General features: G+C 40.3%; 1 protein-coding gene across 1 annotated transcript; it reads right to left on the bottom strand.

Annotated features, from left to right (window-relative positions):
* Window positions 1-55,905: 55,905 nt before the first annotated feature.
* LOC124556371 lies at window positions 55,906-174,274 on the bottom strand. The gene is made up of 11 exons (XM_047130335.1): window positions 173,991-174,274; window positions 166,917-167,035; window positions 166,474-166,728; window positions 136,015-136,124; window positions 132,418-134,775; window positions 131,641-131,750; window positions 124,723-124,857; window positions 102,006-102,094; window positions 89,482-89,729; window positions 83,496-83,562; window positions 55,906-60,192 (listed from the first exon to the last, which is right to left on the bottom strand). The coding sequence occupies exons 1-10, from the start codon at window positions 174,042-174,044 to the stop codon at window positions 83,507-83,509; spliced, it is 3,534 nt and encodes a 1,177-aa protein (XP_046986291.1). The 5' UTR covers window positions 174,045-174,274; the 3' UTR covers window positions 55,906-60,192; window positions 83,496-83,506.
* Window positions 174,275-288,358: the final 114,084 nt, after the last annotated feature.

Genomic DNA, 288,358 nt, shown 5'->3' with positions numbered 1-288,358 from the left:
TTGGACTTGTGATTGGACTCGTGGATTTTGTGTGTGCCAATTGAATATTTTAACTTTTTGGCTAACTTACAATATTTTATGAATGTGACTTACAGATTTTAACTTATTTCTGAACTTAAAACATTTTACTATGCCTTTGGTGATTGATTTTCCATGACTATAGGAACTTGTGTTTACGGGATTTCTGGCAGCTGTGAACTGTAATTATTTGATGTAGTTGATATTTATATTCTTCTACATTCAGAATTAAGAACTCTATTTTCCGTCGCGACTGATAGTAGGAAGCTCCACTTCAGGACTTTGAGCGTTTGCTGTTGATTTTAATACATTAATGCGCAATTACATGAACATTGTTCACACGTGTATTTACATTCAATGCTCTGCTCGCCATATGTACATTAATTATTCTTTAATTGATTTTCACTAGAATCTACCATTCATGTGAGACCACCATTCACACATGCATGAACATTATTTCATAAACATTTGTTTGGTTTCAAAACATAACCGTCTGGCTTCGTCAACGTCATTAATCCTACAGGATTTATTCAGTTATACTATTTATTTATATATTTTTCGCCGATATCTCTGTTTAATTTAGAGGGCTAAGGAAAAACTGTACATTAAATGTATCGGTTATGAAATGTCGGTGCGCGACCGATCCCTCTGATAATAACGAGTCAAGCCACAAATTAGGCCGTCCATTGTCCACACTGGTAGCGGCCAATGAAACTGTTGGTGTGGTCGTAAATGGCGTATCTCTTCTGGGATTGAACTGCAAGTGAGATTAGCCAGCTGGTCTTGAGCCTTATGGTTCAAGTTTATGTCCAGATTATGACTGATTTCTTGTTGAGAATTTTAGTTTGGGATTGGTTGTCTTATTAAAAGACCAATCCAGACCGGTGGCAGAATAAGGCAGTTAGCGTGGAGTCTATAGATCTTCATGTTGTGCAGCACATGTGTAAGCGTGGAAGCAGAAGTGGAAGCCTTGGAGAGGCAGCGAAGTGTCACAGCGGATGGCACAAGAGGCGAGTAGCGCTCTATCCGGTATTCACATGGCACCAGGTGCATACATCGCGTTGCTCCGCCAAATCCAGCCACTTGGTACTGGCGTGCGTACACCGCATCGTTCCATATTGCAAGCAGTCCATGAGGAGTGGCTTTGCATCACACCAGACGTAGAGCAGCACTGATGGTGAATAGTGGGCAAGATTAAAGTGGGTATAGGCAGCAAGAGCCTTGTACAATTTGCATTTTTTTATCTTCAGCCATGACCTTTGGGCTTAAGAAACCACTTAGAGATTGTGCTTCAGAGGGTGAAGAAACTGAACCGGGCAGCCCTAAAAGACAAAGGGAAAGAATTGGTCTCGAGAGTCAGTGAGAGGCAGGAAATCTACTATCGTTAATTTTAAACGCTTTGAATATGTTTAAGAAGGAAGTAAAAACATGTCGGTCTAGTGATAAAATAAATGTAGTCAGTGAGAAATTCAGTAAGTTGCAGGACACGTTCAAGGGAGTTGAAGATAAATTTGAAGAAAATGTTAAAGTGGTCGAGAGAATCAATAATAAGGCTGATAATGCAGAAAACGGGCTTTTAGCAAAGATGGAAGCTGTGGAAAACGATCTTTGGGACGCACTGAGGCAGAAGAACAGAAATGTAAGAAGTACGAGTTGGAAATAATTGCAGCATCAGTGTCAATCAGTGTACGCTTATCTTTGTGTAACAGCAGCATAAGAACCAACAATGAGAATACTGATGGGCGGACAGGTAATTTAATAGAAACACCATATAAGGTAGCAGCTAGACAATGAGGTTTACGTGTGGGATATCCCATGGGGCAAGGGCTCTGCACTAAACCTTTCAGTGGCGAAAATAAATACCACAATGTAGATTTGTTGGCAGTACGATAACATAATTTTATACTTGCCATGAGTGACGTTCCTAATCTAAAATTTGTAAAGAGGCAGTTAGAGGGGGAAGCTAAGACACGATGAGCAATTCACTTATTATAAAGCTTTTGAAGTTACATATTTAAGTAAATACTGGAGGCAAGCAAAGCCATCAGATTTGAAAATGATTTCTTAAATGTGCGAAGCTATACAAGTGAGACAGAAAGTATGAAAGAATTTTGTGTCAGGGAATTAAATAAACTGATTCATTCAGACAGAGTACAGACAGAAATTTCTGCTTTGGAAAGGAGACTTCCAGAGGCCACTACAGTGGCAACTTATCCTCAGTCCTACTAATCCTGTTGAGGAGTTCCTGAATTTTATTAAAAAGTTGCATAGGGCTCTGTTTTACAGGCCAAAATTGGCAAAGCACAAGAATAATAATAACAGGAATTCTAACAGATTAATAATAATAATTATTATTATTATGGCATAGAACAGCAATGGGTGCAGTAGTCAGGACAGAGATGAGAGAAGTAGGCAGCAACGAGAGTACAGGATGAAAGAATTTTCAGCAGAGAAGACAGAATGACGGAGAAACACCAAGACAAGAGTATTAAAAGAAGGTGCAAACTTTCAGGGCATAATGATGGGAAACTAACTGACGCCTCTCTTAAGATCTCCAGGGGGACTAAAAACTGTGCAATGAACAGGACCAGACAGGGCTTTAAAAATAGGCAGTCTAATTATCATGAAAATGAAAGGAAGGAAATCGGCAGGTGCCCTATGGATGCTATTATAGGCATTAAGGTATGTGTGGTGGTTATAATAAGTACAACAGATGGAATAAATACAATAAATGTTATCAAAAAAATGGAAGGAAGGAATATTGTAATTATTCTCCTAAGGAAATGTTTAGAAGAAATAATATGATTTAATAGGGGGATAATGGAAACAGTGTGCGTTTGGTATCTGTTGCTATTAATCAGATGTCTGAAACAGAGGCAGTGATGTTTCCAGAAGTACAAACAAGTGCTGGTATAGAAATGAGGGACAATAAAGTTACTATCAACAACGTTATTAGTGAGGTATTAGTTTTTGGGGATGAAAATATAAATAACATTGTGAAGAATGGAGATAATGTTGATGATGTTTGTTCTTTAAATATCAATGCTAATATTGTTATCGGTGGTGATGATGCTATGGATCTGAATATGAAGGAATGAAGAGTAGAGTGTAATGTCGCATTAACAGTGCAGTCATTAACGACACAATACAGGCTCAGATTACGAAAGGATGGGAAAGGAAATCGGCTATGTTTTTTTTTAGAAGGTACCATCCTGGCATTTGCCTGGAGCAATTTAGGGAAATCACAGAAAACCTAAATCTAAATGGCCGGATGGAGACTTGAACTGCTATTCTTTCTAATGTGTGTCCAGTGTGCCAACCACTGCACCATTTTGGTCAGGGATGTGAATATGAGAATAATGAGGTGAATATTAATGATGTGCCAGTACCCACGAGTGTACATGGTGATGAGAATGATGTAAACTATCAGTTAGTGAAGTGAGAGTTGATAATGGCAATTGAAGTTTTTTTAATGAAATCTGTCTTGAGGAAGAAGCAAAAGCACATGTTTTTGTGTGTGGTGGAGGTCATATGGTTCTGGATAAGGATGTCAGCAGTGAGTGGTTGAAGAAAAAGGAAACAGATTATAATGTAAATTATTAGGTGTAGAGTTGATGCGAAGGATCATTACAAGATAACTCCTGATGGATAGGAGAAACAAAAATTTAAAGTAGCTAGAAGGTTGAGGAAGTAAGTTGTGATCACAACGTTATGTAACATTGAAAGAATTTATGTAAGGGAGATGAAGAAATTGGGCATGAGAGAGTTTATAAAAATGTATTTGTTATGGAAATAGAAAGTAAGGAAGAGATTGATGCAGATTTGTTGGAGGAAACCGAATTAAAGACAGCAATTATTGTACAGGTGAGGCCTATTATTACTGTGGAAGTGGACGATGCGAAAAATACTACAATTCGAGATTCTGTTTTAGCTAGTCAGCTATATCTGAATCTTTTTTGGCAAAAAATAAGAAGCAGGGAGTTAGTGCGGCAACCTGTGACTAACATAAAAATAAAAGTAGCAACTGAAGCATGCACCAAGCCAGTTAAAAGAGACTTTGGGGATGGATTTCTTATATAAGTATGCTTGTAACGTTTATGTGAAGGACGAGATACTGAAATTTGATGCTGAAGGTTTCAGATGATTTGTGTTCAAATGTTAATTTATCTCTTTACTCACTGCGTGCATTTAAAATTGCTTTTTGGGCATGTTATTATGAATATTTTGGATAATATGTATGTGTTGTAGAAAGTGATTTGCGCTGCTAAAAGTGACAGAGGTGTCAGAGTTTCATCTGAATGAGGATAGTGACAGAGAAGAACTTGCATAGAGCAGTTTGCATTACAAATATGTGTTTATTAGTGTCATGAGTGAAAATTTCAAGGGTTTCATTATTGATGTATGTAGGGATAAACATGAGTGGCAAGGAGTGTCAAAATGATACTGATAAGCAAGTGTGGCGTGAGGAAGGGCACCTGTAAGTTGAGTGTGGTGTGTGGGGTTAAGATTTGTAGTGGGTTTTTAATAATAATTTGATCTTTAATTAATAGGGATAGATGTTGAAATGTTTGCATGTATGTCAAGATATAAATTTGATGTGTTGTGAGTTCTCTTCGCATAAAAAATGTGGCTCACTCTTGATCTGTTGTAAAGTACGTTTTGTTGTTATTTATCTGGGGATAAGTCAATAACAAATTTATTTAATTGTTTGCTATTTATACATGCAGTCTCATACGCACATGTGGGATGCAAGTTAACAAAGATGTAGAATTCAGATGCAGCTGGTTGAAGTATCTCTATGTGGAATGTCATGGGCATATGTAGTTATTTAAAACTACATTTTTGTCTTGTTGCCTTGATGAATCCATTTGGAGAACTAACGACAGTGAACATCTGGTGAACAAGGAAAGGGTTGAAACAGCATGATCACTGGGTAATCATGGGGCTAACAGAACAAACAATCACTGTTTGAGGTAGTTTGTTCGAATATTTAATAGGATGTGGTTTGTCTGGCGAGAAGTTGCACGGAGCAGTGTGGTTCAGTGATCGATAAATATGAACTGATGGTGAATGGAGCCGCATTGTTTTCAGTAGTGAACTGTGACTCTGCACTACCCGGACGACCATCGTCGACGAGTATGACAGTGACCTGGCGATAGGTCCCATTCTTCCAATGTTTTCGACAGGCACAACGTCCTTACTCTGGTGTCATGGCGGGGTGAGCCATCGGGCATGACTTCAGGTCATAGCTCATAGTATGGCTGCATAGCGGTACATCACGGACATCCTGTGTTCTCATGTGATATCAATCATGTGACAGTATTTAGTGCCATTTTTCAACAGGACAATGCTTGCCCACACATGGGACTTGTCTCTATGAATTGTTTGGGTTATGTTCAGGTAGTCCCATGCTCAGAAAGGTCCCCAGATTTGTTCCTGATAGAACATGTATTGGACCAACTCAAATGTTAACTTCTTCCTGGTGCCAGAATAGGGGATATCAAGGACCAGTTACAACAGTTGTTAGCAAGCTTGTCGCAGAAAAGGCTATGACAGGATTATGACACCTTTCGCAACTGAATCAGAGCATGCATTCAGGCCAGAGGGAGTGCAACTTCATACTGATAAGTGGGCTCATACTGACAGACCCTATGTGAATTTGACTCATTTGTGCAATCGCTGAAATAATCTTACATACTCACGCTCAACTGTGAATTTTCATTTCGGTTCATGTTGCCATTCTGGGTGCTTAATTTTTTTTATCAGGTAGTGTAGTTTATGCTCAGAGTCTTAATCTGGCGTCAAACGTTAGTCATCTCAGCTCATCCGATCCTTCGTCATATATTCTAAGAAATTCAGCACAAGGTACTATACAAAATATTTACCCAATGTGCAATCATACTAACTGAAATGGTAACAACACCAGCAGTCTTGTACTGTATGCTACCAACATTTACTGGTACAGCCCTAATTGAACCCAATTTATTTGAGTCATATAGCTACTTTATTTTACAGAACGTGTAAGGTGGCAGATTGAATGAATGTCAATTTCGCACCTTACATGAGAGATTTTATGTGTCGTAACAAGTGGATAAGTATGTCACCCGACATACTTCAGCGATAATGAGCAGTGTTGCCTATTAAAATGTACAGTATGTGTTTTAGCTTGGGGGCAGATGCGAGTTGCGTCGTCACGGCCCGAGTACAACGGAACGCTTTTAAAAAGTGGTTGGTAGCCCGTGGTGAAAGGGACAATGAGCGGGCCGGGTGATACATAGAGGAGAGCAGGCAGTGGGCCAGCGCTGCTTGCTACGGAGAAAATCTTTGGAAAACTGCATTGGGGAATTTTCAGATGGATACAAACAGACCAGCGACGCAGTTGATCGCGTGAAATGCCTGTGGTGCGCTCATGATGTACGCGCTGCGTCAGGAGTGGGCACAAAATGTCTGATTGGCTGGAATAAACTTGAAAAGACTAGAAAGGGGCGAAATTTCGACACAGTTTGAAGGTAGGCCCTTTGTGATTGGCAGAGGTAGCTTCCACAAGATGAAAGGAATGCTCGCATTGGTCTGAAAAAAGCCGTGGCATGAAGCACGAAAGGACACAGGTGGGGGACAGTTTGCTACAAAAGACTCCAGACCGAATACTTCATGGACTCTCCTCCGAACCAGTGTCGAGTGTAGAACAGGGTGCATCATGCTCTGTACAACGCCGAAAGAGGAATTTTGTGTGAACATTGCATTCACTTCAGCTGACATCCAGCTAGAAATTTGCTGAAGAGTCGTTGAGCTCCAACAGTGGAGAAACGAAATAGCCTCATAGCTAATTTTTCTTGCGAGAACTGAGAGGGCATTATTGTAGTATGCACGCTGTTCCATCTATGAACGTGTATATCGCTATATTTCCAGACTAGGGATGAGTGCATGTTCTCTCGCCTAACAAGAAACACAGGACGGTTTCTGCTGATAAAATCAGTAACGATTTTAAATAGCTTTTTTATAGGATTTTCAGAATGCGAGAGCAGCCCTGCAACCGACAGCTAATCGCAGCTAAGGTAAATGCCGCTAGAAGAGGCGTAAACTTGTTGGTTCATCAGCTTGCGTCCACTGTGAACGCAAGCAACCATGAGTAATATTTTGCTCATCTTGTCACAAAAACTAACCATCCTCCATAGACTTGATTGTCATCCTAAATAGTACCGAACTTAGGACCGGATTCGAATGATTTGTTGTGATATTGGCCAACTTCAACTTGTAGACAACTTTGTATTTAAATTTGATATTGTTGTGATCAGTGTAATTTCGGCTAAACAGGACGCAATGTGCTATCTTGACAACTGTCCTAACATTTTCATGTCACAACCAATGCAAATTCGTGTACTTCTTTGATAATAATTCTGGAATTAAAGAAATTGTGTACGGCTAAACACCAATGTGCTCTGTCCTAGAATAAGGGTACCGGTACACTCCCAACCCCAGTCACTGATTCTAGAGACGCTAATACACTCACAGGGTGTTTTTGCTGGTGTGCGACAAACGTGAAAAAGAGTGGAGTGTCAGGAACGAAATTATAAACTACTGATCGTACAAGTAAAGCAGAACTCAAGTGCATAAAATCACCGTACTCTACAAGGTTGGGTCCAAGTACATACAGCATTACCCACTCAGCAATCGCTTTTAGTTGTATGTATCTACCCTGTTAGCAGTCGATTCATGTATATGAGCACCACCAGCACAATAAACACGTATCTTTTAAATCGCACGACAGTAGTTCCACACACCAATCAGAACACACCGCTCTTCTCCCAAGTGCTAATGGAACTACTGTTCATTTGGATACTGAAGACAAAAATTGTAGCAGGGGTGGCGTTTAGCACTTGGATGCCTATGTCTTGTTAATGAGAAGATTTGTGCCCTCTTATTCATTCATATATGAGCAGTTTATATTTGCAGCTCGACCCTGAATAGCAGGCAAGCTTGGCAACTAAATCCACGGACGAATACAACACTCACTATGCCAGCTCATATTAAAATAATTACTACTTTACTTACAGAGTCAACTATCTAACTTGGACACGACGAGCTCTTCAAAAACGGATCTAGATGAAACGCAGTTTGCAGCAAATGACAGGGGCAAGTTCTTTACTGTATTGGTAACATTTGTGACTTTTTTCTCGAGACATTGACACAATTATAGTATTTTAGTTGGAATGATATGTTTTAATGGCATTTATAAAGAAAAGCTGGGTGTTATGATTGCAAAGTCAGTTAGATTTGCAAAGATAGCTGGGGAATTCACTTAATGTAGGTGCCATGGCTGGTAGTAGGAAGTTCTTTCCCTTCGGCTGAAGCTATAGACATCACTGAACAGGATGCAAGTGAAACACAGACATCAGCTATAATAGGGCATTGAAATAAATTCAATGGGAACAAGTGGAGCCGCACGGAGTGGCCGAGCGGCTTAAGGCGCCATGTCACGGATTGCGCGGCCGCTCCCGCCGGAGGTTCGAGTTCTCCCTCGGGCATGGGTGTGTGTGTTATAACATAAGTTAGTTTACGGAGTGTGTAAGTCTAGGAACCGATTACCTCAGCAGTTTGGTCCCTTAGGAATTCACACGCATTTGAACATTTTGAACAAGTGGAAATTTGTGGCAGACTGGGACTGGAATCCATGATTTCCCGCCTTACGCGAGTGGTTGTCTTAGTCACTTCGGCTACCCGAACACGCTACCCATCCAACCAAAATTCTCAGTCTCTTGCACACTACATTCTGTACGTAGCGCCCACTGCCCGTTATCCTCATTGCTCACAGCAGTACCTGATATCCGCAAAGCTCGGACATAATGTGCATTCACAATGAAGGCCTCTTCAATAGCCGTCTGGCCCATACATGAATTTGTTTAGTGTCTGTTCTTCCGAACATGTCCCTGCAGTATTGTTTACTCGTGGACTGGGAGACCAAATCTTAATGATACTGGGCTGAGGTCAAAGCCTCTGTTCCTCGTTCAGCCCCAGCCCACCACAGTGGCCATTAGTACGTTGGTAGTGGCTCCAGCTACCTCTGTTTCGTTGATACGGGTGAAACGAAAATGTCCTCTGCCTTGTGACTGGACGATTATTCTGGCATTCATTGTGATGGTGCTGTGGCCTGGCAAAGTCATGCTCGGGATCCCATTGCCTATCTCGACCTGTGTCCTTTCCCTGAGCAAACTCTAACTCTTGAAGTAAACTTATGAAGGCTTTGATATTTTCTTTACAATGCCCAACAGGAACCTGTTTATAAGTCATAGGTAGCTTCAGGTGACAAAACTGTATTATTTTGGAAGAAAAATGGCTCTGAGCACTATGGGACTCAACTGCTGAGGTCATTAGTCCCCTAGAACTTAGAACTAGTTAAACCTAACTAACCTAAGGACATCACAAACATCCATGCCCGAGGCAGGATTCGAACCTGCGACCGTAGCGGTCTTGCGGTTCCAGACTGCAGCGCCTTTAACCGCACGGCCACTTCGGCCGGCTATTTTGGAAGACCTGAATGGTGCATTGAGGAAATGATTGTTCTTTAATATCGCTTCAAAGAATTTTGTCGGCCTTCGGTAAACAGATCTATCTTGATTCTCTCCTGTGTTGCCCTGGACCAATAATTGGCGAAATATGCCTCCTTCAATACGATGTACGAGGTGCACCGCAGTGCTATTGTTCGCATTCTCGTCGCTATTTCACCCTCGAAATAACCGCACAGAAATCCCAACCGATCTGTTAATTTAATGCCCATGAAGATGGTGAAGAGTGATCAAACTGTTTAATCCAAGCCTTCGACTCCAATGCATTACCATTGTCAATAAAGACTTGGAATTTCTATACCGAAAAGATGTGCGTATAGTCAAGAATTCATCTTCATTTTACGTTCTTCGACTTGAAGCAGAAGAACTTTCGTGTCCATGGGTTGTCCCTGGACTAACGCGCCCTGGTCCACACACAGGGTTATCTGAAAGCCGCGCACAATTCCGTGTGCCAGTCGTGTCTCCTCGCTATCCCAACACCAGCGTGAACTTTGCCTTAAGACTTCCATAATTGTTGGCAGGAACATCACTTCTTTGCCACTGTCGCTAATTTTTTCTTCTTGCTTCTGTTTAAACACAAGAAGCTATTGTACTTTCACTGTTTCTGCCACTGGTGATGGAAACATAGCATCCACCCTTTCACAGATATTCCCTGCTTGATCATCTCACGGCTGCTAAGTTTGCACTGTTCTGTTGCCTCATACAACCGATTTTCAGTTTCTCCCAATACCTGATTCACTTACTCCACTCCACTACCTTTTTTATCCGACTTTCTACTCCCTCAAAACGACTCTATTGCACCTCTTGTTGCTGCTCTTCATGGCTAATTTGTTGTTGCAGTGTTGGGATTTGCTCCAGTTGAGTCCCAGTTTCGAGCAAACACGCCTCCTGTCTACTCAACATCTTTTTTGTCTCTTCACTCTCCTTACTCATCTCTTCTGTTTTCTCAACATATCTTGTGTTTCTTTATCCTGCTCATTTATTTCTTTTCACAAATCTGAGTAATTCTTCAAAATTTCTCGTTTCTGCAAAGGATTTTACCGTTGATGTGCTACATAGGCTCAAATGAACATTTCGAGACGCGGTGAAATCTGACCTAGCTCTACTTTATACATAGGAAATTTCATGATTCTCCATCCAGCGTTCATTTTCTGGCGCTACCAGGTTTTCGTACGCGCCTACACCATGACTGTTTTCGATAATACCCATGCTGTTTTCTGAAGCAAGAGCACCCTATTGTTCACTCACATTTATACTTCCAACCAGGAAAGTCGCTTGCTTTACGTGATATAGGTTCCGCCTTTTATGCAAAACACTGCTTTTTCTTGTTTACCCGTACATGTTTCGGCACGTCTGTGCCATCGTCAGTCGGTTTTGTTTATTAAACTGTAAAATGTGGACATATTTTAGGTTGTAACTGATCTAACAGAATGAAGCCGAAAGACAGTTTTTGTTCCATTTTGTTCTTATCTTCATTTTACATTACATGGTTTTGCAGCACCTTCTGTATGGTGTCCTGCATTGATAGCTTGTCACCTGCAAACCAAACGATGTAAATGTGAATTGTATACCTGCGACTTAACCCAGCCCTTGGTTTTCAATAACTTTATTTTTGCGTGGCTGTGGCTGGATTTCAGTACTTTTGTATTTATTGCACACACACACACACACACACAAAATGGCACATACTTATCTATAACAACAAAATTGCAGACAAAATGGGCAACATATTGAAGAAACAGGGACTTCAAATAGGATACAGGACAGACAACACAATACAGAAAAAACTCAGAACACAGGAGGCACCCACAGAAAAATTCAACGTATCAGATATATATGAACTCACATGCAACACTTGCCAATCGTACATAGGACAAACATGCGGCAACTTTAAAACAAGATACTCAGAACACATCAGAGCCCTAAAAAGCAATTTTTTCGGAGCCGAAGGCCCACTTGTGTACCCTTGATGACTGCACAACACAAAGCTTTATGCCTCTCCTGGGCCCATCAGTTGTTGGACTGTTGACGACTGGAAGCATGTTGCCTGGTCGGCAGAGTCTCGTTTCAAATTGAATCGAGCGGATGGACGTGTACGGGTATGGAGACAACCCCATGAATCCATGGACCCTGTATGTCAGCAGGGGACCGTTCAAGCTGGTGAAGGCTCTGTAATGGTGTGGGGCGTGTACAGTTTGAGTAATATGGGACCTCTGATAGGTCTAGATACGACTCTGACAGGTGACACGTACTAAAGCATACTGTCTGATCACCGGCATCCATTCATGTCCATTGTACATTCCGACGCACTTGGGCAATTCTAGCAGGATAATGCGACACACTACACGTCCAGAACTGCTACGGAGTGACTCCAGGAACACTCTTCTGAGTTTAAACACTTCCGCAGGCCACCAAACTTTCAAAACATGAACATTATTGAGCACATCTGGGATGCCTTGCAACGCGCTGTTCAGAAGATATGTCCGCCCCTTCGTACCCTCACGGATTTATGGACAGCCCAGCAGGATTTATGGTGTCAGTTCCATCCAGTACTACTTCAGACATCGACATAAGTCGAGTCCATGGCACATCATGCTGCAGCACTTCTGCGTGCTCTCGGTGGACGTACACGATATTAGGCAGGTGTACCAGTTTCTTTGACTCTTCAGTGTAGTGTGTGTAGTGTAGTGTGTTTGCATTTCGCGGCGAGCGGTTGCAGCTGTAGCGGTTATAAAGATAAGTACTGACAAATTTGTTTGTGGACTGTTATACAGTTATTAAATTTAATAGTTTCCAACGGTGTTTCATGCTGTTTGTGGCGAAATAACAATTTAATAAACTTTTGGAAACGTTCACGCGCTGTGTTTTTTAGAGTTTTCCGTGCGTTGAAGTCCTTTAGCAAATTTCGTGCTTTAGTTTTCAGCTGGCGTTTCTTATTGTTTCTGATGAAATATTTCAGTAAAATTGTCGTTCACTGTTTTAACTTCATTGAGTGTTCCAGTGGCCGCTTCAATTTTTTGTTTTAGCTGATAAATTTTGTGAAATTTTGCTGGTATTGGTATTAGTTGTAGTTTAGTAGTATTAATAAAAGTTGCGGTTCTGGCGCTGCAGTCCGGAACCGCGGGGCTGCTACGGTCGCAGGTTCGAATCCTGCCTCGGGCATGGGTGTGTGTGTTGTCCTTAGGTTACTTAGGTTTAAGTAGTTCTAAGTTCTAGGGGACTTATTACCTGAGATGTTGAGTCCCATAGTGCTCAGAGCCATTTGAACCACTTGAACCAACAAAAGTTGTTGCTTTCTTAGTAGAAAGAGAATTTCGAGACCGCTATTGTTAGTTCTATAAATAGTTCTACAGGTGCAACTGAACGTAGACGTTTAGCTTTTTTCAGTAACTGTAAAATTTTACCATGAGTGAGAAGTGTGGGCTCTGTCGTAGGTTTGTGAGTAGTGGGTTACGGTGTGGGATTTGTTCAAAGTATTTTCATTGGGCGGAATGCAGTGGGAAAGCCAGTGGGCATTCTAGCGAGATCCCCTTCTGGGAATGCAGATTCTGTAGCACAGAGCAGGAGCAGGAGCATAAAGACCTGTACCCTTCAGGTGCAGTTACAATACGCAAAGGAGGAAGTAGATAGGTTGAGGAGAGTGAAGGATGCTGGGGAATGGGTACTGGCAGTTGGCAAGAAGGCAGCTAGGAGGAGTAGCTATTCAGACAGTTGCACTTTGCGTATATGCAATAGATTTGACCAGCTGTCAGAGTTGAGTGGAGAGGAGCCTCTTGTAGCTGTAGGTGTAGGAAACATGCAGCAGTCCTCAGCAGTTAGGAGGCCTAAGTCAGTTTCAAAGTCTAACAGAAAGAATAAGTTTCTTTCTGTTGCTAGGTAGTTCACATGGTAGAGGTGTGGGCCAGCAGTTGCAGGAAGTGTTGGGGAGTGAGCACCAGGTCACCAGCATTGTGAAGCCTTGTGCAAGTTTGGCTCAGGTGACTGACAGCATAGGGGAGTCATGTAGGAATTTTACGAAGGAGTATCAGGTAGTGATAGTGGGTGGAACAGGGAACAGTCTTGATAGGGACGGGGAATATGATGTAGGTGGTGACCTGGTAAAGATAGCTAATCGGACTGGTGGCACTAATGTGCATTTCGTGGAACTGTTTCAGCGTTGTGATCGGCCTCATCTTAATGCGGCTGTTAGACGTATTAACATGGGGCTGGAGAAGGCATTACTGGCAGAGGGCATGGGTCACATTGCAGTGGTGCCAGTTGAGTCTATCAGTAGATCGGGTTTCACTAGGAATGGCCTGCACCTCAATAGGTATGGGAAGGGAGGCTGGAGAGGCTTATAGGCGACAGTGTAGTGGGTGGTGGTGGGATCACTAATGAAAAAATTCCTTTAGTAGTTGGTGTTAGAGCTGCATCTTTTTTAGAATGAAGTCAGCTGATAGGTATCCCTGCCTAAGGTAAGTCTGTCTAACTAAGGAATCAACTTCAGAGGACGTCATGTTTCCAAGTAGAGAAGGAATTAGCATATTTCATCAAAATATAAGAGGTTTTAGAGATATAAAGTTAGTGAATTGCTTATAGATGTTGACTATGAAATTATTGGTATATCGGAGGACCCCTTAAATAATTTGACAATACAGAGGCTTCCTTTGCCAGGATACAGATTAGCTGGCTGTTTTTCAAGGAGTTCCTTCCGGTGTGGAGGAGTGTCCATGTACGTAAAATACAGTATTCCATTTGAGTCGATAGACGTATCACGGCACTGCACTGAACAGATATTTGAATGCTGTGCAGGGGAAGTTGAATTTAGTGAAACTAAGCTTCCAATTGTTGTTGTTTGTAGGTCCCATAACTCTGACTTCAGATCATTTCTGCTCAAGCTAGAGAGGATTCTTGATTCACTTTATAGGAAATTAGTTATATGTGGTGACTTCAATATTAATTTTGTATATGATTGTGCAAGAAAAAGGATGTTGGTAGATCTCCTAAATTCATATGATCTGATGTAGACGGTGTTTTTTCCAGCTACGGTGCAGGGGAACATCAACACAGCCATAGGCAATATTTTTATTCATTCTTCATTACTAGACAGGCATTCTGTTAGTAAAAGGGTGAATGGCCTTTCAGACCATTACGCACCAATTTTAACACTAAAAGTATTTTGTACTCAAACAAATGTCACATATAATTACAAAACGTGTAGAGAAGCTAATCCAACGACAATAGAGAGTTTTTTAAACCTCGTCAAGGAACAAGAGTGGCAAGATGTTTATAGTTCCTATAAAATAGATGACAAATATAATGCTTTCCTTAACACATTTCTCATGCTCTTTGAGAGTTGCTTTCCATTAGAACATTCTAAACGGGGTAATAGCAGTAAAACGCAGCCTTTGTGGCTGACTAGTGGGAGAAGTATATCATGTAGAACAAAGCGGGAACTATATCAAAATGTTAGAAGTACTCTCAATCAAACTACAGAAGCCCATTACAAAGAGTACTGTAAGGTGCTTAAAAATGTTATTAGCAAGGCAAAGAGTATGTGGTACTAAAATAGAATAGCTAATTCACAGAATAGAATTAAAACCATATGCTCAGTTATGAAGGAAGTGTCTGGTCAGCAGCACAAGATCGACGATATAAAGTCAATTCGTAGTAAAAATATTTCTGTTACTGATAGATATAGAGTATGTACAGTATTTAATAATCATTTTCTGAGCAATGCTGATGAATTAAATAAAAATTTAATTTCTACAGGGAATCATATAACTCTCTTGGCAAATGCCTTTCCGAGATTGCTATCTGAAACACTCCTCTGTGATACAGAGAATGGGCAAGCTGAGTCAATAATTAAATCACTGAAGGCTAAGGGCTCTCATGGATATGATGGAGTGCCTAGCTGAATATTAAAGTACTGTGCTGCACTGCACATGTTAGCCCTGTACCTAGCCATATTTGTAATTTTTCCTTTAGGAATGGTCAGTTTCCTGAACGATTAAAGTTCTCAGTAGTAAACTGCTTTATAAAAAGGGAGAAAGGGATAATGTAGACAATTTTGGACCGATTTATATACCATCAGTGTTTGCTAAAGTTATTATAAAAGCTGTGTATGTAACGATAATTGATTATTTTATATCATATAATTTGCTATCAAATGTACAGTTCGGCTTTAGAAGTCGTTTAACAACTGAAAATGCCATATTCACTTTTCTCTGTGAGGTACTGGGTGGGTTAAAGAAGAGGTTTCGAACGCTAGGCATATTTTTGATTTAAGTAAGGCATTTGATTGTGATCACAAAATATTGCTCCAGAAGTTGGACCATTACAGAATACGGGGAGTAGCTCACAATTGGTTCATCACCTCTACTTTCACAACAGACAACAAAAGGTCATTATTCACATTGTTGAGAATGGCTGTGATGTGGGATCTGTATCGGGTACAGTCAGATGAGGGGTGCTCCAGGGATCAGTGTTGGGGCCACTCTTGTTCCTTATTTATATGACTAATATACCATCTAGTATTATGGGCAACTCTAAAACATTTTTGATTGCTGATGACACTAGCTTGGTAGTAAAGGATGTTGTGTGCAACATTGGCTCGGTTTCAAATAGTGTAGTTCACGACATAAGTTCATGGCTTGTAGAAAATAAACTATAACTAAATCACAGTAAGACTCAGTTTTTACAATTTCTAACGCAAAATTCAACAAAACCAGACGTTTTAATTTCACAGAATGGGCATATGATTAGTGAAACTGAACAATGCAAATTTCTAGGTGTTCGGCTAGATAGTAAACTGTCATGGAAAGCTCACATTCAGGATCTTGCTCAAAGACACAATGCTGCCATTTTTACTATTCGAACGGTATCTGAAGTAAGTGATCGCCCGACACGAAAATTAGTCTACTTTGCTTATTGTCATTCACTTATGTCGGATGATGTGATATTTTAGGGTAACTCTTCCCATTCTAAAAGGATATTTTTGGCTCAGAAACGGGCGGTTCGGGCAATATGTGGTGTAAGTTCACGAACCTCTTGTCGTCCCCTGTTCACGAGTCTGGGTATTTTGACATTGGCCTCTATATATATATTCCTTACTGTCATTTCTTGTTAAAAATATTAGCTTTCACTCTACTAGGCAGAAATCAAACCTGCATTTGGATCGGACTTCCTTAACTCTTGTACAGAAAGGTGTGCAGTATACTGCTGCATCCAATTTCAATAAGCTACCACCAGAATTCAAAAATCTTAACAGTAATCCACGTGCTTTCAAATCGAAACTGAAGAGTTTCCTCATGGGTCACTCCTTCTATTCCGTAGAGGAGTTCCTTCAAAAATTAAGCTGATTCTTATGTTATATTGTTGATTGCGTTTAGTTAAATGAATGGCTTGACATTTTTTAGGTTCATAAACATCTTATTTTTATCTTTTATTACTTTTATGTTGTAATTTCATGTACTGACACGTTCCATGACCTTGGAGATTTGCTCCTCAATTTGGTCCTACGTAACTTGACGTGTGAATAAATAAATAAATAAATAGACAGAAGTTAAGAGATGTGTTTGTGGTTCGATCTTCGCAATTACCTATATCACCCACATTATCAACACCAGATATCCATCACCCTATAGAAACGTGATACAGATTTCTATAAAATGGTTCAAACACAAGGATATATGAAATTGTCAGCCCACCATTCGACTGACACCTTTGAAGGTTACCGATATAGCAAATTACTTGCGCCGCATTTGTCAGAAGCTTCGTTTAGATGCCTAGAATCATTACAAAACAGTCAAAGTCACCTTTCTCATAAGGCAATTGTGAACGAAATAAAATGTTGTCTTCAAATTGGTCAGCAGCCACATAAATTGGATGTCACCTGGGTAACAAATCCATCAGGTGTATTTCATCCATTCTAAAGCTGTCCAAGTCAACTGCTGATACGCGACTGTGAAGTGGGAACGCGAAGGAACAACGATACCTAAATCAAGACCAGACAGACCTCAGGTAGTGACGGATAGGGGCCGTCGAGCATTGCGGGAGGTAGTTGTAAAAAAATCACATGAAATCAGACGAAGGAATCACTCATGAGTTCCAAAGCGCTACCAGTAGTCCAGCTAGCACGATGACTGTGTTTAGGGAGATGAAAAGAATGAGGTTCAGTGTTTGAGCAGCTCCACATAAGCTGCACATTTCTGTAGTCAGTGCTAAGTGACGCTGGAGGTGCTGTAAAGAGGGACACCACTGGACACTGGATGATTGGAAACGAGGGATTTGGAGTGATGAATCACGATATACCCCGTAGCAACTCGATGGAAAGATCACGTGTAGCGCGAACAGTGAAGTAGCCGGAGGAGGGGTGTTAATGTAAGGGGGCGTTTTTCGTTGTTACGGTGTGATCACCTTATTTTAATTAAGAAAACGTTAAATGCTGAGGGATACGAACACATTTTAAAGCAGTGTGTACTGCGTACAGTAGAGGAACAGTTCGGAGATGATTGACTCCATCAGCATGACAATGTACCCTGTCAAAAAGCAGTATCTATGAGGTAATGGTTCAGTAACAGAAATGGACTGGCTGCCAGAGTCCCAACCTGAACCGAATGGAATGCCTTTGGGATCAATTAGAACATCAGATTCTCTCCAGACTTCAGTGTCCAGCATCACTACCTAGTCCGGTTTCGGCTCTTGAGGAAGAGCCTCACGCCCTCATTAAAATGTCACCAGCAGAGTTCAAATCGTCATAAAGGCGGAAGGTGAACACACCCCATATCAACACCCACTAATAGATGTCCAGATACTTTCGATCAGATAGTGTAAGCGCAATCTTGTTACTGGATTGGGAGCTCTGCGTCTAGATAAATCTGCCGTGATGGTGAACTGATAAGTACGGTAAACTGTACCGTAAATAACATTTTTTAAAAGACAACAATTTATTTCTCAACAAAGTCTCCATTGCGCTTAATGCATTGAAGCCGAATTATTTTTATTGTATTAAAAAATTGCGACCGAATGAGTATCAAAGAACGGCCAAAAATGGTGATCGGATGCTTTTTTAGACCACCTGGGTCAGCATCTGTAGTTGTAGAATGCTTCAGATAGAGCTTCCAGAATATCATTAGTAATTTTCCTGATCATGCCGTTGTAATAGGGGGAGACTTCAACTTGCCAGGTATAGATTGGGAGTGTTATGCCATCAAAATTGGTGCCAGAGAGAGTGAATCATGTGGCATTGTTCTGGATGTCTTGTCCAAAAATTACCTTGAGCAGCTAGAGAACCAACTCGTGAGGGTAACGTCTTAGACCTCCTGGCAACAAACAGACCTGAACTTATCGAATCAGTTAACGTAGCGAAAGGTATCAGTGACCGTAAGGCATGACAGCATCTACGAGGACGGGTCCTGCAAGGAATGTTAAGAAAGCTAGGAAGATATATTTGTTCAGCAAGGGTGACAGGATACGAATTTCAGAATATCTCAGCAGTTAGCATCAAATATTCGGTGATGAGGACGAAGATGTGGAGAATAAATGGAAAAAATTCAAAGGCACCGTTCAATATGCCCTAGACAAGTATGTTCCGGGTAAGGTTTTAATGGATGGGAAAGAACCACCATGGTTTAATAGCCGTGTTAGAAAAGCGCTACGTAAACAAAGAGCACTTCATCTCAGGTTCAAGAGAAGTAAAAACCTAGCTGACAAACAAAAGCTGAACGAAGTGAAATGAGCCTAAGGAGAGCAATGAGAGAAGCCGTCAATGATTTTGAAAGTAAGACGTTGTCAACCGATCTGAGTAAAAACCATAAGAGATTTTGATCTTATGTAAAATCAGCAAGTGGGTCAAAATCATCTATTCGTTCTCTCAGCGACCACACCGGCACCGAAACGGAAGATAACAGAGAGAAGGCCGAAATACTGAATTCGGTCTTCCGAAGTTGTTTCACGGCGGAAGATGGTAACACTGTATCTCCTTTCAATCATCGTGCGAACGTCGAAATGACAGATATTGAGATAACCGATCGCGGAATTGAAAAGCAGCTACAATCGCTTATTAGTGGAAAGGCTTCAAGACCAGATGAGATACCTATAAGATTCTATGAAGATTATGCGAAAGAACTTGCTCTCCTTTTAGCAGCTTGAGCAACGAAAGGTACCTAATGACTGGAAAAAGCGCAGGTCATTCCCGTTTCTAAGAAAGGCCGTAAGAGAGATCCACGCAATTATAGACCTATATCGTTGACTTCAGTCTGTTGTAGAATTATGGAACATGTTTTATGTTCAAGAATTATGACGTTCTTGGAAAATGAACAGCTCCTCTATAACAATCAGCATGGATTCCGCAAACAGAGATCCTGCGAAACTCTGCTCGCTCTGTTCCTCCATGAGATCCACAGCGCAGTGGACAACGGCGCTCAGGATGATGCTGTGTTCCTTGATTTCAGTAAGGCATTTGACACCGTCCCGCATTGTCGTTTACTGAAAAAAAAAACGAACTTACGGAGTATCGGAGCATACCTGCGATTGGGTTCAAGACTTTCTTGCAGATAGAACTCAACACGTCGCTCTTAACGGAACTAAATCGACAGATGTAAAGGTAATAACTGGAGTACCACAGGCAAGTGTGATAGGACCGTTGCTGTTCACAATATATATAAATGATGTAGTAGAAACCATCGGATGCTCTTTAAGGCTATTCACAGATGATGCAGTTGTTTATACCAAAGTAGCAACGCAAAGAAGATTATAAGAATTAGCAGAACGACCTGCAGAGAATTGATGAATGGTGCAGGCCTGGCAGTTGACCCTGAACGTAAATAATGTAACATATTGCGCATACGTAGGAAAAGAAATTCACTACTGTACAGCTACAGTATTGATGACAAACAGCTGGAGACAGTGTTTGCCGTAAAATATCTAGGCGTAATTATCCAGAGCGACCTTAAGTGGAATGACCATATAAAACAGATAGTGGGAAAAGCAGACACCAGACTCAGATTTATCGGAAGAATCTTACGGAAATGTAGCTCATCCACGAAATAAGTGGCTTATAAGGCGCTTATTCGCCCGATTCTTGAGTATTGTTCATCTATCTGGGTCCCTATCAGGTAGGACTGATAGAAGTGATTGAGAAGATCCAACGAGGAGCGGCGCGTTTCGTCACGGGATCGTTTAGCTGGTGAGAGAGCGTTACGGAGATGCTAAACAAGCTCCACTGGCAGACGTTACAAGAGAGACGTTGTACTTCACGGAGAGATTTACTATTGAAATTTCGGGACAGCACTTTTCAGGAGGAGAAACACAACATATTACTTCACCCACCTACATCTCGCATATTGGCCACGAGGAGATAATTCGAGAAATTAGAGCCAATACAGAGGCTTACCGACAATCATTCTTCCCACACACTATTCGCGAGTGGAACAGGGTTGGAGGGATCAGATAGTGGTACCGAAAGTACTCTCCGCCACACACCATTAGGTGATTTGCGGTGTATGATGTAGATGTAGATGCACTAGTGCACAGCACAGATAATCTGTTCATCCGACAAAAATTTCTTATCTTCGAAATATTCATCTTAGATAGAAAATAACTATGAATCACACAGAGCCAGTCAGCAAAATAGCGTTGATGGGGAACTACTCCTAAGTCTATCTCAGGTATTCTTGCGGTAGTAACGTTATATGTGTGAACAGACGCATTGTCCAGGTGCTAAAGGGCATTTTTGAAAATTGGTCTTAGTCAGAAGAAAGAAAATTGGGGTTTAATGTCATGTCGCGAGGAGGTCATTAGAGACGGAGCACAAGCAGATTTGGGGAACCCACTTTAGGGAAACCACAAAAAACCTAAAACTGGATAATTGTGTGGTGTCTACCCGTCGTCCTCCCAATACAAGTCGAGTGCCTCAAGCAGTCCGCCATCTCGTCCTGTTACCTTTGGTCGTTTCTGCTTCAATTCACTATAAAACGCCTAATAATGCAATAATGTTAACCTTTTGCAAACAGTTGGTCGTCACGACAAATGTGAGTCTCAAAAAACTATTGGTATCGCAGAAGGTTTTTCGCCTTTTTCGTTATTACATCACATTCACCACTTTTTGCTTCTCTTTACGAGGGAGTTATAGCTCTGGATTGTAACGGTGGATGCACGCTTCGTCCTCGTCCGCATAAAGACTCAGTACTCAGAATTGTACTACAGCTGTTACAAAAACAATTTTCAAATTTCCTTCCTCGCGGGTTTTTGATCGGGAGTCAACAAATGCCTGGCTTCTTCATGTGCAGAAAGGTATTCATGTGCTTACCTAACTGTTCAGATGAGATCGCTACTATCTCAACAATCTCAATTCAGTAGTCTTCTGTCAATATGCCATGAATTTGAACTGCCATTTCTTCATACGAAAACCCTTTACGGCGTCTGGGACGTTCCAATCTGTAGCGCTCATAAGGTCACGTTTGCCGGCCGAAGTGGCCGTGCAGTTCTTAGCGCTACAGTCTGGAACCGCGAGACCGCTACGGTCGCAGGTTCGAATCCTGCCTCGGGCATGGATGTGTGTGATGTCCTTAGGTTAGTTAGGTTTAACTAGTTCTGAGTTCTAGGGGACTAATGACCTCAGAAGTTGAGTCCCACAGTGCTCAGAGCCATTTGAACCATTTTGAAGGTCACGTTTAAATTCATTTCTCCACCAATAAACAGTTTTGACTGCTGGTGAATTGCCCTTCACTCAGTCTGTATCTTGGCCATTGACCAGTTTTGAATTAAAATGTTTAATCATTGCACGATGCTCGTCTTTAGCCATCTCATGATACGTGACACCGAATAATTAAGGTTGTTTCGAAACTCGAGTAAAATCATTCCAAGAAGCCCTTTCTACATCTCCCTTTACATATACAGGGTGCTCAATTATAGTGACCGGGCCAAATATCTCATGAAATAAGCATCAAACGAAAAATTACAAAGAACGAAACTCGTCTAGCTTGAAGGGGGCCCGATAGATGGCGCTGCCATAGATCGAACGGATATCAACTGAGTTTTTTTAATAGGAACCCCCATTTTTATTACATATTCGCGTAGTACGCAAAGAAATATAAATGTTTTAGTTGGACCACTTTTTTCGCTTTGTGATAGATGGCGCTGTAATAGTCACAAACGTATAAGCACGTGGTATCACGTAACATTCCGCCAGTGCTGACGGTATTTGCTTCGTGATACATTACCCACGTTAAAATGGACCGTTTACCAATTGCGGAAAAGGTCAATATCGTGTTGATGTATGGCTATTGTGATCAAAATCCCCAATGGGCGTGTGCTATGTATGCTGCTCGGTATCCTGGACGACATTATCCAAGTGCCCGGACCGTTCGCCGGATAGTTACGATATTTAAGGAAACAGGAAGTGTTCAGCCACATGTGAAACGTTAACCACGACCTGCAACAAATGATGATGACCCAAGTAGGTGTTTTAGCTGCTGTCGCGGCTAATCCGCACATCAGTAGCAGACAAATTGCGCGAGAATCGGGAATCTCAAAAACGTCGGTGTTGAGAATGCTACATCAACATCGATTGCACCCGTACCATATCTCTATGCACCAGGAATTGCATGACGACGACTTTGAACGTCGTGTACAGTTCTGCCACTGGGCACAAGAGAAATTACCGGACGATGACAGATTTTTTGCACGCGTTCTATTTAGCAACGAAGCGTCATTCACCAACAGCGGTAAGGTAAATCGGCATAACATGCACTATTGGGCAACAGAAAATCCACGTGCGACAAGTGGAACATCAGAGACCTTGGCGGGTTAATGTATGGTGCGGCATTATGGGATGAAGTATAATTGGCCCCCATTTTATCGATGGTAATCTAAATGGTGCAATGTATGCTGATTTCCTACGTAATGTTCTATCGATGTTACTACAAGATGTTTCACTGCGTGACAGAATGGCGATGTACTTCCAACATGATGGATGTCCGGCACATAGCTCGCGTGCTGTTAAGCGATATTGCATAGCATATTTCATGACAGGTGGATTGGTCGTCGAAGCACCATACCATGGCCCGCACGTTCACCGGATTTGACATCCCCGGATTTCTTTCTGTGGGGAAAGTTGAAGGATATTTGCTACCGTGATCTACCGACAACGCCTGGCAACATGCGTCAGCGCATTGTCAATGCATGTGCGAATACTATGGAAGGCGGACTACTCGCTGTTGAGAGGAATGTCGTTACACGTATTGCCAAATGCATTGAGGTTGATGGGTATCATTTTGAGCATTTATTGCATTAATGTGGTATTTACAGGTAATCACGCTGTAACAGCATGCGTTCTCAGAAACGATAAGTTCACAAAGGTACATGTATCACATTGGAACAACCGAAATAAAATGTTCAAACGTACCTACGTTCTGTATTTTAATTTAAAAAATCTACCTGTTACCAACTGTTCGTCTAAAATTGTGAGCCATATGTTTGTGACTATTACAGCGCCGTCTATCACAAAGCGAAAAAAGTGGTCCAACTAAAACATTCATATTTCTTTACGTACTGCATGAATATGTAATGAAAATGGGGGTTCCTATTTAAAAAAACGCTGTTGATATCTGTTTGACCTATGGCAGCGCCATCTAGCGGGCCAACCATAGCGCCATCTGGTTTCCCCCTTCAAGCTAGACGAGTTTCGTTCTTTGTAGTTTTTTCGTTTGACGCTTATTTCGTGAGACTTTTGGCCCGGTCACGATCAATGGACCACCCTGTATACCCCGCAAGCCACCGTACGGTTCATGGCTCCTTGTCATTTCCCTTCCTGTTCCACTTGCAAATACGACGAGCCAAAACGACTGTCTGTAAGCCTCCGTACGAGCCTTATTTTTGTCTCACCCTTTACTTACAATCACTCGCTTGATCAGATTTCCCCCCACTTGGTAGAGATATGCCAGTTAATGAAAACAGTTTTGTATGATTGTCAGGTTCCAGTCATTACAAATATGACGTTAAACTCATTCGCTGCATGGGGCAATCGAGATATACTAGCCGATGGCTGCCTTAATAGGTACGAGGAAATAGCTGAATATCGCTACTGGTGACTAGGCTTAAACGACGGGAAAACAGAGAGGAAGACGCCAGAACAGTTATATGATATCAAGGTTGCGCACCGCGTAGCTGTATACAGATTTCAGCCATAGCCGCTATTACTAAACCGCTCATTTCGAAACACACTCGTGTTAACGCAAGTTAGGATAAACGAGTTATTGTGCTTGGCGGTCAGCGTGCTCTCCAAACAAGTTTTCAGAGAAGTTTGTTAATGGAGGCAGGTGTTAGCACCAGATCACTACCGAGCGAGGTGACGCAGTGGTTAGCACACTGGCCTCGCATTCCGGAGGACGACGGTTCAAAAAAATGGTTCAAATGGCTCTGAGCACTATGGGACTTAACTGCTGTGGTCATCAGTCCCCTAGAACTTAGAACTACTTTAACCTAACTAACCTAAGGACATCACACACATACATGCCCGAGGCAGGATTCGAACCTGCGACCATAACGGTCGCGCGGTTCCGGACTGTAGCGCCTAGAACCGCTCGGCCACTTGGTCAGCACGACGGTTCAAACCCGCGTCCGGCCATCCTTATTTAGGTTTTCCGTCCAAAAATCAAATGGCTCTGAGCACTATGGGACTTCACATCTGCGGTTATCAGTCCCCTAGAACTTAGAACTAATTAAACCTAACTAACCTAAGGATATCACACACATCCATGCCCGAGGCAGGATTCGAACCTGCGACCGGAGCGGTCACGCGCTTCCAGACTGAAGTGCCTAGAACCGCTCGGCCACACCGGCCGGCAGGTTTTCCGTGATTTCCCTAAATCGCTTCAGGCAAACATCTGGATGGTTGCTAAGAAAGGTCACGGTCGACTTCTTCCCTAATCCGATGGGTCCGATAACCTCGCTCTTTGGTCCCCACTCCCAAATCAACCAGCCACCAAGAACACTTATCTAAAGAAGTTTAATATGCACGTCTGTTCGTAAATTGCTGGGGAACAATCGTACGTTGCATTGCAGTTTTATAACGTGAGTCCAAGAAAGTATGGAATCGGATTAGAGACGATTGGGGACTTATTCTAGCGACGATTCGACCACCAAGTGGAAAAGCTACTAACATAAGTCACTTTGACTAAGGGTAAATTGTTACAGCCTGGCGCCTAGGAACGAGTATTTCGGAAACGGCGAAAGTTATTGGTTATTCGCGTGCTACAGTCATGAGTATCTGTAGAAAATGGTTGAACGGCTGTAACGAGTAGGCGACTAGACAGAACGTGGATGTCGAGGCACCGCGCGGGATTAGCCGAGCGGTCTGAGGCGCTGCAGTCATGGACTGTGCGACTGGTCCCGGCGGAGGTTCTAGTCCTCCCTCGGGCATGGGTGTGTGTGTTTGTCCTTAGGATACTTTAGGTTAAGTAGTGTGTAAGCTTAGGGACTGATGACCTTGGCAGTTAAGTCCCATAATATTTCACACACTTTTTTTTATGTCAGTGCTTGCCCTCTTTGTTAAGCAGAATAGGTGGCGATCTGTGGCAGACGACAGAGCACAATGCTGGTGCAGGCACAAGTGTTTTGGAGCACACTGTTTTGCGCACATTGTTGAACATGTAGTTCCGCAGCAGAGGACCCCTACGTGTCATCATGTTGAGCCAACGGCATTGTCAATTACGAACCGTGTCACCTGGCCGGATGAAATCACGCTTCTTGTTACGCCAAGTCAATGGTCGTGTCCGGATACACCATCAACCGGGAGGACCACAAGCTCAAAACATTCATCCTGCCACGAACGCAGGCAAGTGGGGGCAATTTGATGCTATTACGGACTTTCAGCTGGGCTTCCATGGAGCCTGTGGTAGTAGTCGAAGGCGCCATTACAGCTGTTTACTACATGAACATTATCCGGACCACTTGCATGCCTTCGTGCTTGATGTCTTGCGCGGAGGGGGTGGCATTTTTCAGCAGGATAACTGTCTGTGTCACTGTGCTACAGTAGCTTGAGGAGCATGACGGTAAACTCATATTGATGTCTCGGTTACCAAATTAGCCTGGCGTGAGCCCGATGCACCACATCTCGGATGCCACCAGGCACCAGTTGTGCACCAACAAACCATCAGCCAGTAATTCACAGGATTTGCGTGACCGGTGTGTAAACATCTTGTGCCACGCATCTCCAGAAACGAGCTAATAATTTGTCGAATCCATGCCACGCAGAATCCAGAGTTGGACCAACACGCTATTTTAAACGGGTGGGAATAATGCTTTGGCTCGTCCGTGTATGTAGGTTTCTGTGCTCAGTGTCAAAATTAAAAAAAAATCGTCGTCGGTTGTGTTGCGACACTGGTAGAAACGCAACATATTGATGTAATCCTCCTTTTCATACCAAGCCATTCTACGCTCTGAGACTGACCGGTCGAACATGGCCCAAACGTCGGTTAATTTAAGTATTTTACATGACGGCGCGGTAACACAGCCAGGAAGATTCCAATGAAACCTTACACAAGTTTTCAAAGAGAATGATTAGGTGGGCATTTAATACAGGATAAACATTTTGAAGTATTGAACAAACGGCTGGGTAAACGCTGTTACCAGCACATCTTAAAATGCTTAGGGCCTACTGTAAACTGCTGCTGCGAGCCACCGCTGCTGCCGAGCTACGCACAGGTCTCCATTCGGTTTCCGCAAGCATGAGGCAGTGGCATCCCTCTCATACCATACACGTGTCGAAAATGTGTTCACTTAGGCTCCATCGCTGACGCGATGATGCATAACAGCAGTGCCAGTCCAGTGCTGAGAGAGATGTGTGTATAGAAGTTAAAAGGTTCGCAACATTATACTGATGTCACAGGTCGCGCTATAGAAACATGTTCGACTGCGATCCTAACTAGACGGCCCATTCCTCACTGAATTTACCCGTCAAACTGCTGCTGGTGTGGGAGCACCATTTGCCATTGTTTTTTGCAGACGAGACTTTCATCGGCTAAAAACTATTTTTCCTTTTTACAGATCGCCATATTGCATAAGAGCCCTACATATCGTCAAATACGGAAAGACTCTTACTCAGTTACACTGTTCTGCCACTGAGGACAGGAGCGAAGACTGGACACGGGCAAAGACCTATTTGCAGAGCGATTCACCTTCGCAGATGTTCCAGAAATCCGTTCCATTGCTTCCCAGAATAGCACAGGCCGCCTTCTCTTCCTCACAATACTAACTGGACATGCGAGTTGCATCTAGCTGTGCTTACCTGCCCAGCATGGCTGACGCATCAGTGCGAAATGTGCCTGCATAGCTACACACCATTGCAAGGGCATCTAAAAAGGCTCCCAATGTTATACTGATGTCACAAAGCTATATAAAATGAGAAGCAAATCGTCCTCTCGGATATTCTATAGTGTCCCAGAAATAGTTAATGCTCGCTTTTGCTGGAGCTTTCGTGAAGTGTATGCATTGAAATTCTTGCCCTAATAGAACCTGTTTACGAAAATAACTCAGAATAACGTCGAATGCATTCTTCCTGGCGGTCCTAACGTGGCACCTCGTCCATCATGTGTTACTCTTCACGCTTTCAACAATCGCAAACGTTCTCACCGCTATGTAGATACTCCTATATCCCAGCACAAAGGATGTCTTCCGAATGAATGGGGCATTATGATTGGCTCTTATCGAATTTACCCGCAAATTACTGATGCCACTGGTGTGGAAGCCCTGTTCATGTGTTTTGTTTCTTCCTTTAGATGAGACTTTCAGTGGCAAAAAACTATTTTACGCAGATCGCCATATTGTACCAACAATTAAACCTTGCAAAGTGTCCTACATATCGTCAAATATGGATAGACTCTTACTCAATTACACTGCTCTCCCACTGAGGACAGGAGCTTGAATATTAGAGAGTGAAACCAATCTCCAACCCAGCAATATATCACCGCTTGCTGTGTCGATGTAGTAAACATACAATTTGTATCCTGTGCCATACAAAATCATCCCTTTTACATCATTCGTACATATACCGCGAAGACAGACAGCATAAGCACATGCAACACTAGATATTTCCCATAAGGTTGGGTGGTCATCCACTGTCAACGCATGACCAGAGAACCCTCAGTTGATCAAAGTCACTCTCAGAACCGTTGTGCAAATATGTGCTCGTTTCCCCCTCGGCACAAACTCGTTACTGTTTCTGGTCCAGACCTGCTTGCTTGCTTGCTTTTCTATACACATCCCCAGACTCTGGGATTACAAGAACATATGTAATTTCGCGTGGTTTGCTAGAATATCATACCATTTTCACGGTACTTCTCGATATCAAGTACATAGCACTATCGCTTGCATAGCAATATCGCTTGTGCGACATAATTCTGGAGATATAGACTGGAAATTATTTCTCTAGAAACCCAGAACTTTAGCTAGGTGGAGCATGCTGTAAACCATAGAGTAACTAGAAACTTATCCTGTCTGCGAAGACCTTTACATGAAAACTGGAAAAATGAAAATAGAGCAATCTGATATTTCCACTCGCGAAACCAATGTCGGTGATGTAACAGATTCCGAATCATCCCTATAATTTACAAAGTCAAATAACGTGTTTCTCATATCTAGAGAACCTGGCAAATGTGTCCTCCATCTGGTAGATGCACACCACAATCGATCTTCTCTCAAGTAAATAAAGAAGTTAAATGCGAAGAAGCAGTCAATAGAAGAATTTACATGGGATGGAATAATGGGCCAGTGCAAACATACGTCCATATTGAATCTTGTCAAACTTCCACTCGCTCACGTAAGCTGTCTGACACATAATAAGTATTAGTTTGCTATTCGCCGTCTAGAAAACGACATGGTTAAGTTAACTACATTCTTACATTGCAACAGCCCTCTACATTTGGACAGTCCCTGCCGTTAGTGGGAAACGTGAATCTTTCCCACCACAGGCCACGCATAGACAGAATCATCCTATGAAATCGGTCATGTGTATTTGATCGCTATACTTACAATTAAATGCTAGGATCGTGGTTTCAGTTCAATGACATTCAACAATGAGTGGAGTATCAGAAATACACTCTGCTGATGGCTATGACTCTGCAAATAGAAATATCTGTACCATTCTTATGGCTTGAGATATGCTTCCCTTCGCCATCACAGTATTCCACGTCAAATCCTTTCTTATGACTGGACATAGTCATTTCCTTTGGACATGTGTGAACACAAACACATACTTTATAAGCCTGATGCTCAAGGCAAACCTACGGTTCAAATGGCTCTGAGCACTATGGGACTCAACTGCTGAGGTCATAAGTCCCCTAGAACTTAGAACTACTTAAACCTAACTAACCTAAGGACAACACACACATCCATGCCCGAGGCAGGATTCGAACCTGCGACCGTAGCGGTCGCGCGGTTCCAGACTGTAGCGCCAGAACCGCTCGGCCACCAGCGGCCGGCAGGCGAACCTATCCCACGTCCGCTACTACTAAGTATAATGCGGTCTTGGTTCTACAGGTGCATACACGTATCCATGTTAAAAGCTATACCTGCTTTACAAATCGAGGTACGACATTACCTCTGAATGATTTTTTATTTCAGACAAATACCGTAACACTGAATATAAATGGTGATCGCTGGAGTATATAGTATCAGACGAACAGTGCACTTGCACGTCGCCAACAGTGCAACCTCCTAATAAAATTATCCAATTTAGAAAGTGATTCAGCTAAGGAACGTGGTATGAAACCGGTATTTTCAACCTGCTCACGCCACCGCCGCTAGATATTTCTCCAGTAGTTGTAACGCATTCTGTCTTGATGCCATGTCAGAGGTTTGGTGGGATATCGACTGGCCTATAGGCAATGCTTGATTGAGAAGGATCATGAACAGTGGGTGGTGTGCTGATTGAGGTCGTAAGAAATGTACACTAGCTTTTCAGATCTCTAATGTTATGCTATCTGCTAGAAATGCTGTCTGGGATTTGGAATCAAGTTCTCCCATTCAAGCACATACCTGCGTTGGATCCTATGGAGAAGTCCTTTATTGATTACAGCCACTAGTGAATCATATTTCTGGCACTCTTAAATCTCGAAAGAAGTCACCTTTCTCGAACGTATCTGCTACAGTAAAATTCCAACCTCGTTTTAGGGAGCCTCCATGCAACTTGCAACTGCTGCCATTTTTCCAGCTTTTCGCATGTGATCGTTCCAATTTATGTCGGAGCTGAGTAGGACTTGGGTGGAAAATATATCTACCACCTTCTTCAGCCCATGTAGAAACAGGCTAAACAATGTTAGTGGAACAGGACTGTGTTTTGACCATTCGATGGAAATGGGATCTGGGAGAAGGACAAGGATTTTTGCTACTGCACTGTGGTGTGTCCCCAAACTACATACAAGTACTACAAATCCATGTCCATTCACATCTATCTTCCGAACATGCCATCTTCGTTACTCTGTAGCATCCAACAAAGAAAAAATTACGAACTATAACAGCTCCACTAACTTCATCCAATAGAGAACTCGATAAGATTTTTACCACATCTCTCTCATCCCATATATCGAAAACAGATACCACATGCGTGCAGGCATTGAGCACATGTGACAATCCTATTAAATATACAGGTATTGATCAACTGCACAGACCAGTTTAAAGTTTCATCACCTGTACTGTAGGAGGATGATTGTATCCCGCGGACTATACTGTAAGTCGCAAGAGACGCTCCCTGTGACCCCATCTCATTGTTTGAAACATTTTTTTTTCTGCTCACACACGTTGTGTACTGCCAAACCTTTTGTTTTTCCGCCAAGACTTCGAGGTATGTGTCAGGTTCTAAACTGATATTAACACATTCTAATCCACGACCTCTTGCAGAAAACTAGAAGTTGCACAGTGTAAATCATTTTGTTACTGCTGTTAACATAACACATCACACACACACACTGAATGATTTTAAATAAAAGTCAGTTACAACATAAGAAAATTGGAAGAGTTTTGCGGCCTTCTGGGAAGTTTCCAAACTGCAGTCCGAAGTCGAGTCACGAGCTCTACATATAAACACATCTGTCACTGTGATGTAATAGCTGATGGCTCTGCATTCCGTTTCGACTGATTCCTCATATTGCAGTCATGTACGCGATCACTGTTTCGGTCCTAGCCATCCCCAGAAGGTATCACCCCCCGCAAAACTCTTTCTCCAACTCAATCAAGCGTTGTCAGTCAATCATTATGTAGTAACCAACAGCATGCCAGTGGACGGATGGGATGGAAAAGACACCGCCGATTTACTGAAATAATAAGCATTACAGTTGATAGTGTGAACAATTTTAGCAATTTTACAGTAATTTTAACACCAAAAAATGATGTGACAGCATGTTTCCCAGTTTCAGTATCATAGCTTAACCACCCCTTCTCCACTTTGTATCATTACGAATGTAGATAGATGACTGTGCAGTACATAGATTCATTGTTAATTCTTGAACACATACACCATCAAAGTATATCAGACAGCACTCTACATATTTCTAACACCTCGAGCGTAGTGCTTAATTTACGATCTATCTCTACACTGATGGGAGTCACTCAGCATTCTCGGAATCTTAGGGTAAAATTAGAGACTGAAAGACACTTTCCCCCTTGACACGGTCATTGACCAACCCGCTCTGCAGCACCATTACCGATTTAATTTGCAACCAACCAGAAGTAGACCGCTAAATTCCATGTCTCGTGAATGAATGGCGCTTGCCGAGTCCCCGCCCAGCCAAGTGCACAAGATTTCTCGAGATGCAGCCATGTCGAGGAGCTTAGTACTCCTTCTCTGCCAGATTTGAAAAAGTCGTGATGTAATAGCAGACAGTTAAGAAGAACAAGAAACGGGTGATTTTTATGCACGATGGAGCTCCAGATGGATGGAGTTCGAAGCATTTTTACGTAAATCAACCAAGCTGTCAATTTTAAAGTATTATTCCAGAGTCTAGGATCAGTACCTGGAAAGTATGGGTAAGAGAGAACATAAACACACGCACTCCTAAGGCTACAACTCTCCGCACTTAAAACGGGCTATAATGTTAGATCGCTTGCGTTTCTGTCCTATCAGTCATATGGCATGTAGCGCTGTTAATATTCAAATGTAAGAAATACATTTCAAGCGCATGACATACATCCTTCTACCCGGTTTCTCTACGATAAACTATGTTATCGAATCGTAAAACGAAAAAACTACTTCCTTAATACATTTCTCTGTGTGATACGAGCACAATAAAGTTTTCCGGGAATGTAAAGCATCCACTGTTCACATCCGATCATGGTTCAAAAATTATACTACGCCTGCATCAGCCCTGTATAAAATGATCGTTAGTAACGGGGAATACCTCTTACAAGGAAACAGATGAACGCATAGCAGCAGTGTCCGACATGTGAAAATTACAAGTCATTCTGCTACTAACTCTGTAAACAGTACATCTGTCAGGCAAATGTATACACAGAGACTGCAGTGCCTCACAAGCACCTATCGCTAACTTAGTTATGAAGCTGAAGTCTCAATTTTACACCAAAGATGTAACAGGGGGATGGAGTACATCGCATAAATCATAGTTTGTTTAAAGGAACGTGACACGTTTCATCACACATGAGGCAGAAGTCCTCTGATGACTGACAGGTTTACTGTCAATGATCCCAAGTACACAGTGCTTTAAATCACATACAGAACATGTGGCTGTATACAAGTCGAACGCAGGCTATGTTAATTGACTGATGCATCCAGACAGAACAGTGGAAAAATTGACCTGCAGCAACTTCTCCCTCTATAGAATGCATCACCAGGCTACCATGAAATCATACCTCCATCTCTATAGATCACCCCATCCACACTCTGTGATAGCCTTTAATGCAGATGCTTGTAAGTTTAGAGGTGAATGGTTCTCTGTCTTCCTGAAAAGCGTCAAATACAGTAGTCAACTCGTGTGTATCACTGGTACCTCAATAGTCATACATTATAATGCTGCCTCGACAGAAAAAAAAGTTGACTGCTTCCCTGATTCCCTTCACTTCAATGTGGACGTTTTCCTAGACGCCTTTTGCTGCCGCATACTTGTTCCCATGTACAAATTGTTCTGTGCCAACCAGAATATATGCAAGTACTTCCTCAATTTTCCCACATTTCGGTGTATATTCGGTCAATTTATACCAATTCCCCATCATTTTTCGCAATTCTGTCAATTTCATGTCAGTTCTATCCATGTGCTCATGATCAAGTGGAAATTTGACAGTTTGCACTGGGCCATTATTCCATCCCATGTAAATTCTTCCATTGACTGCTTCTTCGCATTTAACTACTTTATTTACTTGAGAGAAGATCGATTGTGGTGTGTGCATCTACCAGATGGTAGACACATTTGCCAGGTTCTCTAGATATGAGAAACACCTTATTTGACTTTGTAAATTATAGGGATGATTCGGAATCTGTTACATCACCGACATCGGTTTCGCGAGTGGAAATATCAGATTGCTCTATTTTCATTTTTCCAGTTTTCATGTAAAGGTCTTCGCAGACAGGATAAGTTTCTAGTTACTCTATGGTTTACAGCATGCTCCACCTAGCTAAAGTTCTGGGTGTCTAGAGGAATAATTTCCAGTCTATATCTCCAGAATTATGTTGCACAAGCGATACTGCTATGCAAGCGATATTGCTATGTACTTGATATCGAGAAGTACCGCGAAAATGGTATGATATTCTAGCAAACCACGCGAAATTACATATGTTCTTGTAATCCCAGAGTCTGAGGATGTGTATAGAAAAGCAAGCAAGCAAGCAGGTCTGGACCAGAAATAGTAACGAGTTTGTGCCGAGGGGGAAACGAGCACATATTTGCACAACGGTTCTGAGAGTGACTTTGATCAACTGAGGGTTCTCTGGTCATGCGTTGACAGTGGATGACCACCCAACCTTATGGAAAATATCTAGTGTTGCATGTGCTTATGCTGTCTGTCTTCGCGGTATATGTACGAATGATGTAAAAGGGATGATTTTGTATGGCACAGGATACAAATTGTATGTTTACTACATCGACACAGTAAGCGGTGATATATTGCTGGGTTGGAGATTGGTTTCACTCTCTAATATTCAAGCTCCTGTCCTCAGTGGGAGAGCAGTGTAATTGAGTAAGAGTCTATCCATATTTGACGATATGTAGGACACTTTGCAAGGTTTAATTGTTGGTACAATATGGCGATCTGCGTAAAATAGTTTTTTGCCACTGAAAGTCTCATCTAAAGGAAGAAACAAAACACATGAACAGGGCTTCCACACCAGTGGCATCAGTAATTTGCGGGTAAATTCGATAAGAGCCAATCATAATGCCCCATTCATTCAGAAGACATCCTTTGTGCTGGGATATAGGAGTATCTACATAGCGGTGAGAACGTTTGCGATTGTTGAAAGCGTGAAGGGTAACACATGATGGACGAGGTGCCACGTTAGGACCGCCAGGAAGAATGCATTCGACGTTATTCTGAGTTATTTTCGTAAACAGGTTCTATTAGGGCAAGAATTTCCATGCATACACTTCACGAAAGCTCCAGCAAAAGCGAGCATTAACTATTTCTGGGACACTATAGAATATCCGAGAGGTCGACTTGCTTCTCATTTTATATAGCTTTGTGACATCAGTATAACATTGGGAGCCTTTTTAGATGCCCTTGCAATGGTGTGTAGCTATGCGGGCACATTTCGCACTGATGCGTCAGCCATGCTGGGCAGGTAAGCACAGCTAGATGCAACTCGTATGTCCAGTTAGTATTGTGAGGAAGAGAAAGCGGCCTGTGCAATTCTGGGAAGCAATGGAACGGATTTCTGGAACATCTGCGAAGGTGAATCGCTCTGCAAATAGGTCTTCGCTCGTGTCCAGTCTTCGCTCCTGTCCTCAGTGGCAGAACAGTGTAACTGAGTAAGAGTCTTTCTGTATTTGACGATATGTAGGGCTCTTATGCAATATGGCGATCTGTAAAAAGGAAAAATAGTTTTTAGCCGATGAAACTCTCGTCTGCAGAAAACAATGGCAAATGGTGCTCCCACACCAGCAGCAGTTTGACGAGTAAATTCAGTGACGAATGGACTGTCCAGTTCAAATTGCAGTCGAACATGTTTCTGTAGCGCAACCTGTGACGTCAATATAACATTTCGAACCTTTTAGCTGCTACGCACACATCTCTCTTAGTGCTGGACCTGCACTGCAGCTATGCATCATTGCGTCAGAGATGGTGCCTAGGTGTACACATATTTTTGACAGGAATTTCTCAAGTGTCAAGTATGAAAGGGAGCCCCCACATCATGCTTGCAGAACCCGAACAGTCACATGTGTGTGGCTCGGCAGGGGTGGTGGCTCACGGTGGCGTCAACAAGTGCGCGTGTTGGAGCCTCTGATACGTTGTCACTGACTATAGTTCGAAAGCGTTTTTTATGTGCACTGAGTGTTTGCGCAGTGTATTATTTTCGGCTGTTTAAGCTTTGTGATCATGTTGGTGGAGCGTGATATATGAATTATTTCAGTAATTCGTGAGTTGATTTTGTGTCTGTACATCAGTGTACTGCATTATTTTGATAATTTACGAGTAGTTTGCATGTCTGTGTGCTGTGTAGTGCACTATTTGGACAGTTTAGAATTAGTGAGCGAGTCTGCAGAGCGTTTAACATGTGTTATTTCGATAATTTACGGGTAGTTTGCTGGTCTGTAGGCTGTGAATAGTGACCCCAAGCACGTCAGAGTGTGTGTTTTGTATCAGTGTAATAAATAAACTATGTGAAATCCGTCCCTAAAGAAATTGTTCCAAAAATAAATAAAGTACACCCCTTCCTCTCTCCAGCAGCCCACCACAGTTTGAGTCATCTTCGCCTAATTTTTCCCCCTCCAGAGCGCCATCTTAGATTAAGTCACGGAAGGCATGACAGCGCCTTCTGGTGGCGGTACTGTGTACTAGGTTTGTTGGACTCCAGACCTTGTACTGAACACATTTGATGGCAGTACTGCCTCTAATTGTTTAAATAAAGACTCTATGCAAAATAAAGACTTATGTCCAGCACAAGTTGTGTCCTTTGCCCGCCATTTTCCCCCACCCCAGACCGCCATCTTGGATTACTTCACAAGAGGGATGACAGTGCCCTCTGGTGGCAGTACTGTTTATTGGGTCAGTTGGACTCCAGATCCCTTGGTGAACACACTGTGTGGAGGTACTGCCTCAAATTGTTTAAGTAAACACATATGTCCAGGACAGGCCTAGTCTCTTTCCCACCATTTCCTAGGAAGAGGTGGTGGTTGGGTGACTTAGGTTAGTGGAGGTAGCCCAACTGCCTTTTTTCCCACCATTCTCTTAGGTTAATGGATGTAGCTGTGTTGTGTTGCATTGTCCTGATAGAATTTGAACTTCATGCCAGGGGGGTGTGGCACTTTCCCGCCATCTTGGATAATGGTACTTGTGTCATCAACTGACGTCACAGCCGCCATCTCGGATGACTCATGCGCTGTTGCCAAGTCTACAGGCCGCCTTCTTGGATGACATCATTGCCGCCATCTTCGATAACGGTACTAGGGGCCACACTAACTTTGTCCCACTACTTACCCATTCTTTCAGTTCTCAGGGCTGTAGAGAATTTATCATATGCACTTTTACAAGAATACCCACTACAAATTTTGCTTAGGTCGTTAATACACTCTTTTATCTATCTAAGAAGTTTCGGTATTGCAGCCGGATGACGTCGACTTCTTGCCACGAGATTTCGGTATTTACGAGTGTTTTGCGTGGGAGATTGTTTGTTCACGTCGCACCTTTATACCAAAAATTGACGCGACGACGTATGCGCTAAGGCAGCTGCTACATGAGCGACTTCAGTTGTGTTTCGCGCCCTCTTCGAATATCGTGGCGCGCAGGTGCGTGCGTAATGGTGACACTACAGGCGCGCTCTCTGTCGGAATGACGGCTTGAAGAGTTAAAATTCAGACGTCAAATTAATGAAACTAACTGTCACTAGACGTGTCACTAGTATAAAATGTTTCCTTTCTGTAGATATCAAAGAAATGGCCGGGTCTCACGCCCTACCCTGATGAACGCCACCATCACGATTAATAAGATTTCCCACCAAACGTATTTTCAGTAATTCCCTACTAATTGAATCCAAGAAGGATATCGTCGAGGCCAAGATTTCCGTGGCAGAATAATCCATAGAGCGTCCTGTGGCAATACGATGCTCAGCTATGGCTGGGCTACGAAAGCCCATTGTGGCGATATTGATCAACGCATCTTTCACGTTCTGTACGTATTATCGGACCAGTTGTAGGCTTTGCCACACTGTCAAGGTATTCTGTAGAGTCCAGCCCTCTGCAATCCCCGATCGTCCTTTACCGAACTGAGTAGGACACAATCTTTAACATAATGTTTCCTAATTTCGAATAATTATTGCCGATATATTGGAGAAACACGCTGAACTTGAAACAGTCCTCCTCTTGCTCATGTGATTGGTCACGTTTCTCCCTCGTTAAAGCTGTGCTGATCTAATGTGGAGAATATTCATTATCTTTGAACACAGATTTTAGACGTTCTAGCTCCTTCATAAGGCTTTCTCTTTCAGACACAACAAGTACCTGGTGCACAAACTTTCAGAGGGCGCCCACAGTTTGTGGCGGATGGCAGTAGCTAGACACCTGAAAGTACAGATCTGTATGTGTGAGCTTATGATAGACGCAGCGCCCCAAGGATACAGCCATTTTCCAACTGGGCAAGACGTCCAGAAAAGGCAGACAGCCACCCTTCTCCACTTCCATCGTCGGTTTGAGATCCTCGTGGATTGAATTCAGATGCCACAAAAAGCGTGACAGTTCCTCGATGCAGTGGAGGCATGCTACAAAAGTATCATCTATATGTCGCCAGAAAACATGTAAGTTATTTTGCTTGTTCCAACATTTTGGTACTATATTTCAGTTTTTTCTCTCATAACATCACTTTCACCGCTGAGGTGCCAAACTACACAGCAGACAGCTCTCACAACATACCCAGTTTCGACGCTGACTTGGAGTCAAGAATAGCCACTCGAGGCAGACGAGGGTCAGCGTAGGAACAAAACGCCACGGGTGCTGCAGTGGTGTCACTTGTCTCGAGTGGTTAATTGAGACAAGAACGTCCATCACGTAAAAGAGACTTTACATGCCGATCGTGACTGAGTTCTTGAAATTTAGAATGAAATTAAGTGTTTATAAGAAAAGGAAAATTTTGATAATGTTCACGAGAAAACGACCGACAGACTTGCGTTCTTTGGCTGTGAAAGTTATTCCGATTTACGTACGAGACTAGTTTGAACACTGCAACCTCGTGAAAGAACAGTTTTCAGGAAAGAGCTGATATTACCAGAACTGCCTTTTTTAAATTGGTGTTACCTCTGTGACAAACTTTCGTACTATGTTGAAACATTTCAGCCTATTTACAGAGGAAGATGCAGTACACACTGAAGCGTCAGGTAGGTGGTTTACGCAACAGTCGTTAGACAAACATTCCTGTATTGAGGAAGTGAAACAAGGAAGAGATTGTAAAGTAATAGCTCCCGCAGACGCTTTTCCTCATATTCTCCCAACTGGGCTGTTTACATGGCGAACGTGACAGGATTTACATTTTTAGAGTACCGATCTCATTTGTTAATAAATGAAGAGGAAAGTGGGTGTGACGTTACAAAGTGCAAGAGGTATTCGCAGATGTGGTTAAGAAAACCTGTAAGCCTAAAGACCTCGCTGTAGGACTTCAAGAGTTTAATGAAAGGCTCCAAAATCAATATGAGAAGCTGGATCACATGAAGCCAGAGCTCAAATTCAAGATCGGTAAAATATACGATGAATACACTGGAAATACGAGAACTAATGACGTGTGTACATCAGCAGGTTGAAGATTGTGACAGACAACTTATGGAAGCCAGAACATGGATAATCAATATGTAAACAGACATGTGCAGCTGGATTGATTCCAGTGTAAAGCACTTAAAGAAATCGAATGGTGAAGTTTCTAAACTGGATCCTTGCAGCAGCATCCAACTTAATCGAAGGTGTCACTCAAGCAATAGATAATAAAGAACATGTATGTGGCATCTTTCTGGACTTGCAAAAAGCATTTGGCTGTGTTGATACGACCATATTGCTGGACAAACTGTGGAACTATGGCATTCGAGGCACAGCGCATAATCTGATGAGGTCCTACTTGACAAATAGGAAGCAGTTTGTGTCTATTAGCACTACAGAGGGAGCATACAAATCAAACACCACTGACATAAATTTTGGTATTCCACAGGGGTCAATATTAGGACCACTTCTTTTTATTATTTGTGTAAATGATATTCAGTCCATAACAAACCATGCAACAACTATCTTATATGCAGATGATACCACGTTAATATGCTGCAATCCAAGCTATTCACAGCTCGAAGTGGAATTCAATACTGCAGCAGGCTTAATTCTGCAGTATTTTAATGAAAACAAACTAAAATTAAACACAAATAAATATGTCTATATTGAATTTGATCTTGGGAGGCAAAAAACTCATAAAAACCAAATCTTAATGGGTGACGAATACATTAAAAAACAATACTCGACCAAATTTCTTGGCCTGACACTTGATGCATAGTTAAACTGGTCTGATCATGTGAATGATATTTGCAAAACGCTAAGTACTACCATATATGTCCTAAGAAAACTGACACCTTTTTGTAACATCACCTCTCTGAGGCAAATATATTTTGCACTATTTGAATCCCATCTAAGTTATGGGATATAGGTATGGAGATCCTGCAGTAAAGGTAATATGGAAAGTGTACTTATCTTACAAAAGAAGGCACTTAGAATTATGGGAAAGAAATAAGCCAGGGAGTCCTGCAGAAATTTGTTTAAAGAATTTAAAATACTAACTGTTCATAACCTGTATGTGCTGAAGAAAATCATTATGGCAGTAAACAGTAACAAAACAATCAATAAAGAAATACACGATCGCAACACTAGAGGTAGAGAGAGACCCCACATCATCTCTCATAGAACAACACTTTATGAGAAAAGCCTTCACTATGCTGGCATAAAACTACTAAATTGCTTCCATCGTCATATCTCCAAATTGCCCATTACAAAACTAAAAATGAAATTAAAATTATGGCTCCTAAACAATCCTGTATATTCAATAGATGAGTATCTAGATTTAGCACACTCGTAAGATGGAAGACCATTTATCTAAAAATATATGTAATGTCAATTCTTAGACTGTGTCACAAACTGTATATATTTGAATGTCAGATATATACTGTGTTACAAACTGTAGATTCTGTAATCTAAGTATGGCAATAACAAATTTTTTTATGTATAGTCCATATATGTAACTCTGTTCTCTCAACTAAATTTAGAAAAAGTTGTGTAGATAAAAGTGCCAGCCAATAATATGTAACCCTAGTAAGTAAGGCTCTGACTTATCCAGAAGACTGGAACAGAAAAAAACCTTTTTTTGTAATAAGTTGATGTTGGATCAAAATAAATAAACAGAAGACGTGCATGAATCGTATGGATGCTGTATTTGTTGTCTCGGGGACAGTGCAACAAGGATCAAACAGCAAACAGAGAGTGGTGTGAGAGATGGTGGTGTTGTAGGGAACTACCTAGTGGTAGTAAAGAGCAAAGAAGTATTCAGCAATTTAAATTTCAGAAATTCTGATTTGAATGGAAGAAGACATTCAGTAGACTACCCTGACCAGCTGTGGAATTATCACAAGAAGATACGACATGTAACATCTCATATGGAAGTAGAAGCGGACACCTGAAAACCATAAATGGTCACAAATGTAAAGAATATGCTGAGTTACAAAGAATATTCTTAAATCAATGCTAATCATCAGTGAAACAAAACTGCATTCTGAATAGCCTGTATCAAGGCAGAAGATATAACAAAAAAGTGACAGAAATCTGAAGGATTTTTTTCAGGATCTGTATGAAAAAAACTAGTAATTGGATAAGCCAATTAGCACAGAAGTAATAATATCATTAATAATACGTAAGCTGCCAGTGGCAGTACAGGAATAACTTATAGCTATTTCAAAGGATGATGTAGAAGCTATTAAATCAGCTTTAGGACATCCGTATATGTTGGATGAAACACAGCAACGAAAACATAGCAGCAAAATGAAACATAGCAGCCAAACACAGAGGACAACAAGTATACATTGGAGAGAACATGGAAGTGAGGCTAAACGAAGATAAAAGAAATGATAGCCAAAAGTGGGATGGCCGTAATAGAATATCACATTGTAATGGCTTCTGAGGGAGATACAAAAATATGGACACAGAGGTGACTGCCACATTCACTATAGTGGTGGGTGCAGGATGGCAGAGATGAAAAAACTGCTGAAACAGTCTGCACCTCTGTTGCTGTAGATATGTAGAGTAAGGTCTGAAAGACCAAATTTTGGTTGTTCTGAAGAATAAAAGAGTGCGAACTTTGATGGTTCGACATTGATGTTGCCTGGGTTGGGACTGCCCATGATTTTAGCTGTGGAATGGTTAGTGATGCAACCGGTGAAGTTACATTATTGTAGTGAAACATTAAAGATTATAAATGAAGGCAAAGAAGATATTACTGCATTTAAGGGTACTGTGGTGACACGAGAGTTAATAGGAGCAAGAAGATTATGATGTTAACTGATTCTTCTGTTAGTTCCTTGTAGAACAATATATTAATAAATAAAAAACAGTATACTGCTTATGTTCTAGAGGTTCTGTAGACCAAATTATGCCTTGCTGTGGAATCGGACATTGCCCCATAGAATTGTACAAAGCAGATATTATGTCACTGAACTGGAATCAGAGGAAATGACATAACAAAATTAAAGCTCTGGACCCTGAGCTGTCATTGAGGGGCTTCGGACAGGTTCAAATCTTGAAAAGTTTCAATTTTTGCTTTAGACATTGATTTTAATCTACGGAATTTCCCCTTTCCAATGATATATGAATATTTCCGTTTTTGTTCATTCGTTTAAACAAAACACTGAGAGGCATGACCACATATGTTTGACAGTTCTCAGACTGAAATATGGTTTATTGACTCAAATGGCTCTGAGGGCAATCATATATGATGTGGGGGTTCAAAAGCTTTCAAAACAGTTGAGAAAGCTAAGTCATACAGAAAAAATATAGCTGTCACTGAACTGGAGTGCATAGGTCACGTACACAAGCGAATGCGTACGAGGCTGTGACAACTGAAAACTCCACACAAGGGAAAGAAATTGGATGATGGCAGAGGATTGGATGGTGAGAATAGACTCACAGAGTCTGTCATCGATAAAACTCAAAATTATTACGGCATGGTAATCAGACAAAATCTTAATAGAGTAGAAGATATGAGAAAAGCTGTATGGGCGGTTTTGTTTCACCTCTCTTCAACAGACGTTAAACCTATTCGTGACCTTTGTCGTCCAGGTTCAAATGGTTCAAATGGCTCTGAGCACTATGGGACTCAACTGCTGAGGTCATTAGTCCCCTAGAACTTAGAACTAGTTAAACCTAACTAACCTAAGGACATCACAAACATCCATGCCCGAGGCAGGATTCGAACCTGCGACCGTAGCGGTCTTGCAGTTCCAGACTGCAGCGCCTTTAACCGCACGGCCACTTCGGCCGGCTGTCGTCCAGGAAGTGATTCATGGTACATATACAACAGAGCAAGCAAAATGGTGAGAAATTTATTCACAAACCATCTATACCTTTTACCATAGCAGAGGTCTTGAAAGAGACTTTCAAAGTTTTGTCAGGTGGGATCCTAACGAGTCCACCAATAGCATAATATGAGCCATAATTCCCAAGACATCATTTGTGTCAATTAGTTCATTGTATTTTCGTGTCTTTGAAGTAGTGGCAACATCCCACGGGGAAAATATTGCAAGATGTGAAGTCATGAAAAGACTGCTACAAATTGTTGGTCATTTCACTGTGAAACAAATTTTAAATTTAGGTAAAGAAAGACTTCGAGCCTCAGAGAGAGCTATTAGAGACCTTTAAACAAAGGTAAGACAGCCCAGGTGAGCAGCAAAAAGGAAATAGTAAGATGAGATTCAATAGGATGCAGACAACCCATCATATGAAGCTCGGATGCATTGACAGCTTTAACAGATATTTCCTGTAAGCTGTATTTTTTAAAGAATGAAGTGTACTTTTCCTCAGCTTCTACCTGCCAGACCTTCAAAATTACAGGGTATACTCACTGAAGTATTTTGAATATTTTAACACAGGAATTTTCTTATTTTGTAAATCTCAAAGAACTTAGAGCCATACATACATACATAGAAAAGTGTACACAGTTTTTAATTTTTATGTGCACTTGTTACAAAAATAATTATCTTAACACTAATCATTATTTTTAGAAGTCTCTCTGTTAAAGTGGTTGGAAATGTGTAACCTACAAGTGATATTTTTTTTTACATTTTTATCGTTACTAGTTTCTGAGAAAAGGCACCTTTCATATGACTAACTTTTACATTGTTTAAGATAGATCTATTTGAGCCAAAGCAAACCAATCATGAAGAAATGAAAGGCCTCACTGGCATGTTAAAGGAGCACAGTCAAGTTTTCCCAGGTGAACTGGGCATAATTGTAATTCCAGAATAAAAACGGGAAGTAAAGGAACATGAAATATATCTGTACAGTTTTCGATAGCTTCACCAGGGACAGTGGTCATAGTTCCATCCCACAAAGGGTTGTGGACATTGATGTCACCCAGTATTAGGAAGGACAGGAGGGAGCTGAGGAAACAATGTGGGAAACAAGTTCTGGAACACTTCACTGTTGACAAGGAGATACATATTACAGACGGTAAATTCCAGAGATGTACTGACAGGAACAGCCACTGCCTCCAAAGCCATATTAAGTGGCATGTGTTTGCTGCAGACAGAGACCAGATCATATATGCGAACATGGCCCAACACTCCATAGTCAGCAAGATTATTAAAAAAAAAGTCAGCACGATTGTTAAAATAGCTCCACTAGCTGCAGGGGGTAGGAGTCCGCATTGCTGGGAACTAAGTTTCCTGGAGGGTGATGCAGAAAGCAAGGGAAATACATAAGAATGTCATAGGTCAGCCAGGTAGTGGAAAAAACCACTAAAGTTGCGCTGGAGGATCATGCTGTCAGTATCCTGTGCCGGCACGAAGGGTCTAAGGAAGCATGTCATGCCTCAGATCACCTGCTGCCACCAGTTGTGAGGGTATGGCATCAGTACACATTGTTTCCGAACCAAGGTGTGTATGTGTGGGGGGGGGATATAAGGCCACAGGGACCAGCAGGGAAACAGAGACAGCCACAGAATGGGTGGAGCTGGGTTACACGGGGGCCACTTGAATCTCCTCCCACATGGAAGACTACTTCTTGTCCTTCACCTTACATGAGTTCACAAACTGTAAGGGCTTGTTTGCCCCAGATTCTGGGACAGATGAGGAAAGTGAAGACCTATGACCCACAGCCTGTAGCTCCTCCTGCCACTTGTTAGCATCCTGTTGCAGATCCCTGGGAAGGGAGTTTCCTGAGGAAACCCTTCCTGGTACAAGATACTGGAGAAGGGCATTGCTTCTCTGGTCATGGGCTGGGGACTGAGGTAGAAGATACGTGGGGTGATGGTACAGGCACTGGAGAGGATGGTGTCACCATAGTCATAGTATACTTCACTGTCGCCTGCGTAGAATGCAGATGATCGCATTTCTTCTTGGCGTCTTGATATGATAGTTGGTCAAGAGCTTTGTCTTCTTGGATTTTCTTTTCTCTCTGAAAGACAGTGCAGTCTGGTGAACAGGGGGAATACTTCTTCTTGCAGTTGGTACAGATGGCGGGAGGGATACATGAAGCATGTGAGTGCAACAGATGTCCACAATCCCTACAGACAGGACTGGTGTTGCAACATAAAGACATGCCCAAATCTCATGCATTTGTAGTATCACATGAGGAGGGAACATAAGGTTTCACATCGCTTCAATACATCACCACCTTGAACTTTTCAGGCAATGAGTCACATTCAAAGGCCAAGATGAAAAACGCACACTCCCATCACTTCAAACTGACACGCAACTCGTCCTTGGGCTGTAAACTGAGATCACAATGATGGAAGATGATACCCTTACCATATTGAGACTGTTATGGGGAGTTACAGTTACAGGCATGTCACCCAGCTTTTCACAGGCAAGCAGTGCCTGTGACTGACCAGAGGAGGCTGTTTTAATCAAAAAGGAGCCATATGTCATTTTTTAAATTGCTCCTACTTCCCCAAACCTATCCTTGAGCTGTTCAACAATGAACAGTGGGTTTGTAGTAAAAAAAGGAATCCCAGTTGGTCCTGAAAAAAAGTATTGGTGGAGTATTTGTTTCCTTGACTCTGAGCCCTCCTATGGTGTAGGCAGGGAAGGAAACATTTTAAGGCCGTGTCTCTCCGTGTTTTAGTATACCTTACCTCCAGAAGAGACTGCTGGGGCTGTGTGGACACAAGAGGAAGAAAGTTTAATTTGCTTCATGTGCGAGTCTTCCACCATAATGCCACGCATTCTGATTAATGTTCTCCCCATGGGCACCATCCAACCATAGCACTGGTTACCTGCCCAGTTAACTGTTGTCCAGAGTCCCTGTGCTCAAGTCACAAAGGGCACATACTCCTTGGCATGCATGGAGAGTTTCCAGGTCAAGCACCAACAGCATGATCCCTGCATGGTTAGGGGGTTACCGCTGTGCAGGTACTTGACGACCCCCCTCCACCCGCCTTACACACACACAACTGAATGGCTACAATGCTGGGTTTGGGGCATAGAATATTTGCAAGAAAGGAAGGATTCAAAGAGAGAAAGGAACAAAAACTGGAATATATGGCACAATGGGAAACTTTCTATGCACAGTCTGCACTTCTGTAAACATTTGGAAAAGAAATATCAGGTCATATCCACCAATGGGGATTATACAGTACAGAATGAAAAGTTGTAGGATACCGTAGGGGAAGAAAACAAATGTCCAAAATCACAAACCAAACCCAAGCAAAATCAGCACCAAGAAGACCACCCAATGGAAAGGAAGAGAGGAAAAAGGAATAGTAGAAGGATAGACTTGCAGCGTGGACAGGTAAGTAGTTTTCCAAGAGCTAGGGACCTATGGTAGCCAAGCACATACTTACAAAAGAGATGTGAGCCCTTGGGATGGGAGGAGGAGTGGCAGCTTAAGGTGAATTTAGGCCAAACACATCCAGCTATGACAGCATACATCAATGAGCCAAGACAACAAGTCTTCAGAATGTAATAAACCATCTCCGTAATGCTCTCTTGCCAGCTAAATGATCCTGTGACAAAATGCGCCACTCTCTCTTGGATCTTCTCTATCTCCTCTATCAGTCCTACCTAATAGGGATCCCAGATAGATGAACAATACTCGAGAATCGTGGACGAGCTACATTTCCGTAAGATTCTTCTGATAAATCTGAGTCTGGTGTCTGCTTTTCCTGCTATCTCTTTTATATGGTCATCCACTTAAGGTCCCTCTGGATATTTACGCCAAGATATTTTATGGTAGACGCTGTCTCCAGCTGTTTGTCATCAACAGTGCAGCTGTACAGTAGTGGATTTCTTTTCCCATGGGCAGTATGCTATATTTATTTACGTTTAGGGTCAACTGCCAGAGTCTGCACCATTCATCAAGTCTCTGCAGGTTGTTCTGCAAATTACTACTATCTTCCAGCATTGCTACTTTGGTATAAACAACTGCATCATCTGTGAATAGCCTTAAAGAGCATCTGATGCTTTCAACTAGATATTTATATATATTGTAAACAGCAACAGTCCTATCACAGTTCCCTGTGGTATTCCAGATATTACCTTTACATCTGTTGATGCATCATAAGAAATTCATTATCTAGTCATGGTTACGATACAAGGTGTGATTCAGAAGTTTCAAGACTGATTCATTTCTGAATGGGGGTGCGCACGCGGCCTGGTTCTGCCGGGTGGGGGAAGTAGTGGGGGGTCTCAGGGAACGAAATGATGCTGTGGCAGTTGCCTCCGGAACCCTGTAGAGTGTGCATTGCTTGCAGTGTGAGTGTATGTCATTGACCTTGGCCAAAAAGTGGGAGAGGTGAAAATGGAGCAGCACTTGGAGCAGCGTTATGCGATTAAGTTTTGCGTGCAACTGAACTAAACCGCAACAGAGACTCTCGGTATGATTTAAGATGCCTTTAAGGAAGAAGCCATGTCCCGTGCAATGGTTTTCATGTGGCACAAACATTTCAAAGATGGCCGTGGGAATGTTGAAGACGACGACTGCTCTGGGAGGCCTTCATCAAGCCGAACGGATCAAAATGTGGAGAGAGTGCAGGAACTTTTAAACACTGTCCGTTGTCTTAGTACCAGATTAATTGCTGACGAACTGGGACTCAGTCAGAGTATGGTGTGGAGGATTGTGATAGACAATTTGATGATGTGAAAAGTGTGTGCCAAACTGGTGCCAAAAGCTTGGTCGGTGGATCAGAAGAAATGGCACATGATTGTTTGCCAGGAAATGCTCCAACGGTTCAATGTTGATCCGAACCTTCTGGAGAAAGTGGTTACTGGTGATGAGACCTGGGTCTACAAGTACAATCCTGAGTCAAAGCGTCAAAGCTCAGAATGGCACACTGCTTTCTCACCGAAGCCCAAGAAAGCTCGCATGAGCAAGTCGTGTGTGAAGTGTATGCTGATTGTGTGTGTTTGATGGTAAAGGAGTGATTCACAAGGAGTTTGTTGCTCATGGACAGACTGTCACAGGTGACTTTTTATGCTGGAGTGCTTCACCGCTTGAGGGATTGAGTTCGCCGTATCCACCCAGTGATTGGATTCTCCATAAGCACAATGCGCCTGCTCACACGTTTTTTTTTTTTTTTTTTTTTTTTTGGGCGCAAAACTGCTATGGTCATTAGCGCCCGGTCAGTGACTTAGGAAACAGTGAAAAACCGAAAATGGAAACCAGCAGCAATGGGAACGAAAGTCATAAAATTGGAGAAACTAAAAGCAGAAGGAAGGCTTAAAAATACACTACAGAAAGGGGTTGGTTGTCCCCAAAAAAAAAGCTTCAAATGACTGATGTCATTTCACTGGCACTAACAAACTCGAGAATGCGATCGGCCGAGCGCGTGTCATCTGCTAAAATTGACGCTATATCAGGCAACAGCTGTAGACGGGCGCGTAACGGAGTAAAATAGGGGCACTCAATTAAAAGGTGTCTTACCGTCCACAGCTGAGAGCAGTGGGGACAGAGTGGGGGAGGATCGCCGCTTAAAAGATGTCGATGGCTAAAAAGACAGTGCCCTATCCGGAGTCTAGTTAAAATTACCTCCTCCCGACGACGCGTTCGGGAGGAAGAGGCCCAAGCACAAGGAAGAGCTTTCACGTCCCGCAATTTATTATTGGGAAGTGTCGACCAATGCGCGTGCCATAAATGAACAACACGACGACATAGAACGCTCCGTAGATCGGCGAAGGGAATCGATTGAATAGCTGGCCGAAGAAGAAAGACTGCAGCCTTGGCCGCAATATCAGCCGCCTTATTTCCACAGATACCAACGTGTCCCGGGAGCCAGAGGAACGCCACCGAGACGCCCCCCCCCCCCCCCCCTCCCCCGGTGGAGCTAGTGCAGACAGTCCTGAATCCGGTGGACCAGAGGGTGCACAGGGTAAAGAGCTTGGAGACTGAGGAGAGAGCTGAGAGAATCTGAGCAGATAACATACTGTATCCGCTGATGGCGGCGGATGTAGTGGACAGCCTGGAGAACAGCGTAAAGCTCTGCAGTATAAACCGAACACTGGTCGGGAAGCCGAAATTGATTTGGGGTGTTGCCAACAAGATAGGTACTCCCTACACCTAACGATGTTTTCGAGCCATCAGTGTAAATAAATGTGACTTCCTTCATTTGTGCACATAGAGCAGCAAATGCCCGACAATAAACAAGTGAAGGGGTACCATCCTTGGGAAATTGACAAAGGTCACGGAGCAGGCAGATCCGGGGACGGAGCCAAGGCGAGGCTGTACCCCAAGTTGTCAAGAAGGTTTTAGGAAAGCGGAAGGAAAGAGAATGGAGCAGTTGACGGAAGCGGACTCCCGGTGGTAGTAGGGAGGAGGGGCGGCCTGCATACCCTACATCAACGGAGGCGTCGAAAAAAATGTCATGGGCTGGATTAGCAGGCATGGAAGACAGATGGCTAGCATAACGACTCAGAAGGACTGCTCGCCGATTGGACAGTGGAGGTTCAGTAGTCTCAGCATAAAGGCTTTCCACAGGGCTGGTGTAAAAAGCTCCAGACACTAAACGTAATCCACGGTAGTGGATAGAGTCGAGACAACGAAGAATAGACGGCCGAGCAGAGGAGTAAACTATGCTTCCATAGACCAATTTCGAGCACACTAAGGCGCGATAGAGGCGGAGATGGACCACTCGGTCCGCTCCCCAGGCGGTACCATTCAGGACACGGAGGGTGTTGAGCGAGCCGAAAGATAGGAAACGTGGGAGGATCAGCACAGTTTTCTGTCAGACATAAGACCCAAGAATTTAGCGACGTCCGAAAACGGAAGGTTGACAGGTCCTAGATGTAAGGAAGGTGGAAGAAACCCCTTACGTCGCCAAAAATTAACACAAACGGTCGTACTGGGAGAAAAACAGAAGCCGGTTTCGGTGCTCCAAGAGTAGAGGCGTTCGAGACATCCTTGAAGACGTCGTTTAAGAAGGCTGGTCCGTTGAGAGCTGTAGTAGATCGCAAAATCGTCCACAAAGAGGGAGCCTGAAACATCCGGAAGGAGACAATCCATAATTGGATTTATGGCAATAGCAAACAGTACAACACTTAGCACGGAGCCCTGGGGTACTCCGTTTTCTTGGGAGAAAGTACGGGAGAGAGTAGTGTTCACCCGCACCCTAAATGTGTGCTCTGCCATAAATTCGCGAAGAAAAAGGGGCAGCCGACCTCGAAAGCCCCAAGAAAACAGTGTGCGGAGGATGCCTGTCCTCCAACAGGTATCGTATGCTCTCTCCATATCAAAAAATATTGCTACTATTTGCCGTTTCCGGAGAAAATTGTTCATGATATTAGTGGAGAGAGAAACAAGATGGTCAACTGCAGAACGATGCTTTCGGAAACCGCATTGGGCAGGTGTTAAAAGACTGCAGGTCTCCAGCCACCAAGCTAAACGGCAATTCACCATACGCTCCAAAACCTTACATACACTACTCGTGAGAGAAATGGGGCGATAGCTAGAGGGGAGATATTTGTCCTTTCCAGGTTTCGGAACAGGAACGACGATAGCTTCCCGCCATCGTCTGGGAAAAGTACTGTCGGTCCAAATTCGATTATAAAGGCGAAGGAGGTAACGCAGACTATGGGTTGATAAATGCAGCAACATTTGGACGTGGATACCATCCGGTCCTGGGGCGCAGGAGCGAGAAGAAGAGAGTGCATGTTGGAGTTCCCGCATGGAGAAAACAGTATTGTAGCTTTCACGATTTTGAGAGGAGAAAGCAAGAGGTTGCACTTCCGCTGCGCGTTTCTTCGGGAGAAACGCTGGCGGGTAATTTGAAGAGCTCGAAATCTCAGCAAAGTGTTTACCCAAGCAGTTAGAAATTGCGACGGGGTCCACTAACGTATCACGCGCGACAGTGAGCCCAGAGACCGGGGAGAAACTAGGCGCGCCTGATAACCGTCGAATCCGACTCCAAACTTCCGAAGAGGGAGTGAAGGTGTTAAATGAGCTAATAAAGAATTTCCAGCTTGCCTTCTTGCTATCGCGGATGACGCGACGGCATCGCGCACGAAACTGCTTATAGCGGATACAGTTGGCCAAAGTAGGATGGTGGCGGAAAACGCGAAGAGCACATCGCCGCTCACGTATTGCGTCACGACATGCCTCGTTCCACCAAGGAACTGGGGGGCGCCGGGGCAATTCGGAGGTGCGTGGTATTGAACGTTCCGCAGCTGTAAGAGTAACGTCGGTAATATGTGTGACCTCATCGTCGACGCTAGGAAAGTGACGGTCATCGAATGTTGCTAGAGACGAAAAAAGTGTCCAATCAGCTTGGGCAAACTTCCAACGTCGCGGGCGCATATAGGGCAGTTGAGGCTGCAGTCTAAGGACACATGGAAAGTGATCACTCGAGTGTGTATCATCAAGGGCGAACCATTCGAAGCGCCGAGCTAGCGGAACAGTACCGACCGAAAGGTCCAAATGAGAGAAATTTGTCGTAGAGGCAGACAAAAATGTAGGGACCCCAGTGTTGAGGCAAACTAGATCCGCTTGGTGGAAGACGTCGAGCAATAGTGAGCCACGTGGACTAGGATGCGGAGATCCCCAAAGCGGGTGGTGGGTATTGAAGTCCCCAACCAGCAAATAGGGGGGTGGAAGAAGACCAAGAAGATGAAGGAGATCAGCTCGTGCCATTGGTGTGGACGATGGAATGTATACAGTACAAAGAGAAAAGGTATATCCAGAAAGGGAAAGACGGACGGCGACAGCTTGGAAGGAAGTGTTTAAGTGGATTGGGTGATAATGGAGAGTATCATGGAGAAGAATCATGAGTCCTCCTCCATGGGCTGGAGTGCCTTCAACAGAGGGGAGATCAAATTGTATGGACTGAAAATGGGGGAGAACAAAGCGGTCATGGGGACGCAGCTTTGTTTCCTGAAGACAAAAGATGACCGGCGAGTAGGATCATAAGAGGATCGACAATTCATCCCGATTGGCTCGAATGCCGTGGATATTCCAGTGGATAATGGACATAGGGTGGACAGAAAATGGAGGAATGTGACCAAGGTTGCCGTCAACTCAACGACTGCTCAGAGCTTGCGACCGACAGCATGGAATGGCATTCAGCCGAAGGCAGAAGATCCTGATCCATTGGTTGTTCAGGAGCAGCTCCTGCCACCAGCGATCGGCCGCCAGCACTGCGCCTCGGCGACACGGAAGACGGCCGAGGGCGAGTTCCGCCAGGTGGTGCTGTAGATGAGACACGCCTTGGCGGAGAAGGAGATGAACTGGGTTTCTTATTAGTCTTCTTGGAAATATGATGTTTAGATGAAGGAGGAACCGATGGTTGTGAAGTTGGGGTACGTAAAAATCTTCACGAGTATGCTCTTTTTTCGAAGTCTTGGTGTCTGACTTTTGGGCTCGAGATTTAGCAGAACCCGATGAAGGGTGAGCCATAGAGTGGGCAGGCGAAAGTGGTGAGGTTGAACGGGCGATCTTTGCGCTGGCTGATCTGACGACCATGGCACTAAAGATGAGGTCGCAAGTCTGCGTGGCCGCCTCCTTTGTTGGCCGAGGAGAAGCAAGGACAGTGCTGTATTTTCCTGTCTGAGGCATGGTGGGCTGTCGACTGGCGAATAATTTTCGAGCAGCAAAAGTCGACACCTTTTCCTTCACTCTGATTTCCTGGATGAGCTTTTCGTCTTTAAAAATGGGGCAATCTCGAGAGGAAGCAGCGTGGTCACCCATACAGTTGATGCAGCGAGGGGATGGAGGTGGACAAGCACCCTCATGGGCATCATTGCCACACGTAACACATTTGGCCGGATTGAAACAGGACTGGCTGGTGTGATTGAACCGCTGACACCGATAGCTACACGTAGGGCTTGGGACGTAAGGGCAAACGGAAATTGATTTTGGATGGGAGTTGAACTTTGTCAAATGTCAAGAAGACAGTGCGGGTTGGAATGACGTTCGTGTCAACCCTTTTCATAACTCTATGAACAGCCATTACACCCTGGTCAGACTGGTAGTGCTGAATTTCTTCGTCAGACAATCCATCGAGGGAGCGTGTATAAACGACTCCACGTGAGGAATTTAAAGTACGGTGCGGTTCTACCCGGACAGGGAAGGTGTGGAGAAGTGAAGTACGTAGCAAATTTTGTGCCTGGAGGGCACTGGCTGTTTCTAACAACAAGGTGCCATTCCGTAATCTGGAACAAAACTTTACAGGACCTGCAATTGCGTCGACACCTTTCTGAATAATGAAAGGGTTGACCGTGGAGAAGTCGTGACCTTCATCAGACCGAGAAACAACAAGGAACTGTGGCAATGATGGAAGAACTGTCTGTGGCTGAGACTCAGTGAACTTACGCTTGTGAGCAGACAGAGTTGAAGGTGAGGAAACCATTGCGGAAGAATCCATCATGATTACCGGCGTCTCCGATGGCGCGCTCCTCCCTTGTGGGGGCCCTCTCTGAGGGCACTCCCGCCTTAGGTGATTGTTCACACCTCAGGTCACACCTCCCGACAAACGGATGGAGGGACCAATCGGCACTTTTGGAAGGTATCAGCTTGGGTAATCACCCCTCCCTGGGCCTGGCCGTTACCAGGGGGTACATACGTGTCCTACCTGTCTACCCGGGGCGGGGAATTACGCGTTACCCCGTCACCGGCTACGCACAAAAATGCGTGGGTAGGCCTTCACACACGCACAGGGAGGAAGAAAGAGAAAGGGAAAACAAAGAAAGGGAAAGGAAAGAAGAGAGGTCTCAAACGCCGCAGTGGAGAAAAGGGTAAAGAGAAGAGGTAAGGAAAAGAGAAGGACAAAGGAAAGATGAAGACATACAAGCAGAGAAGGTGAAGAATGCGTTACATTTACAAGTGTCTGTCTCCGGACGTAGGCACAAACCATACTCCCAGAGGGGGAGGGGGAGAAAGGGAAGGAAAGAGCCAGAGGTGAGGGGAGGGGGGGGGGGGGGGCGAAGACAGGGGATAGGGAAGGATGAGGAAAAGGAAGGTATGCAGCCCGGAAAGGAAGGAGGGCCACATTAGCTCGGGGTCCCGTGCTCGCTACGCACGTTTCCACAAAAGAGTTGTGGACCCCCTAGGGGTCCGCTCACACGTTGCGTACCACCTCCGAAGTTGTGGTCAAGTTCAGTGTGATGAAACTGACGCAGCCACCTCACAGCCCTGACTTGGCTCCAATAAATTTCTAGTTCTAAGTTGAGTCTTGAAACTTTTGAATTGCACCCTGTGCCTTAGCCTTACTGCACTTTATTGCCATGCTGATGACCACTACGTGTGTCCTACTAACATGTCAGAATATTGAATTAGTCATTATGGCAAGTGTTCTCTCTCTCTCTAAATTATAAATGTACTTATTTGAAATAACTTTGTACTAAAATCCAGTCCTGTAACATCCATCAACCAAATAGCTAAGTCAGCTGTCTTAACGCAGCAGCCAAAAATTGAGGAGGCATCTCTGTATGACACCATTCTTTTTGTGTGATTTAATTAGCAGGATAATTAATGTAAATAATCCCAAGCTATGGCTAAGAGACAAATATCATGTATCATTTAAGTTTACACAGTATACTTGGCCAGTGCAGTACATGCTCATGGGCCAGTTTGTGACATACTGGCTGTGAAGAATGCCTGTGTGGGTTAGGGCACTCAATGATGAGGTTATCAGCACTTAAAGAATACCCTCCAACTTTCATATTCCCTTACAAATGTCTATTTTCGAAAGGGTTAGTCAGCTGCAAACAGCACACACTCAACATATAATTTGGTTATGCTGTAGTCTTTTCGCTCAACTTCTGGAAAGTACGGAATAGCTGCATCTTAAATGGAACATATTTTTGAATTATGTCTTATGAAAGATAAGGGACACACATTGCACATTTTGTTACTTTACAATTTTCCTTTGGACTGATATATACAGTCAGCAGTCAGACCACACACCGAGAACAAAACATTTTTTTTATTTAAGTGACATAAATGAGGGGGAAGTCTCTTCCAGGAATATTCTGATCGGTTGGTTAAGCTATTCAACATATTTACATTTCCGAGGAACAGTTTAATTGCTGACTATTAACACAGTCTAAATTTTGATATTCAACCCTATCATCACTTACAGTTTATGGTCTGGATTGTGAAAAATATTTTGAATCGGTATCTATTTATAAAGTAATAAGCAATTATACATAGTCAGCACACTGCACTTGATGATATAAATGGTGGGACAATTACAGTTTAGTATATCAATGATGTGGCCATCAGAGATGGATCACAAGTTCATATAAGATAAGGGTAGGGAAGGATATCGACCATGTTCTTTACAAACATATCCCCATCAATGTACAACAACCATGGAGAACTCAAATTGAGAAAGTAAGAAGGGGATCTGAACCACGCTACAACCAAATGCAGATCCCTTGCCTTAACTACCACATTTTGCTTTGTGTAATTTAAGTACGTATAATGAGAACGTGAGAGGTAGAGGGAGAGCATTAAATGTTTGAACCAATAACACAACTAAGTCTGTTTTTTACTAAAAATGTATTAATTCAAAAACAAATACAAAATGGATTGTGTACACTAGAGAATTGTTTACAAAGTACAGATGTAGATTTATACAAATATCACCTGCATTCAGGAACTAAACACACGGACAATCAGGAGACCCAGAGAAATTATACTTATCCACATTATTTATGGTTTTTAGATTCATAATGTTGGCAACAATAAAAAATTTTCTGAGTTATCAGATGATAAAGACATGGTAAATCTCTTATAACTAAAGATACAGAATTGGAAATTAAGTAAATATGCATACTCTTATACGTAAGTACAAAAATTATAATCTCATATTTACTGACGCAGTTTCATTAGCATGAATATGTTCTATGAATTTCCCATCAATACATTTCAATACATGAGGGCATTACAATACATAGTTGTTTCAGGTACAATCAAAACGAGAAAATAGATGTCCTTAGCAACGTTTTACTTCATGGTCTCATGTGAGATCAAAAAAGACATAACTGGACATTTACTGATACACCTTTCTTAAAGAACATTTCCTAAAACACAGAGCAATTTATGGAGCATCGAAATACTGAAACAACAAATATGTTCATTTTATGAGGAAGATATAAAATGCTCATAATCAAATAGCACATTTAATAGTTCCAGTGTACAAATCGACCACACCATAGCTTTAACCACTTTTTTCAGTTATTTTAATAACATTATTTAGTATAAAACTTTTCCCATTCCATCAGGCTGGCTGGTACAGCAACCACATAAAGATTATTTTGAAGTAAAACAGACTTGGTAGCGAAAATTTTATAATAATTTTCACAATCAAGACAGTTTTCCTTCAAAAAAAACCTCATTTAATTTCAGTCTTACTTTACAATTGGATTCCTGAAAAGTCAGGTTCAAATAAATGCTGGTAAGGAAACTACTTTCCTATTACTTATGTAATAAACAATGTTTCTAACACTGAAAACAATATTAATGATACTGGGAGAGCTATAAGACTGCAAAGGGCTATCCAGAAAATTATTTTTCTGAGGGGAAGGCTTAAACATTCAATTTGTAATATGCATCACCATTCATCTGGAGGAAGTAGACATGAGCAAACAACAACTTTTAGATAACACAGCAGATTTCCCTAATTTCTACTGGAAACATATCACTCTAATAATAACACCACTTTTACAAATAGCCGAGTTACACATCGATTACATTACATTCAGTGCTTTGCTTTTTATGTATGTATGTATGTATGTATGTATGAATGACTTCAGACATTTTCTTTGAGAACAAGCAGCTGTTATGCCTAATGTGTTCCACTCACAGCTTGTTGCTTTACCTATAAAAAAAATCTATTTATAGCTGCATGTATAATATGCTGTGTTTTCAGTTTTGTTACATTATCATCTGTGAAGAACATAAGAAACAGTCACCTTTCATTAATATAGTAGTAGCTTACTAGACTTTAAATCTATTACAATGCATTCAATCCATAATATAATTATTCATGTCATAACATATTACTATTCCATATGTCACTGAGTATGAAATATGATTATCCATATTGTTTCCCTTGAGCATCTTAAGAATTGAAAAAACTCTCAATTATTTGCTTAATATTGTTTTTATATTTTCCTGGCAAAATCACATTTACATTCATTCATGACTGTTTCATTTGACTGAATCTAATTAAGTAAGAATATAAATATAACAATCGGGAACCAAATTTTTTTTAGAAAATATAGCAATCACAGGTATTTCCACACAATTATAGTTTAATACTTTATAAAATTATTTGATTCATGTCAGGAGCAGCAGCAGCAGCAGCAGCACCAACAGCTCTGATAACCTAATCTATAACTGCTCTCATACAATGGAGAAACAGACAGAAGAAAGATTTTTGGGTTTATTTTTGTATTATGACAATTGCTTGATTGAAGATGTGACATCTTAAAGCGATTTGGAATATAGTCAAGAATGACACTTTTCTAACAACAGAAGCATCTTGTTTAAAACAACAGAAGTAACAGCTGTGACAACTTTTCATCACATGTTATTCATATGGCCAAATCAGTTTTTTGCTTTCTCTTGTTTACTACCAAACTTATGTGAATACATGCCAAAATGTTATAAACTAAGCTGCTTAATGGTGTTAGAGTTCAGTTAATTCCTGCACCCAGCAATGACAAACAGATTACAGTTTGCAGAGTGACATGTTGAAGAGTGGGGTAAAATTTATAAAGACATAACTGAAATAATCACCCAATGATCTTCTTTGCGTGGTTCTATTACATCCTTAGAAGATACTAAATAAATTATGCAGTGATAGCTCAAAATCAAGGAAACTCATTTCTAATCAAGTTCCATGGTTGTAATATTATCCATATATTAACAAAAAGAATAACACTTAAGAAATTTAAAGTTAATTTATTCTGCTAGTTCACCGCTTGCTTTTTCAACAATATTCTCAGCTGTTCATTGTTTTGCAATGACTGGTTACACGCCATACATGCCATCAGGGGAATAAGGATTGCTATTAACTTATTTATTAAAAAGTAAGGAAAGTTAGTGTCTTAATGTCCTGTTCATGACAAGGCCATTAGAGATGGAGGCCAAGATCAGACTGGGAAAGAAAATTGGTCATGCCTTTTTGACGGAACCATCACTGCATTTGCCTTAAATGATTGAGAAAAACTGAAACCTAAATCTGGATGGCCAGTTTGGGGATTTGAACTACAGTCCTCCTTAATAAGGGCCCACTGTCTGAACACTGTCACTTCGCTCGGTTTAACTTAGTATAGGATTTATTTCACTTTCTCTTTGTTCAGAGTAATCTCTGTCCACAAAAGAATAAACCCACTATCCGATCATCTGAAGTCTGGTATCCTATTACGACAATTCCAAATTCCTTCAAAAAACATTCTAGTTCTCATATACTCTTTGCACTAGGCCTATTAACTTATTTTCAAAGGCAATTTACTTTCTCAAAATTTACAATGGTATACAGGATGGAGAGGCTGCTCCTTTGATGAGGTTTCCAAAATTGTGGTATCATGCAAGGAAGTGCAAGCTGTGTTGTGCAAGGATCTGAAACCCTTTTGAATGTTGACACATTTTTATGAACTGTCTCTGCCTGCTTCTGAAAAATCAATAGATCGTTGACATGTTTTAAAGAACTGAAAGATACCATAACTACAATGGAAGAAAATACATAAACAAGCAAAACATATTTTAAAGTTATGTGAAAGAAACACACCAACCAGCCACCTTTTGTACAGCCTTAATTCTGCCAAGACACAAGCCAAATGTTCACTCCCAACTGTACTTGTGGCGACAATTACAGATAACTGAAAACCTCAGATGCACCTTTGCATTAATAAAGTTATGTGTAAGCATCTGGTTGCTGTATCTCTTCTAGTAGTTTAATCTACAGCCATGGAGCTAAACCAACATTCTCATGGATAAATTAATTTATGATTTAAACATATATTGTAATTGTGACTACTTTTCAGAAAGTAATTTTAATTTAATTTCCAATCCTAGATCTCTAACAATACAAAGATAGCATTCATATATGGATACTAATAAATCATAGTATTTCTCACATCAAATCATAGTATTTCTTACATATTGCTCATACATTATTTTTTCTGCCAAAGTTGGAATTATGTAATGCAATGCCCTCCAACAAAAGCAAAGCAAGTAAGCAAGCAATTTAACTGAAGTAAATTCATGTGACTGGGCAGCACATTATTATTACATCATCAATATCTATTGAAAATATAAAACTATTACCACTACTAGTAAACTTTTTTGTAACTACATTGTGTCATTTGTTAAAGCTCTTTCAAGTCACAAAGATAAAAGTGACTTAGATACAAAACAGTGTAAAGCTCAAAGAAAATCTTAAACCATCACACCTACTTCTTAGCAAGTGATACAGATTCTTCTCAACACATATCAATTTAAGGAAGAAACATAATTTTACAATAATTTATCTTATTACATTTGCCAATAAAAGGCAGATAACACCTAATGAAACAAGAAATATCTGAAAGTTCTGACTCAGTTTCAAACCACTGGCACAAATGAAATTTAGTCTCACACTAGAGGATGAAGTTACATGAAATGTTTCGATCACAAAGACACTGCATGAGAAAATAAAGATTTGTAGCAGTTAGTCAGAAAAATTTATAAAAAATATGATTTTAAGTCCATCTCTCCATTATTTAAATCCTTTTACAAAAAAGCCGCAACTGGTCACCACAACATTAACAAGTTGAGACCTGAAAAATTAAGCAAAATAGATTAAATGAAACACTCTACTTACAGACTAAATTCAAAAAAATTATTTTATAAATTATTAGATTTTTTTATTGGAGGTGGCGAGGGAGTATTTCCACTTTCACTAAAGTAAAGCTGTATATCATATTGAATAAAAACTTAACATGACATTAGCTTTTGGGACCAAAGGTTCACCTGTGAATTCATTTTTTACATTGTCATACTATACCTATAGCTAGTAGTGGTACTAACAAGGGAACCTCCCCATCGCACCCCCCTCAGATTTAGTTATAAGTTGGCACAGTGGATAGGCCTTGAAAAACTGAACACAGATCAATTGAGAAAACAGGAAGAAATTGGGTGGAACTATGATAAAAATAAGCAAAATATACCAACTAAGTAGTCCATGTGCAAGATAGGCAACATCAATGATGGTGTGAGCTCAGGAGCGCTGTGGTCACACGGTTAGCATGAGCAGCTGCGGAGCCTTTGCCATATTTTTTTTGTGGATAAAAAGTAAAAAGCGGTCAACAGCTAGCATGTCATTTGCTAAAATGGCCGATAACTCAGACGGCAAACCCAAGCGGGAACAGTTAAATACGGGAACGGTTAAAAAATGTGTATGCCGTAAGGAAGTGGCTTCCAGTTAAACCTTCAGCGCAATGTGTACAATATGGTGGGGTAGAGTGCCACTTATCAAATGATGATGGCTAAAAAGGCAGTGCCCAATACACAGCCTTGTTGAAATGACCACCTCCTGGCGGGAGTGCCAAGAGGTCATCGTCCAAGCCACTGAGAGACGCTCAATAGGCTGGAGCTTACAGACGGCAACAGAGAGACCATCGGAGGGAATATAGGAACTAGCGGGCTGAGGTACAAGGACTGCAGCCATGGCAGAAGCGTCCGCAGCCTCGTTTCCTGGCAGACCGACATAACAAGGGACCCCACACAAACATCATACTGGCTCCACCAAGAGTAAGCAAGTGACAGTTTTCCGGGACCTGCTGCACTAAGGGGTGGGCGGTGTACAGTGCACATAGACTTTGAAGGGTGCTGAGTGAGTCTGAACAGAGGACACAATTGAAAAGGCTGTGTCACTGGATGTACTCCATGGCCTGATACAGAGCAAAGAGCTCGGCTGTAAATTCTGAGCAGTGTGCCGGAAGCCTATATCGAAAGACACGGGTGCCTATCATGAAGGCACACCCGACCCCATGGTCAGTCCAAGAGCCATTAGTGTATACAAAGGTACTATCGTGAAGTTCCAGGCGAAGGTGATGAAACTGAAGGTGATAGACCGAGGCTGGAGTAATGTCCTCAGGAAGTGAAGGTCACTTCACAAAGCCAAGGTGGTGAAGGGTTCACACCCACTTGGAAAGTTGCAAGTAGTGAGAAGTTAAGCCGCCAGTAGCAAGTGCAAAAGTGTACTCCAGAAGGTAACAGAGAAGACGGACATGCCCCATACTGGTCACCAAAGGAATCATCGAAGGAGGGATAGGATGAGTGGCCACACATGGCAGATAAACGGCATGCATACCTGTTGAGGAGAAAGTCCCGGTGGTAGGACAGTGGTAGTTCAGCAGTTTCAGCATACAGACTCTCAACTGGGTTAGTGTAAAAGGCGCCAGTGGCCAAATGGATGCCACAATAGTGGATAGTGCTGAGATGGCGTAAGAGGGATGGACATGCAAACGTATAAACAAAACACCCATAGTTGAGTTTCAAACTGACAAGGGACTGGTACAAACTGAGGAGGGTTGTTCAATCGGCACCCCAGGAAGTACCATTGAGGACACATAGGAACTGCTTACGATGGGCTACCAGCCAAGACACATGGGAAGACCAAGAGAGTTTCCTATTGAGCATGAGCCCCAGGAATTTCGTGGTTTCAACGAATGGAAGGGCAACAGGTCCAATATGTAAAGATGATGGGAGACACCAATTGCGTAGCCAGAAGTTCATACAGACACTTTTGTCAGTGATAAAGCGAAAGCCATTGTTGATGCTCCAGTAGTAAAGACAATCAAGACATTGCTGAGGATGCCACTCAGTGAGGCAGGTCCGTGGGCTGCTCGGGAATAATTCAAAGGTCTATCGGCCTCAACACGAACAGGGTGTACATGGAGAAATGAGGCCACAAGCAGTTGTTGTGCTCGAGAATCAGATGTAGTCTTCAAACGCAAAGTGCCATTACATAAACAAGAGTAGAATTTCATAGGGCCGGCAATTGCATCAACACCTTTCTGAATAATAAACAGATTTACCATGGCGAAGGACTGACCGTCTTCAGTTCGTGAGGCCATGAGGAACCATGGTGCGGCGGGAAAGGTCTTTGAATCATTAGCCTCATTACGTTTCATAGATGTTGATTGTGAGGATGATTCACTTACTGCGAGAAAATCCCCTATGATTGCCAGGAGCTGGAGAAGGCAAGTACGTATGTCAGCATTAATGACTGTTTGTGGAACTAAAGGCAGTGCCTTTGGCAAGGAGTAAAACTTCTGTCAAAAAGATTTTCTGAAGACAGTTTGACTTGGGTTCTCGGCATTGTTTAGTTGGGGGGGGGGGGGGGGGGAGTATCTGCAGGAGTGGCATGTGTAGCAAAACAGTCAGGGAATATTTGAGGGCTCTGACATGTTAATGAAAAAGTTTGATGGCAGTTGTTGTACTCATAGTGGTCAGTGGTATTCCAAGATGGAGTCAATACTCTTAGTTTACAGAGTTACTGAAGGTGATGTATATACTAGATTAGTAGCTGGAAGCAAGTTTCCTAATTTGACAGATTCAAAGTACAAATTTGGAACTGCAGAGCTAGAGCATTTTATTGAGAGAGCATACATGATTCACGGATGCTGCACCTGTGCAACATGTTTTTTGGGATGAGGTTTTTTTGAATTATTGACTGACAAAATCTGAGTAGATGGACATATTTCTAAAGTAAAGGTTGTAGCTGGAAATGGAAATTTTGACAACTATGCCGCTGGTGGATGGGTAGATGCTATGGCTAGGCAGCAATTTGGAAACAGCACATGCACACTACATTTTGTGTAGGGAAAGGGAAACTTTCTTGTATTGGTGCAAAGGGAAACTGCATGGATACATAATGCTTTAGCAGGTCAATCAAGTAAATAAAATAGGGATAAAAACTAAATAAAACAAAAATATTGACGCCGCATTCATGGTCACTCCAGTAACACCGTCCTATGCCAATCTGTTTACAGTATATGTAGAGGATCTCATTAGGGCCACCTGCAATTCTAAATACCTGACCTGGACTAGATTCAAAGACACCATATATATGATTGTGGCCCAGGGTTAGATGGACTATCCTTATTCCTCAAAATGCCCAATTTTTTTTTTAAAAAAACCTGGCGCACATGGTACAGCTGTATACTTACTGGGTGTCAACCTCCATGTATTTATGGATGTACTATTATTCATATAATATCTACCAAGCACTAACAATATCTCCACTTCAACGGCGTGCCACTCATCCCACATCAAAAAATCCACCCCATTGAGCCTGAGCATCTGTTTGCTATATCCTCAGTAACAACAAGCATTGCTCCCATTTTATATAGGATGATAATGAGCTATGTGTCTTATCTCTCTAGACAGAGCCCTCTTCATCAACCAATACAAAGCAAGACTGAAACAACTGAAAAACACTCTTGGCTACGGCTTTCACTACCTATTGATAGTATCTATCATGAGGAGCTTCCTCACTATCCTTGACATCCACAAAACATACAAAATATCCATGTTCATAATATATCACTATATTGGTCTTAAACCCCCTGCTCCATATCTTGTTGTGGATCCAGGTAAAAGACAAGTTCTAATATCTGCCTACCCTATCTGTCATTGGAATTTCCTACCCCATTACAGGCAGGGACACCAGTGACTGCAGCCACAATGTCCACCAACTTTGCTGCAACCACAGACAGCATTTGACATGGCTATGACCACGCGCAAGTTATCCATCTGGATAGGCAGCCACCATGAAAGTACCGTATTTACTCAAATCTAAGCCGAACCTGAAAAATGAGTCTCGAAAGCAAGGAAAAAAGTTTTCCCGAATCTAAGCCGCACCTGAAGTTTGAGACTCGAAATTCAAGGGAGGAGAAAAGTTTTAGACCACACCTCCAAATCAAAACAAAGTTGGTTCATTGTAACATGAGACACAATTTAGGTTGAATGGATGAAGATAAAGCTACAGTAGTTTGGTTGAGTCATAAACTTAACATTTAAGCTTTACCAAGTAGCCATTGCTGTGTGTCGTGTGCTCCATCCGTATTTATACGGGTACTCTCCTTTTTCATGTGCTTCATTGGGTTTGAATCGATTGCTTATTTTGCTTTGATCTGATAAGTGCCGTTCTCTTTGTTATAGGTGTTTACCTCACTCTAAGCTGAAAATGCATTATTGTACTGTGTCATGCATTGTTTGTCGCATTCTGATAATGAAATGAGTGTTTACGACCTGTCACCGCTCGCGGCATGGCTTGCTTTTGTGCGCACTATCGCTACTTAAAAAAAAGATAGGAATTGTCTCATAAGCGAAACAATGGCAAGAGACTGCCATTTGTTGTTACTTACACTGCTGCTTTCTTTGATAATGATCAACAAGAACCAAATAATAGACATTGGCATATGGTAGAAGATGTTCTGAACGAGAGTTTAGTGAAAATTTTTCTCCATTTGAAAATCTTTGCAGACGCCTCTTTAGTACATTACATTCTGCACAGATATTAGAGTCATCTTAGATTTAAAAATCTAGTCAGTTGCCTTGCTTCATTTCTGACTGTATCACTATACAGCATAAGAATAATAAGAATATAAACATGACATGATACGTATATTCTTACAGGTTTGCTGTTGTCTCACTCTAGTTTCGTAGTTTATTTGGCAGACAGGATTTAAATGAGATAGCAGCAAACACAAAAGAATACATGGCGTAATGTTTACATTCTTCTAACTTTTCTTTTAATTTATTTACTGACTCAGAGGTTTTGGCGCCAGTATTTATCTTTGTGCCTGCAAAGCATGCCTGTGTAGCGCTACATATATTTGACGGCAGAAGTTAGTTGTGGCGGCACCTATCAACATTTTTCAGATCTTCCATTTACTCTGCACTCGACTCTAAGCCGCAGGCGGTTTTTGGATTACAAAAACCATAAAAGAAGTGCGGCTTAGATTGAGTAAATATGGTATGCACAAGGATCTTTTTGACCACCTAATTATCGAGAATGCTCCTGAACACAGTATGTATTACTTCGCAGCTTTTGCTATTCAGAAACCCCCCATTCCACACGATATTTTTTCTGAATTGTACACTTAAGAGCCAAAGAAACTGGTACACGTAGAAGTGCCACAACACAACACGGCTTGGACTCAACTAATGTCTGAAGTAGTGCTGGAGGGAACTGACACCATGAATCTTGCAGGGCTGTCCATAAATCCATAAGAGTATGAGGGGGCAGATATCTCTTCTGAACAGCACGTTGCAAAGCATCCCAGATATGCTCTCCAAGTTTTTATATATTTTTAGGTTTCAGATACATATTTTAACGGTTTTTCTGATAATATTTACTATATAAGTGACTTATTAGTGGTTTCTTCATTCACCTCTGCCTTTCTTGTGTTGTGACCTGATATTTGTGAGTGTTTCGTATTGAGCAACGTAACCTCTTACCTGTGTTTACATTCCGCACTGACCAGTTGCAGCTGTAGCGGCGCATCGAAAGCTAAGTACTAATTAATTGTTTGTGTATAGTGGTTTATTTAGGAACTTTAGTAGTCTACAATCGGAGTTTTTTGTGTTTTCTGGTGAAATAATTTCAGAAGAACCTTTTGGGGACTGTTTTCAGCTTCGTTACTGTGTCATTAGACGTTTGATTCTCTTTCTGTATCAGTCTTTTGTTATATTCACATTTGTTGTTTATTAATACTGTTAATAATAGTAGTTACTTCCCTTGTAGAGTAAGTTTGTGATTATTGTAGTCAGGTTTTTAACATCATCTTATTGTAGTAGCGGAACTTAGGAAAAGTAAAATTTTACCATGAGTGAGAAGTGTGGGCTTTGCCGTAGGTTCATGAGTAGTGGATTGCAGTGAGAGACTTGTTCAAAGTATTTTCACTGGGGGGAATGCAGTGGCGAATCCAGTGGGCATTCTGGTGAGATCCTCTCCTGGAACTGCAGGTTATGTAGCAAGAGTAAGTTGATAGAGGAGCAGGAGTGTAAGAGCTGTGCCCTTCAGGTGCAGTTGAAAAACGCACAGGAGGAGCTAGATAGGATGAGGAGGGAGAAGGGGGTTGGGGTATGGTAGCTGGCTGTTGGCAAGAGATCTGCTAGGAGAAGATTTTCAGATAGTTTTACTATTGGTGTTTACAATAGATATGACCAACTGTCAGATTCTAGTGGAGAGGAATCTCTAGTAGCTGTAGATGTAGGAAGTATGCAGCAGACATCAGTAGTTATGGTGGCTAGAACAGTTGCAAAGTCGAAGAGGAAGAAGAAGGTTCTGCTGTTAGGTAGTTCTCATGGCAGAGGTGTAGGCCAGCAGTTGCAGGAAGTGCCGGGGAGTGAGTACCAGGTCACCAGCATTGTGAAGCCTAGTGCAGGATTGGCTCAGGTGACTTAACATAGGGGGGTTATGTAGGGATTTTACTAAAGAGGATCAGGTAGTGATTGTGGGTGGGGATGGTAATAGTATTGATAGGGATGGGGAGTATGGCATAGATGGTGACCTGGAAAAGATAGCCACTCAGACTGGCAACACGAACGTGCATTTCGTGGAACTGTTTCAGCGTCATGATCAGCCTCATCTTAATACAGCCGTCAGGCGTAATAACATGAGACTTGGGGGTGCGCTGATGACAGAAAGCATGGGTCACATTTCAGTGGTGTTGCTGGAGTCTATCAGCACGACGGGTTTCACTAGACATGGCCTGCACCTCATTAGGTATGGAAGGGGAGGTTGGCAAAGCTTATAGGTGACAGCATAGGTGGGGTTGGTGGGATCACTCATGGGAAAATTCCTGCAGTAGTGGGTGTTAGAGCTGCACCTTTTTTAGATTGAAGTCAGCTGATAGGTATTCCTGCTTAAGAGAAGTCTCTCTAACAAAGGAACCACTTTTGACAAAGCTTAGGTATCCGAGTGATGAGGGAATTAGTATATTTCATCAAAATATACAAGGTATTAGAAATAAAGTTAGTGAACTGCTTATAGATGTTAATTCTGAAATTATTGGTATATCTGAACACTTCTTAAATAAGGAGATAATTCAGAGGCTTCCTTTACCAGGATACAGGTTGGCTGGCAGCTTTTCGAGGAGCTCTTTGCGGTGTGGGGGAGTAGCCATGTATGTGAAAAACGGCATCCCATTTGAGTCGATTGACGTTTCAAAGTACTGCACTGAAAAGGTGTTTTAATGTTGTGCAGGTGTGGTTAAATTTAATGGAGCTAAACTTTCAACTGTTGTTATTTATAGATCCCCAGACTCCAATTTCACAACATTTTTGCTAAAGCTAGAAGAGGTTCTTGGTTCACTTCATAGGAAATACAAAAAGTTAGTTATATGTGGTGACTTCAACATTATTTGTATAAGTGATTGTGCAAGGAAGAGGATGCTGGTAGACCACCTTAATTCATATAATCTTATGCAAACCGTATTCTTTCCAACGAGAGTGCAAGGGAACAGTAGAACAACCATAGACAACATTTTTGTTCACTCCTCATTACTAGAAGGGCATTCTTATAGCAAAAAGGTGAATGGCCTTTCAGATCATGATGCACAAATTTTAACTCTAAAAGATTTTTGTGCTGCAACACATGTTAAATATAGTCATCAGCTGTTTAGGAAAGCTGATCCAGTTGCTGTAGAGACCTTTGTAAACCTTATCAAGGAACAAGAGTGGCAAGATGTTTATATCGCTGATACAGTAGACGATAAATATAATGCGTTTCTCAAGACTTTTCTTGTGCTCTTTGAAAGTTGCTTTCCGTTAGAACGTTCAAGACAGAGTACTAGCACAAACAGGCAGCCTGGGTGGCTGACTAGAGGAATAAGAATATCTTGTAGAACAATATGGCAATTATATCAAAACGTTAAAAACAGTCAAAATCTAAATGCAGCAGCCCATTACAAACAGTATTGTAAGGTGCTTAAAAATGTTATTAGGAAGGCAAAAAGTATGTGGTATGCATATAGAATAGCTAAGTCTCAGGATAAAATTAAAACCATATGGTCAGTCGTAAAGGAAGTGGCTGGTCTGCAGAGACAGGTCGAGGATATAGAATCAGTGCGTAGTGGGAATTTCCGTGTTACTGATAAGTCGCATATATGTACAGTATTTAATAATCACTTTCCGAATATAGCAGGTGAACTAAATAGAAACATAGTCCCAACAGGGAATCATATAGCGCTCGTAGAAAAAAGTGTTCAGAGACTGTTACCTGAAATGCTCCTCCATGATACTGACAAGAGGGAGATTGAGTTAATAATTAAATCACTAAAGACCAAGAACTCTCATGGATATGGCGGGGTATCTAGAAGAATACTGAAGTACTGTTCTATGTATGTCAGCCCAGTACTTAGCCATATCTGTAACTTTTCCTTTAGGAGTGGTCGGTTCCCTGACCGATTAAAGTACTCGGTAGTGAAGCCACTTCATAAAAAGGGAGACAGGGATAATGTTGACAATTTTAGACCTATTTCTATGCCCTCGCTGTTTGCTAAAGTTATCGAGAAGGTTGTATATACAAGGTTACTGGAGTATTTAAATTCACATAATTTGCTGTCAAATGTTCAATTTGGTTTTAGAAATGGTTTAACAACTGAAAATGCTATATTCTCTTTTCTCTGTGAGGTTTTGGACGGATTAAATAAAAGGTTGCGAACACTAGGTGTTTTCTTTGATTTAACGAAGGCTTTTGACTGTGTTGACCACAAAATATTACTGCAGAAGTTGGACCATTATGGAGTAAGGCGAGTAGCTTACAATTGGTTCGCCTCTTACTTTAAGAACAGAAAGCAGAAGGTAATTCTCCGCAATATTGAGAGTGGTAGTGATGTTCAGTCCCAATGGGGCACTGTTAAGTGGGGCATTCCCCAAGGGTCGGTGCTGGGGCCACTGCTGTTTGTTATTATATTATAGTATTACAGGTGATTCAAAAATATTTCTGATTGCTGATGACACCAGCTTGATAGTGAAGGATCTTTTGTGTAATACTGAAACAGTATCGAATAATGTAGTTCATGAAATAAGTTCGTGGCTTCTAGAAAATAATTTGATGCTAAATCACAGTAAGACTCAGTTTTTACAGTTTCTAACTCACAATTCAACAAGAACCAATATTTTGATCAGACAGAATGGGCATATTATAAGCGAGACGGAACAATTCAAGTTCCTAGGCGTTCGGATAGATAGTAAGCTGTTGTGGAAAGCCCATGTCCAGGATCTTGTTCAGAAACTAAATGCCGCTTTATTTACCATTAGAACAGTATCTGAAATAAGTGACACTTCAACATGAAAAGTAGTCTACTTCGCATATTTTCATACGCTTGTCGTATGGTATTATTTTTTGGGGTAATTCTTCTGATTCAAAAAGGGTATTTTTGGCTCAAAAACGGGCTGTTCGAGCTATGTGTGGTGTAAGTTCGAGAACCTCTTGTCCACCCCTATTCAATAGTCTGGGAATTCTGACATTGCCCTCACAGTATGTTTTCTTTAATGTCGTTTGTTGTTAGCAATATTAGTCTATTCCCAAGAGTTAGCAGCTTTCACTCAGTTAATACTAGGCAGAAATCCAATCTGCATTGGAATGCACTTCCATGACTCTTGTGCAGAAAGGAGTGCAGTATTCTGCTGCATCCATTTTCAATAAGCTACCACAAGAACTCAAAAATCTTAGCAGTAGCCCAAATGCTTTTAAGTCTAAACTGAAGAGTTTCCTCATGGCTCACTCCTTCTATTCTGTCGAGGAGCTCCTGGAAGAGCTAAAAAATTAAGCAAATTCCAGAGATACATTGTTGATTTTCTTTATTTAAACTTACGACTTGTCACCTGAATATGCTTTTTTATATTTCATTTTATCTGTTTCTAATACTGTGTTATAATTTCATGTATTGACTCGCTCCATGACCATGGTGACTTCTCCTTAATTTGGTCCCACGGAACAATAAATAAACAAACATATCAGGGGTCCTGTATCATTCCAACTGCACATGCCCCACACCTTTACAGAGCCTCCACCAGCTTGAATAGTCCCCTGCTAACATGCAGAGTCCATGGATTCATGAGGTTGTCTCCATACCCGTACACGTCCATCTGCTTGATAAAATCTGAAATGAGACTTGTCCGACTGGGCAACATGTTTCCAGTCATCAACAGTCCAATGTTGGTGTTGGTGGGCCCAGGCAATGCGTACAGCTTTGCGTTGTGAAGCCATCAAGGGTACACGAGTGGGCCTTCAGCTCCAAAAGCCAATATCTATGATGATTCGTTGAATGGTTTGCACGCTGACACTTGTTGATGACCCAGCATTGAAATCTGCACCAATTTGCAGAAGGGCTGCACTTCTGTCACATTGAATGATTCTCTTCAGTCGTTGTCCGTTGCGTTCTTGCAGGATCTTCTTCTGGCCGCAGCAATGTCTGAGATTTGATGTTTTACTAGATTCCTGATATCCATGGTACACTTGTGAAATGGTCATATGAGAAAATCCCCACTTCATCGCTACATCGGAGATGCTGCGTCCCATTGCTCATGCGCCGACTATAACACTATGTTCAAACTCACTTAAATCTTGATAAATTGCCATTGTCAACAGCAACCGATCTAAGAACTGCGCCAGACACTTGTCTTATGTAGGCATTGCCGAGCTCGGCACCGTATTCTGCCTGTTTACTCATCTCTTGTATTTGAATATGCATGTGTATACTAGTTTCTTTGGCGCTTCAATGTATAAGTCAGTATTTTTTATGAAATATATTACAGAATACTTATACTGCAGCCACTCTGGCCTTAATGTCTCCTAGTTCCTGCTGTTCTAAAAAAAAGAGAGAGAATGTGTGTTCTGAACAATGGCTCTGTCCAAATGTTTACACAAAGTTATTGTTCTGTTCTTTGTGTCTGCCTGCTGCTCAGCATCTGTTCTATTTATTTAATATCAGTCTGACCCCATATATGAAGGGGTTTATGGCATAAGTCAGATTTTGTCAAAAATGAGTTAAGCACCGTTTTATGTAGTGGGAACTGCACCCTTTTGGATGACGTGGTATCACATATCGATTCCACCCCAGAGCACCATGAAGTTGTCAGCAGAATTGAAAGTTTGTCCAGATGTCGATAGCAGTTGTGTAGGATCTGGTGGACCCAATGGTATGTGCCTGCTGAGCCACGCCTCCTGCAGCTCCATACCATGAGTGCCCTCTGCCGCCACAATATAGGGTGGCCAGTGGCAGTCACACAGCCCACTTGTGGTTGGCGCCACTTTGCTACGTGATGCTACGCAGACACTGCCTGGTTGTGGCTCCGACGCCACTGTTTATGTGTAGTTCAGAGAGCCTCATCCTCATTGCTACTGTATTAACTGGACGTACTTGCTGCTTTATTTGCAATTAGTCTTCATATGCTTGGAGAAAACAAGTTAAGAAAAGCTTCTGTTTCATGTGTTAAATTGTTCATTAATCATTTCTGCTTATGTCCAGCTTTCCTATGATGACCACTCTGTAGCCCACCTCTCCTTCCATTGTGTACCAAGTCGTACATAACACATGACGTAGTGATGTATGTCTTTGTATGCACAGTTGGCTAGTAGACAGTGTCACAAGTTCTATTGTGAAATGGATTGTACAATACATGTTACAGCAGAGTGAAGTAAGTCCGAGTTACATCACAATGCCATGAAACAAAATTAGATTTTCTGTCCCATCACTTGGAAGTTTTCCATTATCATCATCATCATCATCATCGTCATCATCTTGCAGAAAAGCCTGATTTATTTTAACGTCATCAAAAGTGTTTTCAGTTAAGATTTTTATTATAACATCGCCTAAACTGTTTTCAGGGAAGTTTTGTATGATGACATTGCCTATACTATTTTCAGACTAGTTTCGTATTATTTCTGTGTATTGTCGTCTTAGCCATTAGCTTGATTATTTGGTGGTTTTTACTGGTGTTTGTATGATCATATGTTTATGGTTATATGAACAATCCAGAAACACTTAGAGAAATAGTTAACGAATAGGGAGAAATTACCGGATTCTGCTTCAGGATATCATCCATCCAAAAGGGAGTCCAATGAAGAAGATGAGCAACAGCAATTACATGTAACAAAATGACAGACAGAAGATAGAAGACAGGAGATGAAACTGAAAAGGAACTGAGGTGAAGCATACAGTATCAGGAAAGGTAAACCAATTCCTGCTGAAATATTTTGTAATGACAAATGCCACTGTATATGGCAATGTGCTTCAAAAATATCCAAAAGAGAAAGAAAGAAATTTTTTATATTTTATAGAAAATGGGATATTTTAACTCTCAAAATGCCTACCTATGTTGACTAATCAAGGCAGAGTATCCTGCAGCAAGAAGACCATGAATATGATCTCAGCCCCCAAAGGCTTGTATTAACAAATACTATTTACATTTTCAGAATTATTCAGTTAAGGTCTGTAAGAAGTATTTTCCATGAACTTTCCAAATTTCCGTTCACATGGTGACTCGATGTACACAAAAAGTAAAGAAAAGATAGGAGCAACATAGTGATCCTGTTTGAAACTTGTGACAGATATACTACTTCAAGTGGATGTTCTTGACCATATTTTTATGACAAGCGGGCACTTTTATCTGCCACACAATGCTGATTTTGGCTCTGTGGAACTCCAGGCTGAAGAGTAGACTATCTGCACAGTCAGAATGGTACAAAATCATTCCTAAATCCCGAAGAAAGAAGTCATTTCTAGTAGTACAGATGAAGCAAGAAGAATTTTTATCGATGGTAGCTTTGTAGAAGTCGGTAGTTTACTGCAAAACTAATGAATTAAAGTGTCCAATATCTTGGCTACAAATTCACTGGTTGCAGTGTAGAACATCTGAACCTACAGACATACATTACAAATCAACTTTGAATGCTCATATGTGGTTTTTCACCTTTGACATACATAGAGGAAAGAAGGGACATCCAGTCCAGCTCAACAGTGTGAAACAGGAACCACTATACAGTGAAATACAACCAGTCAGTAATCTGAAGATAAAGGACACATTACACTTGTTACCATACATCCCTCCTGTTTACAATGTTTTTTCACTCTTTAAAAGAAACTTTTGAGGACAAAGATGTATTTCTGTGTTAATTCAAACTGAAATTCATGCAATTTATAGATCATTATGATGATAATATCAATGCTACTACTCTTAATTGTGCTCAAGTATTGTCAATTCAAAGAAAAATTCATGAAATGTCTGGTAATTATGATCACAATATTACTATTACTACAGTTAATTTATGCTCCAGTATTAATACTATTTCTTATTAGACTCAATATCCCTATAAGTACTTCTGTTAGGCTTTCCTGGTCTTTCTGTACAATGTTTCACAAAACGTTGAATTTCTCAAAATGAGCAAAACTGACTTACACATTATGCCATGAACCCCTTCATATATGGTATTCGGAAAAAAATGCTTGTTACTAATGCAATAGATATCACTACTTGACACAATAGCTATTCCACTGATATTTTGTACTGTCTTTAACAGAAAGTCGAAAAGAAACAGTTTTATAGAACAAAGAACAGAATGAATATAACATCTGGAAATCAAGCATCCCTCTTAAGGGGCTCCGGAAAGGCTCAAAATCATGAAAAGTTCAATTTTTACTTTTTTGAGTTTTCTGAATCTGCAGATTATTACCTTTTAATAGATATATAATTTATTCAATTCCGAAGACTACAACTATTTTTAAATTTTTTTTGAAATGTGTTCTACATGGGCGTGACCCACTGTGGCGCTGTTAAACTGCTGTCAAATGGTGTTGTTATTAACGTCCGTTTTCATCAGGTACATTTTAGTGATGTGAGATAAAGTATGTGTTGTGGTTAACCTGTGATGGTTCAATATACATCGCTGGTGTGATTGTCGATTGTTTCATGTTTATTCACTCTGTCGTTATCTCGAAAATATTCGTAATTAATTCTGTTTCTTGAGTCTCTGTTTTGTTGAAGTATAATAATGAGTAAAAGTAAAGTTATTAGAAATCCTCTGAAGGCTTTTAAGAAAAGGAGAAATGTTGGAAAGCCAAAGGTATGTGTTATTACTGTAAACAATAAAGACGATAACCAAGTGAGTGAACCTAACCTCTCAAGTACACCTGCCCATAGCAGTCAAAGTGGGAAAGAAAATACTTCACAGAAGAAGCTTGGTTCAATGAGTGAAAACTATGAATGTTTTATGGGCGAATCGGATGTGAATGAAATATTTGATATGTCGGTTCTCAAAGGAATTTTTTCAAACTGTGGAAGATGTATTCATTGTAGTGAAGTTGGTCTGGAACTCTCCATAATAAAGCACGTAGGACTTGCTAGTGAAATACAACTGAAATGTGATAAGTGTTCATACATGGCCACCTTTTGGAACAGTGTTGCAGTAACTGCAACTGAAGAAAATGGTAGCAAAATCTACGAACACAACAATGAGCGATGCTTGCTTTAGACAAGGAACGCCTTCGGGCTGCAGACAGGGCTGTAAAGAGTCTAGAAATATAAGCAAGAGTAAACAGGAGGAGGAACAAGAGGAAGCTGGAGGAGGAGTTTGCAGAGGATGAAGATAATCCATCCTATGGACCTGGAATGCACTAAAAAGTTAATCCAATCTTTGTCGCTCGATTCCCAAAACTTTTATTTTCTCATACTAATTACATGTTTTCTAAGGATCTTCCAAACATATTTGTTTCAAACTTTCAGTAAATGTCACACAATACCTTCTGCATAATTTAACACAGCCTTTTTCCAAAAAACTGTATATTTTTGAATATATAAATAAAAAATTGCAAAAAAATGTTGTGAATTTTCATTACAATTGAAAAAAAATCATCTTTAATAACTGAACTAAAATTTTGTAAAATCCCTGTGTAAAGTTGTAGCCCATATTCCAATAAATAATCTGTAAAAAGTTCAACTTCCTACCTCAAATACTTTGTGAGGAAAGATGTAATTTATAAGCATTATTTTAACATTGCAAGTATAGGGCGTTCCAGAGCCCCTTAAATCACTATAATACTAAAATGGTTTTGTGTTGTGTACCAAAAATGAAATATTTGCTGCTTTTGTCCATACACACAACCATTTGGTTTTGAATAAAGCATTATTATTACTATTATTATTATTATTATTATTATTATTGTAATCAGTATTCTGTTTTAAACATGGCTCTAAACTGATCACCACCACCAACATGAATATCCTATCAGCCAAAACTAAGGGAGGTGTTAAAGTAGGGTTTCCAGGAAATATTGTCGGGTATAGAGAGGCTATCTTCTGTGATAATCAATTGGTATTCAGGAAGAATTGCAGAAATGTTGTGGTTAACAACTAATTTATTCACACTGCAAAAGTCACAGCATAGTATCCAAGTCACAGTACTTTATGCCTGTACAAAGCGTATTATACTGTTTCATTCCCATGCCACTCACAGGGAAATGGCTCCAGGACACTACTGCTCTTCCCCTGATGTCTCAGATTTCTTTGTTTTGGTCTCTGTGTGATGCATTTTTTGGGGAAATGCCTATGACATACAAAACTGAGAGAAAACAAATTCTCAATATGCTGTCTTTCATCTGTGATACACTACTCGAGTTCACTGGCCACCTCGGTTGCTCTTATTTACTGACTAAATAAATCTACCAGTCTCTTCAATTAAAGTAATGCCGGCCAAATGCTGTACACTGTGCAAAAGTGCGAAAGTGCAACACAGGTGTGTATGTCAGCCAGCAGGCAAAGCAAAACAGCGACATCTGTGACACGTATACCAAATGAGTGGTGATGGTTCAATTTCCTTGTTTATGCAGTGCCAGGAGGATTGAAGCAGACCCAGTCTCATGTCCCTATGGTGACTGTAGCCTTACATGAGAGATACTGAGAACTGGCAAGTATTGCAAAAAAGCAAAGACTGGGAGATCTATGTTCTCAGTCATTTAAACGACTAGGAACTTCAGTTCTACAGTGTTACGACTCATTTCATAAAGGCAAATGTAGTTTACTGAACAGTGAAGAACGACAAGACAAATTAAGTGAACTTAAGCAAAGGGATGAGGCACATCAACAGGATTTCAGTGTAAATCATATAATAATTAATACTTCTTGAACTCTTCATTTCTTGTGTTACATTCATTTCTATTTTACTGTACAATGTACTGTTTTTATTTATCCAGAAGGACAATGACAGTACATCTGCACTGCGAACAAGTTCCAAAATTGCATTAAGAATAGCAAGAGCCAGGAAACCATTCTCCAAAAGGGATTTGTAAAAGATTGTCTCATTGATGCTGCAGAACTTTTGTATCCCATGAGCATCTTCAGGTTTCAAGAAAGCTGCCTTACTAAACAGTGACAATATATAAGTGTCACGCCCGGTGATGAGCACAAGCAGTTAATAAATGAAGCTAAGGATTTTGTTGCTTTCTCTGTTGCACTGGATGTAGTAGTAGATCTTACAGATACAGCTCAGGAGTGACACACATACGAGGTGTCAATAACACTCTGGATGTAACAGAGGACATTTTCGACTTAATGCCTTTGAAAGGGCCTATGACTTGTAAACTTAGTCCAAGCTGTCAAGCCAGTGATTGATGGTGTCAGCATACATTGGAATTTGTTAATCTCAGTGACCATGGAAGGAGCACTGGAAATGTGAGGCCATCAGAGAGGGCTCATAGCACAGATGCGCAGAAAGCTACAACACACAGAAGAGATGATGTATGAAATTCACTGCATTCTGCATCAGAAGGCACTGTGTGCAAAATCAGTAATGTTAGAAAACGTCATGCAAACTGTTGTGCATACTCTAAACTATCTGAAGAGACATGGGCTTATGCATTGCCAGTTTTGGTAGTTCTTGGAGGAATTAGGAGACGAGGACAGCAACATACTTTACTATATTGAAGTAAGCTGGCTCAGTCCAGGTAAAATGCTGGAAAGATTTTTTGATTTATGTTTGGCTGTAGTACATTTCTTATATGAGAAGGGAAAGAGTGAATCAAAATTAGAAGACCCATGTCCATTTCTCGTGGACATTATGTCTCACATGAAAATAATTTCTGACATGTTGCAAATAGTAAATGCTTATGAAAGGAAGCTTGCTCTTTGGGGGATCCAAATATTGTCTGAAAACACTGCACATTTCCCTACCATTGGTTTGGTCCATGCACGTGCTAGATTTCAAGAATACACTTCAAAAAATGTAAAAATTAAGGAGCAATTCCGAGCACAATTTGTAGATGTTATGAGTGTGTCTCCTATCATTCACTGTTTTCAACATCAGTTAAAGATGATCCAAATCATCTACAGATGGAACTGATCGACCTGCAGTGCAACACATGGCTCGAGGACAAGTGCTTTGCAATATAAAGTACAAAAGAATTCCATGAAAATTTTCCACAGCAAGAATTTCCATGCCTGCAAAGCTGCAAGAGTTATGTCCATGTTCGGATCTACTAATGTGTGTGAAAGATTTTTGTCCATAATACAAATGGATAAATTGAGATCTCAATCAAGTATTTGTGATGAGAATCTTTGCAAGTGCTTACGTTTCTCAATGTGCCATGTTTTTATGTCCAATATTAACTTCAGCATTTTTCATCACCAATGATAAATGTATTTCGGATTTCATTCTCTTTCTAATTTAAAACTGTTATTTACTTATTGTGCCTCATACTGCTCTATGTTACGTAGGTAAACAGCATTATCAGAAAAATTATCCTTTAATTATTGAGACATGTCTGATACTCTTGCCATGAAGGATATTTAGGTACCTGATGTGGACATAAAACCAACCTGGCATATTTATGCACCATTTGTTTCTTTGTTTTAAAACTGACGTTCGTGGTAGGGCGATGGAATGACAAGATACCTTCCACAATTGCATTGCATACAGTGAAAAGGGTGCGAGAATGCCCAAGGTACAGTGTATCCCAGCTAGTTGATTAAGTGGCGACATCTGTGCTTAGATACACTACGTGATCAAAAGTATCTGGACACCTGGCTGAAAATGACTTACAAGTTTGTGGCATCCTCCATCAGTAATGCTGGAATTCAATATGATGTTGGCCCGCCCTTAGCCTTCATGACAGCATTCCACTCTCACAGGCATTCGTTCAATCAGGTGCTGGAAGCTTTCTTGGGGAATGGCAGCTCATTCTTCACAGAGTGCTGCACTGAGGAGAGGTATCGATGTCGGTCGGTGAGGCCTGGCACGAAGTCGGCATTCCAAAACATCCCAAAGGTGTTCTATAGATTCAGGTCAGGACTCTGTGCAGGCCAATCCACTACAGGGATGTTAATGTCGTGCAAGCACTCTGCTACAGGCTGTGCATTATGAAGAGGTGCTCGATCATACTGAAAGGTGGAATCGCCATCCCCGAATTGCTATTCAACAGTGGGAAGCAAGAAGGTTCTTAAAACATCAATGCAGGCCTATGCTGTGATAGTGCCATGCAAAACAAGGGCTGCAAGCCCCCCCTCCATGATAAACACGACCACACCATAACAGCACTGTCTCCGAATTTTACTGTTGGCACTACACACGATGGCAGATGATGTTCACTGGGCATTCGCCATACCCACACCCTGCCATCGGATTGTCACATTGTGTACTGTGATTCATCACTCCACACAACGTTTTTCTATTGTTCAATCGTCCAATGTTTATGCTTCTTACACCAAGCAAGGCGTCATTTGGCATTTACTGGCATGATGTGTGGCTTAAGAGCAGCCGCTCGACCATGAAATCCAAGTTTTTCTCACCTCCCACCTAACTGTCATAGTACTTGCAGCGCATCCCGATGCAGTTTGGAATTCCTGTGTGATGGTCTGGATAGATGTCTGCCTATTACACATTACAACCCTCTTCAACTGTCTGCAGTCTCTGTCAGTCAACAGATGAGGTCGGCCTGTACGCTTTTGTGCTGTATGTGTCCCTTTACACTTCTACTTCACTACCACATTGGAAACAGTGGACCTAGGGATGTTTAGGAGTGTGGAAATCTCGCGTACAGCCATATGACACAAGTGACACCCAGCCTTATGTGGTCTAAGGCAAACAAGGGGAAAACTGAATCTGCACAGTCGAATAGGGATTTGAATCACAACCCTACCAAAAGCAAATCCAGAGTCCTAACACTACGCTACCTCAATTGGTTCCATATACTGGAAAGAGAAGGGAAGCAATGAAATGTTTCTTGGTGGACTATAAATCATTTGAGTAGTAAACAAATTGCTGAAAAATGGAGGCATTGAGTCGCACCTAGGCACATAAATATTCTAGCTTTTGAAGCTAGAAACATTATCAGTCCTGTTTACATGCCAACCTTTGACTCAGCCCTTCAACAATAAGGTGAAAAGCAAATGACAGTAGCCCAAACACCTTCAAGGACACAGCTTTTTAAGAAGATTGCACAATAGCAAAAATAGTAATAGTTGTGGGCAACTGACAAGGAAATTCATGGTGCTGTACTTAAAAGAGACTGAGAAGGCTTCTCTAAATTGTGAAGTACAAAACGGACAGGAAAGTCGTGTCTACAGCCAATAGCTGAAGTGTCACACTATAAAGCGTATAACATCAACAAAATTCTCGCTAGAGGCCAATGATTAGCTTTGTGTATCTGAGAATCAATACCACCTGTCCCCAGATATTCTATGGTCAACAGTATGTAATGTATTCTGCAATATGATCATACAGTTTTGGTATAGACAACAACACTATAATATTACATTGAAGAACAGTCCACTCAATCCAGGACACTTACGGTACCAGAAGGAAAGAAAGAAGAATAGGGTTTAACATCCTGTTGACAATGAAGCCAATGGAGATGGATGGTGTTGGAAAACAGACGAACAATTTGACAATATAGGTGACTTACTGAATTTACACATTGGCAGTTTAGAACTGGGCAATGTCATATGTAGTAAATGGTGCCAAATGAAATGAAAACATAATTTGGAACAATAACTTTGATGACTTGTGATCAGGAGACAAAATGGATAGCATTGATGATGCTACTGTTATACAGAAGTGAGTCACCATTATGCTACTCCAGAAATATACATTCCATTTGATTCCAAACTGTGTCAAATGGCGGTCTAACACATTTTGTGGATCGAGATGTCCAAGGAAAGTGTGGGTTAAGGATTGCCACAAAGGATGAATAGCACTGGCGTATGTCCTTGGAGTTGTGCAAGAAACAGGAGCCAATACTATGAGACTTTTTGTTAAATTCAATTTTGTTATTCTCTTGTAATAAATTTAAAAGATATGAGAAATGATTTTCACTGACTACACTGGTACTAGTTGAAATATTACTGCTGTATTTATGTACTTGTATTATCGCAAATAAAATGTAGTGCCTCAGAGTTAATAGCACTCCAAATCAAAAATTTCTTACTGGCACTTAGAACCAGTCAGTTCCTCATATGGCACCTAGAACTTTATTAATAAATTATTTATTTTCTAATTTGTCTCATTTTTTGCAGTGATGAGGCAAGCAGCATAATTCCATAATATCTTTAGAATGTTTAGGATAAAAATAAGTTATGTACCAAAAGAGATACGTTGTTTTTTTTTTATTATAGTGACAATTGTGAGATTTGGCACTTACGAAGGACACTCTGGAAGTAAGTTTTGCCTCTGGTTTTGAAAGAGAATATGGTACAACTGGTGACACAAACACTTGTTTGTGACACACTCATTGCTGGTTCAACAATAGAAGGAGCATTAGTGAAGGAGGAATGATGGATGCACAGAGTGCAGGAGAAGAGAGGGTAGCAGCAGACCAGTGTGCCAGGTGTTATTCAAGTACAAATCGCAGTGCCACACGGACATGTACTGACAACATGATCACCAATGGAAATGTGTGCTGTTATCTGGTATGAATAGGCATATGGGACCAGTGTGCCTGCCTTCCATGAAAGCCCACAGTTCGTGTATGATGTCATGTCTCGTCAAATGGTTGGTTGGAGACGGAGATATTGGACCACCCGGCCTACAGTCCTAATCTTGCCCCCATTGGACTTTCACCTGTTTCCTGCATTGAAAGCTGCACTCTCAGGACATCACTTTCAAACCAATTCTGAGGTAGAGCAGGATGTGCGACACTTCCTCGCATTGCAGGGCACAGATTCTTACCAGAGTGGTTTCTTGAAATTGATTGCATGCTATGACAAATGTCTCAATATCAGTGGCGACTATGTTGACAAATAGTGTAAGGTGTATAGTTCATGATGCAATGGTGTATTTGTTTATGGCAATAATGTTTCTATGTGGAAAAACAATGATGACACTTACTTTTGGAAACACTTGACATTTCCACTCTCCAAATGTACTCTTAAGCCTATTTTGGAAAAAAGAGTGACACAGATTCTTTAAATATTGACAATGCAGGTATAAACTACGTTTAATGACATACAGGAAATCCTTTACAAATGATTAACTGGAATGTGCACGAGTCTTATTCTCTTACTAATACACTACCCAAGCAGAATATGCTAGAGTATGACAGCATGATAAATGTAATCTGGGATATGTATTTCTGAGATATTTTAAAATGGCTTCAGTGAAATATAATTTGACAGCCAGATTCTAACTTCTAACAATGGATAGCAATGCTAATATATTTAATATTAGCTTGCCAGTGCTTAAGAACCTTCCTGGCTTTCTTTTCCATTGTTAAGGAGAACAATGAAATTTAACAAAACCAGATAAACTTTGAAATAACTCAGAACAAAGCCACAATTTGTGACTGTAATTAAAAATAAACTGTTAACAAGTACTATTGCACAATGGATGCAGTCAGCTGGTGAATTGTTCCCAAAGGAATGATATATTATTTGGCAAGAAGTGCTGCTTTGACTCTGTGTCTTCATGATGCATGAAGAAATTTGTACCACATATTCTTATGTAAAACTGATCACATATACAACAATGATAAAACCAGGTGATCTGGAGGGTAAAGGGAGGTGCAGTCATCAAAATTTTTGTCAGGCAACACCATAATGGCACTAGTAAAGCATTGTCATATTAAAGAAACAAATTTTGCAACATAGGATGCACTCAGCAAAAAGTCAGCACGTTTGTAAATCTTAATTCATCACTGAATAATAAGATCAGATCAATGGGCTACAATGAAACAGAGACTCTACCATCACATGGCCAAAGCCACATTTAATAGCAAGTTTGTTTAATGCATAACTGCATTTGGGCATCTTTCATTTATGAAGTTCAACTATTGGTGCAAACAAAATGAAAAATAATGAATTGGATGACATTACCTTTCGAAACATAATATGCATGGTTTGGTACCATCTGAAGTGGACTAATAAATAACTGGCACAGTTCAGATATTTGGCAATTGCAGCACAGCAGTGGAACATACAGTCTGCACCATTAATGTTTGACTACACTTACAGACATATGTCGTATGAGAAAGTGACTGAGGTCTGACGTATGTTCTGTTGAGTTGATTCTAGGGTTCCTTGTGACAATGACATGCACATTTGAGAATACTGCAAACTGAAAGCTACTTGTATTAGCATTAGCTAGATAGTGGATATTAAGAACCTCTATGGCTGTCTTTTCCTTTGTTAATATGGAGATCACAAGGAGAAAGAAAAATTAAATTTAACAAAACCTGATAAACCTTTCAAATAACTGCAAACAGACCTTCCTCACCTACACACTGTTGCTTTTAATATAAGTAACACACTGGCAGTCGTGAACGTACTTTCTACACTTAACTACAGCGCAACTAACTGAACCCACTAAAGGTCACAGGGTTATGCAATTTTGTCTCACCTACATCTGGGCCAAACACCATCTAGTACATTAGAGACTAGCTTCATTCACTGCAAAAACTGAATAGTTATGGAAGATTTATGAACAATGTTCGCATTTCACAAAAGGTGCCATGTTCTGTAAAATTGTTATTTCCATTATTATGATAACCACTTGTATGTTAAAACATGGTTACATGTTTATATTTACACTTTAATAATTAGTACAAATTAAATTGATTATATGATAGAACAGACTCACCTGCAGGTATTCTACAATACTAATTCAATATTGTTTTCGAGATCTGTCAGTCTCACAAGAGATTTACCTGAAAAACATAAAAATTTGGAGTTACTTCCCAACTATATAAAATTCTAATCTGAGGCCTTTCATATGCAACTAAAATGTATAGTTACTGTTTTATGAAGTACTACATAGAAATTATGCATCTTGGGGAGTAGAATGTATAGTCTCATATAACTGCATACAAAGAGACTCAATACAGTACAGTGCAGTGCACAGTTATGAACACACTGTAGTCTCTTACAGATACTCAAAATAGTAACACAAATTAAATTAAAAATAGTACTGAATTCAACTGACAGTATGTTAAACATGCATTGGAAAGATCAAATTACTTCAAGTGAAACAACATTACTTTACAGTACTATATCTCTCTTGCTCATGTCAGAAAGTTCACAATATTGCTTGATCTTTACAACAGTTGATAGCTTTCACTTTTAATTCCCTTACATTATACTGAATATCAAAGTTGTGCGTCCAAATTTATAATCAGGATGTTAGCTTTTTACAAGCACAAATTACAGCTTCAAAAATACTTGTCACACTATCAAATGAAAGCATTTAATTATTTAAAAAATATTTTTATTCAAACAAGAGACATATAAGAAGTCATACATCTGATTAGTATTCAGGAAAAAGTACATGTGCAGAAAACTATTTCAAAGCTCACTTTCAGTTCAGTTTGTCAAGAAAATACTTCAGTTATAAAGTTAGCCCTGCAGGTATAAGATATACTTTTTACACATTTGGCACTAAATTCACAATTAGCTTGTGTGGGAGCCAAAGGAATAGTTTTAAGATGTTGGCTGAAGTGTATCATCAAATCATATGTTATTTTCAAAAAGAGAACTGTTTGTAGTAAACGCAATACAGCATCAGTATAATCACTTGAATTACATATAATGGAAAGCATTATATAATTTATCATCTCAGCAAGTAATTACAGGTTTAGTTCTACTGATCAGGAATCTGTATCTAATTGAGAGAAACATAAAAGAATGTCATCTAAGTTCCAACAGACGTTGTGGGTTGTTGTGTGATGCAGATTTTTAAGGACAAAGCAAAAATGTTATGATGTTAAACCCTAATCTTAATTCCTTCGAATTATGGATGAATTACAGAGAAATACACGTCCTTTTTCCTCCACTAAAGAAGAATCTGATGTTTCCAGCAGCTAGGTGTAAATTTTTTACTTATTTTTGTGTAATTTTTTTTAATCAACTGTTCTATGAGTTGTGCCATTATTGGTCAGCCCACTTTGTCTGCATCCTTTTTATACAGTGTACTATAGGATGACTGACATATAAAGGTGTCTTAAGTAATTGAAGCCATGGTCGTATCAGAAGAAAGAAATAGTAATTTTACATGAATGAATTATGAGAAATCTTTGTGAAAGAGGGCTGTCACACTTTTTGGATACTAGCCAAAAATAAATGTAGAAGTGAAATTTTTTAAGCCAGCTGATTTTTGTGTACCATTCTATCAATGTGAATGAGATGTGGGTCCATACCAGAAATAAAGCTACAGATACTTTCTTCCATGTTAATCAACATCATCCATTGTTGCAACACAGTTGGCAATTCCTTTGTTTGCAAGATCATTTTTTGTGAGCAGCCTACTGTGTGTACACCAGACTACCTGATTGCCAACTATCCTAAATTGTATGATTTAAATAATAGTTTTTGGAATTGTGTGACATATATTGAATTTCTAAGCAAAGATTGGACTAGCTCTTTTGCTCGTTTGGCTTGTTTTTCTTGAGAGACTTGAGTATATTTTGGTGTAAGAAAATACACGTTTGTTCAATGATGACTGTAAAGGTTTGTTTTGTAATAACTATTTTTATTTTTTGCAGTGTGCACTGCTCAGTGTAAAGAACACCTTACCTGTGCTGCTATTTTCTCACACTAATTTCTCAGGTTCAATGTTTTAGATGTGAACATTGACTGGATATGAAATATGTGCACCTGCAAGTCCACAACTCAAATGAGACTTCAGGGTTGTGCAGAAAGCTTTATCTGGCCATATTCTGTGGATGCCTTCAAATAAGCATGCTTGTTAAAGCCAGCACATACAGAAAACTAGGGATATTCAGATTTTTTAAAAATCTTGTTGCGGAGAATATATGTGTTCTTTGTGCCACAAATAATAAATAAGGGAACTGTGTTTGCTATTAAAATGACCAAAACATCTTCACTTTTTAATTTCTTTGATATGGTCCTCACAGCCCATATAAATTAATTGACATCATTTTCCTTTATTTGACTGTAGTTATTTGAGAAAAGTCTGTGTGTGTAACAAAATCAGTTGATTTTGACCTCTAAGGTCATTTTCAAGTGATCTATATGTGCAGATAATTCAGAAAAACTGAATTGGATTCACAATATGGGGTGGCAGCTAATACATATATGTACAGTTGCAAATGTAGTTTGTACTTCACACGCAGTTTTCTAAGGTATATCTACGTTTCTTCATATTTATTGATAACTTACAAATTCTCACAGAAACTAAAATCAGTTCTTGTGCTGGTCATACAGAGTTTCTTCTAGTAATTCTAGCCAGAGAAAGAAAAAATAGTATACCATCATCTTCACCTTGTCACTTGTGCTGTCAAACCATATTTCATCTACTTGAATGGTCTACACCCATTAGTCTACAGCCCCCAAAGCTCCAGAAGTTTAATGATTGAAGGTGCCAGTCTGCAAATCATCCTGACATTGTTGCCCGATTTGGACAATGTAAACATAACCCTTCCATTTGTCGAACTATTAAAGCGACTACTGAAACAATAGAACTATATATAAGTCATCATGCATACTGTCATTTTCAACATTCTGTCTCTTCCACCTATTAGTGCATATAAGGAATCTCACTAACTTTGGCAATTTTGTCTTCTATGTTCACTTCTCCCTTTTTGTGCTGTAATTGTAAATGCTTACATAGACCTACTTTTAATAGTCCGGCAACATCTTTTCATTAAAGAGCCTACAAAAGTATTAATACTGTGTACGTACATACGTATGTATGAGCTTTGCAAGGTCTGCATTGACAAAATTGAAAAGGCTAGAGAATATCTACCGCATGTATCTCCTAGGAGTCGGGTGCATTATCTCTGGTGTTTCGACAGATATTCGTTTGGGTTTTGCAATATGTAGACTGAGTAACTCCAGATGTACTGTTAACCTTATGTTTCATGTGACAGCCAGTATAAACGTAAAATTGTTTTTTTCTCATTACAAATAAAATGTTATTAAAGTGGAATTTTCTGAGAGCAGTCCTAATTTATTCTAGTGCAACATTTGGTTGAATAATTTATGTATCAACAAGGACAGCAAAACATGGAGAATTAACAGCAGTCCAGCAGCAATTGAGTGTTGCTGCTGCATGGTGGTAGCTAACAGCCGACATGACGTGGACCAGTACACAAAGTGGGGCGAGTGTGCTTATAGAAACTAAATCAGGCCATTCTAGAAGAAGAGAAATTGAAAATGCTATTTTCCTGAGCTGTATTAATACTGTCTTGTCTCGTGCTGGCCTACGATGTGCTGTCTGCCTGCTACCATCTTAAAGCACCACTACTGACAAGGGAACCTCCCCATAGCACCCCCCTCAGATTTAGTTATAAGTTGGCACAGTCAATAGGCCTTGAAAAACTGAACACAGATCAATCGAGAAAACAGGAAGAAGTTGTGTGGAACTATGAAAAAAATTAGTAAAATATACAAACTGAGTAGTCCATGTGCAAGATAAGCAACATCAAGTAGATTGTAAGCTCAGGAGCGCCGTGGTCCCGTGGTTAGCGTGAGTAACTGCGGTACGAGAGGTCCCTGGTTCAAGTCTTCCCTCGACTGAAAATTTTACTTTCTTTATTTTCGCAAAGTTATGATCTGTCCATTCGTTCATTGACGTCTCTGTTCACTGTAATAAGTTTAGTGCCTGTGTTTTGCGACCGCACCGCAAAACCGTGCGATTAGTAGACGAAAGGACGTGCCTCTCCAGTGGGAACCGAAAACATTTGATCGCAAGGTCATAGGTCAACCGATTCCTCCACGGGAAAACACGTCTGATATATTCTATGCGACACTGGTGACAGCATGTGCGTCACATGACAGGAATATGTTGTCGACCCATCTAACTTTTACACTTAGCGAATGGGTAAAAAGATTCTTCTACCTTGCCCGATTTAGGTTTTCTTGTGGATGTGATAATCACTCCCAAAAAAGTGATGGAAACATAAGAGTTTGACACATAAACTGAAAATAAAAAACTAAATTTTTCACTCGAGGTAAGACTTGAACCTAGGATCTCTTATTCCGTAGCTGCTCTCGCTAACCACGTGACCACAGCGCTCCTAGACGTTCGTTCGTCTTGATGTTGCATATCTTCGCATGGACTACTCAGTTTATATATTTTACTAATTTTTTTCATAGTTCCACATAACTTCTTCCTGTTTTCTCGATTGATCTGTGTTCAGTTTTTCAAGGCCTATCCACTGTGCCAACTTATAACTAAATCTGAGGGGGGTGCGATGGGGAGGTTCCCTTGTGAGTACCTTTAGAGTACTAGTTATTCTTCATGTTTTTTGTATCTCATCATACATATTGTTAAACAAAATATTACACAAGACTAATTTCGGACTGCTGTACCCAGTGGCCACTTAATTTTCACTTCAAAAGCAGTTTGTTTATTACAGGAAGCAAAAGGATAATTTCTGTTGAGATGAACATTCCATGAAACAGTCTCTTGTAGAAAATGCACATGTCCATTCATCTCGTATTAGTTAAGATGGTCAAGCTTAAACCTGTGAATGATGACACTGTGAAGAGATTTCAAACACAAAACCAGAAAGTAAATGGATGTTGTATACTTGTATGCATTACGTTGCGTGTACTTATGCTCATAATTTGTGCTGTAAGACAGTGCTGCCAGTCGTAGGAAGGTGGCATTTGTGAAAATTGCTGTGACATTCAGGATGACTTGTAAATCAGAGTTTGATGCAGAGACTCTTAGCTTACTTTAAACACAAGCAAACTTCAGGTACCAAAACTGGTAGGTCCAAGTATCCTGTATTGTTTCGGTAAAGCGTCGGCAATAATTTTCTAGAGTCTGTGACATCACCTGATTATCTCAGCATGACTTGGTTGTAGTGTTTAAACTGGAACAGTCATTTGAATCTTGTAATGAGAAAGTCAAATTCCAGGATGCAAGTCACTGTGGGGTTTTTTGAGATAAGTAGCTTCTCTATGAATGACACAGCATACAGGATGCTGTGCAACATGAGCTTGGCCGGTCTGGAGGATTCATACCAGATCACATTAACTCAGGGCGGCCAGAAATTCTACGCACATGCGGAGCTGCTGCAAGTGTTGCAACTTCCTGGTCACCATGTGCACGCTTGCCAGATGTGTAAACAGGGAGACAGAAGTGTATCAAAATAGTAAACAATGAGTTGAAACTATTGGGAGGAATTAATATAATAATTAAGTATTGGAATTTTTAAAATGTTAATTTTACTGTATGCTGAAAAATAGCTGTCTCATAATTAAATGAAAGAAAGGAGACTTACAATGTCAGCCATTTCTCTCACTTTTTTTAGAAGAATTACTCCAGAGCAACAGAAATCATTTGCTCCATTCACACTTACAGGAGATATGTGATAATGAACTAATTTCATTTTCAATCCTGTTCCTCACTTAATATACCAACTATAATTTTCCAATTTCAAAAGCAGTAATCATAATGTTATGCACTGAAGAGAGAGATTTAAGAAATTAAGCTTCAAAACTATATAATATAGGGTCTTACCAGTTGATGAATTCTCTTTTCTGTTCAATACAGTACACCCTTAAAAACAGTTGTCAGTCACTGTGTGTACATTAGTGTCAACAATATTGTGAGGCACATTTAAAAAAAAGTCAATGACTGTATCAGTTTCTGATCTTACCTCGCAGCACCGGAGTATTGTTACTGTGCCTGACAAGTTTGTGTAGGGGCAAATCAGGCATACGCCTTCTCATTTCTGCAGCCAGACCTCGAGCAGGATTCCATGGCTTGTATTCCCTTAACTTGGTTTCCCTTTCATTCTGTATAATTTCCACAAGTGGTCTGGTTTCTACAATAGAGGATTCACCTGTTACCACATTCCAAGAGAAAACAACTCCTCCCTGGTACTGCTTTCTCTGTTGGAGTGGCCTAGATTGATGAATAAGAGGAACACAAATTACTACAACTTTTAACAGTTCAGTTCACAATAATGAACCATTAAGCAATATCATAGCACATACACCACATAGCACTGCAATTATTACACAGAAAGAACTAATACCTTTGACAGTTTAAATACTTCACTTTGGTTCATACTTTCACCCTACAAAAGTTCATAGAGTCTTGTAAGATAATAAACCAGTTTCAAATAAGATACAAAAAGCCAGTATTTTGTGTCACTATATGTACTCCGCAGTTTTGTATGAGATGAGGAGGAGGAAGAAGAAGGCAGAAAAAGTAAAGGTGACGAGAGTGGGTTGAGAACGGAATTAAGTGGGGCTCTGACTGGTGAGTAAAACTGTCGGAGCAACAGTGATCTTTCCAGTTGGTGACCACTAAAATATTTTTACATGGCTCATACATCAGGAAGGATGGTGGTTATTTGGAACACCTTAAACACGATGATAGAGATTCATTAATTTTTATCAACATTTGTCTAAAGTTTTGTAGTGCATCTGTCTCAATCCTTGCATAAAAGTGTACCAGTAATACAGACAAAAATACCTTGATATTAATTCACTTTCACATGTAAATAAACAATATGAGCACCAGTACTTTCCATTTGTTTGTCTTGTCCGCTTATTCACAATATTCAAACTACATGGCAATAAAGTGTTAGAAGAAAAATTAGCACTTTCTGCATAACACAACTCTATCACAACAGAGCAGTGTCTACTAGTTGTTCACTCAGTTTCCAACACAACAAGAGTGCGTTGTGTCTGTGTTGCTCTGGCAGCAAAGCCTCAAATTAAATTACAAGTACCAGCACACTACTTAAAAGTTCAAATGTTGTGTAAGGTGCAATGACGGTACGCTCACACAGGCAGGGCTAGCATACCCATCACAAATGGTGTGTTGCATAAAACAACTAGCAAAATCGTAAAGGATTTTAGAAGAATATAATTTTTGCTCTTATAAGGAGAATTTACAAAGTTGAATGTCCCTGAAATGATAAGCCTGTGTGGCAGATAGAACTTGACATTATTTGGGTTCAGATCTAAGTCCCGTATATTATTTTAACCTGTTACGATTTCTATGTCTGGGGATACAGCCCACAATTATAACAATATAGTTGCATAGGTTGCCTACACACAAGAGCTCAAGGGCCACAACAACAAGAGCCCAAACAACATGTATCCATAATATAATATCATGTAGTTTATTGAGAAAGGTTCAGGGCGCTACCGACGTGACTCAGGGTGATCATCTCGCCAGCATCATTCCTACGAGGCGCAGCTAGTGCTTCTGCCATGATCGTGTAGTCCACAAACCAATTCATCTGCCAGCTGGTACTTAAAAGCCATTGCGTTGCCCATATCAGGCAGCTGAAGTCAGCTTGCCAATTGGGTAATGCTGTTACCATAGATATGTGACGCCACCAGCAGTCCTCATCCTTGCTAAGCTGACACTTGGTCTCTTGACACTCAGCCTCCAGGGTGTTGGTATCTCGACTCTTTGGGCTTGGAGACTGATGTTTTATCTAGTGACCCTTAAGACAGACTTCTTCAGATACTCACTGAACTTGGCATTCTAAGTGAACTATCTAACCAATGCTTATCCAAAGGAAGTCTTTAACTGAGGCAATTACATTGACTGCTAGACTATTTTGTGTTCTCGCTAATTAATGCTCCATGATGGAGAAGAGTGAATTTATGTTGTTACTAATAAACCTATCATTTATTACCTATCTGCATGTAAGTTCTTTCACATCTAACCTGGCACACACAGGCTCTTCAACTGGAGATGTGGTTTTTGTGAATTTAGACTGAACTCTTGTGCTGTCCACTGGGCAGACAGTGTTTTTCCCACATATGTGGCGTGCTCACATCAGGTTTCCATTTCCCTATGTCCAGAGCTACCACAGACGTGACTACACAAGTACATGCAGCAAGCACGGGAATTGATGTTGGAGCAGATGGCAACCATAATCATGTAACCTGAGGTTTCCAACTGATCGTGTTGAATCAACTCCATGGTGAAGGGCTTCAGGGCATTGCCAACACCATTCCCAGCGTTCCACAGGCACACAGAACCATGGGCCAATCATGTCACCCACCTATAAAAGCATTTCATTGCTCATGAAATCTCAGGTGATACCCAGTTTAGTATCCCCGCCAGTAGACATCACAATGGAGGCAGACCAACTGCCACGGGTAGCGCAGCGGGATAGTGCACAAACCTGCCCCGGAGGGCACACATGACACATGGTATGGGAAGATCCCCAGGCAGAGGTGTTTACCTGCCAATGGCAGTACACTGGTTTGGCCAAAGCCTACTCTGAGTTTGACCACCAGGGAGCAAACCTAGTGTATCGTACCATGTGCTGTGCCAAGCGCTTAGCCGTTACCTGGTCGTGCCCCAAGATCTTCCTGTGTTCACCTCTATGTGGGTTCAAACTCTCTACGTCCCATAGAATAATGACTCGCATGGCAAATTCATTTCCCTCTGATGGGGTTCTGTTCCCTGGCTATTATCAATCTACTGTCAGCCTGTGAAGTATCTGGGCTGATCATGTAGTGAAGTGGCGTTTTCATGCCTGTGCAGAAACTAAAACGATTTGGACTCATAACGACAGCCCACTGTTTGAGAACACCGTGGGCTGAGCAGAAAATTTCAAGGCACATGTGTCTCTTATGCCATTTATGATACCCAAATTTTGTCATACTCATCCCGTTCCCTTCACTATGTGTGACATGGTAAAGACTGAGTTGAAATGTTGGCAGGGTCTGAGCCTCATTTCTCCTATTTCATTGAGTCGGTGGACCACCCCTATGGTGGTGATTCAGAAGCCCAACCGCTCCATGCACCTTCGCAACAATTTAAACAGGCTGTCAACGTGCATTGTGCTGCAGGTATGTATCCCATTCAGCGACGGAGAAGGCAGAGTTGTTGGCCCAGATGTCAAGGTGAATGGGGGGGGGGGGGGGGGGGGGGGCACACAGTATAGTAGTTTTCCTTTATTGACTTGTGCGATGCTTAGCTGCAGTTGCCATTGGATACAGTTTCCTTTCTTGGACTTTCCTTGTTCTCACCACCCCTTTTGGGTTTTAACAGTTTAATAACTTGCTTTTTGGGATCTTGTCTGCAGTAGGAATTTACTAACAACATTTGGAGCAGTTGACACAGAACATTCCCTGTTGTGTCAATTATCTTTATGACAATGCCTGTGTCATGGGCCCCATTTGGGAGGAGCATTTATGAAACCCTCAGTCAGTTTTACAATGCCTCCTGGAGAAGGCCTCCGTTGCAAGCTCGAGAAGTGCAGTTTTTTCTTCCCACAAGTGCATTTTTTGGGTCATGTGCTTAGTAAAGATTGTCTTGTCCCCAAAAACGCCCACATTATGTCCTCTGTCACTCTACCAACGCGCAAGAACCTAAAGGAGCCCCAGTCTTTTTAGGGTAAGATTTCATATTATGCTCAGTTCAATTCCGAAGTCGCACACATCTGCCAGCCTCTTCAGTGGCTTCACCAAAGGGTGTTAAGGTTGTCTGGTCTGCGGACGGTCAATGTGCTTTTCAGTCTCTCAAGCAGTGTTTGTGTTCTGCTCCCTGTCTGCCAGATAGACCTTTAACCATGACCTGTGACGCGTCTCAGTATGGCATTGGTGCCATACTGTCCCATTGGAACTTGGATGGCACAGAACAGTCTATCACTTAGGAATCAAAGACACTTTCCACTGAGCAGTGTAATTATTTACAGGTGGAAATGGAGGTGCTAGCTACTATTTTTTATGGGACGAGGTTCCTCCTTATCATGGGCCACAAGCTGTTGGTTTCCTTATTTGGCCCTCATGCCAAGCTGACAGGCAGCATTGCCCACTATTTGCAGCAGTTGGTCCAGTTTCTCAGTAACTATTGTTATGACATTTGTTACTGCTCCCCCTCCCCCGTGCCTGCCAATGTGAAGCCCATGGATTTTGATCCACCCTTCTCCTCCCATTCCCCTTCGCCCTCGTCGATGGATGTGGTATTGTCTCCACTGCTGCTGGTGAAGCCTCTGTGTCCTCCTAGCGGAGCCAGAACTGTCTAGTTCTCCAGGGGCGTTTCCAGTTCTGTGCCAGAGGTTGTAGCCAGAACCTGGTGATTTTTTCCCCTACATGGCCTTTTCTTTGGGAGTGAGGAATTTAGTATCCCTGCCTGCAGGCACCACAATGGAAGCAGATGAGCTGGTATGGGTTGCACAGAGGGATAGTGTGGAAACCTGCCAAGGAGGATGCACATGACACATGGTATGGGTAGACCGACTGGCAGAGGTGTTTATCTGTGGGTGGCACAGCAGGATGGACAGGCCAGCGCTTATTCTGTGTTCGACCACTGCGGACTTCACCTAGCATATCACACATGTTGTGCCAAGTGCTTGGCGATTAGCTATCCACATCCTGAGTTCTTCCATGCTAGTCTCTACATGGGTTTGGATTTTCTACTTCCCGTAGATCAACTCGCATGGCGAAGTCATTTCCATCTCACAGGGTTCTGCTCCCTCACTAGTGTCAAGCTACCAGTGGCTTGTGATGTACCCCGCACTGACTGTGTTGTGATGCATCACTGCCATGTCTGTGCAAATTCTACACACAGCAACACATTTTTCTGTTGGCTTATGCGCTCCAAAGCAAAGTGCATACAGTCATATCTCTAACTGCTGGTTAGGGATATGATTCTAGCTCACACCTCAGATGAGGGGCTCCGGAATGACTTTGAGCTGAATGACCCATGTTTAGTAACTTCCCTCTCACTCATTTGGGTTTTCAAGCAGTCAGTCTCTTCCTCAGTGGCTTCCAAGACCCGTCATACATATTTGCCACACACCCCACATGCAGAATCGAAGCTTCATCCTTCCCCCATCCTTCCCTACCAGTTCCACCAGTCAAGTCTCCTTCTAGGAAGGACATTACAGGTAACTGACACAACCAGTAGTTACTGCCGTACAGCATTTCTTCCCTCACACATTGGTGTCAGCAATGCTACTTTCACCATACGAAGTGCAAAGCCTGTGGATAAACTGGACATAAGGCAGAGAACTGACAGTCCATACTTAAAATGAATGCCAGGACTGGACCCACTGGACTGACTTGGGCAAAGCAGTCGGCGTTGGGCTATGGCAGTAGACGACTGGTGCAAGTGCCTTTGCTAACAACACGACATTGGCTGCAGTACCTCTCCTGGGCTTGTGACCATATCACTTGGACCCTAGATGACTCGAAAACCATGGCCTGGTCAGATGAGTCAATTTCAGTTGGTATGAGCTGATGATAGACCCCACAAAGCCATGGAGCCAAGTTGTCAACAAAGCACTGTGCAAACTGGTGGTGGCTCCATAATGCATAATGGTTGGGCTGTGTTCACATGGAATGATTTGTTTTAATCATTTTATTCTTTTAACTCATTGTTTTTCCCACCCTGAATTGTCTATGAATGTGCTCTTACTGTGTACACAAAAAATACTGAATGTTAACGGTCAGAGTGTTGTGTGCACAGATATTTCTCATGCAAAAGCTGTAAGCTGGGTAAATGGGGGGGAAGGGGGGGGGGGGGAAGAAAGAATATACCACTTCAAATACCGAGTCAAGACACATACAAAAATAAATAAGCACAAAATGACACACAAACAGACACAAGAAGTTGTGTGCATAAAGGTCCAATAACAAATAGGTTAACATTGTGCACCAGCAGATAATGGAGACTGATAACAGTGCAGCATCTTGAGATGTTGGGTACTTGACAGATATCTTTGACATCTCAAGATGTCAACAGATTGCCTGGAAAGTCTGAAGGCTTACAATAGTGCAGCAGTTTCAAGGGCAGAAAGGGAAAATGGGAGAGAAAAATAAATAAGAAGACAGTTAAAGAAGAAACAAAGGAACAGCATGGAATGAGTACAAAGTCAATCAGGAAAGTGAAAGGAAACATTGCAGCATTTGTTTTCTGAAATTTAGCGTAAACAGAGAAAACCTAAATTGGATAGCCAGGTTTAGAGTTTGAATGTTGCTCTTCCTGAATATGAGTCCAGTGCACTAAGTACTTGGAAACTTAACTCATTAAAAAGCAACAAACAAATGAGATTTTCTTAACATGGAAATATGAAGAACCTTTCATTACAGTTGTGTCAAACAATGTACCTAAATACACATGGCTAGATGGGGATTTGAACTGACATCCAAATGTGTTTCCGAAGTGATGCTTCACATGAAAAGACCCAGGCACCACGGAGTACAAGTCAAAACACGTGAGAAAAAATTGTCGAAAGAAAACAAAGAATAAATGTTAAGGCTATGGAGAACTACTAATTCAAAACAGGTAGAATGAAAACATGGCATTAGTTACAAAACCATGAAACAGAACAGACTTGCGCAACTGATCAACTAATAAGTAAGCTGTCAAGTTGAGTGTCATTCTGCTGGATATATTTCAGGAATTATATTTTGCTAGACAGGTAAAAGTTCTTAGTGGTGAAACAACTGCTTGAAAAGGATGAACAGGTGACAGAGGTCACAACAATTTTACATAAAAGTTACAAGTGATCAAGAAATGAGAGCATCTTTCCTGAACAGGATAGTAGTGAAGTAACAGAACAAGTTATATCTTAGTCACAACACATGTGGGGAACAGCAATAACCAAACTAAATGAGCAGAAAAATTCTGAAACTGAATGCCAATGGTAGTGGTGTAGTTAATGCCTACAAGAACTCTATGATGTTTAGTGAGGTTATTACAGATTCTGAATGCAAAATAATGATGGTGAAGATAAGCACCAAATGTGCATTAAATAAGGTTATCAGATGCTTCTCTAGATCACCTGCCCCAGAAGCAGTATACTTAAAAGAAAACTTTGAGAATATCACACAAAGTTCTGACTATGGTAATGGGAGAGATTTCACCTTTCCAACTACAGGCAGCATAGCACAGAGAAGACTGAATTTGGTCTTGCAATATCGCTTCACTGCAGAAAATTGTAGCATGATCCCTTCTGTCAATCACTGCATGAACACCAAAATGACACATTGAGGTAAGAGAATATAAAGTAAACTATAACCACTCTACAGAGGAAAAGCAACTGGACTTTGTGGGATATCTGCACAAATCTGTGAAATTTACGTGAAAGAAACTTGGTTCTCTTTCTAACAGCTATTGAATATACATCATTGGAGCAATGAAGCATTCCAAGAGACTGAAAAAAGGAGCAAGGCAGTCACATTTTCACGAAGGACCATCCGACAGATATGCGTTGTTATACAATGATCGTATCAGACTTCCTTTTGCCCAGTGTGCTGCAGCAACTATGTGGTATTGACTTAACAAGATGTTGGAAGTTCCCTGCAGAAATATTGAGCCATGCTGCCTCTATAGCCATCCATAATTGTGAAAGTGCTGCCAGTGCAGGATTGTGTGTACTAACTGAACTCTCAATTACATTCCATAAATGCTCGATGGGATTCATGTCGGGTGATCTAGGTGGCCAAATCATTCACTCAAATTATCCAGAATGTTCTTCAAACCAATTGTGAACAATTGTGGCCTGGTGACAAATGCACTGTCATATATAAAAATTCCATCCATGTTCGGGAACATGAAGTCTGCAAATGGTCTCCAAGTAGCAGAACATAACAACTAACAGTCAATGATCAGTTCAGATGGACCAGAGGACCCAGTCCATTCCATGTGAAAACAGCCCACACCATTATGGAGTCACCACCAGCTTGCACAGGGTTTTGTTGACAACTTGGATCCATGGCTTTGTAGGGTCTGCACCACACACTAACCCTACCATCAGCTCTTACCAACCGAAATCGACTCATCTGACTAGGCTGTGGTTTTAGAGTCATCTAGGGTCCAACTGATATGCTCACGAGCCCAGGAAAGGTACTGCAGGTAATGTCATGTTGTTAGCAAAGGCACTCGCGCCAGTCATCTACTGCCATAGCCCAATGCCAAATTTCATTGGACTGTCCAAATGGATATGGTCATCGTACACCCCTCATTTATTTCTGTGGTTATTTCACGCAGTGTTGCTTGTCTATTAGCACTGACAACTCTACACAAACGCCACTGCTCTCAGTCATTAAGGGAAGACCATTGGCCACTGTGTTATCTGTGGTGAGAGAGAATGCCTGAAATATAGTATTCTAACCACACTCTTGACACTGTGGATCTCGGAACATTGAATTACCTAATGATTTCTGAAAGGGAATGTCCCATGCTTCTAACTCCAACTATCATTCTGCATTCATAGCCTGTTAATTCCCACTGTGTGGCCATAATCACATCAGAAACATTTTCACACAAATCACCTGAATAGAAATGACAGCTCCACCAATGCACTGCCCTTTCGTACCTTCTCTATGTGGAATTACTGCCATTTGTGTACATGCATGTCACTATCCCATGACTTTTGTCACCTAAGTGTATGTGTATATCACTGACTTCAATATGCTGTAGAATGTTTTATGCTCCCATACTGACTTCAATATTTTTTTCTTTTTTTTTTTTTTGTATATATAAAAGACATCATGTTTACGCCAGTGATTGTAACACTTTATTTATTTCATGATTGCAGTTTCAGCCTTAGGCCATTATCAAATGCAATGATAATGGCCAAAGGCCGAAATTGCAATTGTAAAATAAAGTGTTACAGTCACTGGCATAAACATGATGTCTTTTATAAAGTTGTACATGACTGTGAATCCCAGGTATAAAAAGATAATTAATTGACTTCAATATGCTGTAGAACATTTTATGGTCACATATTATAACAATTTTAAGACAAAAAAATGTTCTCGGGAAGAATTAATAACAATCTCATGAATCTCTGCCTTCTCTGCTCACACATGAATCCAGAAGGCAGTGTACAATGGTGCCCAGGTTACAACAAGTTCCTTGACTTCTCGAATGCATCCAGTACAATTCCACACTGTTGTGTTGTGAACAAAATAGAAGCTTATCAAATAACAGACCATCTTTTTGACTGGACTGAGGACTTCCCAGCAGCTAAAGCTCTACATTTCATTCTAAATACGGTGAAATCATTGGATGTGAAAGTTAACTTTGGTCTTAGGCCAGTGGATGATTATATGACTGTTACTTTTCACCTAACATATAAGCTCACAAGCCTGTTTTATGTATGAAAGTTGCCACGCCAGGAAACTGCAGTGAAATGCTGGAAGGCCATAAAGTATGATTGCTTAGTGCTGCAACTGACTAGTAACCCTTATTATAAATTAATATAGTATGTTGCGCATGAAAAGGTAGAAAGAATCATTAGTGTTCAATTATATGACTGGTGATCATTCACTGGCAATGGAAACAACTGTAAAACACTGAGTACTAGGCATACAAAGCAACCTAAAGTGGAATACCTACATAAAACTAGTTATAGGTACACAGTTGACACCAGATTGAGATTCAATGGAAGAAGTCGAAGTAAATGGGACTCACTCATGAAACAGGTAGCTTACAAATCCTTACCTGTTATTAAATATTGGTCTTCAGTTTGAAACCATTATCTAGTAGGATTAATACTGTAGACAGAAAAGCAGCAAAGAACAGTGGTATATTTTGTCATATTTTCATTTAGTAAGCATACAAGCATTATGAAGGTTTTCATCAAACTCCAGTGGCAGACACTGAACAATGGCATTTTGCATCACTGAAATGTTTACTGTTAGCCATCCGTGAGTGTATGTTAAAAGAAGTGTCAGACAACATATTACTTCCTCTTACATACATTCTTGAAATGATGATGATTTGGGGAAAAAATAATCAGAGAAACTCAAGCTCATAAGAGAGTTGTTCTCATTTACCATTTGTTAATGAAACAGGAGAGCGACAACTGATAGTGATACCTGAAGTATCATCCATTGCACACCGTTTGGTGGCTTGTGCAGTATAGATGTAGCAGATCGTCAGAGTTTTTCACATTTTCTATTCCCATTATTTTACTTATTGGATTACAAGTAATTTTTGAGAAGTACTGAATAATTATATTATAACTTCAGATTTTTAGTTCTTAATAATCTAAAAAACTGTCTCCCAGAAGTTAAATGTCACAGCCATTCAACAGTGTTCAGTTAATATTACTATTGTTCTGGAAAAGCTGAACAGCCATTCACACTTCACAGACAGATCTACATGGGACAAAGACATTCCCTCTGTGGATGTTCAACAAAATTCAAGCCTTCTCCCCGCCTAACCACCATTATTTTGTTTGAAATAGTCAACTAGTGTCAAGTCCTTGACATCACAGAGTTTGTACATCTACCTTAGTGTGCTCTTCTGGTAACTACGTTACAGCACTGAGCACACTGTACATTTTGTACATCTCTGCAAACACCCACGGTCAGATGGAATGTGCGCAATGAATAATCTACTTCAGTGCAATGTTAGGCACAGTGCTATACAAGATGAAAAGACACTAGTCAGTACAATGGTGGGTTCTTTACACCACTCTGGGAGGAGACTGAGTGGATACTATGACACACAAAATATTATATTCACATTATTATAACATAGACAAGAAGAATTACTTAACTTTTTACACTTTGTTCCAACAGGGGTGTTGTGAGTATTTACAACTGTCTCTGAACATTAACATGTCACTTGATACAGACAAAATACAAATCTCTCACTCAGAGTACATTTAACAATAACTGTTATGTAGAGTTCTGCCGAATACATTGATTACAAAGCTGGCCTAGTAGAAGACGATGCTGTCAGCTTAGTAGATGAGTGTGGACTGGGATGAATGGGGCTGTGTTTGGCCGTAAGTAGAAGAATGGTTGCAGCAGTGTAGCCAAACATATTTGGGCATGGGTATGCCTGTATTGTTCATTCATCGAAGTGGCTTGCAATGGTTACCTTCTCTTGTGGTTGCATTGTGAGATATCAGCCTTGCTTTGGCACCTTGCTCTTTGGACGACACCACACAAAATCTTTGACTCTTTCTTTAAGTCCTGACTGGACACACTTTAAATTCACTTCTTATAGACAATAATAACAACCTTCATTAACCTGAAAGTCTGTGCCACAGAATATATCACAGAGCACACTCATGATACTTATCAGTAAGTAACGTATGCAAAGATAACTTTGCTGGGTGGTGGCTTACTAGACTGTCAAGTAATTTGCTGCACTGTGTCATGGGTATCCATTGTTACAATCTGTGATAGTCAATAGAGGTCCCTATTAACATGGTGTGGTCCATGAAGATTGATTCTGCTAGTAATATTTTTCCATATATCTATGTGTACACACAGTACATTCCGAGATTACGGTATGTTAAAAGACCGAAGCCTAAGTGACATCAGAATTGAATGTCACATATGTCAATCACCCACAGTATGGTTGCAATCAAATGCACTGATATCACGTCTTGCCTATCTAGAGCTTGACTGTGATGCTTGCACTCAGTCAATATGACACTGCACTGTTGCATTTGTGTGACAACAAGAGCATGACCACTTCAACAAAGCTAAATCTAATTCAAATGCTCAAGAGTGTAAATAAATACCATGTAAAATAAATGAGTAGGAACGCACACGAAGAAAAGAACATTTAGGCAAGGAGCAGTATGTGAACAAAACAGTTAGTCTACACCTATAATCCAATTGCAAAAACCAAAAATATAAAGAAAACTAGTAACTTAGCTTTGTGGGTGTGTGTGGCGCGCACGCACACGCACACTGCAATTAGGATGAGAAATGTAGTAACAATCTAGTGGAGAGGTTATAATCAACAGAATAATTCCTTTCCGTATAATATTGTGTGTGTGTGTGTGTGTGTGTGTGCTGCTTCTGATTTTGTGGGAAGGTATGTCTTGTTCTCCTCTCTGCTACTGATAAAGGAGACTTCTTTTCACCTACTTTCAGTACTTTTGTCTCCCCACCAGCGACAGTCGTCTAACAAACAAAATATTACAGCACCAAAAGGAAATCGTGCAACCACATTTCATGAAATGATGCTGACTTATGTATGTTTCAGATATGCTTTAGTATGTTCCAATAACGATCAAACTGTGGCTGAGAAAAATTGAGAAGTAAGGAAAATTACTCTCATGCAACACTGTTATTGAGGTGTTACATTTCTCTGGCACAAGAAATGTTTCAAACTGCATTTTATTTGCTTATAATGATATCCTAAAACCAAAATAACTTTTTGTCTGACTCATTCCATGATTGTGCTTGGTAAAATATTAGCTTTTTGAGACTGACTAACCTCACACATGTTATTGTCCCTTTCGCCTTTACAGTTGCTTGGATCCGCATCAGAGCAAGGATGATTGCATCTCCAGAATATGGACACACCTGTATTCAAATAAAGCATGCAATAATATTTTAAAAAGACAATCAATAAATTAATCTACAATGTACAAGAGCAATTTACTGCTAAATAAATTTCATACTGAATAAATGGGAAATAATTTTTCTTTTTTGTATTGAAACTGATATTCCAGAGTGTAGACTGAAATGGTACTGAAATATCACAGTTCCTACCTTAAAAGATTTATAGTATGCAATCTTTGATTAATATATTGACAAGAATGGAAATCTCTACACCCATAGAAAGACGTTTGCTGAAGAATGAATGAAAGAAGATTATAAGTTAATATTCTCTCAATGAGGAGGCCATAAGAAACATAGCAATAACTTTGATTAGGAAGGTAATGGGACATATTCTTTTCAAAGAAAGTAAATAGCATTAGCCATAAGTGATTAGAGAAACCATGGAAAATCTTCCTGTGCCAGACAAATTCGAGCCTTAAGCCTTCCAAAGAGGAGTTCACTATACCAATCTACATGTTTTAGGTGCTGTGCTCTTGGCACACTAGCATTATTGGGGGCTGACTCCACATTGGGATCCTTTTTCTACTCCTGAGTCTTGCACAAAAAACTTGTACATGCATTAAATGCTCACTGCTTTTAGACAGTTTTGAAGAGAGTTACACTGTTGGCATGCACAAAGCCAGACAATTGGTAAATTGTGTGTAGCTTTATATGAACTGAGCAGCTATCACTGTTTATAGCCAAAGACACAGTTATGCTGACTGTGTCCGAGTACTTCCACAGAACAAAGATATACAACTCCACTGTATAGTTGTACCCTATTAACACAAATACAGAAGTCTCTTGGACCCTGAAATGTTCCCATCAATGTTGCAATACATTTATACAGTCCTATGCTGTGTTCATCACAATGCAGATTTGGTGAGGTGCACACAAGGATGCATATTGTCTGGAAAATCCTAGCATCTCTGACCACTTAAAAGATACAAGCATCACATCCTGGAACCTTGTACTCCTCAAATAATACACACTGAACTACAAGAAAATTTACGGAGATAATGCCCACACAACCAGGAATGAAATTACCAGATTACAATATTTATTACAGTCTGGTCTCCACACACAAGATCCTCTCCTCTCCATTTTACCCTCATGCTCTCAACAGATTATGGCATATAATGAAACTGCAGGGATGGTGACGCACTGCCATCTCTGACAAAATCAATATGAAGAACTGCCAAAGAAGTAGGTGGTGGTAATACAACACTTCAGCACTAATATGTAAATGCCACAATGAGGCTATAAGAAACTATGGATTTGGAGCTTGTTAGTTACAGCTGCTAATACCCTCTAAGATTTCTTATGAGCACTGAGACAGCACTGCAACATGTTGCCAGAGGTTCTGCAGTTCCATTTTCTTCCGTTCAAAATTTACAATCAGAAATTTTTTTAATAACTCACAATACCACGGACAAAAGAATATCACTGATCCAAAAGAGACTTCTCTGGACAGGAAGTGAAAATATAGCTTTGTGTATTAGAAAGGAACAATTAATTCACATTAAGGTGAGAACAAACCACTTTAAACAGTTTTAAAGCCAAATAATTTTTTCCCCATGAAGATACAACTACAACAGTGCACTTTTGATTTATCTTCAGACTTTTACAATAATATTTCCACCTTCACCATGTGCCTTATGCTTAATTTACAACTACTCTTCCATGAGACCATTAGTAAGCAACACGAAGTCAAGAAATAGTTCTACAGAGAAATATCCAGCTGTGTAATACTTTTCTTTTATGTCCAGGTAAGGAAAATGAAACCATTTTTCATCAGTCATTTGAATAATGCTGACTTCTTCGATACTTCATTTTGGCAAGCATTTGAAAATACACCTTAATTAATTCAGTCACGAAATTATTAGGAATATTATTACAACTGTGAAAAACCAATCTATTTTTATGTAAAGTGAATTTAAGGAATGAGAAAAGGCTTATAGAAGCTATACAGCACACATGGAACTATCATGTAGATGACTGATGAATACTTGTGTAGTGTGCTATCATGTTTACATTGTTAAGCATAAATATGAAATTTGACAAAAGGCGAAACAAGGATTTTGAGTGGGGAGAGTGGCATGAGAAGAGGGTAAGGGAAAGAGAAAAATGATCCAACATTTAATATATTCCTTTCAAGAAAATATCATGGGGCTGCCAAGTCTGACATCACTACTGAAACAGCTTAAAGTCTGTATGTGAGGCACAGTTGTACCTACTGGTTCTAGAAAATATTCCTGCATCTTGATTCATCACAAAACAGCAGAACAAGATGCTGTTTATACAGTTTTCGTGAGAAGAATACAAGAGTATGGCGCATATTATGTCACATATTTGACATTTATTTGTAAAGAACACAGGAAAAGTAATGATATAAAATTACTTGCATTCCTTACTTCATCATATGAATCAATCAATACATGCTGTTTCCTTGAGGACAGCTACAGACATTTGATTCAAACTCTATAAATACTTGTAGGGTAGACGTGAGCTACAAGATAAATAACAGAAAACAGGAAGAAGAAAACAAGCAATGCAGAGTAAATTTAAGAACAAGACAATTGCGCAACATGTAAGGTGGGTTACCAGCTTCATGGGAGATCATCATGGTAAAAGCTTCCACATAGTGAAGAGCAAAATACATCAGTAACAGCAACACACATATTAATAGGGGGACACTATTAAATAAAAAAGTAGAACAGTTTAAAAATCCACATATCTTCTAATTGCAAATTGTTACAGTCACAATTGTAAATACATATGGTGACCTGCATTGCTTTAGGATGGGAGTAAGGACCTTGAGGAAAGAAATAGTATCCCTTTACATATGGTTTTGATTTACATACTGGGAAGCTAGAACAAAAATAATAATGTTTCTCTTTTGTTTAGTAAGTCCAAACTGTCCTTAAAAAGTGTGCGAGACTGGAGTTTTTACATATTATTTCAGTCTATAACTCTCCCGAAAATTAATTTTCCATTCGGCCACTAAATTTGACTTATCTTTGTCTTGTTATGCTATTGCTGCAATTTCATTTTAGTAATGCACTACATTTCACAGAAACTAGAGCTTCATTAGAAACATTATTATTTTTGTTCTAGCTTTCCAGTATGTAAATTAAAACCATATGTAAAGGGCTGCTATTTCTTTCCGAGACACCATTTACATATTATTCCAGAATGCAAAGTCCAGCAGAATCACATACAACAAAAATTTCAGGAATCAAACATCTCTAACATGAAACCACACCAAATCACAAAAGACTCCAAGCTCAATATGCCAACTAGTACCCACAGTCACTCAAGCTCTACCACCATGTCTCGCAAGGAGAAATTCAATAGAGAAACCGCAAATAGCTTTGTCATTGTGAGTTGTTCATCAGTGAAATAAATATTTGGAATTCCTCCATAAATTTTAGCCCCATTATCTCTTCAGTGTTTGTAGTAGTGATACTTAATAAGTCACTAGCTTCCTCTATGACAGGCTGTTCCAGCTGGTGGGCAGCCAGACAGCTAATAATGTTGCCACACCATAACCTACATGAAAGTTTTGCACCAGCCACACACACGAGGGCAGGGTTGGACGAGTGGTTCATACACGCACTGAACAGTGTAATAGGGCCGATTGGCGGGTGCTTTATACTAGCTGCACCTGGCTACAAGTGAGCTGAGGGGCACTTGGCAGTGTCCATGCCCTACAGTGTAGTGCTGGAACAGCCTATTCATACACCTAGTGCACTGTACTTCTGCAACTCCCACTAACTATTTGGCTTTGAGAGCACCATTTAAGCTAGCGAGTAACAACAAATCAATCTCTTGTGTAATCACAAGTATCATTAATGCGTATTATGAGTGCCAAATCTCTGTAACTGTAATAAATTAGATTGCAGCAAATCTCCCACTGATATTGAGATCCCTGCTACATGACCTGGAAGCATATGAGGTGATTTATTATAATTAACTACCAACAAGACAACAATGTAGTTGAAATTTAATTGCCAACAGGCTTTATCTGCAGAGGGAACAATGTCATCTTTGTATGAACTGTAGAGAGAATTAACTCAAAATGGTCAGTGCAGTAGATAGCTCAAAAGCACTGAGGTGTCTGACTAATTTACTGAGTCAATTCATGGAATAATTAAAATTTAGGGTTGGGGTTGGGTTGTTTTTGGGGAGGGGACCAGACAGCGAGGTCATCAGTCTCATCGGATTTGGGAAGGATGGGGAAGGAAGCTGGCCATGCCCTCTGAAAGGAACCATTCCGGCATTTTACTGGAGAGATTTAGGGAAATCGCGGAAAACCTAAATCAGGATGGCCAGATGTGGGAATGAACAGTCATTCTCCCAAATTAAAATTTAGGCTATAATAAACAAACACAGTTGACTTGTACATAGAGGTTGTGTAGGCAACACTACGGCGTCTCATAGTGGCCAATGAATTGAGATTTGTAAACTAAATTTAAAAGATGAAGTGGAGACAGGTATGAGAGATACTGTAATCCAGACCAGTTATTATATCATCATGCAGTTGAAAATATCCTATTATTTAACACATCAAATAAAAGGAGTCAAATGACAAACCAGAGTACCAGGCTTGATAAGGTAGAAATATGATACTAAAGAGAGCCATCACAAACATTCTCACCACATGGTGAACTACCAAAGTTAGTGACACAAATGAACATCTGAGCATACAAATATACCATGAATTCTAAAACAGAAATCATCAAAGAGAAATCAATACCTGTTAAGTAAATGATGAAGATAAAACAAGATTTATGCGTATACCTAGACACTCTCTATATAAGCCATTTCAGTCTCATTGTCAAGATATGAAAACGAAATCACTAACCTTATTAATGAATACTGTATTTAACTAACAAGGGGAAAGAAAAGGATGAGAAATCTCTGACGCATAACAAATGAAATTGAGGTAAAATTATAAATTATTTATTTAAGGAAGAACTGAGTCAACTATGGGTACAGAAGTTGCTACATTACACATGCACCTCTATTCGCCACACATCACAGGGCATACAAACACTGTCATTGTAGGTTCTAAACATAGTATAAGGTTGCCAGGACTGATGTATCATGCCACATGATGGAACATGCCAATAACAACGGTGTATCTCACTTGCCACATTTTCATGTGGGGGAATTTTACATGAGACACGGAGGGTATCATGGCACATTTGCTGTTGTCTCTCTACTGCAAAGGGGAACAGGAATCCTCAGATCATGAACATCTGCTCCTTCATCCACAGCAGGTTGTTCCAGCTTGAGCCTCATGCACAGGCAGCTAGGCACCTGTGTGCAGAGGTGGGCAAACCATTCACACGCAGGCTGTCTAGCAGCTGGAACATAAACTATACAACAATAGGCCTCAGCCGAGAGCACATGGGCAAGGGGTGAGGAAACATCTTGCACATGTGACATAAGGAAAAACTGTTGTGCAATTGGGCTGTCTGTTGGGTAGTCTATACTACTAGCACCCCATGGGGCAACATTGGAATAGCCTGATCTACAGAACTTCACAAGCAACTTGTGCCTTCACCAACAGAAAACATCGCATCACCACCTTGGAATTTTATCATTGTGATTTCAGGAAACTCAGTGAATATAAGGATGCTTGTATACTCTTCCTTCTCTTCCCCTTACGGTGACCCTACTGAGATCTGGGATAATATTATTTGAGAGGTATACATCTTGGACCCAGTACCCAGGAAGTTGTGGGTAGCAGTGGATCAACATTTTTGGTACCTTGTAGTGTCCTTGCCAAGACATACTTCCTCAGTCATCAGTACTATTAACCAGGTGCAAGTAATTTTGATGATCAACTACACAAGACACAAAACATTGCATGTATCATATCATAGTATTGTAAATTTCCTGTTAGCTGATTGTTTAGTAACTTTGACTGACATAGGGACAACCCGTATTTGATGCCTGGTACCGTAAAGATTTTTCCTAAAGTGAGGGTACTGGAATAAATGGCACATGGACTGCTGAGAGTAACTGAGGAATAACATAATTAAACAGATGCAGCTCTAGTTTGATAAAGCTGATACTAATGTTTGAGAGTACAGTGTGTTAACCATATGTGACTTCATATTGATGTTCAGTTATTGTATCAGCAGAGGATAACACAGCCAACAGTTGATAGTGTGTCACACCATGAAGCCTGACTGCTGAATTCCTACATTACATCACAGTATCATTTTTTTGCATTCTAATTTCATCTGCCAATTACGTGTGAGAGGAACAACTGTCAGCACGGAATCTTCCAATGAAACTTTCAATCACTAAATTTGCGAGTTCATTGTCATAAGTCACTTTGGATGGCTGTCCATAGGCACCACTTACGACTGATTCCATTGACTACTAATCAACTGCTAGGCACAGGAAAAAATTTTATTTTATGACCAATTTTGGTGTTACTTGTTGTCAATTTTGGTGTTAGTTGCTTACTTTTGTCTTGTTTCATAGTTTTTCAATGTTATATTGAAAATAAAAATTTGCCTACCAATTATATTTTTTGGTGTCACAGATAACATTTATTCAGGTTACTCAAAAACATGAAATAATTTGTTAAACCCGATAAATACAATCAATTAAAGAAAAAATGATTATGTGACCATACACTGTTGAAACTGTTTCGTAAACAAAGAACTGTCATAACTTGGAAGTTCTCTTCTGGGACATTATACCAGCAATCAATCAGTGCTAAGCCTGGTGTAAAAACAGCTGCCAGGATCTATATCTGAAGATGGAAGAAAAACTGCCTTCAGTACAATAGTTTGATACAAGCCATGACAATGTCTGAAAGCTTACCAATTATTTCTAACTTATGTATGTTTATGTTGGACATGCCAGGTTAGGCAAGAGCGCTAATGCACTGCTGCGCTGCTTCCATGACTCGGGTATGCGCGCCGACCCTGAATCGAATCCACCCGGCAGATTAACTATGTGGGCCGGTGCGCCGGCCAGCCTGGATGTGGTTTTTAGGCGGTTTTCCACATCCCACTAGGTGAATACTGGGCTGGTCCCCACGTCCCGCCTCAGTTACACGACTCGCAGATATTTGAAACACTTTTGCACTATTTTATGGTTTACACTAGATGCAGACAGCTGGGGTACACTGATTCCGTCCTGGGGGGGTACGGGTTCAAGACAGGAAGGGCATCTGGCCACCCCTTCAATTAACCCTGCCAAATCCGATCGTAACCATGTCAACCCTGCGAAAACTGCAGGACACAGGCACACGTAAAAGAAGAAAAGATTTACGTGTATGCTGACCACTCAATGCCTCCACTATATACTACACTCACCCCATTGTTTTTATACCATCTGTTTCATTGAATGACACACCCATAACACATTTATGTGAAATTAAATATTCCTACAGGGAATAGCAGTTCCCAATGTAAAAAGCACTGAATATGGGTCTGAAAGTATGATTTTTAAATAACAATCTTCTGTTTCATTCATCTTTATTGTGTTCACAAAACAGTTATTTCTGTTCTTATTAAATAAATCCATGTTGTCAACCATAAATCTCACACACAGTAAGATACGTTAATAAGAGCAGTTCACTGAAAACCCAACTCACTGCCCAGCTGCAACAGCAAAATACAAATTGTACATTTCACATTTTTGTAATAATGACCAATAGCAAGACAATCTGCAATGACTCTTGTCATGAAGCAATTTTCCTGCTAGTACTCCAAAAACTTGCAAGCAGCAGCTGATGAATCAGAATAATTAAGAAAAGAAAGGGTGTAAATGGCATACAATTAAAAATAGAGGAATTCAAATACTGGATTGCAGATCATTTCACCCATAAAAATGCACAGGTATGACAAGTGTGCACCTCGTGTTGCACTTTCTCCAGTTTACCTTCACAAAAGAGAAAATGAACATAAGATTTTGAAGAAAAAAAAAAAATCAAATTAAGAGAACAGAACAGTGTCAGCCAGTATCCTGTGCTAATGTGCTACAGCACAGAGTAAATATCACACTAAAATAACGCCATTTCTCTTTGAATGTGAGCCAGAAATCACACTAAAGTTACGCCATTCCTCTTTGAATGTGTGCTGGTATGCAAATAAAACAATTGAAAATGTTTTTCATAGTGGTCTCTCTACGATAACTAGAAACCACTGTCGAGTGCTAAAATGACAATCAACCGAACTACAAGCGGCTCAGGTCAGCTGTCTGTTCTCAACTGTGCAAGCTTTGATGTGACACATCCCTTCCAGCAATATCAGTGCTACACTGCTCACAGCACCAGGTCAATAAGTTTCTTTGAAATTGTGTGTAAAGTACTGTACACACACAGAGCATGAGAGGTTTTTGAGGTGTGGTTGCAGTAACAGCTCTGTGGGCAACTGGTTAGCTGCACTGGCTGGTAATTTGTTGGTCCAGGTTCGATTTCCACTGCTACCAACAACTTTATTTTTCAGTTTTATTTTACCCATTGCAATGTTAGGTAACTGTGTATAAAATTTAAATGTACTTAAACAGTTCAATGTACGTATGTAAAAGTAAGTCATTTTCGTTGAAATTATGCTATTGAAAATTACACATCAAGTGTTTACCATATTAACTTACTTTAGGCTTTCAGAAACCAATCATAATTATTAGGATGAAACTTTCTGATCATCTTTGTTACACACTACCACACTCATTCTCAATATATAGGAAAACATGCAAATATTATTCATACAGTAACATAGGTTTTCCATGTAATAGGTCTGTGGGGATTAAGATTCACCTCATTCATGTAGTGCTGTCAAAAAGAGATACTTTTTTTTTCAATATCTCTTCTCTGCAAACCACTGTGCAGTACATGGCATAGTGTAGTTTCAATTGTATCAGTTATTAGGCCTTTTTCTTGTTCCACTCATGTGTGAAGCACAGGAAGAATGATTCCTTAAACATCTCTGTTCACTCTGTAATTAGACTAATGTCGTCTTTGTGATCCCTATGAGAGCAGTACACAGGGAGTTGTAGCATATTTTTAAATCCAGTGCTTAAAGTTGGTTCTTGAAACTTACTTAGTATGCTTTCAGAAGATGGTTTGTGCCATCTTCAAGTGTTTGTCAGTTCACTTCTTTCAGCATCTCTTTGACATTCTCTCAGGGGTGAAACAAACCTGTGACCAGAATGAGATTTTCACTCTGCAGCGAAGTGTGTGCTGATACAAAACTTCCTGGCAGATTAAAACTGTGTGCTGGACCGAGACTCGAACTTGAGACCTTTCCCTTTCGCGGGTAAGTGCTCTTCCATCTGAGCTACCCAAGCATGACGCATGCACCATCCTCACAGCTTTGCTTCTGCCAGTACCTCGCCTCCTACCTTCCAAACTTTACAGAAGCACTTGCCCGCAAAAGGCAAAGGTCCTGAGTTCGAGTTTCAGTCCAGCATGCAGTTTTAATCTGCCAGAAAGTTTCAAACCTATGACCATTCGTGCTGCCCTTCTTTCTAGAAGTTTAATATCCTCTCAGCCTTATTTGGTAGGGGTACTACATGCTTCAACAATATTCTAGAATGGGTCACTCAAGTGTTCTGCAAGCAATCTCCTTTGTAGACTGATTGCATTTTCTTTGTATTCTATCAATGAACTGAAGCCTATCACTTGCTTTACCTACAACTGAGCCTATGTGATCTTTCCATCTCATACCTCCTAAAAACTGGTACATCAAGGTATTTGTATGAGTTGACCAATTCCAACTGTGACTCACTGATATTGCGGTCATAAGATGCCACTTTTTTTTGTCAAGTGCACAATCTTACATTTCTGAATAGTTAATCCAAGTTGTCAATCTTTGCACCACTCTGAAATCTTACTAAGATATGACAATATTTGTGCAGCTGCTTTTAGATAGTACTTCGTTATAGACAACTGTATTATCTGCAAAAAGTCTGAGGTTACTATTAACATTGTCTGCAAGGTCGTTAATACACAACATTAACAAGAAGGGTCCCAACACAAGTTAGTCACAGGTCTTGTTCTTCACACCTTGTATCTATCAAATGAAAACTGATGTAAAGGAGGAACCTGAACTCTGACAAGATTTCTGATGATTTTTCGGGACGTTTTCTAAGTATTTTGATATAAGGGACCCATGGTATCCAGTGGCTCATTACAAAATAATTATGTAAGTATGATTGATTTTGCTTGCTATCGCAATTACTTTTGTGCCTGTGAAGACACCTTCACAACAGTGAAAAACCTGTAATATGCTACCACTAAAATGTGTAACACAAAGTACAGAGTAATACAGCAACACATAGATGAAACTAATGTGATGTGGTTGCCGTTGTTGCGGAAACAGCTCTGCATAGCATCATCGTGCTGTTCCTTCATTGCTTATAAGCCAACTCTTTGTCAGTAAATCTATCAATATTGCTGTGTATTACTGTTACTACACAGCTAACACTGCTGAAAATAAAACCCAAGGCAGCATTGGGTAGTATTTAATGCAAATTTGAGGGCGAAGAGTAAAGTGGGCATAGCTGTTGTCAACAGCAAGTACCGTGATTCCATGTACCAAGTTTTCAAACAAGATACTCAGCACATACCGAGTGCATTCCATTGTTATATAGTATCAGTACAATACAGATACTAGGATGAAAGGGGGTCAGAAATCATATTAAATGCAATCACTTTGAAACAAGTCAAAAGAGACCACGAGAACATTATATCAAAATACTCAGAAAATATCGTCGAACAAACTGAAATTTTGTCTAACGTTCAGGTTTGCCCTGTAAATGATAACATATGTTTAAATATGACTGTCCATTCTGGATTCTACGACAGTCTAAGACCTGTTTTGTCACTTACTTTCAAAAAACCAGCATTCAACAGTAGCACTGCAAATGCTGCTGCTCTTTAAATGTTGTTTGACAGCAGAGGTTGAGAAAGACACTGTCTGTCTGACTTTTCAGATTCCTCACAGTTCAGGATTAGTGAGAAGAGAAGCAATGATGCAGTGCATGGATAGTTGTTCTATTTCAATACACGAGGAACATATACGCACAAAAGTTTGAGTAAACTATTGATTTCTTTTTAGCTTATAATCATGATGTTATTCTTCCAGCTTTGTGCTTATTTAGCTGCTTCTCCAAGACAGAGAACTTTCAGTCTCTATTTCTGCATGAATCTTAAGAATAAAAGATGTTTGGTTTTGAAAATGTGTGTACTTACTGAATAGCTCCGCAGTTGAAATTATGAAATGAAGTTCTACTTTCACTGAAGCTTTTTTAAGCATTTACAATGGTATTTTAGGATTTGAACTGAAGAGTAGCACAGTTCTTTTTTTATGTATGTGCTTACAAAAGTAATACTGAATACCATCCCACTGTTCCAAAATTCTGTTGGCTGAAGGTCCTCAAGTAAGCCATCTTGTTGCTGTATGACTCAAAAACTTGAGATGTGTTTCCAGTGAACAAGCCAAACACCAAAATAACATTAAATATTGACCATAAAATTGACTGCTTCTTTACTTAAACTCTCTAAAGCCTTTACATAGGCATTATGCATTGTATGAACGTTGCAAGTTCCAATCTCTATAAGCTGTCTGCCTCAGGTCTCTAGGACATCACTAACCAAAATCCTGAACACTTACTGACATTAGGTCCAGCTGATCACAGTATTGAGCATTTATTTAGGGACATGATGGCCTCAGACATTGCTTTACATAATTTCTGACGTAATACTTCACAATCTACTTTGCTGAAAAAGACAGTTCATAGGTGACATGTTGATTTGGAACACTTACACAGTGACCAAAATGTAATGATTGACTGTAATTCTTTTTTATCTTTAACATTGATAGTTTCATTGAAACTCTGTGTAATTTGACAATTATGCTGCTTATAACATGTGTTTCTGGAAATATGGTGCCAGTCCATTACTTTTTAGACATCTCATTTTCTTGGTCAAAGGTGAAAAATGTTCAGGAACACCATCACAGAACGTCATCTTAAAAACACTACGGATATCATCTGATGAACCCACAGAGTAATTGTAAATCACCAGTTTCATTGTTTGAATCTATTCTGGGTACTTAACATCTGATCTAGTTGTTTCTTGGCCCCAGTTTGTCGGTGGGCATTCATGCAGACAGACAGCTTGTTGGTTGTCATACCCATGTAGAATTCTGCACAGTGGTTGGAAATTAGCTTGTAGATCAGATGACTGGTTTCACAGGTAGCCCTGCCTTTGATGGGATACGTGATGTTTGTGACCGGACTGGAGAAGGTGGTAGTGGGAGGATGTATGGCACAGGTCTTGCATCTAGGTCTATTACAGGGAAATGAGCCATGAGGCAAGGGGTTGGGAGCAGGGGTTGTATAGGGATGGACAAGGATATTGTGTAGGTTCGGTGGGTGGTGGAATATCACTGGGGGAGGAATGGGAAGTATACTGGGCAGGACATTTCTCATTTCAGAGCACGATGATAGGTGGTAAAATCCTGTCAGAGAATATAATTCAGTTGCTCCAGTCCTGGGTGGTACTGACTCACGAGGGGACTACTACTCTGTGGCCGGACAGGGGACTCTGGGAGGTGTTGGGTGACTGGAATGATAAGGCATGGGAGATCTGTTTTTGTACAAGGTTGGGAGGGTAATCACGATCTGTAAAGGCCTCAGTGAGACTCTCGGTATATTTCGAGAGGGACCACTCATCATTACCGATGTGACAGCCATGGGTGGCTAGGCTGTACGGAGGGGACTTCTCGGTATGGAATGGGTGGCAGCTGTCGAACTGGAGGTATTGCTGGTGGTTGGTAAGTTTGATATGGACAGAGGTACTGATATAGGCATCTTTGAGGTGGTCAATATCGAGGAAGGTGGCTTGACGGGCTGAGTAGGAGCAGGTGAAGCGAATGGGGGACAAAGTGTTGAGGTTCTGGAGCAATCTGTATAGGGGGGATGGGCTTCTGGGTGTGCTCACAGTCATACACCAGATTTGCTTGTAGGTAATGCCTTTAAAGGAGAAGTAATTGTGGGTGAGGATATAATCGGTCATGGCGACTAGGAAGGGGGTGGTTGTTTTGGAATCTGTCAGACATTAGGAAAGGTAGTGTTCAATAGCAGTAAGGCTATGGGCATTAGGGATGTTAGTGTAAAGGGAGGTGGCATCAATAGTGACAGCAGGGCACCATGTGGTAAAGGAAAAGAAACTGGAGAGTCGGTGGAAGCCTCTTTCATATGGGAGGGTAGGTTGCAGGTAATATGCTGAAAGTGTTCGTCTATGAGAGCAGAGATTCTCTCAGTGGGGCACATTAACTGAGCACGATCGGGTGTCCTAGGTGGTTGGGTTTATGGACTTTAGTAAGAAGGTAGAAGTGTGAGGAGTGGTAGGGGTGAGAAGATAGATGCATTCTGGAGAGAGGCTCTGGGATGGGTCTAATGATTTGATGAGAGACTGGAGAGCCTGCTGGTTTTCTGGAGTCCTTTGCCAGGTAATCACTGCAGTTCAAAAGCTTTGTCAGCAGGTAGGATAATAAGGTTGGGATATGTTTTTAGGTGGTGGATTGCAAATCTTTCAGCAGATGTAAGGTTCGTTTGCATGTTGGGGATTTGGTGAATGATGGTACGGCAAGGTTTATGGTTAAGAAATTCTGGAAAGTTAACAGTGGGTGATTTGAGGGCAGTTTGGGTGGATCATGGTTGGATGGAGGAGTGAACCAAGCCAGGCAGGGTTCGACATTGGTTTTCGGTCGAGTCTGATTAGTATGTTTGACGGCGAAAAAGTGTTTCCACTGTAGGGACTAGGAGAAGGAGAGAAAGTCTTTAACAAGTCCTAAATGATTGAATTTGGGGGTGGGGCAAAAGGTGAGGCCTTTTGAAAGGACTGATACTTCTGCAAGGCCAAGGCTTTTGGAGGCCTTGTTGGCCAAAAGCTAACTTCCTGACAGTCTTTTTGTTGTGCCTTTCTGTGACTCAACATTTCTGCAATATGGCGAGAAGCAACTATCCTTTTCATTATATTGCTACATTCTATCCTGGATTTTCCACTTTTCATTATAATACCATACTTTATTCACTTTGTATTCGTTTAACTTCTATGTATTCCACTGTGCAGCACTAAATACAAAGCTGACAAGGCAATTATTGCTACTATTTAATTCTCTGGCACTTTACAGCTGAAGTATCAGTATTTTGTTAACAGTCAGTGGCCAATCCAAGCAGTCTCGTGCCTATTATCCGATGTTATACATACAATGTGAAGAAGGAACTTCCAGTCTCGAAACACATTATACAGAAACTTCCTGGCAGATTAAAACTGTGTGCCCGACCGAGACTCGAACTCGGGACCCTTGCCTTTCGCGAGCAAGTGCTCTACCAACTGAGCTACCGAAGCACGACTCACGCCCGGTACTCACAGCTTTACTTCTGCCAGTACCTCGTCTCCTATCTTCCAAACTTTCGAGTCTCGGTCGGGCACACAGTTTTAATCTGCCAGGAAGTTTCATATCAGCACACACTCCGCTGCAGAGTGAAAATCTCATTCTGGAAACATTATACAGAGACATATATTTTGTAATTGTGACTCAACTGCTGAGGAGTTGCAATAATATGGGTAATATACTTACACTGAATCATCTCAGCCACACTACTATGGATGACTTGGGTCTCAGTTGGATAAATTTCTGCTTTGGCTAAAAGTGGAAAGGTAAAGGGACACGTACAGCACAAAAGAGTACAGGCCAACCTTGTCTGTTGGCTAGCAGAGACAGCCGACCGTTGAAGAGGGTCGTAATGTGTAATAGACCATCACACAGGAATTACAAATTGCGTCAGGATCCATTGCATTTTACTATGACAGGTGGGAGGCGAGACAACTTGGATTTCACGGTCAAGCTGCTGCTCATAAACCACACATCACGTCGGTAAATGCCAAACGATGCCTCTCTTGGAGTAAGGGGCATAAACACTGGACGATTGAACAGTGGAAAAACATTGTGTGGAGTGAAGAATCATGGTACACAATGTGTATATCCGATGGCAGGATGTGAGTATGGTGAATGCCCGGTGAATATCATCTGCCAGCGTATGTAGAGCCAACAGTAAAATTCGGAGACGATGGTGTTACGGTGTGGTCATGTTTCTCATGGAGGGGGCTTGCACCCCTTGTTTTGCATGGCAAAGGCCTACATTGATATTTTAAGCACCTTCTTGCCGCCCACTGTTTAAGAGCAATTCGGGGGTGGTGATTGCACCTTCCAACACGATCGAGCACCTGTGGCGAAGTGGTTACACGACAATAACATCCGTATAATGGTCTGCCTGCACAGGTTCCTGGCCTGAATACTACAGAACACCTTTGGGATGTTTTGGAATGCCGACTTCTTGCCAGGCCACACCAACCAACATCGATACCTCTCCTCAGTGCAGCACTCCATGGAGAATGGGCTGCCATTTCCCATGAAACCTTCCAGCACCTGATTGAACATACACCAGCAAGAGTGGAAGCTGTCGTCAAGGCTAAGGGTGGGCCAACACCATACTGAATTCCAGTATTACCGATGGAGGGTGCCACGAACTTTTAAGTCATTTTCAGCCAGGTGTCCGGATACTTTTGATCACATAGTGTAACTCTATAGTGGTATTGTTCATGGAAACAGTGTCTACTGCTCGCCATCCTGAAGAGCTCTGATAAAAATCCATGACACCTGACTTCATTTCTTTCATTAACTTTAATTGCTCTAATAACCACTTTATCTTTGAAGGTTGAACTTTTGAAGAGATCAAAGGTACAGCCGTTTCAACTAGATTTGTTCCCTCTTACTCAAACAGCATTCTTTAAATCCCAGAAGAGCCACCCCAAATACAGTTTAAGTTTATGGATGACAGCAGGCCTTGTGGAAAGCCCGAACTTCACTTTCGGGAATGGCTCAGTCATTAAATGTACATGGTCTTTTACCAGCTTCCACATTACTTCACTTGGTAGTGACACCTATACTTTAAGGGCAGCGCCACAAAACTGCAAAAAGGTGGGAATTTAAGGAGATGGGACCTGGATAAACTGAAAGAACCAGAGGTTGTAGAGAGCTTCAGGGAGAGCATTAGGAAACGATTGACAAGAATGGGTGAAAGAAATACAGTAGAAGAAGAATGGGTAGCTTTGAGAGATGAAATAGTGAAGGTAGCAGAGAATCAAGTAGGTAAAAAGATGAGAGCTAATAGAAATCCTTGGGTAACAGAAGAGATATTGAATTTAATTGATGAAAGGAGAAAATACAAAAATGCAGTAAATGAAGCAGGCAAAAAGGAATAAAAACATCTCAAAAATGAGATCGACAGGAAGTGCAAAATGGCTAAGCAGGAATGGCTAGAGGACAAATGTAAGGATGTAGAGGCACATATCACTAAGGATAAGATAGATACTGCCTCCAGGAAAATTAAAGAGACCTTTGGAGAAAAGAGGACGACTTGCATGAGTATCAAGAGCACAGATGGAAAACCAGTACTAACGAAAGAAGGGAAAGCAGAAAGGTGGAAGTAGTATATAGAGGGTCTATACAAGGGTGATGTTCTTGAGGACAATATTATAGAAATGGAAAAGAATGTAGATGAAGATGAAATGAGAGATATGATACTGCGTGAAGAGTTTGACAGAGCACTGAAAGATCTAAGTCGAAACAAGGCCCCGGGAGTAGACAACACCCCATTAGAACTAATGACTGCCTTGGGAGAGCCAGGCCTAACAGAACTCTACCATTTAGTGAGCAAGATGTATGACACAGACGAAATACCCTCAGACTTCAAGAAGAATATAATAATTCCAATCCCAATGTAAGCAGATGTTGACAGATGTGGAAATTACCGAACTATCAGTATAATAAGCCACGGCTGCAAAATACTAACACAAATTCTTTACAGACAAATGGAAAAATTGGTAGAAGCAGACCTCGGGGAAGATCAGTTTGGATTCCGCAGAAATGTTGGAACAAGTGAGGCAATACTGACCCTACGACTTATCTTAGAAAATAGATTAAGGAAAGGCAAACCTACGTTTCAAGCATTTGTAGACTTAGAGAGAGCTTTTGACAATACTGACTGGAATACTCTCTTTCAAATTCTGAAGGTGGCAGGGGTAAAATACAGGGAGCGAAAGGCTATTTACAATTTGTACAGAAACCAGATGGCAGTTATAAGAGTCGAGGGCATGAAAGGGAAGCAGTGGTTGGGAAGGGAGTGAGACAGGGTTGTAGCTTACCCCCGATATTATTCAATCTGTATATTGAGCAAGCAGTAAAGGAAACAAAAGAAAAATACGGAGGAGGTATTAAAATCCATGGAGAAGAAATAAAAACTTTGAGGTTTGCCAATGACATTGTAATTCTGTGAGACAGAGCAAAGGACCTGGAAGAGCAGTTGAACGGAATGGACAGTGTCTTGAAAGGACGATATAAGATGAACATCAACAAAAGCAAAATGAGGATAATGGAATGTAGTCGAATTAAATCGGGTGATGCTGCCAGAGTCAGATTAGGAAATGAGACACTTAAAGTAGTAAAGGAGTTTTGCTATTTGGGGAGCAAAATAACTGATGATGGTCGAAGTAGCGAGGATAAAAATGTAGACTGGCAATGGCAAGGAAAGAGTTTCTGAAGAAGAGAAATTTGTTAACATCGAGTATAGATTTAAGTGTCAGGAAGTCGTTTCTGAAAGTATTTGTATGGAGTGTAGCCATGTATGGAAGTGAAACGTGGACGATAAATAGTTTAGACAAGAAGAGAATAGAAGCTTTTGAAATCTGGTGCTACAGAAGAATGCTGAAGATTAGATGGGTAGATCACATAACTAATGAGGAGGTATTGAATAGAATTGGAAAGAAGAGAAATTTGTGGCACAACTTGACTAGAAGAAGGGATCGGTTGGTACGGCATATTCTGAGGCATCAAGGGATCACCAATTTAGTATTGGAGGGCAGCGTGGAGGGTAAAAATCTTAGAGAGAGACCAAGGGATGAGTACACTAATGTGTGTGTGTGAGTGTGTGTGTGTGTGTGTGTGTGTGTGTGGTTTTCTACATAACCTTAAAAAGCCGACTACAGTGCAAGATACGCAGAATAACATACTTATTTGCATATTTGCACTTGACAACGAGAAAAAATTCTTGAAACATGTTGTGCTAAGAATGAAAAAAGTATGTAAGTAGTGCAGTATTTCATTATTTAAATAAAGAATGACAGCTGGAGGCTTTCAAAACATTGATTATGACATGTGAAATTGAGTAAAATGTTCCTACTTCCCAAACAGTTATCAGTTCCAGTTACATCAGCAGTTTTTACTAGATAATAAACCTTGATTAGATAAAAGTCCTTGACAAGTCTTTTGATGCCTGTTATGTACATGTACCATACATAAAGTGCACATGGGTATCCTATAAGTAACTTTTAAAAGCTTAAAATATTATTTCTCACAATTACATTTTCCCGTGTTTTACACCATTTTTTTGGCGTCCCTTGAAAAGTGTAAAAGCGGGGTCTCACTGTATTCAGGTTTTATTAGAGTGGTTTTCTCCTTGGCATTTTAATGTCAGTTATAAAATCAAATCAATACCATTTGTGTTACCACTGTAATAGGTAGCATTAGAGTTCCTTTCATAACATGTTATGCACAGAGTACTGTTTGTGGCCAGGCCATTCTGTCAATACAGAATTCAGTACATTCATAAGCAGTTGCACAGGGGATGAACAATTTTTCAACCGTGCAAATGATGTCAGGGCTCCATAGTGGAAACCGTGTCATTTATAGCTCCATGCAGCCAGGGTATTCACACCTGAACTATATTCAAATCCTTGAAAGGCAAGCATGCACTACCAGAGTTCTTTCAAGCAAATCATGACACGTTTACTTGTATAAGCGTCTTTTGCTTTATATCCCTGTTCACAGATATTGTGCAAATGTATTCTACTATATTCAACTTAAGTGTAATAATTTTACATTCATGTGTGTGTGCACATGTGGAAAAAATAAAAATTATCTTTAGCCATACAAAACACTTTAAAGACAATATCATAGTAACACAAATTATTTCTCTGGTTGCAGTATACTTCATGGGCTTGTGGAACCTATTAAACAATTAATCAGTTTCTTAAACATTCTAACATGTTAACCACAATTAACAGATTAGCCCATCCCTACGATCAATATGCTTACTAAACATCTGTACGGCTTTCATTCAAATCAAAAGAAATTTCAATAATGTGCCTGTAAAAATGTTTTGGTCATACATGTGCCATGGGCCCCGTAGCTTTGAAATCGTCTATAAAAATATTGCTGCAGCTGGTGATGTATGAGGCCCCATTGCTCTGCTGTCCAATATCTCTTAGTACTTGTGATATGTTTATCTCAGCACATACTGAAAAAAAACTATGCAACTATTTCCAAAATGACACGGCTCATCTGATGCTGTAAAGTGTGTTTTACAATAATCTTATAAACCATGACGCTGTATACAGACAGACAATAGCATGTTTACGGTGTAATTTCTGATTTTTAATTATGTCAATTAAAATCTGTGAATATGTCCACAGCCCCCTATTTATCTCTCACAGTAATAACTCTGTCAGTTGTTTTGAAATTTGTGGGTGGGAGATAATGACACCAGACTCTCGAGGTCACCCAGGAGGCTTTGAGAGAAAGCTCCAGTGTCCAAACCAAATTGCTTTCCTGAGACTGCTTTATCTTTTAAAAATTTAAAATTTATTTTAATAACCAGTAAAAGTGTAGAGCTGCTTGACAAGATGGTAAGATGACAAAATTCTCCCCATGCAGTATTCTGCAAAGCTCTTGTTGCTTCACTTTCATTAATTTTTTTTTTTTTTTTTCCGGTACTGCTGCTCCTGAACTTCAGCTAATGATCTGCCTATTATCCACACCAGCTGCAATTAACAATGTCTCATTTTTTACAAGTGTATTGATGTGATCCTTATTTTTCTGGCAAATTTTATCAGAAAGGAAGGAAATTATTCCTCAGGCTACTGTTACGAAGGTGTTGTGCTCATGTACTCAAGACAGCCGGCCTTCAATGGTGTACCACTTCCCTCCAATGGGGAAAAAACTCAATATAGCTCTGACTCAAAACAGAACTATTAACAAGTGTGTAATAGGTACCTTCCTGATGAATATGACATTACAAACGAAAATGTGTCTCAGTCATGGGTCTGAACTTTGACAGCAAGAGTATGACAAGCAGTCACCTTAACCATTATACTAACTGATCTTGTCACTTGAAGTTTCCTCCAACATCACAATTTAATGTCAACGAATTTCATTGATTTTATCCGCACTGATCCAACTCATTTAATTTTAGTAAATTTAATTCAACTGGTAATCTAGAACCTCTTGCCTTCCTTTACACATCAATGATGAAAAAGCTAAGTCTGGACACCTGGATGGGGATTTGAATCCCAGTCCTCTGAAGCCAAGAACAGTGTCTTAAGCACTGAACCAACTAGCTCTGTTAAATGTCTCATTAAAGATAAAATGTTACTGTTCAACGTTGTACTTCTCAAAACAATGTTATACTATAAATGAGATATATTTCAAAATGAAGGGTTCTTGGACATATTTTGTTGACAAAAATAGTGCCCTATAACATTTTACAGAAATTTATCAAAGTTCACATAGGTATATACACTACTACATCTAAGCTCGAAATCGTCAAGTTCCACACAGAAATACTGCAGCATGGTGAACCTAAGCACATTAAACAGTGGCAAGATAGCACAGAAATATGTGACACACAGAACATCAGTGTGAGACCACTAAATGATACAAACATAGTCTGTGTCAGCAAAGAACTTGAGTACAGTGATCTTTACTGTGTACTTTGTGCATTTGGCAGATTGTATTCTGTTATGGAGCAAGAGACTATGAATAGATGTGGATAACAACACATGTGGGTAGGTCACTGGTAGATTAGAAGTCATCCATAGTCAATGTGAGATAGACTAGTCAAATGCAACCCACAGTGTCATTTTACAGCTGTGAAGAATATTCTGGATAGAAGGAAATGTTCAACAGTCAAGTTCAAATATAAGCTAACACTCAGTTCCTACACTTATCTTGTCTTAAGTGCCTGAAGACACTGAAAGCAGCCCAGCACTTGCCTTCGCTAAAGGTTTTGTGCCAGTCTCTGTGTATTACAAATACCATTGGACTACGTAAAGACAGCTTTGAGATGATGCTCTGAATGTTCAGTGTCCAGTCAGATGCATTTCTCTCTCACAAAGGCACTGGTCTCTTTCCCACTATGAGTACACCATGGAACAGTGCAATAGTATATTGTTTTCGGTGAGTTAGTGTAGTGCCAAGAATGGTTTTTGCCATCTATTCAACTGGAAGTCCCATGGACACATCACAACTCTGCTAATATTATGTAAAGGGAGGCAACATAGTTGAACCAGTCTTCTTGCTGGAAGAACTTCAGGTTGGGAGCATGAAGGCGACAGCATATTTTCTTATGGTACTGTGGTGGCTGTACTCTATATGTATGGCATAATGAAATGGCATGTGCACTTTATTTCATGGTGCATACAGATCTGGGATCCACCTCATTGATGATAATACCTGACACCACACAGGGATGGCCAGGGCCTGGTATATATGGATATCTACACCATGAGAAAATCCCACGTCTGAAGTGGCCACCTTACGTGTCGGACTTCAATCTGACTGACCATGCAGGGGACACTTCAAGCAAATGGCTTGAAGAGCTTAACACTACCACCATGGACCATTGCTCACTTCCCAGAAGCACTTGTGTAGCAATGTGGAGAATCATCACAAGCCATGCTGGACAGTTTAATTAGCAGTATAGGGTACATTTATGTATCCTACGTGCTGTGTGAGGTCATTATATCCCATACGCCACCTATGTAGGGGCACATGGTAAGTGCCACTCGTAGACCAGAGACTGTTTTCCAGTACGCTTTGCATCCTCATCACTGTTCGGCAATGTTACCAGATCACATTTTAGTAAGCTTATTATAGGCATATCTCATATTGTGAATATATAAGATTAAATGACAATCTAATGTCATACAGATCAAGTGTGTATCTAACATTGGTTGGTGGTTGTTAGTGTTTAACGTCCCGTCGACAACGAGGTCATTAGAGACGGAGCGCAAGCTCGGGTTAGGGAAGGATTGGGAAGGAAATCGGCCGTGCCCTTTCAAAGGAACCATCCCGGCATTTGCCTGAAACGATTTAGGGAAATCACGGAAAACCTAAATCAGGATGGCCGGAGACGGGATTGAACCGTCGTCCTCCCGAATGCGAGTCCAGTGTGCTACCACCGCGCCACCTCGCTCGGTATCTAACATTCATCAACTAACTACATAAGGGATTTTCTAATATTGGGATTGTGGTATTGTTGGTATTCACAAAGAATTTGAACCCCTTTCTTTCTGGTAGAAGACCGAGACATCAAACAGGAAGATTTCATTTAGTATTAACGATTTGAAGACAGACGCATACATGGAGGAATAAAGATCAGATTTAAAAAAAAATTATTACTACCAATAATCATAGACACTAAATTAGCAGAAAATAAAATTAACTTACATCGATGATTTCAACATCATAATCATTACAAAACCAGTATTTCTTTCCAGATTCTTCACATAATTTTTCTGCAATAATATGGCAAAAATGTTCTATATCAAAAGTCTTCTGAAGCACAATAAGGCAGGGAGCCATCTGCAAAGCACCATGCAAAAATATATCAGAAACGTAGAACATTTTTATGAAAAATTATCCAAATTTCATTATTAATAATATAAATTACACAGAATACATTTTAAAATATAGTATGTATCAAATCAATTACAATGACAAAATACGTGGAATTATGCAACCTCACGAAAACTCATATTGTTGTGAATGTGCAATGAGTAAAATCAACTTTTTTTATGATGAAGCCACAAAAATTTCTCCTTCTTTGTAAGCATTGTGTGCTAAATGTATAAATACCCATAACACAATAAAAAAATGTACTGATGATAATTCACAGCTCAGCATCGTAATATGCATGATGTGAAGAAGTGGTGACAAGAGGGTCACCATCTTACACTGAGAGCAATGGTGTGTGTGTGTGTGTGTGTGTGTGTGTGTGTGTGTGTGTGTGTGTGTGTCTAAGCCAATTTGGCACAGAAACAGCAGGCCTCTTGCAATCATCACTGTGGAATTTATAACCACCTAACTCCAACATAAGCAGAGACATGGGTAAAACCATGTTTTTCCAGCCCCCAGTGTATAGGCTGCCCTGCATGACAGGCAAGTTATGCTGGAGTAGTATCGGCCTGCTTTATTGACCCGCTTTGCATGGTGGCCTGTATATCAGGGCAAATACACAATTCTCAACCCCCCGCCCCCCCGATGTGCAGCCTGTCCTGCATGACAGGCATGCTGGAGTCATGCCAGCCTGCTTTAATGAACTGTATTTGCAGGGGCTACACATGCCACTGAGCATGGCTGGTAAAAGGTTGAAAACCATAGAGAAGGGGATGGACAGAGGTGAGGAGGAGGAGGAGATGTAGAGAGAGAAAGAGTGGTCAGGAGGAGATAGAGGTGAGAGGATGAAGTGGACAAGTCAGCAGCCAGAGGGGGCGGAAGAGTACAACAGAGGGAGCAGAGGTGGGGGGGAGGGGGGGGGGGGAAGAGGAGGGCAGAGAGAGGCAGGGAAGAGAAGGTGTGTTTGATATGTGTGTCTAGCGCATATGCGGGTGAAGCTGCAGGGAAAAGGCTAGGTATACATTATTATTAGATTTGTAAACCTGCATTATTTGTGCATTAACTAGCCAATTAATAAATTTAGAAAAGATTAGAGACATTTGTAAAATGCTTATTCTCATTTATCAACTAGTGAAATAAAAAATACATTTCAGAATTTCACCAGATAAAAGATTAATCATTTTGTGTGTCAAAGCTTGTAGTAACTTCAAGTAGCTTTCTATAGTTTGTAACTGTGTTAATCAGGTATCAGCTGCATGGGTAGTGTAGCCTAGTGCTCTGTGTTCATGCAGAAGGTGCAGGAAATTGACCGACTTCTTTGTTGTATGTAACATGGAGCATAGTGAGGGAGTGTGACATCCTTCCAATATAGCAAATATCATCCACTGAAGTCTCAGATTCTATATGTAAATACTACCTTCACATTTATCAGCGCTGACAAACATCTTGGGCTACAAGAAATTCACATACAAGCTATGGCTAAAAGATTATCATTATGGACCAGTACTGCAGGTGCATTAGATCAAGGCTTAACACTTCTCCCCTACAAGTCAGAAATGGCCATATAATGTTGTAACTGGTTCTTCCTCACCAGTTTCCAAACAATAGTGAAGCAAATCCTATCACATGGATATTTGAACAGTAACATACTCACTGCTGCCAACAAATTTACACCATTACAGGAGCTGTTGTGACGTGTACAGGACTCCAAACTTATTATTTAGTAAACAACTAAAACAATATATACTGACAATATAATGTTCATATATAGATAAAAATATTTACTCACCAAGTGGCAGCAGGAGAATACACACACAAATAGGTGTAACTTTTACAGGCTTTTAGAGCCAGTGGTTCCTCCTCCTAGCAGAAGAGGTGAATGGAAAAGAATCCAGCAAGTCTCCCCTGACCTCAGGTTGTGGACGACTTTTCTCAACTGTACCTCTTTTCCTAAACCTTTCCAGTCCTTTTCCTTCACCGCTCTTCCTTCCCCTTCAACTCTTCTGCCAGAGGAAGGAGCCACTGCCTCCAAAAGCTTGTAAGAGTTAAACCTTTTTGTGTGTGTACTCTCCGGCCAACACTTTGTGAGTAGATTTTTTTTATCTATCCATTTAAATTTTATTGTATAACAAAACAAATTATGTTTATTACTATTTGTGAACAGCAAAATTTGTTGTCTTAATTGTAGAACTCTAGAAGGCTTTTGACAGAAGTCTATACAAAGTGTTGTGTTTTGATTATATAGAAATGGGTACTTTGACTGAAGTTAAATGCATTCTGAGTCAGAACAACTTAACCACAGTGTTTTAAAATCAGGTTCTGTCATTGGCCTAGTACCTTAATAAATGTTTTAACATAACCAGTCGACCTCTTTAATGAAAATTTTGAACTATAATTACAATTGCATGACATAAGGAACATTCAAGAGCAATATCACTCTATGATTTGCCCCTAAATTACCCTGAGTTGAGCCCCTAAGGAAAACTTTGTGACTGTATAGAACAAAGCATCATACTTCACAGACTGTATCTACGCAATTTGACCTGGACACACATTGGCAAGAATTGCCCGACTTCAATATTTTCTCTATCCTGAACCTTGTGTAGTCCATACCATAGAGGTTTACAGCTGTTGTCAACATATATTGATGTGGTACACAGTACTAAGAGGAAGATGAATAACATTTTTATCCAGAGGCCTATAACAAATAAATTTTTTCATATGTGGTTATAGCTTATTCCAAATATCTTAAATTGTGACCATGTAGACTGTCAGATTTCAGCTATCATTTCCTAAACTCACTTGCAACAGTTAACATTTATATCGGTTCATTTCACAAACTGTAACAATTTATTTTCTGAAAGTAACATGTTTATAGTACTACATTCAACAATTTAATGGGAGCACCCATCTACCAACAGTACAAACACACGAGTCCACAACTTTTCTGAACGTTACACTGGCTCACAAATGTCAACCCAGAAGGGAGAGTGGAAGGGCAAAGTAAGTGCAATTTAATGGTTGCCACCATCTACACACATACTCCATAAGTTGCCACACGGTGTGTGGCAGAGGATACCTTGTATCATTGCTAGTCATTCACTTTTTTCTTACGTGCGCAAAAGGAGTGAACAAGTGACTCTATATGCTTCTGTACGAAAAGTAATTTTTACAGTGTCTACAGTCCTTATGTGATCTCACACATGTTGGTGACAGTAGGATCAGTCTATAATAAATGCTAGTTCTCTAAACTTCCTCAATAATGTCTCACGAAAAGAACTACTTTTCCCCTCCAGGTATTCCAATCCGAGTTCACTGAAGATTTCCATAATACTCATGTGTTCTTCAAACATACCGGTAAAAAATCTAGCAACACACCTCCGTACCGCTTAACAGACCTAGTGGGAATCCCAAACACTCAAGTAGTACTTATGACTGGGTCGCATAAGTGTTCTGTGCGCCTCTTTATCCGGAGTTCTGGGTGATCCCATTTTAGTTCCTAATTTTCTACAAACACTTCCTTCCTTTAATCCGATAAAGCACTATTATAATAAAAGGAATTTAATCTGTAACAATTTATGATTGTCTGTCTATGATGCAGCTTGGTAAGCAGAAACTTTTCCTACAATTTCTAAAATATATTTTATTATAGAACAACAACAACAACAGAGCAGCATGGTGAAGCAAACTTATGAAGTTCCCTTACATAGTATTTCACGGTTACTAAGATTACTATTATAATCTTTGCAGTTGCCTTCCTGGTGCTGACCTTGTCATCCTCTCCCAGATGATATCTTTCAGATGAGGGGTCAGTACACTGCTCTCCACGTCACTGTAAACTTTCAGACCTACGAACCACTTCTACTCAAGACCTAGGAACAACTTCTACTCATCAAGTAGAACCTCAATGGGTGACACAAGTCTGAGTGCACTCTGTTACAGTCCTCCCAAAGAGGTAAAATCTGTGGCAGCACTGGGAACTGAATCTGTGTCCTCTGTATGAGAGATAGACATGCTGACTCCTCAGCTTCTGAGGTGGACCTTTCATTTTCTACATTTTCACTTTTTAATGGTTTCTCCAAAGTAGGGATACCTATTTTGAAATGCCTGTTAGTCTTCACTTTTTCTTGCAACTATCAGCACTTTTTCAACATTTTAATTCTGAATACACAAATATTTCATCCAGAGAGGTCACGAGGCAGTTACATCTGTCAACTTCACTGAAATAAAATGTGAGATGAACTAGATTTTAAAAATCTGGCATATTTGAAATGAAAATTGCATTGTGTATTTTCTCTTTGTTTTCAACACTGCCAGACCATTAAATTCATTTCTAGCAGCTGCTGAACCAAATTTTTCATATTAGGTTCTTGTGATCTTGAGATGCAGTTCCAACATAACTTTCATATTTACTGCATCTTCTGTGATTATGGCTAATCTTCTCCAATGTACTCTCTAAACTGTTTACCTATACCTCAAACTATTAATTTTTTTGCTCAGATTTCAAATATGAAGAAAACTATACATTTATTTACTGTACAGCATCACAGATCAATATTCTAATACTATTGAGTACTAACAGTTAGCATAATGATCGACTCCACTAACATGATGACAAACTTTTACAAACTGTGTATTAATTTACTGACTTTGCCACCATAAAATATAACTTGAAAATGCATCATGTGCTACTCTGGCATCAATGGTGTTGATGCCAGAATGAGTATATCAAATTAACACATATTTCATTCTTGTGGTTATCCTCCTATAGTTGCTTAAAACTACAAATGTCATTTGACACACAGGAGAGAAAAACAACAAATAATAAAACAAAAAAGTTCACAGTCTTTAGGCAGAGAATTGGATGTGCAAAACAACATATAAAGAAATACAAAGCAAAAGCAATAAAAAGTAGTTGCATCATCTCCTACAGATTTTACTCCTTAAAGAACAAATAAAATTAAGTTTTGGCTGAAAGTGAAAGACAATGGATACTTAAAGACATCAATATGATTTAGTTTGCCACATCAAAACGAAGCGTCAAAGTCCACACATACATTATGTCATAACAACCAAATGTTACAAATTATGGAATAATTGTGAGAGCACAAAGAAAAATAAATGGAACCCCCCCACCCTCCCACAACCTCACAAGCAGATATGAAGGTTAACACCATCAAAGAGTTGCCTCGCTCCAATTCTATCAAATGTCAACACCAATTACTCATGAGAATTTAAATCAGAGGTGGCTGCTGTGTTGGGAGGAAGCCCCCTTGTAACCAATGTGCCATTAAAGTAGGATGTCTGTCATCAGACCTACTCGTGGCTATCTGGGAAACAAGCTTAGGTTGTGCGAGACATGCCACATCAGCAAGTTTGATCGCAACCAGACTGTGAGTGGGCCAATGTGCAAGACACCATCTCCAAGGCTGTGCATGAAGTGGGCTTTTCATGTGCTACTTTCACAAGGATGTTCCACTAGTATCTTGATTCACAGAAAACTGTCATCACCAGTGTCAAATGCTGTGGGCAACAAGGCATTAACAACAGGGGACACTGTAAACTATGATGAATTGTAACCACTGGTATGGAGTAATGTGAACAAATTGCTGCCTAATTCAATACTAAACAACAACCTGCAAGCTGTCATACAATCCAGAAATGTCCCATATTTGGCACTCTTGCTCACCACACATCACAAGGACAGACAGTAGTATGTGCAAAAGTATACTTCACTGGATGTTCAATGTGTGCAAAAGGTCTTCAAAATAAGGAGACATGAAACTTCCTGGCAGATTAAAACTGTGTGCCAGATTGAGACTCGAACTTGGGACCTTTGCCTTTCGCGGACAAGTGCTCTACCGTAGGAGACGAAATACTGGCAGAAGTAAAGCTGTGAGGATGGGGTGTGAGTCATGCTTGGGTAGCTCAGCCAGTAGAGCATTTGCCCGCGAAAGGCAAAGGTCCCGAGTTCGAGTCTCGGTCTGGCACACAGTTTTAATCTGGCAGGATGCTTCATATCAGCGTACACTCAGCTGCAGAGTGAAAATCTCATTCATAAAGAGACATAGTAAACATTGGACCAAGTCTATGGCAGGGCACGCGTGCTTCGAAAATCACATGAGGCTAAGCATTCAGATTTGACAACAGGACAGGTGGTTGACGTACTCTTGTGAGAGAGATGTTGAAATGGGTTCCCTGATTTTCCGCCATTGTCTCAATACAGAAATCTACTACATTATCATGTGCGTATGTTTGCTCGATTACAGTATGGAACCAGAGCACCTAACCTCAATCATACCGAACACATTTAAGACACTGCCGAGCACGATACATGGGCCTTTGACACATCTCGCATCACTATCTGTAAATTGTGGATGACAGTTACAGAACTGTTTAACAGAACGGCTCCCCAACAATTTCAATATCTTGTTACGCCCACATCAAGGTATTGCTGGCATTAGGGCAAATTCTGTTTCTCATTAATGTGTTCTCCACGATAACTCTAGAACTCCATTAGTTGTCTCCTATTCTTACTTTTTCCAGCATTCCAGATCATGACATTATTTCAACCATTCATCACATGAAATCTTTAACAATGAAAACTTCTACCTACATTTTAGTTTGGATGGATTCTATGTTCACATGTTTTCATAGTAATAGCAACATGAACTGCCAAATGTTCAGAAATAAAGAGTGTTGCTTAAGATATTACAGTTAATTTCACAGTTAATGCATTAAGATATTTACCAGTTTTTCAGCTTTTGAATTTGATATCATCTGAAGCTGCATATACCCAGCACCATGAATCTCTAGTGGAAGTGCACAGTGGTAACCAGGGCTCTCACCAGAGTCATCATCTGCACACATTAAATAAAAGCCACATTTTTAAAGCCATCTCACTAAAATTGTAAAAACCTACACAACTGAACTGCTCTGTCAATTATGAACACATACTCCATTAATAAAATATAAAAGTAGCAAAAAATGAGAACATTTGGCAGTGAGGCTTAGCATAAGTCATAGATCTTTTCTCAAGATGTTTTTCACTGGTATGAAAAAGGGAATGACACACAGTACAAAGTGCAACAAAATGGTATATGATTAACTTCTCATGGTTGGGATTCACAGTCATGTAATATTTCTTAAAAGACATCATAGTTGCTGTTGACTGTATAAATCCGTTGTGTGCTTGCCATTAACATTCACTCAGGGTTTTCTGTGGCAGAAATATTATTTAATCACAAACAAATATTTGAAAACACGAATGTCTTTGATGAACACATTCCTGATGGTTCACCCAAGTAGCAGCATGAGATGCAGTAGATATTTAAATAAAATTTGTGTTGCAGTTACATTGTCAAAAAGCAAAAGACAACATTCATTACAAAAATATATACCAAAGGGTGAAGGGGTGTCCCTTGCTTAAATCCTCAAAGGTAACACAGTAATATGTATAACTTTAAAAAATACGATTTATAAAATAAAGAACTACATACAGTAATACTGCTAAATTGCACCACTTACCTTCTATATCTGTTATTACAGATACTAGTTCATCATCCACTTCTACAAAACTCCTTTTTAGCTGTATAGTGCATCTGGCTGGGTTGTATTTTTTTGCAGATGTACTATTTGGATTGCCGGAAGTTTCTTGAAGACTGTGTAAATCATCTGATAGGTCTTTCACTGTATCCACAGATTCTGATCTTTTATTCACAGGAGCATCAGACAAATTATCAGCCTCTTTCTGAGGTTGAATTAGGGCAGTTTTATTTTGATTTAATGGCCTCAGTACTACTTTGTCAGAGTCCAGATGACTATGATTCTGAGGAACGTAATTTTCACCATTTGCCATACTGTAAGGAGCTCCTGGAGTCTCAGTACATGACACAGCGTCAACATTTTCTCCAAATGCTTCATAATACCAGCTGCGATTACTTAAGGCATGTGAGCCATTAACAGAGTTGGATGGTGATCTTGCACCCGCATTAACTTCTACATTATCAGAAAGACTATCACAAAAATGGCGTCTGTTGTTCACTAAGTGAGCTGCTGATGGTAGAAACGAGGATGATAACCTCAACCTAAAATCAGATTCACGGCGTCTGTGCAAGTGGAAAGGAACAATGTTTTCTTCATCTTCACATTCTTCACAAAATTCATATTTCTTGTCTGCTAAACGTCGGCGCCTGTAGGTACTGAATTTTTCTGAATCAGATTCCAAAGTTTCCTCTTTAAATTCATACGCCTTCTCTGCCTCATCTGCAACTTTGCTATGAAGTCTAAGTGTGGGGGAATTCAAAACTGATGACGGACTATTGATTTTTAAAACACTTCCAGGGGGAAAGGATTTGTGTCTCTGAGCAAATTTTCTTTTTCTGTTAAGCATTAACTGACTTTCATCATTTTGTGATGATTCTGCATTTAATTGTGAACTCTTGGGAACAGGTGAAAGAACTTTAGGAACTGAGGCACTTTCTTCGGGTCTAGGACAGCTTGACACATTAATATTTAATTCCTGAGGTGAACCTGCTATTGACACATCTCTTTGCTTGTGCCCATCAGACTGCTCTGGGGAAATGCTTTCCCTGCTAGGTTGCCCAACTGAAATCTGAGGTATAACTGACTTTACATCTCGTTTCACTGACTGATCAGATTCATTCTGCCGATGGACACTTTTTCTCTGCTTTAGTGTATGAGATCTCGTCACCCTACAGGAATACAATTTATCACAAAAATTTTTTACAAGTTTCTCACTTGTTGACAACTGTATAAGATTATTTGTTTTGCTATTAGAGTGGCCTGTATCTACGCAAGAACAGGTGTTCCTGCCATCAGTGTTACATACGCACACAAATGAACTCTCGTCACACCCTTCAGGAACTGGCACTCGGCACTCCTTTTTTTCATTAGAGTTTGTCAGCAAACCCTTGTTCCTTCTGAAAATAGTGTGTCGCTTGTTGCCTTTATTGGTCGTTGATATATTTCCTTCTAAATCATTCACTATATCAACACGACTTGCACCTGACAGCGTATCTTCGTCAAGAATATCAATACTATTTGCAGCAGAGTGACTTTTAGAGTCAGCCTCACAGTCTGCATCTTTCATAGTACTTTGGCATTCATCTTGGAATTTTTTTAATAATGACACAAATATATCACTTGGGAATGAGGAACAGTAACCTTTGAAATCACAAGTTTTATCAAAATTGTTACTGGAGGAATTAAATGATCTGTCAGCTTTTCGAACACCTTCAGGAATTTCATTCTCCATCACATCTACATTTTGCTGACGAACTACAGCAATATTTACTGTTTTATGTTCACTGTCTGAATCACATTTTTCTAAGCTACGATTTAAAAGTACACAGTTTCCTACACTGGTGGAAAACATCTGATGGCATAACACTTGAGAGTCAATTAAAGCTGTTTCACATGGTTGCTTGTTACCAATTGCGATATCTGAGGCACAGATAACTGAATCTATATCATCTTGCTTATTGCTTCCAGTACTTTCTCTGAAACAATGTTCTGGGGAGACAATACTATTTTTAGGAGATTCTGCAGTTTCACAAGTTGACTGTTGAACAGACATTTTCACAGATGAATTATTTTCTTCTGAATTCTCTGGAGCTTCCTGCTCTACAGCAACAGGTGGCGACTGTTGCCTAACGTACGAATATGTGTTGCCTACATACTCCAAAGAAGTACTCAGAACGTGTAGAAAGTTTCCTGTGTTTAACAACACATAACCATCGCATTTCATGCTTACAGTGGGTCGAAATTTAGGGTATGGAGAAACCACATCAAATGTGGTATGGACTGTGACACTGTGCTTCATACAACTAAAACGAACACAACTATCCCAACTAGCAGCCAGATCTGAAATGGAAAGAGAAAAGAACATAATTAACAGGAGTTTTTTTCCTTTTGATCTAGGTACTACAATGGATCAAATATTATTCATGATAATTAAAAACACATGTATGTTTCTTTCTCTTGCATTAAGTGTCCTCTCCAATGCTACAAAATTTAATTTTCAAATTTTTAAATATTACACTGAAATTGGACAAATGAATGCAACTCTCCAAAGAGACTGTATGCAGTGAAGCAACTCAGGAAGTTGTATTTGCTTTAGCAATAACAGTCTTAATTGTTTTGCTACTGAAGAGAATGCTTAGAAATTTAAGAAGCATGCTTATATTTTGCAGGTCATAACATAAGGAACTCTGAAAGCAACTTGTATTAAAGAAACTGCAAGCAGTGATCCTATGAAATATAATTTATTGAGTAAATGAGAGGTAAGGAAGATGATTCTGCCAACTGTGAGATACCTTCCCAATACATTGTACTTATATTCGATTTGAACATGTTTACACAAAAACAGGAGTAGACAAATTGTTCTGAAATGCTCCATTCTTTGTCACATCTTATAATAGTAGTTATAACTAACATTATGATTATTTATACAAGCTTGAAGAAAGCACATTAATTTTTTTTAAATTCCTTAATCCTGTCATTTGGACATGATCTCCTACCTCCTAACACTAAAACAGCTCTTACACATATGGCAGGTATATAAATTTACATAAATCTCCACAAGTAAATCACAGAGGTAGAGCTGGTCACTGGCATGCACTTTCTGACTAGTGATCTTCCCCTGGTTACGTCAGATACTAGCACGGAAGGCAACATGGATGTATTGTATTTCTTTGTTCTTACTTCACCTGACTGTCACTGGAGTGTTTTTCCATACTCTTCACACCAAAACTAGCAATATTATTATTGTTTTTTATGGACACAGAAGGCTGTCAGATTACTTCACCTGAATGAAGTTCCAGGTGCCTCGGGAGAAACTGATCCATCACCATCATCAGGTTAATGACAATGAAATAGGGGAAGTAGGAAATCCTTAACAACAGGATATTGTAAATTTGTCAAAAGAACTTTCATATAAATGTATGAAAATTTGATAGATCAGTCAAGACAGGAAACACAAGCTGACAAAATGTGTAGAAATAATATGCAAGGTAACACCAGTTAGAAGGCCTTTACTACAAATACAACAACAATACATGTGTCTAGAAATTATAAAGCCGTTACATCACTGAAACACTGTACCTTCATCTTCATAGGAAGCAGCAACTTTGAGGCAATCCTGGCATTTATTCAGGGACGGCACAGTTGTTATTGTCAAATACGATCGTTGTTGAGCTTGGCTTGTTTCATAGCTGAAAAAATAAAACATGTGAAGAACTAACGCACATGCTGAACAGAAAAAGAAAGCATACACAAGGCACCATGCACTTAAGAAATTGTATTATAAAAGCATTTATGTATGGCGTAATATGTAAATCACACAAAAAACACCATTAAAAGAATATTAATTGACTTATTTTAAATAGTAGTAGTGTCATACCTTTCAAAAATAACAAAACATCAGATAATTAAACAGTTATGTCTCATAAATATTGAAAACTTTAACAGCACATAATAAAGTGAGACAACTTACAAAATTTTAACACACAACAATAAACATAAGATATATTCTAGCACTAAAACTGTAACAATATGTCAAAGTATTTTATGCCCACTATAATTTTAGAATAATAATGAAGTGTGGGGGTAGGTGGGGTTCAGAGGGGGTGCGGAGGGGTGAGTTTACGACAGAGTGCAAGGCTTGTAGTTCAGAAACCTAGTACATGAATTCACTCCAAATTATAGCAAAGTTTCACAACTGGTAAATACAAATAGGGCAAGGGGCTGTAATGTAGTTTACATATGATGAGGGAAATAAATGAAGTGAGTAACAATACATCGATTTTGTATTCCCATGTTATAGTCACAGAAGAAGCTGAGTAGCACCATGGAGTAGTGGTTACGATACTAAACTGTTGGCAGGGAGAGTCGTGAGTTCAAAACTCACCTGCACTGTACAATTTTAATTTCTATATTCGGTTTGAGTACATTCTAGAAGTATCCACAAATGTCAAGAATAATTGTACTGGAATTTTCTGTAGCCGAATATATACTGTATGTGCTGGCCGGAGGCAATTCGCTCCGTGCTCTTGTATGTACAAGTTCTGAATAATCCTTCATCAAGTGAAGTTAGTGTCTGTCATTCATCTAATTACACATTCTTCTACGTGACATTATTCTGGTGGAGACGCTGGGTATTGGAACTTGTAATTATCGATGACACAGTGGCTCCCATCAGGGCACGACAGAGCCGCCGTTTATGTGACGAGAAACCTGAGTTTGAGCCATTTTCAACAGATCGTAATCTATCACAGACAGAAGAAGAAGAGGACATTACGATGACAGCAACTGTGTGCCACCACAGGAGACATCCTTCCGGGTTCTCTGGTGATGATGGTCAAGATTCACCCAAGTGGCTGAAGGTATATGATTCTATAGCCAAATTTAACAAATGGGATGACACCGTGTGTTTGGCTAATGTATTTTTCTACTTGGAGAAGTTCACAAGCTGGAAGTATTCCAGATTGAACTGCACAATGACAGAAGTGCAAGACTGAAGATAAATTAAAGTGCAGGGCACAGCGTCCAGGAGAAACTACAGAATCCTACATTCAATACGTCTAGGAGCTGTGTAAAATAGTGGAGCCTAGAATGAAGGAGGAAGATAAGGTTGCACATCTCATGAAGAGTGTTGCTGAGGACATTTATCAAGCCCTAGTCCTGAAGGAGGTTTCGACAGCAAAATACTTCATAAAATGGTGCCAGTACATCAAGACAGAGCATCAAAAAGAAATACATGCAAGGAGTTTGAACGGCTTCCAAACGTCACTTGATGTCTGTGATGGAGGAAGCACCTGATTTCACAATTTTTCTTCGTCAGATAGCGAGAGAGGATGTTCAAAAGGCACTTGGATTGCATGGCAAGCAAAAAACTGAGATGCTTCAAGAGGTCATAAGAGAGAAAGTGGAACAGACATTGAACCCAATCTCTTGTCCTTCATTTCCCTTTAAAATGGTGAAAAAGTCGACACCCAGGTGGAGTTACATTCCTACAATGCCACATGAGGAACCTGTTTGGGTACCAAGGAAGACTGTCGCCTGGAGGACCCAGGATAACCAACCAGTATGTTTCCACTGTGGATAACAGGGACATGTGGTGCGCTATTGTTGAGAAAGGCGGCGGATATTTGATGACAGCTATGCCAGAAGACAGCAGACTAATTTTAGCCGACGCGAACTCCGGGACGACACAAATGGACAAGAAGATGTGGGTGCAGGACAACGTAGGTCACCATTGCCGCAAGCTAGCCACTGGAGAGGACGCTCCCCAACACGCCGATCAAGGTCTCCATCGCTGTTTAGAAGCTCCAGCCAATCACCTAGCCGCCGCAACCTGGAAAACTACAGGGGGCGACCTTCCTTGGAGGTGATACCACTGAAGAGAAAAATCCTCTGCCGTTAATCACTACTAAAATGATAGGAAACTACGTTAATATCCTCATGGATCGCAGTCCTATCCTCATGGATCGCAGTCCAGCCCAAGCTCTTGTGGACTCTGGAGCATCATAGTCAGTCATTTCCGAGAAGTACCGCCGCCAGTTGCAGAAAACCGTATTCGTCTACAACAAAACATCTCTGCTGAAGCGGGCTAATGGAAAATATGTAAAACCTACAGGAAGATGCACATCCGAGTGCGTGGAGACTATGTGTGCTGCATGAAGTGATCATTCCTGCAGTCAGTGCTACAAAGGTAAATGTCGCGTGTCATGCCATGCATCAACCCATGGACCTTGTAGTGGAATGTAAGAGAAGAATAACTTGGTCATCCCAGCCTCTGTCGTCTGGTTTAAGAATGGATTTGGTGAATTGTGGATAGTTAACTGTCGCTGACAACTGCAGATCCTTCCGAGATGCATGTGCGTATCAAGCGCTGAGCCGTTAATTGAAGAACAACTGAGTGTCATAGAAACCTCCCATGCCAAGTCTGTGGGCGAAATTAGCGCTACCACTACTAGATAAGATCTTCTAGCTCGACTATCACCAGATCTCACTAAGGAACAACAGAACAAGCTAATTGCCATTCTTCAAGAGTTCTCTGAATGTTTCAAACCACAGGTGGAGAGAAAATTAGACAAATCGACACTGAAGCACTGGATTAGCACTAGAGACCATCAGCCAATAAGCCTGAGAGCATATCGTGTGCCAGCAATGGAATGTCGAATAATCCGCAACGAGGTAGAGAAAATGATGAAGAATGACATCATTCAGCCTTCGCAGAGCCCATGGTCGTCACCAGTGGTTCTCGTCAGGAAGAAGGCTCGCAGATGGGGCTTTTGTGTTGATTACAAGAAGCTTAATAAGCTAACTAAAAAGGATATTTACCCTCTTCCATGAATTGATAATACACTAGCTTGTCTGAAGGGGGCTAAGTTTTTATCAACCATGAACATGTACTCGGGATACCGGCAAATCAAAGTAGATGGGGCTGAAAATGAGAAAATTGCATTCATCACCCCTGAGGCCTGTACAAGTTTAAGGTAATGCCAATTGGTTTGTGTAATGCACCTGCAACTTTTGAACAGAAGATGGGTAATCTTCTAAGTCACCTGAAGTGGACAATGTGTCTTTGTTATTTAGATGACATTATAGCGTTCTCAAGAGACATCTGATAAAAACATAAAAAGACTGAGGGCTATTCTTAAGTGTCTCCAACAAGGCGGACTTAAACTTAATCCAAGAAAGTGTCTCTTTGGAGTAAAAGAAATCAAAATACTTTGACACCTTGTGTCAAACAAAGGTGTGCAGCCAGACCCAGAAAAGGTGAGATCTAGTCCTAAAAGTATTAGATATGTGAGAAGCTTCCTTGGATTATGTTCTTATTACCATCGTTTTATCAAAGACTTGTATCAAAGCCTGGCCACTCAAAGAGTTGTTAAAAACTAATGCTAAATTTATCTGGGGTGGTGCTCAACAAGATTCTTTCAATGAGCTGCAAAAAGCTCTGACGACTCACCCTGTACTTGGTCTGTATGATGAGAGAGCACCTATAGAACTACACACAGATCACAGCGGGTATGGGGTCTGTCAGAGGATGTGAAAGAACAATTTAAAGTAGTTAATGGATTACTTTGCAAGAAAAACTGATCTGTTTGGAAAGAGGTGGCTACCAGTGATTCCTAAACACATGCGCTTAGATGTTCTACAGAAATTCCATGACACACCTGAGGTTAGACATTTAGGATTTATTAAGACAAGAGATTTTTCTGGCCAGGTTTATTTAGGAGTGTGTTGCGCTGTCGAGAGCGCCAGAGGAGAAAGGCAGTTCCTCAGAAACTACCTGGCCGACTCTTACCATTTACACCAGCTGAAACGCCTTTCCAGTGTGTTGGGATTGACCTCCTTGGACAATTTCCAACATCTGCTAGTGGCAATAGATGAATTATTGTTTGCACTGATTATCTGACACGCTATGCTATCACAAAAGCCGTGAAAACAGCCGAAGCATTCGAGGTAGCCAAACTCATCGTGGAAGACATTGTATTAAAACACGGTGCCCCAAGGTCATTAATTATGGATCGAGGGAAAGTTTTTTCAATCACCGTCGGTGCAACATTACTCATCACATGACGACTGCCTACCATCCACAAACTAACGGACTTACTGAATGCCTTAGTAAGACCTTGGCCGACATGCTATCAATGTTTGCCAATGTTGAGCAGAGTATCTGCGATGAGGTGCTACCTTTATTAAAGTTTGCCAACAACACTGCCAACCAAGACACCACGGGATATACGCCATTCTTCCTGGTGCGTGGGCATGAGGCGACTACGACAATGGAAACTGTGTTTCCATTACAACCTGATGACATGGACGACGACTACACCGGCCAGGTGTTAACCAGAGCTGAGAAAGCTTGGCAGTTACCTCGACTCCACATGCTGCAGGCTCAAGAAAACGATTGCTGAAGGTATGACGCCAGCCACCGCCCTGCTGTCTACCAGCCTGGTGACCTCGACTGGATCTTCACTCCTGTTCACAAGGTTGGTCTCTCTGAGAAGCTCCTCACGCACTACTTTGGACCTTATAAGATTGTAAGACAGTTGTCTGATGTTACTTATGAAGTTGAAGATTTCGACCCCGACACAAGACAACGAAAGATCAGAGATACGGTCCACGCCCTTCGAATGAAGTCCTATAAGGATCCTGCAACCCAGGATAAATTCTAATCTCCAGCAACAGGCAACAAGTGGAAAGATGATGAACAGCACAGTGGCAAAAGAAGTTCTGAGAAGATCACCGCCAGGGTGAGAATTAGTCATCCATTTCCATTAGTAAACTACATCACTCTAATCTTACAGCAAATGTTCTCTAAATAATCTAATCTGAAGAGTCACCAGAGATTAAGGTCTATTTTCAACTTACAATGAATAGTCAAACGTCATAAGAAGGCACTCATGTTATGTTAATACCGAGGCCTATCCTCTATGATGTGTTAGAATAGTTCTGAAGAGAGATTGGTCCGTACATCTTGCAGTGCTACTCACAATTGCTCATATGTAGTTTGAGCTGGGGTTATCATGCATATGCAAGTACTGACAGCATCACATATATGCTCATTTGGATTAAGAGTGTGTGATCTGGAGAGACAAGCAGTGGTGGTGAAATCGCTGGAGTGTGCATCAAGCCATCTATGTGTAACCAAAGAGTGATGACTTGTCTAATTGCCCTGCTGAAACAGGTCACCTCTAATGACAGAAACAGATGCAAATGGTCTGCAAAAATGTCATGGTGTTCACCTGTCACTGAGTCCTCCAACGAGACAACAGGACATAACTTCAACCACATAAACCCTGCACAGATCATAACTGACACACCATCTACCTGGACCCAATCTTTTTGATGCATAGGATCCATGGCTTCATTGTGGATATGGCACACTGTTGTGCACACATCAGCTCGAAGCAACAAACTGGGACTTATCAGACCACACAACATGCCACCACTTATCTACATGCCAGTGACTACATTTGTAGGCCCACACCAGTTGTGGAGCTCTATACATAAGTGTTAGCAAAGGGATTCGAGTCAGCTGTCGAGTGCTAAAGCCTATGCGGTGAATGTATCCTCATACAGTCCTGGTAGAAATGGGTTCCTGAATACAGTCCTTGTAGAAATGGATTTCTGAAGTCCCACATTCAAATCGGCAGCAATCTGACTCACAGCAGACTGTTGATTGCCTATGTATGGCAATGTGGAGATAACTTTATATCCATTCATCAAACATTGTGGTCACACTGTACAGACGCTTTTGCATGTGGAAACATTATTTATGTGATACTGAAGATCCATTCTAGACACTGTTGACCTCCGATACCCGATTTTTTATTTGATCTCCTGTATGTTATTATCCACGTTTAGAGGTCTGCATCGATAACAGAAATGTGATCAGCACACAGCATATCTTGTCAGTATCTCTGCATACTAAAATTTTGTAAATCATTTTAATCAGTTTGATACACTTTATCTCTGACAGTGGGCCAATCATTAGAACATTTTAAGACAACAAAGCCTATCACCTTTGTAATATGTTTGGTAAGTTACAATATTCTAACATAATTAAATGGATTTTATGAAAATTTCCACTTAACATTCCTGCAACACTGGGAAGTCATGTTAAAGTTGTCAGCATATATTTGCACCCTGTTTAAAGTTAGTCATACAGTTTATTTATCAAATGTACACAATTCCATCATTGTGCTGAATCATGTCAATGTACTACTTTTTCACGTGTAAGAAGCACTGTACTGAGTATATATTTAACAGCAATGTAGATAGTCCCACCAATTTCATACAGAACACTATTTGTGTCATATGTGAGAAACATTAGTTCAGCTTCGAGGCAAAGATTTCAATGGATGAAGTATCCAAGAATAGCCTTGAGGCTGCTTTGTAGAAGCTTTTGGTAATTGTGTAAATACCTCTGTGACTGTAGGTGAAATAAAAATATGTTTAACATATGAAGAGACAGAAACGCAATGCATACACATTTCAGTGAAAAACTGATCCAGCACATCTACCCTCTCAGAGGCACTGCTCACTAAAGCCAATATAGTGGCATTCCATCCCAAATGGGTAATGGTACAAAATTTAAGTGAAAATGATTATTATAATCAATCACATATTACAGAAGACTTGCCCTAATAGCCATGCACATTAGCATGCCACCTCGAATTTGGGGAGGCACGCAGTAATTATTACTGTAGGTATCCACAATGGCACACGCTTTTATCTTTGAAGTAGTTACATTACTGAGAATATCCACATCTCTACAGAGCCTTGGCACTAATTGTCATCCCACATACGAATTCTGATAACTTGCAATGTGCTACCATGTTCACTACCCCTCTGTCACTACAGATTGCTCAGATATTTTAGCAATGACAACATCTATTTATTTAATAACAGAAGTAGAATTTGTTGCTCTTTTCTAAAATACAGCAGGAGCGAGGCCACAAGTAAACATAAAGTAATTTCTTAGATATCATTTCTAGTCTCACACCATACATTGCACCTCGCCACAACATTCAGGAATTTTACACGTCATATATTCAAGTGTGACAACCTATCCAGTGGCTTTTGACTTATGTTTATACCATTGCAGTGTGATAATCACAAGTTGGGGGTCATCAGTGGGGCCAATACATCTTTGTCGGAGGCAGCATTTGGTTGGTATTGGGACAATGTTCACGGAAATCAAAACACCCACCAATTATATATTTATCATCAAATTTCTGAAGTGTATGGTGCATAGATACAGTCTGTCAGTGATAGAGAAGGGCACAGGTCCAACAAAAGAAGAAAGTCTGCATACCAGTAATGCACTGAGTGGATGCTCCTGGTGACAGATGAAGTGGTATGTGCTGTGTAAGAACAGATTACACAAAACAAGTACACATCATGGAATTTTGGTCACTGCATTGCTCACCAATTTCCTCATCATTACTGCATGAACTGTTGTGACAGACTGAACCTCAATGAATCCTGTACCTGCTAGATCCTTTGTTTATTAATGTAATACCATAGAGCACAAAATGAAGAGTGAGAATATTGCCCTTTATGAAACTGTGGGGGGATTACAGTTTTTTTAAATCAAGTTGTGAATGGAGCTAGACAGCTTCACACAACATTACTGAAACCAAAGGACAGCCTGTTGTGTGGAGGCCCAGTTTCTCATGATGAAGGCGAAACTATAATAGCAAACCACTCACAAGCTCCTGTGCAAGGTGTTCTCAGTTACACCAAGTATATTGCTGATTGACATATTAGGATGTGGTGCAAAATGACCAACATCAATAACTATTGCAATAATGTACACACATGATGCCCCACAATCTGATCCAATGTGGCACACTGGGGCATGGTGTCATATTCATTGACAAGAATGGTCATTCTCATGTGGTAGCTCCAATGCACTGACTTAGAAACTTTGGTTGCGAAATATACACCTCATCCCTCTTACAGCCCCAATCTTGTTTCATCTGATTTTAATCTGTTTAGTGCACTTGGAAATCTTCCTATCTGCAAAGAGATTCCATAATTGCAATGCTCCCAAACAATCTTACTGTGTTGTTCAGTACTTTGATACTAAATATGAAGTGTCTGTACTACAAATGAATCAGCAAAGATGTCAAATATGACTGAACATACACTAATGACCATACCTCATTTTAGAGTGATTTTTCTTTCATTATATATTGTGTTTCCTTTTCTTTTTCTTGTTTGGACACAGGATTTTTCTTTCAACATACACTTTGAATGTTTTTGTTACCTGATGCTTATCCTCCAACAGCTGTAAACAGCTTATTAGTATGTTGTATCATGGCTATTTATACAACCACTATCTGAGAAATTTGGCATTGCCCAGATATTTATTTATAGATGTGCACGAGACTTCATATGCATCGAATTTACTTTCTGATTTATAAAGCTTCATAGTATACAATGTTAAAAGTAGTGTGATTAGGGACATGAACGAAGAGCTCGTTTAATTCGTTAACACGGGAGAGAGCCACATATAGCTGGCCGTGTGAAAAGCAATTGACACTAAGGTACACACACACTCTCAACATGCAGCACCTGGCCTTCTACTTTGCTTATGGTCATGGCGTAACATAAACCCTCACGTTTGAACCGAAATGGTATTTAAATTGTTAGGAATAAGCAAAAACCAAGATACAAAAACTTGCTCGCCTGCACCACTTCCATCAAAATTTCCACTTCTATGATATTATGTTGGAAAAAGGTAACTTTAAGCTCTGTGAGGGAAGAGTTCTGAGGAGCAGTACTCTCGATCAGAATTACATTGCACCTCTGTTATGGAAGGAGTTTCTACAGGGAGAGTTAAAGCTCGATGTTCTCAAGCTACAGCAAGTCTCACCTCATGATCTTCACTGTATTTTTGGGACTGCATAGTCCTCAGTCTTTTTAGCCAGTCTGGTGCATTCAGAAAGTATGAACTATTGTCTAGGTATTTTTATTTATAAACAAAACAAAATCAAAATGTAATGAATAGGCACCAAAATCGCAAAGCAAACTTAATAAGCTCCTTTTTCCCAGAAAAAAATATCAATAAAACCCATCAAAAGAAGCAAAGCAATGTCGTCAATATTTTAATACACAGAGTGAAATCAGTTACTCCACATATCTTAGCCAAGTAAATTCAATGTTAGTTTGTATTCATAGAGATTGATTGCACTACTTAATTCTGTCACTGACGTACACTTACAAAAATACATCTGTCACCGATTTAAAAAAGCTAACAGTGCCATCTATTGGTTCTTTGATGTACAACCAAACTGATAGCACCGTCTATTGGCTCTTTGGTGTACTACGACATCATGATTAAATATTGTAACTGCTAAGGCGAGCAGACGATTTTAGACAAAATTATAAATTATGGTATCTTTTTTTCTGTGATCTAGTTTTGATGTAATACAGCTTACGTGTTGCCTCAAGCTATGCTTAAGTTACATGTGAAAATCCCATGAAATGTTGTCTAATAGTTTTGAAGATTAGCATGTTTAAATAGAAAGACATGATGGTGTTACAGCTTCACTATTAGTATAGACAAGTTACACAGGGACTTCACAAAGTTAGTTATACATGCTGTCCCATGGCAAGGCTACTGCACAAGAGTGGCATATTATCAGATGAACATGTTCTGGGTTTCTTGCAGAGAGAGTTCTGCCACAGTATTGATAACAGGTGCAGCACAGTGTGCGACTGAAATAATTTGGCAACTGGAAATGTACTTCACACTTTAAGTACGTGGGACAGTATGATTCTTGCAGGCAAAATGTCTGAATTGCACACAGATTCACCTTGAAATTCTCGAGGCATATGGACCGCACAAAATGTCACACCCATCCTTAGTGACCAAAGCTGCACAGATGTGTGTGATGTGAATTACGAAGTCCAGATCTTGCACAATGCAATTTCAAATCTCCTTAGAGCTGAAGGAACATCTGGGTGGGTGGAGGGGGTGGGGTGGGGAAAGCTCTTTTGAATGACAATGATGTTCATACAGTGGTTCTCAAATAGATCCATTCTTGGGTGGCTCTGTGACCAAAGAGCTGATTTCTATTGCTGAGGTATTGAATGACTGGTAGAACAATCTGACTACTGGTTACAGAGACTTTGTGACTATGCTGAAAAATACTATCTTATACCTACGTCACTTTGAAGTTTTGTGCAGTTCTCAACAAAAAGTTACTTGTCCAGCAATAATATTGTGTAATTTATTTTTTGAAATCCCTTAATATTACCATTTATTATTTCATAAAGGAAAACTAACAGTGCAGAAAACAATATCAAAGAGTATGCAGTTATGTTACTCTGTGACAAAATGTGAGTGAACCATCAACATATTCAAACTTCGAGACAAACCACAAGGTAAGCTCAGCTAGTTCTGTTGGAAGATTATCATTCGGGAAAGTTGAGATCTGTCATGTAGCAAAATCCATTAATACTTTTTTCTTGACTTTTCTTGCTGAGAATCTTTTAATTTATTTATTTGCCTTTAGCTTCCATCATAGAGTAAGTTGCTTCATACAGGTGAAACACAAATCTGATTAGTCTCCCCCCTCCCCCCCCCCCCTCTCTCTCTCTCTCTCTCTCTCTCTCTCTCTCTCTCTCTCTCTCTCTCTCTCTCTCTCTCTCTCTCTCTGCCTCTGCACGGTTGTGCATGCACATGGTAACATGGATATCTTTATCCAAAATATCACAGTCACAATAATCCTTAATTTAAACTCCACAGTTATAAAACTGAAGAAATTGCAAAACGGAAGGAAATTAAGGAGATGAGACCCGTATAAGTTGGAAGAATCACAGGTTGTTGAGAGGTTTCAGAGGGAGCATTAGGCAACAGTTGACAAGAACAGGGGAAAAGAATACAGTAGAAGACAAATGGGTAGCTTTAAGCGGTGAAATACTGAACACAGCAGGAGATGAAATAGGTAAAAAGACAATATCTAGCACAAATCCTTGGATAACACAGGAGATATTGAAAGTAACTGATGAAAGGAGAAAACACAAAAATGCACCAATGGAAGCAGGTGAAAGGCAATACAAACATCTAAGGATTGAGAGCAACAGGAAGTGCTAAGTGGCTAAACAGGAGTCGCTACAGGAAAAATGTAAGCTAGAAGAAAAATGTAAGGATTCAGAAGCATATTTCACTAGGGTAAAGACAGATACTGCCTATATGAAAATTAAACAGGCCTTTGGAGCAAAGAGAAGCATCTGCACGAATATCAAGAGCTCAGGTGGAAAACCAGTCCAAAGCAAAGAAGGTAGAGCTGAAATGTGGAAGGAGTATATAGAGCACTTATACAAGGTAGATAAACTTGAAGGCAATATTATAGAAATGGAAGTGGATGCAGGTGATAATGAGATGTGAGATATGACTATGCAAGAAAAATTTGACAGAGCACTGAAAAACCTATGTCAAAACAAGGCCCCAGGGGTAGGCGACATTCTGTCAGAACTACTGATAGCCTTGGGAGAGCCAGCCATGACAAGACTCTACCATATGGTGTGCAAGATGTATGAAACAGATGAAATATCACCAGTCTTCAAGCAGGGTGTAATAATTCCAGTTCCAAAGAAAGCAGCTGCTGGCAGGTGTGAAAATTACTGAATTGTCAGTTTAATAAGCCATGATTGTAAAACACTAACACTAATTTGTTACAGAAGAATGGAAAACCTGGTAGAAGCTGACATTGGAGAAGGTCAGTTTGGATTGTAGGAACACACGAGGCTACACTGATGCTCTGACTTCTCTTAGAAAGCAGGTTAAAGAAAGGCAAACCTACATTTATAGCTTTTGTAGTCTTAGAGAAAGCTTATGACAATGTTGACTGGAATTCTCTTTGAAATTCTGAAAGTAGCAAGGAGGGAGCAAGAGGATATTTACAACTTGTACAGAAACCAGATGGCAGTCATAAGAGCAAGGAGGAACAAAAGGGAAGCAGTGGTTGAGAAGGGAATGAGACTGGGTTGCAACCTATCCCTGATTTTATTCAATCTGTACATTGAGCAAGCAGTAAAGGAAAACAAAGAAAAATGACAGCAAAATAGCTGATGATGGCCGAAGCAGAGAGTATTCAAAATATAGGCTGGCAATAGCAAGAAAAGCATTTCTGAAAAATATAAATTTGTTGACATCAAATATAAACTTAAGTGTTAGGAAGTCTTTTCTGAAGACATTTGTTTGGAGTGTAGTCATGTACAGAATTGGAACATGGATGATAGACAGTTTACACAAGAAGAGAACAGAAGCTTTTCAAATGTGGTGCTACAGGAGAATGCTGAGGATCAGATGGATATATCATGCAACTGATAAGGAGGTAGTGAATAGAACTGGCGAGAAAAGAAATTTGTGGCACAACCTGACTAAAAGAAGGGATCAGTTGACAGGACACATTCTGAGGCATCAAGGGATCTCCACTTTAGTATTGAAGAGAGGTGTGTGTGTGTGTGTGTGTGTGTGTGTGTGTGTGTGTGTGTGAGAGAGAGAGAGAGAGAGAGAGAGAGAGAGAGAGAGAGAGAGAGAGAAGGGGGAGGGGCTAAAATTGTCGAGGGAGACCAAGAAATGAATACAGTAAGCAGATTCGGAAGGATGTAGTTTACAATAGTTATTCAGAGATGAAGAGGCTTGCACAGGATAGAGTAGCATGGAGAGCTGCATAAAACCAGTCTTCAGACTGAAAACAACAACAATAATGTTTATAAAATTAATTTTTGCAGTCCACAGGCTGCATTTCAAGTTATGTTCAAAAATAACTGCAATGACTATAATTTTGCAAACAAGGAAAAAAGTCACATGGAGCAATCTGCAAGTGGTTGAAGGAGGAGGACAGTCATACGATTTTTTGTACAAAGTTCTCAAATTAACAAAGCTGAGTGGGTAGGTGTGTTGTTATAGTGAAGGATGTACAAGTATTCTTGACAGAACTGGGCTCTCTTGGTCAAATGCATCATCACTGCCTAGGATATTCCTGCAATTATTATGAACCATGATAGTTTGGCACTTCTGAATACATTACTGGAGATCTATTTTGCTAGAGAGTGTACCAAATACATGGATCACTACTAGAAGTCACCTGCTGTATTTGATTAATTATTGGCACACAATATGCATGCATTAGGCACTTTTATGACTAACAGAAAAGATCTTCCACAATGTACAGTTGACAATCCAAGAATCCAGAAAGGACAGATGATTTTTGCAAGAAGGGAGCATCTCCTCTATCTGAAATGGAGGGACATAAGGAAAAACAAAACCTGATGTTTTAGATTATAATATTCACAAAGTAGCAGTGGCTAAATGAGACCAAAAGAGTGCTTTCTAGTGTTTCAAGAGAAAGCAATTCAATGGTGGAAAAAATTATCTTTCATTTATTTGTAGTGGGGATTAGTGCTTTACCAGAAACATGGCATACTGACGAAAAGGGAAAAGTTTCTTTTGGAGTTTAGGGTATTCTTTTGTGGCACAAGGCATCCAACATGAAGAAATTATTTCTTCTTAAAGTATTTGACTTTGCAGATTTAGTGGCAGACTTTGCCCCAAAGGCACCACATACAAAGAAAAAATTGCATCCAACACATATCTGCAATATGTGCTCCCATAGGAAAGCCAGAAAGGAAAACTATGTTGAAAACAAACATTTTGGCGTGTCCAAATTTTGAAGACACTCTATGTATGCCTTAGTTCTTGATAAGAAACCACACTGAGGGCAACTGGATAATTTGGTTTGTAAAAGTTTTATTCTGAATAAAAATACAAAATAAAATAGGGGTAATGCACGAGTAGGCCTAATAACGAATAAGAAAATAGGAACACAGGTGAGCCACTCTGAGCAGCACAGTGACCACATTATCATGGCCAAGACAGGCACAAAGCCAACACCTACCACAGTAGTGCAAGTTTATACATCAAGTAGTTCCACAGAACAGGAAGAAATTGAAAGAACATAATACGAAATAAAGGGGAATAAGGTATTGGGAACAGAATGAGAAAGAAAACAGTAAAGGGAAATGGAGTACTGAAAGGAATAATGGAGGAAGTTGCTAGGTAGAATTTTGCACAGAACATGACTTAATAATTGCCAACACTTGGCCAAAAAGTCATGAAAGAAGATGTATATGTGGAAGAGACTTGGGGACACTGGAAGGTTTCAGATTTATTATATAATAGTAAGAGATTTTGAAACCAGATTTTAGATGGGAAAGTATTTCCAGGAGCAGGTGTGGACTCTGGTCATACAGGGTGGCACACGAAATGTGTTACCATTTTGTTTTTGAATATAAATTTTATTGTCAATACAATCTGAAAGGAACATGCACAATGAAGAGCCGTCCATGGAGATTTGGTCTAACTCAGCACATGCTCAATATGTCCACCCATTTCATTTCCTAACTTCCTTCAAACGAACACTGAAGTTAGAGATTACCCTACAGCACATGTCTTCCGCAATTTCACTGCAAGCTCGAAGAATAAGTCTTCTGAGCTCCATTAAATCACGTGGACGTTTTGGGAAAATTTTGTCCTTTAGGTACCCCAAAGAAAAGAGTCACATGGATTGAGGTCTGGACTATTGGGGGGGCCAATTTTGTCCATCATAGAAGTGACCTGGAAACCTGAGTGAAATGATCCGCATGTCAAAATGCTCGTCTAAAAACTCCAACACAGTCTTTGCAGTATGTGGCCTTGCTCCACCTAGCAAGAACCACTGCATGTTGAAGGGCAAGGCAGTAGCAAGAAGCTGTGGAATGAAGCTATTGCGAAGCATCCTCAAATAACGCTCACTGTTCACAGTTTCTTCAAAGAAAAGGGTCCAATAAGTCCGTGACTGGAAATTGCTGCCCACGCTGTAATCCTCGGAGCATAATGTTGTCGTTCATGAAGCACTTGTGGGTTTTTGGTGGCCCAAAAGCGTACCTTTTGTCTGTTAACCACACCATCTAAATGAAAATGCACCTCATCTGAAAACCAAACATTGTTGAGAGTTTCTTCCCTATCCTCCACCCACTGAGCAAACAGTAGTCTCTGCTGCTTGTGTTCTTCAGTGAGCTTCTGTGCACAAGTCATCTTGTATGGGTACATATGGAGGTCACTTTTAAGAATGCATTGAACGGAGTGTCTGGATATTCCCTGTTGCACTGCTGCCTTTCTACATGATTTCCCGGGACTTCTCTGTACAGCAACTCGTACCGCTTCAACATTCTCCGGCAAACAAACAGGCTTAGGCCGAGGTCGCTTCGCTTCCAATACCGTTCCTTCCTGCACAAATTTATCGTACAAACTGTGGATGGTCTTCTTGCAAGGGACCCATCGTGTATTAAACTATTGTCGAAAACGCCTCCGAGTCACAACAAGGCTTTTCGTTTCAGGAAAGAATAACACAATTACCGATCGTTACTGTGTCGTCAGTCTTCCATTGCTGCTTACTAGTCTCCTAGCGGCAGTATCATGAATTACATGTCATTTCGTAACTCATTTGTTTTTCCAAGCTCTGCTGGTACTGCTGTAGAGATCCCAGTGAGATATCTAATGTGCGTTGTAAATTGTGAAAGAAACAATTGGTAACACATTTCGTGTGCCACCCTGTAATTTATTGGTTATCTGCATCTATAGCTATACTCTGCAGGCCACCTTATGGTGTGTGGCAGAGGGTACTTTGTGTTTCAGTTTCACTTTCCCTCTTTCCTGTTCCAGTCACCTACGATTTGTGGGAAGAATGACTACTGTTAATCCTCTGTGTGGACTCAAATATCTCTATTTTATCATGATGATCTTTTCACAAGTATACATAGGAGGTAGCAGTATATTGGCTGACTCTTCTATGAACGTACACTCCCAGAATTTTAACAGTAGACCATACAGTGATGCAGAATGCCTCTCTAGTAGTGTCTGCCACTGGAGATAGCTGAGCATCTTCATGATGCTTTTGCACTTACTAAATGAACCTGTAATGAAATGTACTGCTCTTCTTTGGATCTTCTTTTTTTTCTATTATTGGTGCTATCTGGTATAGATCCCTTACTGATGAGCAATATTAAAGTAGTTGTGAAACAAGTGTTTTGTAAGCTACTTGCTTTGCCGATGGACTAAATTTCCTGAGAATTCTTCCAATGAATCTCAGTCTGGCATCTGCCTTACTCGCAATCAATTTTATGTGGTCGTTCCCCTTCAAATCATTCTGAGCGCGTACTCCTAGATATTTTATGGAAGCAGCTGCTTCCAGTGATTATCTTGAAAACATGTAATAACACAATAGTAGATCTTTCTGTCTATGTATTCACAATAGGTCACGCATTTTTGGTGAGGCTGCATTGCTGCTCCCTGCATAAAACATCGATCACCTGCATGTCTTTCTGCATTTCCCTACAAATTTTTAGCATCGTAACTTATCTGTATACAACAGCATCATCCTTACGGAACTCCAAACATTATCTACTAGGTCACATATATACTGTGAAGAGTAATGGTCCAATAACAGTCCCCTAAGGTACAACTGAAGCTACATTTTACATCTGAAGATTTCTCTCCATTCAGGATGACATTCTGCAGCATTCTTTTCATTAGACATCACTGTGGAACTCTATAAAACACTTTCCAGAAGTCAAGGAACACGACATCTACCTGGGTGCCTTTATCTACTGTTTTTTTGGGTAAAGTAGTGCAACTCATGACATCAGAAGTTGCAGAATTTACTCATCCAGTATTTGATAATGAGAGCCCTTAGTGACTTGCAACAAATTTTCAAACCTTTACATGCCTCCAAAATACTTGTCATATAGTTAAGAGCCAGGTAAAAGGGAACATAGATAAGTAGATTGGAGAAGACCAGTTTGGATTTAGAGAAGGCAGAGGAACAAGAGAAGCAATTTTGGTCTTGTGCACACTATTGGAGAGGAGAGGGGATACACAGAGGGGAACAGATGCTCGATGCAAGTGAAAGGATGCACTGGCAAAACAGTCGTTTGTGACGAAGAGAAACATATTAGTCAGCAAACCTATTAATATGGGTGCCAGGTAATTCTTTTGCAAAATTGTTAGCGTGAAAGTTGAAATCTGGATAAATTGGAAAGGAGTCTATTTGAAGCTGCAGAAATGTCAACAGGATGGAAAATGAAAAGAATGAGGTGGACAGAAAGAAGAAAACCAACCTGCAAGTCTTCAAGGAAGTCTATGGAAAGAGTTGATTATTAAAAGAAATGAAAAAGAGAAAAATACAATTTATTGGACGTGCCATCAGACAACACTTTCATCATTAACATTCTTGAAGGGAAAGTGTAGAGAAAGAAAGAAAGAAAGAAAGAAAGAAAGAAAGAAGACAACCTAGGAAGAATTAATGGGTGCTCCATTTATCTGATGACCGCCTGTGCGGCACAGTAGATGCTGGGCAGAGAGTGCTCTGTTACCCACCAGTCAGATGTCGTGTCACCTGTCTACTGCTGTGGTACGATATGACTCCATTTAAATTATAAGCAAATAAATTCTGTACTCGCCCATGTCATGCAAGGAAATGCTGAAACTGCCCACCATTATTTTCCATGCATTTCTGACATCTGCTCAAGAAATTATTTATCACATGATATAATTCTCTCTGAGATATTGACTTAATTGATTCACAGATACTATCCTTGAGTTCCTCTATCATGTGAGTACTTGTTGTGTAAACTTTGTCCTTTAGTGCACCCCACACATAAAAATCACACAGAGTTAAATCAGGACTTCTTGCGGGCCAGATATTGTTACTAATCACTCTCATCGAACACATTGTGAATTGTGTGCAAAGAAACAGTGGCCATTAGGAGCCCTTGCTGAATCCTGTTGAAAAAATGCGAAGCTTCATTCTCTTTTACTCACTTCACTAAAAAATAGTCACAAAATGTTTTGTACATATCTTTCACTTGTAACTGTGTCATCAAAAAAAATGGGCCTATTATTCTGTCCCCACTAACTGTGCACCACATCCCTATTTTCTGATCATGAAGGGTTTCCTCAAAGCACAACAGGTCTACCTGCATTCCAATGTTGACAGTTTTGGGAATTAACATGCCTGTGTAAATGGACCCAAGCCTCGCCTGAAAACAGAATGAAATAACGATCCATTTCACCATCAAGCACTTGTTTTAAAACCCATTCGCAAAACTTAACATTGTGCACAGGATCACCAGGTCAAAGTTCTTGTACTACTGATACTTTATAGGGGCTTACCCCAAGCAGCTTAGCACCTCTTTTTATAGAGGTGCACGATATTTGTGTCCGCTACGAAAGCCACCAAAGATACTTTTTAGGGGAATTTTACAGGCAGTATGCATTATTATCGAGATGAGTTTCTGTGAGCACTGTATGCCATCGTTTAGGCTTCTTGTCTTTAACACTTCCCATTTCATGAAATGTATTCACTAATTTATTAACTGCATCATGACTCTGAACTCAAACACCTGGGAACTTCTGTTCAAATAATCTCCAACCAATACAAGCGAACACTGTACGCATATACGAATCATAAACAAACACTCGTTGTGGAATTGAATAATTCGCTCTTGCCATTGTTGCATTCACAAACTTCACTGTTATATTTGTGATGCCTGTTTGTCATAGTAAACATAAGAAAAAAATAGTCCTCTATCTTGGTTGGGAAATAAATAAAGCTTCATATTCATACAGCCATTGATAACGGTTATTTTCAGTAAATCTTAATATGGCCACTCTTTCCTTGTGTTCAGATGCTCAACTGAGGGATTACTGTAGCAAATTAGTCTCATTTAACAACAAAAACAATTTTTAACAAAATAAATTAATTATTTAGATTAAAATCTACTCACCAAATGGCAGCAGAAAGAAAACACACATAAAAGAAGGTTATAATTAGGCAAGCTTTCAGAGCCAGTGGCTCCTTTTTCAGGCAGAAGGGTTAAAGGGAACGGAAGAGGGGTGAAGGAAAAGGACTGGAGAGGTCTAAGAAAAAGGGTAGATTTCAGGAAATCCATCTCTCCAGTCCTTTTCCTTCACCCCTCTTCCTTCCCCTTCAACCATACTGCCTCAGAAAGGAGTCACTGGCTCAGAGTGTTTGCCTAATTATAACCTTCTTACGTGTGTGTTCTGCTGCCACTTAGTGAGTAAATTTTTATCCAAGTCTTATTTACACTACCAATTCCATCAGCTGAGTTATGTTATAAAGACCTGTCCTCTTGAGTGCATTTTTTTTTTTAATTATGATTAAAAGTATTTAATTTTTTTTAACTTACAACATGGGCACCAAATATGGAAATCGCAGCTTATACATATGTATTTTCTTGTATTTCTGTACATCCATGACAATGAGTTAAGGTCAACATTGAGGAGATAATAAATAAAATTACAATCATCATGTGTAGACATCAAGCATAGGTACTGATGTCTAAAATCCCCAAGTAAATAAATATTTAAACAGCTGGTATGGGAACTTAGCTTACAAAAAGCTGCTAACAAGATGAGAATGACTGTTACACAAGTCAGCACAGAGTAAGTGATCTTCCTGAACAATATTTCATGACAATATTAAAAAATTTTCTACATGGAATTATATTAAGAAATAAAATACTGGTTTCCCCTCATATCATCCCCCAATGGAATGAGTGTCTTCCTGTCCATTAGCATTAAGTATACAAAGAAATCTATTTTTGCTGTATGTCATTCTCATTCAATATTAAAACAACTTATTGCTTCCAGCAGTAAAAAATCTTTTCTAAAACTAATTTATCTGCTGGGGTACTTTGAAAGTGTTACGAGGTATACGAAGAAAGAGAATGTAGGAATGAGATCTTTAAATAAGCACTATCAGTTCAAAAACAATTGAAAAAAGTATGGCACCAGGCCATGAACATATTCCCATAATAGTTTACATCGAACATGGTGTGGGAGAGGCCTCTTCTCTATTATATTTTTAAATCTTTTGTGCAACAAATAGTCCCACATGCTGGAAAAGGTCATATCACCCCTGTTTATTGAAATATGCAATGATAGTTGCACAGGAGAAGTGACCTTTATTCCCAATGTCAAATTAAGCTCAAATATGAGGTTCCCCCGTGAAATGCACAAGCAGGTAAATAGATTGATTCTGTCTTCCTTAATTTTTGAAAGGTATTTCATACTACCACCTTTTCAGCTGATAATCAAGGAGCAATCACATGGGGTATCTTCACAAATATGCAACCAAGTTCTGTTACTAACTGCATTCAATACATTATACTGGTTGGAAAACATACATTAGTAGCTTAATTAACATTGGGTGGTCACCAAGGATGCATAAAGGACTGCTCAGTTCTCAATATACAGTGTGCTCCATGAGGAATGGTCAACATTAAGAGATATGACGGGTTCAACCACTCCAAGCAAAAAAAGTCTCGTGAACATAAGCTCTAAACGCATATCTTAAAGAGCTATGAGCACTTTTTCATCTTCACTAATCTGAAACATATCTCTTCCATGGAAAAAGTGCTCTAAGCTCTGAAGGTGTGCAGTTTAGAGCCCAAGTTTACTAGACTTTTTTGCTTTGAATTACTGTTCCTGCAACATCCCTCAGTACTGACCATTCACCTTGGGACACACTGTACATGCATCATTCATCAAAGGAAATCAGTAACGTACTCAGATTTTTCATTGATGATGCAGTTTTTTAAATACAAGTTTCATCACTGAATCATCTTAAGTGCATGCAGAATGATTTAGACAGTACTTATACTCCTTGTACTAGATGGCAGATCTCCCTCAATGTACATCTATACAAGATAATGTTCATAAAAAAGAGAAAGAACACAATAGTTCCCAATTACAAGATCAGTGGTTAGCTTATTAAGCCTATCAAATTGCTTAAGTGTCCATGTGAATGATACAAAGTGACAGTAAATGGGACAAACATGTGGCATCAGTGGTAGGGGAGCTGAATGGAAGGCAAAATTGTTGGAATGGTTTTGAAAAAGTGTGGTGCATCTACAAAGGAACCACATACAATGCTAATGTGACCAATACTGGACAGCTGATCCAGCATTACATTCTTTATCATGTAGTCTTACTAGCACAGGTTGAATTGATTCTGATGCTCGTTGCTAGGACTACAATAACTCAATGCAAGCCATAAAAATAACGGAAACACAAAACTTAAATGGGGATCTATGGGCACTGATCTCACAAAAGCTGTCAGGTAAACTGAGATAAGCAGAATTCAAAGAAGCCTGTGCAGCAATTCAGTTTTCGCCATTTTGTATCTCATATAGGGATCAAGAAAACAAAACAAGACAGATAATAAAAGAAGATAAGCATTTAATGTCCTGATGAATTTATGTATAAGAGATGGAGCACAAGCTCAGATTGGGGAAGGAAATCAACAATTTAGGGGAAATTATGGAAAACCTGAATCTGGATGACTGGCTGGGAATTTCAAATTGGGTCCTTCCGAGTGTAAACAAATACAGTTCTGTGAATTCTTGCAATCGAGGCGCAAAATGAAATTCAAAATTCTGAGTAGACCGATGGCCAGCAGGTTAGTCCCAAACACTAGCAAAATTCCCAGTGCACGAGGATACATGCATTGTCTAAAAGTTTCTCAATTAGCTACATGCTGAGGTAGGTACATTAGGACATACTCAGAAATGCAGCTTACAATGCCATTGCCAGTGATAGCTGGGAAATGTGGAACAGAGCTCCACTTGTGGAATACTTACAAACTGCCAGTTTTGTCCTATGTGTCAAAATATTATGACCAAATTCTGACTGATTAAGCAATTTCACATTATATGTGAATTTAACATGTCCCTGTAGTGCTTCACAGCTACTGACAATGTCAATAAATCTAACAGTGGTTTTCCATTTGATTGGCACACACCTAAGATTGACAACAGTTTTGTGGAGAGTAATGACATGCCAAATGCTCCAATAGCAAATACACTTCATAGAGCTATAATTAGCAATTTGTTGCAGGTCATGTCAGCTCTTGAAGTTGTAACAGTGATCAATGCTGTGGTGCAACATGAACTGCACAGTACACCTGAGGAACAATCTTCCTTCTAAACCTCCAGCAGATACTACTGAATGATAGTGAGTATTATTTTTGCTTAAATCCCAATGCTGATTAGGTCGTTAAAGTTGGAACAGGAGCTCTGGAGGAAAATTGAGCATGTCCTTTTCAAAAGGACCATTCTGGCATTCATTTTAATTTAGGGGACCCCATGGATGGCCCGACAGTGATTTGAATCCTGCTTCTAGCAAATTGGAGACCAATGTCTCTGACAACTGCGCCACCTCACTGAGCTCTCACACCAGGGGTAAAATGTTCCTCTAGTATCTGGTAAATGGAGCAGTACACTTTACAAGCATAGCATGAACATACACACACAATTATTAAATGTTATGTCACCAGGTCCAGATGGAATCCAGTTTCACACAGTGTACTCTATGGCATTGGGCCCTTACTTAACCTGCATTTATCGCAAACCTCTTGTCAACACAAAGTTCCCCACAACAGGAAAAAGTGCCAATGGCTTCTGTATATAAGATAAGACCCACAAAATTACAGACCAATATCTCTAACACGAGTTTGTTGTAGAATTCTTACGCGTAGTCTCAGTTCAAATACAATAAATTTCCTTGAGACAGAAAAGCTTCTGTCTACAAACCAGCACAGATTTAGGGAAGCATCACTTGTGTGAAATTCAGTTTTCCCTTTTCTCACATGATATCCTGCAAACCATCAGATTGAAGGAAGGCATCAAAGCCAGTCAGAGGCAGACAGCTAGATTTGCTCATGGTAGGTTTGACCAACATGCAAGTATTATGCACATGCTTCGGGAATGCAAATGAGAGTCCCTGGAGGTAAGGTGATGTTCTTTTTGAGGATCACAATAGAGAAAATTTAGAGATCCAGCATTTGAAGCTGTCTGCAAAACAATTCTACTGCTGCCAATGTACACTTCACTCACATACGAATCACAAAAAAAAAACTAAGAGAAATTAGGTCTAGTAGTGAGGCATATAGACAGTCATTTTTCCCTCACTCTATTTATGTGTATAATGGGAAAGCAAATGACTAGAAGTCGTACAATACCATAATGTACGTAATGACAATTCCCTAAAACCAATTATGCAAATGAAGAACTCCTCATACAAAACATAATGACAAAGATCTATTATTATTATTATTATTATTACTATTATTATTATTGTGTCTAGACAAGACAGCCTAGACACAATGAGAGGAAGCCGAAAGGCACGCGCTACGCTCACGCAGATGGGCGTGAGGTCTGAAACAGGATACGTAATGAATGCTATAAAGAAAAGTACGTAGCTTCTGGAATACTAACTTTAATCCATCCTTTTGGTACATATGGAGATTGTGGCGATACAAGTGAGACTCTTTAGATACATGCAATGTTACTAATGGCGCCTTGCTAGGTCGTAGCCATTGACTTAGCTGAAGGCTATTCTATCTGTTCTGCAAATGAGCGAGGCTTCGTCAGTGTGCATCGCTAGCTACGTCGTCCGTACAACAGGGGCGAGTGCTAGTCTGTATCTCGAGACCTGCCTTGTGGTGGCACTCGGTCTGCGATCACACAGTGGCGACACGCGGGTCCGACATGTGCTAATGGACCGCGGCCGATTGAAAACTACCACCTAGCAAGTGTGGTGTCTGGCGGTGACACCACAATTATTATTATTATTATTATTATTATTATCTTCTTTCCTTTCTCAGACCTTAGGTCTGGTTAAAAACGGAAAGTGACGCGGACCTTGATCAAGCGTGACTTCCTTTTAACTGTACGGTATATGTTATATTGCATTTAGGAACTTTCGGGTAATTGAACATGTATCAATAATTACAGATTTCTGTAGTTGTATATATAAGTTTGGATGTAGCTGTATTGCATTGATGTACTGGTGGATATTGTGTGGTATGACTCCTGTAGTTGATAGTATAATTCGTATAATGTCAACTTTATCCTGATGCCATATGTCCTTGACTTCCTCAGCCAGTTGGATGTATTTTTCAATTTTTTCTCCTGTTTTCTTCTGTATATTTGTTGTATTGGGTATGGATAGTTCGATTAGTTGTGTTAATTTCTTCTTTTTATTGGTGAGTATGATGTCAGGTTTGTTATGTGGTGGTGTTTTATCTGCTATAATGGTTCTGTTCCAGTATAATTTGTATTCATCATTCTCCAGTGCATACTTGTATGTGGGAACGTGTTGTTTTATAAGTTTATGTTGTAAGGCAAGCTGTTGATGTATTATTTTTGCTACATTGTCATGTCTTCTGGGGGTATTCTGTATTTGCTAGTATTGTACACCCGCTTGTGATGTGATCTACTGCTTCTATTTGTTGTTTGCAGTCTGCATTTACCTGTTGTGGTATTGGGATCTTTAATAATATGCTTACTGTAATATCTGGTGTTTATTGTTTGATCCTGTATTGCAATCATGAATCCTACCGTCTCACTGTATATATTGCCTTTTCTTAGCCATGTGTTGGATGCGTATTGATCGATGTGTGGCTGTGTTAGATGATACGGGTGCTTGCCATGTAGTGTTTTCTTATTCCAATTTACTTTCCTCGTATCTGTTGATGTTATGTGATCTAAAGTGTCGTAGACGTGGTTACGAAATTGCAGTGGTGTAGCCAATGTATTTATATGAGTGATTGCTTTGTGTATTTTGCTAGTTTCTGCTCGTTCTAGAAAGAATTTTCTTAAATTGTCTACCTGTCCATAATGTAGGTTTTTTATGTCGATAAATCCCCTTCCTCCTTCCTTTCTGCTTAATGTGAATCTTTCTGTTGCTGAATGTATGTGATGTATTCTATATTTGTGGCATTGTGATCGTGTAAGTGTACTGAGTGCTTCTAGGTCTGTGTTACTCCATTTCACTACTCCAAATGAGTAGGTCAATACTGGTATAGCATAAGTATTTATAGCTTTTGTCTTGTTTCTTGGTGTCAATTCTGTTTTCAGTATTTTTGTTAGTCTTTGTCTATATTTTTCTTTTAGTTCTTCTTTAATATTTGTATTATCTATTTCTATTTTTTGTCTGTATCCTAGATATTTATGGGCATCTGTTTTTTCCATCGCTTCTATGCAGTCGCTGTGGTTATCCAATATGTAATCTTGTTTAGTGTGTTTTCCCTTTACTATGCTATTTTTCTTACATTTGTCTGTTCCAAAAGCCATATTTATATCATTGCTGAATACTCCTGTTATCTTTAGTAATTGGTTGATTTGTTGCTGCCAGTAGTTTTAGATCATCCATGTATAGCAAATGTGTGATTTTGTGTGGGTATGTTCCAGTAATATTGTATCCATAATTTGTATTATTTAGCATGTTGGATAGTGGGTTCAGAGCAAGGCAGAACCAGAAAGGACTTAATGAGTCTCCTTGGTATATTCCACACTTAATCTGTATTGGCTGTGATGTGATATTATTTGAATTTGTTTGGATATTAAGTGTGGTTTTCCAATTTTTCATTACTATGTTTAGGAACTGTATCAATTTAGGATCTACTTTGTATATTTCCAATATTTGTAGTAACCATGAGTGGGGTACACTATCAAAAGCTTTTTGCTAATCAATGTATGCGTAGTGTAGCGACCTTTGTTGAGTTTTAGCTTGATATGTCACCTCTGCATCTACTGTCAGTTGCTCTTTACATCCTCGTGCTCCTTTGCAACAGCCTTTTTGTTCTTCATTTATAATTTTGTTCTGTGTTGTATGTGTCATTAATTTATGTGTAATGACTGAAGTTAATATTTTGTATATTGTTGGTAGGCATGTTATGGGGCGATATTTAGCTGGGTTTGCTGTGTCTGCTTGATCTTTAGGTTTCAGATAAGTTATTCCATGTGTAAGTGTATCAGGGAATGTGTATGGGTCTGCAATGTAACTGTTAAATAATTTATATCTAAAAACAAAGATGTTGTGACTTACCACCATCTTTGTTTTTAGATATATATTTCCTACGTGGAATATAACCATATTGTTAAATAATTTAGTTAGATGTGAATGTGTTGAGGTGAACTTCTTTAGCCAGAAATTTGCTATTTTATCTTTTCCAGGGGCTTTCCAATTGTGGGTAGAATTAATTGCTTGGGTGACTTCATGTTGCAAAATTATCACTTCAGGCATTTGGGGTATCATCTTGTATGTATCTGTTTCTGACTGTATCCACTGTGCATGCCTTTTATGTTGTACCGGGTTTGACCATATGTTGCTCCAGAAGTGTTCATGTCTGTTATGTTTGGTGGATTGTCTATTTTAATTTGTGTGTTATCTATTGTCTGGTAAAATCTCTTTTGGTTTGTGTTGAACGTTTGGTTTTGTTTCCTTCTGTTTTCACTTTTTTTGTATCTTCTAAGTCGTTTGGCCAATGCTTGTAATTTCTGCTTCTTTTCATCTAATTGCTCTATCACTTCTTGTTGTGAGATTTCATCTAACCTTTTTCGTTTTTTGTCTGACATTTCATTTCTTATAAATTGTGTTAGCTGTCCGATGTCTTTTCTCAGTTTTTCTATTCTGATCTGTAGCCTGTGTTGCCATGCTGGTTTTGTGGGTTTCTTCTGTGTGTTGGTTGGTTCTGATCTCTGCCTGGTGTGTATATTTAGTGTAGTGAGTGCTCCTATATAAACCAGTAGTTGTAACTCTTCCATAGTTGTGTTTTCATTTATTTTGTTGTGTATGATTGTGTTGATAGTTTTTATTGTTGTTTCGACTTGTGGGTTATTTGGCGGTCTATGCAAGAATGGTCTAATGTCTGTATTTGTGTCTTTGTATTCTATATATATGTCAGCTGAAATTTTTCTTCTATATCTAACACGTGTGTCACTTCGTGTTCTTTTTGTGCTTGTTCTGGTGGCTGTCTTAAGATTTCGTTTTCCTCTGATTGTTTAATTGATGCGTGTTGTTCTTTGTTTGTTTGCTCTGGGATGTTAGAGTCAATTACTGCATTTTCTTCTTCTTCTGATTACACATTATTTTGTTCCAGTATTTGTTGTATTTGTTGTTTTCTAATTCTGACTGGGGTATCCTGTTATTTTTGATTATTACACGGATCTGATCAGCTAGTCGTTGTTCTGTTAATAATTTTAATTCTGGGTATCTGGTAATAAATGTTGTGTATACTTGTGATCTGTATCCAGTTGTGTTGGTTCCTAGGTTTGTTGCTTGGTAATAACAGAACATGAGGTGTCGGTTAACTTCATCTGACCATCTCATCCTCTGTCTTTGTTTTCCTTCTAGAGTGGTTGCAGGAAGCATATCCTGCAAAACACCTCTATTTGGATTTAAATCATTTTCCGTGTGGCTAGCAGTGTCGTTACCATTGTGGACGGGCATAGGGTTCAAGCGTCATCCCCGACCATGACGGCGCTTCTCCACGGCTTCTTTAGTTCTGTCCTGAACCATCTGATCACACTAAAAGGGGGGTTAGCCCTATTAGTGGTTTGTTCTTTTCGTCGCCTTTTACGACTGGCAGAACATACCGGAGGCCTATTCTTTTCCCGGGCCTCCACGGGATTTATTATTATTATTTCTTTCTTTTCTCAGACATTATGTCTGGTCAAAAATGGAAAGTGACGCGGACCTTGATCAAGCGTGACTTCCTTTTAACTGTATGGTATATGTTATATTGCAGTTAGGAACTTTCGGGTTATTATTATTATTATTATTATTATTATTATTATTATTTACACTTTTGACATGAAACTGTAATGATTATGACACTGAACTTCATCAGTATCAAATATATGAAGCCCTACTATACACACAATCCAATTTGGCACCTTGCATACGGAGTGCTGGGAGTGAACAGAAGGGCTTGTGCTTATTCCTTCACTTCCAGCACACCTTGAGTGGGGTGCCAAGTTACACTGTGCATATAGTACAGAAGGTACTTCAGAGTCTTGTACAAAAGCTTTCACTAAACAGTGCATAAATGCAGGATATGGAACAGATAGTACTCATTCTACAGAAAGCATTAGTTCTACAGATTCAGCATAAAACATGTTTTCTAGACATAAAGGAATTATCTAGAAAAGCAACAAAAAGGTTTTCATTTTGTGGTTTGCTGGTATATTTGTTGCTTTATGATGAAAGCTGCTGCTACTGGATTCAAATATTATATCACAAATGAAAGACACAGCAACACTCTTCAAGGCTACTAAATTACCTATCTGTGTTCTAATTATGTATATTACTAATATAGAATTACTCAACTACGCTATCTGATCAAAAGGATTCAGACACCTATTAGTGAACAAATGGGGTGTGTCAATCCTCCCCGTTTACAATGGCTCGAATTCTGCTGGTGACTGTCTGAAGGAATGGCAGCTCATTCTTCCTCAAATGACAAAAACAGAAATAGCAGCTGCACTTTGGAGTCTAGAGCAAAGTCAATGTTGTAACACATCCCATAGGCGTTCCATTGGCTTCAGGTTGGCACACTGGGCAGACCACTAGCTAAAAGTCTAGATCAGGGCCAGTGCTGTACTTACACATTTCATGCAGCAATCTTGTGAATGTTTGCTAAGAGGTATGATGGGAACGGAAGACGGTCTACAGAGCCAATGAGAGAGCAACAGACAGACAGACAAAGTGTTTCAAAGGGATACAGTCACATGCTCATGATAAAATATCACAACCTATAAGCAAATATTTTGACAATCAAGATTATTCACTGGTGCTGTTATGTCCCAAGCTGACCACAACCTTGAAATTCATGGCATATTTGGAAAAAGCAAATACATGTTACAAAGAAGATTATTAATTTAATTTCTGTAACACTTTCATATTCCAAAGTGAGTTTGGCCTCGGGCTAAGCTACAGATCAGTCTGTCACCGCAACCAAGTTTTTTAGCTTTCAAATTTGCTGGCTTTGACCACTCACAACCTGTCACATTCCAGCTTAACCACAACCCCATATTTTGTGAGATATTCGGAAAAAAAACACAGTCGAATATTTTGATCAAAGCAAAGAATAGAATGGTCTCTATTTTGGCACTAGAAATTCGTTGCCTACTTCTCACGTCTCAATAGTTACATGAAAGTATCAGGCCTTGGGCTAGTCAAAAGTGACGTGTTGTCAAACTATGAGCACTAGATAAACTGCCGCTGGCCCTGACCTAGTCTTAAGCCAGCCAGTCGATTTCAGGAACATTATTTTCCACAAACCGTTGACTCAGAGATGCTGCTTTATGATGGTGTGTGTTGTCGTGCTGATATCATTGATAATTATCTCCGAACTGTTCCTCTACTGTATGCAGTTCACAATGTTGGAAAATATGTTCATACCCCTCTGCATTTAGTTCATTCTAGGCACTACACGATGGCAGGTAATGTTCTCCAGGCATTTGTCACACCCAAACTCTTCCACTGGATTGCCACAGGGAATAGCATGATTAATCACTCCACATCACTCATTTTCAGTCACCCACCACAAAGGGGTGTTGCCCTTTATACCCACCTCAAACATCACATACAATGACTGCAGGAATGTGTGGATTATGAAGAGCTTAACTCCCCATGTACAGCCCTTTTGCTAGCTGGACTGCTTATTGCACTTTAGGACTCTCAAGTAATTCCTTTCACTAATTTCAAGCAATTCTTTTACAGCCACCCTCCACGATACTCTACAATCGCTGCTCATCAGTACACGAGGTCTGCCTCGCCTTCATTTAGCTCAGGTTGTTCATGTTTCCACCTGACAATCACAATGTCAACAGTTGAGTGACAGTTTCATAAGGGATAAAATGTCAGTGATGGATCTGTTACTCAGGAGACACCCAATTATTCGTCCACATTTGAAGCTCATGATTTCTTGTAACCAACTCATTCTGCAATTACTGCCTCACTACTGACAACAAAATACGCCCCACCACCTTCTACACTGGTGGATCCAATTCTCTTGACATTTAGAGGTCAATTCTGCATTACATAGGGTGTCCAAATACTTTTGATCAGATTGTGTACACTGCTAAGCATTATAAAGATACGGCAGATGCAAAACATACCTGTTTCCATAAATGACAACTTTGGAGTAATCCAAAGGCCACTGACAGAGGCAAATGTACAGAGGACTGCAAATAGGCCCACTATCACCAAACAATACTACTTCAGAAACCTTTCTTGCTTTCTGATATGGAACAAATGCCCACCAGTGTAACCTATATTTGTGTACTGTATTGAATGATACCACATCAAGTTCAGCAGTGTATGTATAGGATAACAGGAACTGACCACATTTTGATAAACCCAGGAATGAGTGACTGTAAAAGAACATTTAAACAAAACTCAGTTATCACATAGTAATTTTTCTATTGATATACTTCATATTTTGCAATTTTGACAGTTAATCAAAAAATAGAATAATTTTCCTCAGCTGTAACCCCCAGCCCCCCTCGTCACTCTCCACAATTATACAAGTGCACACGAAATTATGACAATATATTCTTACCTGAACTTGAAGGCAGATGCTGGAAGAATACTTCTCAGATTAACTTCTAAACATCTTTCCAATGTAGGGCGTACATTTAAATTTCCACAACTAGCACTCACTGACGTGCTGCCTCCAATCTATGAACAAAATTATTTGGATTATATTTCCTCATTCAACCATACATCTCCCAATTTACTTTTATTAATCAAAGATAGTGACACTCCAAATATAATAATTGGGACACATCACTGTAAAAACAATCAAGTGAAACTCAGAGAAGGAATGGGAAATTTAATTCAGGACTGACTGAACCAGAATTAAGCTCTAAAAATTCTATTTGGTGTACCGCTGTTGCACTATCATGCCATGTAAAAAAAACACCTCTGTAGCCAGAAAAATCTTTCATCATGACAGTGTGAGTTTGCTAGACAAGAGACAGCAATAACAGCTGTTTCACAGTAATTTCTGCTAAAGCACAATCCATCATCATAAATACATACATATAATATAGAACAATGTTATCTGTCATATGTTTAATGAACACTTAAATGAACAAAGCTTTTTTCTACACTTTTAGCAAATATAAAAACTGGCATCCTGGATCTGCCTAAACTTCACACATTAATTAGGCCATTACAAAGGAAAAACAAGTCGTTGAAAGCCACACTGGTGAATAAGAGAGATCACAGAGCTGCAAATTTTGCCACTGTACATAAACATATATAAGGTTGCTTAATGCAAGTCTAGACAGGTTGCAAAGTAAACATTAAATTAAATTCACCTACATGGTCTCCATACGGTTATAAACATGTGTTATTTGGTGACATGTCAATTCCTTATTTACGTACGAAGGTGGATTTTAAATTAAATGAAAGCACAGTGCATCACTAGTTAAAATTTTTCATATCTATAAAGAAAATCCCCAACACATTCCCACTTCTGTGAAAGAACTTCTTAAAGCATTTGTAATTATACCTGTATCTACAGCTGAATGAGAAAGCAGATTTAGTGCCATGAATCTAACACTGATACGGTATATTATTTACAAATTCTGACACTTTCAAATTTACTTTTCATTTCAATAAATGGGCCTCTACTGCACTGCTTCAATGCAGAAAAATCTGCAATAAAATGGATCAACTCTCAGCACCATAGCACACTGACAAACCAACTGGCAAAGCCTCTGATCTTCAGCAGCATCTCAGTCATCTTGTTTGTACAACAAAACTCTGTGAGCTAAAATATCAAGTACAAGCTACAGTATGATTTTCTAAATAAGTATTATCTATAACATGCTTTTAAGATACATCAAGAAGATAATCACAAATTATATATAGGTAATTCACGGGCATTTGACACGATAAAAAGTGAGCAAAAAAAATGCAGGTTCAACAGATCCATGTACATGAATAATGTCATATGTAAATACACCACAGTAGACATTAATAGCAGACAAAGATAATAAAATCTGGTTCTACAATGCCAACATATACTTTCTTTTAAGAAAAATAAGTCAAGCATACTGTACTTCTCAGGGCATGGGCAAATTTACTTCCCTTTCTTCCCTTTGCACTTGCAGCTAGTAATCAAATTTTGTCTACCACAATATAGTAGTCAACAGGAGATTCTTCAGCCTTTTCCACCTTAAAAGTATATTTGTGTTAATTGTTTGCATATTGGATAAAATACTGAAGTTATAACTTCAATAAAAATAAATTCCTCATTTTATTATGTACAAGGTAAAGTACATCTGTGCCATTAGAGAGATACATTTTTCAGCATACATCATGCTGAAGTTTAGTGAGCAATGAATTTGTGTGTTGGCTCAGTCACAACTTCTTGTGCAACAATGCTCAAAAAATTCTACATTAAGTTTCTACCCTCAGTTCCCATTTTAGTAATTTTTGAGTCATTACTGTTTTATCGATAACTGTAAGACATCAGACATCTCTAGACTGTGAATTTAAGAATATGCAATGAACCCCTTTTGTACTTGTTTTGATAGTCTCTCAGTACTGTTTGAACCTTTAAATGTGATGCCTTTATTATATATTAAGATTATATTTTTTTTCCTTGACAGGTCAAAAGGTCTACTGAATGAAGCAGAAGATCATTTGTTTACAGTACTAGAACTGCAATATTATGTTAGAAGCATATTCTATGGATACCACACATGAGCAGATGGAATGTGGAAAAAATTGAAATATGCAAATCATTTAAATAACTGAAGGTTGTGAAATAGCACAATGTTCGAATGATACAGTGTTAATATGATATACATTAGTTTTAAGAACGCCTGTTAAGATTTTTCTTCATTGTCATGGCAGTTTATTAACAATGGAATCTTGTATAGTGTCAAATTAGAAGAATACTTCAATCTATAGCTCCCTAAATCAGTGAAAGGCAATGTTTGTTATCAGTGGGTTCAACTGTCCCCAAATAATGTACTCCAACACTACTTACAGTTACATAGCACAGGGAAAATCCCAATTTGCACAACTACAAATCTTTCAACTTAAAATATCAAAAAATATCAAAAGTGATGCCTTTACTTAAGAGCTGGAATAGGCATAAAGCTGAAAATTGCTGACCCATTTCTTCTTAAGTAATTGAGGGATTGAGGAAACAATGAATTGCCAAGTATTCAGACGACCACAGCCTACTGAGCAATAATCAGCATGGCTTTCAAATAGACAGAAGAACAAACAGTAATAAATGATTACAACGAATGGAATAATTAGAAATTTGGATAACAACAATAGTGTTGGAGGAATTAATTTAGATCTTTCTACAGCTTTTGATATGACCCTTAATATGAAGAAAACAAACTATGCAGTCCAGTCACACTAGCGTGACCCCACCTATTTTCAATGTCACACAGATGTCAGCACTAGCAGTGGAGAGTATATAAAGAGTGTCAAGGCGGGGAAGGGGGGGTGGAGGGACACGAAAAACAGTACATCCACTGTCCTAATACGGAAACGGAGCGATTTAGGTGACCATTCGCCCATCCGGCTATCCTGATGTGAGTTTTCTTTGGTTTCCCCGAGCTGTAGAGGACTGCTGGGATGGTTCCTTTGATTAGGCCATGGCTGACTTCCTGCCCTATGCACACCTAATCCTGTCCTACTTTGTTAACATTATATATATATATAATTTATGTTATGTATCTAACATGTCTGATACTATTGTACTAATTGGTCTATGGAAGAATAAATACAACAAATCATTTTTCCTCCTGAATAATGAGCTGGTTGATTACTTCCACGAAAACTGCAGTGAAAGGCAAATTCAGTTTAATTTTTGGCAAAGAGGTTGGAGGCAGCCGTAATTCTCAAGAGTATCAATTCTTAATAGTACACAACTGACATGGTTGAACACCAGCACAATATGCATACTTCTTTTTATTAACACTGAAGGCGAGGAAAACAAATAGCATGAACTTCAGCTTAAAGACGGGGGGGGGGGGGGGGGGGTAAATCTCACAACTCTGTTACATTAAACATAAATAATAACTCTATAAACTGTGAATCAAAATGATAATGGAAAAGAATGTCGTAATATGCCTTTTGGGTCCATCGGTGGACAACAGGTAATGCTTTGTGATGATACACTTATTCCTATGTACAATTAAATATCGCGTATGAGGTTCTTTTCTGGGGATCAAATGCACATAACATGGAGACAGTTTTCAAACTGCTACATGTATAATAACTAAAAGTTATTGTTGATCTCATTTTAATGAATCATTTTGAAGATAGGATATCCTAGCTATGGCATGTGAGTTCATCTACTAATCTATTGTGATCATAAAAACGTAAGTAAGACCGTCACAAATAGTTCTTGGCATGATTACCAAACAAGAGGCAGTTTCTACATTTGTGCTAACGAAGGAAATGAAAACCTCAAAACAGCATTCTTTCTCAGGGACAAAAATTGTATAAAAATTTGCCCAAGGAGATCAGAGAGATATAACTGAAATATATTTATTTAAAATGGCAGACAAAACAAGCCTCTTAAAAATGCATACTATGCAATTAAAGATTACTTAAGGTATTCAGCGTAAGAATCAATAAAAGAAAGCGACAACCAAAATCAACTATGTCAAATTATAACATAAGATATCTAATTCCATGGGGAACCATGTATATTGGATCAGCAACAGCCGATGTCACAAGATAGGTTTCTCTGCAATTCAAAATTATTGTATGCAGTATATGTGAAGATATCTGTTGGAAGTAATCGTCGTAGTACACGCTACACCTCATGAAAATGTTGTGTTCTCATGATATGGGCCTACAAGGTCCGAATAGTTTGCACTGATGATGGTCACACAGATCTGTAAAATAAAGTATTTCAATCTTTACGACAGATGCTTCCAGTTACCCAAAATATATTTGTATTACAAGTACAGAATAGAATGCTTTTTATAGGGAAATTGCTCACCCAAGATCTATAGCCCATAATACTAATGTCTCACTATGTACCTGAGCCCAACATCTGACTCATAATGGGACGCTGACTCAGTCTTTCAGACAGACTAAAGGAAAGACACGGAAATGTAACCAAGACATGGCAGCATGGACATGGTCATGAACTCGTGTGTGTGTGTGCAGCGTTTTAATTTTGAGACACAAAGTGAACAGTACATAAATATTTCCCATCTTCTTAATTACATTTTTCTAATGTATTTACAAATATAATATAAGAGGATTGAACATTACATACAAAATTTATGGGGTAGTGCATTTGTTTGGACGCTGACCTCAGATTTGGGAGAATGGTAGCTCATGTTCTGTCCTGTCATCCTTATTTAGGTTTTCCTAAATCACTTCAAGCAAAAGTTAGAAAGGGCTCTTTCAATACTGCCATGGCCGACCACCTGCCTTCCCTCACTAAACACACATGCATGTATTTAAATGTCTGTACATGCAGGGTGTCCCAGGAGAAATAATCAACATTCAGAGATATGACACAAATGATCTTAAAAAAAAAAAAACACCTACTTAACATGGGCTCTAAACTACATGCCTTAAGAGCTCTGAGCACGTTTTCAGTAGAAGAGATGTGTTTCATACTATCAAAGATGAACAAAGTGCTCACAGCTCTTACGGTATGCATTTTAGAGCCCATGTTTACTAGACTCCTTCGCTTTGAATGGTCATCCCTATCATATACCTGGATGCTCACCATACCTCCTGTCTGTTCTTTGTATTAAGCTGAAACCATATCATTGGGTGATTAAATTACTACATTATACTAGTCAGCAGCTCCCTTGTCTGCAACTGGTTGATGTCTGAAAATACTGAGCAAATACAGTTAACGTGTTAGCACATGAGCACCCGCAGCACAACTTTGAGCGAATTCAATACTTAAGATTTAATTATCTCTAGCCTATGTGTCAAACTTCTCATTGGTTATGCTACATTGTAAAAGTGAAGCTTACTCCCTCCATTCCACTACTCTCTCTGTGATAAACAGGGATCAGCATGTACCTTCCTCCCTCCAAAGCCCTAAAAAAATAGCTTAAAATGGCTCTAAAAGGCTGAGTAGTATGAACACAATCCTTCTAGCATAATCAGTTTATAATATCATACATCCTACAATCCCTGAAAATAAAGTTACAACAACGAAATAGCCCATATGGACCACACTCCACCTTGTCTATGCGGAATGAAATAGATGACAGACAAGGAATGCTAACAATGTAGAAATCTATATGACAAGCATAAGTTACCAACCTGGTAACTATGTTGCTCCCAGTCAGCGTAATTAATGCATATGGCTAATTTTAACTAACTCCACAACAAAATTTAACTTACTGGACCACAGAACATCAACTGTAGTGAACATTTCTGATAAAGAGAGGGTTTCTTTTTTTGAGAGGCTGCTGACTAAGAAAGGTATAAAAATGGGCATTCGCTTAGAGGAGCGAAACTGCAGTTATAGCAAGAAATTTATTTTCGCATTGATACATGCACAAAAGGAATTTTTTTCCTAATCTTTACACAAAGGCAGTTTAAGACCTGAACAAACTTAGCTCTCACTCATTACCGCACATCATTTATTCGTTATATTCACAGAAATACCATTAAAACAGCAAAACCACACTGGCACACAACAGCCATAATAGGCCTACAACTACCGATTAATGTTACAAAATCCAATAAGAGCATGAGGAAAATGTTTTATAGTGCATTAGTAGCATAAATTGCTACTCTACAGTATAGTGAACAGTTTTAAAAGAGTAAGTGAACAAGGGAGCTCATGAAATTTACATACATAATCAGCAACCTGAATTATGGATAGTATAATACGATGAATGTTAACTGCCTTAGCATGGAGGAGGGCTGATGAAAGCAAAAATGCTAAACATCACACAAAATAATCAATTCCCAATTAGCCCTATGGAATTATTTACAGACACTGATGTAACATGTCTTATGCTGGCATTAAGTGTCTACTAAAATGTCATACCTGTTGGGATGTATCTAAGCAACCACAATAGTCTGGAATCATTAACTCACAACACGTCAAACACGAGAATGTTTACAGCAGTTGTTCTGCATGTGGTGTCAATGAGCATTAAAAGACGCTTTGGTCCAGTAAAATAAACAATAAGTACTCCTGCAAAGGTCAGTATTCGTCTATACATACGTCGGGAAGAATTTCTTTTTTTTTTAGCAAGGCCCCACATCAAAATATATCCGATGTATTCTACGAAGTTTGCATTCATCATCAACAAGTTTCTGTGTTTACACACGTGACTACAGCACAAAACAACCTTCTTACTGAGAAAAAAAGGCTAACCAAATGTTTTCTCTTCAAAAATGTGAAACGCCTATCAATACTGTGTGCAGCAGGTAATTGACGTGCAGGTATCGTGTATTGATAGAACTAATTAAGCATGAACACTGATATAAGAAAGGCTTTAAATTGTCATAAACTTAAGCGCAAACACTGTGTTTACTTTGTATCGTTTGTAAGACTTCCAAAAATCTGGGCAGTTTCGTATACAGTTTCCTAACAAATTAAATTACAGAAATGTATAAATATGCAATTATTTTTCCGTAAACAGAAACTAAAACAAACCTCTCTGTTGAGCAATTTTTCCACTATGTTAGTGCGAGTATGACGCTTCTGCATTCTTTTACTTTTTGCATGGTTACGGTGTTGGGATGCAGAAACCGCTGGACCATTTTCGGGAGGCAACGCAAAATTGCACCTGTTCTCTGTCGTTGGTATTGTTCGTATGGTCGAGCTCGTTTCTGCGGAACTTCGCACTTCTTGTACACTAGTGCACGAGTCACCTGAATGACAACTTTCAGAAAGGTATCTATGATCATCTTGTAGCGGTGACTTCGAGCCTACCTCCCCCTCTTCCATGTTTTCATATACTAAACAGCAAACACAGACAGTTTATAGAACAGTTGAACGTCAATTTCAATGTCGCCAACATACAAACATATCATACCATTGCAATTAAATGTCAGTTAATATATTTAATCCTAGTTTGTGTTCGGTAATACTTTACTAACCATAAATATGAGCCTCAATATTCCAGGAAAACGAATTAACTGCTGGTCGTACGAATCACTTCCTTTTTTTTAAATCAAACTGTTACTTCTGTGTATTTCTTACGTGACCTGTAAGTTATGCAGCAAATGATAGCGTTGGTAAATGGAAGCATAACCAGCATATTCAAATAAGTAACAGATAGCCATATTCCTTAACTGAACAGAAAATTTGGTCTGGCGCTGATGCCGCAAATATAAAACATTGGAGTAATGCAAGTTAAGGTGAATATGATCAGTGATCTATTGGAGGCTTACACAGACATGAGCGATACTTGAAAAAAACACGCATACAGTAAAGGATGACAGGACAGATTGTATGTTTCACATATTTACCTGTAATTTTACGTTTATTCAAAGAATCATGTAAATAAAAAGTGAGTTAATAAACATTTACCCCAGAAGTTCGTGACCTTCCCTTGTTTACAACCTGTGCTAATTGTTAATGCAACATTCGTTTGAATTTGTGGAAAAGGATGAATTTTCAGTTAGCTCAATGATTCTCGAAATCAAAATAATAAAACAGGGACATGTTTAAGGATGCATATCCTTTCAGATTTTTTGTAAGTTGAATCATAAGTCATATTTTACTGTTTACATTGTCAGTAATCATCGTCCTGAAATCGCTTTAGAAGCAAACACCTGTCGGTATTTTAGCTCGAGGTCAGCAGTAATCACTTGAAGTTATTTCAATGGCAGTTTCTGGAAATACTCTGCAAATGCAAATCCAGCTTTTTTTTCAGTCTACCGAGACCTCATACACCAAACTTGTACCCTGGTGACCATGGATGCTACAACTCAATCATAATCATTATAATTTCTGTCTCTATAACAGCAGCATCACTGAGATCGAGTCCATTGCACGATATGGCCAGTAGACGAATGTAGTTGGGACCCAAAGTTTTTACAGACCACAGATGGCTTGTGTTGAAAGGTGGGCGCACGTGAGATCCCACGTGGTTTACAAGTATTTAAATAGCTCAAATTTACAGGGAACGATCAGCTTTGAAATTAGATCTTAATCAAGTGCTAATAAGGGGCTTCGCCATTGTTAGTGGTGTAAATACGAAGGCTAGGAAGAACCTATTTTGACGTCTTGAGATGTCTGGTATTCTGACGAATATCCTCGTCCTTCATGCATAATATTTCGACAACGTGACTCGTTATCTTCATCAGGGACTACCTGAGACAGCTCGTCGAGGTTTTTTTCCGCCCTCAAGCAGTTGGGTGGACCACTGAGAGCTTCTGCTCTATCGAAATTTAGGTTTGCACTTAAAATTTTATTTTTCTCTTTAATCTCCTTTGTTACAGTATTTGGCTTAAATTCTAACTTACCTCTACTCTTATAACTAGAACTTGCGCTCAGTTCACAATTTACAATTATTTTACTAGCGCCTAGTATACGTTTTTTAATTTACATAGTTATTTTTCCCATTTTAATAACTATTAGCTAAAACTTGGTCTACAATTAATCTACTGGCAGAAGCTAGTTAATGGTTTATTTGATTTTACAATATTTTTATTTGTCTAAATAGCTATTAACATTACAATTCATTATGCATGAAACAATGTATTTCTTTTTAGTTTGCTTTTGTTGGTAACTTAACTAATGTTTTGATCTGTGCAATGGTTTACAACACTTGGCTGAAAATTTTTGTCTTTTCGGATTGTTTCTGTGATGGTCAGAGGGTGGCTGTCAGGGAGCACTGATGATATTATGTGCACTTTGCTCGTAGTCCTTCTGGGTAGTTTGTTATAGTGAGACTTTCTGGCTAAGCTGCATTGCTTTGTGGTTTGCGTTGTCACAGTACTTAGTTTTTAGTTTCTACACCTTTGTCTTCATTCTCATGTGGATCTGGCTTTTGTTCCCGTCCCTCTAGTGGATGGGTTGGCTTGCGGATATTTTCTGTTAATGTAACTCTTTCTGTGTTTGTTGGCTTTTGACCCATGAAACAGTGTGCACTATAAAGCAAACGTCCTTCAATACTTTTTTAAGAAAGTCTGGAATTGCCATAAATTGAAACCCGTTGGGGACTGCCTGTATTAGCCATTCTAGTGCTGTGACATGTATGTAGAAATACATCAGCAAGGCCGACACCTCGCACCATTTTCGATCCTCTGCAGTTCCAAGTGTTCCCTCTGCATTTCGCTCGTACTGGAAGTGTCCTGTGACGTTTCGTCGTTCCCCATGTCCACACCCTCAGTTATTCCTTTTGTGAAGTTCTGCTGCTGCTTTTATTGTATTTTCAGCAACTGCAGTGCACAATCTCAGGCTCTACTGAGTTGATACCCAATGTCACGATCCATGAGGTTTTAAGTCACCTTTATTTCTGTAGAATCTCTTATAAATTTTCAGTATCAAGAGATCTGTGCAAGAACCCTCGTGTCCCCATAGTTCATGGACTGATTGAGTTCCAGATAGTGCCCCAACGATCTTAGTATCTGACATCTACTGTCCTAGTTGGACAGTGGAACCTGGGATCCTGCACTGGAGTTGCTAAAAACGCAACAGGGTCAGCAGCAAAAGGAAAACTAAGGGTGTAGACACGGTAGATGGGCATCAGAGAGAGCACCAGGTGCACCACACTGAAGATAGGACGCATCTGACTAGAGCCATCTGCAGAGGAAAACCTGGAACTGCACTGGACCGCAAACGGAAAGCCAGCATGTGGACAGGCGCAACAGACTGGAGAGGGAACGCCCGAGGACGCTTCAGCAGTAGCAGAGTGCAGATGGAATGCCTGAAACTGACCCTATACATGGAAGGCCATAGGTATAAATACTGGACCCGTTCCACTTGACAGGCAGTCTACAAACTAACTAATAGTTTTAGTTTTATTTTTCCTTTTTCATACAGGAATGGAAAGATTTTACATTAATTTGCAGTTTATTGTTTCTCACATGGTCCATAAAATTTTAGCTGTAAATCTGTGTTGAGCTCACAGAACCTGCTGTCATAAAACTTGTATGTGGCACAGTACTGCATTCTTATACATTTAAGATGCAAACTAGCTTTTTGATTACAGTTTATTGAGAAATAAAACTACCAAAGTCTCTATGTTCTGTAGAGTACTAGTACAGTTAGAAAGTTGAATAACTAATTGAGCAAACAGTCCTATGGTTTCATCTAACAACTTTTGTTGTAATTACTTGAGGACATAATTACTTCAGGATATAATTGCTTGAGGATAACGTTTCACTAATCTTCCATTTCGGGCAGAATAATTTATTACAGAAAATCATCATGTTATTATATTTTTTCCTAGTTGGCGTATGTTATATCATTACATCATTGTGGTTTTTCACCCACTCTGTCATTTTATTACCTCCTCCACTCCTTTCTGGACACTTTCACACAAAATGCTTGATTGTAAAATAGCACAGCACATGTGGCTCCTGCTAGATGAAATTGCCTCCAAATGTTTTATAGAGCTCTTCTGTCAGATGGCTACAGGTGTATTGCACAGAGTCTTTAAACATACTTGTGAACAAAAATGTATAAGACCCGTCAGCCAAAGCATCTGTTATACCATCATCTATTAAAATCTAATGTATTTATCGTTTTTCTATCTTTTTTCTAAGTTAATTTATCAGTTACTGTCCCAAATCCATATTCGTATTATTTACATAATTCTGCCTTTAACCTATATGTCTTTGCCTCTTCCTCCCTGTCAGTTTTTCACCATTACTTTTCTGCTAATTCTGTTACTAAAGCTACTAATCCTTTATTCATTATTTAATAAGATTGCTTTACTGCACTAGTCGTGTAGCCTGTATGGTATGCATAAACGTCCCTCAGGATAAGCAGATGATTCTGCATTAATAACATATCCTCCCATATCTATTAGAAATAACAAGCCAAGTCAATTCATAGCATAATTAATATCAGCACATATGCAGACAACTTGGTTTGATGAACAGTTGGGGGCACTGCCCATTAGCGAAATCAGAAGACAAATCCAAATTCTAATTTAATGTTCATGTGCCACTATGATTTTCATTACATAGACTTTATTGGCTTACTGCCTAAACTTCTGCTCTTGATAAAAGTTATACACTGTTACTCTAACAGGAACAATAATTTGTAGATTTTGGTTTTCTTTAAGATACACTCTACATCAACCTTTAGATTTTATGAAAATATCTGAAAGCTAGGAGCCCAAATATGACTTCCTTTTCACTCATGACATGAGTATATCCTTGCAAAATAAACATTCAGACAGACATTATGGAAATATCTTTGAAAATAGATGCATAAAAGGAAATGAACAGCAGGTAATTGAGTTGTTGGTTGTTTTTGGGGAAGGAGACCAGACAGCGAGGTCATCAGTCTAATCGAATTAGGGAAGGACGGGGAAGGAAGTCGGCTGTGCCCTTTGAAAGGAACCATCCCGGCATTTGCCTGGAGCGATTTAGGGAAATCACGGAAAACCTAAATCAGGATGGCCGGACGCGGGATTGAACCGTCGCCCTCCCGAATGCGAGTCCAGTGTCTAACCACTGCGCCACCTCGCTCGGTCGGTAATTAAGTACTCAAATTCGTAACTAATAATATTTACACACTTCTCTGCCAACAGTGTAATTCTTCATAAGTAAAATTAGAGGTCTGAGACTAGAATAGTGGAAATAGTCTTTTTACCAAATAAAATAAGATTGGAACCCAAGCATTTAAGTATCACGTAAAATAACAGCATTAGTATCAACCGGTTTAGTAGGTGGAAGAACAGCTCTCACAGCAACTGGATGGAAATGAAATGCTCCATTATAATTTACAGGAACCAGAAATGTATCTAAATCAAAGCAGTTAAATTTTTCTTATTTTAGTTATTCCAGTATCAACCAGGAAAGAGCGCAGGGTTGTAATAGTTGCGCCGGATTCAGTCCGGAACCGAGCGACTGCTACGGTTGCAGGTTCGAATCCTACCTCAGGCATGGATGTGTGTGATGTCCTTAGGTTAGTTAGCTGTAAGTAGTTCTAAGTTCTAGGGGACTGATAACCTCAGATTTTAAGTCCCATAGTGCTCAGAGCCATCTGGACCATCTGTAATAGTTCTATTTTTGGAGGCGATATTTCTCTATGTCAGAATTATATTCTGGGAGCTGTGTCTTAACTGAAGTATTTAATTTAGTAAGTGTAAGTATTGTGACATTTAGAAAACACTTAATCACAAAGTACATTATCAATACTTGAAAAGAATTTGTGAATTTATAAAAATAATAAAAATCAGTAATATATGGTTTATATATTTATTTATGTAGTAGTATTGGATGTACATATATGGAACAAATTCAAGTATATATTTGCATTATGAGTTTAACACAATAATGATCATCCACATTACTTAATTATCAAGGTATATACATGGTACTAGAGGGAGCTGTAGAGGGCAAAAACTGTAGAGGAAGACAGAGACTGGAATACGTCAAGCAAATAATTGAGGACGCAGGTCGCAAGTACTACTCTGAGATGAAGAGGTTAGCACAGGAAAGGAATTCGTGGCGGGCCACATCAAACCAGTCAGTAGACTGATGACCAAAAAAGAAAACCATTTTTAATAAAATAGCATTGTACATAATTTACATTACTGTACAGTTTATCTTAGTTATTCCAGTATCAACCAGGAAAGAGCGCAGGGTTGTAATAGTTGCGCCGGATTCAGCCCGGAACCGCGCGACTGCTATGGTTGCAGGTTCGAATCCTACCTCAGGCATGGATGTGTTGCCACAGTGGTAACACTGGTTCCCATCAGATTACCAAAGTTAAGCGGTATTGGGCTGGGCTAGCACTTGGGTGGGCGAGCATCCAGTCTGCCAAGCACTGTTGACAAGTAGGGTGCACTCAACCCTTGTGAGACAAACTGAGGAGCTACTTGTTTGCAAAGTAGCAGGCTCCAGTCTCATAAACTGACATATGGCTAGGAGAGCGTTGTGCTGATCACAGGTCCCTCCATATTTGCATCCAGTAACACCTGTGGGCTGAGGATGACACGGTGGCCGGTCGGTACCATTGGGCCTTCAGGCGGAGTTTAGTTTGGATTTACAGTTTATGTGCACATATTTTATCTCTGATCTACTATAGATGAGACCACATCTCGAATTTACTACATATCTACCCATGCAAATATTAGTTCCATTGCACTGTATGCCTATGTCCAATTTTTTGCATTTAGTTTGTAATCAGTGACTGAATTGGGGAAACTTTCTGAAAGCCATAGTTTTATTATTTGCTTAAATTTCTGTTTCAAGCCAATGTTTGAAACATGAGATGGTAAAGAGTTGTAAGTTTTATTGCCTAAAACAGGTACTTCTTTCTGGCTTAGCTGTGTTGTGTTGTGGAACTCTTAGCTCTATTCCATTTCTGGTTGCATGGTTATATACATCTTCAATTTTATTGAACTTGTTTTTATGTTTCCATGCAAACAGTAGTGTTTTATATATATATATATGAGGGTCAGTCAAAAAGTAATGCCTCCTATTTTTTTTTCTATGTTTAATTGTCAGGAAATTTAAATGCAATTACATAGGTTGAAAACCACAACATTGAGGATCATTTTGTCATTTTTCAATGTAATCTCCGCCCATCTCTACAGTTTTGGTCCATCTTTGAACAAGGGCATGTATCCCAGCACGGTAAAAATCACAGCTCTGCTTCCTAAGCCATTGACGCACGGATGTTTTGACGGCCTCCTCATCTTCAAAATGAATCCCACGATGAGCTTCTTTTAGTGGCCCGAACAGATGGAAGTCTGATGGTGCCAGGTCAGGGCTGTATGGGGGATGAGGCAAAACTTCCCATCCAATTTTGACAATCTCGTCAGAGGTGTGACGACTGGTGTGTGGTCTTGCATTGTCATGCAAAAGAAGAACATCTGCCATTGATTTTGTTGGGCGAACTCGCTGAAGACGTGCTTTAAGTTTGTTGAGGGTTGTGACGTATTGAACAGAATTTATTGTGCATCCCTGCTCCAAAAAATCAACCAGAATCACACCCTCTGTATCCCAGAAAACTGTTGCCATAACTTTCCCTGCCGATCGCACAGTTTTGAATTTTTTCTTCCTCGGCGAGCTTGTGTGACGCCACTCCATTGACTGCCTCTTTGATTCGGGTTCAAAAAAATGCACCCATGTTTCGTCCCCGGTCACAATTTTTTTCAGAAACTCATCTCCCTCCAAACGGAAGCGCTGCAAGTGTTGGGAGGCTATTGTTTTCCTTGCCTCTTTATTCTGATCGGTTAACATTCTTGGAACCCACCGTGCACAAACTTTTGAGTACCCCATCTGTTTAATAATCGTGATCACACTGCCTTTACTAAGAGAAGTAATGCGACACACTTCATCTGCAGTCACCCGACGGTCACCACGAATGATGTCATCAACTTGCTGAATGTTGTGTGGAGTCACTGCACTCACCGGCCTGCCGCTCCGCTTTTCGTCAGTCAACGGTGTTTGCCCTTCAGCTTCCTTACAACGACGAACCCATCGTCTAACAGTGCTGACATCCACTGTCACAACACCATACACCTTCTTCAGTCTTTCATGAATGCGTATGGGCGTTTCACCTTCTGCATTCAAGAATTCAATCACACAACGCTGTCTCAAACGAACATCGATGTCGGCCATCTTACAAACTTCTGCTGTGCTGCCACCTGTTGACACAGAAAGTTACTACTGCAGTGGATTGCAGAAGAAGGTTTGAGGAATGGCGCCAAATTCAAATTTTTCACTTAACTTAATTTCTTTAAGTAGAAAAAAAATGGGAGGCATTACTTTTTGACCAACCCTCGTATATATACTGTATGTATATGTATACAGGGTATATCATAATTAATGGCGTAAACGCATACAGTTGAATGTACTCGATACTAGAAGCAAAAAACTCTTAGTAAACATAGGGTCGAAAATGCATACCTTAAGAGCTACAATCAATTTTTCATCTTCGATACTGTGAAGCAAATCTCTGCTACTGCAAGCTCTTTGCTTTCCATATTTTGGGAAGTAGTAGTATGGACCAAATCAAGAAAAAATATCCGTAAACATACCTTAAAAGGTATGAGCAATTGTTCATTAGAAGAGTTGTGTTTCCAAGTAGCGAAGATGAGCACGTGCTCGTAGCACTTAAGGTATGCATTTTAGAGCACATGTTTACTGGACATCTTTTTCTTGTTTTGGTCCACATTACCATTTCACAAAATACGGAAAGCAAAGAGCTTGCAGTAGAAGAGATTTGCTTCACAGTAGTGAAGATGAAAAATTGCTTGTAGCTCTTAAGGTATAAATTCTCGACCACATGTTTACTAAGACTTTTTTGCTTCCAGTATTGTGTACTTTCAACTGTACGCATTTACTCTATTTATTATGATACACCCAGTGTGTGTGTGTGTGTGTGTGTGTGTGTGTGTGTGTGTGTGTGTGTGTGTGTGTGTAGTGTGTGTACTTTTATGGTATATATATAGACACACACATTTCAAAAGTTAATATTTTAAGTTTTTTGAATGGTAGTCCATGGCTATATGTTCTTCTTGTGTTAGCCATTATTCTGATGGTTACTTCTTGCCGTTTGAAAAATTTTTTTGCACCACTCAACTGATGAGCATTTCTATTGGAGATATCATGATAGCACTAAGACATAAGAAATACACTATTCATATAGCATCACCTGTCAGTAGTGTTTTAATGTTTCTGAGAACAAATATAGCTGAACTTAATTTGCTGGTTAGGGTAGCAATGTAGTAATTCCACAGTAAATTGTTAGCTATGGTGAGCCCTAAGAACTTTGTGTTTTGAACTACATTAATATCCAATACTTGTGACTGTGGCAATTCCTCAATTCTTCTTCTGTTGTCGTTCTTAAATAGTATTTCTTTGGTTTCCTATTTATTGTGAATTAGCCTAGTGATTCTGAGCCATTGAGTGATAGACTCAAGTATCGATTTACTTTTTGTTATGGTATCATGAAATGCATCTCAATACATATACCTAGGCCAAATAATTTCCTTTAACAACAAAATGGAAAAAGAAAAAAACGAAGAGTTTCCTTAGTTTGGAAAGCTTTCTGGGCCTTAAAGTGCATATTGATAGAGAGAATCCTGAACAGGAGGCTCAAAATCGAGGCACTCGAAAGCTACAGTTTTCCAGTGTTATTATATGGATGTCAGATATGGTCTCTCAAAGCCAAAGAGAGACGCAATCTACAGGTATGCCAAAGGAAAATGTAGAGGAAGATCCTTGGCATCTTTCTGAGAGACAGAGTATCGAACACATCGATACACAAGATGTCAGCAACAACAGACATAGCACAACAGGCTGTGAAGACCAAATGGAAATGAGGTGGTTACGTGGCGAGGTTGCAAGACAACAGATAGACAACACAAGCTACCACATGGGACCCCTACATCGGCAAGAGACTCCCAGGAAGACCAAGACGCAAATGGTCGGACTTATTCAGAAAACAAACAGGAAGACCGTGGAGCAGCATAGCTAGAAAGAGAAAGGAGTGGGAAGAACTAGAACTACAACTAAGTGACCAAGTGTAATTCAATGTGTAGTGTGCATTAAGTGTGGTACCCTCTTACATTGACTATCTCACTGTGTAGGAGGCCGTTGCCCTCCATGGGACAACACTGGCTATTTTCATTCATTCATTCATCATGAAAATTTGTACAAGTGGTTATGCTAGTGTAATCATCTGCAAGAAGAATCATTTTGCTTTGAGTGTTAAGAGGTAAGTCATTTACATTTATTATGCTGATATCCTGCCGCGTGGTACACCATCACCTACTGCTGTAGTGATCAAGTTTCCATATTAACCCTGGGTGCATGAGTCGCTGGACAAATGAAGTACAATATCATAAATTATATTGTAATTTTTTTGGGGGGTTAAACAACAAACTTTCGGTCTTACTGGGTTTTCACCTGAAGTCCAGTTCGTGAACAAAAAACATTTTCACAAGTAATTACACTACATTTTCAGAAATAGTTATTGAGTATTTGCTGCATGTTTCACTTCTTTTTCTGACTAGTCGATGTATTAGGCACATAAACATCTTCTTAGTGATAATATTCCAGTTACCGCAAATCTTTGTCTCTTGGTGAGTAACTCGACAATTTGCCATGGCATGTAGAGCATTCTTTTGGAGGCGTGGATTTTTGGCTCTTTTATCCATATGATGGTGTATCATTTCTGCTAGTTGGGATGCCTCTGCAAAAACACTCACAGATTATTATGGATTTACGTTTGGCTATCTTCTCGACGATCTCTTGCAGCCGACTGGTGTGGCCAAGCTGTTCTAGGCGTTTCAGTCTGGAACCGCACGACTGCTACGGTCGCAGGTTCGAATCCTGCCTCGGGCATGGATGTGTATGATGTCCTTAGGTTAGTTAGGTTTAAGAAGTTCTAAGTTCTAGGGGACTGATGACCTCAGATGTTAAGTCCCATAGTGCTCAGAGCCATTTGAACCATTTTTTGATCTCTTGCATTGGTATATACATGCCTTCTGCTCAAGAGTATCAATTCCTGATTTAGTTTTATTACTGAATGAAAATACTCTGGGTTCATTTTACATCCTTCATCTGCTGTATCACTGTAGTGTAGCGAATTGAACATTGTCAAGTTGAGAACACAAAACAAAAAACACACTTAAAGTAACTAATCAAACTAAGCCCAATGTAAGCAATGTACCACCTTGCAGTAAAAACGAACTACTTTTGTTATATATAAATGTACAATCCATAAGAAACAAAGTCAGTGAATTACAGTACTGGCTGGAGGAAATTAATTGTGGCATTCTCTGTGCGAATGAACATTGGATTATAAGTGCAGAAATAAGCTTATTTGTATCAGTTGGCTACTCACTGGCAACAAGCTACTGTAGACCAAACAATGCCCCTGGTGGAGTATCCATTTATATCAACAAAAATTTGAATCTAACATGTTCAATCATAGACATCACAAGCTTGTCTGATGAAGGACTTTTTGAAGCCTCTGCTTTGGTTATACATACACAGAAACTCATTATGGCAACAGTTTTCCGACCATCAATCTTCTGATGAGGAGATATTCGCAGATAAACTCTCTGAATTAACCTTACTGACTGCAGATAGAAGAATATAAAACATTTATCACAGGAGACATTAATATAGATGTAAGAGTAAAGAGAAAAACTGTAGTACACATCCTAAATATCTTAAGATCAATGAATTACAGCTGCTTAAATGAAAAACCAACCAGAATGGAGGCATGCCTTGACAATATATTTAGCAAAGTGTGTATGAATCAAGTAGAGTGGGATACCATCAAATTAAGACTATCTGACCATGATAGTATATGGCTCAAAATTGGAAATCTGACACTTGATGATACCATGAGCTCTCAAGGAAGAGAACACTGAAATAATGAGAAATGAACTGAGTAGAATAGAATGGGCTAGAATACTAACCATCGACAAACATATAAATAAAAGCTTTTCTGCATTCATATCCAGTATAAAAAATATGTTAGACAGTAGCTGCCCTCTTATTACTAAGAGATGTAACCCTAGCAATATGCATAAACAACAACATACAAAAAAGTGGTACAACCCACATCTCAATAAAATTAGAATCCTCTTACTCATGCTGAAGGACCGAATTGAAGGCAGTCAAGAAAACGAGAATAGACATATAAACTTCAGAAAAATATGCAAATCTAAAAATAAAGCAGCAAAAATGAAAGCAAATGAAGAGTATATTTTAAATTCTGAAAACAAATGTAAAGCTGCCTGGAAAATCGTTAGAAGTGAGATAACATGGGAAAGGAATAAATCAGTAACCCAGTTAATTGTAACACTTTCAACGAACACTTCATAAATTGAGTAAATGCCTATGTACCAAAAAGTGATGATTTAACTGATGCAGAAGCTTTGCTTTTGCAATCACAGAATAAAACAGATAAAGGATTTAACTGGAGTAGACTAACTGCTACAGATACAAATAACTCTGTGAACAAGCTTAACAACTCTAGAACAGAAGACTATAAGAAGGCTATAATTAAGGAAATTAGAACTCCTCTACTCTACCTTGGAAATAAAATCCTTGATGATTGCATTTTCTCAGATTGCCTTAAAATTATGGTTACGCTCCCCATATACAAAAAGGATGGCAGAGAAATACCAGGTAACTATAGACCAACATCAGTTGTTTCTATACTGGCCAAAATCATAGAGAACCGTTCACACACACACACACAGATTTACATGTATTTTGAGAGAAATAAATCACTCAGTGACAGCCAGTTTGAATTTAGAAATAACCAATCAACCATAAAAGCTATTGAAAGCCTTATAACTGAAATCCACAATGTTTTTGAAAGGAAACTGACCACCTGTGCAACACTCATAGACTTAAGCAAAGCATCTGATTTAGTATCACATGAGATAATTATTAAAAAATTAGAATATTATGCTTCTGTAGACAAACCACTTAATTTGATTAAATCATACCTAAATAACAGGCAACAGTTAGTGTATGTGAACAATGAAAGGTCAGAACTGATGAAAATTGAGGGAGGAATTCCACAGGGCTCCGTTCTCGGACCCTTCCTCTTTATTGTCTATGTTAATGACTTCTCAAACTATATAGCCTGCAAAAATATCTTATATACTGATGATATGATCAGGATCTCCACAGGTGAGAGTATGCAAGAGGCAGTAAACAAAAATAATGGAAGTTTTGAAAAATGTAGGGTGTGGTGTATTGCTAACCAGTTATGTATAAACAACACAAAAACAGTGGAAATTTATTTTAATCTGGAGGTACAGAAAGAAGAGAATTACAGTGTCAAAATATTGACACTAAAAATTGACCAAAGCCTCTCATGCGATGACCACATAAGCTATCTGAGAGGCAAAGGTGCACACATGATATTCCTGCTGTATAAACTAAGACATTCTGTCAGTAAACGTTTATTGATGCTTTGCTACTATGCATTCTTTCAGTCACAGAGAATGAATTTACATTTGCACAGCACTAGAAACAACTGCATGCTTGATATAACATATTCCAGGCTATTACTGACACACAACAGTCACAAACACCTAAGTCTAAAGTTAAATAATAAACTGCCACAATCAGTCAAAACCCTCACCCTCTTTAAATTTGAGGAGGTATTAGACACATGGTTCAAAAATAAAGCATACTATTCAGTTGAAGAATATTTTGGAAGTAATTTGGAAGGAGTGTATAAACAATGAAATAATGTAACTATCATTAACTAAATGTGTAAAACTGTATAATTAATTCTTGAATGTAAACTATATAATGATTATTAGTGAAATCTTCTGATTAGTAAGAAGTTTATGAATTTATGAATGTATGTAAAATGTTAAAATTACTAACTACTAAAAATATGTATGTGTATATATGTATAATGTAAAAATTAGTAACAGCTATACTTGTGTGAATATGTAAAATATATTTTTGACGAAGCCAATTGCATGGTAAACATGCTGAACGGCTAATAACTAATCATATACGAAGTCTTTCCCGGCGCCACTGTTGTATAAAACATTCTTGCCGCGTCAGTTCGGGTTAAAATCTCTAGCTTTCGAGGATTACCTTCACCATCTTCATCAGGAACAACTGACTGTCAAAACTGCTGCTCTGGTGGCCGTATATAGCCCATCGACGGCTTCTGATTCTTCGGTAATTACATAAAGATGTCGCAGATGGTGTCAAGGTCTACGATGATGGTGCTGCCGCTCTCGCCATAGTGTAAACATTGCGACGAATATCTCCAGCTCTTCTCTGCACCGAGAGCTCGCTTCCATGCGTCGGTAAGATTAAATACTTTTCTTTTCTCAAACAATATTTTATGTTTGTTTGTGAGGATCCGCTTAGCAGCTGCAGATTTCTTCAGTTCTCGATTTTTAATATGTCGTTTATGTTTTGCACAACGGTTGGAAAAAGTGCAGGTGGACTAACCGATGTAATTGCTTTCGCAACCACAACGGATGTCGCAAGACCCAGGGATACTGAGCCCGAAACTGTCTTTAACAGGGTGTAACATCTCGCTTATCTTCTTAGGAGGTCGGAAAATAGATCGTATATCTTGTCTTCCAAGGAATCTGTCTATTTTGCTGTATGCAGGGCCGCAGAAAGAAAGGAATGCAGTTGGTGGTGCATCACATGGATGTTGAACATTTTCACAGTTCCTTTACTTTGAGAACGCTGACTTCATATCACATAACCCATAGCCATTCTTTCGGAACTTACACTGTGTACCAGGATATTTAAAGCTGCTCTCTTCTGGACTGGATGGCGAAAACTTTGGGCACTAAGATATAAATCAGTGTGTGTCAGCTTGTGGTATATTGAGTGGCCGAGATGTTCATCTAACTTTTGTTGTACCAAAACATCTAACAATGGCAGCCTTCCTTCTTTCTCTGTCAGGATGGTGAACTGGATGTTTGGGCGCATACTGTTTATATGTTCATGGAAATGCTCAAGAGTTTCTATCCCATGTTCTCAGACCATGAACGTGTCATCAACAGAACAATAAAATGAAAATGAACGAAGGGACGTAATTTATTATATGTTCCTCAAAATTTTCCATAAAAAAGTTGGCCACGGCTCGCGACAACGCAGACCCATAGCCATTCCTTCCGACATTTCATAAATTTACTGCCATACAGGACTAGAATACCGTTTGTACCAATTCTAATCTGTTTAATTTTCTCGATGAACATCTGAGAGCTTTTGATGTGACGTTCACAGTGGCTTATTATCAGAGTCATCAGCTTAGGTAAATATTTGGCCAGCCTGTAGGTAATGGAACCAACAACACTAACAGTTGGCCTCAGCGGAATACCTCCTTGTGGACTTCAGGTAATCCGTGCAGCCTAGGAGGTCTAGGAGCTCATGCTTTGCGACTTTTGATGACATTCTTTGCTAGACCAAAATTCTTCAGTAGGTCCACCGTTTTTCTGCTTTAAGACAGAGTTGGGTCCCGTTTTAGGCATTTTTATGTGTTGTCTTCCAACAACAATGCCACTTCCCTGTGCTATTCAGTGGTATTACGAACAATATTGGAATTTCCGTTATCAGCTGGAAGTAGCACAAGATCTTCACCTTTCCGCAATGCGCAGAGCCTTTCTCTCTCTCTCTCTCTCTCTCTCTCTCTCTTTTCTTTCCTGATGTTAAATTTGGGCGGCTTGACTGGGGCTAAAATACGTCGTCGGTGTTCTCTTGTGAGAGATGCCGCACCGCCTGTTCCACTCCACAAATGAACTCCACGATATGTACAGCGTATGGTGTAGGAGCGAAATTTGATCCTTTATTACGGTCTGAGATGGCTCCTTGACCAACCGTTTAAGTGCATGGCGTTCCATGAGACAACATCAATCTTTGCATGGTTGCAAGTCGCTCAAATTTCTCTGTTCGTTTAGCCATTGTATTGCTATTGTGATCTCTTCCATAAGCTGCCATCGACATATCAAACCACTCCCAGACGAAAATTGAGAGAACTGCAGACAAAAAGTGAGGGCAGTTACATACATTGCATCCAGTAGTGTCCATTTCGTATCTTGTATTTCGTATTCTTTCTTTGACAATGGCCAGGTGGGTCTTCCGTAAAATATTATTTACTCCTGTCGACCTTATGTGATGTTTAACCACAGCAAACTTAGGCGCAATAAGACAACCACAGAAGCAATTTTGACACTCAGTTGCTCCTGACTAAGACGATGGAGGCAATCGTCGAAAGCTCGATGTTTTTAACCAGAACTGACAAGGCAAGAAGTCCGAGAATGTTTTATACAACAGTTGTCAAGTTGAAACATCCTGGCAGATTAAAACTGTGTGCCAGACTGAGACTCGAACTCGGGACCTTTGCCTTTCATGGGCAAGTGCTCTACCAACTGAGCAACCCAAGCACGACTGACGACTTGTCCTCACAGCTTCAATGCTGCCAGAACCTCGTCTCCTACCTTCCAAGCTTCACAGGAGCTCTTCTGCGAACCTTACAGTATGCTAGGCTGGGCAGACTGGCAAAACAGGACAGGAGGCAAACCGTGATGAAACTTTAATGGTGGCCAGAGTACAAGTGTGTTTGAACACACAGTGCACTGAACACTTCTAGCGATGAGCCTCCGCAACCGATGACCCATGCATGTGCCAATGTTAACACCACAACATCGGCAACTGACTGAAATCGGCGCGTGTCCATCGGCACTGGACGTTGGTGCAGTGGCAGAGCATTGCATGGTTGATGAATCCTAATACCTTCTTCATCATGCTGATGGGAGGGCGCGAATCTGCTAATCTGTTTTCATCCAGGGGAACAGCTCATTGATATCTGTACTGTGGAATGGAGACAAGCTGGTGGCGGCTCTATTATGCTCTGGGGAACATTTATATGGGCCTCAGTGGTTTCAGTGGAGCTCACGCAAGGCACCAGGCCAAGAATTGTACACTGGTTGCAGACCACGTACACACCTTCATGACGATCATGTTTCCCGATGGCTGTGGTTTTTTCAACACGATAATGTACCGCGTCACAAGGCCAGGAATGTGATGGAGTGGTTCAAGGAACACAGTGGCGAGTTTTAATTGATGTGCTGGCTCCACAACTCACCAGATCTGAAACCAATCAAACACATTCGGGATGTGATTGAACATGACGTCAGAGCTCATTGCCCCCCTCCCCAGAATTAATGGGAATTAGGTTATTTGTGTGTGCAGATGTGATGCCTCATTGCTTCCATGCAATGACTCATCACCGCTGCTATCCATGCCAAAGGTGGATATACAGGCTATTAGGTAGGTGGTCACAATGTTATGGCTGATCAGTATATGTGGTGAAGACTACTTTCAAGTTATACCCTAAGCCAAAGGTAGCTCCTTGATGTATTGGTAATGGTTGGATTATGTGGAAATTGCATCCTTTCTTGAGCTGGTAATTCGTCTGTCCCAATGTGCCTATACTTAATTGCTGGACACTGTCTTGATGTGCTCCTTTTTTCCACCAGGCCTCAACATTCTATAGCCAGCGTACAGGGAATACCTTTTCTCAGAACAAACAGAGGCAAATCTGTTTGTCAGCAGTTCACAAGTCATGCACATAGCGCATGTCTTGAGCACATTATTAGCAAGCCATCCAAACAAAGAGTCATTACATTTTGCAAAAGCATTTATGTCAAAAATCTGAAATTAGTTGTCCTTCTGAATTTGCAACATCTGTAATTCTAAAAACAAAATGTAGAAATCGGTTTTATTTCAGTTTTAAAGAAACGAAATAATCGAATCCGATGAGGGTGTACTGAAAGATTGCGGCATGCCTGATAATGAACCCATTGGTATACATTACTGAATGCTGAAACAGGTTTTTGGTAGCTTAAGGACTTATTTGAGGAGGAAATTTTAGGTAACATGCCCAGTATGAGTACAAACAGTTTCTTAAAAGAAGTGTAACTGCCATAAAGGCCAATTCACTTCACTTCACTGTCACGTCATGGCACCATCATGTAAATGTGTATTCACACTGTCCGTCATGTCAGGTCAAATCAAGTCAAATGATCTCAGCTCGCATGGCTGCCCTCAACAGTTTTTTCGCGGGAATTGCGATCTTTGCAAGATGATTTCCAACTGTTTTTGTGAGTGAAGTGCACATATCACATACACAAACAGTATATATACATGGATGCCGGAGTCCATGTTTGTAAGAAAATGACATTTATCGGACATAAATCGTTTGTTTGCAAGTTGCAGAGATAGCTTGTATATTAGAGAAGGAAGACAAATGCAAAATAACGCAAAAAAGAGTGTGGGTCCGAAAAACGTCATTATGTGATACACAAGGAGAATGTCACACTCAAGGCTCAAGGAAGAGGAATCTGCATTTTTAAAGTATTTTAGAAAGTTGATGCACCAGTTTTTTTCATTTGTTACGTCAAATTGCGCCCAGTATTACTAAAAGGGACACAGTGTTACGAGCTGCCATTATATCCTGCGAAAAACTGGTTTGTTTAAGGTTATATTTAGCTGCCTGTCTACTGGAAATGCTAGTGCAATGATTATATTTTCCTCAATACCTTTCCCTTCAAGATTTATAAGTTTCCTTTACATTTTGTATTTGGCTTTAGTAGTTCAAGTGCATTATTTGTGCTGGCATTAGTTAGTGGAACCACATAAATATAGAACGCTGATGCTTCCATAATGGTTACGGTTTCACACACAATCCAGTAAGCTACTTAACAATAAATAAGCCTGCCACAAGCACCTATTCAAACAATCAACCCTAATGCAGTACGTTACTTGATGTGTACTCCACAAAAAAAAAAGAAAAAAAACATTTTGCCACTGTTGCAGTGTCTGAAGGTTTCAGTCCATTTCTTCATCAAACGTAACAAATGCCTGGTAACATACAAATAAATTCCACTTACGAATCAATCTCATTCCACACATAGTACTTTTTTCACTTCAAATTGCAGCCATAATGCAATCTATTTCATTGGCAAGTATTAAATAGGGTACCAGTAAGCATAAAAATCCATTTTATAAAGGTAGTAGACGGCAAGTAATTTAGTATGCTCATGTTGCGTAGTTCACAGTGCTGTATCACTGCTTCAATTAATATTTCGTCATTTATTATAAAATTAAAAATTTTAACGAAAGAAATAACGAAATGAAATAATTTGCAACAGTCAACAAAACTAATGAACAACAAACGACTGACATCAGCCACGAAAAACATGACGAAACTAAATATGAATATTAGCCCATGGCTGTGTATCAGGAGGAGCTTGGGGGGTCATGTGATCAACAACAGAGGATGACGCCAGCTGTCAAAACTTTCTTCCTGACATGACGTGACGGCCAGTGTGGATGCCACCAGTTGAAATGCATCACTGAATGTTTTGATGAGATGTGACAGTCAGTGTGAATTGGCCTTAAGGTGTCATATCTAGCATTCTCGAGAGTGCTCAAGTGCAAGATTTCGTCTTAAGCTATTGGTCCAAACAAAAAGTACCATTACTTCGAGAAAACTATCGACTCCTTCGGTTTCTGCACGGTCTTAGAATTCCCTGTATATGTGATTTGTAGAATGACTGTATAACAGGAGTAGTGTAATGTCTGTTCTATATCACTTTGTTTTTGTGGATTGCATACATTCAGGGACAAGCACATATTCAGGGGCAAATTAACCCCCTCCCCTTAACCCCCTCCCCATCCTTCTGGGATATCCCCAACTCTCCCTCCCCTTTGCTGATACAACTTCAGTTTTGCTATCAAATTAATTTGCTAATTAATTAAACCAATCAGTTCATTAACACCTCCTCCTGAGAAATCCCCCAGCCCTCCTCTCACCACTCCACTTCTCCCCCTTCCCCATCTGGAAATTAGGTGGAGAAAGACTCAGTCTGTGCTTCAGGTGAAGAGTGTCATGGCATGAAATTCAAATCAGTGTCAATAATATACTTTATTTAATCCATTTGTGGGATACAGGGCTACCCCACTTGGGTAGAGCTCATGTATGCCCCCATTTCACATGATGCAATAACTGTAAGCACCAAGAAATTGAATAAAGTTTGGTATATTAGTTACTGTTTGTGGTCGCCCAAGTGTGTGTCTGTCATCTGGGCTCCAGGCACAAGCATCCACACATGTTGGAGCTTGGGTCCCTACTGAAGGTTTGGTCCCTACTGTGGCTCCAGTTCCACAAGCTGCCTCCAGATGGCAACAACACTCCAGTTGGCTCCCACCCCTAAACTGTTCAGTCTGTGTTGAGCTGTCAGACAGGAAGGACTCACTATGGAGCACTAGTGTGATGATGATAAAAATGAGAGATGTGGTATAGTATGAATTTTGCTGGATATTTTAGCTCAGTTCTGTACCATGTTACTGCAGTGCCTTGCTATGTACTGTCCTCCTGGGAAGATGCTGATATCATTTGTTCAACTGAGGAGATGTTGGTGTTGGACAGAGCGGAGTTTAATAAGTGTCTTATCTGTAAGCATACAGCTGAGGACTGGGTCCATAGCCTCTAGCACAAGGAATGGAAGGAGGTGATAATGGATGAGTGTGGGGTGAATATTTTTTAGTGAATAATAACCATGCAGTGGAATGGGATGAAGAAGCATTTTGCAACTCATAGAGACTACTGCCTACGCTGGAGTTGTTCATGTTTTTTGAAATGACCTGTCGATTCGGCGTGCAGGAGACTATTTCGCCCTATTTCACTATCTCAGACAGAATGAACTAGAGTGATCACTTTCGTGTTTGTACCTCGACTCAGCCTGTTCACAACAATGCCACAGAGGGAACCTGAAACCTGTTTTTCTCTCTCCCATCGCCTCCCTTGGGAACCAACAGGAACATAGAATTCACCCCTTCCTCCACCTGAAAATTGGTAGGAACCAATAGGAATGCGTGAACACTACATCCAGTCGGATGATCGTAACGCCAGTGAGATACAAGATTGATGTGCTCTCAGTCACAGTCAGTCAGTGGAAGTACCATGAAGCATCAACAGCAGCTGAGATCCTGATATGCCTCTGCATCACAGAAGAAGCGAAAAGTAAGAACTCATCATATGTTTTTGCTACTATTACTGCATCTAGCGGTTCCTCTTTTTTGTCTAGAACCATTTCTTTGTTCATCTCCATGTGTGTGTCTGTGTGCTTAGTGTTTCTTCAGGTTTGTTCAGAGGCCTCCAGCATGACCGGACCGACAGCGACCTCCAGCACGTGTGGACCAACAGCAGCCACCAGTGGCTTGTGGGGACCTGCAGCGACCTCTGGTGTGTCGAGACCAGCAGCAGCAGCAGCACCATGGGATCCTGTAGTTCACCTATACAGCATGCTGCAGCTGCACAATGAGCTGCTATTATCCCTTCCATTGATTGATCTGTGTAAAGAAGACACCCAGCAAGTACCTGATCTCAGAAGAACTGTGGTGGAGGCCCTGCACCACACGGTGCGAGGCAATACTGGTCTTCGACATGTGCGCTATCCCAGAATATTCTGGTTTTACAGCATGGATAGAGCGTTAATGTGATGTATGAGACACTATCGCTTTAACAGCTAGCGGTTCAAAGCGCTTAAATATTGGTATAGAAGCATCACTGGACAGTGATTGGCGCATTGTGTTGGAGATTGAAAATGCATCAAGAAGTGTTAAAGTGCAGTTTCTGGAGTTGGAATGGGATGAACTGTCTAATGCAGAACTCTGCATCAACCATCAGATGATCTCTGAGTATTATTCATCTCTGGACATTTACTGTGCTGGCCTGATGCTATCTATAACATCACTGTATGATGGTGTGACAATCATGTTGAGATCTGGAGGTCGATCCATTTATCTGCTAAGCTCCACCATTACAAATTTGTTTGGCCTATGGATAGTGCTATCCCTTGAGTCAGAAAGACTGAACTGTAGACTGCCGTGTGTTCAAATTGCATACAAAGATATTGTGAAGTATCTCGGTATATGTAGCGTGCATGCAGACGATTTAGAACACTGTATCAATACAATGTCAAAAGAAGAAGCTAAAGGAACACCCATCAGTTCGAGAGAAATACATGTTGAATTCTATTCATACAAGAAACCTTTATTTGCAAAATACCATACTGTTGTGAAGACTGAACCAGTGTATTGTTACCTATTTGTACCACTGCTGATGTGTAAATAAAAAATTATTATTGCAAATTGTTGTTGTTTTTCTTATTTAACTGCCCTGTCATTATACAAGATGTGCCATTTACCTTGCTCACCCAAAATAAAATATGTTAAACGAAAAATTGTTTCAAACAATGTTTTTTAATATTATTGGGTAGCTCTTGCTGATGATATACGTTTTATGTATCCCCCACAGGTGTAGGAGATAGGGCAGAGGTTAATTTTTTAAAATGGAACTACATACATTTTACTAAAGAATACACATACCCTCTCCAAGAGCTATTCAAAAATGTATCACGCTATACCATTTTTGCCAATAAAACGTAGATGTGTGAACGATAAAGGGTACACGTGTTGTGAGTAATCCGAGCTGTTTACTGCCTTGATTGTATACATTACGTCCCAATGTAGAGCTGTAATAGAGGTGTGGGTTTTGTTTATGGTTTCCGACCAATAGGTACTTCTCCACCCCCCCCCCCTCCTCCCCGCCCCCTGTGGACTTCTTTTGTATTTGCTTTAGCGTTCATTACGCTGCATACCAGTGTAGTCGTTCATCGGAGTAACTTAGTAACTGCATGGCGGTAACACACATTGTGAATACTGTTTTTGTTTTTTGATGACCAGGCTTATGCCTGGTCATGAAATGCTGCTAATGTACGGGGAAAGCACGTCGACAGGAAATAATGTATCAACTTGCGTGTCTATATTAAGTACTTTTAGAGACCATTATGATTATTAGGTTATTATGTCTATCTTGTACTCTATTGTACATACCTGTACTGTAATTTGCTGTTGCCAGACGCAATTCTGTTCAGGCACAACTACTGTAGAGCAGACGATTCCCTGACAAGCCGTGGCCGTCTCGTTGGATGTTTGGTCGTCTCATTTCTCGTATATGTGAAACGGAAATTTTAAATTCTAGACCTCGAAATCGTTGTAGAACACGAACGAACAGGCGAAGCTGCTGAGGTACTTGTGCTCGTTGCTGTAGCTGCGCATCTTCAAGCCAGCACACGACGAATTTAACATGATGTTGGTGTCTCAACAACAAGCACACATTGCATTTCACAGTGTCATAAATGCCGTCCTTACCATGTTCATTTACACCAAGACCTCAACAATAGGGTTCAATTTTGTCAATGGGCTCAGCAAGAACTTGTCACTAATTCTAATTTCTTCTCAAACGGTTTTTTTTTTTTTTTTTTTTTTTTTTTTTTTTTTTTTTTTTTTTTTTTTTTTTGCCGGCGGGGCGTCAGTCTCCAACAAAGGAATTGCCAATGTGAGAAATATGCATTATTGGTCCTTTAACAATCCACGATGGCTCCGTCACGTAGAGCATCAACATCCATGGTACGTTGACGTTTGGTGCGAAATTATTGGAGATATCATTATTAGACCTTCCATTGAACTTTGCAACCAAAATGACAGACAATATGCCCGATCTTTGAGACACATTATTCCTGTTCTCTAAACCAGAGGATACTCATGTGGCATCAGTGTGACGGACGCCCTTCACATAACATGTTACTAGCACCACGAATTCTGGACTGTAAATACCCTGGTAAGTGGGTTGAACATGGTGAGCCAGTTAGTTGGCCAGCCCAGACTCTGGACCTTACACTACTGGATTTTTTCTGTGTGTGTGGGAGGGGGGGGGGGGTGGCGGGGGGCAGTCAAGGATGCTGTCTACCAAAATGTTCAATAACAGCAGAGGACACGCAGCGACACATTATTGATACCTGTACAGTCATCACAAGGAAGTAGTAGCATGATGTAGGGCATCCTTCATCCACTGAGTGACCTTATGTATGAATGCTAATTGTCACAATTTTGAGCATGTGCTGTAAATGCTCTGTTTTTCATGTAGTGGTAGTATATCTGTAAAAGTTACTACAAAAGGCCATGTTACTTCCGCATTGTCATGAGTACTGTAATATGGCACTGTATAATAACAAGATTTATTTATTGTACAGTGCAGTGCCGTTGTATTCAATGTTTACTGGTAATTTGTAAAATGTACAAATGCGCCTTGAAGAGGTATAATGATTTAATTAATGAAACGCACTAAAGTGATATTTATGTTAGAGAAGTTATGTATTATTTATCGCTTCCGTAACTACTAGTTTCGTGGGTAAAATGGTACAGTGTGATACATCTTTGAATAGCTCTTGGAGAGGGCGAGTGTATTCTTGAATAAAATGTATATGGTTTTTTTTTTTTAAATTCGTGGTATGGTCTTATGGGACCAAACTGTTGAGCTCATCGGTCTCTAAGCCCACACTACTTAATCTAACTTACACTATCTTACGCTATGGACTACACACACACGCCCATGCCCGAGGGAGGACTCGAACTTCCGACGGGAGGAGCCGCAGGGACCTCTGTCCAGTATGTCCTAAATCTTTGGGGATTCATAAAGCGTATACTCTCAGCAAGGACTACCCAATGATGTTAAAAAACACTGGTTGAAGAAATTTTTGATTTAACACACCAGGAAAAAGTTACTTTGGTTGAGCAAGATAAATGGGACACCCTATCTAATGTAAGGTGTAGTCTTTGTATCTCAGTCATAATATGGTTGCACTGTAGTGGCTACATAAATTATTATTATTATTATTATTATTATTGCAAGTGTTCATTTTTCTATAAAAGCCCATTGCACCCCAAAAACCTGATGTAGTCGGTATCAAGGTGAGATGAGTGAAGCATCAAGACTTTGTTGTAAGTGACTGATCCTGTGATGGTGCAGAAGAAGACTGTAAGAAGAAAAAGAAGAAGAAGAAGGAGCAGAAGAATGAAATACTACCCAATATTATATGACCAATAATTGTAGGTTCATCCAATTGTGGCAAGACAAATGTTGTCTTGTCGCTACTAACACACTCAGATGAAGTCTACTTTGAGCATGTATGTGCATTTTCAAAAAGGCTGTTTCAACCTAAGTAAAAGCTACTGCAAAAGATACTGCAGGGTGTAGCTGATGTAACATACTTGACATTAAGTCAAAGCAGTGAAATCCCAGAAAAAGTAAAGCCAAACATAGTATCAATATTTGGCGATGTTACTGTGGAAAACTACGACCTAATTCTATGATATTTCTGGTTTGGTCGTCATATGGTGAGGGAAGGATAAATCAAATCTCATTACAGCTTTCAAACAATACACTTTAAATTTAAAACACATTTATCAGGTGCATGTAGGAATGAACATTTTTTGTAAAGATATGCACAGATTTCTGGAATCACGCACAAGATGTAGACGGAACTTCCAGGAATTTCTTTATATATAGCTATGAAAAAAGTGATGTGTATCTTAGTATATATCGCACTATGGATACGTTCGTACATATTTCAGACACTCAGCCCGAGGATAGGCGTGCATAGACAGAGAATGCATCTGTACATAGATGGAAAAATTCAGTCTCTCGAACGTAAAGTTAAGGAGTTAGAGATGTATGCCCAGACCCTTCTGAGACTTATGGACGAATTAGATGCTACGTTTAAGGAACTAGAGATGTACACCCAGATCATTTTGAGAAGGAAAGTAGATGAGTTAGCTGTAAAGGTTGATGGAACTTAAAAGAAAGTATATGACTTAACTGTAAATATTGAGCGAAATGTATATAAGGTGCAGTCTGAGAAGCAGCCCACTTAGTATATAGCAAAATGTTGACCAAGCAGCATGGTTGGCCGTTCGAGAGAAGTCATGGTTGCTGAGGTTAGGACGTTTGGATCAAGAGCAGACAAACCTTTAAACCAGTTACTGAATCTCTCAATGAACTCTCAGAGAAATTACACAATGATAATGATGATGATGCTATTGCCGGTTTTATTAACTGTCACAGCGATGCTAGGACAGGCAAAACATTTGGTGTCAGTCCTGAAAAACCATAAATGTTGGGAACACAGCCTATAAATTTAAATGAAAAAACAATACAGATAGGCGATAGGGAATTTCAAAGAACGCCAGAGATACTGAACCTCATTTTCCTAAAACCCTCAAAAACAGTAATATTTTCACCCAAAGATCTGCAGATGTATATTAAGATACTAAATTGACTGGTGTATACAGGAAAGTAGGAACCCAACGCAGTGCAAAATATAGAGACATTATAAAACCATTATTATTAGGTAATCATTATAGCGGTGGTGAAGGTATTGACACTCAGCATAAAAGAGTCAAGCTAACAGATCAACTGCGACTGCCCATGGCATCAGCTGCTGCAAGCAATGCCTCTCATTCGAATGATGTTGTCTCATTAATGTCAGAGCAGAGAGAGAGAGAGGTATACTCGAATAGGTATGGAGACAGTAGTTTGAGAACTGCACAAACCAGCACACAAACATGCCATCATAGGCATGTTATAATTAAAGGTTTGGATGACTTATGGAAGACCGATCTTGTAGATATGAGGGAATAATCGCATGAGAATAATGTATTCTAATACAGTTCAATGGTTATTGATACATACTCCAAATTAACCTGGACATTATCTGTAAAAAAAGAAAAAAGGGGAGAAATGTCACATAGGTGTTTGAGCTTTTGTTGCAGACAGGGACAAATCAGTGTCTGAACAACTTCCAAACTGATTACAATGGAGAACTTTACAACAGGTACGTCAAGATCGTTACTGAACATTCACCCACCTGAAGGCGTGTGTCGTGGAACGTCTGGACAGAATTATAAAAGGTCAAATGTGAATGCATTTTAATCTTTGCGGCTCATAAAAATGGACAGATATCCTCCCAGAAATAATTGAACCAAAAATATCACAATAAAAATGGGACCAATAAATATTCATGATAATGAACTCTTGGATATGGTATACTATCGTATTAAAATGCTCGATCCATGTAAACAGAAATTTAGTGTTGGTGATTTGGTAGACATTTCAAAACTCAAGACAGCATTTGGGAATTCATACCTCCCAAACTTGTCGAGTGAGATATTCACAGTTTCAAAGTGCAGAAAACAAATCCTAGAACGTACATCTTAAAGGGTAGCCATGGCACAGAAATCTCAGGAATCCTTTACACCGAGGAAATTCAGGAGAACTCAGAAACACACTTGTTTCTCATAGAGTGTGTCATAAGAGTTCAAGGGAATGCAGTACAAGTTAAATGGCTTGCTTTTCCTGCAACGCAAAACAGCTGGATTGACACTGATAATCTGCTATATGATGGGGTACACAAAGCACAAGCAGCACAGTAGGATAACATGCACGATATAGAAGGTGAAGGTATTCTCAAAAAACTTCCGTTTCAATTGCCCATTCCAAGGTGTAATTAGTATGGATCAAGTACAAAGCCCCAAAAACGTTTGGCTCGTGGTGATAAGAGGTTTAACCTGCTTTATGTGTAGTGTCTGGAATACGAAACTGCACACACAGAACATAAAGATCTCTCAGAACGTCGCACTACAGATCGAATTTTAGCTGATAAAGGCACGGCAATATCAGCAAGAAAGGATATTTATATAAGGCAACGCATTGCAGCGTCTGTTGTTGATAAAACCATGAGTGGTAAAATTAAGTTGGACTTGGGTGTCAACTTGAAGCAAGTCATGAACGCTGTACATCGTGCACTGAAGAAGAAAAAAACGATGATGAAGAAGAAGAAGCCAGGGCAAGGGTGTTTAAGAAACTGTATCCTGACAACGAAGTACGCAGCTAAAAGTGGCCTGAAGCACAAAGGACGGGATAAAGCACCCTGGGTTCTGCCGATACCCTAGACATCTGGCAGAATTATCCCCCTTCTTTGTTCCAGCCCTCGCAGGTCTCTCAGCGATAGGTTCACTAGCTGGTGGTCCTGTGGCTATTGCCAGAACAGTCAAGAACGCACAGAACTCCCAGGAGTAGCTAGAGGAAGCAAGAAGATATAATCGTATGATGAAAGCAGCAGCCAGCAGGAAAGGACTATATCTGAAACCATACAAGAAATGACTATATCTCTTCATAAATAAATAAAAAAGTCCGTTAGCTTTTCTACTGGATAGACCGCTTAAAAACACAGTTCCACTCATGTTTGTTAGGAAAAAAATCAGCATTCCAAGATCCCATGGTATGTTTATGCAGGATACATTACTGAAGACTACGTGGAATTCCGGAGAATGTGGAATTGTGAATTTAAATGTTGCTATGGGACCAGGAACCCATTGCGTGACGTATGTTAAGAAAAATACAAATAACATCTACTATTTCAACTCGTTTCGAGACCTGCATCCACCAGAAGATTTACAACGATACTTCACAGACAGAAGTCGTGTGTTCTGTAATTTTTATCGCTAGCAAGACTTTAATACCTACTTATCCAGGTGTTTGTGCATCATGTTCCTCCGTACGTTTGCGAAGAAGCATATACACTCCTGGAAATTGAAATAAGATCACCGAGAACTCATTGTCCCAGGAAGGGGAAACTTTATTGACACATTCCTGGGGTCAGATACATCACATGATCACACTGACAGAACCACAGGCACATAGGCACAGGCAACAGAGCATGCACAATGTCGGCACTAGTACAGTGTATATCCACCTATCGCAGCAATGCAGGCTGCTATTCTCCCATGGAGACGATCGTAGAGATGCTGGATGTAGTCCTGTGGAACGGCTTGCCATGCCATTTCCACCTGGCGCCTCAGTTGGACCAGCGTTCGTGCTGGACGTGCAGACCGCGTGAGACGACGCTTCATCCAGTCCCAAACATGATCAATGGGGGACAGATCCGGAGATCTTGCTGGCCAGGGTAGTTGACTTACACCTTCTAGATCACGTTGGGTGGCACGGGATACATGCGGACGTGCATTGTCCTGTTGGAACAGCAAGTTCCCTTGCCGGTCTAGGAATGGTAGAACGATGGGTTCGATGACGGTTTGGATGTACCGTGCACTATTCAGTGTCCCCCTCGACGATCACCAGTGGTGTACGGCCAGTGTAGGAGATCGCTCCCCACACCATGATGCCGGGTGTTGGCCCTGTGTGCCTCGGTCGTATGCAGTCCTGATCGTGGCGCTCACCTGCACGGCGCCAAACACGCATACGACCATCATTGGCACCAAGGCAGAAGCGACTCTCATCGCTGAAGACGACACGTCTCCATTCGTCCCTCCATTCACGCCTGTCGCGACACCACTGGAGGCGGGCTGCACGATGTTGGGGCGTGAGCGGAAGACGGCCTAACGGTGTGCGGGACCGTAGCCCAGCTTCATGGAGACGGTTGCGAATGGTCCTCGCCGATACCCCAGGAGCAACAGTGTCCCTAATTTGCTGGGAAGTGGCGGTGCGGTCCCCTACGGCACTGCGTAGGATCCTACGGTCTTGGCGTGCATCCGTGCGTCGCAGCGGTCCGGTCCCAGGTCGACGGGCACGTGCACCTTCCGCCGACCACTGGCGACAACATCGATGTACTGTGGAGACCTCACGCCCCACGTGTTGAGCAATTCGGCGGTACGTCCACCCGGCCTCCCGCATGCCCACTATACGCCCTCGCAGAAGAAGGTGGAACATTTGCAGCGATGACACAAACCAGTTGGTACATACACATTGATGATCCTGACGCCACTAAACTTGAGAGCCCTACCTCTGGCATCAGGGACATAGGCAACTGTATCAGGGTGGATACTGTCACATAGGAGGATCGCCATTCCACTCCTGGTAGGGGAGGCATGGGAGACGTGTAATGAGGAACACAAAAGGTTGCAATTTGCACCTCCTGAAGGAGGACAACGTCAACGTCTGCAGCGTACAGCATTTCATGGAGTAAAGCCAGTTTGTGGCGTACACAAGTGGTATTGACTTTGATCATGCAGGAGGACGGGCAATTCAGACGTGGGAGAAGAACAGGGAGCTCCCCATTAGGCTTCTGTGGAAGGGTACATCACTGTGATGGGGAGGGAGCCGACCACACCAAGAGGGGTCTATCGCTCTGTACACCTCCAGAACGTCCACCCTCAGCATCGACGTGGCCCGTTCAGGAGACAGACGTCTTACGGGGCCGGTTCAGTGGAACATTATCAGAGGTGCGCTCACATGTAGCGTCAGGCAGAGCAGGTGATGCAGCTGCATCAGACACAGGCGGGGGAAGGTCGGTATCCATAGGTGGCAAGCTGACTGGAGACGGAGGCGGGTAAAGACGTCGGGCCGTCACGTGCGCATCATCAGTAGGAGGGTCGCCAGCCTGTGCACGCATCCGATGGAGGCGGTCTTCAGAAGGGGTGCGGCGTTGTCTCTTCCACTTTCTCGGGGACCGTTACTTTGTAACATATTGTTCCGTGCTGGATGGCGGGCGGCTGTAGTTTAATATGTGGCCAGTCGTCAGAAAAGTGGTGGTCGCTACAATTACATTATCAACAACCGTGGGGTCGGGACAGATGGCTTGCGTCTGCTAATGTCTATAGTCAGTTGGTACAGCCACCGGCGGCAGTGTGGGGAGACAGGCAAAACGTCCATCGCGTTTTCGAGAGGAGTCGACGCCTGTGCCGGCTGATTCATAGTGAGCTCAGCAGACAGCCCCGCTGCGGACGCATAAGATAAAGGTAACACAGTGGGCGCCGCAGGGAGAGAGACGCCTCCGATCGGCGTCTGAACCAGTCTACGTCGAAGACATTCCTACCACAACCTGAATAAGTGCGTGACGACAGCCCTGCAGCCGGTAATTACTAAGCAGAAAGTCACGTGTTTCCTCAGTTCAGTTTTTATCTGACGGACACCAATGAGGATACGGTATGCTTCGAACGTCTTTCACGTTTCAGCAACGTGACTGAGGACGTCGCCGTTAGATTGAAAGGTGGCCACCACAAGTCCAACGGCACGTCAAACAGGAGTTCTAAAACTCTCCACGTTCGAAAGCCAAAACCAGCGTGATCAACCACAACCGCTCTTATACGACTGTCAGAGTATCGGAACTCGAGAGCGTGAGCATGGCACCGCACAACGTCGGCGCACAGCTCTTCATTTGCCAGCTTTATGTACACAGTGGGAGACATTTTAGTTAAAAGTCGCTTACCTAGCGTCGGCGAATAAATATAATATTACAATGCCTGTGTTGTTCATAATTACGATGCATGCATGCATGTCCGAAGGAACAGGCGTTGCGGCGGCTACAGCCGTCACGAAATACATGAAATGTATTCGCACATACGAATATGGACAATCATCAGCTGTATAATGAAATTACGACAGTGAAAATTAGTTCCGGAACGATACTCGAACTTGGATTTCCAGCTTACCGTGAGCGGTCCCCTGTTCGGCAGTGATCGTTCCTTCGGACATGCATGCAGGTCCGAAGGAACATTGGATCATAATTCTGAACAACACAGGCACTGCAATATCGTATTTGCTCGCCTTCACCGGGCAAGCCACTTTCAATGAAAATGTCTCCTCTGTATGGGAGTACAGGTAATGAATGCACGAGAGCAGGTTATAGATACATGGCTGAAGACATATGAAAATTCGGTCTGGCCCCTGGGGTGTGCTCAGATAGCCTAAGCATAGGACGATCGCATGCGATAAGCGAGAATTCCAGTTCGAGTCCCGGTTCAAATGGCTCTAAGCACTATGGGACTTAACATCTGAGGTCATCAGTCCCCTAGACTTAGAACTACTTAAACCTAACTAACGTAAGGACATCACACACGTCCATGCCCGAGGCAGGATTCGAACCTACGACCGTAGCAGCAGCGCGGTTCCAGACTGAAGCGCCTAGAACCGCTCAGCCACAGCAGCCGGCTCGAGTACCGGTCCGGCACTAATTTTCATTCTTGTCATTTAATTATACAGCTGATGGTTTTCCATACTTGCAACTGCGAATACATTTAATGTATTTCATAACGGCAGTAATCGCCGCAGCGCCCCGTGCGTGCATGTCGGAAGGAACATTGCATCGTAATTCTGAACAACACAGGCCCTGCAATATCGTATCGAATGAAGGGAGGTTTGGGAAGGCTACAATCCGACCTCCAGTGTTCTCCGTACAGTCCGAAACGTACTTTCTGAGGTAAGTTCATTTTTTTAACATTATACAGATGCTACTTTTATCAACCAGTTTTCTAGTGTTAAATAAAGTAACTTACGAGGGTAATTTTACTTATAGCAGTATGTGTTTTGTTTATTTGTACGCAAACCACCTGAAATATCCTTGGGTATCACCAGTGATATGCGTACCACCTTCTGGGAAGCCCTGCTCCAGGAGATAGGCCCATTCAGAACAAAGCACGGCACTGCAATATTTGATTCATTAGAACAAGACGACTATCAACGTTGAAGGTATTAGTATGACAGTCAGTAGATTATTTTTTCATCGACTAATTAGCTCTGTCGTGTAAATTGAATAGTGTGATTGGAGTGTGGCGAGCTATGTTACCGCCGTCCGCGGTGGTCTCGCGGTTCTAGGCGCGCAGTCCGGAACCGTGCGACTGCTACGGTCGCAGGTTCGAATCCTGCCTCCGGCATGGATGTGTGTGATGTCCTTAGGTTAGTTAGGTTTAAGTAGTTCTAAGTTCTAGGGGACTGATGACCACAGCAATTGAGTCCCACAGTGCTCAGAGCCATTTGAACCAAGCTATGTTTCCATGACTTACACTTCTTTTTCGAAGAATTTTGGCTTTAAATGAAAAATTGTGATTGCGGTGCCACTGTTCCCATGTAACTCACTGTTTTTTTCGTTTAAAATCAAAATGCTTCCCTATTTACTTAAAAGTAGTGGACAAATAAGATACCATTCCCATTTCTTTCACACTCACGTGGCGGTGATAGGTCCAACTTACGTATTAGGTATACTGAGATACGAATATACATGGTCTTCCCGTAAGTGCGTGCAAAAATTTAAAAGGACGTAGAGGATGCTCCATTGAACAATTTGAGGCAGGGGACTTGGCGTCGAAGAATCCAGCTTAAGGAGATAATAGGAATAAAATCGCATTACTGTGTACTTTTTTTAATTTACAATAGTTAACTGCAAATGCCATCATTGACACAATGAACGTTCCATTTGTACTGCATCTCACAAATTGTGCTGAAACTGACGGCCATCAACCTCAATGCAACCATGACATCGGCGAACAAGATTCTGACGCACTCTGACAAATATCCCTGGTGTGTTTCGAATCACATCAAAGGTAGCTACAAATCTGGCAACTAATTCCATCTCCGCATATACTGGGGTCTCACACACAAGTGATTTTAGATATCCCCACAGGAAATAATCAAGGGATTCAGGTCAGATAACCTTGCAGGCCATTTAGTAGGACCTCCCCTTCCAATTCGCGAGCGGAGATACTGTACCGGTAATGCCATCATATTGTACGCTACGTCTCTGGATAGCACTGAATCATGAATGGGTCTGCCGTTGATTTACAGCACGTTCTGTCACGGGACAATGTAAATACGATACACCTTATGGACAAGTAAGTAAACAAAACCTGCACCATGGCTTCCAGGTAATCAGGCTCGTCCTCCTTGTTTCATTACAAGAAATAAAGAATTTGCATATAAACAAACAGCACAGTACGTGTAAACTTGTATGCATGTGGTTGTAAATAAGCAGGAAAACAGTAATGCTAGACAAAGTGGTAGACAAGTTTACTTCCGGATCTCCTTAAGCTGGCTTCTCCGACTCAGGTTTCCTACCTCAAATTGTTGAGTGGAGCGTTCTCTATGTCCTGTTACATTTTTGCACGCTCTTGCGGAAACACCCTGTATATAGATGGCGTTAGTATTGCGTACCCAAGGTATAAACGGGTAGTGCATTGGCGGAGCGGTCCTCCTGTGATCCTACCTATTGGAGCGAACTTTCCACGTCAAGGCAGACGATGGTAGGTCCACAGACCGGTTGATACGTGCGCCAGTGCCGCAGGGGTCGGTGCTCGGCTCCTTGTTGTTTAGGTTAGGTTAGGTTATACGTTGCCGATATTCTGCGGGTAGCATGCGTCGAATTGGCGCTCTACTCCGATGATACAGTGTTTTATATCCGCAGCACGAAAGCGCATACCATGAGTCACTGTCTCCAACTCGGGTGCGACACTCTTGTAGATTCATGGTCAACGAAATGGCGGCTGAAATTCAACGCAGCGAAGAGACAGTCAGTGATCTTCACCCGAAGAACGCTGCTTCCAGTCGAAAGCCTAGGAGCTGCTGTTCCATGTGGCAAGACGGTGAATTACCTGGGGGTAACCGTGGACTAAAGACTCTCCTCGGCGCCTCATATCCGAGACGTCAGAATCAGAGGCACAGGGCGTCTTCGTGTTCTACACCCGCTGCTCAACCAGCAGTCGACACTGCTGCCGCAACACATCACACTGTACCTAACATTGGTACGACCACTGTTGGAGCACCCAGCTGTTGTGTGGGGAAGGGCCGCAGATTCACTCATCACAGCGTTGCAAAGGATCCAGAACCGAGCTCTGAAGACCGCTCTGCGTCTCGCGGGGGAATACTCCACTCTTCTGCTACACGAAGAGACAGGCATCCCGCTTGTGCACGACAGATTCAGATTCATCGTGAGGTCTTCTACGAAAAAGCGGGGCAATCCCGCAACTGGCTCGTCCGTGTATTGGGCCATCAACGACATCACAGACCAGCCACAAGTTGGCCTGATCTGCTGCGAGAATAATTTTCTCGCAGATGACACAGGAAATCATCACCATATCCCCCAAGTCCAATTCGTATAGACAGGAGCTGTTATTTATACTAAGGTGATTCATATGAAAATGTTTCCGACGTGATTATGGCCGCACGAGGAGAATTAACAAACTTTGAACGTGGAATGGTAGTTGGAGCTAAACACATGGGACATTTCGTTTCGGAAATCGTTAGGGAATTCAGTATTTCGAGATCCACAGTGTCAACAGTGTGCCGAAAACACCAAATTTCAGGTATTATCTCTCAGTACAAACGACGAAATGGCCGACGGCCTTCATTTAACGACCGAGAGCAGCAGCGTTTGCATAGAGTTTTCAGTGCTAACACACAAGCAACACTGCGTGAAATAATCGCAGGAATCAATGTGGAACGTACGACGAAGTATCCGTTTGGACAGTGCGGCGAAATTTGTCGTTAATGGGCTATGGCAGCAGACGACCTACTGTGTGCCATTGCTGACAGCACGACATCGCTTGCAGCCCCTCTCCTGGGCTCGTGACCATACCGGTTCGACCGTGGACTACTGGAAAGCGGTCGTCTGGTCAGATGAGTCCCGATTTCAGTTGGTAAGAGATGAAGGTAAGATTCGAGTATGGCGCAGGCCACATAAGGTGCTCCCTGCCGCCGTTGGATAAGCAGCTGCAGCAGCAAGTCGTATACTCCTAGCTCACTCATTTGTTACATAGTTTAATTCTTAATTTCTTTGCGTGTTTTTGGTTCTTGCATTGTTTAATTCATAAATTTCGGGCGTATTATAGTATTTGAGAGTGTAGCATCGTGTTTTAGTACCTGAATAGTGTAATTTCGCTTAGTCTCCTTCCGCCGCCGAGCAGTGTCAGCAGTGCGCAAGTAGCAGCATTACTGCATTTACTAGGCAATCTTGTATTTTAATAACCGTTTAAATTTTGTCGATTTGTTTGCGCTCTCTGTAGATTAGTTCAGACGTTCTTAGCAAAACAGTTTTTAGCATGGATAGGGACTGCAACCGCTGTGTTCGGATGCAGGCTGAGTTGGCATCCCTTCGCTCCCAGCTTCAGGCAGTGTTGGCTTCGGTCACACAGCTTGAGGCTGTTGCCAATGGGCATCACTGTGGGGGTCGGGATGGGGGTTTGTCGGGGACGGCCAGCTCGTCCCACGCATCCCCTGATCGGACTACGACTGTGGTTGCCCAGGATACTGCCCGCATTGAGGCTGATCCCTCACCTGTGGTAGAGTGGGAGGTCGTTTCAAGGTGTGGCAGGGGGCGAAAGACATTCCGGAGGGCTGAACGGAAAGCCTCTCCAGTTTGTCTGACGAACCGGTTTCAGGCTCTGTCTCAGGCTGATACTGATCTTCGGCCTGACATGGCTGCTTGTCCTGTTCCAGAGGTTGCCCCTCAGTCTGCAAGATCCGGGCAGTCGCAGAGGGTGGGCTTACTGGTAGTTGGGAGCTCCAACGTCAGGCGCGTAATGGGGCCCCTTAGGGAAATGGCAGCAAGAGAGGGGAAGAAAACCAATGTGCACTCCGTGTGCATACCGGGGGGAGTCATTCCAGATGTGGAAAGGGTCCTTCCGGATGCCATGAAGAGTACAGGGTGCACCCATCTGCAGGTGGTCGCTCATGTCGGCACCAATGATGTGTGTCGCTATGGATCGGAGGAAATCCTCTCTGGCTTCCGGCGGCTATCTGATTTGGTGAAGACTGCCAGTCTCGCTAGCGGGATGAAAGCAGAGCTCACCATCTGCAGCATCGTCGACAGGACTGACTGCGGACCTTTGGTACAGAGCCGAGTGGAGGGTCTGAATCAGAGGCTGAGACGGTTCTGCGACCGTGTGGGCTGCAGATTCCTCGACTTGCGCCATAGGGTGGTGGGGTTTCGGGTTCCGCTGGATAGGTCAGGAGTCCACTACACGCAACAAGCGGCTACACGGGTAGCAGGGGTTGTGTGGCGTGGGCTGGGCGGTTTTTTAGGTTAGATGGCCTTGGGCAAGTACAGAAAGGGCAACAGCCTCAACGGGTGCGGGGCAAAGTCAGGACATGCGGGGACCAAGCAGCAATCGGTATTGTAATTGTCAACTGTCGAAGCTGCGTTGGTAAAGTACCGGAACTTCAAGCGCTGATAGAAAGCACCGAAGCTGAAATCGTTATAGGTACAGAAAGCTGGCTTAAGCCAGAGATAAATTCTGCCGAAATTTTTACAAAGGTACAGACGGTGTTTAGAAAGGATAGATTGCATGCAACCGGTGGTGGAGTGTTCATCGCTGTTAGTAGTAGTTTATCCTGTAGTGAAGTAGAAGTGGATAGTTCCTGTGAATTATTATGGGTGGAGGTTACACTAAACAACCGAACTCGGTTAATAATTGGCTCCTTTTACCGACCTCCCGACTCAGCAGCATTAGTGGCAGATCAACTGAGAGAAAATTTGGAATACATTTCACATAAATTTTCTCAGCATGTTATAGTCTTAGGTGGAGATTTCAATTTACCAGATATAGACTGGGACACTCAGATGTTTAGGACGGGTGGTAGGGACAGAGCATCGAGTGACATTATACTGAGTGCACTATCCGAAAATTACCTCGAGCAATTAAACAGAGAACCGACTCGTGGAGATAACATATTGGACCTACTGATAACAAACAGACCCGAACTTTTCGAATCTGTATGTACAGAACAGGGAATCAGTGATCATAAGGCCGTTGCACCATCCCTGAATATGGAAGTTAATAGGAATATAAAAAAAGGGAGGAAGGTTTATCTGTTTAGCAAGAGTAATAGAAGGCAGATTTCAGACTACCTAACAGATCAAAACGAAAATTTCTGTTCCGACACTGACAATGTTGAGTGTTTATGGAAAAAGTTCAAGGCAATCGTAAAATGCGTTTTAGACAGGTACGTGCCGAGTAAAACTGTGAGGGACGGGAAAAACCCACCGTGGTACAACAACAAAGTTAGGAAACTACTGCGAAAGCAAAGAGAGCTCCACTCCAAGTTTAAACGCAGCCAAAACCTCTCAGACAAACAGAAGCTAAACGATGTCAAAGTTAGCGTAAGGAGGGCTATGCGTGAAGCGTTCATTGAATTCGAAAGTAAAATTCTATGTACCGACTTGACAGAGAATCCTAGGAAGTTCTGGTCTTACGTTAAATCAGTAAGTGGCTCGAAACAGCACATCCAGACACTACGGGATGATGATGGCATTGAAACAGAGGATGACACGCGTAAAGCTGAAATACTAAACACCTTTTTCCAAAGCTGTTTCACAGAGGAAGACCGCATTGCAGTTCCTTCTCTAAATCCTCGCACAAACGAAAAAATGGCTGACATCGAAATAAGTGTCCAAGGAATAGAAAAGCAACTGGAATCACTCAATAGAGGAAAGTCCACTGGACCTGACGGGATACCAATTCGATTCTACACAGAGTACGCGAAAGAACTTGCCCCCCTTCTAACAGCCGTGTACCGCAAGTCTCTAGAGGAACGGAGGGTTCCAAATGATTGGAAAAGAGCACAGATAGTCCCAGTCTTCAAGAAGGGTCGTCGAGCAGATGCGCAAAACTATAGACCTATATCTCTGACGTCGATCTGTTGTAGAATTTTAGAACATGTTTTTTGCTCGAGTATCATGTCGTTTTTGGAAACCCAGAATCTACTATGTAGGAATCAACATGGATTCCGGAAACAGCGATCGTGTGAGACCCAACTCGCTTTATTTGTTCATGAGACCCAGAAAATATTAGATACAGGCTCCCAGGTAGATGCTATTTTTCTTGACTTCTGGAAGGCGTTCAATACAGTTCCGCACTGTCGCCTGATAAACAAGGTAAGAGCCTACGGAATATCAGACCAGCTGTGTGGCTGGATTGAAGAGTTTTTATCAAACAGAACACAGCATGTTGTTATCAATGGAGAGACGTCTACAGACGTTAAAGTAACCTCTGGCGTGCCACAGGGGAGTGTTATGGGACCATTGCTTTTCACAATATATATAAATGACCTAGTAGATAGTGTCGGAAGTTCCATGCGGCTTTCCGCGGATGATGCTGTAGTATACAGAGAAGTTGCAGAATTAGAAAATTGTAGCGAAATGCAGGAAGATCTGCAGCGGATAGGCACTTGGTGCAGGGAGTGGCAACTGACCCTTAACATAGACAAATGTAATGTATTGCGAATACATAGAAAGAAGGATCCTTTATTGTATGATTATATGATAGCGGAACAAACACTGGTAGCAGTTACTTCTGTAAAATATCTGGGAGTATGCGTACGGAACGATTTGAAGTGGAATGATCATATAAAATTAATTGTTGGTAAGGCGGGTACCAGGTTGAGATTCATTGCGAGAGTGCTTAGAAAATGTAGTCCATCAACAAAGGAGGTGGCTTACAAAACACTCGTTCGACCTATACTTGAGTATTGCTCATCAGTGTGGGATCCGTACCAGGTCGGGTTGACGGAGGAGATAGAGAAGATCCAAAGAAGAGCGGCGCGTTTCGTCACTGGGTTATTTGGTAACCGTGATAGCGTTACGGAGATGTTTAATAAACTCAAGTGGCAGACTCTGCAAGAGAGGCGCTCTGCATCGCGGTGTAGCTTGGTCGCCAGGTTTCGAGAGGGTGCGTTTCTGGATGAGGTATCGAATATATTGCTTCCCCCTACTTATACTTCCCGAGGAGATCACGAATGTAAAATTAGAGAGATTAGAGCGCGCACGGAGGCTTTCCGGCAGTCGTTCTTCCCGCGAACCATACGCGACTGGAACAGGAAAGGGAGGTAATGACAGTGGCACGTAAAGTGCCCTCCGCCACACACCGTTGGGTGGCTTGCGGAGTATCAATGTAGATGTAGATGTAGATGAAGGCCGTGGAAGGCACTGTACAAGCTGATAGTGGCTCCATAATAGTGCGGGCTGTGTTTATGTGGAATGGACTGGGTCCTCTGGTCCAAGTGAACCGATCATTGATTGGAAATGGTTATTTTCTGCTGCTTGAAGACCATTCGCAGTCATTCATGGACTTCGTGTTCCCACACAACCATGGTATTTTTATGGATGACATTCTGTCATGTCTCTGGGCCACAGTTGTTCGCTATTGTTCTGGGAAACAATCTGGACTCTTCGAGCAAATGATTTGGCCACCCAGATAGCCCGACGTGAATACCGTCGAACATTTATGGGACGAAATCGAAGCTCTGTTCGTGAATGCCGGCTGTTGTGGCCGAGAGGTTCTAGGCGCTTCAGTCTGGAACTGCGCGACCGCTACTGTCGCAGGTTCGAATCCTGCCTCGGGCATGGATGTGTGTGATGACCTTAGGTTAGTTAGGTTTAAGAAGTTGTAAGTTCTAGGGGACTGATGACCTCAGATGTTAAGTCCCATAGTGCTCAGAGGCATTTGAACCATTTTGTTCGTGCACAAAAGCCTGCATCGGCAACTCTTCCGCAACTACGGACAGCTGTAGAGGTAGCATGTCTGAATATTTCTGCAGGGAACTTCTAAAGACTTCTCGGGTCCATGCGATGTCGAGCTGCTACTCTATGCCAGGAAAATTGAGGTCCGACACGACATTAGGAGGTATCCCATAACTTCGGTTGCTTCAGTGTACATTTGATACAATCGCAAAACACAATGATAAGTGTTCTTTAGTTGAATAACAGTGCTGCACTGTCGCAACTACGTATAGTCTCGTGCAGAATGATAGTCAAGTATCACTTAACATTTAACTGTGGACATTGGTACACTGTTCTGACTAACGAAACAAGGGCGTTCCTGGATCTGAACTACAATGAGGTTGCTATCAGCATCGGCTATCAGAGTGGGCTGCAGACTGCAGTGAGTGGCGCCGCACTCTGACGGAAGTAGACTTCCAACAGTGGCGGTATACCGAAACTGTAGAGGGCGTGTCTTCATCGACGTCCATCATTCGTAGTTGCGTCTGGCAGTGACCGTCCTTAGCTTGAGGTTCCGCCATGAGTAACCAACTTTAACATGGAACCCCACTCTTTCAACAATGCCGCAGCTCAAACAAGAGTTTATCGAAATGACTAATTATAAGCGGCAGTGAAATGTAAAGGAGTCATGGAAAGAAATGGGACTAAACTGTTTATTATTTCAAAAGTAATCGCCATAACTGTTATCCCACTGTGAGACAAGGTGGTCAATTCCTACACGGAAAACTGTATGAGGTTACCTATAGAACTATGATTGTGCCCAGGCGTGAACCTCTTCGTCCAGAGCATACCCACGACCACGAATGCTTCTCTTCAGGGCTCCAAAACTGTGGAAATTGTATGTGGAGAAATCGAGGCTGTATGGGGGAAGTGCAAGAGCTCCCCAGCGAAACAACCTGGGCAACATGTGAGCCCGCCCACAAGCTGCCAACGTTGTTTCAAGTGCCACCGTTCCGTGTAGGTGATTGTAATGACCCTGCGTATAGTTCAATGCCACGATTTTCAATCTTTTTGAGTTTGTGGCTCTGTCGACCAGCTATGTTGCTTCCATGGCTCCCCTGTAGCATACCCTGTGAAAACTGAAATAATTAATAAAAAATGTTACGAATAAAATATAACTTGGCCCAATACGACACTTGAGCTTGCTTCTAGTTGCACAATTTGTCAAATCTTGGCACCAAATGAGATACCGTTCCCTCATTTCCTACTGCACACAAAGTCTTGATCTGTACCCGGCAGGGCTAAATTGCAACATCTGCATGTTTTCGTGAAATATCCCATCAGGTGCCGCCATAGTGTTGAGGTACTTTCAACTGTGTATTATCCTCACTGTGACGGTCAGAGTCGGCGCGAGAAGACGTTTTTCTTTGTGTTCTCTTTCTTTGATCGAAATCGTCATTGGTGGGTAACTGTTAACAGTACTGTTAATAGTATCAAAAACGTTGTCACGTTCAGTGACAAACATTAGGTTTCACAAGTGATAAATAATTACTTTTTGTAGTTTAACAATGTAATAACTGATTTTAGTTTAAAGTCATTATCGGGGTGTTTACTTGTGATTTACATGGCGGTGCGAAGCGCAGCATGTTGCAACACGGTGTTGCAACTTACCCTGCTCTCGGTTAGGTCGAACTTTTATGACTGTTGGATAATGAAATGCTTTTCTTTTACTTGCTCTTCTACGTTAACTCAGTCTAAATTTTACTTTCAGGTAAAGAAAATGCGTCATTACAAACGCAAAACAGAAAAAGGTTTGACACCTTTGGACGTGATGCAGAGAGCAGCCAATTTGGTTCTGGAAAATGGAGGAAAAAGCGATAATTCTACTGGAAAAACTGCAAGAGAATTTAATATTTGCTACTGTACCCTGACTCGATTCATCAAAAAGAAAAAGGAAACAGACGGAAACGTTACTTGCGGGTACTCTAACACATGAAAGTGTTTTCAGACAGCCAGCAAAAAATACTCAGGGATTATAGCTGACCAAAGAGGAAGTTCGAAAAATTGGGTATCTGTACAAAATACTTTAACTTGAAAATGCCATCATCTTGGCTACTAAGGGAAACAGCTGAGTCCTATTGGCTTTCACGTTTTTTTGGAGAAAAAGAATCATCTTTCAATCTGACAACCTGAAAGCACAAGTCTGGGAAGAATGACAGCATTTAATAGAAAAAAATGTTGGGAGTTTTTTAAAAGTTAGGAGATGTGTATCCTCGGCACCCTCTTCCCCCTTCCAGAATTCTGAACATGGATGAAACGGGTGTAACTACAGTGTTGCAGCCAAACATGGTAGTCGCGCACAAAGGTGTGAAACTTATTGAAGTTTTGAGTTCTGCTGAATGGGGAGAACTATTAACAGCAGCAGCTACTACAGTATTTGGTCAAAAGTATCCGGACCCCCAAAAACATAGTTTTTTATATTAAGTGCATTGTGCTGCCACCTACTGCCAGGTACTCCATATCATCGACCTCAGTAGTCATTAGACATCGTGAGAGAGTAGAATGGGGGGCTCCGCGGAACTCGCAGACTTCAAACGTCGTCAGGTGATTGGGTGTCATTCGTCTGTATGCGAGATTTCCACACTCCTAAACATCCCTAGGTCCACTGTTTCCGATGTGATAGCGAAGTGGAAACGTGAAGGGACATGTATAACACAAAAGCGTACAGGCCGACCTCGCCTGTTGAGTGACAGAGACCGCCGACAGTTGAAGAGGGTCGTAATGTGTAATAGGCAGACATCCATCCAGACCATCACACAGGAATTCCAAACTGCATCAGGATCCACTGCAAGTACTATGACAGTTAAGCGGGAAGTGAGAAAACTTGGATTTCACGGTCGAGCGGCTGCTCATAACCCACAAATCACGCCGGTAAATGCCAAACGACGCCTCGCTTGGTGTGAGGAGCGTAAAAAATGGCTCTGAGTACTATGGGACTTAACTTTTGAGGTCATCAGTCCCCTAGAACTTAGAACTACTTAAACCCAACTAACCTATGGACATCACACACATCCATGCCCGGAGCAGGATTCGAACCTGCGACCGTAGCGGTCGCGCGGTTCCAGCATGTAGCGCCTAGAACCGCTCAGCCACTCCGGCCGGGGGAGCGTAAACATTGGACGATTGAACAGTGGAAAAACTTTGTGTGGAGCGACGAATCACGGTACACAATGTGGCGATCCGATGGCAGGGTGTGGGTATGGTGAATGCCCGGTGAACGTCATGTGCCAGTGTGTGTAGTGTCAATAGTAAAATTCGGGGGTGGTGGTGTTATGGTGTGGTCGTACTTTTCAAGGAGGGGGCTTGAACCCCTTGTTGTTTTGCGTGGCTTGGAAGCTCTTTTATTTCTGAATACCAAAATGTTGGCAATGTAATTGATGAAAACTTCACGATAGGTGAAGAATCTGATGAAAGTTGTATCAACTTTTCCTCTTCATCAGTATTGAACTCAGAAGGGGAATCGCTTTCGAAGGGATTTTGAACTCACTGAAACCTATCGCAGTTTTCTGGAAAGTATTCTCCAAAATGAATCTGAAGGTCAGAAGAATGTCTTTCAGTTACAGACAAAAGCTCTGCAGTAAAGCTTGCCATATCTCATTGTCATTTATAAAATGCAGCAAATATAGAAAGTACCGGTAGTCCATTTCTCCTCCGCTATTTATTTTTCTCTTCCAAAGAAAAATCTTTTTTTGAAAGCTGAAACTTTGTCAATATGCTGAATGAAATGAGTTTCTCTTTCTTGCAGAGAATTATTCAGTGAGTTTAACTTCTCAAACATATCAAATAAGTATGCGACCTTTAATAGAAAGTCAGTGTCTAGAAAGCACTTAGCACTGATGTGATTTTCTTCTTCCATGTAAGAACAGATTTCTCGCCCAAGTTCGTACGCAGCTCGTGGTCTAGTAGCTAGCGTTGCTGCCTTTGGATCACAGGATCCCGCCTTCGAGTCCCTGCCGGGTTGGGGAGTTTCTCTGCCTGGGGACTGGGTGTTTCTGTTGTCCTCATCATTATCATCGTTCGTGACAGTGGCTAGATTGGACTGGTAAAACTTGGATTGTGTAATTTTTGGTACTTTGTACGGGCGCTGATGACTGCGCAGTTTAGCGTCCCACAAACCAAACATCGTCATCATCGTCCAAGTTCAAAAGTACGCGATAATACATTTCCTCAGCGGAGCCAACGAATGCTCCTGTAACATAAGAGAACACATTTGTCTGAAAAATATAGATTTCTGAAGACGAGTTATAATAAACTGCACTACATTTACAATACTTTGCAGTGCTTGATTAATATAACACTCAAATGACGCGAAACAAGTGCATCTCTATGGATGATGCAGTGAGTCCATGTAATATCAGGAGCTTCTCCATAGATAAATGCTTGTATACAGTGAGCCCTGTTTGACTCTCTCTCTCTCTCCCCCTCATATGCCTAGCTCCGCCAATGGCATGCCCTTACATGGCTGATGCAAGCCACGACACCAGAGTGCTACGCTTACGTGCCACGTCATCCGAAGCGATCTTCCCTCTTTCTCTCACAACAGGCTGGTAACACATTGCACAACGTTATGAAATAGTAGGTACGCATTATTTGACATACATGTTACATCGTGAAGTTGTCTACTATTTCGAACAAATGTTTGCCTGTCGTACCTGCATTTACTTCCTCACAAAAAAGAATATAATCCATCGTTTCGTTATTTTTTTCAACAAATTGCACATAGCAAATTAAGTGAGCACCTCTATTGCTACCAATGACCTCATCAAGCTTTAAATAAAAATCCCTCCCTATATTTTATTCTATAATTTATTCATGAAGACTCTCTCCTAAATATGAAATTCGATGACTAATTGTCAGACAAAAGAACGAGCAAAAACTGTTTTGCTATTGACTCTCCAAGCATAATACATACGATGGCAATAGCATGCGGTAGAATTAGTTCTTTTGCAAGCGTATGGCTTTTCTTGCAGTATCGTGTAGGACGCTAGAGGTACTTTATTCGAGATTTTCGCCTGCTCATAAAAATGACTATTTTTGTTCTTTCATTTGAAGCAGTTTTCTAGAAATATATTGTTTTGGTCTGACCACGTCATTATTATGGACACTTTCAAAATGACGCTTTATTTGCGAGGTAGCATACATTCAACAGAAGGTACTGGGTGATACAAAAAGAAAGAATAGATTTCAGTTGTTTATTAAAGACAAATTATAAAAGGTAGAAACACATTGCACACGTGATTGGATAGAGAAAGTTTCAAAGTTTTAACACAGCTGAGCTGTTGTTTGTTGCAACATGGAGACTACACCACAAAAGAAATTTTGTGTGCGCGAAGTCATTCCATTGTTCAAGTGCAGAATGCATTCCGCCGTCGACTCTGCAAGAAGCCGCCTCTGCACGAGCAGGTTTATGGCTGGCAGGCAAAATTTTTGGATGTGTAAGGGAAGAGCACTGATCGGCCATGCACATCTGATGAAAATGTCGAGTGATCCGTCACATGCCCTCGTTTCACAGACACAGCGGAGAGCTTTAAACTTCACTCCCTGAAACTACAGCAAAGTTTAATAATAAGAATTCTTAAACCCTTCATCTCTCCTTCCCAATATTGGTGATGAAATTTTTACCATCACAGGGATCCAACGGGATAAGAGCCTGCCGACTGCGACAGCACAAATGTGCGTTCGCGACCTCGACTACGGAGGCGACTTGCGCAGAATGCAACAGAAACTTTGGAGGCCGATTCCTCTTACTAAAACAGGAGAAAGAGTTCATATGAATACCCGAAAGTTCTTAGTTATTGGTTTACTAATGATATAAATTTTAAGCAATTTTACAAATCAGACACTCCAAACAAACGTTCAAGTGACTCTACAAACGCATGCACTTATCGGACAATGGACTGTCTCGCCTGTTCAAATATCAGTAGATGCAGGCCAATGGTTTGGCAAGCATCCGTGACACGTTAATGGAACGCTTCTACATTAGGAATGTATCCTGCACAGTTGTCTTAGTCTGCACAACAGACAAGTTCCAAAGGACTGATATCGGGGAAATATGCCGTCTGTGAAACTAGTCCATCTCCATCTATCCATCCCTCATGGCAGATAGCATCACGAATACAAGCGTATAAACCACGTGATTATTACTACGTGCAGGTCTCATCCTGTGGAAAGTATGGAAGAGTGTTAAGTTCTTGTAGAGAGCGGTTTTAAGGAGAAAATATAGACTGCCACATTATCACCTACAACGCTACCCCGAAAATGAATCTTAAATACCTGTCTTTATCGATGATACAATGAATATTTCAGTGGATTGACTTTTAACGATCTACAAGAACTAATTTTTATTATTCCTTAAAAAGGTCAGATGGATTTTACCTCGAAACTTGTGGAACGTAAGCTTTCATTACCAATTCAAAAACGAAAACTTTTCGTACACATTTTTATCTGGGCTTTTCTTCTTGTTTTTGTGTAAGTAATCTAACCACCAAAGCTGATTTTAAAGTCATGCTAGAACACTTGCTGAAAAGATGTTTGTTGGAAGTTTTATCTCCGCTCCACTTGCTGCTCAAATACTAGTGTCGAAAGTTTATTCAGCATCATGAAACGAGTCGTTAGATTTTAATATCTGTTCTAGTGACTGTCTTAAAATCTATTCTAACAATGCCATACTTTAGTCTGTCTGAAAAGATTCCTTGTGAAAGTGGTGAATTACATATACGAATGAGAACAATAGATTTTGCAGAAAACTCTTTTAATATTTAGCTTGAAGTGTTGTAAGTCCCTTGAGATTTTCGTTTCTGAGTAGGTTAATTATTTTCCAGATTTCATGGAAGAGGCTGGAGTGATATGAAACTTACTGAGTGCTTGTATTATTCTGAACAATTTCATACAAATGAAGGGAGATTTTCAGTTTCAGTTACTTAAAGCTTCATGGGTTTACTGACAAGATTAAATATCATCTATTTTCTGGATATATTAAAAAGTGATTCTACAGTATTTATTTTTGTCACTATGAAACAGGCGGAATATCCTCAGACTTCATGGAGAATGCAATAATTTCTGTTGCAAAGAAAATAAGTGATGACTGTATGTTTAAAGAGTTATGGTTGCAAAATACTGACATGGATTATTTACATAAGACTGTAAACAATGGCAGAAGCCTTCCTTGCGAAAGATCAGTTTTGATTCTGGAGAAATGTAGGTACATGGCAGGCAATACTCACACTTCGACTTATCTTAGAAGATAGACTGAAGAAAGGCAAACCTTTGTTTCTACATTTGTAAACCTAGAGAAAGATTTTCACAAAGTTGATTGGAATAAACTCTTTGCAATTATGAAGGCGTCACGGGTAAAATCAGGGAGAGATAAGTTATCTACAACTTGTACAGAAACTAGACTGTGAAAGGGAGCCAGTAGTTGAGAAGCGAGTGAGAAAGTGTTGTAGCCTTTCCCTGATGTTATTAAATTTGTACAGTGAGCAAGTAGTAAATGAAACTAAGGAAACAGTCGGAAAGGGAACTTAAGTTCAGGGAGCAGAATTAAAAATTTTGCGACTTGCTGGTGAAATTGTAATTCTGCAAGAGCCAGCAAAAGACTAGAAACAACAGTTGAACATAATGGATGTTGTCTCGGAAAGAGGTTGTGAAATGAATATCAAGAAAAGAAAAACAAGGACAATGGAAAGTAGTCGAATTAAATCAAGTGCTGCTGAGAGGTTACGAAATAGACACTACAGGGCGGAGAAAAATCGTGTCACGAAATTTTAGCCCTGGATAGGTGGTGCCAGTAGGAATCAAAACAACGCGCTCCGATTGGCCGTGGGATTGCCCTGTTGCCGTTCGTCGGTTGACGGGCAGCGCTATGGTTCTCGGCGCGAATGGCGCCAAGTTTCTGTAGTTTAAAAATGGTGCGTTGTCGACTTACACAACATTAGTGATTTTGGTTCCTACTGGCATCAGCTATCCAGAGTTCAAATTTCGTGACACGATTTTTCTCCACCCTGTATACTCCGACTGAAATTACTTTGTGGATGATTGATTGCAGTGGCGGGGGGACAGTTTTGCTGATGCGCAGATAGTCATGCAGACAATGTGCAGCATGAACCTAGAAATCAGGCAACACAGCGAGCACGTGGCGAAAGAACTACGAGTGGATAGCGGCTGGCCCATATCTTTCGGCTCACTGAAACGTCAATCACAAACTTATTTTAATCGTAGTATAAAAGGAGCTGATGGGTGTTGCTACCAGGGCAGCTGAATAACTGACGATAGCCTAAGTAAAGAGGATCTGAAATGCCGACTGGCAACAGCAAGAATATCATTTGTAAGAAAGAGAAATTTGTTAACAGTGAATATAAATTTAAGTATCAGGACGTCTTTTTTGGACGTACTTGTATGGAGTGTGGCCTTTTACAGAAGTGAAACCTAGACGATGAGCAGTTCAAACAAGAAGTGAACACAAGCTTTCGACTTAAGGCGCTACCGAAGAGTGCTGAACATTAGATGGGCAGATCTAATAACTAATGTGGAGGTACTGAATAGAAATGGGGAGGAAAGAAATTTACAGCACAGCTTGAATAAAAGAAGGGATCGCTAGATATAACACATTGTGAGGTATCAAGGTACCGTTTATTTGGTAATTGAAGGAAGTGTGCGGGATAAAAATTGTGGAGGAAGACGAAGGCTTAAATATAGTAGGCAGGTTGCAGTTGTTATCCAGAGGTGAAGAGACTTTGTCAGGATGGATTAGTGTGGATCTCTCCAACTAATTCCCAACTACATCGATTGCTGCTCAACTCTCGCGTTTTGAATGTTTTTTCGCGTTAGAAGTCCGTATCTTTATTCGAAAGTGGTAAAGATATATTTATTTTAAACTTTACTTTTCACACACATCGAGAGCCAAGTTTCGAAAGCCCTAATCATTCTTACTCTTCTGTTTATTTCTTATCTGTGGATCCAATCTTGTCCTCAACTGCTCCAATACAAAAGCTCAGTGGTGGTTGCTGTGTAAGAGCACGAGAACACCCTACCTCTTGACGCTTTGAGGATTTATTGGTTATTTTTCTTTGAGTGCTGGTAAAGGTAACATACTTGCGGTAATCTGAAACACACGGCACTTAAATCTACCGCACTGTGCTTCATTGCTACCCCTCTAGAATCCGTGAAACTTGGCATCGGGGTCGTGAGCATATCTACGGATTTGATGAACAACGTGCACGGTCTATGGTGCGTACAACTAGCCCTTATCACTCAACTGCAAGTTTACGGCAATGCCACTACGTGGTAGCACATCACTGCAGCTTTCATCCCCATTCGCTTGGTACAAATCCCGCTAGACGATACCACACTCCTCATATGTGGCATTTCACTCACTATACAGGGTGACTCCTATTAACGTTTAATAATATCCGAAGGGACGTAGGTGACGCTGAGGCAAGTAATTTAATACAAAACACATGTCTGGAAATATCCGAAAAGTGGATGACAAATGTTGAAAATGTGACGTCACCTGAGGACGCACCTCGCCGCCCGTGCAGCGGTTTCTGTTTTCGATCCGCCCTCGCTGGTAGGGGCCAGTGCTACACATCACTCCACTAGGCTACTCTGTTTTCGTAAATTTAAACCGATTCGTCGTAGTCTTGTATTACCACTACCGCAAGCACTGCTGTATCATATGGGATAATGCAAGAACGAAAACGGAGTGCCCTAGTGAAGCGATGTGTAGCATTGCCGCCCACCGGCGTGGGCAGGATCGACAAGCCCAATCGTTGCATGTGCGGCGAGGTACTTCATCGGGTGACGTCACATGTTCAACATTTGTCGTCCACTTTTGGGTATTTCTTGACATTTCTGGCCCCGTGTGTCTTATATTAAATTCTACATCTACATCTACATACATACTCCGCAATCCACCATACGGTGTGTGGCGGAGGGTACCTCGTACCACAACTACCATCTTCTCTCCCTGTTCCACTTCCAAAGAGAACGAGGGAAAAATCACTACCTATATGCCTCTGTGGGAGCCCTAATCTCTCTTATCTTATCTTTGTGGTCTTTCCGCGAAACGTAAGTTGGCGGCAGTAAAATCGTACAGCAGTCAGCCTCAAATGCTGGTTCTCTAAATTTCCTCAGTAGCGATTCACGGAAAGAGCGCCTCCTTTCCTCTAGAGACTCCCACCCAAGTTCCTGAAGCATTTCCGTGACACTCGTGTGATGATCAAACCCACAAGTAACAAATCTAGCAGCCCGCCTCTGAATTGCTTCTATGTCCTCCCTCAATCCGACCTGATAGGGATCCCAAACGCTCGAGCAGTACTCAAGAATAGGTCGTATTAGTGTTTTATAAGCGGTCTCCTTTACAGATGAACCACATCTTCCCAAAATTCTACGAATGAACCGAAGACGACTATCCGCCTTCCCCCACAACTGCCATTCATGCTTGTCCCACTTCATATCGCTCTGCAATGTTACACCCAAATATTTAATCGACGTGACTGTCTCAAGCGCTACACTACTAATGGAGTATTCAGACATTACAGGATTCTTTTTCCTATTCATCTGCATTAATTTACATTTATCTATATTTATAGTTAGCTGCCATTCTTTACACCAGTCACAAATCCTGTCCAAGTCATCTTGTACCCTCCTACAGTCACTCAACGACGACACCTTCCCGTACATCACACCATCATCAGCAAACAGCCGCACATTGCTATCCACCCTATCCAAAAGATCATTTATGTAGATAGAAAACAACAGCGGACCTACCACACTTCCCTGGGGCACTCCAGATGATACCCTCACCTCCGAAGAACACTCACCATCGAGGACAACGTACTGGGTTCTATTACTTAAGAAGTCTTCGAGCCACTCACATACTTGGGAACCAATCCCATATACTCGTACCTTAGTTGGGAGTCTGCAGTGGGGCACCGAGTCAATCGCTTTCTGGAAGTCAAGGAATATGGCATCCGTCTGATACCCTTCATCCATGGTTCGCAAGATATCATGTGAAAAAAGGGCGAGTTGCGTTTCGCAGGAGAGATGCTTTCTAAAGCCGTGCTGATGCATGGACAACAACTTCTCTGTCTCAAGGAAATTCATTATATTCGGACTGAGAATATGTTCGAGACTCCTGCAACAAACCTATGTTAAGGATATTGGTCTGTAATTTAGAGGATCCGTCCTTCTACCCTTCTTATATGCAGATATACAGGCGTCACCTGCGCTTTTTTCCAGTCGCTCGGGACTTTACGTTGGGCTGTTGAATCTGGATGGCAGAAATGACAAAACTGAACTGGACAAATACGAAAACCAACCTGGAAGTCAATAAGGGACGTCAATGAAAAGAGGAGATTGTTAAAGGAAATGGAAGAGAGAAAAATAAAGTTTATTGGACACTTCATCAGATACAACACTTTCATAGTAAAAAGTGATTTCAACGTCAATTCATTAGCCTTTAGCATATATTTGCAGGGTGATATCGGGGCGATTTTTATTTGCTGTGTATACGATACTGTGTTGTGTGCAGGTCTCATCTAGTAGACTGACTCCCTTATCACCACAAGTGAGTCATTTCACTAGCTTTATTCTTGGTCTGCAATAATTATGTGTGGGATTGTGCAGTAGCACTGTGATAAAGCCAACTCTGGTGCAGTTTTAATGTATGATTGTGGATGCTTCCCCATGTCTGCCCCTGGTGTAGATGTGGCAACATCGAATTGATGATGTGATGGGTTTTCTCCCTCCCCCTCCTATTCCCCTCCCCCTCACTTCCCCACTTTCCCCCAGCTGGATAATGGCTGGAAAATCGCTCAGTCTGTGTCGAGTTGTTGGTGTGGAAGGAGATAGTGTACAATATAATCTTTATTTAGGGTGTTATCCTGTTGGAAATGGGCAGGAAAAGTTCGCAGTGTGTTCAGTTGACAAGATGTTGGTATTGGATAGAGAGAGGATTAATAACTGTATTACCTGTAAGCATGCAGCTGAGGACTGCGTCCATAGTGCCCTACATGAAGATTGGAGAGAAAAGATAATGGAGGAGCGTAATAAGAAGAATACTTTTCTGCAAATAATTGTGATGTATCAGGAGGGTTTGAAGGTTCATTTCGCAACTCACAAAGATAGTTACTTATGATGGAATCGTCTACCTTTTTTGAAATGATCAGTCAGTATACCTAAGAGACAAATGTGTGTTCTTCAACAACCCCAATGCGACTGACCTAGTTCATCATACTGCCACCAGAGTGTGCTCAAAATTGTGACATCATGGGTGAAAATTGGTGGGAACTAATGGCAATGTGGCATTCACGCAAGTGATCGTAGTTCAGGGATATAAAGGGAATGCAGTAACCCACCAATCTGTCAGTGGAAGGATCATGAGGCATCAACGGCAGCAGCAGCAGCCGAGATTGTGTAGCGCCTCCCAGCAGAACTGGAAGAAGTGGGAAAGGAAGTACTCATAACATATCTTTGTTTATGTCTGTCCATAGTTGCAGTTATTATTATTATTATTATTATTACATGTAAAAGTTCTTCTTCTTCTTTGTTCAGCAGTCTCCAGCGTGTCCTGACCTGCATAGGTGATCTCCTGCATGTTGGGATGTCTTGGGACCCACACAAATAGTGGTGCCCTTCCGCATGCTGAGAACTGCAGAAGCAGTGACTTACAGCTTGTCAGGACCTGCACCAGTGACAGCGGTCTCCAGCTTGTTGGGACTGGAACTGGTCTCAAGCATGTCGGGACCTGCAGCAGGGATGGTGACTTTCAGCATGTGGGATCCTGTAGCATATCTGGTCAGTATGTTGGAGCAGGACAAGGGGCTGCTATTGTCCATTCCCCTCATCGATGAAGACACCCATCATTTCTCTGACTTGTAGAGGTCCACCAGGGATTTCAGACAGGTTGCTGAATGTCAGTATTGGACTCCAAGATGCACACCATCCATTGAACTGTGGAACATTCCAGTGATGTTGTGAGGACAGAGTGTGGATGTAGTGGCTGAGAAGATACTAGCTGCTCTCTGTGCACTACTACTATTCAGTTCCACATATAATTTAACTGCTAGTAGATCAAAGCATCTGAATATAGGCACAGAAGCAGCAGACAGTGACTGGGATGCAATAATGGAGGTCGAAAATACAATGAAGAATGTAAAATTGCAGTTTACTGAGTTCGAATGGGAAGACTATGTCGTGCAATACCATACATCAATGCTCAGATAACAGCGGACATTTACTGTTATTATCTGGTGCTACTTATCACATCAATGTGTGATGAAGCAGCACTGAGGGTAAAATCTGGAGACTGATCCATTTATTTACAACACCCCACAGTAGAAAACTTATTTGGATTTAGGGTGGTGATATCTCTTGTGTTAAAGACACTGGAGCGATGGCTACCGTGTATTTGAGCTGTATGCAATGATAATAATAATAATAATAATGAGTGTATGAGATTGGTGGCCGGGATACCCCTCGCGGGGCGGTTCGGCCGCCGCTCCACAAGTTCTTTAACGCCACTATGGTGACTTGCGAGTGAATGAGGATGAAATGATGATGAAAGACACACAACACCCAGTCATCTCAAGGCAGAGAAAATCCCTGACCCCGCCATTAATCGCACCCGGGACCCCGTGCGCGGGAAGTGTGAACACTACTGCAAGACAGGAGCCGCGGACTATGCAATGATATTGTGAACTGTCACCATGTGTGTAGTCTATTATAATGCAGCCATTGTAGCTCAGTCGGTAAGGTGATTAGCTATTTTTTTTTTTTTTTTTTTTTTTTTTTGGTCATCAGTCTACTGACTGGTTTGATGCGGCCCGCCACGAATTCCTTTCCTGTGCTAACCTCTTCATCTCAGAGTAGCACTTGCAACCTACGTCCTCAATTATTTGCTTGACATATTCCAATCTCTGTCTTCCTCTACAGTTTTTGCCCTCTACAGCTCCCTCTAGTACCATGGAAGTCATTCCCTCATGTCTTAGCAGATGTCCTATCATACTGTCCCTTCTCCTTATCAGTGTTTTCCACATATTCCTTTCCTCTCCGATTCTGCGTAGAACCTCCTCATTCCTTACCTTATCAGTCCACCTAATTTTCAACATTCGTCTATAGCACCACATCTCAAATGCTTCGATTCTCTTCTGTTCCGGTTTTCCCACAGTCCATGTTTCACTACCATACAATGTTGTACTCCAGACATACAGCCTCAGAAATTTCTTCCTCAAATTAAGGCCGGTATTTGATATTAGTAGACTTCTCTTGGCCAGAAATGCCTTTTTTGCCATACCGAGTCTGCTTTTGATGTCCTCCTTGCTCCATCCATCATTGGTTATTTTACTGCCTAGGTAGCAGTTTCTCGCTGTTCTCATTTCTACTACTTCTCATTACCTTCGTCTTTCTCCGATTTACTCTCAAACCATACTGTGTACTCATTAGACTGTTCATTCCGTTCAGCAGATCATTTAATTCTTCTTCACTTTCACTCAGGATAGCAATGTCATCAGCGAATCGTATCATTGATATCCTTTCACCTTGTATTTTAATTCCACTCCTGAACCTTTCTTTTATTTCCATCATTGCTTCCTCGATGTACAGATTGAAGAGTAGGGGCGAATGGCTACAGCCTTGTCTTAAACCCTTCTTAATACGAGCCCTTCGTTCTTGATCGTCCACTCTCTTTATTCCCTCTTGGTTGTTGTACATATTGTATATGACCCGTCTCTCCCTATAGCTTACCCCTACTTTTGTCAGAATCTCGAACAGCTTGCACCATTTTATATTGTCGAAAGCTTTTTCCAGGTCGACAAATCCTATGAAAGTGTCTTGATTTTTCTTTAGCCTTGCTTCCATTATTAGCCGTAACGTCAGAATTGCCTCTCTCGTCCCTTTACCTTTCCTAAAGCCAAACTGATCGTCACCTAGCGCATTCTCAATTTTCTTTTCCATTCTTCTGTATATTATTCTTGTAAGCAGCTTCGATGCATGAGCTGTTAAGCTGATTGTGCAATAATTCTCACACTTGTCAGCTCTTGCCGTCTTCGGAATTGTGTGGATGATGCTTTCCGAAAGTCAGATGGTATATCGCCAGGCTCATATATTCTACACACCAACGTGAATAGTCGTTTTGTTGCCACTTCCCCCAATGATTTTAGAAATTCTGATGGAATGTTATCTATCCCTTCTGCCTTATTTGACCGTAAGTCCTCCAAAGCTCTTTTAAATTCCGATTCTAATACTGGATCCCCTATCTCTTCTAAATCGACTCCTGTTTCTTCTTCTATCACATCAGACAAATCTTCACCCTCATAGAGGCTTTCAATGTATTCTTTCCACCTATCTGCTCTCTCCTCTGCATTTAACAGTGGAATTCCCGTTGCACTCTTAATCTACATCTACATCTACATTTATACTCCGCAAGCCACCCAACGGTGTGTGGCGGAGGGCACTTTACGTGCCACTATCATTACCTTCCTTTCCTGTTCCAGTCGCGTATGGTTCGCGGGAAGAACGACTGTCTGAAAGCCTCCGTGCGCGCTCTAATCTCTGTAATTTTACATTCGTGATCTCCTCGGGAGGTATAAGTAGGGGGAAGCAATATATTCGATACCTCATCCAGAAACGCACCCTCTCGAAACCTGGCGAGCAAGCTACACCGCGATGCAGAGCGCCTCTCTTGCAGAGTCTGCCACTTGAGTTTATTAAACATCTCCGTAACGCTATCACGGTTACCAAATAACCCTGTGACGAAACGCGCCGCTCTTCTTTGGATCTTCTCTATCTCCTCCGTCAAACCGATCTGGTACTGATCCCACACTGATGAGCAATACTCAAGTATAGGTCGAACGAGTGTTTTGTAAGCCACCTCCTTTGTTGATGGACTACATTTTCTAAGCACTCTCCCAATGAATCTCAATCTGGTACCCGCCTTACCAACAATTAATTTTATATGATCATTCCACTTCAAATCGTTCCGCACGCATACTCCCAGATATTTTACAGAAGTAACTGCTACCAGTGTTTGTTCCGCTATCATATAATCATACAATAAAGGATCCTTCTTTCTATGTATTCGCAATACATTACATTTGTCTATGTTAAGGGTCAGTTGCCACTCCCTGCACCAAGTGCCTATCCGCTGCAGATCTTCCTGCATTTCGCTACAATTTTCTAATTCTGCAACTTCTCTGTATACTACAGCATCATCCGCGAAAAGCCGCATGGAACTTCCGACACTATCTACTAGGTCATTTATATATATTGTGAAAAGCAATGGTCCCATAACACTCCCCTGTGGCACGCCAGAGGTTACTTTAACGTCTGTAGACGTCTCTCCATTGATAACAACATGCTGTGTTCTGTTTGCTAAAAACTCTTCAATCCAGCCACACAGCTGGTCTGATATTCCGTAGGCTCTTACTTTGTTTATCAGGCGACAGTGCGGAACTGTATCGAACGCCTTCCGGAAGTCAAGAAAAATAGCATCTACCTGGGAGCCTGTATCTAATATTTTCTGGGTCTCATGAACAAATAAAGTGAGTTGGGTCTCACACGATCGCTGTTTCCGGAATCCATGTTCATTCCTACATAGTAGATTCTGGGTTTCCAAAAACGACATGATACTCGAGCAAAACACATGTTCTAAAATTCTACAACAGATCGACGTCAGAGATATAGGTCTATAGTTTTGCGCATCTGCTCGACGACCCTTCTTGAAGACTGGGACTATCTGTGCTCTTTTCCAATCATTTGGAACCCTCCGTTCCTCTAGAGACTTGCGGTACACGGCTGTTAGAAGGGGGGCAAGTTCTTTCGCGTACGACCGTTGCTTTTAATGTCACCAAAGGTTGTTTTGACTTTCCTGTATGCTGAGTCTGTCCTTCCGACAATCATATCTTTTTCGATGCCTTCACATTTTTCCTGCAGCCATTTCGTCTTAGCTTCCCTGCACTTCCTATTTATTTCATTCCTCAGCGACTTGTATTTCTGTATTCCTGATTTTCCCGTAACATGTTTGTACTTCCTCCTTTCATCAATCAACTGAAGTATTTCTTCTGTTACCCATGGTTTCTTCGCAGCTACCTTCTTTGTACCTATGTTTTCCTTCCCAACTTCTGTGATGGCCCTTTTTAGAGATGTCCATTCCTCTTCAACTGTACTGCCTACTGCGCTATTCCTTATTGCTGTATCTATAGCGTAAGAGAACTTCAAACGTATCTCGTCATTCCTTAGTACTTCCGTATCCCACTTCTTTGCGTATTGATTCTTCCTGACTAATGTCTTGAACTTCAGCCTACTCTTCATCACTACTATATTGTGATCTGAGTCTATATCTGCTCCTGGGTACGCCTTACAATCCAGTATCTGATTTTGGAATCTCTGTCTGACCATGATGTAATCTAATTGAAATCTTCCCGTATCTCCCGGCCTTTTCCAAGTATACCTCCTCCTCTTGTGATTCTTGAACAGGGTATTCGCTATTACCAGCTGAAACTTGTTACAGAACAATTAGTCTTTCTCCTCTTTCATTCCTTGTCCCAAGCCCATATTCCCCTGGAACCTTTTCTTCTACTCCTTCCCCTACAACTGCATTCCAGTCGCCAATGACTATTAGATTTTCGTCCCCCTTTACATACTGCATTACCCTTTCAATGTCCTCATACACTTTCTCTATCTGTTCATCTTCAGCTTGCGACGTCGGCATGTATACCTGAACTATCGTTGTCGGTGTTGGTCTGCTGTCGATTCTGATTAGAACTACCCGGTCACTGAACTGTTTACAGTAACAAACCCTCTACCCTACCTTCCTATTCATAACGAATCCTACACCTGTTATACCATTTTCTGCTGCTGTTGATATTACCCGATACTCATCTGACCAGAAATCCTTGTCTTCCTTCCACTTCACTTCACTGACCCCTACTATATCTAGATTGAGCCTTTGCATTTCCCTTTTCAGATTTTCTAGTTTCCCTACCACGTTCAAGCTTCTGACATTCCACGCCCCGACTCGTAGAACGTTATCCTTTCGTTGATTATTCAATCTTTTTCTCATGGTAACCTCCCCCTTGGCAGTCCCCTCCCGAAGATCCGAATGGGGGACTATTCCGGAATCTTTTGCCAATGGAGAGATCATCATGACACTTCTTCAATTACAGGCCACGTGTCCTGTGGATACACGTTACGTGTCTTTAATGCAGTGGTTTCCATTGCCTTCTGCATCCTCATGTCGTTGATCATTGCTGATTCTTCCGCCTTTAGGGGCAATTTCCCACCCCTAGGACAAGAGAGTGCCCTGAACCTCTATCCGCTCCTTGCTTGCATATGGATGGAAAAATTTAGGCTCTCGAACATAGTTAGGAATATACGCAAGGAAGTACCAACATACTGTCAGACCCTTATAACATCGATCACTACATTAAATGATAGTGTTAATATAACTGAAAAGAAGGTAAATGTGTCACGCGGGGTAGCCGCGCGGTCTGTGTGTCTTGTACGGTTCGCATGACTCCTCCCGACGGAGGTTCGAGTCCTCCCTCGGGCGTGGGTGTGTGTGTCGTCCTTAGCGTAAGTAAGTTTAAGTTAGATTAAATAGTGTGTAAGCTTAGGGACCGATGACCTCAGCAGTTTGGTCACATAACACCCTACCGCCGGCCATTGTGGCCGAGCGGTTCTATCGGTTCAGTCCGGAAGAGCACTGCTGCTACAGTCGCGGGTTCAAATCCTGCCTCGAGCATGGATGAGTGTGGTGTCCTTAGGTTAGTTAGTTTTTAAGTAATTCTAAGTCTAGGGGACTGATGACCTCCGATGTTAAGTCCCATAGTGCTCAGAGCCATATGAATCATCTGAAGACCTTACCACAAATTTCGAAAATTTCGGAGGTTATTGACTTAACTGTAAAGGTAGATGTAATTGAAAGGAACGTATATAAGATATACCTTGCATAGAACTCTGCTTAGTATACAACAAGATGTCGACCAAGCATAAAGTCATTGAGGTACAGGAGGTCGTATGAGAGAAATTATGGCTGCTAAGCGAGCTGGGTTCGATACTCAATCAGTTTCCTCCATCTAGGATCGTCTTTGCCTCTGAACTATGGACCTCACTAAAGGCACCCTCGCTAGTGATAAAAACGCGATGTGGGGAACTGGAGTTTGTTTTGGACGTGCAAGCGGCTCAACTAGAGTTCTAGGTGCCTTAGGCTCAATGGTCAACTGTGATGACAGCATAGTGTCTGGTTCACAAGTGGTCACTGTCTGTCCCATCAAGTGGATGCTGTTAGATGCCATCCAAGCATGAGTTGGAGTTGACGTGTACTTGGAGTTGTTTTTGACCGTTTCGACACTAGTGAAGGCGCTCCAGTCCCTTGGCGTCTTAAAGGAGCATAAGAATGGCCCCGTCGTGCCCAAACCAAGTGAATTGTCTTTACCTATCATCTCTCCTTTTCGTTTTTCGGCTTCTGGTGGTTTTGTATTACCTTCACACATGATCAATCCCACTACAATAAGGTTATTTGCTATAACTGTTTATTGAAGGCTGCCATCTTGCCTGTTCTCCATTTTATAAATAGTTTTTGTTTCCAATGAAACCCTTTACTTGGTTTCAATGTATGAAAAGAGGTTTTATAATAAATAGTAGCTATGTATCAAATATTATCCTAAATTTGTTTAGTGAAGTTAACTATATGCTATCGTTCATTTAGTGTTCACTGACCTTGTCTAGAAATCCTAGGTGTTGCTGCCTAATAAGGTTACTTGTTGAAACTATTTATTGAAGGGTGCCCTCTTGCCTACTCTCCCTTTTAAAAATAGTTGTTTGGTGCTTACGAAAAACTGTTCTTGGTTTCAATGTAACAACAAGTGTATTGGTCATTAATAGCAGATGTGTCTGAGACTTTCAGCCAACTTCTGTGTGAACTTACCCCTTCAGCTGACTATTCACTTAGTATCATTTGTTTGCTGAATGTCTGTACCCTGATATCTATCTGATGGCAATTAATTAAAATCATCATAACTGTTTATTTGTTTGGTACTGGTCTTTATAAAATTGTTTCGTGCTCTGAACCTGTTGAACCCTGTATACCAACCATGTGGGAAATCCAGTCCTTCTATTTGGGGACACCTCCTGAACCTTCCCAAACAGTTTCCCCTGTCACTAATGTTAGGACATTTGGATCAGGATGAAACACTAAGAGCAACCTTTAAGCCAGTTACTTAAGCTCTTGGGCAGCTCTTGGTAAGATTATGTGATGATGAACACAATGCTACTGCCGATTTCAGTAACCATCACAGCACTGCTAGGATAGACAGAATACAGACTGTTCAGCATCAGCAGGGTAAAAGTGTATACACTGGACACAGAGCATGTAAGTTTAACAGAAAAAAATATGGATCAGCGAGTTTTAGAAACCACCAAGTGTATTTAACATTATTTCTTAAGACCTTTGAAGAACCATAAATTATTCAACTAAAGACCTGTAACTGCAGCATTTGACTGATCTACATGTTAATAAAATGGAATAGTGGTAGAAAGTAAATGGGACATCCAGCATACATTTTCTCACTACAACTAACTGAAATCCAAATAAACGTCAATCACTCCACTTTTGTTTCCACAAAAATAAAAAATTACTGAATTTCATGAAATAAATAAAATATCAGAAAAATATAAATTGTAACTGAACATAAAAATTAATAAAAATCTGAAGAAATCATAAATTTTAACTGAAAATGAGGAAGACTGAAAAGTCAGTTAAACATAAATGTTTCACTGAAAAAGTGCACACACGAAAAAAAATTTAAATTTTTTAGATTAAAGTTTTGAAATATAAACACTTTTTCATTTTTAATTTTTTGATAATTTTTAAATATAAATGGAAGCCACAAAAACTAAAATTTGGAAAAAGTGGGAGTTTGAGAAATCAAGTGATTAATTTACTTGACTGAAATATACAAAAAACCGGTTATAGAACAATGTGTAGACCTTCTTTAAATGAATATCATAAAAATGTATAACAAAAATCTAACTCTTTGTGTATGTAGAAAATATATTTCTAAATATTATAAGGAACTCCGAATGAATAACGCTATAAAATATAATTTTCAATTAAAAACAATGAAAATATAAATATGATAATCCTATTTTAGCTAGCATAAACTCAAAAAAATGTGTAAATTGTCAAAAAATTAAAGATTTAAACCCTTTAATAAGAATGAAACAACTAAAGACAGCTACCCAAATAAATGTAAAAATGTATTCTAGAATGCAACAAAAATAAAATTGTTTAATTCTGTATAAAAGGATGTTTTTAAAGATTTGGGAGAGTTAGGAAATTATAACATGAAATACATTTTAAAAGAGACATCAAATGCGTTATCTGATAAATCTACAAAAATGTTAATTATTGCATACACATTTTACATTGAGAATTACGATAAAAAAGTTTTCCAAATGTTGTTTATGTTATGAGTTTAAAAGAAGATTTTAATAGTTGTGAAAATAGCATTGGAATCAAAGAACATATAATTGATTTATTTTTTAAAAATATGTTAGACATGAATTTTATGAAACCACTGGTAGAATCCTGCTGTTGAAGGTGCAAAATTAAAAATTTAAAACTTAGAAAATTAAAACGTATTTAATTAAATAATACCAATAAATTATGTAACTATTTTATATTCTATATCGTATCTTCTATTATCATGAGGACTTAAAGACCTTTTATTAATCTGAACAGAAGAAATTTCATGTTTAATAATTTATTGCATTCATATTCCTATAAGGTTCTTTACTCTTAAATAGGCAAATCTTTATAATATTGTAATCATTGTTTATTTTTAAAAAACTTATTCCTTTAATCCTTTCCATTTTCTCTTCCTTATAATCAACTTTATACGCACAGTTTTTGGCTCTTAAACCACTAAAACCTTGTATTTATTTCCTATTACATTCATCTTTCAATTTTCCTAATTCATTTTTATTAATTTGGGTGTATTATAAATATTATTTTATGGATAATGATTTGTATCAAAATAATCACTCATTGATTTCAAAACTTCATAAAAAATTTTAAGTTTTTGTATTATAGATGTAACTATTACTATCTTTATAGCAAAGTTCAGTATATTTTTATATTTCAGTTTCATAATAGTAATCTGAAAATCACATATTAGTTCTTTTGGAATATTAAGTACACCATTCATATACAAACAGGTTTATTAAAAACAATTTTAGGTTCTTTTTCATATGAATATCAACTACATTTTTATGAAATACTGTTGTATTTTTAAAATTTGCTTTTGCTATTAATTTATGAATTTTTTTGCCATCTGAAATTAATTTCAGATCTACTCTTTTTCTTAAATTTTCTATAGTTTTTTTCACATATGTAATTATTCATCAGTATCTAGTAACCTTTTTCAAAATCATTTTTTGTTTTCGGTCTCATTTCTCTATTAAAATCGACACACTTTTTTAACCACTCAAACTGATTAAATTTTTAAATTTTATAAATTTTTATTATTTTCATTCCTAGTGAAATATGCTGTTTAAGGTCACAGGAATAAAGAACAGAATTTTATTTATTATCTAAAGTAGTATTTCATTTTTTAATTAGTTCCTGATACAATGTTGTTTTTGGGGGCTAATGGTAACTCTTTAAGTAACTCCCGCAATTTCATTGGATATTCTAAATCTGCTTCAAAACATAACCAGCTTTACAAGTGTCTGATATTTCACTTATTTTTTGAATCTACATTCAAATGCACAATATGTTAGATGCTGACTCGTAGCATAGCCATACAGACAGCTTGCAACTAAATATCCTAAATAATTTGGTATCTGGAATGAGATTTTCACTGTGCAGCGGAGTGTGCACTGATATGAAACTTACTGGCAGATTAAAACTATGTGCCCAAACAACACTCGAGCAAGGGACCTTTGCCTTTCGCAGGCTAGTGCTCTAACATCTGAGCTACCCAAGTACAACTCACACCCCATCCTCACAGCTTGTGAGTCGTGCACAAAGTTTTAATCTGCCAGGAAGTTTCAATTTGATATCTGTTTTACCTTATAATTTTTTGAGTATTTATTATTTGATTTAACATGTCATTTACAATGTTGAGATGCACCAACTCTTATTCTTTTCTCAACCATTAAAATCACATGTTAATGATGTAATAATTGAAGTGGTTGATCAGACACTTTTAATATTGGATCAAAAGACATAAAATGTTTTATATAATGCCAATATGGATCTAAATCGTAAACATTTATGTAAGTTTTTCTAAAATTTTCAAAAACAACAGCTAATAATAAAACATTGGAGTTAAGATATAAATCATGATATTCACCAACAATTTTTTAGAAATTTTTCCCAAAGTAAATGTGCATGTTTATAATCTTCCTCACTAATAAGAGATTCATTTAATCTATTATAAAATGATTCTTTTAATGGAAATCTTGTTTCACCAAATTTTTCCAATTATCAATATAATCATAAGGATAAACTCCTTTCTTAGTTAGTAAGTCTATTAGGTCTTCTGGAAAAAATTTTCAAATATCTTTTATTGGGTTCTTTCTTGAAGCTGAAGGAAGTTTATCAAAACTAGAAGCCATGAATCTAAATATACCAATAAATCTCATCTAAAATTTTTTGTTTGTTTAATGAAACTAGTAAATCTACTTCATTATTTAGTATAATATCTATTTCTTTTTCATCACAACTAAATTCTTTTAAAAATGAGAATCATGTCTTGATAATTGAGATAAATAAATTGATACAAAACTAGGATTTTTTTAATTATATGCTACAATTATTACATAACGCATTTATTTATTTTCCAATCAAATGAATATGGTAATGAATCTTTTTATTTCTTTTAGTGTAGTGTTTTGTGCTATAAGATCTGTCCAATTGCCTCAAACATAGACTTCAGCCAGTGACAGAATCGGTGATTGGGGAGTACCATGGAGGTTTTTGCCAGTTCAGTCAACCGTAGATCACATCTTCAATCTCCAACAGCTCACTGAGGAACTGCATTTGCATATTTTATTCGTTGATTTTAAGAAGGCCTATGATTGTGTACATTGCAAGAGCTTGCACAGATGTTTTAGTAAGTTTGGTATGGCAGAGAAACTCGACACTCTGATAAAGATCTGTTTGAGTGAACCACATGCAAAGGTGAAGATGGGAAATCGAGTAACTGAGGAATTTGAAATTGTGACAGGAGTCAGGCCAGGAGATGGTTTGTCCCCTATCCTGTTCAACTTTGCCCTCGAGAAGATCATACATGAGACATTCTGAGAGAATGAAGGGATTGAAATCTAAGGAAAGAGACTGGCATACCTAGCCTATGCAGACAACATCTGTTTACTCTTTAGGTCTGAAGAGGAGTTTCAGCAAATGACCAGAGTACTAAGGAGGCTTCCAGCAAATTTGGGCTAAACATAAATGAAACCAAGACGCATGTGTCAAAGTCAGACTTCTGGACTTGTACTGCAGGTGGGAGACCAGTTCTACAAGAGAGTGCATGAATTTAATAAGTAGGGGCACTTTTCACTGACAAATCGTCATGTGAACCAGAGACCAATGCCAAAATACAGCCAGGAAACCGATCTTACCACGGCCTAGCACAAATGCTTCAGTCCAGGTATCTCTCCAGACAGTTCAAGATTCGACTGTACAAAACTTTGATCCATCATGTTATTCTATATGGCTGTGAGACATAGAGTATAAAGAATCAGGACTTCCATAAGCTCCTCGCTTTTGAGAGACAAGTGCTTGGGAAGATCTTCGATCTTGTTCTGGATGCAGACACAGAGGAATGGAAGATCAGACACAACCAAGAACCTGAGGAACTATACCAGCAGCCCAACATAGTAGGAACTGTCAAAGCCAAAGGAATGCTCTGTGGCAGCCATATGGCCCAGATGGAAGTACACAGATGGCCTTGAAAGTCTTTGATTTCACTCCTACAGGAAAGAGACCTCAAGAGAGACCCAAGAAGCGTTGGCAGGATGGCCTTCAATGAAGATTTAAATCAAGCACCAATAGATATGGATGGATAGTGGATAGCAGCAATGGACAGAACTCAATTGAGGAGGAAACTTGTGGCAGCATGTGGTGAACTGGGCCTCATCATGTAGAAGTAGTAGTGGTATAGTGTTTCCTACATAAAGAACAAATTTTACATTTATCATGTCTAAATTGTTCTTCAATTCCTAGTGGTTAAATTTCTTCAATTTCAGAATGAATTTCAACAATTTTTTCAACACCTTTTTCAAACATTCAACTATTTTTTTTGTTTCAATTTCTTTCTCTGTAAATAAATGGATTTTGTAGTGTCCATTTATGTATTTAATATACTAACAAAAACAACTTGCTTCATGTTTTTGATATTTCTTAGTATATCATTCAATTTTAATTATCTTTAATTTATCGTTTTGTTGCCAAGTTTTTATCTATCTTTTAACATATCTGTGTATACACAGCTACAAAAATCATCCTCTTTAACACTGGATGTTTTTGAATTAATTTAAATATTTTTAACATTTTTCTATTTGGTTGGCAATTATCTGTCTGTAATAACAAACTTTCAAAATAAGCATAAAAGACAAAAGAAATCTATTGAATATACATATAATTTTTAAATATTATGTATTCACCTTATTCTGGTGGTTCTGCTTTAACTGGTTTATTAATTATTTAAGTGATTATCTAATTCTTCTTCATTATTAAAATGTAATAAACAAATACTACAAATAAATTCTGATTCTTTATGTTTCAAGAATTGAGTTGAAACCAGTGGAGATAAACATTTTAACCAAAAGTAGTGTACTATTTCCTTCTCTAAATTTTAGCAAACGACTTCTACATTTTTTTTAAATTCCGTTGCAAGTAATGGAGATATTTGATATTTTTCACCAAAAGTAAAACACTAACAAGTATGTAAGTTTTTAGTCTCAATTTTTGAAATACCATCAATCTTAATGGGCAATTCAAAAATCTTTGAGTTTGTGAAGAATACCAACTAGAACATTACTATATTTAATAACTCTATGTGCATTTTTCTTTACAGGATATAATGCAGATTTTTATAACTGTTAGAAAACAGTTTTGATCATTATTTTTAACATTAATACTGATAAACTCTCAATGTAATAAAACTATTCATTGCTAACTGTATTCTATTAACTGCATTTGAAAACCACTCAGAACTAAGAGTCTGAAAATTAACCATTTTCGTTATACTCTCTTGTTTCAGATTCCCTAATTTTGGAATATATTTTTTCTGTAGTAATGCTATATTTTTGAATTGGATGACCATGTCTTTAAACATCATTATTCGCTTGTATTCTGTATTCACAAGACAAATTAAAATTTATTTGTAACCCTTTAAATAATTTTGAATTTTCTTCAACTGCTATCATAGTTCTTGTTTCGCTGCATTTAAGAAATGGTCAGCATCAAGTGAGTTTACATTCTTCCGAAATACTTAGTTTGTAATCTTTTTTAAATGCATTTTTAATCAAATAATAATTGACTGTGCATCTAATAGATTTTCCTTCAAAAATTTCATTATCTTTTTCAATATTATAAGAACATAAATTATTCTCGACTCTTTCTTTATTTTAAGTGTTTAGTTATAGTTGCAATTAAATTATGTGCTTTTAATTTATATTACTCATCTATATTTGCTAATATACAAGAGTCATGAACTTCATTTACAATCAAGTTTCTTATAAGAAAGTCACAAGCTTCAGTTCCATTGGTCATGTTAGTGAATTCTGGGTCATAAAACGGCTTACTTTTTTATCCCTTTATATGCTAGTTTAGCATTCCCTTCTTCAAGAAATTCTAACATATATTCATCAATTACATTATTAAAAATTTTTGACAAAATAATTTTAAATTAGCTATCGAGCTCCATACAAATTCTTTTGTCATATCTCATATTTAAATATTTATAGTTAGTAATTTTATACAAGAAATTTAATTTTAATTCATTAATTTTTAAAAAATAGATTTCTTTTTTATTTGTACTCATTCATAAAGCAAAAAGTACTCAGTTTTCATAAATAAAAATTGATTTAAAAACAGGGAGAAATGAAATTGTAAAAATATTAATATATTTTATAACGTTAAATATAAATTTTTTTTAGATATTTAAAAAAAATTTTTAGTTTAAAAATTGGATGTTGTATTTATACGTACTCCAGTTTGTGAATCTCATTATTACCATTTTTTGCAATTCCTTTATAATTTTGTTTTATATTTTTTCTTTAAAAAATAAAGCCTTTAAACGAATTGGCAAAGAAGACACAATTATTTTAGGAAATTTAAGGCCCTCGAATTTGGAGAACCTATCATATAACGAAAAAACTATAGTTTTTAATAACGAGTCTGCTTTATATTCGTTAATTTTATCATCTAAAATACTAGAAGCTAAATATGTAAAAAATTGGATACTAAAGTTATTTCATCATCATGGTTAACATAAAATTAGAAAAGAAATAATAAATTCATGCAGAAACGAAATAAAACATGCAGAAGGAAAGAATATGCCTGAAGTAAATCATTTAAAAGATCCGAATAGAATTAAGAATAGTAATATAAAAAAATTAATGATATTTTTAATAGAGCTATTGAAATTTGATATAAAATAACTGAAGAAATAAATAAAATTATACTACATGTTTTACAACAAACTGAAACCAAGTGAATCCCTTAACTAAAAAACAGGTTGCTATGGCTGTTCTGGATGACAAATTTGAAGGTTTGATTTATTAAATTATGCCAAAAATTTCTTCTACACAAAAGCATTAATAGAGAAAAGAATCCATATGAAATAAAATCGAGTAAAAGAAACAAATGTGAAAATTTAATGAAATAAGTTGTTATGAAATATTTTCTTACTTGTTCATGAAGAAATTTTGATGATTCATTAGTAGCATATCTTCATAAAATGAAAACGTTGTGACAATTTAGTAAAACATGTCAGGAAATTCAATAGAATGTATATGGATGATTGATGTCTGTCAATTAATTGTTAGATTAAGCTTAATTCACGAAGAAGAATTGAATGATTTGTTTGTTAATAATTTAAGAGATATATATTATATAAATATATATTTTTGAATTATTTAACTCACACATTTTGGACGTCAGTATAGTGTAGAATATTATTTATTAATACCTTAATTAACAAATTCCTTTTGAAATGCATCTTCCAGGTTATAATTATTGTGATCCTCCAAAAAAATTGGAATAAAGACTAGCTAGACATGAGAAAGCAATAAATCTATTAGATGAAACTTACACAAAACCTAATACTGCATTTAGAGGTAATAAAGATTTCGAAAAATATACACAAAGTTATAAAGAACTTTATTTAATTGCAAAAGGAAGAATATCTATTAAAGATACTTCATTTGATGAACAGCAATTTGTTTGGTGAAGGAAAATTAGGTATGTTCTTAGTCAATGACGATTGGGATTATAATAAAGTTTTTATCAATATTCAATAAGATAATATTTTATTGAATCACTATTTAGTTCAGTCAATATAAATGAATAATTTTAAAATTGATAATACTTTGCTTCCAAGTGGTAAAACTATACCTAAACCAGTTAAAGTAAATAATAAACAATTGAAGAGTATTGTTAATTCTTCTACTGATGCACCAAAAAGAATGAGAACCAGGAAAATTAGTGGAAATTTACTTATGACATTGCTTATTCCAATTGAGAATAAAAATATACGAAATGGAAATAGGTGCCCCTTATGGGGCATGTCCAGTTGCCTTGGTGCATTTGTTATGACATTCGATGCCATATTGGGCAACCTGCACCCCAGATGGGAATGAAATGATGATGAAGGCAACACAACACCCAGGCCCTGAGAGGAGATAATCCTCGACCCAGCCGGGAATCGAATCTGTTCCCGTAGGACGGTAATCCATCATGCTGACCACTCAGCTATTGGGGTGGGCAATAAAAATATTGAACATCTTATGAACAAAGAAAAAACGAGTTCTGGATTATCAAAACATGATGCCATGTTTTGACTATTATTGTTGGCTGCATTGTCATATCCAGCTGCTACTAGTACAGTGGCTAGTACAATATGAAAAACAATAATAGACAAAAACAAAAGGATAAAAAAGTCAAAGAACTAAAAGATCTTGTTTAACAATGTGAAAGAAAGTAACTGGAGTAAAAGAACTCAAAAAATTAAAAAGTAATAGATCTTTAGCAAATTTGAAATTTTTCCAAGGAGTTAAAAAGTAAGCATTTTAAAGACATTTTCATGATTGATGGATTACCTAATAAATCTAAAATTTTTGAGTGTGGTATAGTTAATTTAGACATTTGTGATAAAGCTGATACTCATTGGATTTGTTACTCCAAAACAAAAAGTACAAAAATTAGTTACGATTCACTTGGTGGAATCATACCAATAGCATTTGTATATCATTTAAGAAAAAATTATTGATATCTTGGTGTTAAAATGATAAATTCATTTTGATGAATTTGTATGTGGTCATTTGTGTTTATTTGTATTAAAACTATAATAAGATGATTTTCAGATTAATGGAATTTTGAATCTAATAAATACACATTTTAGGCAATAAAATAAAACATGAAGACTAAAAATCAAAATTTAATAATTAGAATAAAATATTAATGGGCATGAATTAGAAGAAATAAAGAATGAAATAGATCCAAGAAGAGAGAGTTTAATAAGACAATTTCCGAAAGATTTAGGTATAATTTCTCAAACAACCAAAATTATTTTGACTTTAAAATTAGATGTGTAGCCATTCTAAAACATCCTGTAAATCATTATGATGCTGTTTTCAAACAATATTCAGAAAAAGAATGAAATAATCAGTTTCCAAAGCTGAATATATATATATATATATATATATATATATATATATATATATATATATATATATATATTCAGCTTTGGAAACTGATTATTTCATATATATATATATATATATATATATATATATATATATATATATATATATATTCAGCTTTGGAAACTGATTATTTCAGCCCTTATTTGACATAGTAATTGATTGGTGTTAAGATATATATATATAGTAATTGATTGGTGTTTATATATATATATATATATATATATATATATATATATTAACACCAATCAATTACTATGTCAAATAAGGGCTGAACATACCAAAATTATCACATATTTTAACAAAAGAAATGGAATCTGTGGTGGGGTCATGGAACACCACAGTAAAGGGAGAAATATGAAGATGTCTCTTAGTGATAGATGTAGTGCACTAGAAAAAGAATAACCAATGGACAAGTCTATAGATTATCATTTACTATGGTGGCTGATGAGATTACATGTGTTCCAGACCATAATTTTAAACTGAGAAAACGCATTATTCAAGGGAAGAAAGAGAAGAAACAGCTCACTGTTTATAATTTTGTGATCACAATAAAGGGAACTCTTGCACATTTGAAGTAGATAGTGAAATGTAACAGTGGACTTGACTGAACATGATACTATTGTACTGAGATTCAAAAACAGAAAATATAACATTAATTCACTAGTGGATGGAGTATTGTTTTAATTTGGTCTAATAATTACATCATTAGACACTAAATATATTTCAATTTTTTATCTGCATATATGGAAACCTTAATCACCTTTCAGAAAATCATTTCTAGTATCAGAATTATAAAAAATTTACAGACTCACATCAACCAGATAGCACAACCACGGGAAATGGAAGACCAAGAATTGAAGAAATTTGTTCATTGCATAAAACTAAAAAAAGTGAATTTGTTAACAAACTTTAGGTCATGGTTTATAACATAATAATAGAAACCAATCAGAAAAAAATTTACAGGAAGAAATTTTATTTTCTTTGATATAAATGATTTATCACAAGTAGATTTAGTAGAAATGGATTCTCGTAAATTGAGAGATTGCAGGGCACTATCACTTCTGATTTGGTGTAGGGAATACGATCTACAGCGATTTGACTTCACACGTGGTTATGAAATGGTGGGCAGCAGTTTACAGTCTTGCTTGTGTGCTCTAGGGAAAGAAATACAGTAAGCTTTATCTGCATTCAAAGGAACAGGGTGCTGACATTAACGACTTCAGTAAAAGCATGGCGTTGCTGGGGCGACAAAGCGTGTTTCTTCTGGAGAACGATGAAGAGACATTTCCAGGCGGACCCATGTTGCAGTCGTATTGTGCAGAAACACATTAGCTTGGCGCCACGGACAGGGCCAGACGTCCAGGTATATGGCCTAGCGCCGAAAAGTCGCTGACAGCACATTGTGGGCCTTGTTAGCGAGCAAGCCGCCAAAGGACATGTAAACGTACTGCAAACGTCTGTGGGACAGGAAAACTGGCGCCCAGACGTGCAGACATTTCAAAACATGTTTTGTCAATGCGATTTTATGGTTGTTCCCTGCAAATTTTGAAATGGACGCAACAGGGGAGATAACGAGCTGTTAATGGGGGGCTGTGCTACCACCCTGTATTGTGTTAGCAAAAGACACGGCAAACGTGTGGGAAACAGGCCGTGAAGCTGAATTTTTTTCTGTTTTCTATCAATTAACTTTAATTCTCTGATTGGTCAAATCGGTTTGCAGTGCAAAGTTAGAATGCCGGGCTCCAGCTCTTGATTGGCTTGTGCGAAAATGGGGGGAAGTGAAAAAAGAGAAATGTGCTTTTGGAAACGAGCTGAGGAGGCAACACAGAGAAAGGGAGATCTACAGTCTTGTACAAGTCTCTTGTACTGGCGCTTTGGTAGTAAAGAACAGCAGGTCTCTACCTAAACGGTGAGACTTGTATCCTTTGCTAGGGTGCAACTTAGAGCCTGTGCCAGTCACCTTCTGAACCATCAGAGATACTGCTTATATCATCATGGTCACAATGAGTGATGCGGTGCTGTACTTATTTGTCTATAGTCGGCCGTCTAAACATTTGACGTACTCTGACACTCACAGTCGTGCCACGAAGTCAAATTGGCTTGGCAGACCAGCAAATGGGTTCACCTGCACACTGGAATCCGTCGGGGTTTCAGAGGCTCTTAGGGACGTATCTGCATTCTGAATTAACCGAACGCGAAACCGCGTACTTGCATTTTTCGGGAACGAGGATTTAATAACAGATTGCCACCCTCCATGATGGTAAAGTATTCGCTGCTGTGAAGTAGGACTATAATATCTGTTTCTCATCACCGTGTTCTTTCGAACCACATTTTTCCTTTTTTTTTGTATGGTAGAATATAGATGCTTGGTGGTGGCGTAGGTGGATGCCATAATCTGGATTCACGTGGATGAAGTGAGATAAAGCGAGTAGTATTCTGCTTAGTGTCGTGTGTCAATCCCCAGCAGATCGCTTTCGCCACCATAGATCCCATTTTAGTAAAGTTTTTGTTAAATAAATATTTTGTTGTATGGTGATTCTTTAATAATTTTGTTGTCTTGTCTTGTTTAAGATCAATAAATCGATTGTGAATTAGACTGCAACTTCTCCCTGATTTCTGATTAACAGTTCCTTGGCAATTTTTGTGGCAGTTTAGATCAGAAACATAAGGGGTAGCTTTTTCATTTGGTGTCCACTGTGTGGCTCTTTTACTTCATTAACTGTAATCCTCTTTCAAAATTAACACACTTTTAAACGTAAATAAAGGAAAAAATATTTATTTACCACAATTCATGTCATTTTCAAAATTTGCTTGGGCTGCTCTAGTTAAAGATAAAACAGATAAAAATGTAGCAGATTCCTTTTTAAAAGTTTAAAGGGTGAGATTTCCAAGATATTTATAAACAGGTAATGGTAAGAAATTTCGTAATAAAGCTTATGAAAAAATATATAATTAATCGTTATTTATCTTTTACAGAATTAAAAGCATCTGTCGTTGAAATATTTAACAGAACATATGGAGAAAGAAATATAGAAAGACTTTAACTTACAAGGAAATTATAAACGATAGATTTTGTTTGTAATTAAATTAATGAACGTAATAGCACAAATCGTTTAACAATAAAATTGAAGCTAAAAGATGTATTCAAAGAAAATGAAAAAAATTACTGCAAACTGTTTATGCAGCAAGTTTTGGAGACATTGAGCCTAAAATTAAAATAGGTCATGCGATAAGAATAAGTAAATTAAAAGGAATTTCTTAAAAGGCTACACATAGCCAATAGATCAGCAGAAAATTTGAAACTGACAATGTTATTCATCCTATTCCCATCGTATCCAAATTAAAAACTAGAGATGGGGAAGAAGTCGAAGGGAAATTTTATGAAGAATAAAACATAAACGAAGTTTCCAGTTGTATAACTTGTAGATAAAGCTATAAAAAGAAAGATGATAAAGTTTTTGTTAAATGGCTAGGTTTTGATAATTCATGTAACAGTAGGGTATCAAAAAGTAATCTTATAATATAATTTTTATCTTTATGAATCAACAAAACTGAAAGCTATCAATTTTATTCTTTTGATGTGAATGAAATAAGAAAAATAAATTAAATATTCCTAATGAATACATTGAAATTAATATAAATATTTTTGATGTTTGGGTTAAACCTAATCATGCTCAGTAATATATGAGTCCTAGAATCGTTGAAACTGATGGTACAGTTTATCCTTCATAAGGAAAATCAATTAAAAATAATTAATAATTATGTTGAAAGTTTATTTGCTTTTGTAACCACAAAAAAGAAATAATATTTTAGCAATAACAGAGGAATTTTTATTTCTTTTGCAGTTTATTAAATTTGAGATCATTTCTTTCTGATAAAATTTGTATGGCAGGACATATACTTAATAATGGTAAAATAAAAAGTAGTGAAAATGAACTACTTTATCCATCACATTTGTTTAGTGGATTTTTTAAAGAATGCAGAGAATAAATATGGGTAGTAGGTTTAACAGTTATCGTTACTTTTAGTTCAAGTTCAAGTGATGCTATTCTTAGATGGTCTGGTGAAAGTGATGTTGGTGTCAAAATAAAAGATACAGTACCAAAAGAAGTAAAAATTGTTCTTGAAAATATGGAAATTAGACTAGCCATTGGTAAATGTGAAATTGATTATGAACTGGATTACAACAAGAATGATTAAAACATCATAAGTTACCAGTATCTTTCTATGAATTACAAATCACAGAAATCATTGGATTGAGTAATTTAAAAAACTTTGAAATAACTATAAAAGTCGTTTTATTTCAATAAAGTCTTATACATATTGTTTTATTTTGGTTGTCTTTCAAACAAAAACAAAACTAACCAACTAACTGATTCTTCATTGATGATAAGATTGAATTATAGAATATTAATTTTTAAATTGGAGGAATGAAATTTTTGCTGAAGAAAAGTGGAATTTTGATCCACCAAATAATTTTTAAAAGCTTTCAGTTCATTTTGTGATTTTAAACGAGTAACACAATGAAAAGAAGATATTGCTATAAATTTGTATCATTCCATTATGATTTATCCTATTTACGTTGCAAATATGTCTCAAAAAATATAATGACAACCCAAAGCAACTATGAAATTATGTGCTATATTTAATGAAAAAATTTCTAATGATCGTTTAGGTCATCACATTCTACAGAAGAAAGAGTTTATCTTACAATATTAAAACTTTTTGAGAAACATTTAAATATTATATATATATATTAATTTGTTATAAACAGTTGCAAGTCATATATATATATATATATATATATATATATATATATATATATATATATATATATATATATATATATATCTGTGTGTGTGTGTGAATTCACACTTTTATTAATCCTGGCAAATTATAGTTATCAAAATCATATTATAGATGATCAATATTTATTTGATAATGCACAGACTTTCTTAAAGTCATAAAAAAGAGATAATTTGGCTTTTCTGTTACTTTCCAAATATCTATAATATTTTGGTTACAAAATCTTATAATGTAATGAATATGACCATTATCTTGACTCTCAAATGATCTATAATTAAAGATGGTTTAAAATAATAATTGCAAGCATTTGATTTAACTTGTTTCTTTCTTGGGTCATTACTTCTTTCAATGGTAATTTTTTTTCCAATATAAAATCATGACACACGTTAGTCATATTTTAATGTGCTGTAATTTATATGATCTAAAATTATTAGATCTTTAAAAACTGAAAAATTGTGTTATATATTTTTACAGTATAAATGTAATGTTTTTTGTGCAGTTTTTTGCAGCTACAAATTTTTGACTAACTATTATTCAATCATTTTCATATTCAGTTAAAAATTATGATTTTTCATTTTCATGTTACATTCAGTTCTAGTTTATAATTTTCCGATTTTTTGTTTATTTTTGTTCATGAAATCCAGTTTTTTAAATTTTTTTAAAGTAATTATAGTGTGTTTGCAATTGATTTGGATTTCAATTTGTTGTAGAAAAAATTAAGGCTGCACATAAAATCTGTCCTAGATGCTGCAGCTTCTTTCTAATAGTAGCAAAAAGCCCAAGCAATGTGACATACCTAACCATCATTATATGACCTATATTACACTGTCAAAGTAGCACCCACGATGGTATTGACATTCAGTATAAAAGAGTGAACAATCGATTCCCACAGTATATGTTATATGAAGATCCCACTGAGCTAAAAGGTTGGCTATGACTGCTCAAGGCTTCAGCTGCCACTGGTAGTAGAGATCATTTCAATGAATGTGTTTCAGTAATTTCAGAGCTTAGAGAGAAATGCATTATCGAATACGTTTAGAGACAGTAGTTTGAGAAATACACAAACTAACATACAATACATATCCTTGTAGAAGAGTTATGATTAAAGGTTTGGATGTCCTTTGGCATGCTGACCTTGTAGATATGAGGGAGCAGTCACCTGTGAATAATGGTTTCAACTATATTTTAATGTTTACTGACATACACTCTATTTTTTCTGGGCATTACCTGTGAAAACAAAAATGGGGGAGGGGTTTGAGCATTTGTTGCAGACAGGAACGAATTGTTGTGTGGACAACCTTCAGATGATCACAGTGGAGAGTTTTACAATAGGTATTTCAAGACCATGATTGGGTGATGTGCAATACACCACTACTCAGCATTCATCCACCTGAAGCCGAATATCATGTAACTTGTGAACAGAACAATAAAAGATTAAATATGGATGTATTTTAATCTTCGCAGTTCATACAAATGGATAGATATCCTCCCACAAATAATTGCTTAGTATAATAGAAGTGAACATAGGACAATAAAAATGAGACGAACTGATGTTCATGATAATGGACTCCTAGATGTGGTATACAATCGCACAAAATGTTGGATCCACGCAAACAAAAATTTAATGTGTGTGATTTAGTATGTATTTCAAAACACAAGACACCATTTGAGAAGTAACATCTACCACACCGGTCAACAGAGATATTTGCAGTTTCCAACATCCAAAGGGCGATTCCTAATTGCAAAAAAGCTCAGAACCAGGTGTGTTTCTCATAGAGAGAGCCATAAGACGTCGAGGGAGTAGAGTGCTAGTTAAATGGCTTGGTTTTCCTGCAACACGGAAGAGTTGGACTTACAAGAGGAACTACAGGAAGCAAGAAGGCTTCACTGCGTGATGGAAACAGCCATTGGCTAAGTATTATACCTGAAAGTGTACAGGAATGAGCTAGGTCTCTGCATAAATAAAAAACCCCTAAGCAATTCTACCAGACAACGTGCTTAAAAATACAGATCTGCTTAAGATCGTTAGAAAAAAATTCAATATTCTAAGATTCTGCGGTGTGTTTATGTGGGATACATTACTGAAGACTATGTGGAAATCCAGAGAATGCAGAATTGTAAATTTCGATGCTGCTGGTGAACCTGGAATGCACTGGGTAGTGTACGTGAAAAAAATACAATTACATCTACCACTTTAACTCATTCGATGACTTACAACCTCAGGAAAAATTACAACGATACTTCACCAGCAGAAGACGAGTGTCCATCAATTTTTAAAGCTATCAAGACTAAAATATTTACCTATGCATCACGTTCCTCCTGACGGTTATGAATAAGGGTATATAAAGAGATGCAATAAGCACCCATTAAGCAGTTGAGTTACTCCTACTTTAAGACAACGATCTTAAGTATTAGGCGCGAATTACTTCTCACCGATTGATTTAAGCACTGGAGAATGGAGCATTGCGCTAATTGGTCTGGAGACATACAATAGCATCCTAAACATCACATGGCTAACAATGAACTGCATCTGGAAATTAACAGCAGAAAAGGAATTGTGGAAATAGAAGTGCATACAATACTGACTATTTAAACGAAGTTATAATACAGTCTGGAAAACAGAAGGGGTATGTGCAAACATCAATGCACATGAATATGAAAAAAGGATGATGAATGCAACAATCGACATTAACCAGAGTTTTCACAAAAGGACATGTTTTGGAGAAGGATTCTAATCAATTTAACAGATTTGATCAGACTGTGGATATACTCCCTGTGAATACAATCCGTGTGGGGTGTAACATTGCAATGAATTCCTATATCAATGATACATTGATTATACGATTTATGGATTCTTTCCGACAGTTGGACTATATGGAGCTGCATATTGTGGACTAGAATAATGATCTTGTTGGTTTTCGTGCTGAGGAAATCATTGTGTGACTACATGTAAGACAGTATGCGTGTAAGGTATAAAAGCAGTGCACACAACCCACAGCACAGCGCTACACAGTAGAACTGCATAGTGATAACATATGCTAACTATGAGTTTCTTAACTCAGTTGAAAATAAACCCTGCAGTGATGTCACCCAATATAATAATCCCAATAGTATATGATGAACGCATTATATGCCAGGAATACCTCTTGCATAAACCTTGTGCTTCAGCCGAACTTAACAAGAATGATGAAATTAGGATTGTCATCCTGTACCAAGATGCTTTAACCCTCTCATGCAAAAGTTTCATGTATTTGGATGGGGTATTTAGAAAAAAGGATGATTTTCTCACAGTGGAATCAAGGCTTAGACGTAATGGTTTAGCATTTCTGTTTTAGGATATGCGATATGAACATAACAGGGTTGAGATTGACTGTACATGTAGTGTAGGCATAGCATCAACCATTAAAACATATGTCTCTGCCACACCCTCAACTTTTGGAGGTTCCGAAAATGCAGGATGGTTGGTAGACGAGCTAGTGGGTAGAAAAGTGGAAGAGTATGAGAGATTTACTGCATGCATACTTCTAAAACTGCCTATGGGAACCTTTGAGGAAATATGTCAACTTATTATGAATGCTAAACAGGAACTTATTCTGGTACAGAATGTGATGGACAACTCATATATTCAATGGCCACCAAGAGGAGAACAAGATCATCATCAACAAAATAACATAGAAAATACCTCACACTACTACAGCACACAAGGAGCATTTCAACCTTTTAAGAGTTCTAAATGCTGGTGCATATCTGACATTAAGTTTTCATTCATGTTAGCTTTTTGAATACCCAATGCTACCAATGCAACCATACAAACACAAGCTATTGAAACCTCTGTTCAATTGAAGTCAACAAGATTCATCATACTTTCATTTCAGACTGGTATAAGGGGCAATACAGTAAATATTTCCACCTCATCTGAGAATTGCAAGTTGACTAATGCCAGAGTCTACTTGAATTCGGAATTTTGTCCATATGAGAATTTCCTGCTCTAATGGGATGAAAATGTATACAGTATAGCATTTGACATGTATGTGAAATTCTATGCTTCTTGCAACATTCATGGTCAAATGAAACAGGTCACCTTGAACAACTAGAGACAGAATGTTCATATTCATATGACATGTACATTAGTATGTTATGCAGAAATGATCAGCATTACAGTCAAATCGGTTTAGCATGTGCCCTGTTGCCTAGTAGCCACAGGGTCCACCGAGTGCCCTGATAACTTATTCCATGTGTGATGGCTTCGACACATATAAGGAGCGAATGGCGCCACGTTGTATAGGCAGCCACGTTGCATTCACCTGGTTCCAAGGTTTATTTGTGGTGGTTGGCACTTGGTCACAGCACTGCCTGTCGTTTCACCATATCCCAGACATTTTCGATTGACGAAAAAGTCTGATGATCAGGCAAAGGCAACATATGGTCATGCATTCTCTTGCTGAAAAATGGCGTCTTGGATGTTGTGCAGAAAGAGTATGGCTATGGCTTGCAGGATGTCATTCAAGTAGGTCACACTGGTCACAGCATACTGGACATGCACCAGCTGTGTTTTGTGGTTGTACCCAATAGCACCCCACACCATCAGGATTCGAGATGGTGCTGTGTATCTTATGATGCCACATCTCCTGTCTGATGTCATTCCTGTCCCGAGTGATATCTTTCCAGACACCATTGGTGTCTAGCAAGTTTCTACACATTCGTCAAAGGTAGGCAGCGACGTGGATGACATGCACATAACCCATGCCATAATAAATGGCGATGGAGTGTAAGCTCTGATAGTGTACAATGTTTTAAACTGTACCACTGTTGTGCCAGAGCCAAGTAGGAAACAGATCTGTCCTGCAATGCCATTCGGATGAGGTGTCGATCTTCTCAGGGGGTGGTCTGGGTGGTGTGCCGTAACCCATGTCATTGCGTGCACCGTTCTGCACACGTCTGTTGCACAGCTGAAACACTTCGTCCCACATGAACAATTTCCCGAATGGATGCACCAGATTCTCTGATGCCAATGATGTGCCCCCTTTCAAACTCACTGATTTGACAACATGGTTCACTTGCATGTTTGCAAGGCATCCTGCACATCTGTGCAAGTCACACTGATCAATTACCTTCCGTTTATATTGACAACGAGTGCGGCAGGCAGGTTTTAATGGTACATGGCATTGCACCGCGATATCGATGTTGACCTTAAACTAGTGTTCCAGCATGGTTCAAATGTTAATTATTTCTGCAGAACACACAATTCCTGTGAATATGAAGATTCTACTTCTTGTTGTTCAAGATGTTCTGTTTTTTCTGAACATGAATGTATGAGGACGCTGAAGAGGAAGGTTATATACTCAGACCACGGCAGTTCATGAGCCGGCACCAATCATTGTAACAGATTGCTCAAAACAGAATGAGATAATTAAAGCAGGACTGTTAGACATAGAAACTGAATTTGAATCTCCAGCAAGTCACCCAGAATGCACTGCAGCATATGCTCTAATTCTACATGATCATGTGATTAACAATTTCCCACTCACTAGTGTTGTGCAGCGAGCTGTATAAATAAACAGATATGCCAACCAAGATCATTACACAGTAACATCTCAGAATGTAAAAGTCAATGCAGACGTTCATGGTTTCTATGATGACCAGTGCAGACAGTCCATATTTAAACATATTGCATTCCTAGCATACATTGAAGATGCTGGTGTAGTAGAGACGTTCTAAGGAAGCTTTGCATTGCTGAGGACTTTCAAGAATGTGAAGTGTGCTAAGATATCGAGGAGTGAAAAGTGGTTAACTCGTTTCTTTCATGGAATTTACTGGGACGGTCCTGGTAGACCTTACAAAGGTATGGTGTATGTATGTAAGTAGGCTGTTTAGGTTTTTATGTTGATAACGCCAATTAGCGCTTTGTATGAAAATCACTGACTGTGCTGTGTGCAGTCTGTGGCTGGTTGGCATTGTTGGAATATTCGCTACTGTAGTGGTGGGCAGTTGGATGTGAACAGCACGTATCGTTGGGTAGTTGGAGGTGAGCCAGTAGCAGTGGTGGATGTGCGGAGAGAGATGCCAGAGTTTCGAGCGGAAGATCTGGACGTGTGTCCATCACAAAAAGGAAATTTGCTTAATTGGATGTCACAAATTTATATATATATATATATATATATAATGACTTTTGAATGCTATTAAGGTAAATACATTGTTTGTTCTCTATCAAAATCTTTCATTTGCTAACTATGCCTATCAGTAGTAAGTGCCAACAGTAGTTAGAATCTGTTATTGAGCTGGCAGTAATGGTGCTCGCTGTATTGCAGTAGTTCAAGTAACGAAGATTTTTGTGAGGTAAGTGATTCATGAAAGGTATAGGTTATTGTTAGTCAGGGCCATTCTTTTGTAGGGATTATTGGAAGTCATATTGTGTTGCGCTAAAAATATTGTGTCAGTTTAGTGATGATCAGAATAAGTAAAGAGAGAAATGTCTGAGCACGTTCAGTTTTGCTCAGCTGTTTGAAAATCAAATAAAGTAGAAGATTACCAGCACAGTCAATCATAATTTTTCAAAGGGGACGTTAAAAGCATTAAACCGCGGACCTAGAAAGGATGGAGGGGCTTCATAGCCCTCAGTGGTTCACAGCCCCACAACAGGCCACAGTGGTCCACCCATCCCACTGCCACCCCACACTGAACCCAGGGTTATTGTGCGGCTTGGTCCCCCAGTAGACCCTCTGGGAATGTCTCATACCAGATGAGTGTAACCCCAAATGTTTGCATGGTAGAATAATTGTGGTGTATGTGTACTTGGAAACAGTGTTTGAACAGCAATTGCTGACACAGTGTAACTGAGGCAGAGTAAGGGAAACCAGCCTGCATTCGCCAAGGTAGATGGAAAACCGCCTTAAAAACCATCCACAAGCTTGTCGGCACACCAGACCTCGACACTAATCCACCGGGCGGATTTGTGCCTGGACCGTCATGGCTTCCTGCTCACGAAGAATCGCATTCGACTGCGTGGCTAGCCAGGTGGGCTTAAGGTACAGTGACATCACTTTAATTATTTGACTACATGGATACCATCATCTACGTCAAAGGCGAGGAGAAGATCACATGGATACATGAAGTCTTTAGTATAGAGCTATTGAAGACCTTGAATTCTGCAGGTGCCCTGCTCTCCGTCGACTCAAGAAGAAGAAGTTGTGCCAAAATAGTATTGTATCTCCTTATGAAAATGTAAAGTCACTTTTAAGTTGGATGAGAAGTGCATGAATTTTTATCTTTCAGTTTGTGTACTATTTAATGATTCCACCCTGCTCAGGGGTCGACAGTCATGCAGTTTGCAACTTTATTCAGATTCTACATCTGTGGTTCTCCTCAAGCACAAGTGATATAATTTTAGACATATCTGGTATATGTCTCTGCGAGCTGGCACCATCATGTACCACCTGTTCCCATAACCCAATACATGCAGCACAATAGGTGAATCCCATTGCAACTTATACATATATTTTGATAGTCTCCATTTTATACTTCACCCTTATGAAGAAAATTAATTTCTTATGGGTGTCTTGCATACCATTTCTATATGTAATGGGGGATAGTTTTTCTGTAAATAACAACAAGGAAGATGTATGGTACTGATATTCATTTATTCAATACTCACTGATATACAGATACAATTTGGTTCTTGAGATACAATATGACTCTTTTTTTCACAACACTGGTACAATTTGGTTTATGAGATACAATCTGATTCTTTTTCACACAATGTTTCTTGATGCAGAGATACTTTTCATTTACACACAATTACTACTACTAATAACTCTGACGAAAAATTCCCCCACAGTCCACACAGCACTGGTTGAGCATTTACAATTTTTGGGGCACACAAACACTGGCTGATAATACTCATAATTTTTTGATGGGTAGCACTGGTTAAAAAAATTCACAATTTTTTTCGATGGAAGGGCGTTAAATATATCTGCACTTAAAACGTATCAGACTTGGATGACTAGTGGCAACTGAAGCTTAAAAGCTATTCTATTTATATGAGTTGCAGGTACTGTTTTCAATTGTACTTATCTGAAAGGGCTATTTACAAGTGTGTATTCTGTCAGCGCACGTAGGGTGCATATTTTTTACTCGATTTTTGGTCTATCTCCACTATCACTGTATACATGGTATGCATATAAATTCAGGTGCAGAACTATGTCAGCACATGTGGCATGCATAGATATTTACACCAAGGGATATTTACACGATGATAAACATGTCATACTATTCTACATACAACCATTATTTACATGTATGCTCAGTCTCTCTTAACCACACCACTCTCATCAAGTGAATAGTGTGAGTACAGGAGAGTTCCAATCCCATCCTCGCAAATGACCTGCTTATCATCATGAGTAGATAGATCAGTGTTAGATTGCAGCACAGTGTGCACCTCATACTTCCACGATTGAATACTAGTTTGCTGTACCATATACCACAGCTATGGTGAAACACTACAAGCACTGTTTTGCGGGCCCTGCAAGTAATCTTCAATTGCGTTACCTTTGATGTAGCATGACGCACACCCTTTTCCCACCTCTGGGTGGCTTTCCCAATGTGTGATATGCACACACCTTGGATCTAAGAACCACAAACTCCAGAACTGGCAACCCATTCGCTTCATCTATCATAAGACCGATAACCTTCTTTTTCTGTGGAACAATACCATAAACTAATCGCTCAATTAGGAAGACATGTTGAATGCACTGGCGTGGAACCTCATTAAATCGTATGGATCACAGCCCATGGCCCAATAGATGAATCCATCTGTATCTCTATAAAATAACTTTGGATCAGCGAAATAAATTTTCGTGAACTCATAATGGAATCGGTACATGTTGGAGTTTGGAGAGGTCTAATATGCACATACGCACATAGGTTTCACGAACTCTACTGCAGTCTTTGTCAACTCCACAGCAACAAACATCTTAATGAAGATACTGAACTGTTTAAAATTTAGTCTGGCGATACATTTCCTTACGCTCAAACGCTCATCCATTGTGTTCTAATAACAACTTCACGGTGTTTTCTAAAATTTTTCATTGTCTTGCTGAAAATTGCGCTATTCATTAATTTTAAAAAATAATTTATCGAAATCATTCTCTGTGGAAGCCCTTTTCTTGGTAATTCAATCAATACACTCCTTCAAGCAGGGGCTGATTGAAGGAGATAGTGCAGGTAATTCTAACCAGCTCCATCCCTAAGCTGAGACACTGGTGGAGGTTTCTGTAATACATGATGTATCTCTGCTTGTTCCTCAGCGTTGTCATCAGTTTGGGGACGGAACCCCCTTGTGGAAATACACTACCGGCCATTAAAATTGCTACATCACGAAGATGACGTGCTACAGATGCGAAATTTAACCGACAGGAAGAAGATGCTGTGATTTGCAAATGATTAGCTCTTCAGAGCATTCATACAAGGTTGGCGCCGGTGGCGACACATACAAGATGCTGACATGAGGAAAGTTTCCAACCAATTTCTCATACACAAACAGCAGTTGATCAGCGTTGCCTGGTGAAACGTTGTTGTGATGCCTTGTGTAAGGAGGAGAAATGCGTACCATCACCTTTCCGACTTCGATAAAGGTCGGATTGTAGCCTATCGCGATTGCGGTTTATCGTATCGCGACAGTGCTGCTCGCGTTGCTCGAGATCCAATGACTGTTAGCAGAATATGGAATTGGTGGGTTCAGGAGGGTAATACGGAACGCCGTGCTGGATCCCAACGGCCTCGTATCACTAGCAGTCGAGATGACAGGCATCTTATCCGCATGGCTGTAACGGATCGTGCAGCCACTTCTCGATCCCTGAGTCGATGAGGACGTTTGCAAGACAACAACCATCTGCACGAACAGTTCGACGACGTTCGCAGCAGCATGGACCATCAGCTCGGAGACCATGGCTGCGGTTACCCTTGACGCTGCATCACAGACAGGAGCGCCTGCAATGGTGTACTCAACGACGAACCTGGATGCACAAATGGCAAAACGTCATTTTTTGGATGAATTCATGTTCTGTTTACAGTATCATGATGGTCGCATCCGTGTTTGGCGACATCGCGGTGAATGCACATTGGAAGCGTGTATTCGTCATCGCCATACTGGCGTATCACGCGGCTTGATGGTATGGGGAGCCATTGGTTACACGTCTCGGTCACCTCTTGTTCGCATTAACGGCACTTTGAACAGTGGACGTTACATTTCAGATGTGTTACGACCTGTTGCTCTATCCTTCATTCGATATGTCCGAAACCCTACATTTCAGCAGGATAATGGACGATCGAATGTTGCAGGTCCTGTACAGGCCTTTCTGGATACAGAAAAAGTTTGACTGATGCCCTGGCCAGCACTTTACCTGATCCTCTAATTTCCATCTCAGAAAATTTGGTCAGTATAGCATTTAAAGTGGAATCATGAAACCACTTACCGACTGAGGTGCTCTGCGAAGCCACACCATTCCCCGCTCCCTCCCCTCCCCAAAGAGCTCAAAACATAGCACAGCTCACCACTTAATGGAGGGCTACCACAGCACATTCTCCAGATCTCTCATCAATTGAAAATGTCTGGTTAATGGTGCAACTGGCTCGTCATAATACGCCAGTCACTACTCTTGATGAACTGTGGTATCGTGTTGAAGCTACATGGGCAGCCCAGGCGTATCAGGGCCGTTATTACGGCAAGAGGCGGTTGTTCTGGGTACTGATTTCTCAGGATCTATGCACCCAAATTGTGTGAAAATGTAATCACATGTCAGTTCTAGTATAATATATTTGTCCAATGAATACCCGTTTATCATCTGCATTTCTTCTTGGCGTAGCAATTTTAATGACCAGTAGTGTAGTTTCTCTTGACATATTGGCAGGTTGCTGTGCACATATTTGGTTGTATAAGGTCTGCCTCCACAAAATATCCCATAGCAGAATCGGCCACCACACTACGGATACTTCCATGTAATCCCTTCCATTCTTTTTCGGGCAGCTGTGAAAACTCACCAATCGGCAGCGACTGGTGCATGGCATGCCTGTATAAGCTATTCAAGTCCAAGACATGATGTAGCTTGAATCAAGGGATGCACTGAACCTCTCATTCATCTGGGGGTTATTTGCCTTATGGTGCCTATGGAGATATTGTAAAGTACCACAGGGATCCTTTCTTTTGCTCAAAGAAAAGTAGCATGCAACATCGATCAATAGTTCGATTTCGAATTCCGTTTTCTTGGGCATGCTGCCATAAGACGACACAGGTGCTGTGTGATAAAAAGCAGGATCCATAGCATATGTGGTCATGCATACATTCTGATATTGCTCAAGAACACCCACAAGCATACTCTCCCAAAAGTGGAGATGTTAAACTCCTGCCAAACATTCACAGCAAGTTCATATTCTGCATCTGATATAGCATCGCCTGTAACGTTACTGTTGAATGCAATTATATCTGGTAGTCTGGTTTCGCTGAGTTTTCCCATACAGTCCAGATACTCATAAGGGAAAATTCCTTTCCTTGTTACAAGTTGATTCTTTGTGCCGTTGGAATATGCACCTTGAGTAGTGTGCATATGCCCCTGAGGCAAATGTTCAATAAGTTTCTTGAGTGATACCTGCAAAAATCCTTAAAGAGCTGAGGAAACGAAGCGTAATTCTTGGCATCATTGGTTTGTAGAATGAAATATATTTCTCAACACTCTCAGGCAGGACACTGACCTGATCCTCCTCCAGACAGAAATCATCCAAGGGCTCAATAACGTGAGCATCATACCCTTTCAAATTGTGTAAAAAGACGGGTACGTGTCTTGGTAATTTATACTTCAGGTTTCATGTGTTACAGGCAGCACTGCAGAATTTTCCCATGAGATGATGGTGGTCCCTATGAGGAGTTTCTATTTTCCATTCCAATGAATACCCCCAGATATTACTGTCAACCAGCTTATTGTTCAAATTATCATTCTCCTGTGATTCCGTCATGGGAATGTTGGTGCTGTAAAGCATGAAAGTTTTTCGAGCTCAGTGAGCAGTCAAAGCGCAGGATTATCCACGACAAATGATTTGTGGTGGCTAAGACTTGGATCATATGAACATATGGCCTTATACACTACCACACATGGTATGTGTTTTTCTGTGGTGGTGGTATATGAGGCTGTAGGGTCGCCTTCACAGCATGCCACAGCAGCGAGGAGGCTCTGAAAGTCAGCATACACTACAAAATGGCAACGCTATTGATGGTAGGTGTTCTTAAACTTTAAGATTTAGTTTTCTTCAGTGGACATTACAACACATCCCGTTTCCTGGTAGAGCAATTCACAATATGCGTTGCTAATAAATCGCTTGTGGAAAATGCATTGAGGCACCATAAGCAAGTATGCTGTTTATTCCTGTGTTTACTCAGCTGGGATGAAAGGAGTCGCTACATATGTCTGTTCCAAATGTAGTGATTATTACTATACCCTTTGGAGAATAGCAGCATTTTTACTTGTCTATGCTGACTAGCAAATTCAGGGAATGAAGAGGGCTAATAACCTTGTAGCATTACACCTTTATCTGGTTTGTTCGAATCCTGCCTCGGGCATGGATGTGTGTGATGTCCTTAGGTTAGTTAGGTTTAAGTAGTTCTAAGCTCTAGGGGACTGACGACCTCAGATGTTAAGTCCCATAGTGCTCAGAGCCATTTTTTTGGCTTGTTCTCCTTCAGGCTATGAACATAAACGGATATTTATAAAACCCATGAACATCACTATTTCTGCTGTATTAAGATGGATGATGTGAATGACCGTTGTAATTTTTCTCACGAGCCAGAACTGGCCATGAAAAACTATCCAGGATTCACCATGCAAAACAATAGTTGTTTTTTATTTTATTTTGGACATTAATACATGCCATCTTATCAACTGTGACCTTATGAAGCTTGATATAAGTGGATCCCTCAGTTATCAGATCAAAGACATGTGTCTAGATGTCATGGTGTGGTACTCAGTTGAGTGCTTTAGCTGATCCTCTAATTTCCATCTCAGAAAACTTGGCCAGTATAGCATTTAAAGTGGAATCATGAAACCACTTACCGACTGAGGTGCTCTACAATGCCACACCATTCCCCACTCCCTCCCCTCCCCAAAGAGCTCAATACACAGCACAGCTCACCACTTAATGGAGGGCTACCACAGACCATTAATGATTTTGAGGAGCTCTGTTTCCAGAACAGGAAGCCACACTTTCAGAAAAGGTTTCTGAGTCCTCCCGCTGGGTACTCTATATGAGAAAATGAGACATGCTCCTCAAATGCATCCTAAATCACATCGTAGTTTAACTGTGGCATCACGTTACCAACCTGGGAAAGCAACTGCCCCTAGCCACAGGATCACTATTACTAGTACTATAACTAGACTGCATCCAACCCCTTTGGTGATGCTGGGATGATACCAATAGATGTGCAATATTCTTTTGCAGGTGCCTCAAATGGTAGCACGGCATGGCGCTGGATCTGGCCAGTGAGAGCAACGTGGCTACAGGAATGGCTCCTGGGGAGGAGCGCTGGCAGTTCCCAGCCCTGACCCAGCAGCTGGAGGGGAAGCCCATGGCTGCCAGAGAGATGGAGCTGGTGCCATGGCTGGGGTGGCAATGGAGGCAGGGTGAGCAGCGGGGATGGTGGTGGCTAAGGTTGCGACCTGTGCAGCCAAGAGCCTCATTCTAGTGGGCGAGGCGTGTCTGACAGCATCAGGCTTTGGTGAAGCCTTCGTCACTCCTCGCACTCATATCATAGCATTGTACTGTAAAGGAGTAGCTGTAGAGAAAAAGAAAGAATAAGTACTAAAGCGTTATAAACTCGCCTTGGGCATAGATAATTCAGTATCATGTGCCTGTAATTCTGGCTCCATCTGATCCACCCACTCTGGCATCACAGTGTCAGTCAGAGTTGGTTGGATAATTATCAAGCATCTCACAGTCACCTACCGATTCAGAAACAACAGACTGATTCAGAACAAACCAATAGCAGAGGGAAATACATCCAAATTGCTGCAAAAATTTTTTTAACAAGAATATGTACTTACATGACTTCAGCTGCACAGCAAAATCGTGCATCGCAGGAGGCTGCTCCGGGATCACCTGCTGCTGCTGGTCTCTCTCTTAGCCTCCAGCTGCTGGTCTATCTCACCCAGCATCTGGGGTATGTATGATACAACGAGAAGAAGAAGAAGAGTTGCCTCATGCTACGAAGTCTGAACACTAACTACGAAAATCTACTATGAAATCTGAACACAAATTACAAAAATATACTAGGACATCTGATCACCACCTACGAAAATATACTACGAAATCAGAACACAAACACAAACTACGAAAATGTACTACGAAATATGAGCAGAAACTACGAAAATATACCATGAAATCTGATTACAAATTACAAATATGTGCTGTGAAATCTGATGACACACATGTGCATACATGGTATGAAAAGATAAGGCAGCAAACTATCACTGAGGTGTAGGAAGAGTTGCTTCCTACCAATGTACAAGTGAAATAGTTGCTGTGGAATTTGCACACACACATACATACATAGAATGAAAGCATAGGGCAGCAAACTATCACTGAAGTGTTGGAAGAGTAGCCTCCCACCGATCTAAAAATGAAGTAGTGGCTGAAAAACTTGCACATACACATACATACTTATGTGGTATGAAATGATAGGACAGCAAACTATCACTGAAGTGTAGGAAGAGTCGTCTCCTACGAATATGCAAGCGAAATAGTTGCTGTCGAACTTTGCACAGACACACACACACACACACACACACACACACACACACACTCACACACACATACATACATGGTATGAGGGGATAGGACAGCAAACAATCACTGAAGTGTAGGAAGAGTTGTCTCCTATCAGGTTACAAGTGAAACAGTTGCTGAGGAACTTGCGTGCACACACACACACACACACACACACACACACACACACACACACCCACACACACACACACACACTCACTTTAGGACACATGGCATGAAAATATGTACTTATACAGCAATTCCTCCAAGTACTGCCTCAAATGTTTGGCACTGCCACTGGTGCTGCTGCTTGCTGCTTGCTCCATTGAGCTGGATTAAATGACCAACAACAATGAGGACACAACCACAGACTAGAGTAGAATGAGGATGATTATGGAGGCAGTACAGTAGTTTACATAGACTCAGGTTCCATCCACTAACCTGGAAGGAACCAATAAGGATGCTTATACAAAGAGAAAACCCAGATCTGCATTGGGCAGGGGCGGGAAGGGGAGGGGAGAGGTGATGAGGGTAGGAAAGGGCTGGGAAGGCCTGGGGATTTTCCAGAGGGGAGGGGTGGGGACCTCCCCAAAGGGGGGATGCACTCTGGTGGCTGCATTTGGAACTAGTTTCCAACAATTTCCAGGTGGGGGAAAACCAACCATGTCGCAATTTCGAACCCCTTCTGGTTGTAGTATTGCAAACTAGTCTCCCATCAATTTCCAGTTGGGGAAAAACCCAGGTCTATAGGTTCAGACACATCGGGTACTGTTCACATCATTCAGGGCAACCCACATGCAGAACGTAGTTGGAAAGTCAAGAAATGCCTTTGTCTGTGTTCCTGGAAAAAAACTGGATGTTGGGTGTTTAAGAGAGTGCATCTGTTCCTGCTTTGTCAGTAGCATTTAAGAATAACCGGCTGCTGAAGTGGTTCTACAGCTAGTTGTTTATGTGGGTAGCGGCAGCCAGTGGGCAAACACAAAATGAGAGCTAGCTGGCGGCTGTGACAGCCTCTAGAACACTGGTGAAGCCAGCCACAGGTGTTTACAAGCTCTGTAACATGTCCCGTTAGCAGACGTTGGCCGCTACGCCTCTGGGCGACTGCATAGTTCCTTAAAGCATACAGTCCACCGCCAACTGCTACACAAGTCTGATGTGCTGACTCAGTAGGCTTATGGACACAGCCATGGATCCATTGACGGGGGCGGGAGGGGGGGGGGGGGGGGGGAGTCCCCACTGCCCACAGCAGATATGGTCACTCACATGTCTACCTTGATAGGATCATTAGACCACATATGTGGTACATAAGAGTGTCTGGACGATCACAATACAACCTGCAGGTAATGTATTTGCCAATTTCATCACAACTTTACCTTCAATATTAAAAAAAAAAAAAAACATAACCTTCCAGTATTGTGTAACCTGTTCCCTCGCCTATAAAGAAACGTACAGGTAGTCCATTATCATCGCTTGGTATTTCATCAAGTTCTGACAGATCTCCATCAAAGTCGAGTGGCTTCTTTAGCTCATGAAATATTTCGTCTTCTGACAATAAGGAAGAAATTTTACTTAGCTTCCATTAAATCAAATCATTATTCTTTTTAATCACTATTGATATTATTATTTATTGTTATTTTATAGCTGTTTCACTTATTATCACTCAATAACAGCGAACTGTGCCAAAAATGATAGCAAATTATTGCTGAATATTTACAGGTGAACAAACATTTTTATGAGACAAAAGTCTACTGTGTCACATACGACACACACGTGAAATTGATACTAACAATAGTGGAAAGAACTATCTTACTTGTTAGTTCTGCAAAGGGCTAATATTCCAGTTGACAATAAAATAGGACTGGTTCAAGATACCATGAACCTCGACGTTCTTTGGCTGTTACTCCACTGCAGACGTCCGGGAAACAATGACTACCTTTAATAATTGACGTTGCAGAGCGTTGAAACTTGTTGCTGTAAGTAGTGACATCTTGACGAAGGTGGAAAAACTATTGGCGCATCTGACTTTGGCGTTACCGGTTCTCTGAGTCGTATACGACACGCGGGAAGCGAAGAGGTTAAGTAAAACCCGCAAGAAAAACAAATCAAAAAGGAATAAATTAATCTCCACCAGATAATGATATGTGAATTAGTAGTTGTGACTGTCAGTGCTTAACTACGCAGATTACGATTTCTTATACTGAACTGCATATATAGCTCAATGAGAACCAACTGTGAAAGCAGGTTGGACTCCGTAGAGAGAGAGGGAAGCTCTGTAAGGCCATGAGACCAGACGGAATTATCTCCTAGCCCTATTTGCAGAGTCACCACGCACTCCCCATGTGACAGCAAACACCAGGCAGGCATAATGTCGGACCGATCTGTGTTTAGTGGAACGCGACTTAGAAAAAAAGTCACCCCAGTGCCGAGCTGCTTAACGGCAGAGGTCTGGAGGAACTGCCACTGTAGAGGGAAACAGTGGGCAGTCTAATTTAGCCATAAACGTGGACTACTTAAGATTACATGTTAGATAGTGGGATGGGAACAGAAAGTCTGGGGCTTCTTTGAAGATTGTGGTTCACCAATACCTCCTCAGCTGCCACCAAACAAAATGACACAGAAGTCCTACAGTATTGGTCAGTGTATGGAAGCAGGCAGAGAGAGGGAGCAAGTCGGACAAATCCTTCAGAGCCAATACTAAACAAACTTTTTAACTGGTTAACCACCTGAAACAAGAGTAAAGGAGAAAGACCAGCATCTTTTAAGTTAACATCAGCACTCACAAGAATTAGTATGCAGCCAATCACAATTATGTAATGACGAAAAATCCAGAGCACAAAGATTTCCTTGACAGAAGTGCTCTGCAGATAGTTACTTCTCAGGGCGGCGTCTTGACAGGCAAGCCTCTCCGCTGGAAGACCTTCTAGATGATTTCTAAATGGTTCAGATGGCTCTAAGCACTATGGGACTTTAACATCTGAGGTCATCAGTCCCCTACACTTAGAAGTACTTACAGCTAACTAGCCTAAGGACACCACACACATCCATGCCCGAGGAAGGATTCGAACCTGCGATCGCAGCAGCAGCGCGGTTCCGGACTGAAGCGCCTAGAACCGCTCGGTCACAACAGCCGGCTAGATGACTTCTCCAAGCTCGTATGGGATGAGAGGCTCTCACTTGGCACTAAGCTGAACTTAGACACAGACTAGGAGGATCTGTTGGTATTGAGCCAATGACTGATTTTTGCACCCACTTCGGCACAGCTTGCAGATTATCAGTGTGGTGAGATCCAGCCATAACAGCGAAGTGAATTGTATGGAAAGCTGAATCATTCATAATGATAATCAGTAATTCAGCCTCCATTTCGAAGACTTGCTTGCAGTTAGAGGTTCAACATGCTTTCAACTCCAGCAATAGATAAACATGCATATCAGCCGGCCGGAGTGCCCGAGCGGTTCTTGGCGCTTCAGTCTGGAACCGCGCGACCGCTACGGTCACAGGTTCGAATCCTGCCTCGGACATGGATGTGTGTGATGTCCTTAGGTTAGTTAGGTTTAAGTAGTTCTAAGTTCTAGGGGACTGATGACCTCAGATGTTAAGTCCCATAGTGCTCAGAGTCATTTGAACCAAACATGCATATCCTTCTGTAAAATTTACTATGTCAATGCACTTATCTTCGTCAGTCACGGTACAACTCCTGTGGCTGTAAATGTCTTGTCCATGTCCACGTTCACTTGAATCACTTCCCCACCTCCTATCCAAGTTTTCAAGGGATTAGTTTATTCATTTCAATAATCGTTAAGTTTGTTTCTTGTGAAGTTGGTTAAGTACCTGTAATAAACTGGGTGCATTGACATTTGTTTCTGCTGTGTCGTCCGAACAAGACACAGCCAGGGCGAAAGCACCACAGGCGCAAAGATGCGAGCTGGTGCCAGTGCCATAAAAACTCGCCACTTGCGCGAGTCCCACCAGCGCCACGGGCGGCGCTGAGGATGAGCATATCGACTTCGCCTCGCCCAATTGCCGGCCGAGTACAATCCGCCAGTGACCGGACGACAACGGACAGAAGCCTACTCGGAAGACAAAAGGGCCTCTCTCGGCCACACCGTTATAGAGCATCGTCCAGAGTTGACGTAGAAACGAAACGTCGTTTAGTGAACTCTTAGAAGTTAACAGACAGTTGTAAATTGCATTTGCTATGTACTGTTTACCTACGATTATTTGCACCTAGCCACTGAGGACCTTATTTTGCGATATGTTACTTGCAGTGTTGCAGACTTCATTATTCGACAAGTCACAAAGATAAGTAACCCATTTTAATTCATTTGTGTGACTTTGTTACTAATTTGTTGGAGTGTTGTAGAACCTTTATTCTCCTATCCTGTTACCTGACCCTGGGGCATAGCTGTGTAATAATGGCAGGGAGAAATTGTCTCAGTGGCGTACTGCACCAGAAGCCGTTTCACGAGCTCACAATCTAGGCCTACTGTCACAACAGTGGCAACTTGGCCTCCACAGCCATAGCGACGAGGCCTTTACAAAACTGGTGACGAGAGTTTACAAAAGTTCCATTTCGTCGTCACATGAATTCTTTTATCATTGATTTGGCAGGTATTACAGGACCAAATTAACATATTTAATTAAAGATTCCAACTAAAGTACTCCACCCACACGATAGGCAAGGGCTAAAACATACGCATAAAATAAAACCTCATAAAGCTGGGGAAAACGAAGGAAATATGTAACCATACAAACTGAACCAGTATCCCCAGGTCTTCCATGCTGGATTTAAGTTACTTTACAACCAACAAATTTGATTCAGAATGAGATTTTCACTCTGCAGCGAAGTGCGGTGATATGAAACTTCCTGACAGATTAAAACTATGTGCCGGACCGAGACTCGAACTCAGGACCTTTGCCTTTCGTGGGCTGAGCTACCCAAGGACGGCTGACGCCCCGTCCTCACAGCTGTACTTCTGCCAGTACCTCGTCTCCTACCTTCCAAACTCTCGCAAGAGAGCTTCTGTAAAGTTTGGAAGGTAGGAGACGAGGTGCTGGCAGAAATAAAGCTGTGAGGACGGGAGCACTTGCCTGCGAAAGGCAAAGGTCCCGAGTTCGAGTCTCGGTCCGGCACACAGTTTTAATCTGCCAGTAAGTTTCATATCAGCGCACACTCCGCTGCAGAGTGAAAATATTATTCTGGAAACATCCCCCAGGCTGTGGCTAAGCCAAGTCTCCGCAGTATCCTTTCTTTCACGAGCGCTAGTTCTGCAAGTTTCATAGGAGAGCTTCTGTAAAGTTTGGAAAGTAGGAGACCAGGTACTGGCAGAAGTTAAGCTGTGAGGACGGGGCGTGAGTCGTGCTTGGGTAGCTCAGATGGTAGAGCACTTGCCCGCGAAAGGCAAAGGTCCCGAGTTCGAGTCTCGGTCCGGCACACAGTTTTAATCTGCCAGGAAGTTTCAACAAATTGGATGTGTGTAGCGCTGTTGGTCAACCGACCGATCAACTTTTCAAATCGGGCGGTTGGTCGAGTATGATCACCCGACAGCCGACTACCCCACCGCTTCACTCTAGCCTCACCGCCATTTCAGCCCACAAATTTCCCGTGTGTAGTGCTGTCGTGCCAACTGCCTGACTGGTGTTCGTCAGATGGCTATGCACGGAAAATATACTCGCACAATAGCTGAATACTCGCACAATAATTAAATGGCAAAGGAGAAGGACTCCAAGGGTTATCGCCTTAAAATGATAGCATTTTTGGAAAGGAACAGAGACAGCCTTTGAAAAAAAAAATGGCTCTGAGCACTATAGGACTCAACTGCTGAGGTCATTAGTCCCCTAGAACTTAGAACTAGTTAAACCTAACTAACCTAAGGACATCACAAACATCCATGCCCGAGGCAGGATTCGAACCTGCGTCCATAGCGGTCTTGCGGTTCCAGACTGCAGCGCCTTTAACAGCACGGCCACTTCGGCCGGCTACAGCCTTTGAGATACTAATTGTGAGTAGTAGTAGTAAAAAAATGGCTCTGAGCACTATGCGACATAACTTCTGAGGTCATCAGTCGCCTAGAACTTAGAACTAATTAAACCTAACTAACCTAAGGACATCACACACATCCATGCCTGAGGCAGGATTCGAACCTGCGACCATAGCGGTCACGCGGCTCCAGACTGAAGCGCCTAGAACCGCACGGCCACACTGGCCGGCAGTAGTAGTAATAGGGAAGCAAGAAATGGAGCATTGACTTCCTCGTTGCAAACCTTTAAACATGTCAATCTAGACACAATATCTCTGATTTTCAGGCCTAAGTAAGATAATGAACGAGCGGCATATAAAAGAGAGTTGAAGAATGTATGTACTTTCCTACAACAGAAGCATTGCAGGGCAATTTGATTACAATGAATAGCACACGCCGGCCGGAGTGGCCGTGCGGTTCTAGGCGCTACAGTCTGAAACCGGGCTACCGCTACGGTCGCGGGTTCGAATCCTGCCTCGGGCATGGATGTGTGTGATGTCCTTAGGTTAATTAGGTTTAATTAGTTCTAAGTTCTAGACGACAGATGAACTCAGAAGTTAAGTCGCATAGTGCTCAGAGCCATTTGAACCATTTGAATTGCACACAATACTGTTGTAAATGTTTGATATATATTAAGACTTTGTTTCATTATATTCAGCAGCTCCGAAAAGCATGCTTCCTCGATTCTAGGGTAGTTGCAAAAATCATCTGCTCCCAGTTCCTTCAGTTAAGGAGCGTAGTGAATTTCCTCCTTGCATGAGCCACTTCTTTGCCCACAGCTTTCTCTCGGGTTTTCTTGGTGTTGTGACCTCCAAAACAGCCAAGGAAATTCTCAGTTTTTGTTTCAGCGGCATCTCGTGGAACCTAACCTCAATGAACTTTCTATATACAATTCGCAAACAGCAATACGAACAAGGGGCCGCTGTAGTCGCTGAATGAAGTGGGTAGGGACGTGTGTAGGCTGTACGTAAATTTGTCGGTTGGTTGGTTGGTAGTTCAGGCTGGTACGTGTGTAGGGCGCTTTAATGAGAAATGTTCTGCAAAAATTTGTGTACCAAAAGCGAGCGACGTGTTACTGCTTCATTAAAAGCTTGGAGATATGGAGCCAAAAAATTTACGTAAGTTCGAAAGACTTTCGAACTGTCGAAGCAGCAGTCCTGAAAAATGAAGTTCCATACATAAAAGCCCTCTCAGTGTACTTGTTTTACCGTATGAGCAGAAACGAAGGGAAACTGTAGCCCAAAGAGGTACGGAGGAGGAAAGAATTAACAGGTGCTACACACCCAAGAGGCCATATCAGTCTGATGTCACTCATCTCTGAATGGCACTGTCGTCCGATATGTCTACATGGATCGTGTTCCACGGCAGACCGGCAGCAAACCGGGCGGCGTGCGGGCCACTGCCTGAACAACAAGTTACGCCGCTTTCACACTATACGGTTTTGACCGTACGGCAAAAAGCCGTACGGCTGTAGGTGTGAAGAAATGTATGGCGCCTTTCACATTATACGGCGACGGCAAAATGCCGCTGCCGTGCCGTGCTGCAGCCGTGTCTTGCCACTACAACAGACGGTCGCCGTACGGCAAGTTCGACAACAGTGGCCTACGTGACTAAGTGCATGCTTTCACACTGGACGGTTTTGAGCCGTACGGCGTCGACTAGTTCGTTGTAGTGTCGTTTTATTCATTTGTGTTTATTCTTGTTTACTGAAAAGTGTAGAAGAATGGATGAAATTGATACTGAACTTTTGATAACCTTGGTGGAAGTAAGACCTGTTCTGTGGGACAAAACTCTAGATGCGTATAGAGATCGTATTGCTACAAAGAATGCTTGGCGGGAAGTTTGCGTAGCACTGAAGCAAGATTTTGATGAGATGGAAGACAAAGATAAAAATGCGTTTGGTAAGTATTTATTTAATATATTAATATTACATTTAATACGTTTTAAACAGTTTTTATTTAACGTTATAAATTTTATTCTAAAAGTAAATCGTTTGTTTATAAGTAAATTACTGCTACCAGTCACGTTTTTTTTGTTTTGTTTATATTTTGCACGACGCGTTTCGGGAAATAATTCCCATCCTTAAGTGCGTTTTTCTCTAAGTTTTCATCATGTGTGGTGTCTTTTTATGTGTCAGGTCTTGCATTCTGTTTTCTTTACTGTAATTTATAAGAGAAACACGCACAAGACCTCACAAATAAAAAAACACTACACATAATGAAAACTTAGAGAAAAAAACGCACTTGAAGATCGGAATTATTTCCCGAAACGCGTCGTACAAAATATAAACAAAACGATTAAAAACGTGAGTGGTAGCAGTAATTTATTTATAAAGAAAACTATTTACTATACAGTCGCAGGCTTTCACAAACAATCTACAAAAAGGAAAAGGCTTGTTAATTTATATCTTTGACATCTGCCATGACACGCTTCCAGCATTTGTCATAAAATATTTACAAAGAGTGTTCCTTATGGCGTTGGCTGTCAGTCCTCCTCTTATGTTGGCATCTTGGGCTAAGTCTTCCAAACCAGTGAAGGATGTGGTGTCTTCAATTATAAATCCATCTCTCTGACGTACAAAATTGTGTAAAACAATGCAAGCTTTAACCATTTTTACTGCAAAATCTGGATGAACATTTAAAGGTCGGTGAAACAACCGCCACTTATTGGTGAGGATGCCAAAAGCACATTCCACATACCTCCTTGCTCTGCACAAACGGTAATTAAATACACGTTTCTCAACTGTCAAGTTTGTTCCCCCAAAAGGCCGGAGCAAATGCGTGTGTAGGCCAAATGCTGCGTCTCCCACGAAGAAGTAGGGTACTTTTGGACCTTCCGTACCAGGCAGACATTGGACGTCTGGAAATTCCAGGGAATTACTTTCTATTGACTTCCATAAACTGGACCGTCTGAACACTGAAGAGTCACAGTCTTTGCCATAACTTCCTACGTCGACATAAATGAACCTGTAGTTGGAATCCGCTACAGCCATCAGAACCACAGAAAAGTATTCTTTGTAATTGAAGTACATTGATCCGCTATTAAATGGGGCAGTAAGACGGATATGTTTTCCATCCACCGCTCCTAAGCAGTGGGGGAAATTAGCAGTACGTTCAAATCCAGCCGCTATTGATTCCCATACCTCTTTGGTCGGTCTTTGTATACATTCTTCCCGCAGTGATGACCAAATTGCTGTGCATACATCATTAACCACTTTACTTGCTGTAGAAATCCCAATTCTGTACTGGAAATGTAAGTCAGTGAAGGAACAACCGCTTGCCAGATACCTGAACAAAACGAAAAAAAATCAGTGACATTTAGTTTGCAGTGGACATTTTTTGTTACAGTTTTGCTTTTTTCTATACAAAATTAAAATGTTTTCATACAGTTTTGTTTTCTTTTGATGTAGGTATAGAAGTAATACGGAGGTGGACCAATCTACGAGACTCCTTTGTGAAGTCAAACATAAAAATTCAAGCTGCGAAAAAAAGTGGCTCAGCAGCAAAGAAAATGAAAAAGTATGTATATTCTGATCAGCTGCAGTTTCTAAAAAAGCTGTATGATGCTCGAGAGACGGAGGACAGTTTTCAATCGGAACGCACCGCCAGACTGGAAGAAGATATAGAAACGCAGGGCTCCGTCGAAAATACTGAGAATGTTTCTGGGCCATTTGATACAGCACCCACACAACAAACATCCAAAAGCGAGTGCCATACAAACAGAAAACATAGAAAACCTGATGCAATCGAAATGAAAATATTACGAGCTCTGGAAGAAGACAAACCTTGCAGCAAAATGTCATTTTTACTTAGTCTGAAGCCTCATCTGGAAAAATTTGATGAACAGGATTATCTTCAGTTTCAGATGGGAGTCCTCAAAGTTATAGAAAATATATATGAAAGGAGAAATATATTGACAGCTCAACCTCCTCCATTTACCCATTACACACCTCCCATGCCCTATAATAATAGATTTCAAGCTTATTCTTATTCACCTATGGAAAATGCTGCTCCAATATCCTCTTACCATACGCATCAGATTCGTCCTCCTCCAGCTGCACCAAACCCAACTACTTTTCTCGAACAACCATTACAGACTTCTCAAGGTCGCAGTTCTTATCAACGAATTAATAAAGTGCCACCACCATACCCTTCGCCTTCCACAAGTAGCCATGAAGGCCCACCATCAACAACGCAGTTCTACAACGTTTTTGCAGAGAGCCTGTCGCCACAAAGTGACAGTACAGTCAGTCCTGCTACAAACTCTTTGGTTTCAACTGCTGATATTGATATTGACTTTTCTACTTCATAATCTGAGCGTAATAAAAATGTAAAACACAAATAAATAAGTAAATAAACAGAACTAGTTTTTATGTATTAAATTACCTTAACGTGATAGCCAGCATTTGAACAGGTTGGATGCAATTGCGGAATTGTGTGTTTTGTCGTTGTAACACATCCTTTAGTTTTCTATGTAATTCGTCAAACGAGGTAATAGACATTCGGAAATAGTTAAAGAATTTATTTCCGTCGTTCCTCAAATCTTCAAAGAGTGTATAAAATAAACCCACTTCGTCTCTTCTCTGGTTAATGGGGTGTACCCACAAAAGACGACCTTTTCTTTTGCGGCGACGATGAAGCAACCACAAAGCAACAACTCGTTTACGGTTCATCTTGATACACACATTAAGCAAACTGAATAGACACCAACAACTGGTCACGTCAAAAAGCCGTGTAATGTGAAAGCAACACAGGCACGGCTAAAACTCGTACGGCTTTTTGCCGTACGGTCAAAACCGTATAGTGTGAAAGCGGCGTTAGGGTCCCGGCCGACCCTGGCGGTTCCCAGGACAATAGGGCTACCTGCTGGCTGGAGGGGGGGCCACGCGGCACTTGCCTGCTCGACACACATTCGTAATAGATCACGCTACTGCTGCCAGGGGTTCCCACGGACAGAGCTCTGCGCGGATGTGCGGACATATCAGCGGATATCCGAAGTAATTACTACTTTATGCCCATACTGATATCTGCCATTCTATTTCTAGAATCCAGCAGTTATAATTATTTTGAAGTTAAGACCTAAAGAACAGTTGCAATATTACGATTTTCGTCTTTTTGCATTACATGCACATAAATATTGTTTTGTACAAAACCAAAGATTGTATCAACGTTTCTCTCAATTATACGTACAAGTAAACAGCGAAAAGCATTTTAAATGGCGAAGTGTATCTCGTTGAAAGGGTTTTACGTTACGATGAATTAATGCACACTTTGTAAACGAACTGTCTGACTAACATTTCACAACATTCAGTACTTGACGACGACATGAAATTCGACGTCTTCTGACTTCTCAACATTGCGGAAATGTTCCAGTTTCATGAAAACAAGCTGTAACTTACGGAATCTATCAATAATGTGATAGGGTATGATGTATTACAATTTAGGGAATGAAAATTTCGAGATTCCACTTCAGCAGACGAAAATTTGGATCAGGCGCAATCCTAACGTCAGAGTGGCGTACTGAATTGGTTAAAATGATTTACAACATTTTAGTGTCGCGGTTGTAGATAAAAGGCTATAGTGAACTAAGTGACAAAGGTATAGAAAAGCAACTGAAATTGCTGAACAGAGGAAAGGCCACTGGGCGTGCGGGATATCACATCCATTCTACGCACGTATAGGAAACAACTTGCCTTTCAAAAATGGTTCAAATGGCTCTGAGCACTATGGGACTCAACTGCTGAGGTCATTAGTCCCCTAGAACTTAGAACTAGTTAAACCTAACTAACCTAAGGACATCACAAACATCTATGCCCGAGGCAGGATTCGAACCTGCGACCGTAGCGGTCTTGCGTTTCCAGACTGCAGCGCCATTAACCGCACGGCCACATCGGCCGGCCAACTTGCCTTTCTGCTAGTAGGAGTGCACCATAAGTCTCTGTAGGAGCGAACGTTCCCAATGATTGGAGAAAAGTACGGGTCATTCCTGTATTCAAGAAGGGTCGTCGATCAGACCTACAGAACTATAGACCCACATCTCTTGTAGAATTTTGGAACATGTTTTATGACATTTCTACCGACCAAGAATGTCCTCCGTAGGAAGCAGCATGGATTCCGAATACAACGATAGTGTGAAACCTAGCTCGATTTGTTCGACCACGAGACCAAGAAAGCAGTAGATAAAGGCGCCCAGACAGATGCAGTGTTCCTTGACTTCCGGAACACGTTCACTGCATTTCCGCACAACCGCCTAATGAACAAAATACTAGCATACGGAATATCAGACGAATTGTGTGACTGGACTGAAGAATTTCCAGCAAATAGAGTACAGCTTTTCATTTTGAATGGAGAGAAGTCTTCAGACGTAAAAGTAACTTCGGGCGTATCCAAAGGGTGTGTTGTAGGACCATTACTTTTCACAGTATATACAAATGGCCTAATAGATAACGTCGGAAGTTCCATGAGGCTTTTCGCGAATGATGCTGTTGTATACAAAGAAGTCACAACCCTAGAAAATGGTAGGGAAATGCAGGAAGACCTGCAGACGATCGACGCTTTGTGCAGGGAGTGCAATTAAACCCCCACATAAACAAATGTAACGAACTGCGGATACATAAACAGAAAGAGACTTTATTGTTTGATAACACTATTGTAGGATAATCACTGGAAACGCTTACTTCCATAAAATATCTAGGAGTATGCATACTGAAATATTAAGAGGCAACTGAACGAACAAATTCACTAACGATCTGTCACTTTGATGTTATTAAAGAGTTTTTATCTTGTGGTCGCTTTCTCATACTTTCTGTGGACCTACTACGCATTGGTACCAACTCTCACCGTGTGTTGAGCCATGCGGTCTCTATGTTGTTGTTGTTGTTGTGATCTTCAGTCCTGAGACTGGTTTGATGCAGCTCTCCATGCTACTCTATCCTGTGCAAGCTTCTTCATCTCCCAGTACGTACTGCAGCCTACATCGTTCTGAATCTGCTTAGTGTATTCATCTCTTGGTCTCCCTCTACGATTTTTACCCTCCACGCTGTCCTCCAGTACTAAATTGGTGATCCCTTGATGCCTCAGAACATGTCCTACCTACCGATCCCTTCTTCTGGTCAAGTTGTGCCACAAACTCCTCTTCTCCCCAATTCTATTCAATACCTCTTCATTAGTTATGTGATCTACCCATCTAATCTTCAACATTCTTCTGTAGCACCACATTTCGAAATCTTCTATTCTCTTCTTGTCTAAACTATTTATCGTCCATGTTCGGTAATTTTCACTTCTGTCAACGCCTGCTTTCTTTGGGATTGGAATTATTATATTCTTCTTGAAGTCTGAGGGTATTTCGTCTGTCTCATACATTTTGTTCACCAGATGGTAGACTTTTGTCAGGACTGGCTCTCCTAAGGCTGTCAGTAGTTCTAATGGAATGTTGTCTACTCCCAGGGCCTTAGGTCTTTCAGTGCTCTGTCAAACTCTTCACGCAGTATCATATCTCCCATTTCATCTTCATCTACATCCTCTTCCATTTCTATAACATTGCCCTCAAGTACATTGCCCTTGTATAGACCCTCTATATACTCCTTCCACCTTTCTGCTTTCCCTTCTTTGCTTAGAACTGGGTTTCCATCTGAGCTCTTGATATTCATGCAAGTGGTTCTCTTTTCTCCAAAGGTCTCTTTAACTTTCCTGTAGGCAGTATCTATCTTACCCCTCGTGAGATAAGCCTCTACATCCTTACATTTGTCCTCTAGCCACGCCTGCTTAGCCATTTTGCACTTCCTGTCGATCTCATTTTTGAGACGTTTGTATTCTTTTTTGCCTGCTTTACTTACTGCATTTTTGTTATTTTCTCCTTTCATCAATTAAATTCAATATCTCTTCTGTTACCCAAGGATTTCTACTATCCCTAGTCTTTTTACCTACTTGATCCTCTGCTGCCTTCACTACTTCATCCCTCAGAGCTACCCATTCTTCTTCTACTGTATTTCCTTCCCACATTCCTGTCAATTGTTCCCTTATGCTCTCCCTGAAACTCTCTACAACATCTGGTTTAGTCAGTTTATCAAGGTCCCATCTCCTTAAATTCCCACCTTTTTGCAGTTTCTTCAGTTTTAATCTACAGTTCAACACCAATAGATTGTGGTCAGAGTCAACATTCTGAAACCTAGTATCTCCGGGGTTCTTCCATGTATACAACCTTCTTTTATGATTCTTGAACCAAGTGTTAGCTCTGTGCAAAATTCTACCGGGCGGCTTCCTCTTGCATTTCTTAGCCCCAATCCGTATTCACCTACTACGTTTCCTTCTCTTCCTTTTCGTACTGTCGAATTCCAGTCACCCATGACTATTAAATTTTCATCTCCCTTCACTACATGAATAATTTCTTTTATCTCGTCATACATTTCATCAATTTCTTCATCTTCTGCAGAGCTAGTTGGCATATAAACTTGTACTACTGTAGTAGGCGTGGGGTTCGTGTCTATCTTGGCCAAAATAATGCGTTCACTATGCTGTTTGTAGTAGCTTACACGCACTCATATTTTTTTATTCATTATTAAACCTACTCCTGCATTACCCCTATTTGATTTTGTATTTATAACCCTGTATTCACTTGACCAAAAGTCTAATTCCTCCTGCCACCGAACTTCACTAATTCCCACTATATCTAACTTTAACCTATCCATTTCCCTTTTTAAATTTTCTAACCTACCTGCCCGATTAAGGGATCTGACATTCCACGCTCCGATCCGTAGAATTCCAGTTTTGTTTCTCCTGATAACGACGTCCTCCTGAGTAGTCCCTGCCCGGAGATCCGAATGGGGGACTATTTTATCTCCGGAATATTTTACCCAAGAGGACGCCATCACCATTTAATCATACAGTAAAGCTGCATGCCCTCGGGAAAAATTACGGCTGTAGTTTCCCCTTGCTTTCAGCCGTTCGCAGTACCAGCACAGCAAGGCCGTTTTGTTTAGTGTTACAAGGCCAGGTCAATCAATCATCCAGACTGTTGCCCCTGCCTCAATAGATACCCCTCCGTTGTTGTTGCACCTACGGTACGGCTATCTGCATCATTGAGGCACGCAAGCCTCTCCACCAACGTCAAGGGCCATGGTTCTTGGGGGGGGGGGGGGGGGGGGGGGGGAAGGGGCTGTCTCTATAGCCATCCATAATTGCGAAAGTGTTGCCGATGCAGGATTTTGTCCACGAACTGACCTATCGATTATGTCCCATAAATATTCGATGGTATTCATCTGTGTGACCAAATCATTTGCTCGAACTGTCGCGAATGTTCTTCAGAACAGTCGCGAACAACTGTGGCTCTGTGACATGGCGCATTGTCATCCACAGAAATTCCGTCGTTGTTTTGGAACATGAAATCTATGAATGGCTGCAACTGGTCTACAAGCAGTGATGGGGTGGCGAGGCGCGGCGACTCGAGCGCACCGAGAATTCCTCGAGCCTCTAGTTCTCAAGCAATTCTCGAGAAGCTCACGAGAAACGGCTCGGGGGCGTGTGCTGCTGCGCGCCAGTTGGCTGCGACAACATACGCCGCGCCGCTGTTGTTTTAGGAGTTGAATGCAGCCGCTGGACAATCATGCTCGCTGCTCGCTGTGCTCGTAACTAGTATGTCTCAGGTTTAATTCCAGTAAAGTTGTTATTCAAATCAATATGGACACACGAAAACGAACATCATGGTGCTGGCAATACTTTACAGAGAATGCAGATAACGTTACTTGCTACATTTATCGTAAAAATCTCCGTAATGTATCAAAAAATACAACGGGCACGATTAGACATCTTAAACTGCACAATTTATCGAGCAATAGAACAGCGACGTCCGTGGATACAGAGGCTCATTCTTCCCATAGTGCGAGGCAGACAAAGTATCCAGGTACGTATGGTACAAAAGGTGAATTCCGTGGAAGAGTTCGGATAGTGTCCGAAGCGGTCCGCCACGCTTAAAAAAAATGGCTCTGAGCACTATGGGACTCAACTTCTGAGGTCATCAGTCCCCTAGAACTTAGAACTACTTAAACCTAACTAACATAAGGACATCACACACATCCATGCCCGAGGCAGGATTCGAACCTGCGACCGTAGCGGTCGCGCAGTTCCAGACTGTAGCTCCTAGAACAGCTCGACCACTCCGGCCGGCATGCTTAAAAAACATTGATTTTTTTAATCGTACTCCGATAACATACCCCAAAATCAAACCTATACTATCCTAGTTTTTGCACGATACGATATGTAATTTTATTGGACTAGTTGTCGAGCATAACGTATCCCCTTACAGGAGTACTGATCTAAATCTTACGTTTCTGTTCATAGAGGGAAGTAAACGGCAACAACAGCTAGATGAAGCACTAGTGGCCATGATAACAGACGATTTTCAACCGCTTTCAATCGTCGAGGACACTGGTTTTTGACGTTTTGTTTCACTGTTGGACCCACAATACTCGATACCAAATCGAAAAAAGTTGTGCCTCTTGATTGAAGACGATTACCATAAACAGAAAGAGCCTGTAAACTTGGCCGTAGAAGACTCTACTTGTGTTTCTTTAACGACCGATATTTGGACCTCACTCAATAGTGAGGCATATATTGCTGTAACTGTCATTTAATTAACACTAATTGGTGCCTGAAAGCTTTAGCTCTCGATACATTCCGTTTCCCGGAAAAGCATGCAGCGCTAAATATTAGTAAGGCGTTAGACAACGAGGTTTCAAAATGGAACATTGAAAACAAAGTTGTAAGCATCGCAACTGACAACGCCAGTAACATGACGGCAGCCGTAAAACTTATTCACAGTGGCAACATACATATGCAACATATGCCTTGTTTAGCACACACCATCAATTTAGTTGTGAAAAGTTCTTTGAACAGCAACATTGAGCTCTGCATAATGCGGGAAAAGGCCAGAAAAATTGTTAGCTATTTTAAAACAAATTGCAATGCTAATGAAAAACTCCATGAGATCCAGGATCTAATGAAAAAACCTGTTCATAAATTGATTCAGGAAACCGAAACCCGATGGAACAGTACGTTTTATATGCTACAACGTCTAGTGGAGCAAAAGGAATACATTGCAGCCTGTTTATAATCTTTGTATTCAGGTGTAGAGAACCTCACAGCTCACGAGTGGCGACTTTTGAGCGAATGTTTATGTGCACTGGCGCCATTTGAAGTGGCAACAGGTGAAATCTCAACTGAAAACTATACCTCTCTTTTAAAAGCTATTCCAATAATCAGACAGCTAATCCTAACCGTATGCAATGGGAAGTGGGCTCTGAGCACTATGGGACTCAACATCTGAGGTCATCAGTCCCCTAGAACTTAGAACTACTTAAACCTAACTAACCTAAGGACATCACACACATCCATGCCCGAGGCAGGATTCGAACCTGCGACCGTAGCGGTCACGCGGTTCCACACTGAAGCGCTTAGAACCGCACGGCCACACCGGCCGGCGAAGTGGGCTACCACGACAGCGCAAGAGCTACAGCAACATCTGCACAACTCACTATTAGCCTGGCTAGGATTAATAGAAACAAAGTACATACCGTTGCCACAGTTCTCGACCCAAGATCCAAAACGTTACCATTTACGAATCCCATTCATTCAAAACATGGCGTTGCAAGCCCAATTGTAGAGTGCACAAACGTGGTAGAGACCGTACGATCTACTCATTCGGCTGCTGACGACACTAGCCACGAGTACCATGTCGTACAAAACGCCAGTAGTTCCTTATGGGTTTCTTTCGATGAAGAGATATCCAAAAAAATCTAATGAAAAGCGGTTGTGATAGTATAGACCTGGACGTACAACGATATTTGGAAGAACCGTACCTACAACGCACGGATAATTCTTTACACTACTGGAAAAAAATAAAAAATGAAAACAGTTACCCAGGTCTAGCTGTCGTGGCAAAAAAAATCTTGCAATACCTGCAACTTCTGTTCCCAGTGAAAGAATATTTTCGAAAACAGGACTAGTTATAAACAAACAAAGAAGCAGACTAAAAGGCCAATTGGTTAATAAAATCATATTTCTAAACAAAAATCAACGGCAGTGCAGCCATGAGATGTAAAAATGCCTTCTGCTGAACGATTTTTGTTTCCTTTCTTTCTTCAGTAAGTAAACGCATGTACGCAGTTTCTGTATATAAAAAGCTATAGCACTTCTATTTTACGTTTAAGCATGCATGCATACATGCAGCATGTACAAGGTAATTTATTTTGTAAGAATAAAGCTTCTGTTTCATGCGAATTCTGTGCTTTGTTTTAAACAACAATTCTATGATTTTTTTCGTATACTAATACTTCAGTATACTAATACTTCAGTACACATTAATAACGGTAGTACAGTTGATATCAATCATAGAATTTCAAAGTTTTCCGTGCACGTACGTACGACGAGTACGACCGCTGCGGCTCAGTGCTTCGTGTACTGAAGGTTTGTGCAATTTCTCAGAGAGCGCAGCACTGTCAACTTCTCGAGCGTACCCGAGACATTCTCGAGAAATTACCTTCGCGTCGCGCGTTTCCCGAGCGCGATCATAGCCCATCTCTATCTTCAAGTAGCCGAACATAAGCATTTTCAGTCAATGATAGATTCAGTTGGACCAGAGGAACCATTTCATCCCATGTAAACACAGCCCACACCATTATGGAGCCACCATCAGCTTGCACAGTGCTTTGTTGACAACGCGGGTCCATGGCTTCGTGGGGTCTGCACCACAATCGAGCGCTATCTTCAGCTCTTACCAAGTGAAACTGAGACTCATCTGACCAGGCCACGGTTTTCTAGTCGTCGTACGTTCCGGTTTGAATTCTGCTGTTAATTCACGCAGCGTTGCTTGTCTGTTAACACTGACAACTCTGCAGAAACGCCGCTGCTCTCCGTCGTTAAGTGAAGACCGTAGACCACTGTGTTGTCCATGGTGAGAGGCAATGCCGGAAATTTGCAATTCTCGGCACACTCTTGACTCTGTGGATCTCCGATTACTGAATTCCCTAACGATTTCAGAAATAAAATGTCCCATGTGTCGATCTCCAACTACCGTTCCGTGTTCAAAGTCTGTTTATTCTCGTCGTGCGGCCGTAATCACGTCGGAAACTTTTTACACGAATCACCTGAGTACAAATGACAACTCTGCCAATGGTCTGCCCTTTTATATCTTCGTGCGCGCGATACTACCGCCGTCTGTATGTGTGTATCGCTGTCCCATGACTTTTGTCACCTCAGTGTACAATCTTCAATCTAAGAAATGACATAAATGTCTTTTAAGGAATTCTCCTGCATTTTATTCCTCTTATGAAAACTTTATATACAGAGTGCGATGCAGAAGTAATGCGACCAATTTTTTCTGATGCATCGGTTCACCACAGCGTGTTGTAACCGGCTGGGCTAAGTGGACGGGGGTGTTAGCTTCAAAACGCGTTTTGTCTCATTCGGCTGCGAGCTGCCGGAGAGTCAGGACGTGCGTTTCCGTCAACCCCGTTTTGAGTTCATGTAACACGGCACACTGGATCATTCTTTAGAGCAACCGTACGCTATCAAATTTTGCGTTAAACTTGGGAAGTCCGCCACCGAAACTTTTCCATTACTTCAGCATGCCTTTGGGACTGATTGCTTGTCCAACTCACAAGTTTTCCGATGGCACTAGTCGCTCATGGAGGGCCGAGAAGAGATCACCGACGAACCTCGCAGTGGACGACCATCAACCGCATGAGTCGACGAAAATGTGACGCTTGTGCGCGATTGTTTGTACTATGACAGACGGCTGAGCCTTCCATTGATACCACAAACTCTAAACATGTCAAAAACAACCGTTTTCCGCATTGTGACGGAAGATTTGAAAATGAGAAAGGTGTGTGCCAAACTCGTCCCAAAAGTGTTGACCGACGAACACAAGTACATGCGAGTGCTTCGGTGCCGAGAAATGTTGGAAATGTGTAAAAATGATCTTCATTTTTTAAACTCAGTTATCACTGGTGATGAGTTGTGGATTTTTGAGTACGACCCTGAGACAAAAAGGCAGAGTTCAGAGTGGCACACCCCGTCGTCGCCCTGTCCCAAGAAGGCACGCATGAGCAAGTCCAGGATCAAAACCATGCTCATTGTCTTCTTTGACATCAGAGGCATTGTCCACCACTAATTCGTACCCACCGGGACTACAGTGAACTCAGCTTTCTACTTGGAAGTGCTCAAAAGACTGAAAAGAGGTGGGTCTCGCGCTGCCGAAGCAACATCAAGGACACGTGGAAAGTTCACCACGACAACTCGCCGAGTCACAGCGCCTTCATTGTCAACGAATTCCTGGCCAAGGCCAAGACCCGACTCATTGGTTCCCCAGCCTCTCTACAGTCCTGACCTGGCTTTTTTTTTTGTTTCCACAGTTAAAAGGAGTCATGAAAGAAAAACATTGGGACACGATTGAAAGCATCCAGGCGCATGTTACATCAGCTCTAAAGGACATTCCGGAAAAGGCATTCCAGGATGCCTTCCAGGCATGGAAACACCGCCTCCAGAAGTCAATCGACGCAAGAGGGTATTATTTTGGAAATTTTTGATTATTTGTATGAATACATTCAATAAATGATTTTTTATGAATTTGGTCGTATTATTTATGGAACGCACCTTGTACATTGGGTGAATAGATCGCATATTAAGTGCAACAACGTTATCGAAGTGGATCTCACAACATCACGGAAGAGAGTGACATTTCTCTTCAGCTTCGTTCAAATGTTCCCGGGCGTTGACATTTTAGACAGCGCCTCTCTCTCTGCATTCCAAAACACCCCTCTTTTCATCATCACTGCACGTACACTGACTAGCCAGAACATTATGACCACCTATCTAATGGCCGGCTTGTTCACCCTTTGGTGGCGATAACAGCGGCGACGTGTCGTGGCATGGAAGTGGTGAGGCCTTGGAAGGTCGCTGTAGGGAGTTGGTTCCACAACTGCGCACACAACTCATCTAATTCAAGTAAATTCAGCGGAGGGGGGTGATGAGCTCTGACGCCACATTCAATCACATCCCAGACGTGTTCGATCTGGTTCAGATGTGGAGAGTTGGGCGCCTGCGCATCGACTGGAACGCGCCTCTGTGTTCCTCGAAGCACTCCATCTCACTCCTGGCCTTGTGACATGGCGCATGATCTTGTTTCAAAATGGCACTGCGTCGGGAAACATGATCGTCACGAAGGCGTGTACATCATCTGCAACCAGTGTAGGATAGTTCTTCTGTACAGGTGTCAAGGAGCTGTTCCCCTGGAAGACAACGGATTCGCGCCTTCCCATCGGCATGCTGTAGAGGGTATCGGGGATCATCAGACCACACAACGCTCTGCCATTGCGGCAACGTCCAGTGCCGATGGTCATGTACCCATTTCAGTTGTAGTTGCCTATGTCGTGGTTTTAACATTGGCACATGCATGCATCGTTGGCTGCGGAGACCCATCGTTAGGAGTGTTCGGTGCACTGTGTGTTCAGACACACTTGTACTCTGCCTTGCATTAAAGTCTGATGTTAGATCCGCCAAAGTTCGCACCTGTCCTATTTTACCAGTCTGCCCAGCCTACGATGTCTGACGTCTGTAATGAGGGGTGGCCGCTCAACCCCACGACATCTGGACGTGGTTTCACCCCGGTTTCGCCACATGTTGAAGACACTCACCACAGCGATCCTCAAACACCTGACAAGTACAGTTTCCGAAATGCTCGTGCCGAGCCTCCGGATCATCACAATTTGCCCTCTGTCAAACTCAAATCGCGCGCCTTCGCAATTATACACACGGATAGCACACTCACTGAGACTACATGCACTGTGAGTGTGTCTTACCAGTAGTCATCCCTCGTCAGGTGATGCTGCTATCGCCTGGAGGGGTCTGTAACCATAGTAGACCGTTGGTCATAATGTTCTGCCTGATCTTGAACGTGAACAAAAAGCACGTACAGTGAGATTTTCTAGGTGCTAAGTACCTAAACGACGGAGTTTACACGAACGTCTTCCATGTGATGCGGGGAGGAGGTGGATCAACTTGTTACGGCACAGTACGGATCGATCTGAAGCGGAACGATCACAAGAAATTAATCACGGGTGGGGCAGATCCCAGTCTGAGATTCATTGGAAGAATCTTCAGGAAATGTAGCCCATCAACAAAGTAGGTAGCTTACAAAATACTCGTTCGATGAATGCTCGAAAACTGCTCGTTAGTCTGGGATCCGCACCAGATAAGTTTGATAGAGGTAATAGAGAAGATCCAGAGAAGAGCAGCACGTTTAGTTACAAGTTCATTTAGCAAGCGCGGAAGCTTCACGGGGATACTCAGCCAACTGCAGTGGCAGATGCTGCGAGAGAGGCGTTCTGCTTCACCGTATGGTTTACTGTTAAAATTCCAAGAGTGCACGTTCCTAGAAGAGTCGGGCAACACATCGCTTCCTCCTATGTATATCTCGTGAAAAGACCACGAAGATAAAATTAGACTGGTTCCAGCGCACACGAAGGCTTACCAGCAATCGTCTTTCCGCGAACCATACGCGACTGGTACAGGAAAAGGGGGAAGTGACAGCAGTACTCAAAATACCAGACGGCATACACCGTAAGGTGGCTTGCTGTTTATGAATCTAGATGTAGATTTAGAAGAAGTGTGGATGCGGAGATCATTTCTCTTATCCGCTCAGACCGCTACACATGGAATAATTAATACCAATAAATCTCTCACCAGGCCGAGCGACTCCGTCATGTTGCAGCAATTTAAGGAACCAAATAAACTTGTTATAACCCGAGAGGTCACTCGTTACATGCGAACGTTGCCACAAGCATTCTATGTCGCAGACTTTTAGCGCTTTGTCGAGTAATGGTATAAGTGTTTTAAGTTTACAAGGGGAGTGTGTTGAAAACGAAATTAAATTTCAGGCTGGTACATGAGGCTCTGATGTCTGTTTCTCAGTTTGCGAATTATTTACAGACTCATCCACTTAAATGCTTCTGTGCATGCTGTAATTAGTCAGATCTTCTCCTCAGGATCTCTAAGTGAGCGGAATGGAGGAGGTTGTGGTATATTCCAAGAGTTATCATTCAGAACCGTTTCCTGAAGCTTCGTGAATCGGCATTCTCGGTATATACTTTACTTTTGTCTTCAAAAGTCAACCAGTTAGTTATTTCAAGATCTCCTGCTTATCAAAAAAACCTGTAATGATTCATGCTGCTCTTCTGTGTGTAAGCTCAATGTCCTCTGTCAGTTCTATCTTGTACAAGTCCCGCACATTTGAGTAACATTCTAGGACGGCGCGGAGTGGCCGCGGGGTCTTGGGCGCCATGTCACGGGCTGCGCGGCCCCTCCCGCCGGAGGTTCGAGTCCTCCCTCGGGGATGGGTGTGTGTGTCGTTCTTAGCATAAGTTAGTTTAAGTAAGTCTAAGTAGTGTGTAAGTCTAGGGACCGATGACCTGAGCAGTTTGGTCCCTTAGGAATTCAGACACATTTGAACAATGGGTCGCACGAGTGATTTGTAAGCAATCTTCTTTGTAAAATGATCGCATCTACCTAGTATTCTACCAACAGACTGAAGTCTGCTACCTGCTTTACCCACTACTGAGCCTATGTGATGGTTCTATTTCACGTTCCTACAAAGTGTTACACTCAGGTATTTGTATGAGTTTACCGACTTCAATTGTGACTCACATCTTATAGTGTTGGAGAACTATTTCCCGTTTTGTGAAGAGCACAATTTTACATCCCACCAATTTCTACCTTGAAAAGAACAGTTGGCTATTACAATACACTCCTGTGGTAATAAACGCACACTACGGTCGCAGGTTCAAATCCTGCCTCGGGCATGGATCTGTGTGATGTCCTTAGGTTAGTTAGGTTTAAGTAGTTCTAAGTTCTAGGGGACTGATGACCTCAGATGTTAAGTCCCATAGTACTCAGAGCCATTTGAACCATTTAATAAACTCAATTCATAACAAAATAGTAATCTTCAGAAGATTGCGGGTCATTAAGTGCGCTTTCAATGGTTCCACTTTGCTGATCCTATTGATTGAATATCGTATTTCTGATAATAGAATGTTTCGCACACATGTAAACAAATTTCTAAATCAGACTGAATTAACTCTTAGAAATGAAACTGTCTCGACATGTAATAAAATTTTTTATTTGACTGCATGTAAATTGATGAAACAAATATGAGTAAGCTTCGCAATATGCAATCCATACATTCAACAAGCCACGCAGTGATATAAACGAATGTTGCATGCTTGTAGCTAGTATATCCATTTACACGTAAACCGAGGCAGATATGGCTCCCCCACCAGGTTTAAAAACATACGCAAAGTGTCCAGCGGCAATATTTTACAATGCAAAACTTACAATTATGTGGTATTGGTCAGTTAATTTCGAACATCGTACCAACTATGACAAAATACTGAAAGAGTAATTAGTTACGTATGACGCTACAATGTGAGACTATAAGATTTAAAATACACTACTGACCATTAAAATTGCTACACCAAGAAGAAATGCAGATGATAAACTGGTATTCATTGGACAAGTATATTATACTAGAACTGACATGTGATTACATTTTCACGCAGTTTGGGTGCATAGATC

The sequence above is a fragment of the Schistocerca americana genome, chromosome X (assembly GCF_021461395.2).
Source record: "Schistocerca americana isolate TAMUIC-IGC-003095 chromosome X, iqSchAmer2.1, whole genome shotgun sequence".
Taxonomy (NCBI): Eukaryota; Metazoa; Arthropoda; class Insecta; order Orthoptera; family Acrididae; genus Schistocerca; species Schistocerca americana.
The sequence above is the reverse complement of the archived record's forward strand: the minus strand, read 5'-3'. Positions and strand labels throughout refer to the sequence as shown.

Excerpts from the sequence above, each read along its gene's own strand:
- LOC124556371 (XM_047130335.1), bottom strand. The coding sequence starts at position 174,044 with ATGCAGAAGCGTCATACTCGCACTAACATAGTGGAAAAATTGCTCAAC. Across the intron at positions 89,730-102,005 it reads GGGACAATAACATGTGTGAG|GCCACTCCAACAGAGAAAGC; the intron begins GTTAGTCAGTCT and ends TCATCAATCTAG. Across the intron at positions 83,563-89,481 it reads CAATACTCCGGTGCTGCGAG|GTAAATCTCTTGTGAGACTG; the intron begins GTAAGATCAGAA and ends TATGTTTTTCAG.